The 254,708-nt window shown below is 34.5% G+C and overlaps 19 protein-coding genes and 1 long non-coding RNA gene across 47 annotated transcripts; 10 read left to right on the forward strand and 10 right to left on the reverse strand.

Annotated features, from left to right (window-relative positions):
- Positions 1-7,106: 7,106 nt before the first annotated feature.
- LOC114942636 (uncharacterized) lies at positions 7,107-10,102 on the reverse strand. Its single transcript, XM_029318041.2, has 4 exons — positions 9,815-10,102; positions 9,096-9,525; positions 8,337-8,675; positions 7,107-7,843 (listed from the first exon to the last, which is right to left on the reverse strand). The coding sequence occupies exons 1-4, from the start codon at positions 10,100-10,102 to the stop codon at positions 7,107-7,109; spliced, it is 1,794 nt and encodes a 597-aa protein (XP_029173874.1).
- A 1,193-nt stretch (positions 10,103-11,295) lies between these two features.
- gkt (tyrosyl-DNA phosphodiesterase glaikit) lies at positions 11,296-21,408 on the forward strand. Its single transcript, XM_085490326.1, is given in 8 exon segments — positions 11,296-11,503; positions 11,594-11,671; positions 11,824-12,179; positions 19,293-19,984; positions 20,068-20,332; positions 20,334-20,611; positions 20,696-20,897; positions 21,078-21,408. Coding segments are annotated over 8 exon segments (2,031 nt in total). The 5' UTR covers positions 11,296-11,490; the 3' UTR covers positions 21,225-21,408.
- A 643-nt stretch (positions 21,409-22,051) lies between these two features.
- On the reverse strand, positions 22,052-23,149 carry LOC114942597 (uncharacterized). The gene is made up of 3 exons (XM_029317988.2): positions 22,673-23,149; positions 22,297-22,377; positions 22,052-22,220 (listed from the first exon to the last, which is right to left on the reverse strand). Exons 1-3 carry the CDS (start codon positions 22,825-22,827, stop codon positions 22,115-22,117), a joined length of 342 nt encoding a protein of 113 aa, XP_029173821.1. The 5' UTR covers positions 22,828-23,149; the 3' UTR covers positions 22,052-22,114.
- Positions 22,632-31,026, forward strand: LOC114942595 (protein THEM6). Its single transcript, XM_029317987.2, has 5 exons — positions 22,632-23,002; positions 24,520-24,959; positions 26,893-27,107; positions 28,953-29,138; positions 29,530-31,026. Exons 2-5 carry the CDS (start codon positions 24,803-24,805, stop codon positions 29,638-29,640), a joined length of 669 nt encoding a protein of 222 aa, XP_029173820.2. The 5' UTR covers positions 22,632-23,002; positions 24,520-24,802; the 3' UTR covers positions 29,641-31,026.
- A 699-nt stretch (positions 31,027-31,725) lies between these two features.
- Positions 31,726-34,265, forward strand: LOC114942593 (protein THEM6). Its single transcript, XM_029317985.2, has 3 exons — positions 31,726-32,019; positions 33,383-33,597; positions 33,855-34,265. Exons 1-3 carry the CDS (start codon positions 31,875-31,877, stop codon positions 34,089-34,091), a joined length of 597 nt encoding a protein of 198 aa, XP_029173818.1. The 5' UTR covers positions 31,726-31,874; the 3' UTR covers positions 34,092-34,265.
- A 279-nt stretch (positions 34,266-34,544) lies between these two features.
- Tsp5D (Tetraspanin 5D) lies at positions 34,545-48,702 on the forward strand. Of its 3 annotated transcripts, none has more exons than XM_029317984.2 (5): positions 34,545-35,103; positions 41,989-42,100; positions 44,813-45,004; positions 45,511-45,693; positions 47,083-48,702. In XM_029317984.2, the coding sequence occupies exons 2-5, from the start codon at positions 42,023-42,025 to the stop codon at positions 47,416-47,418; spliced, it is 789 nt and encodes a 262-aa protein (XP_029173817.1). In that variant the 5' UTR covers positions 34,545-35,103; positions 41,989-42,022; the 3' UTR covers positions 47,419-48,702. The 3 variants fall into 3 exon arrangements, with proteins under 3 accessions (XP_029173817.1, XP_029173815.1, XP_029173816.1); XM_029317982.2 differs by having other exon boundaries at positions 34,547-35,092; XM_029317983.2 differs by lacking the exon at positions 34,545-35,103 and adding an exon at positions 38,849-41,676.
- Positions 48,703-49,811: 1,109 nt separating this feature from the next.
- On the reverse strand, positions 49,812-52,249 carry LOC114942618 (uncharacterized). 2 transcript variants are annotated; one of them, XM_085490332.1, is made up of 5 exons: positions 52,071-52,249; positions 51,891-51,956; positions 51,379-51,511; positions 51,095-51,189; positions 49,812-50,237 (listed from the first exon to the last, which is right to left on the reverse strand). In XM_085490332.1, exons 1-5 carry the CDS (start codon positions 52,122-52,124, stop codon positions 50,151-50,153), a joined length of 435 nt encoding a protein of 144 aa, XP_085346458.1. In that variant the 5' UTR covers positions 52,125-52,249; the 3' UTR covers positions 49,812-50,150. The 2 variants fall into 2 exon arrangements, with proteins under 2 accessions (XP_085346458.1, XP_085346457.1); XM_085490331.1 differs by having other exon boundaries at positions 51,086-51,189.
- A 172-nt stretch (positions 52,250-52,421) lies between these two features.
- On the reverse strand, positions 52,422-54,509 carry LOC114942617 (uncharacterized). 2 transcript variants are annotated; one of them, XM_029318019.2, is made up of 4 exons: positions 53,787-54,509; positions 53,440-53,538; positions 52,731-53,078; positions 52,422-52,611 (listed from the first exon to the last, which is right to left on the reverse strand). In XM_029318019.2, the coding sequence occupies exons 1-4, from the start codon at positions 53,934-53,936 to the stop codon at positions 52,525-52,527; spliced, it is 684 nt and encodes a 227-aa protein (XP_029173852.2). In that variant the 5' UTR covers positions 53,937-54,509; the 3' UTR covers positions 52,422-52,524. The 2 variants fall into 2 exon arrangements, with proteins under 2 accessions (XP_029173852.2, XP_085346455.1); XM_085490329.1 differs by lacking the exon at positions 53,440-53,538 and having other exon boundaries at positions 52,425-52,611.
- A 63-nt stretch (positions 54,510-54,572) lies between these two features.
- On the reverse strand, positions 54,573-61,860 carry LOC114942603 (uncharacterized). Of its 4 annotated transcripts, none has more exons than XM_029318006.2 (9): positions 61,730-61,860; positions 60,916-60,990; positions 60,726-60,784; positions 58,707-58,890; positions 58,017-58,345; positions 57,624-57,686; positions 57,335-57,533; positions 56,562-56,815; positions 54,573-56,461 (listed from the first exon to the last, which is right to left on the reverse strand). In XM_029318006.2, the coding sequence occupies exons 3-9, from the start codon at positions 60,768-60,770 to the stop codon at positions 56,405-56,407; spliced, it is 1,131 nt and encodes a 376-aa protein (XP_029173839.2). In that variant the 5' UTR covers positions 60,771-60,784; positions 60,916-60,990; positions 61,730-61,860; the 3' UTR covers positions 54,573-56,404. The 4 variants fall into 4 exon arrangements, with proteins under 4 accessions (XP_029173839.2, XP_029173838.2, XP_085346454.1 ...); XM_029318005.2 differs by having other exon boundaries at positions 60,916-61,066; XM_085490328.1 differs by lacking the exon at positions 61,730-61,860 and having other exon boundaries at positions 60,925-61,645.
- A 1,440-nt stretch (positions 61,861-63,300) lies between these two features.
- On the reverse strand, positions 63,301-66,612 carry LOC114942627 (uncharacterized). The gene is made up of 5 exons (XM_029318030.2): positions 66,116-66,612; positions 65,384-65,458; positions 64,323-64,409; positions 63,896-64,247; positions 63,301-63,747 (listed from the first exon to the last, which is right to left on the reverse strand). Exons 1-5 carry the CDS (start codon positions 66,170-66,172, stop codon positions 63,431-63,433), a joined length of 888 nt encoding a protein of 295 aa, XP_029173863.2. The 5' UTR covers positions 66,173-66,612; the 3' UTR covers positions 63,301-63,430.
- Positions 66,613-66,778: 166 nt separating this feature from the next.
- On the reverse strand, positions 66,779-73,652 carry LOC114942629 (uncharacterized). The gene is made up of 5 exons (XM_029318031.2): positions 73,446-73,652; positions 68,401-68,703; positions 68,082-68,312; positions 67,268-67,597; positions 66,779-67,158 (listed from the first exon to the last, which is right to left on the reverse strand). Exons 2-5 carry the CDS (start codon positions 68,701-68,703, stop codon positions 67,072-67,074), a joined length of 951 nt encoding a protein of 316 aa, XP_029173864.2. The 5' UTR covers positions 73,446-73,652; the 3' UTR covers positions 66,779-67,071.
- A 1,203-nt stretch (positions 73,653-74,855) lies between these two features.
- Positions 74,856-86,224, reverse strand: LOC114942639 (uncharacterized). 6 transcript variants are annotated; one of them, XM_029318050.2, is made up of 7 exons: positions 85,937-86,224; positions 81,314-81,471; positions 79,505-79,615; positions 78,935-79,229; positions 78,502-78,770; positions 76,244-76,378; positions 74,856-75,951 (listed from the first exon to the last, which is right to left on the reverse strand). In XM_029318050.2, exons 2-7 carry the CDS (start codon positions 81,431-81,433, stop codon positions 75,856-75,858), a joined length of 1,026 nt encoding a protein of 341 aa, XP_029173883.2. In that variant the 5' UTR covers positions 81,434-81,471; positions 85,937-86,224; the 3' UTR covers positions 74,856-75,855. The 6 variants fall into 6 exon arrangements, with proteins under 6 accessions (XP_029173883.2, XP_029173882.2, XP_029173881.2 ...); XM_029318049.2 differs by lacking the exon at positions 85,937-86,224 and adding an exon at positions 82,320-82,645; XM_029318048.2 differs by lacking the exon at positions 85,937-86,224 and adding an exon at positions 82,242-82,645.
- A 6,926-nt stretch (positions 86,225-93,150) lies between these two features.
- Positions 93,151-98,133, reverse strand: LOC114942610 (uncharacterized). Its single transcript, XM_029318014.2, is given in 11 exon segments — positions 93,151-93,336; positions 93,338-93,540; positions 93,913-94,215; positions 94,337-94,405; positions 94,523-94,582; positions 94,675-94,797; positions 94,876-94,941; positions 95,028-95,096; positions 95,308-95,472; positions 95,561-95,617; positions 96,732-98,133. Coding segments are annotated over 11 exon segments (2,523 nt in total). The 5' UTR covers positions 98,025-98,133; the 3' UTR covers positions 93,151-93,221.
- A 2,803-nt stretch (positions 98,134-100,936) lies between these two features.
- Positions 100,937-104,084, forward strand: LOC114942630 (uncharacterized). The gene is made up of 4 exons (XR_003821844.2): positions 100,937-101,010; positions 101,957-102,072; positions 102,923-103,063; positions 103,197-104,084. It is a non-coding gene; the product is annotated as an uncharacterized LOC114942630 (long non-coding RNA).
- Positions 104,085-108,822: 4,738 nt separating this feature from the next.
- On the forward strand, positions 108,823-132,688 carry LOC114942647 (uncharacterized). Of its 4 annotated transcripts, XM_029318067.2 has the most exons (7): positions 108,848-109,016; positions 109,085-109,221; positions 111,544-111,656; positions 115,820-115,921; positions 119,525-119,746; positions 125,886-126,068; positions 131,181-132,688. In XM_029318067.2, exons 3-7 carry the CDS (start codon positions 111,567-111,569, stop codon positions 131,244-131,246), a joined length of 663 nt encoding a protein of 220 aa, XP_029173900.1. In that variant the 5' UTR covers positions 108,848-109,016; positions 109,085-109,221; positions 111,544-111,566; the 3' UTR covers positions 131,247-132,688. The 4 variants fall into 4 exon arrangements, with proteins under 4 accessions (XP_085346461.1, XP_029173900.1, XP_029173899.1 ...); XM_029318066.2 differs by lacking the exon at positions 109,085-109,221 and having other exon boundaries at positions 108,850-109,016; XM_085490335.1 differs by lacking the exons at positions 109,085-109,221; positions 125,886-126,068; positions 131,181-132,688 and adding an exon at positions 117,385-117,810 and having other exon boundaries at positions 108,823-109,016; positions 119,525-119,590.
- On the reverse strand, positions 131,939-142,206 carry LOC114942604 (Mitochondrial amidoxime reducing component). The gene is made up of 5 exons (XM_029318007.2): positions 141,851-142,206; positions 138,099-138,397; positions 135,053-135,337; positions 134,034-134,311; positions 131,939-133,849 (listed from the first exon to the last, which is right to left on the reverse strand). The coding sequence occupies exons 1-5, from the start codon at positions 141,852-141,854 to the stop codon at positions 133,684-133,686; spliced, it is 1,032 nt and encodes a 343-aa protein (XP_029173840.2). The 5' UTR covers positions 141,855-142,206; the 3' UTR covers positions 131,939-133,683.
- A 1,183-nt stretch (positions 142,207-143,389) lies between these two features.
- Vamp7 (vesicle-associated membrane protein 7) lies at positions 143,390-145,582 on the forward strand. Of its 2 annotated transcripts, none has more exons than XM_029318008.2 (6): positions 143,390-143,678; positions 144,213-144,424; positions 144,491-144,628; positions 144,713-144,871; positions 144,968-145,060; positions 145,141-145,582. In XM_029318008.2, exons 2-6 carry the CDS (start codon positions 144,221-144,223, stop codon positions 145,207-145,209), a joined length of 663 nt encoding a protein of 220 aa, XP_029173841.1. In that variant the 5' UTR covers positions 143,390-143,678; positions 144,213-144,220; the 3' UTR covers positions 145,210-145,582. The 2 variants fall into 2 exon arrangements, with proteins under 2 accessions (XP_029173841.1, XP_029173842.1); XM_029318009.2 differs by lacking the exon at positions 143,390-143,678 and adding an exon at positions 143,698-143,797.
- A 2,221-nt stretch (positions 145,583-147,803) lies between these two features.
- LOC114942602 (proton channel OtopLc) lies at positions 147,804-169,378 on the forward strand. 4 transcript variants are annotated; one of them, XM_029318001.2, is made up of 9 exons: positions 147,804-148,521; positions 152,750-153,036; positions 153,896-154,149; positions 160,074-160,301; positions 161,716-161,918; positions 162,451-162,764; positions 163,667-163,832; positions 163,903-164,191; positions 164,441-169,378. In XM_029318001.2, exons 2-9 carry the CDS (start codon positions 152,950-152,952, stop codon positions 165,144-165,146), a joined length of 2,247 nt encoding a protein of 748 aa, XP_029173834.1. In that variant the 5' UTR covers positions 147,804-148,521; positions 152,750-152,949; the 3' UTR covers positions 165,147-169,378. The 4 variants fall into 4 exon arrangements, with proteins under 4 accessions (XP_029173834.1, XP_029173833.1, XP_085346462.1 ...); XM_029318000.2 differs by having other exon boundaries at positions 152,765-153,036; XM_085490336.1 differs by lacking the exons at positions 147,804-148,521; positions 152,750-153,036 and adding an exon at positions 153,054-153,091.
- A 3,213-nt stretch (positions 169,379-172,591) lies between these two features.
- Positions 172,592-202,661, forward strand: OtopLa (proton channel otopetrin-like a). Of its 8 annotated transcripts, none has more exons than XM_029317990.2 (10): positions 172,592-173,120; positions 181,499-181,743; positions 182,356-182,498; positions 193,921-194,263; positions 194,979-195,087; positions 195,178-195,338; positions 195,660-195,816; positions 195,906-196,417; positions 196,498-196,825; positions 196,962-202,661. In XM_029317990.2, exons 2-10 carry the CDS (start codon positions 181,534-181,536, stop codon positions 197,654-197,656), a joined length of 2,658 nt encoding a protein of 885 aa, XP_029173823.1. In that variant the 5' UTR covers positions 172,592-173,120; positions 181,499-181,533; the 3' UTR covers positions 197,657-202,661. The 8 variants fall into 8 exon arrangements, with proteins under 8 accessions (XP_029173823.1, XP_029173829.1, XP_029173825.1 ...); XM_029317996.2 differs by lacking the exon at positions 172,592-173,120 and adding an exon at positions 177,019-177,444; XM_029317992.2 differs by lacking the exon at positions 172,592-173,120 and adding an exon at positions 179,622-179,852.
- Positions 202,662-227,936: 25,275 nt separating this feature from the next.
- Positions 227,937-246,460, forward strand: Eyg (eyegone). Of its 2 annotated transcripts, none has more exons than XM_029318011.2 (6): positions 227,937-229,960; positions 237,254-237,430; positions 242,494-242,634; positions 243,321-243,722; positions 244,649-244,833; positions 245,018-246,460. In XM_029318011.2, the coding sequence occupies exons 1-6, from the start codon at positions 229,465-229,467 to the stop codon at positions 245,585-245,587; spliced, it is 1,971 nt and encodes a 656-aa protein (XP_029173844.1). In that variant the 5' UTR covers positions 227,937-229,464; the 3' UTR covers positions 245,588-246,460. The 2 variants fall into 2 exon arrangements, with proteins under 2 accessions (XP_029173844.1, XP_029173845.1); XM_029318012.2 differs by having other exon boundaries at positions 245,035-245,279.
- Positions 246,461-254,708: the final 8,248 nt, after the last annotated feature.

Genomic DNA, 254,708 nt, shown 5'->3' on the forward strand with positions numbered 1-254,708 from the left:
GTGCGTGTAGTAGATCAGTCCGTGATTCCGATGACGCAGATAATGGAAATAGATCCGGAAAGGACTCATCTCCGTGAAAAGAGGATAACTCATAAATATTACACACATTCGATTCAAATATAGTTTATATATAGAAAAAGACGAAATCCGCGAGAGATTGAAATTCACTAACAAGTGTTTAAACTAACAAGTCTTTAATTTTTTATTGTTGCTACTCTATCTACTTGTTACTATATCTATACATTATACAAAGCGTAATAAAAATGTACAGTGAAAAAATATTATTAAATTAATAAATATTTCACATCGAATCAATATTATTATAGTTTCAAATAAATGATTCATAAGGCAGTATTGAAATAAATATTTATTTGAATTCAATCATTTTTCTTCAGTGTAGGATATTATTCTACACTTTGTAAAATTCACCGAAAGCAAAGAAAACAAAGTTTCCCCAAAAACGCTGTAATTATCATTAGCGATCATAAAACAATTAACGCGCCTCATCGTTCTGCGTATATAATGACAAGTAACAACGTGCTTAAAAAGCCGTTCATTTTTGCCCGACGTGAACACACAAGGGACAGATGTCAGTTGAAAGCTACGAGCCTGTTTCTTGCCCGTTATTAAGTGCATATTTCACGGGAAACGTTTTTACGAGCAAAAACTCATCGGGGCCGGCGCCATTATAGATACTTGCATTTTTATCGGGCTTAAAGATCGTTTGCATAGTTGATTACGCGTAATCGCGCGTACCGACTGACCGGTTTTGAAGGGTGGCTACTTGTCTCTTTTTTATAATTTTTATCTTCTTCTGTTTTAATAATTTTTTCCTTCTTCTTTTGATAATTCCGGAAGAAAGTCGCGAGAGATATTTTCCGAGGGAGAGATCTGCGAGAGAAAGAAATTCGCTCCTTTTTTTCATCATAAGACACAAACAGGGCGGATCCGCCCAGTCAACAGAAAACTTGGCAAAGTTTGAGCGGCAAAAAGGACGCGAGGAATAATCGCGAGGGTGTCTCTCTCTCCTCGGGTTTGCAATTTCTCGGAGGGTACCTACTTGCAAGCGAAATGGCAAAGGAGTCACAAACGGCAATCACTGAGCTAAGTGCTAACCCAATCAAGCGACCGCCCTACATCTCTCTCTCTTCGGGGTTTCAAGGATCCTCTCGTTCCTCTTAAATTATGCTTCTCCATGTTCATCGAAAGACATCTTCTTGGGATTTTCGGATATTTTCTTAAAATATATATTCCCTGATATAATAATAAAAAATATAACCGCGCGCGGAGGAAATTTACAAATTTTCAAGACGCGAGAGACAGAGTCGAGTTGTGTAACACAAAGCTGATTTTATTTTCGCGAAATATATATCTCGGTGCATATATATATTCGCGATTGTGCATTCGTCGCGCGCGAGAGAGAGTATTAGGTAAACATATTTTCTCCCTTCTATATTCCGGGCTTCCTTCTCCTCATTGTCAAAAGAACATATATCGCGGGCGAGGCAGACGAAGAAATCCCCTATCCTCTCTTCTCCTCCATCTATATCATATTCTTTCTTTCTTCCTTCATAGTTCATATATCAAACGCTTAGGCAAGGCGGCGACACATAAATACCGGTACGCGGTATATAAAAGCCCGCACCTCGGCAGGATACATCCCCCTCCCCTCTCTACCACCCCCCTCTTCAAGGTATGTGTGTGTGTCGGATCCTGAGGATGTCCTCTAAATATCCTCTGAATACCTTTCGGATATGTTGTGCTATTAGGGTAATGATACGAGGCGATAGAGAGAAAGACATTTTTCTCTGGATTCTGGATAAGGGAAAAAACATTTTTATAGTCGAGAGAAATATTTATAGAGACCAGAGGTTTTCCCTCTCTTTCCCTCATCGTTTCTCCCCGGAGACTTCCCCTTATTACATCGGCGAAATTAGATCGTTTGTATCGTTTGCAATGGTAACGCGACTAAACCCCGCGTGCCATTTCTATAAGCAACGACAATGAAGTCTCGTGAATCTCTCTCGCAGTTTGAGAGAGAGAGAGAGAGAGAGAGAAACAGGGGGTGCCCCGAGAGATGAATCGGATTATAGCCGGAAACTTCAGGAACACGTTTCTCCGCCGAAGTCTCTGTTGCGCGCGTGACACGAGTAGCGAAACGCCGACATAAGGGCATTGTTAGGCGTCTCCGACAAACTGGGAACTCTCAGGCTCAGATGCCGGGATCAAATGCTGTTAGCGCGAACTATCGAACTACCTCGATACATACCCGCCGTCTTCTGCGTCAGTTAAGCGCATTACGTTACCCTATCTGGATTCCGACCGATCATTAAGCTGCGAATATAGGTATATGTGGCACAATCGATTCTGGAGGGACGTTCTTCCATCCCGCATAAAATTATTTGTTCTTTCATTGTTAATTATTTATTTGTAATTTATATCTATTAAGATCATCCTTTCTTTAGTCGATTCATAATTTGTGAGGAAATTCGGATTAAAAAATCTCGTTTGTAATTATTTTACAAAATGTCTCATATAATTAAAAAGCACACACACATTTGAAGAAGTAAAATTTTTTTTTCCATTTCATCGTTATTTATCTGTAATTCACATATCTACTGATTGTAAGCTCGTTCTCTTTTTAATCGATTTTTAGTCGAAGCGCGCGCTTGTATTGTCTATTAATATTTTTTGACAGAAATCAGCTGATAACTGTCAAAAATTATTATAGTCGCGCAGATGAGGTATTATAACATATTATTTATAACGTATTATTTTCGTATATCTGAAGAAAGCGTTAACTTGCTAATTAATTTTTCATATAATAATATGTTATTAAAATAAAAATAATAATGTTTTAAATAATATGTTATAATTTTTTTAACTCGATTAATATTTTTGACAGGTATCAGCTGATTTCTGTCAAAATATTAATAGACAACACAAGAGCGATTAAAAAGCGACTAAAGAGAAAACGAGCTTACAATTAGTATAAATGTGAATTACAGATAACGAAAAACTAATTTTACTTCTTCAAATGTATATGCTTTTTAATTATCTGTCAAAAAATATTAATCGAGTTAAAACAAACTTTATATTATTTTTTTTGAAAATATAACATTCCTTTAATATAAAATCAAGAAGATTTTTAAGATAAAATACATATATCAGTATGTATTTGTAATGTGTGTGTATTTTGCAGATATAATTTAAGATACGCTGCATATAAAATTATAAATAGAATTTTATCTTGAAATTTGTGTGTGCCGCGAATTCTGGATCTATTTAAAGCCGGCCCCGGAGTGTTGTAGCTATAAATTCAATCTTCTTCGAGTTTCGCGAAAAAGTCTCTCCAAAGAGGAAGCATTAATATGTCGAGTTCAACCACCTTGATAGGTGCGCTAAAAGAGAGGACGATACACATTTGCGCGTGTGTAAATTGCTAATAATGAAAGTATAAGAGAGAGAGAGAGGCGTGCTTATCTCTCGTCGTCGGACCAGAACCGAAGCGAAGATAACAAGGCACCGATGAGGTGCGGAGGATCGAAGGATCCCGCCGGTATCTGCCGGTATCCAACGAGGGAGAGATCGCATCTCGGCGCGCGATGCCCGAAGCGGCAATTAAAACCGTTTGTCGTTTCATCGCCGAAGATAAATTCATAAGGGATGCGTATATGTGTGCATATGTGTGTGTGTGGGTGCGTGTGTGCGTTTATGTGTGTGCGTGCGTACCGCGAGCGATGATTTACATAACCGTACGCCCGGTATATATACTCTCTTAAGAATCACTATAAATATGCCGAGAGTGGTTTAATATGCGGTAGCCCTTTAATTTATAACAACTTATTAAATAAAGGCCCGGGGCCATTTACGCGCGACCGTGGAAGCTGCCGGGCCGCGTCGATTGGTCGCGATAAATAAACAAGAGGCTGAATCTCTCTCTCTCTCTCTCGTTTATCGAGTCATTTATTCGCGCTACTACCACCGTCTTCGTCTTCGTCCTCCAGTTGACCTTTCGATATCTCTTTGTACGTGCCAGGGATAATCTTCGATATTTGCGATGCGCTCTCTTTCTTTCTCTCTCCCGACGAGCGCATTGACGTCTAAACGTGAGAACGTACGGTTTATCTCGTTATCGACGACGACTCGATGCACAATTGCGCACTGCCTGCGGCTATAGAAAACTATTTAGTCTCTCTCCCTCCCCTGGGATTCTCCCTCTATTCGGGGCGCGTGGCTGCGTTGTTTAATAGGTGCATTCCGCTTCGCGGCACAGCGAAACGTGCGACCCGAGATTTATTCTTCGGCATCGCTCCCTTATATTTCTTCATCGGGAAAAATGTCAAGAACAACGTAGTGATTGGTAAAAATAATTGAAAAAATTAATTTGCAGTTAAATAATTTTCTCGAAAGAGTCGATAAAAGTATAATCAGCTGATCGGAATTTATTCTTCGGCATCGTTCATCCCTGCTTCGCAAACGAGATATATTTCTTCATCGGGAAAAAATGTTAAGAACAACGTGATAATCGGTGGAAATATGAGAGAGAGAATTTGATATTATAGCAAAACAATTTTTTTCGAAAACGTCAATAAAAGTATAATTAGCCGATCGGAATTTATTCTTCGGCATCGCTCCCTGCTTTGCGAATGAGATATTTTTTTATTAGGTAAAAAATGTCAAGAAAACTACGTAGTAATCGGTAGAAATAATAAACAAAGATTAATTTGCAATTAAGTATAATTTTCTCAAAAAATTGATATATAAAAGTTCAATCAGTTGATTAGAATTTATTCTTTGGCCCTGCTTCGCGGATAAATTTTTGCATCACAAAATTGTCGAAAAACAACGTAATGATCAGGGAAGATAAAACAGAGACATATAAAACTTATAATCAGCTGATTGAAAACAGCCGTCTGCGTGATTATCTCGGTGAGAAAAATAGCCGATTAATTTCGATCCCGTAGGCACACTCGGGTCGCAGTGATCCCCTTCGCCGATTAATTGGCTTCTGCTGCGCTTATTTCTCCCGTCGTGATGATCAGGTGTCTCGTCAACGAATAACAAAAACATGTCCCTTACAGCGAGCGAGTTACCGGGACAATCTTGAAAAAGATAATCGCATCTCTGTGGGATGTATACACACATATAAGGTCACCTATCATATCACCTATCTCTTGGTGAAGACAAAAAAAAAAAAAAAGAGCGATGCGGAGAATCTCTCCCTCGCGCATGAAATTTTCATCTCCCGGCCAACTCGACCCGATGCTTTCGGGATATCCCGGGGAATCTCTCGTGAAACACGTGCGACGAGCCGCACCTTACGAAGCGGCTCCCGATTCACCCTCGTGCTTCTGCACGCGTCGATCGCGTACATACACCCTCGAAGGGCGTGAACTCACGCCCACGCGCGGCAGGGAAGATAACTGTTGCGGGGTCACTCGACACGAGAGCAACGACGACGACGACGACGATGACTACGACGAAGTCGCGCACACAATCCACCGCCTCTGTCCACCCTCGCGCACCCCCCATTTTCCTCCCCCTCGCCGATGTCAATGTGTAACAACCCTTACCGACACGGATGGCTCCCTCTGTTGGGGTTGCACAATCGCGCCCTGATTGATAATTTATACGGTGCGTGCAGGTTATTTGATTATCCGCCTTCAGCTGGGCTGGCTCGGCTTGGCTCGCCCGCCTCCTTTTTGCGCTTATCTGCTCTCGTTCTGTGTTTTTTCGGCGTCGCGGTTTTCTCTCCGGTTTTGTGCCCTCGCATTCTTATCGCGCTCCCGATCGTCAATGCGTCATTTTTCAATGTACCTGAGGATTCGCGACACATTGTACTGTGACATTTTTTTATGACAGTTGCTGGGCAACGAACATTTTTTCTCGTTATATTTATATTACATTGATATTTTATATTATAATATATATATAGTATTATATATTATTATATACTTTATACGTATTATATTTTATTATATTTATTATAATATATTTCAGGAAGTTTCTGAATACAAAAGAATTTTGTTTCAAATGGAAAATTCTATATATAATTTTAATTAAAATTGCTTGTACCTGGATACCCGTTTATTGACAGAAGGGTTAAAGATCGTAAGACAAATTGAACGACATATATTAAAACCGATAAGAGAATTTCGATGTCATTTATACTTGCAATATTGTAAATATCAAACTGGAGTTTCCACATAACAATATCGCGCGCTGAAAAAAAATTTAACTTAACTAAACCCTTCAACTAAATATCATTTTATTAATTGAACATATAAATACTAATATGTGTTCAGTTAACAAAATAGTAAGTTTAATAGTAAGTAATAGTTAGTTAAAAGGTTTAGTCTCAAGTTAACAAATTTTTTTTCAGGGTGCGATAACGACGTTTCTCTCGAATATTTATGTTAAATATTAAATAACGAATAATTACAAATCGGAGAAAATGCAGGATGACAAAGTGTTTGATTCACCGCGGCCGGATTAAATCACGTCTCTCTCTCTCTCTCTCTCTCTGTACAGGATGTCGGGGTGTCCGTGTTGTTGTTTGAGTACGCGCCGGGTGCAAGGGGGTAAATACGGACAATTACATATTTTCCCTCCTATGTGATCCTGAGATCCCCAGCTCGAGAATCGCGACGCAGTATTATATACGCGACGAGGCGCTCTCCTTCATAGGGTGGTTACGCAATCGGGGGTTGACATGCGGGCGAAGAGAGTGACTGTGCTGTGACAGAATCGTCGACAGGGGGACGTGCGGTGCGTTGATGACATAATTGGTATCATTCGGGGGAGTCTTCTTTTGACCCACCGCGCGTGCAGTCCCCTATTACAATTATGCACGTCTCGTTCTATGTGGTTACATATTTTTCATCGTACCGTGCTTTTTCTTCTATTCGCGAACCAAGGGCAGAAACAAGCCGATACCGATCGAAAAAGAGAGTTGCGAAGTGATTAAAATCGTTCCGCTGTTCTCTTTCAATTTTGCCGCACGTGTAAATCGATAAAATAGATTTTGTAAAAATATAAGCGCATTTCTTGAAAAGACATTTTATATTTTTGATATATTATATATTTCAAAATATCTCATACCTTTACTTGATATTCGTTCTCTTCTTCTGCTGCTCGCTCACCTTCCTCGCCGTGCTTGAGTTCTTGAGTCCTTTTGTCTTCTTAATGTTGGAGGAAGTTACTTCCGGTTTCTCGGCACTGATCGATCCTATTGCAAAACGATTGCTCCGTTTCATTTCAAGACGATTGCTCGGGATTTCGTCGTCTTTCGTCTTCTCCAGATCATTCGAGTTATTTGTAGTCGCTGCTTGAAACTTTGAGTTAGCATCTTCGTTGCTCTCAGGATGCGACGCGACAGGTTCTTTCGTTCTCAGACGTTTCCATGTTCTTATGGGTAACCTGGAGAAGAATCTCTTCTTCTCCTTTTCTGTTCCTGTAGCCGACGAAGCACTTGTCATCCTCAAACTGAATGTTTTCTCGTCCTTCTCCTCGGCTGATGATCGCGAAACAGCCACGTTGGTCCGATCAATTTTATTATTTTCAGAATTTCGAGAATAAGGATTTTTATTATGATTATAATTTGCATTATCCTCTTCGTTCGTTGCATATATTCGTTCGTTGCTGTTTGAATCTGCGATGCGTTTAAACGTTTTTGCCGGCTGTGTTTTATTGGAAAGTTTAGTGATGTGAGATCGACGATCGTCGACGTTCGTTCGAGTGAATGTTGCATTCGTATTTTCTGTCCTTCTCTCAGAGGAGGATGGAGAATTAATGATTTTCTTTCCTTCGACCGCCGAACGTGGCCTCATATTTATCGAATCTGCAAAAGAATATATAATTTATATAAAAATAAATGAAAAAAATATATTTCTTTATTTTATCCCTTTTCACAGAGCAATAATAAATGTTTCATATACTGACTAAATATTGCATATGATTATACATATATTTAATGTACACACATACTTAGCAATATTGACAAAATTAATAGATAATCGTGCTTCTTTTTTATATGTGTACATATTTTTCAAGATAACGCGAAGATTTAATACATTTCTCTACTATATTGCAACTTATATTATAAGAATTAATTGAATAATTACACATATAAATGCAGCAGTTGTAAAATTATTGCGACTATAAAAAATGCGCGGGATAATAAAAAAGATGCGCATAATATTTTACTTAAAATTCGAGTATTGTCATTGAAGAGACATCTTTCGGCATCATCAAAAAATTAATTCTAGGGAATTTACCAGCCCAAAGCCGACACATGATTGGTCTAGAAGAAATTAGTCTTGCAACTAACTCACTTTTTCCCGCGGAATTCAAATTTGACATTTGCCCAATGGGTGTTCTCGCCGATTGAATATGCGGAGAATTCGATTGTAAACTCTTGGGCTTCATTCCGTCATTCTTCGAAGTTCTTTCATATTTCACATTCCTAGCCGAAGTTTCCGGTGATATATTTTCTCGTCGTGTTTCTTCGGATTCTTCCCTGTCCGAATCGACGATGTTGTAAGACGTTTTTCGCTGTAAATCATCGCGATTCATCAACTTTGTCTGATCTGTCAATTCTTCGCAACTTGCTTCATTTTCCAATGAAACAGAATCCCAGAAATCCTTATCCTTTGAATATGCATGTCCAAATTCTGCAAAAAATAAACTTTATTAATGTTTTAAATTCATTAATTTTGATATATTTATTAGAGATTATTTTCTAAATTTTGAAACTTCAGAATTATTTAATTTCGTCTGTATATTTTTAATTCTCGAACAATATCGTGTGAGTTGTAAATTATACTTTAGAGTATTTTCTTCATAAATGTTAAAAACAATTTAGCAATCGTGATACAACGATTAAATGTTAATCGATCGCTTTACTTCGATTAATTCTACACTATTAATATCATTAAATTAGTCTCGATTACATATATCATAATTAATTAAAAATAAAAATAATATTAAATACAAATTATTGATTAATTTAGATTAGTTAATTAAGTTTTAAATCGATTAACGCCCAACACTGCTCAATTGCAATTTCGACTTTCTGAAGATTAAAAACCTACCTTCGCAATTGAAATTTTCATCTCTCCTCTTCGAAAGAATCTTCGTTCGTTTCTTTCGCTCATTCGAAAGCGATCGTCTCGATCGAATGTCTTCGTGGAAGTTCCTCTCGTCACTTTCGGTAGTCCATTGTCGCGAAGACGCATTTTCCCTTTGATTCGCGCGAATATTTCTCGCAGGTTCTCTTGCATAATTATACCGTGTATCTCGCGGAACTTTCTTTCGGTTAGAATATCCGATCAGACTTTGGGGATCGACGAATTGCGTGTAATAAGTGTCTTTGTATTCGATGGGAGGATCATTTTTTAACAGCTCAAAATCGTAGTCGTAAGGATTTTCTGCGCCCAAATCGTAATCCAGATCATTGATGTAATAATCGTAATCACGATTTATTCGTCGTGCTTTACTTTCGGTATGATGCCCGCTTCTATCCTGAGCCCGTATAATAAAAGAAATTTTAAAATAAATTAAATTAATATATAATTAATTTAATTAATTATAATCACAATTAATTATAATTAAAATTAATTTAATATATAATATAAAATATAATTAAAATATATAATAATTATTAAAATTCAAAATAATATAATATCAATTATTAATATCTAAACTTTGGGATGACTTTCAATTTTAGAATTTCTAACAATTTTTTATTTAAACATTTTAAAGCAATGATAAATACCCCTTTCCTCTTCTCTCGATCGCGAGATTCGCTTACTTGATTATCGTTCAGGATCGTAGCTGTCGTGCGAGGGAATCTTTTTGCTCTCTCGTTGGGCCATTCGGTGATTCTGCGAGTCGATCTGTAGGTCTCAGCTCCTCCACGACGACGATGGAACTCATTGTGTGAAAAATGCGCGGGATAAGTGGTTTCCGTGTCGCAGCTGACGTCTGTCACTTCCACGATTCTGCCTGGGTCGCCGTAATCGGAGGACCGGAAGATCGGCAGAATCGGCTCCGCGTCGTCCATGAAGAAGAATAACGAATTCTCGAGAAATGCAGCCATATTTTTACTAAGTACCTATGCATACACATTTACAGGATAATCGGTCTGCAAAATGTCAATTAAATAAAAAAAATTTAATATCAATAATATATATATGTATAATCCCATACAGCACAACAAGATTGCAGCAGCATTGTGGCAACATTTTATTGCAATATGACAACATTGTATAAACATTGTGCAATGTTGCAGCAAAAATGCAATAAAATATATATGTAATATTATTGTATACTATTGAATTATTGGAAATGTGCCAAATACATGATCGGACTAAATGTTCTGTATCTAATATTTTTTGCGTGAATTTTATTTTCATAATATTTCTGAAATGTTGCTGCAACATTGTTTAAACTATATTGCAAATTTATGCCTATATAATATTTCTGCAATATTACTATGCAATGTACAATATTGCAATGTTGTTGCAATATTATATACTGCAAACTTGTGTGCTATATGGGATAATAAATCTAATAATATTTATGATTTTTAGGATGATCTGCTATCTTGAAATTTTTATTAAAATATTTCTAATAATAGCTCGTTTATTATTCGAGTTATTAAAATATTTTACCTATTTTTTGCATGCTCTAAACGACGAAACGGTGAATATCATGGTGCCTCATCGCAGTGACAATAATCGTGCGTCTCTCGTTCGACATTATTATATTTTTGTATTTACCGACCAAGGCTCGAATTATTTCTGTCCATTATAAGGTGCTTCAATTCTTCGATGCTTCACGCGAAAGATTTTGATACTGACATTGTTCGACTTCGCCTGCTCACACCGCCATGAAAAATCAAATGACTGAAGCGATTCGAGATTCGAGATATTGTCGACGTCATATCGTATCGATATATCGATCGTATCGATAATAGTTTGAAACTGAAAATACTTTTTTATTAATTGATAATGCTGGTTTAATTTATATTTATTATATATAATTGCACAAATAATACATACAATTATTTAACTATACTTTCATACATATATTTTTTATTAAATTATTTAAATTTTATGTATGCATATGCATGAGATATGTTATTATTTTTATTTTTATACTAAACTATATTATACTAAATTTTTTTTAATAATTTGTACATATGTATATGTTTCAAAAATAATCAAATAAAATGTATCGACAGTATCTCAATTAATGAACGTAGTTCTAAAATGAATGCAGCGTTCAGCTATCAGGTTAGGTTCGTAGAATATGAATCCATATGATTCATATGTGTGAAACAACAGTTATTGTTTGAAAGAAAATTATAGTGGTATTATACGTTTATTTTAATTAATATCAAAAGAGAAAGAGAGATAGTGGAAGATTTTTATTCAGAGATAATATTATTTTGCTTAAATTATTTTAATAAACACTTTATTCAGAATGAGTTCTACAGGTAAACAATATAATTATGAATGTTATATGTCAAACTCTTGCATTTAGTAGTAACAAAAAGAAATGAATTAATAATTATTTAATATTGCAGTAAAGAAACAGTGTCCCTTTATGGAGAAATGTTATCGGAAAAATCCAATTCACTTCAGCGAAATGTCACATCCTCATTGTATGTTTGTTTCTTATATTTTATCTGTTTATATTTTTATATTTTTTAAATTATGTAATAATTATATTATATAATTTACTACATGTTAATATATTAATTTATTTAATTATGTAATTTACAAATAAATAATTGTAACTTAACGTAAATTTCAGTGGAAAAATTACTGATAAATCAGCTTGAAGGTACGATAGAAATACCAGAGGTCCTTCATTTTGCATGTGATGATCGTTTACAATTGTTGGATCAATTGAAAGTATTGCAAATGGTGCTTAGAAAGGAAAGGAACAAAAACAGGGATAATGCCTTACCTACGAGTAGCTTGTCCTCTGAAACACAATCTCTGTCTACTGCTACATCCAATGTTAAAGAAGATTTGAAAGAAAAAGCAGAGCGACATAAGAAAGCAATGATGGAAAAAAGGCAAGATAAACTCAAACGGATGGATGCGGAAGCACAAGCACTCTCTAAAGCTTTAATTAGTGAAGAAGAGAGTTCAGAAGGTACCAAGGTTAGTGAAATAAAGAAGAGATATTTTGAATTTTAAATTTTCTGGAAGATAAATATAATAAATGTAAAATGTTTTTACAGGCAAAGAAAAGAAGTCTGGAACCATCCACAGCTGCTCCTTCTGTAACAAAAAAGATGAAACACATGAGTATAGATAGCAGCAATCATTCTAAAGATATCAGTCAGAATATCAGTGATTCCCAAAGTAGTTCTACAAGTAATGAACGAAATTCGAAAACAGGAACATCTATTATGGATATGTATCAAGCTTGCGATTCTGAAAAATCCAGAGAAGAAGTTAGGAAAAAAGCTATCCAGATGATGAGACGTTCAGGATATGCAGTATCTGTTGTGGAGCCAGGAGAGTTTGCATTAAAATATGCTCTTGCGGCACCTTATCACGTATTTTATACAAGAATCGAAAAATCTAAGGAAACATATGATCAACAATTCTCCATAACTTTCCCTGAGATCCTCGATAGAAGTCTTGGAGAAATTGTTAACAGTCTTCATCTAAGTTTGATGGTAGATGTCAAATGGTTGTATTTGCAGTATCTGTTGGCTGGCCAATGTACCAATATGATGATTTTATATGGTGATAGAGTAGATACTGAGAAATTAGGCCCCAACATTACCATGATACATGTACAGATGCCGAATCCATTTGGTTGTCATCATTCCAAAATCATGATTCTTCAATACAAAGATGATGGAATCAGGGTGGTAGTTTCCACTGCTAATTTATACTCTGATGACTGGGAGAATCGGACACAAGGGTATGTTAAATATTCTTATTAGATATTTCTTGTTGACGATATGATGTTTATAGATTAATATCTTTTCATTATATTCTCATCAGGTTATGGATTTCACCTCATCTACCTAAGCTTCCAGAATCCGCGAATCCCAGTGATGGAGAATCCCCGACAGGCTTTAAGAAAGATCTGGAGCAATATCTGAATAAATATAGACACCCGGCTTTAACACAGTGGATCTGGGCAATACGAAGGGCAGATTTCTCTACCGTGAACGTATTTTTTGTAGCCTCTGTTCCTGGAACCCACAAAGATACCGAGGCCGATTCTTGGGGACATAGGAAATTAGCGTACGTTCTGTCACGTCACGCAACATTACCACCGGATGCTCCTCAGTGGCCCATAGTCGCGCAAAGTTCCAGCATAGGCAGCCTCGGTCCAAATCTCGGAAGCTGGTTGTCGAAGGATATAATACCGTGCATGTCAAGGGAGAGCACCAAGGGCCTAAAGAGTCATCCAAACTTTCAATTCATCTATCCGTCAACAGAAAATTACAAGCACAGCTTTGATTGTCGAAATTTGTCTTGCTGTTTGCCTTACAGCGCGAAAGTGCATTCCAAACAACAATGGATAGAATCATATTTGTGGTAAGCGTCAAACGCCTTATATGTTCCGTTCACTTTTACGCTCTAGAAGCGATCCATGTATTTATACAGAATGTTATGATTATCTAGCCAATGGAGAGCCAAGCGAACAGGACGAGACCGCGCAATGCCTCATATTAAATCTTATACGAGAATTTCGCCCGATTTGAAGAGCATTCCCTGGTTCGTGCTTACTAGTGCGAATCTGAGTAAAGCTGCGTGGGGAGTTCAACGAAGCAATCATTATATAATGAGCTATGAGGCCGGTGTTATATTTATACCAAAGTTTATCGTAAGTTTCATTATCGTCATTATTTCATTTACTCATTTTCTTTTTATTTATTGATTAATATGTGATTTAATTTAATAATTTAATTAATTAAATATATTTAATTAGTTAATTAAATATAAGTGTATTAAAAGAATATCAGCTGATTAATATTAATTTTAATGCTATTATTTTATTTGTGTTTGTATTTATAGACCGAGACAACGACATTTCCTATTGATGACGAAGAAGACCCAGCTGTTCCTGTGTTTCCGATTCCGTACGATTTGCCGTTACGTCGATACGATTCCAGCGACAGTCCTTTTGTGTGCGAGTTTCTCACTACTCAGGGTAGACCGTAATTTCTGAGATAAAAGCAATGCTTTTTTTTAGCTATTTCTCTTAAATCATGGAATATTTGTAAAAAAGAAGATTCTCACACAACACTCGTTAATGATTGCATACGAATTTGTATTTATTTATATATATTTTTACAATATTGTAGAATAATAATAAACATCTTTATTCTCTTCCTCAGCAAAACGTTTCCTTCATGAAAACATGTAGAAGTTATATGAACAAGTTTTTATGACTTTTAGGAATTTTTGACATATCTTGATTTCGATGCCTTATTTTCTCAAGTTAGTTATAATTTCGGATTATAGTTAATTAATGTTTTTACTGTCCTTAATTAATCATCACGAGAGGGAGGTCTGCGCACAAGGAAGAAGAAGATGCAAAAAGGCGACAGATTGTTCAATGAGAATCGTTGCGTGGTGTGAGAAATATATATATGATTCATAGAAATATGTGGAATTTTTATTAAACAATGTCAAGTTTTCCGCGATCAGACACGTAATAACAATGCATTATTAATAACGCAGGCGCATGATAAATAGATTCTGTTTTTTTAAAGTATTTTTATTAATGACTGGTGTTAATTGCTCTTACAAAGCAAGATCCACAAAGGAAATGGATATTTGACTTTTTACATTTTCTATTACACATGTGTATTTCGATATATGTATAGGCATTGTTCAGCTTTACACACCTTATTTCGGCATGCACGCTCCTTATCTTTTTGCCGTATTACATCGCATTTACATCTATCACTGATGAGCAGTATCTCGTCAGTGCATCTATGCAAGGAATGTAAACATGCTAAATCTCGCATTATCGATATTACCGAGTAATAATTTTGTTATGCCGAATTCTTTTCAAGATTATCTATTTTAAGTGGCATGACATTAATATTGACAAAGCTTTCGCTAACAAAAATCCGGTAACTTATTGAAACTAATATTTTTAGCAAGCAAAGCATTCCGTCAATTAATATAGACTTATTTAAAAGTTTAGACATTTGAAACTTATTTTGCTAATTATTAAGAATACGAACAATACTCTTTATTATATTATTACTAATAATATTTATTAATATTTTTTATTATATTTAATATTATTATATATAATAATTTTTATTTAATGATATATATAATATATGTAATTTTTATTATTAATATTTTTTGAAATTTTATCAATTGTTTAAAATTATTTAAAAGCTTTATTGATTAATTACATTAAGATATATCAGCTATTTGTTTATATATCATCTTTGATAATTATTTTATAGTTATGTATAGCTTTTAATTTGCTTCTCGTACTGCTTGTCTTCGTTACTAAGCAATTTTCTCAATATAAAGGATGAGCGATGTTCAAAATAAAATCGATTTTAATAACATCGATTTTTTGAAAAAAAGTCGATTTTGAAAATCGATTTTATATGTAAAAATGGACGAGTCGATTAATCGAATAAAAAAATATAGGTGAATAGAGTTAAGCGGGGAACACACACGTTTCATAACGCATAAGCATAAGAAATTCGATTCGTTAAATTTCTTATGCATATGCGTTATGCACGTACATGGACCAATCAAATTTCTTATGCTTATGCGGTATGCGTTATGGAAAAGTGTGCTCCCCGCTTTATTATTTTATTATGTCTTTTTTCACTTCTCTTTCTTATTATTTAATACATTCCAGTTATACCCAAAAGGTTTTTCTACCTGAAAAATCATTGTTGTTATTATTAAGCCATTAATATATACATAAAACTATAATAAAATAATTTTTTTATTTAATTACTTAGGTAAATGAGTAACAATATTAGGAAGGATATAATTATTTCGATTTTGCCTCAAAATAATCAAAAATTGATTAATATTCCGACAAAAATATTGACGAAATATAATCAATTATTTGAATCAAAGTATCGATACCTGCGATTAATCGAAACACATCCCTACTCTCACGTTGGAACTCACAGGAGCGGATGACGTTAAAGTTCTATGAGCTCCAAACCTCCCACCAAGAGTCCGACTTCCGAGATGAATATTTGCGACGCAGATGCGGTTTTCAGGAAGGGGCATCGCAGCGTTCGCCGAGGACACCGATCACCAGTACACGAGATGTCATCGATAGGATAGAATCGCCACTGGATGTATTCTGATGAATTTCACTCCGCATACTTTTCGGAGCTTTAGTGCCGGCATTCGTTTTCGAAAGATCTTGCCAGAAAAACATTAGACACTCCCTCTCAAATCTACAGAATTCTTTAGAAATGTCGTAAGTATTGACCTAAGAAAAAAATCGGAAGTGACACATTCCATATACATGTATATATGTGGCGTGTGCGTATTATGCAGTGTGTATAAACCGGGATTCCTGAATATTTTGAAAACTAAGCATTTTTAGAAAAAAATGTTTTGAATAAATCTTGATAGAGCTCGAAATAAGGCATTTGACGGTGACCTTAACTTTGTCCTAGGAGTCAAACTTAGAGATCATTTTAAGGTCAATTCAATTTTTTTAAATAGACCCCTACTTTTTATTGTATATTTTTGTAGTTTATCTCGTAAACTTTTCAAAACACTATAATAAAACATTTTTCATTAAGTACTTTTTGAGTTATAAAGATTTGAAGTTAACAATTTTTTGACACAAAATGTAAAATATCTTTTAAAATATGTAGTTTTCGATAATCATCCCTTAATACTTTTGTGCACGGAATATGAGACCAATTAATTGGTTTAAAGAAAATATATAGTTGCTTTTGAAAAAATATGTTGCAAATTACATACATTTTTTTTAAAGAAATTATGTGTTTTTTTTAAACCAATTGATCGCTCTTATTATTCCGCGCACAAAGGTATTAAGGTATAATTACAAAAACTGAATATTTTACGAGATATCTTATATTTTATGTCAAAAAATTGTTAACTTCAAACCTTTTTAACTCACAAAGTACTTAATAAAAAATGTTTTATTATAGTGTTTTGAAAAGCTTTCAAGATAAGCTACAAGAATATGTAATAAAAAATAGGGAGTTTCATTTAAAAAAATTAAGTTGACCTTGAAATGACCTCTAAACGCTTCCGTATATGCGCTCATCGCACTTATCTGGAACACGTAATCTTATCTTATACATTAATCTTATCTTATGATTCATTTAATGTAAAATATAAAATTTGTGTTGATGAAGCAGTTTTATGCTATATACGTTCAATATAGTGAGAATATTCAAATGTAAATGGAAAAACTATATTAATGTATTCAGAACAACAATTTACAGATCGCAAGATACAATTGAAAAATAATTTTATTATAGAATATAATTGTTTTTAATTTTTATAGCAGAAATTAAATATTAAATAAATAATAAGAAAGCTGGGAGCATATTTTAAAAAATTCTTATTAATTATATTTAAACATTAAAAAAAATCTAAATATACACAATACGCAGTTAGAAATACATAGAAAACATAAATAAAAATTATACAAAAACATTTTTATATATCTTATTGTTCGATGGTAATTACTTATGCACATAGCACGGATGAACGTATATGTACGAGTGTTTATAATTAATTTTCGAAAATAATATTTCGTAACATAACTTTATTACACATGGTTGAAATGGGAAAAAAAGCTTTAAATTAAGTAAAACAACATTTTTAATTTAAAAAAAAAATTAAAGGGTAAGGATTTAAAAAAAAATAAAAAATTTTTGTTTATATAACTTTAAAGTACTCTTCAAGCTATTAAAATTTGTTGTACGTTTTTTCTTTTTACCTCTTACAGTTTAGCAGATATTTGACCCTAAAGAAAAATACCGTTATTTTTTAAAGGGGTGTTTTACCCTTTAAAACTCAAAATGCGCACGTGTAAAAAAATACGTGTCTTTTAGATTTGTCTATTTAACAACATATTTGAAGGAGAATCAAATTGGTTCCGGATAGTTGTAACATGTTCCTTGGTTTGACTCCTAGGTCAAAGTTAAGATTACCATCAAATGTCTTATTTTGAGCCCTATAAGATTTATTGGGAACATTTTTTTTAAATGCTTAGTTTTCGAAATATTTAGGGGTTCCGGTTTTTATACCCTGTATAAAAGATAAACTTCCTGAGTAGACGCTAAATTTTCGGAAAGAATAAAGCGTCGTCTACAATAGCTTGGTGTAAGAAGTAAGAGTAGATGTAAGAGAGCTATTTTCGATTAAAAAGAGCTGGAGTAAGAGCGTAAGCAAAATAAATTTTTATTTTTTACGTCTACTCTTACTTACACCAAGCTAACTCCACTTATTGTCGACGACGCTTAACACAATAGACCCAAAACGTGTCGCGCTTGATAATATGATGGTAAATACGAAATTATTTGTAAATACGAAGTAGGTTTCAACGTAACATAAAATTATTCGTCTGTTTCATCTTGTCCAATTTTTATTAATTTTTTAAAAATTAGTTTGTTGCATGAGATAATTGACGCTGATCGTGCTTGAGCCGATTTTTATCCCCTGTCTGAACAGAATAAATTAATCTTTGCACTCGTGATACTTTGCGTAAGATGTTTTACCATATTTTGTCTGATTTTTATTAATTTCTTCAAATTAATTTATTGCACAAGATAATTGACAGTGATTATATTTGAGCCAATTTTCATCTCTTATTTAAATAGAATGAATCCAACTATTTACTTGTAATACTTTGCGTAAGATTTTGTAATAAATTTGAGACAAATTTCTTAAAAGAACGAAAATAATAAAATCTTTAAAATTTGCTATTATGTTATTTTATTATAATATTTATTATATTTCTGCGTGACAATTCGGATCCCTTTCCGTTCAAACGCAAAGACACGATTATCAGGATGTCAGGTATTAACCACGTCACAAGCCTCTTTCTATGGTCAATATTTGAATAGTGTTAATTTTGAGTTGTGTGTCAAAATGATAAAATTATTTTATTTTTATAATTTTTATCATCCTTCTCTCGATTTTATTAGTGAGGAAGAGAGTTCAGAAGGTACCAAGGTTAGTAAAATAATGAAAGGATATTTTGAATTTTAAATTCTCTGGAAGATAAATATAATAAATGTAAAATGTTTTTTACAGGCAAAGAAAAAAAATCTGGAATTATCCACAGCTGCTCCTGTTATAACAAAAAAGATGGAACACATGAGTATAGAGAGCAGCAATCATTCTAAAGATATCAGTCAGAATATCAGTGATTCCCAAAGTAGTTCTACAAGTAATGAACAAAATTTGGAAACAGGAACATCTATTATGGATATGTATCAAGCTTGCGATTCTGAAAAATCCAGGGAAGAAGTTAGGGAAAAAGTTATCCAGATGATGAGTGAAGAATATGCAGTATCTGTTGTAGAGCCAGGAAAGTTTGCATTAAAATATGCTCTTGCGGCACCTTATCACGTATTTTATACAAGAATCGAAAAATCTAAGGAAACTTACGATCAACAATTCTCCATAACTTTCCCTGAGATCCTCGATAGAAGTCTTGGCGAAATTGTTAACAGTCTTCATCTAAATTTTATGGTAGATGTCGGATGGTTGTGTTTGCAGTATCTGTTGGCTGGCCAATGTACCAATATGATGATTTTATATGGTGAAAGAGTAGATAGTGAGAAATTAAGCCCCAACATTACCATGATACATGTACAGATGCCTAATGAATTTGGTTGTCATCATTCTAAAATCATGATTCTTCAATACAAAGATGATGGAATCAGGGTGGTAGTTTCCACTGCTAATTTATACTCTGATGACTGGGAGAATCGGACACAAGGGTATGTTAAATATTCTTATTAGATATTTCTTGTTGACGATATGACGTTTATAGATTAATATCTTTTCATTATATTCTCATCAGGTTATGGATCTCGCCTCATCTACCTAAACTTCCGGAATCCGCGAATCCCAACGATGGAGAATCCCCGACAGGCTTTAAGAAAGACCTGGAGCAATACCTGAATGAATATAGACACCCGGCTTTAACACAGTGGATCTGGGCAATACGAAGGGCAGATTTCTCTACCGTGAACGTATTTTTTGTGGCCTCTGTTCCTGGAACCCACAAAGTTACCGAGGCCAATTCTTGGGGATGTAGGAAATTAGCGTACGTTCTGTCGAGTCACTGCAACATTACCACCGGATGCTCCTCAGTGGCCCATAGTCGCACAAAGTTCCAGCGTAGGCTGCATGGGTCCAAATCTCGGAAGCTGGTTGTCGAAGGATATAATACCGTGCATGTCAAGGGAGAGCACCAAGGACCTAAAGAGTCATCCAAACTTTCAATTCGTCTATCCGTCGACAGAGAATTACAAGCACAGCTTCGATTGTCAAAATTTGTCTTGCTGTTATTATTACAGTGCGAAAGTGTATTCCAAACAACAATGGTTAAAATCATATTTATGGTAAGCTTCAAACGCCTTAGATCTGTTCCGTTCAGTTTTATGCTTTAGAAGCGATCCACGTATTTATACTGAATGTTATGATAGCCAATGGAAAGCCAAGCGAACAGGACGAGACCAAGCGATGCCCCATATTAAAACATATACGAGAATTTCGCCCGATTTGAAGAGAATTCCCTGGTTCGTACTTACCAGTGCAAATCTGAGTAAAGCTGCGTGGGGAGTTCAACGAAGGCATTATTATATAACGAATTATGAAGCCGGTGTTGTATTTATACCAAAGTTTGTTGTAAGTTTCACTATTGTCATTATTTTACACAGACATACACACACACATTTACATATTTTCTTTTTATTCATTGGTTAATAATTTAATTAATTAATTAAATATAAAAGTATATTGAAAGGATATATCAGCTGATTAACATTAATTTTAATGCTATTATTTCATTTGTGTTTGTATTTATAGACCGAGACAACGACGTTTTCTATTGATGACGAAGAAGACCCAGCTGTTCCTGTGTTTCCGATTCCGTACGATTTGCCGTTACGTCGATACGATTCCAACGACAGTCCCATGGTCTCGGAGTTTTTCGATACTCTGTGTGAACTCTAATTTCTGAGATAAACAATGTTTTTTTAGCTTCTTTCTTTTAAATCATGGAATATTTTTATATTGTAAAAAAGAAGATTCTCACAAAACACTCGTTAATGACGCATACAAATTTGCATTTATTTATATATATTTTTACAATATTGTGGAATAATAATAAACATCTTTATTCTCTTCCTCAGCAAAACGTTTCCTTCATGAAAACATGTAGAAGTTATATGAACAAGTTTTTATGACTTTTAGGAATTTTTGACATATCTTGATTTCGATTTCCTCAAGTTAGTTGTAATTTCGGATTATAGTTAATTAATGTTTTTACTGTCCTTAATTAATCATCACGAGAGGGAGGTCTGCGCACAAGAAAGAAGAAGATGCAAAAAGGCGACAGATCGTTCAATGAGAATCCTCGCGTGGTGCGCGTGACTTTTTTTTCGCTTTGATTTCGCGACAAATTCGTACCAGCGTCGCGTTTCAAAACGCGTTTTCCATAAAACATCAGTATGAAAGCGCTTCCTCGACACGAGGGCCGAAATGTTCTTCCCTCATCGTAGTGTTAGTGTCCGTCCTGTGCATGCTCAGCCTTCAAACGGCTGTTAATCATACCGCAATATTCTCGTATAAGTACGCGGCAATTATGTGTTCGCAGACGTTGGCCAACGCGTCTCTTGTCACGAGAAATATATATATGATTCATAGAAATATGTGAAATTCTTATTAAACAATGTCAAGTTCTCCGCGATCAGACACGTAATAACAATGCATTATTAATAACGCAGGCGCATGATAAATAGATTCTGTTTTTTTTTAAGTATTTTTATTAATGACTGGCGTTAATTGCTCTTACAAAGCAAGATCCACAAAGGAAATAGATATTTAATTTTTTACATTTTCCATTACACATGTGTATTTCGATATATGTATAGGCATTGTTCAGCTTTACACACCTTATTTCGGCACGCACGCTCCTTATCTTTTTGCCGCATTACATCGTATTTACATCTATGAAAGAATGTAAACATTACTTCCCTCAGTAAATACCGAGCGATTCTGCTAAGTCTCGCATTATCGATATTACCTGGTAATAATCTTGTTATGCCGAACTCTTTTTCCAACATTATCTATTTTAAGTGGCATGACATTAATATTGACAAGACCTCTGCTAAAAGAAATCCGGTAATTTATTGAGACTAATATTTTTAGCAAGCAAATTATATTTAATATTATTATATATAATAATTTGTATTTAATTATTTATATAGTATATATACTTTTTATCATTAATATTTTTTGATAATTGACATTTTATTAATTGTTTAAAATTATTTAAAAGTTCATCGATTAATTACATTAAGATATATCAGCTATTTATTTATATATCAACTTTTATAATTATTTTCTAATTATATATAGCTTTTAATTGGCTTCTCGTACTGCTCGCCTTCGTTCCGTACCGGATCAATTCTCTCACGTTGGAACTCACAGGAGCGGATGACGTCAAAGTTCTATGAGCTCTAAACCTCCCACCAAGAGTCCGACTTCCTAGTTGGATGTCCTCGGCGCAGATGCGGTTTTCGGGAAGGGGCATCACGGCGTTCGCCGAGGACATCGATCAGCAGTACGCGAGATGTCATCGATAGGATAGGATCGCCACCGGATGTATTCTGATGGATGTCACTCCGCATACTTATCGGAGCTTCGGTGCCGGCATCCGTTTTCGAAAGATCTTGCCAAAAGAACATTAAACACTCCCTGTCAAATCTACAGAATTCTTTAGAAATATCGTAAGTATTGACCTAAGAAAAAAATCGGAAGTGACACATTCCATATAGATGTGTATATGTGTGGCGTGTGTGTATTATATAAAAGATGAACTTCGTGAGTAGACGCTAAATTTTCGGCAAGAAAATAACACAATAGGCCCAGAACGTGTCGCGCCTGATAATACGATGGTAAATACGAAATTATTGGTAAATACGAAAGTAGGCTTCAATGTAACATAAAATTATTCGTCTTGTCTGTTTCATCTTGTCCGATTTTTATTAATTTTTTAAAAATTAGTTTGTTGCACGAGATAATTGACGCTGATTGTGCTCGAGCCGATTTTCATCCCCTGTTTGAACAGAGTAAATTGAACTTTGCACTCGTGATACTTCGCGTAAGATGTGTTTTATTTTGTCTGATTTTTATTAATTTCTTTAAATTAATTTATTGCACAAGATTAACAGTGATTATACTTGAGCCAATTTTCATCCCCTATTTGAATAGGGTGAATCCAACTTTTTATTTGCAATACATTGCGTAAGATTTTGTAATAAATTTGGGACAAATATCTTAACACGACAAAAATAATAAAATCTTCAAAATTTGTTATTATGTTATTTATTTATTATAATATTTATTATATGTCTGTGTAATTAATAAAAAAGCGATTAAAATAATTAAAGCAAAAATATATATGTCAGCGTATCTTATTCTTATAATTTTTATCATCCTTCTCTCGATTTTATTATTATTATACTTATTTAATTCTTATCATCCTTCTTTTTTATTCTTCAACATAAAATTAACATGTATCGAAAATTCGATTAATTCGAGCACAGTTTGGCTGCATTTTGTTTTGACGTGAACCGCATGAGAGATCGCTGACAATCAGCTGTCAAGTTAGCAGAATCGATTAACGTCGGTGATTCAACCTGTAAGTTCACTATATATTTTTAAAACGTGTTATTTTTACACTGATAGATTTTTATTTGGCGAACGAGACGATCCTTAAGGAAATCAGTCTTCGAGGAAGAGATTCGATATATTGTATATTAATACGTTTATATGTACTGGGCATTCAAGGTTCAGATCAGACCCTGCTCTTGCATGATAAATATGTATAGAAACGCGTCGCGTACAAAGTAATGGTGATTTGAAAAGACAAGCAATAGTGTGCAAATATATTCGTCATTGGCAAAGTCATGTTTTTTCTATGGGAGAATCGACAGTATATTCAAATATATTCAATAGGAAGTTTCACACACTGCAATTCTTAAGATTAATATCGCTATTTCGAACAATGCTTCTATTCTCAAACAATATCATTTCCATCTTTGAAAATTTTTCGCGACTGTAATATACTTTTTATTCCACATACGCTTCCGTATAAATTTAACAATAATTTTTTTCAAACTCTCCTACACAAATGAAAGATGCAAATAATCCATATCGTTAAATTTCAGTTTCAAGTTCTCACTTTCCCGACTCTCTCCGCCAGGCAAGCAAGAGAGCCTCTAATTTTAATTTCCCTCGACAGATTCAGCAGAATGACATTAGCGAGCGTCTTAAGATGAAGCCGCGTCGAGGTTGCTGCAACTCGTCCGGAGTCTTATTTCGACATGGTCTGCGAGCGCAGTCTGCGTTTTTATTGACTAAACGAGAAACGCTAGCGAACGCCAGCCGCCGCTCGGACAAATCGATAAACCGGCGCGAGCTATTGCGGCGGTGTCGAGATTTTCCAAAGTCTAACAACCCCTCGGTGTAGGAGAAAGCGTCGACTTATACTCCTGATTTTCAATTCGGAGCGACGACCGATCAGGATGATGACTTGCTGGGTCCTCGTTGGCGTCTTCGCTGCCGTAGTACTCATTTACAGTCTCATTGAACTGCATTATTTCCTGCGGATATGCCTGACCGTCTTCCTCGCACGTTACTGCAAAAAAAGAGTGCACATTCTCGACGAAACCGTAGTTTACGGTATGTAAATCTTCTAGAAATACATATGTTAATACATTTTTTATAAAATACTTAGAATTGAATAGGAATGCTAGATTATTGCTGAAAATGATACTAATTATAATTTAATTTTATTTAATATAAACGCGAAAATATACATAATGAATGTCATATATAAGATAATTAATTCAATTTTAATTTTCATACATTAGTTATAATTTATATTTGAAAAAAAGATATAAATCGAATATACAATATCGATATAAATACATGTCATTACATTTTTTATAAAATGCTTAGAATTCATTGCTGAAAATGATACTAAATACAATTTAGTTTTGTTTAATACGAACGCGAAGGTATACATAATAAATGTCATATAAGATAATCAATTCAATTTCAGTTTTATATTATATTTGAAAAAAATATATATCAAATATCGATATAAGAGATTGTAAGAATTAAAAAAATTGTAACATTTAATTAATGCCATGGGGATATAAGAAAATATTTTAATATTATATTTTTTAACCGTTCCATATATATATATATATATATATATATATATATATATATATGTGTGTGTGTGTGTGTGTATGAAATCATGAAAAAATATAATATAAAAATATGTTTTCATACCCCTATGACATTACATTAAATGTTACAGTTTTCAAGAATATATTTAAAAAATTTTTAATATCAATTCTCTTTAATAAGAGAATCTTCTAATATATCGATATTGTATATATCTGTTTTATATTTTTTCAAAATAAGTTACAATCAAAATGTGAAAACTGAAATTGAATTAATGGTATATATGAAATTACCTTCTTCACGTTTTAATAATAATTATTTCAACACAACGATTTAATTAATAATGCCTACGTAAAAATCAAATATGTAAATGAAAATATATATATATATATATATATATATATATATATATATATATACAATTTTTCTCATAATTATAATAATTTATTTATTTATAACATATCTCTCAATTGTGTGTGAGAATATAATTATACATTACATAACGGGAGCATTAGAGATATGTTACGTATGTTGAGTTTATCGTTACGATAGTTTAAGAATCCTTACAATTTGCTCAGTTATATATTTACGTGTGTTTTAACCTTGATTTACCACGTACGGAATCAGTTAATCAATAGAATCGTTTGCCTACCTGCAGACTGATATTAATTATATGTTACAGTGAGCTTAAATAGTGCAACGTTTGCACGTTTTTATAAAAAGAAGGCATGTTCGGAATTGTACTGTGACTAATACACGTTCGTTTCATGCAAATAACTAATAACCTTTGATTCTGCTTCTACATTGCTTATGTTATTTTTTGTAGAAAAACTTGTGCGTAATAATATTCTAGCGAATATTGCGGACATGTCAATTAACGATTTGCTATTATACAAAGGCTCAATCAGTTCCGCATCTTTAATTCTTTTAACTTCGTTGAAAAGTTAAAATCAACGATGTATCAAAGTATTATATATTGCATCATATGACATGTAATAATTTTCGGTTTCGATTAATTGTACAAAAATAATTTGATAACTATAGTAGTCAAAATTTGATAACTAGTAGTCACTTAACTAGTCAAAGTATATAAAGAGTGTGTCAGAAGATTGGGTTTTGTATTTTTAAATTATGAAACACATTTCTTATATTTTATTATTATTATTATTATTATATATTTTCAAGCTCAAAAAGCACCGAATTTTTTAAATGATAATTTTATTGCGTTTTATGAACATTGATTTATTCATTATGCATATTAATCTGATAAATCTACGTGAGACGTCATAACGCGACATTTTAATCACTTTAATTGACGCGAAAGCATCTACGTTTAAAATCGAAATTATGTAATTAATAAGGAATTGCGTATTTCATTTTGCGATTATAGAATTTGTATAATGTATTTTGACTTTCACAGGTATCTGCACCACGACGGATGTGGACGCCCTTTTATATCACATGAACAACGCGAGATATCTTCGCGAACTCGATTTTGCGAGAGTCGATTTCTATGAGAGGACAGATCTTTATCGAGAGGTTTGTTCTCAAGGATCCGGCGTAGTACAAGGAGCTACTACTATACGATACAGACGCTTTATTAAGCCGCTAATGATTTTTAAAATAACGTCTAAGGTAATTTAGGAAAATTCCGTATGAATACGTGCTTTGGAAACATTTTTAAAAGTTTATAGAAAATCGGCGTTTATCAGCTAAAAAAGAGGTCAAAGAGATGAATTAATTAATTGCGCAAACAACAATTAATAATTAATAATTATCCATTTTTTAAAAAAATTATATAAGGTCAATTATTTGAAAATATTCTCTTTTTTTATGATGCCGATTATCGATTAGTTAGCTTAATATGCATGTACATTATTTTATATGATTTCTCATTGAGCGAATCATCATTTTAATATCATCAATCATAATTTTGCATCTTGAATATTGAAAGAGTAAATAGTGAAGTCAATTTTATTTTTATTTTTATTACATGTTTGCTATATGTTGATATGTTTATTTGATTGATACCATAGCGAGTTTAATAATATGATTTTTGAGTAAGAACAAAAATGTAATATACTTTTCTCGAATTTGTAATAATATGTTAAAAATCTATCATTATGGAGATATTTTTACAGTTTTTTAAATGTGTGTGCAGCAGCTAAATTTACAGCGTGTTCTTCCCTTTGTCAATGGAATATTAAATCTAAAGAAGGCTAAAAATATAGTATTAAAATAGTGCTTTAAAAAATTAAGATTTAAATGAAATTTAAATAAAATCGATATTATAATTGATAACAAGCAGTTAAAAATCAAATAAACTTTATTAGAGGATTTCAAAGAAATTTTGTTGGATTTCAAAAAAATGTTACTCAGAAATTTATTTTAGAATATCTTTTTCTTATATTTAATAAAAAACTTATTTGAAGAGTGTAACTTATAAATTAATAACTGTTATAATTAATCTTTTAATATTTCAATATAAAAATATAATAACAATAAAACAACTGAAATACATGAAAGATGGATGCAAAGAATGTGTAGTATAATTTAAAAAATAATCATCTAATTATTTAATATTTAACACAGTATGTGCTACAATAGTCATACAAAATAGGTAAACAACTAATCCTCTTAGCATTTTTACCATTTATAATTCTAGGTAAATACTGTTGATTGCAATGCATTACGCGATTAGATGACGCAAAATCTCAAAACTCATGTAATTGGCCTTATGAAAACGTTCTTAATAACATAGTCTCATATCATTTTTTTCAATCATCAAGAAATACAATTTGACTAATTGTAAGCAAAGAGCGCAATAACGCAAATAACGAACCAATTATTTTAAAGGATAAAAAAGATTAATTTTATTTTCAAGGGCAAAAATCAAAGAGAGTCATTAACAAAAGTTTATTATATACAAAATAATATTATTTTACAAAAACACACTTTTAGGAAATGAATTCAGATTATGCGTTTCGCCTGTATGTCTGTACGTATTTCATAACAATGCATGTGAAAACAATACATACATATTTTTTGTGTATATAATAATAAGATTTTAAAAATATATACTAAAAAAGATCAATAATATATTTGTGACAGAATATCATAAATTGATGGAAGGTAACGTAATGAGAAAATGAACTGAAATAGACGCGTTAACATAATTGTACTTGTTTTTGTGTGCATAGTTACATAAGCATATTATGACAGTAAGAACAATTATTCAAGTATGGAAAACATTCAAATTATCTAATAAAAATATAACAATTCTGTCATTCTGTCTGCCTGTGTGTTTTTTTGTTTTATCAATTATATTACATATATTAAATAGATAAAATGATACAGCGTTTTGTGTTTAACAAATTTTAATATTAGCATCTCGCTAGAAAAAGTAAAATTTTTGACAGCATTTTATACAGTATTTTATACAGTAAAATAATGAAGACTATTGTTTATATATTTTTTCAGATTATTTATTGGGACGATAAAAGTTTTTTTATGGAGCATCGATTTATTACGCCGAGCGATGGTTTCATTAGAGCCATTGCGATTTGCAAACAGAGACTTCTTGATTGTAATGCTGACACTGTTATCGGTGCTTTATTAAATCGTACGGTGAAACAGAAGGGAAATGTCGAAGCAGGTGTGACGCAGGTAGGAATAAATTACAAACGCATTTAAAAAACGCATTCACAAATATAAACGTCATTAAAAAATATAGATATTACTTTTAATAATTTAATTGCTATCAGAAATATTTCTGTATATATATATTAATGTGTATATATATATATTACATGTGAACAACGCGAGATATAAAAAATATTATATATTTTATGTATTAAATTATATATTTATTTATATATTATTATTATATATTATATATATTTATGTTATTATTTTATATTTTAATTATTATCACTTTTCCATAAAGATGGAAAGCATCAGCATTTATTGCGATTGCTCCGATTTTGTTTCAGTATCTGATTATTATTTAATTAAATGGAGTCTAAAAATAAAATTTATGCTATTATGCATATTTTAGGTGCCTTCTATACGGCCGGAAATGCCACCCGAAGTGAGTAGAAGGATAGAGAGCAATGAGATATCCTCGGCAATATTGAGACAGGAGCCAATCCTTACGACGCATTGCTGACAAAAGGATGCAACGACGTCCAGCAATGACGTTGTTGTGACACCGATATACACAACTACGACTGTGTAATAAAAATATCGGAATGCGATATGTACTCTTGATCTCGAATCTTTAATCATCAGACATTCTGGCGAGATTCCTGGATGAATTAATTATAATTTATGGCTGTTCTTGCAACTTGAACGTTTAATTATTTATGACATGGTGAAAACTTAGCGCGTTAAAAAGTTTTCAAAGTAAACGATAAAAGTGATCTACAATGAGACCTAATTTATGGAACCTATGCCCTAATATCCGCTCATTAATGCGGAATGAAGAATAGTCGTCAGTTAATACAATATAATTGCGCAAAAAGCGATTGGTCTCTTTCTAATGTTCTATTAAAATATGGATTAGACAAATTAAAAAAATAATTTAGCAAAATTTTGAAAAGAAATTTTTCAAACAAAAATGCAAATACATTGTGTTATTGTTGTATATTATAATTATATAATATTTTATTTACATGAAAATAAAAAAATATGATGTAAAATATTAAATTAAAATATTAAAGAGTTCAAATTTGGCATAGATTAGGAAAATTAAATTGTATGTATAATATTTTTGCATCAAGTGATAAAATAATATCTCAAAATCAAAATGGATTTTTTGTGTCATTATTTATATTAATTTAACATTTAAAAAATTGTGAATATATTTTATTATATTATAAAATATATACAGCATATATAAAAACATGTAGAATATTCAATGCGCTACTAGCGATAACACTGATAAGATATACATATGTATATATGTGTATACGTATGTATATATTGTATATGTGTAGAATATATTAATACAGAGTGTTCAGTAATAATCAACTTCTCATGTGCAAGTAGAACGAATTACATCAAACAGGAAAGTCTTCTATGTTTTTCGACCTTCGCAATAATTAATGAGAAATTAATTAAAAATCGATCAATCCGCTCAAATACGAGAGGCATAAGAAGAGGCATAAGAAGAGACATTGCAATGTCGCATAACTGCGTAGATTGGTCGATCTTTCTTCATTAATTTCTCATTAATTATTGCGAAGATCGTAAAATCGGTAGAGGATTATCTTATTCCGTTTAACCCGTTTTACCTGCAGATGTGATGATTGGACACATTGTATGTATTTTACACTATTGGTTACACATTAACGCTTCTGAAATTTTCGGTATGTAGTCGCCTCGATGCAAAACGTATACCTATATATACGGCAGGGAAGTAATAAAGTATTAAATTATTTACCATGTAACAATGGATGCCTGCGTACTTATATAGTATATATTAGGTGCCTTCACATATATATATTATATATATATATTGAAAAATATATATACATAAATCTATTAGATTAAACGCATTGTTTCGTAACTTCAACCTTCTTACATTGTAATATTTCAGTTATTTCCCTCCTTTTATTTATACACATACCGATGATATAGTTTAATGCCTAATCGGATATGCGAAATATATGAGCATAATTAAATGACATCCGTGTTTTAGTAAGGTCACTGATTTAATAAGAACGTTAATTACTGAGTCTCGCACGTTCCTACATTCAAACTTTCACCATGTCTTCTATCAAATGTTCGATAGGAATTGATAAAATTTAGTAAAAGTACTAAAAAATCTCGTTTTTAATATAGCAATCTGTTCGATTTTAATTTATTTCAGAAATCTGACAATCAGATTTTAGTTATTCCTATTTAGGTAGTTATAAAATTGTTTTTATACTTATCAATAAATCTAAACAGAATTATATTTTCCAAATATTTATATAAAAGTATGATGTGTGCGTGTAAATTTTTGTTCAAAAAAAAATCAGAGAGATTTAATTAACAAAAAATGAAGACAGTACTTATTACACAGTGACTAATATCTTTTTTTTAGTTCTCTCTTTTACTAATAAATTCGTGATATATAAGTGCGTTACATAAATATTTGTAATATTTTGTAAAATATTTTGTTGGTAAATTTCCGATATTTACAATGCTTAGACACGCTTATTCGTGACGGAATATAGAAGCATCTTTTTGTAGTCACGCTACCTGAACCGGTTCTCCCGTATATTTGAGACCGCAACATATCGGAGTGTTACTCACGGTCAGTTCTCTGCCGACCGTGAGAAGGCGCGCATCTCAAGTCTTCGTGTTATCGAGTTGTTGTTCAGATATCAAGAAAGACGCCAGTATAAGAAGCTAATTATGCTGTGTTTCTGCAGCGTGGCGACAATCGCCATTCTTTACATTTTATTCGATGTGAACTACTTCTTGAGAATTATCGGCACCGTCATGTGGGGTAGACTCTTCGAGAAGAAGAAAAAACTCTTTGACAAGACAACAATTTATGGTAAATTCTCGTATTTTCACTATAATGTCAATTGCATTGAAATACATCGAATTAATCACAGAAAAAACAGTATCCTTGAGAGAATGCAAATATGCCTTGATTCAAGTATATTTTATCCTTATAATAGCACCAAATATAAATAATTTTGGATAAAGGATAATTTATCCTTAAAACAAAGTGCAAAATATTCTTGGTTGAAGCTGAAATTTACTTATAAATATTGCAAGGACAAGTGACAAGTGTGCATCGGATATAAGCGGTACTTTCAAATAAATATAATAATTCTTAGTTCAAATGTGACTAAGTTTGTTTTTACCATATACGATTTTTAAAACAAGAATATATCTTAAGGATAAAATATACTTTACACAAACTTATTTATTATTAAGACAAATGAAAATTTGTGATTACAAAGAGCATTCTATGCTTAAATCAATCAAATAGCGTTCAAGAATAAAAATATACTTGAATCAAGGATTCCTTTTTCTCTGTGATGAATTGTTTAATATTCCGTTATATAACCTATTGTATATATGCTTGATTATTCCAAAAGATATTTCAAGAACATAAGATTGAGATAAGAAGCAAGGTAATGGAATTAATTATTACATTTATTGAATCAATTAAAAAAAATATTGTGTGAGAAGAGTGAAAAAGTTTTCTAAAATATTTATCGTAAGCATTTGACGCGCAAATTAGAAAATAAAACATATTATTAGTTTTTATTCAATATAACGGAGACGTGTAAAATTATATTATCTATCTTCTGTTACTATACTTGCATCAAAATCAAAGTTCACAAATAATAATTAAGAAAAGCAAGCCACAGTAAAGATATATTATAGGTAATAAAGAATTATATATAATGTACATCTTTTTTTATTCGTAATCTTGCATGCGCGTCAATATATTCATAATTTATTATTATTATTCAAATAAATGCACGTATTTATGACACCACATTTTTACATTGCGAACGTTTCTTAAATGTGACAGAGTGTGACAGGTCAGCAAATAACTGTACTTACGTGATGCGTCGACATATTTCTTGTATCTCTAGAATCTATGTATCTTTCACAAACATATATACACATTCCTACAGAAAGATTTATAATAATTAAATATACAAAATGTACTTTAGTAAAATTTACTGTGACAAATTTATTCCTTAATATGAATTTTTTATTTGATAATTGATGATTTGATTAATTTATTTAAGCAAATTATAATTTAGAGGCAAATATAAATCATACAATTTAAATTTTCATAAGACTTGAACAATTGATGATTGAAATAATTTTGTGTAAAAATTCAGATGACGTAGTAATAATATAGCTGACACAGCGATTTTTATATTTTTCAGGTATCTGTACCACGCAGGATGTCGACCTGGTTTTGAAACACATGAATAATGCAAGGTATCTGCGCGAGTTGGATTTTGCGCGTTTTCATTTTTATGATAGATCGGGAATTTATGCAGCAATTGTAAAAAGAAATGGTAGTGCAGTTCAAGGTGCATCCACCATACGATATCGCCGTGCGGTTCCTATGTTTATGCCATACAAGATTACAACAAAGGTTACGATCAATACTTTTTTTGCATTGTCTTAGCTTTCTCTATTTATAATTAATAATTATATCTTTCTTATATAATTAATAATTATATCTTTTTTATATAATTACTAATTATATCTTATATAATTAAATTTAATTATATCTTATATACATAAATTAATTATACCAATTATTATAATTTATATAATTAAATCGTTTACACAATATTTATTATAAATTAACTATTTTAAATATTTGGAATATCATTTCTATTTTTACAGCTCATTTACTGGGAAGATAAGCACTTTTACGTAGAGCAACAATTTATCAGTCTCACGGATAATTTTGTTCGTGCTGCTGTATTAAGTAGACAAACTGTAACCGGATTGAAAGTGCCAGTATCGGATGTAATTGCCGACATCGAGCCGGAAACACGTAGACCAGAGCCCACCAAAGAACTTCAACTATGGCTGGAATCTATGGAAGAGTCATCTAAAAATCTGAGAAAAGATGAATGAGAAAAGATATATAGTTTAAATAATTTTCACAATATATTGTTTATTTTCTTGTTAGAAAGCTTTTGTATTTCGGTTTGTTCTTCGGTTCTTGTTACGTTGTTAAATATATATAGTCTTATAAAATGTATCTGGTATATTGTATCATCTTAAATAGATTATCTTTTTATATTGTGATATATGTAACACTGTTTTTTTAAGTTGATTTAAAATATTATTAGAAATATTAGAAATTGTAACACTCTAATTTTTATGTTTTATAAACTTTTGAGATATTATTTAGACTAAAGTTACAAATAATTTAAATTAAAATATATTAGATTCATCGTTTCGACAATCTATGCAATTAATGAAGATTTTATTATATAAAATTTCAAAAAATATTTCTTATATGTGTGTACAATTTTTATATATTTACATCTTATGTACTATTATACGTAATTAATTTTTACACAATTACAGAGATTTAAATAGTAATGAATGCAAATAATTTATTTTGCATTCGAACAAAGTTTACGCATTTATCATGACACTGATAAAATTTTATTGGCTCACACAATTGCTGCAATATTCAAAACAGAACTTATCATACAATTTTTTATTCGAAATAATATTATCTTGCCGATACGAGTCGACAAAATTTTATATACTCGTTATCAAACACTTTTGCGCATCGCCTTAATCGATTTTGTATCTGTAATTAACGCGTTACGGATATTATAATTTTTTTTTATATCGTTCTGGTTATCTCGCAAAGCTGGCTTCGATACAACCGTCAGATGGCGAGCCTGGTACTGGTTTGAAATAAACGGAGAATGGATGTTTCTGCGAGCTGGCGTATCGCGCGCGCAGTCGATCCGTGAACTCGAAAGCTGCCGCGAAGCAAAAGCGAGATCCGACCTTCGTTTGCGCTTTCCGTGAACTTTTGTGAGCTATTCGCTGACGAAGAGCTCGCGACAGCTCTCTGAGAAGAATAATACGGATGATCCTCCTCCAACCCACCTGTGAGTGATCAGTGAGCTATTTTGTTATTGCTTGTTTTTTTTGCGAAAAGTCTGTTTTTCATATTTAAGTGTCTCCGTTTTTTCCTTATTTATCTCGCTTCTTAAACGCGCAACTTTTGCAAATTTTATTTAGAAAAGAGTTACATTTGTCATAAGTCGTGTATCGCAAAAGTTGATCTCATACATTTTTATGGGAAACATTTAAATATGAAAGACTGATTCTATGTAAGTGAATCTACAATTATGTTAGGATGACTGAATTGAATACAATGTTGAAAAAAATTTAATTGTCATTAAAATTTGCCGATAAAAGCACGCGATATAAATAGAGAAAATATCAGAAATTTTCAAAAAACTATTTGTGATAATTAGTATTAAAAAATCTTTTATTATTGAAATAATGACGGACTTCTTGCTCGCGCATTTGTATATATATGGCATGTATGACAAACAAATTCATGAAAAAAAAAATAATTTATATTATTTTTTTCATGAATTTGCTTATGTCATACATGCCATATATATACAAATGCGCGAGCAAAACAAGTTCGTGTAATATAAAACTTACTTAAGAAAATGCGAATGCGATTCACTTGTATGTTTCGTCCTGAATTATTAAACGTTTTGCAAATTCAGCATGTGAAACTCGCGTATTTTTACAAATACAACCTGGAATACAGTCGGTGTTATATATATTTGTGAATGCAGTTAATGATAACTGCACGTGCGTAAATGCACGCGCGAATAAAATTACGAGATAAAATTACATCACAAGAAAACATATAGATCAGACATTATTTATCCATCGTTATTGTTCGCATCGATTATATATCGGCACGATTTCTTATAGATAAATGTTAGTGAAAGTTGTTGGAAAGAGTTGGATGTGCACTCTTTTTTCTTTTTTTAATAAAAAGAGAGAGATAAAAAATTTCTAATTTTTTAAATAAAAATACATATACAGAATATAATAAAATCGCTAATTAATTTTAATCAATTTTGGGTCAATTTTTTAATTACTTTTTGCTTCAAAAATAAAAAGCGTTTGACAAACTAAGTCTCAAGAAAATGAATAAATTATACAATTGTATTTATTAATTTAAAAAGAATTTTTTACATTTCTTTTAATTTTTTCTTATTAAAAATATATAATATTAAAAATTAAAGAAAGATATGTGCAATGAGAATGATGACTTTTCCGTAAGATTTTGGGTTTTAATAATGTATTGATAATTCAATACAGATGTAACATTCTCTATATCTCATAAAAAGTGACATTTCTAAATTTGAAATATAATTTATTTGTAAAATATTAATTGAAAAACTCGAATTCGAAATGTCTCTCCCTCGCATCACTTTATCGCGTCAAAGAATAATCATCGCATCATACTGCACAGATTAATACTGTCGCGTGTATCTCATGGTCTCATCAGCCTCGACGAGATGATTTAGACCTCGACGGAAAGGATTAATATGTTTTCAACGAATTGTCGCGGCCTAGCGATTGCGATTATTACGCGAATTTACTGACGTATGCGCTCCTTTGTACTCCGTTTAATGTGCGTAATTACAAATTAGACAATTTGTCTAATCGAGCGACGCTACTAAGGAGCACAAACATCCGAGATCTCTGTCTCATTCTCTCGAAATAATAAGGAGAAAGTTTTACTGCTCCATGATTTTCTCACGATTTTTAAAAATCGGGAACGATTGCCATTGTAAAATTTTTTAAGCAAAATTGCATGCACTTTCCTGAAATCGAAATCGAAATCGAAGAGCGCGTTGATAATTCGCGTTTCTGTTATCCTAAATGCCAGGAAATCGATCGTGCGAACAGCTCCCTCGTCGATTTCTCTTCCCATGCACCAACATTTAACAGAACAATGAATCAGTGCTTTCCTCGGTGAATATATATACTCTCCTAATGATTTACTTTCTCTGCTAAATTCGTGAGAAACTACACATTTCAAGTTTAAGTAGCAATGAATAGAAATTATTTCAATTACTTTATAATCCGACCCACTTGCTCTTTCAAATACATTCAAAATTGTTATAAAGTAATTTAAATATCAATACAAAATTTTGAATTCAATTTTCGAAAATAGAATTTAGAATTAAGCGAATGCAATCAGAATTTTTTCAGGATGTGTCTACATAAAATAAAATTTAATTATTTTTATCATATATTTTGGAAAGGATTTAAATACAATAATATATATCTCTAGTAAAGTAAAAATGTTTAAAAATATTTTATTTTTTATATATAAAATAAATTTTATATGGATATGAAAAATAGCATAATTAAAATTATATTTTTTGTAGCTTTCTCTCATTAATATTTTTTTAATGAAGAATATATATGTATATTCTAGTCTGTATTTCATATAGCAGAAATTGCGTGATGTATCTAAAAGAATGTTATTTTCAAGAAAGAGTTGACAAACGCAAACACACACTTTAGGAACGAGGCAGGAATTACAATGATGGATTTATCTATTGAAAGAAAAAAATTTCTTAATGCGGTGTTTAAGAAACCGATCACGTACACGTGGGAAGGATCAAGAGGGATTAAACTGTGTGGCTGGATTCGTGTAGCTGTCTTTAAGATGAAGGATACGCATGTCTTGACACATCGTCCTACGATTAGCGACTAATTTATGATACGTAATGTTTTGTAGTTATTCTTATATAACTGTGATTTTTTTATTCCTCGACACCTGACCGCGTCAGGAAATTATAGATCGTCGTAACAAGTATAATAGGATGTCTCTATTACGAGTATGTGAGCTCTCATCGGCAAACTAGTTATGTATATTCTCCTAATGCGACATAATTATAGCTTTTCTAGCTCACGTTCTCGATCATGTAAGTGCCATAAATGATTTATGCAATCACTTCGCATGGAGTAACTAATGACTCCTGTAAATCTTTATATTTAACACACATCATTTTCATTTTTATAAAAATATATAAAATATATAAATAATCCAAATATATAAAAAATATATAAATAATGAAAAGTGCTCTGTTCTTGGTTCTATCGATCAATTTTACAGCAAATTTTCCAAGGAAATAAAGAATGGGGAATAAAAAGCTGTCAGTGAGAACGAATCTCTCATTACAGTATATTATGAAAATAATATAATACTTTTGCGACACATACATATATATGCGATCGCGCCGGAAGATTGATAATGAGACACGCGAGCTCCTTTCCTCGATTACATCACGTGGGAAGTTGAGTGCGTAGGACGACGTTAATGCGATGGCACGTGAAAAAAAGAGAAAGAGAACCGGGCCGCGTTAACTTTTACATTTAGGCATCGTCCACACGCATTTTACACAACGACGACGACGACGACGACGACGACGACGACGGAGTGACGAGCAGAGGGAAGATCATAGATGACCACAAATTGTCCGCAATTGGCAGGAAGTCGAGGCAGGGGGACCGTTTGTGCGCCCCTTTGCACTCTCCTCGGTGCACATTATTTTCACGCAGCCTTCCATTTCGTCCGTCAGAAATTGATCTCAGTGCCGATATTAATTTCACACGATCACATGTTCAATGTTACCAAATATTCTTTAATTATGCCTCAATTAGAATTTCAAAGATTATAATTATTAAATCGTAATAAGTCAAGGCTCTTATTAAATTCTAATAAATTTGATAAAAGGCTGTTAAGAGCAGTAAATATAAAAATTCAAATTATGTTAGAAAGTAAAGTCATATATAAAAATAATATTTTTTAATCTAATGTCTACTAATGAATTACAATAAAAGGTGACAAAAAAGAATTAAACATAAGTACTCTTTAAATACAAATATAAAGCGAACGTTTATTTATTTATAATAATCCTTTTTCTTTCAATTTTTCTTTGCACATGAATCATTTTTATACAAAAAGTAGACAATTTTTTAGCTCTTTATTCTTGCGGGTAATATTTAATAATAATGCTATGAAATGTGTTACAACATGACAGAAGGGTTGTAATGCGTTTTACAGATACCATCTTCCACTTTATCCGCGTCAGAAATTGATCTCGGTGACAATATTAAATCTTCACGACACACGTTCAATATTATCAAATAATCTTGAAGCGTATTGAAATAATTAATCTTTGGAATACAATTATAATTTTTGTCCTTCAAACTTCTTAGTGCGCAATTTTTAAAAAAATAAAAAGTAAAAAAAAGAAATGTTCCAGCTCTTTATTCTCGCGAGCTTTAACAATAATGGCATAAAATGTGTTGTAACACAACAGGAAAGCTTGCGGTGTGTGTCTTGCAGATATTGGAATTTCTATAACAGCTATAGTCGGGATAAAAATAAGAGCATATCTCAAGGTCTATAAATATAGCTTACTTTGAAACGCCGCACAGAGAGAATAGGGTGGCTTTCTTCCTTCCGCACCTTCTGCCACTCTACCGTAGTACGTTGTAAATGTCACAGAGATTATACTTGACGCATGCGAAGCGATCGACCGTGAAATAAAAAAGCCGCGATCTCGCGCAGCAAGGTAAATTCTACGAGCGCCTTTCACGATTTCGACGAGCATTCATATTTTTTTAAATCAAATTTGCATCCGTTCCAATTCCATTTTTTTATCGTTTTTTTATCCTCCTCTCTCGCTCGAGTTTAATCCTCGCGATGTTCTTATTTAACGGGCGACAAGTGGCACGAATATTACGGATACAGTGGGTGGAGTTCTGCGTGAGAGCGGTACCTCGCTCTTGATAAGGCGAATCAATATTATTCAATTCTGATAACGGCCCTCATTGCGCCAAGTAGGGAGGGAGAACCATTAATCGCGCAATCAGCTGATAACAGATTTTCCGTTAACTCGCGAATGCTCGGTCGAGCCGGTGTCTCGATTCTCGACTAGAGTATTATAATTAAAAAATCTTTTTGTGCCAAGTATGTACGGAGTTTTCAGTGAAAAGACAATGAAACACCTATTTTCGTGTAAATTGCGAGTGTGTGCACGATGATGGTTCTATTTACACTGCTAATGAGGAGGATATTGCATTTTGTTCTTAGATTTATCACCGATCGTTATTTTAATTGTGTACTCTGTCAGGTAAAAATTCATCTAAATGCTTATTTATGGATGAACGCGAAAATTTCATACATAAAATTCCGTATTAATTTATAGGAGATGAGAAGTATATCAGAAAGATCTTGATCAAACAAAAAGATACCCTTTCTCCTATAATCGTAGTTTTCTTGATAATTTGATTCCTTCACCTTGCTCTCTTCGTAAGGGTACGAGAAATTAACAATTCAGTGAAATTACTCGACCCATTAATTATGCTAATTACAATGCATCGCGAGCGACCCGAGCGATAACAATCAGTGGAACGAAAGCGTCATCAACAATGGGAGATTGTAACAGATGATGTTCGCTATACATAGCTGATGTGAATATAATATATATTTATTGTGTGAAAAGTCTTTTATTCAACAATTTTTTTTCATCTCGCAAATTAATCGATCACATAATTAATAAATATTTTTGACGCTTTTTAACATGATCTGAGAAGAATCATTTAATCATCTTCCATACGTGCATAAGATTTGATTAATTTTTCTTATCGTTATATATTGAAAAATTATTATTATAAAAAAATTATATAAAAGTAAGAGCGACATTAACAGAGAATTAACGTAAAAAAATAGATGAGAGGGTGATATTCCGCATCAGAAAAATATATTTAATAATCTTGGAGCAATATTGATAAGGAAAGTCAAATTATAAATCTATAATAATAGATCCAATTGTACTTTTCTAATCCGAGGAAAGCGGCGCATACATATATTTACTGTGAGAAGTATGCTAACTTAATTAAAGCGGCATAAGAATTTCTAGGAAGACGTCCACGCAAAAGTGAAGATTTTAATACACGAGACCTTTCGGCGAACGTTACCTTCACCTTTACAGCTCAACGTTCCCTGTACTACCTCAGCCGGGACGTAAAAGGCTAACAAAGAGTTACACGTCGAGGAGAGAAAGATGAGAGAGCCAGACGCGTCTCTCGGTATCACGAGAAGTGACCTTGAGGATGTCTTTCTTTTTTTCCTCCTCGACGGATCGTCTACATGAAAAGTGACGAGCACCGAAGCTTCCTCGTAGCTGTCACTTCCAATCTGCTCCGATCGCGATCTCTCCGCGATTACGTGTAGGTGAGCGGCTTCAACCGGAGCGGCTGTCCCGTTAGCGGACCTAGAAGGCCCCCTTCGAGAGAAAGACCGGACGGGAGCCAATCGTATCGGTTCGTAGGCCGGACATATCTGAACACGCGGATCCTCATCCGACGAGAACTGTTGCAGTCAGTCAGTCAGCTGGGAGATGATCCTCTGGATCTTTCTCGCCGCCGCGTCGCTGGATTTCTCTCGCTCTTCTCCTTCTCCAAGCTCCATCATTAACTCCCGTTTCTCTCTTTCGTCCGTCTTCTCCTCGCGGTTTTTCCCCTTCCTCTGTTCCTCCTGCGATCTATCCTCCTCGGCTTGCTCCTCGGACGTACTTAGTATTTCCTGGTGATCCGTGATGCGTGCCACGAGACTCTCGCGCTGATGAGCACGGTGGGTTTCTTATCGCGGTAGCAGTAATTATTGTGTATAATAATATATCGTAAGAATATTCGTGGGAAAGATAAGGAAGCCGGGGACTCTTGTCTACGTGCGATATAGAAGGCGAGAGTTGCTGAATATGTGTGTTGATGTAATTAATACTCGTGCATATTCTCTCTGTGAGCGACTTTATAAGACGCGGCAGGTCTAATGTCAATTCGGGAAGTGACGTTTATAATTTCGCGAGTTTCCTTAGAACCGAATGATAACGTATTATCCGCTTTCTGTTTATACAAATGGATCACGCTCTCTACGTTTTTGCAGGAAATAACGCCAGCCCCTTCCGAGTGAAGATTTAATGAAGGATCAAGCCATGGGCCGCACAGGATACACGTGCATCAGGCACGTCTTCTGCTCCCTCAACGTTTTGGTCTGGGTAGGTTTCTTTGTTTTATTATTTTCTCCTAGACAATTTTTATTATTTATTTATATATCATAAATTTAACTTAATTTTTATTATTATTTATTATATATTTATATTATTTTAGTTATATTTCGTAATTATTATTTATTACTATACAATGGATGCTGAATTCTAAATTGCACAAAAATTAAAAAAAAATTGTGACTCTTTTGGATTTACGTGTGATTGAAAAAAATTCCTCATGTTCAATTTAAAAATCGATTAATTTCGAGAGCAGCACTCGAGTTATATTTGAACGTCTCGTGCGGATAAGAGATAAATACGTGTGAGAACGTCTTGAAACGAAGTTGAATGAAATGTTCCGTGTTGGCGCACAATTCGTAAATACATAGACGCAGAGTGCAGGCGCGATTTCAATTGGTCAGAAGTGATACAAATGAAACAATGCGACGAACAACGAACCATACGACTCTAATAAACACGGCCTACGCGGCGGTTTAATTAAATCGACGGTGCTTTTGTATTATTCGCATTCCGCGCCGCGCATTCTCTCTCTCTTGTTCCGTCCCCACTTTTTCATTCTATAATACTTAAAATTGTCTGTCGTCGGCGACGAAAGCCTTAAATAGGGCGTTGAACCGTGTTCTATGAGCTATGAACTTACGGTACTTAAGTCGATGATAAAAGCGCGGTAAACACGGCCTGTACTGAAACTGGTACACGTTTCTCTCATTACGCTCTTAAACGTGTTAAACGCCTGCCACCTGTTTTGTCGCGCGCACTTGATTATACTTGCATACTAATTGCTTTCCATTGTACAAATTCCGCAGACGGTGAAAAATGTACGTTACTCCAAGACGTGGTTATTTAGGAGGAGATGGTGTTAGAAAAATATATTTTAACGTCGTATAGGATTTTTGCAATTATCTAAATAGAATATTTAATGTGATACATATTATTAAGACATATATCTACGAGTGTAAAAAAATTTTGACAGCTTGAAGTAAGAAATGTTAAATGAACATATAGGCTCTATTTTAATTTATTATAGAACTATAAGAGAGATTCAAGTTTTATTAAAATGAAATATTAATTTTAATCAATTAATATATGAGAGATTTTATCTAGTTATAATTTATAAAAAACATATTTAAAAATTTAAGTAAATTATTAATTATTATTATATAAAAAATAAAATAATATGATGAGTAACAAGTGCTCGCAAATGAAAACTTGACGCCTAATTAATAAGATCTATGACATTTTTTATTTCAAATTACCTCTCGAACAAGCTGTCAAAATTGTTTACCCTCGTTGTAGATCACCCCGATAAAATGTTATAACTTTTAAAATAAAAATGATATAGTTTATGAGTAATATATTATATTCTTTCCGCAAAAGTATGCATGCTACACATGCATCATTGACGGTAATTAGAAAGTACGGACGTGCTTTTGTACAATTAGCTATCGGGGTCGCGTAACAGTGCATTAATTTCTTAATTCATGTGCTGTGCGAGTCGCAATTTGTAAATTATGGCAACCCACTGCGAGTCTTTTTCCGCGCATAAATACGCGTATGCGTTACCACGCCGACGTGTTACATGCGTTGTGTTTATGTGCGTGAACACGTCCCCTTCGTTCGCGGCCGCGTTCGATGACGCAAGGTAGGTCGAGCGACGTCGGATGTATTCGCAATTTACGGGACTGACATGAATTAGCTGTAAGGTCAATATTCACCTGGGCTGGTTTGTCGGCTTCCCGTCGGGGACTGAGCTGACGGCTCAGTGGGTTACCCACTGGCTTACCTAGAAATTCTGTACTCTCTCTCGGACGTCTCTCTATTTGCGAGTGATTTAGCAGGTGAACGTTGTACCGTTAAACGTATGTACGATGTCGATCGAATTGTCCTCCTTCATCCTTTTTCTATCGATTAATTATTTGTGCCGTCGTGCAATTTTGCTACTTATTTTCCGTTCACCGCGGACTAAATCCTTTTGGGATAATCGTCGAAATAGTATATAGTTAGTCAATTTCCCTTTCGCGTCGACGAAATATATTACGGTACTTTCTAGCTTACAACTTGCTTTGCATATATTTCCAGAATTTATTTAAATAATAATGTTGCGTAATCGATATGTAACGTCAACTATATGTATTGTCTCAAAGCACAACCGAATAAAAATAACGCGACATTGACCTAGTAAACTCGCGTGTTACGAGTGTTACGTGTGATAAGAGAATCTCCGATACTCTTAATTATAATCTTTTAAGCTCTTTGAGCCCGCACACTGTAAATTAACGTCAGCTGATATTAAAGGGATAGTGCGAGGCTATTAAATATATATATAGAATTATTATTCTTCTAGTTAATTGATAATTAACTGTCTCAAGTAGCAATTAATTAATAATATATTTAAATTAATAAGAATATTTTTTCATGTCTACAATATAATGAAAATTATCTATACATTTTTGTACACAGAATATCTTAAAATTGTTATGTGTGATTGTTTTCGCTGCACATTTCGAATAAATTTTTTTCTTAATAAAAACCGACTTAATAAAGGTAATTAAAAAAACATTCCCTGGTTCCAGAATACTCAGTATTACTATTTACCTGGCGCATATTGTATTCTCAACGAGTTCGGTTGATACGATTGTCAAAAGTCAGACATTGACGACGCCAGGCACAACTCTCTGAAATGCGTAATTTTTTTTACAGTTATGCGCTTGCGGAATTTTGGGTGCGGGCCTTTGGCTGCGGTTGGCTTATTCCGGATATGCGACCTTGGTGCCGCAGTACAGTTTTGCATCAGCGGATTCGATGCTGCTCGCCGCGGGATGCGTCACATTCGTCATCGCCTTCTTCGGATGCTGCGGCGCGTGGTTTCAGTCTAGATGCATGCTGATCACGGTTAGTACAACGTGATGCATTGTAAAGCGCGTGTGTCTCGCAAGTACATATATTATAGTGTCCACGAGAGACTCGGAAGTCGTATGACTGGAGTATCTTTTGTTGCTCCAAGAAAGATCAACAAATTTATGCTATCTGGAATAATTTCATACAGACCGATGCATATTTTTTGGCTTTCTCTAATACATTGTTTTGTAAATTTTCTTCTATTTTCGAAATTAATTTTTTACATTCCTTTCATGCTCGTTAAATTCGTCGTGTAATGTAACGGATCGATAAATTTGTTTGTGTATACGTGACCGTGTATGCATAATGTACAGCAACCTGATTTCATAGGATATGAAGTTAAATGCGTGAAATGTAAATGAAGTAGCTGGATGTTAGATGTAATCAAAGTTAATATCCATAAAACATAAATTTTGTTGTAAAAAATTAAAAAAAAAAATCTCTACTGTCGATTCTCTGTAATTCTGAAAGTGAAAAGTGACGCACCTTTTGATTTTCAGTATTTCAGTCTTGTGATACTCATGTTTCTCGCCGAGTTCATGCTGGGAACTTTGGCGTTCGTGTTCAGGGAACACCTCGCGAGAAGCTTGAAGGAGGAATTATTGTACGGCATTGAGAAGCATTACAATATCACTAGAGAGCCAGGAACTCTCTCCGCCATGTGGGACCACATACATACGGAGGTTGGCATGCTCAATTAAAATTATCATTCATAAAACCAGTAATAGTTAATAGCAGTAACGCAGTATTTTATGTTGCGGATTTCTCAATTTTCCCATTTATATTATTTCCTATTTTTGCACTGCAATGATTTTTTATGGCAGCATCGAATACTTTTTTTTATTGTATTTAAAAAAATTTCCTTTCTATTTTCTTTCAGGCAGAGAAAAATTATTTTGGATACCTGTTTATTAATAGATAAGAGTTTATGTCAAAAATAATTTAATTAAATAAAGTATTATTTAATTAAATATTATATATATATATATATATATATTATAAAATATTTAATTATATATATATTCTAATAACATCATATACACTCCTCAAAATAATTAAGGGATCAAAAAATGGTCCAAAAAGGCAAATTTTAAATAACTGTAACTTTGTTTTGAAAAATGATAATTTAAATTCTAAAAAAGAATTTTAAAGCTTGAAATCTCTACTTTTAAAACGTTATAACTTTTTTCATTTTCTTCAATTCTGATCATTTTTATATACGGAAAACGACAAACATGACGAAATAGAAAATTTTATCCTACTTTAAAGACATGTCGCATATACTAGAAAACTTGAAAAAATTTTTTGACATTTTAACGTTAAGGCCTGAAGTTTTCCCTGTAAAATCATTTTTTTAAATTTAAATTTCGATCTTTCCTTATCAAGTTATCGTAAATTGAAGAAAAAATGTCATTTTCACTTTAATCGTTCATAACTCTGTTAAAAATTATTGTACATCAATTTTAAGAATGGATTCTTAAAGCTGAATCTTTGTTCTATAGTATGATATAGTGACTGAATTTTTTTTAACTCGTGAACTATTTAGAAATAAATGAAAAGAACGAAAAAATTCGTGAGTTTTCTCCCTTTTGTTTAAACTTTGAAAAAAAGTTACGTAAAGTGACTAAAAAAATTTTATTCTAACAATCTTTTAACTACCTCAACATAAAATGTATAAAATGTAAAGTTACATATCATGTCCAAAATTTCCGACATCAGCTTCACTCAAAGAACAAATCCAATTGTACAATCTCCACGTGGTGCGCTTTGAGGCTGATGTCGGCGGTAATTTTAAAAATGTCAAAAAATGTTTTCAAATCTTCTTGTGTCTGCAAAGTGAGAAGAAAATATTCTATTTCGTTATGTTCGTCGTTTTCTGTATATAAAAATATCAGAATTGAAGAAAATGAAAAAAGCTATGACCTTTAGCTATTTAAAGTTTGACTATTTTTTATCCGTGAATTATTTTGAGATATATATATAATAAAATAATTGAAAATTTCTTATTATTAAAATGTAATAATATTTGAAGCGTTACAAAAGGCGTTAGGAATAAACGTAAATGCTTTCAGTTTCACTGCTGCGGAGTACGCGATTACACGGATTGGTTCCAAATCGAGGCTTGGCCCGAGGAGGACCGGGTGCCGGATTCCTGCTGCGTGCAGCGAGAACGATACTGCGGTCGTCTAGATCCGGAGGGTCGCAATAAGGAGCTCTGGTACAAGGAGGGATGCTCGAGCGCGCTGCAGATGTGGCTGGTCACCAGACTCCACGTGGTGGGCACCGTGGGCCTCGTCGTCGCTTTCCTTCAGCTGTTCGGCCAGGTGGCCAGCATGATCCTCTTCTGCACGGTCAGGCACAAGAGGTCCTCCCACACGTATAAGAGCTACGACACTACCAATTCCTAGAATTTCCGATCGATCTTGGACGAGACCACCGTCTGAGATCGATGCAACTTCCTCGCGAGTGTCTGATTCTCGTTCCACGCAGCGGGAACGAATCTTTTCGGAATCGTCGGAATTGATCCTTCTTCGACGACTTTCGCGGAGGATCCCTGCTTTTTGATCCGAATCCGCAGATATTTGTGAAAATAATAAGCGGTAACGAGCTGTAAACGCAAAGATTTGTTGAAAAGAATTCTGAGCAAAAGCATAAAACGAGATTACATTATTAATGATTATATATGTGTTAAACATTACTCTAATTAAATATATTTTACGTACGAGGCACTTTAAGCAAACAAAGACACGTTGAGGTTTTAGCTGACCAAAAAGTTTCCGCTGTGTACCAAAAAATATGATAAGTATTTAATTGATGGTTTTCCTTCTTTTAGCGTGAATAATGATAATGTTTCTTGCAATCTCCGGTGATTAATATCGCGATTTCTCGCTGTCAGATTTTATGTCGATTGATAAATAATTATTTATATTCTTGTAAGCGTAAGCAACAGTATCACATCCGTGGATCCTTTTTAATCAATATTTATAGATAGTAGTATAAGTAATATCTGGCAGCAGGAAAATTAATTTGTATGTGAGAATAATTTATATAGTGACATGAGAGATAAAAAAGCGCGTGTGTGTGTGTGTGTGTGTGTGAGAGAGAGAAAAAAGCGAGCAAGAGAGAAAGAAAAAGAAAAGATCGAATCTATAATCTTGATCATTAAATTACAATTTTCCTATGTAACAAGTTTATTCTGCTTTAATAGTGATGGAGATGATTCTAATCGACATACTCAGTATTCATTCGCGAATAGTAATCACTCTCCACTTTACGATAACTAATTGTACGCCGCATCGATTCTCGACGTTAATAATTTGGGTACAATTAGATAGATAGTAGGTAAATAGTGCATGATTATGTGATTTAGTCTCTCGAGTACTCAATAGAGATTATAGATTATTATCAAAGTATCTTCAATGTCAAAGCATGAATTTATATTAAGATTTTATATTCAATATATACATGCATAAAGAAAATTAAAGTAAAATCTTTCTCATATGTGTACACTGAATCACCGAAGCAAACGGTTGAATATATTAAATATATATATAAATAAAAAAATAATAAAATAAGTGTTGACAGTTATACAATGAAGAATCGAAATGACAAAATGACAAACGACAGTAATGTATTACGAGTGTATCAAATATAAATTATTATTAGCAATAAATAATATATTTATATGATGATATATGATTATTATTTTATTAATTTTGACTTCTCCATTTCGCGACTAAAAAAAATCAATTAAATTGCCGTAACTAAATATTGTATGACAAAAATTTTGAATTTTTGAATTTTTTCGTATTTTACTTACCAGTTATTATTTAACAGATTTTCACAATGCTATTAGCTTAAGAAAAAAAAAATTAGAGAAACTAGAACACTTAGTTATTCATTCGAATTATATTGTAGAATATTTGCTCCTAAACTAAACGTAATTAAACATAAATAAAATATATAATATTTTCATTTCAATTACGTTGTGTACGATAAAATCTCGATATATTAAAATTCTTTACAGCATAGTTGCAGATCGCATTGTATTTATTTTATGTAATCGAATGTTACTTATTTGCTTATCTGCTAATAGACGGAGTAATTATTTCTATGTTCGCGTGTCGTCGTATAATAAAATGTGAAGAAAGACGCAATTTCGCACGACCTCGGTATATATATTTAAACTTTAACGTATCGACGATGAGTCAACACTGTAATATCGGCAGTGTTCACTAGCAGAATTATTAATAATTATGCATATAATAAAATGTGACGTCATTTCACAACTTTCTGTTATATGTAGATAATTAATAAACAAATTCGCAACTATATAATAAAAAGCGATACTTATTTTGCAATTTCTTAATTATATCAATTATTTGAACTTGTAAATCTCTTCGATTTTAACAAAAACGCGACCTTTTCGAGATAAAATAGAAAAAATTAAACGGTGATATTTCCGCAACAATGATTCTTACGAAGATAAGTCAAAAAATGAACTTGTGGATCTCGTCGATTTTTACAAGCTTGTCCTCTGTATTTTTGGCATAAAACGCTGCTTCTTCAAGATTAAAAAGAAAAAATTAAACGACCGTATTTCCGAAACAATAAAACTTATGAAGAAGTATCAAAGTATGATTTGTAAATCTTGTAGATTTTTACAAAATTACTCTTTGCACCTTTGCCTTTTTTGTTATTTTTTTTAGAAATTGACTTAACATGCCTTTTTTTAGAAATGGAATGGAATAGAATATAGAATTTTTTATAGAATTTTATAAGATTTTGATTATACCCCAAATTAACATTTTTATTAAAATATTTATTACAATAACATAATTGGAGAAAATACATTTTCAAATTAATAACAAAATTGCAGTAATATATCTTTTTTATATGGTATATAGGTAAAAAAATTTAACAATATATTACACGTTGATATTAAATAAAAATGTAAAACTTTACTTTGCAAGATAATTAGTATAACGTTTATATTTAGAGCAAAATCTTTTTACATATTGTTAAATTATATTGCTGTAGAATATTTAATTTATAATTCTTAATATTAAAATATAGTTATAACCTTCTTAATATTAAAATATAGTTATAACCTGTATGATTGCTTCTTTTACTGCTTTCCTTATCCAAAGATCTTATTGCTCATCAATCTTATTACAGGATTTATTGGGATAGGGTATTTTACCCTATTCTCATATATTTTGCATAACTACAAATTTCAAAAAATTTATGTATATAAAAAGATAGTATTAACAATTTATATATAATACTATGCATGCGATAAAATATTTAATTATGATATTAATAAGGTACTACTTGAGATATTAATAAGATTAATATGTATATAAAATATAATTTTTATCATTAATTATACTACGTTAGTAAGTAGTAATAATATAAAAATTTTATATTATTCATATTATAGTATTAATTATATATATCTATATAAGTATATAAAATAATATTAATAATATTATGTTATTTAAACATGAGTTACACATGGTAATTGAACTTTGCGGCAATTTTAACAGAAAGGGATATTTTGCGAGTTGTCTGAAAAACATACTCACAAAATTCTTATGTAATTCAAAATTAATTTTTATTTTATAAAAATATTGAAGTATATATTTTAAATATAATTTTTAAATTATAAACAATTGACAAAAAATTGTATGTCTTGCAAATTAAACTTGAAGAAATGAGTAGACTTGTAATAAAATATTACTTTTTTATTTAGTTTTAAATGTTTTTATTTTTATAAATCTTAATTTTAGTAATTACAATTAATAACAAATTATAAAATAATAGTAAAATTAAAAAAAAACAAAAAGTAATAATCATATTTTTGTTTAAAAATATTAATTTGTTCTTTAAAAAACAAAAGTCATCGAATTATCATAGATTTTATAGAGAAACTGATCTTTTATATAAAAACTGATTAGTAAAATATTTCCGCGTTCTGTAGTTATATTTTTTATACTTCTTAACGATATTTCTTGTATTTTGAAAATTATTATTAGTTATACTTATTGTTGGATATATTATAATTACACTTACCATACATACCCAAGAATTTTTTAGTACATCACATGCCATATAACGTACGAACATTATTGTTAGTTCATAGAAAATATTATTCGTACCTAAAGTATTATTCGTACCTTCAAAGCAGATTGAGTATTTCATTTAGTATACCTTTTCTCTTTAGGTGTAAAATTTAGATATTGTCAAATATTTTATATTAGTAACTTAGATAGCAGATACTAAACGATTCTCGAAAGTGAAGAAACAACTTTACAAATAAAACATAAGAGCTCTAAATAAATTTTATATTTTATATTTATAATTACATGAATCTTTAGTCGTTAATCCAGTGTTTTCATTGTCCTTTTTTATATTGTCATTTTTTATATCGCTCGTAATAGGCTCCGTATCTGGTTGTTTTAATGAAGGTTTTAAGGTTTCCGATTCAATTACCGAAGACTAAAGGAAAAAAATTATTAATTATCTTTATGTTTATTAATTCCAATTAATCATTTTTTCTATATAAAAAAACTTATTAAATTGAAATTTTTTAACTGAAAATATTCTAACTAATACGCCTCGTCTATTAATCTTTATTTTATAAATAAAAAGATCTATAAAATAAAAAGAAATAAATAAATTCTATAAAATAAAAGTCTAATATTTTGTATTAATTTAATATTATATTTTTTAAATTTTGTAGTTCGAATTTTTTAAATTTCTCTAATAAATTTTGTTCTAATTATTATTTTTATACTAAATATATTTTTGATACTAAATCATTATTATTAAAAAAATTAGTTTCTTTATAATTTTCTTTTAAAGTTTTTTTACTTACTTGAAGAGTGTCTCGAATCGAAGTAAATAAATCATGGATTTGTTTTGATGTATCCTCAGCAGCATTCTGGCAATATAATGATAAAAGTGATTTATAATGAAAAAAATATTTTAATTATTATATATTGTATAATGCAGCAAAATGTACGACATATACATATTTGATATGTATTTGGCTTACTTCTTTGAAAACACTTCCGATGAGAAACAACAATAGAAATGTATATAAACGCATCGTTATATCTAAAAAAAAATACCACACAATTTGACAATACTAAATTTGTTTTAGGAAACAGTATTTTTATTTTTCGTATAAAAGTAAAACTCGTGGAAATAGAATTCTAAAATATTTTGACAAACTGAATTTTTTAACGTATTCAGAACTTCCTTATAAGAGAAAACTATATCTTATCATTCGTTCAAAAATTATGCTAAAATATAAAGTCATCATTATTAAATGCTTAATTGAAGTCAATTTTGATATCAGTATGTTTATGCATGTGTGCATATGCATTTTTTGATGGATTCTCAAAACACAAAACGTATTCGTGGAATTACATGACATTTTATTAATTTATGTACATTTCTTGTAATTATAATTATATTATATAATTACTTCAATACAATGATCTTTATTATTCGAGTCCAATCAGCCGTTTACCAAATTGATCCAATATTTGGGTTACTGCTCGAGAAGTTTGTTTGGCAACATTATAAGGGATCTGAAAACACGCAATTTAATTGTTCAAATGAAATAATCGAAAGAAGCAATAATTCAATTTCTTCAAATTTTGTCGTTTTGTGTCGCTTCAATATATCAATTACTTTACAGGATACTTACGTTTACTAGTGTGCTCAAAGAATTTGCGAGATTTTCAAAACCTTTGACGACCACGTTCCCGAGTCCGCTAAATTTATCCCCCGTATTACCGTATTTTTCCTCCTCCTTAATTCCATCGACAATTGGTTTAGGTGTCAGAAAATTATTAAACGCTTGTCTGATGCCATCAGGCTTTCGTTTTTCTAAAATTGCCTGCTCGGTGTCATTTTCTAAACGAACTGTTTCTCGCGTAGACGGATGAAACAAGATTAACGGTGTTGTGCTTTGCACTGATCTGCGGCTCTGATTAGACTCGTCCAACTCGATAATTACTGGAGCAACGTTATTCTGAACTCCGCTAGTTAATTGCTATAAAAGAAAAATTATATATGCTCTAAAAGTTTTCCAAACAATTTGTTATTTGACAATAATTAAAATCAATAGCGAAAATGAAAAGAAAATGCAAAAGGACAACATATAAGTCTAATGTTTGTTGCATTAGTCGGTTAATACACAGATGTGACGTTGTTTTATTTACAATAGAGCTTCAACTACTTTTTGTCTATCTTCATAATTCAGCATTACCGATTAAAAATATTTGGTTAATCTAACTGTAATAATACGATTTTTTGTATACTAGTGAAGAAATATATATTGCATGAGATTCTGTATGCATATAATCGATCATAAAGAGACATTATTAGAAAGATTCGATAGATATAATAATTACCTCCGCTCGATTGACAACGATGTTTCTGACCAATATTATCGAATTGATAAATCTTCCTGCAACGATTCTAAACGCATCAGCGACACGTCCTAACAATTCCTACAAAACAGTAATTTTGACTTCGCCTTTTCCGGTAAAACTGGCGATTCACGAAAATCCAAATAAAATTTCGTGCAGCGCAATTGAGGAATCTTTTACATAGATTTTTCGATTAATTTAGATTTCTTCATCTCTTCAAACGTCGATAAAAAAATAATTTGTATACGTGCCGTTTTCTTATGTCAATTGTGTTTTCCAAAAATTGCATTTTCATATATTTTCGCAAATTAAATATTCAAAAAATTTACCTTTGCATCCTCCAATCTTGACGGTACAATGTTGTTTTCTGCATCATTTTGCATGTTGTTGAGAATAAATTTTGTCGGTTCATCCGTAGGATGAGCACTCAATGAGTTTAAAAAGCAGATAAGCGATAGAAATATTACAATGCGCAGCATATTTGTTTATTTATAGTATATATAAAAGTTCAAGTTAATTTTAAAACTGAAGAAGAGTTTTAAACACACACGCACGTGCACCAAAGAGCAGTTGCACTTATAAATATGTTAATCGGAATAATTAACATAGAAGCTAATTTTGCAGCTAATTTACTTTGACAATTAAATAATTGTTAAGTAAAAAGTTTTAAAAACACATGGCACGTTTCTATAAAAGTTTGTCACTATTGAAGAGCGAACAGTCGACTAACAGATTTCGCTCACGATGACGATCTTACTTACTAGCTTACGACACTGTATTACTTTCTCTTTCGGTATGCTTCTTCATATTGGAAATCGCATGCGCATACGTGTAGCAATTTAAATTAAAATTATCATTGAAATCCTTGACACTATTAATATTCAAAAAACAAAAATATATTTTTAGATTAAAAAACTAAATATGTAAAGTAATAAATAATTTATATTACATAAATACATATTAAGATTGGTTTATTAAGATTAACAATTATGTCGTTAACTTATAAAATTATTAATAATGTAAAATACAATATAATAACAATAATATACATCTTAAAATTAAGATTTAGAAAGACAGGGCCAACTATAACGAGCATATTAAATTAGTGAGAGATGTAATGTCAACACATAATTGATTTATTTCTTAGTAGATACAATGATAATAAAAATAATAAAACGTTTCGGCTACATCTTAAATGTGACCAGTAATATTACATCAGAATTATAATTGGTCTGATATGTTGCAATCTCTGATCTGGTCATTTACATTTTGTAACTGGTACACGAACATAGAAAATAAATAATAATATTCTGGTAAAAAATGAAAAATAGCGACAAAGTTGAATTTTGAGTTTTAATAATTTATTAATATGTGTCTATCATATTTTCCATTATTTAGAATTACAAGCTATAAAAATTAAGCCACATTATTTGAAAACAAAAATCGTAACGTACTAATATTAATTTTTGAAAAATTGTCTATGATTAAGTTATGCAATTCCGTACATTATATGACATATTATATTCATATGCATTAATATATTTTTATATTAAATAACATGTAGCGCGGAAAGAAATAAATGTGATAGACATGTAAAAAATGCGGGATTTTGTAATATTCTAGTAACCAGAAATAAAGTAAGGTAACGAAGTTTTTAAATAATATAATTAAGATCGCATTTTATTAATTATTACTATAAGTAGAATATCATCGTCATTTGCATACCGTAATCATTATGATGAAACAATGTCTTAAAAGCTGCAATAGCGTTATCCATTTAAGTATGATTGGCAAGTATAATGACTCAAAATGAAGTTCTTGTGTGATATAAAAAAATGTATCTATAAATACTATTATTATTCAAGGTTGGCTAAGTATATGTGCAAAAAATATAATGGATCATTTTAATAAGCAGATTTCGTTCTTAATAGAAATTTGTTTTAATTGAGATTTATTGTATGTATTAATTATATGTCCAATTATTACGTACGAAATTTCTCGAATAAAAATAATTTATTTTATCTCACTGTGTATTTGCATTCATATATAGTCATACAATCATTTTTCGATTTTTAATATATTATACTTTTCTTCGTTATAATTATCTTCATTTTCCTCTTATCATTTTTCTTCTCTTTTGCTCTTAAATTCTTCGTTAACGTTAACATGCTCAGGATTTACAATATTCTTCTGTATTTTCTTACTTCTTTACAATTACGTTCATTGTTTTATTACTTAATAATAGTAAGTAATTTTCTAATAAAGTAATTTTCTTATTATTATTGTCTGCTATTTTATCTTCCGTAACAATCGATTTTATCTCTTTCGATGCTTTCATATAATAATGCAGTTGTGGTTAATAACGAACGTTTTATAACGATTATATTTGTGGTTTACGCGATCCATATTAACAATGAGGCAACAAGTAAATATCAATTTCTGATGAAACATTGAAACTAGTATTTTGTAATTTGTGTACTACGCATGCGAATAAGTAATATGTAAACAGTAAAATAATAGAATAAAATTCAGGAGAATATAAATAATTCGTGTCAGAAAACGAATTCTTCTTCTCGTATAAAAGTATCCTTTATTGATGCACCTTCTTAAAATGACTCGCAGGATGAGGACAAAGAAATACTATCGCAATATGTGAAATTACCTAGCTGGAATTACAATTTAATCACGTGCAGAGAACCGCAAGATGGACATCACGCGTGTGCTTGGCATTCGTAAATAAGGCGGAGTAAACATTTACAAAAGAGGCTGAATGTATATATGCAACGAAACATTGAACGCTAACGAAATATATATATTCGAATCGGAAGACCTTGCGAAAAACGTGGCTCACGATCTTCGCTCGTGGATATTTTATATATTGCGCGATTATATTAGTGTGTATATCTTCGAATGTAAAACTTATATAAGGACGGACGCGCTAAAAGTCTCAGCCGGCGTTGTTTCTCAGCAATTGATTAACAGCGGACAACGTAGAAATTGGAATCTGAGAAGAGAGAAAGTAAGTGGCTCATTAGAAACTCCGTGAATTCTTATGCGTGATGCAACGCTTGCGAGATGATTATACGAATAAGCATTCGACTTACGTTGAAGATGTCATCGAACAAGGATCCGCCGACATAAACTTTGCCCGCCGTACCGCTTTTGACAACTGCACCCTCACTGTCTCCCACTGAATTGACGAAGAGTTCGCCGACCACGTCCGAAGGCGAGTCTTGAGAATCAGCTGTCGCGGTTGGAGGAACGTAGACTACTTTATTCCTAGGACCGGTCCGGAATCTCTTCCTCAAGTACCAGCGTGGATACACGGGTTTCGTAATCACCACGCTCGGATTATTATCTGACAAATGATCAAAATTGTCTCATGAAATATATCATTTAAAAACGCGATCAGATAATTAAGCTCACATTTTTACTGTTTCAATAATTTAATATTTCTTCGAGGAAGGAATTTATTGTATTATTAAATAAAGTCACTTCTTTCTCCCCAAATGTCAGAATTTTGACAATTGTTTGAAAACACTCTTCCAAACAATAATTCAATTAAAATAAGATAAATATTGTCTATAGTGTACACAATTATTCGAGTTTGTAGAAAAATATCAATTCAATATTAGCTCAGATAATATGACATAAATAGACACTTGCTGGTGCAATATTGGTTTCCATCACTGAAAAAAATGTTTGCGAATAAAATCTCCGGTCGAAAAATTATAAAGTACTCTTCAACCTTTATAAAAAATGTAATTAAATATGTCTATACATATATTGGAAAATTCAAAAGACGTAACTGTAAGGTAATTTCAATATAAAAAAATAATTGAGCCTAATTAGCTGAATACGTAAACTGATTGCTCACCGAGTGTCGCAACCGAATTAGCTGGAATCGTCTCTTGCACAGGTACAAGAGGTGCGGCTGGTGCTGTGGGTGCTAAGGCCACGATGCTCTTTTCGACAGATTTGACGACTGGTGCCCCGCTAACCAAACCAACCGATCCGACAAGGCCAACTTCCGTTGCGAGAGGTTTTACGGCAGCGACTTGTATTGCACGTCGTATCTGTTGCAAACGAGAGAAAGAAATTTTAATAATTTGTCTGATTATTCATCGCAATCGCGCTTTGCTCGATAATTTCTTGGCTTTCGTCACCTCATTGTTTTGCGATTCGGCCTTTCCTTCCGCAGCCGCGGCAGCCTCAAGCGCCATCGCCTTCTGCATTTGACAGATTGATTTTAAAGACAGTGTATCATCCACACGCACGCAAATATATGTGTACAAAGATTGCATGTTAGAGAGGAATTATCCCATAATTCAAAATGCGCTTATATAACTTATCGAGCTACTAATTACGAAATTATACGATTATTCTAAGAAGGTGTGTTAGAGAGAATTCTGTGTCAATGAACGTCCTCGAGATTCTCGATATCTTGTTTAGATATCGTATTCGAAACCTAAAAAATTATAATATCGGTTGTATGTGCATCCTTCGCTTATATAATAATAAAAAAAAAATAATCGCAAGAGTTACGTATCGATCGAAACCTCTTTCTCCTTCTGCGCATCCTTTGGTTTCGAACGTATGATCTGTATGTTTGTGTGGCCCTTCGCTGGTTTCGTTACACTGGCAGCTGCATCCGCTGTTGCATTAGTCTCTTTCGTCGTCGTGCCGGATGCACTCGGTCTCACGTTAGTCTCAGCTCCTGCAACTCCTCCGCCAAGAAAGACGCCGGTTCCTGGACCGCCTGGAGTCGCGCCAGCGTACAGGCCGCCGGAAATCGGGTTGACCGATCGTCCGTCCACTCTGCCACCGAGACCGGCCGCCGCTTCCGGTCTTCCACGACCGAGTCCAGCACGAGCGTATAAACCTCCGCCTAAAAATATATCTTATTCTATTTCATTTCTTCAATATTTATACTTATATATTTATATTTATATTTATATTATATTTATATTTATATTTTTTATATTTATATTATATTTATATTTATATTTTTTATATTTATATTATATTTATATTTATATTTTTTATATTTATATTATATTTATATTTTTTATATTTATATTTCTTCGATAAAAATTTTGATATAGGATGCAAAAGGCCTTTCATTAAATATTTTGTTAAATATGTATTAGGTATTTTATTTTGTATTTTATTTGTGACAAATATAAAGAATGACTCTGTCTCCTAGCTTGTCAACATTAATATGATTTTTTATTTTTGCGAATACTAACCCAGACCGTTTTCTCCATTTAATGTTCCACCTAATCCCGCACCCGCGTGAGCACCCCATGGGGTTCCAGCACTCGCGTGAAGTCCACCCCCTGTTCCTCGAAAGAGACCACCAAGTCCAGCTTCAGCATGATATCCCGCGAAGTTTACCCGGATTCCACCGTTAGTAAATTGGATAAATGGAAGCTGTGCAATGACAATATAAGTCCTTTATCAGAATCGAAAATCTCTTATCAGAATCCATTTCAGAATTTAGAATTTATTTATAGCATTGGATTAAGAGGAATTATTTTATGTGATTATAAGTGGACATTTTTCTTGCAAATATTCTGTAAATGTTTTTCTCAACGTTATCTGTATTATCTTTTCACACGTCCCATATTTTGTAGATGACAATTTGTAATTAGTAGTTTCCTCCGTCTCGTCTCTACGCCGCAAGACATAAAAACCGATTCTTTTCAGAAATGATTTGCACGCAAGTGTTTTATTCATTACTGACATGTTCCGCCTAAACTCGAGACTAGCTACCGTGACATTGCATGAAGCCATTTTTCCTCGAATATTTTCACGTTGGATATTGCGTAAATTGATCTAAAATAAAAGATAGGACAATGCGCAAAAATATTATCACTTGTTTACAAAATCATTTACATATTTAAGATTAAAGTTAAACGTATAACAATATTACTTATATTTTCATTTATTATTATAAAAATTATATTTCAAAGCTATGTTAAAAATATAATAATCATGGATAAAAAATATAACAATTATTTTAGCTATTTAATCAGAACGTTTTTAATCAGACAGAAAATTTGCGATAAGCGTTATTATTACACTTGAACTTCTTATTTCTTTATTTGTTTTTTACTACATAATTTTCGATGTGAAAACTGTTAAGTTCCATGGTCAAGTTACTTCGGTTTTTACCTTTCAAATCTATAAATAAAGAACATAACTGTCTTGTTTATGTCTTTAGCACACGTTTCTTAATAGCGGTTTTATTCACAAACCGCATATTTTTTCTTCGGCAATTAATTGTGATTGTCATAGATAATATATGCATTTTTTTTTCTTTCATCTTTTATAATTAAGAATTCTCTGAATTATATCGATAAATAATTTGGCTTTATGCAATCTTCTACCATTTCCTTAATCCTTTCTCTCATTACACTGATTATCTAACCAGCTTAAGTATGCTGTGTTTTTCTATAGTATTTCTTTCTCATAATCAAAATAATTGATTTACTTGTTGTCTTTTTTAGATCGCACAAGGTTTCTTTCTAAACTTAATTATCATTCGTGATGACGTTAATGCTACGCAAAATACACAGAATACGATTATTCTCGCCGTTAATGAGAATAAAAAAATTAATTGAATCGCAATTTAATGTATTACACCTGCGCACTGTTTGTCTAAATGTCTTATTACATAAATATAATGTCGCAAAAATTATGACCGGTTTGATACATTATATACTAGAGAAACATATAAAAATGTTAATCAAGAATTAATTTAAGCGTTTTTCTATTTGTAGCATCGTTTTTCTATTTGTAATGTTGTAATGTATTTGATTTTGCCGTCATCTATTGCCAGCAACATGTATATTTCACATAATTGTTTTATTCGAATGCAATAAACGATAGATTTCATGAGAAGCAATTTTTTATTTCAAATCATTTAAAACTGTAAATGCATATATAATGATAGCTTTGTTGTCCATCATACACATTATAGTATCTTAGTATACATACAACATCACCAAATTAATTTTTTTTCCATAATCTCATAATCAATTATAAAAGCCAAGTTGCATTTGGTTATATAAAAAAATTACGAAATATATATATATCTTTACATAACTGGCAGTATACAAATTTTGTTTATATCTCTCATTCTATAATCACGCTCTCACTTTCTTTCGCGAGATAGATAAATTTATATAAAAAGTACAAGTCTTATAATTGACGAAATAAAATAATAATGACAAATTCAAACGAGGCAAACTTGTTCTACTCACCAGTGCAGGTGATTCTGTACTCTGTGTAACCCCATCCTGCGGCATTCCGTTTGCCAGAGCTACGAAAGCGATAAGCAAGCAGTTAGCTACCTTGCCGAACGACATCTTTGCGTTCACTGACGAAGGATCGAGGCTACTAGGCAGGTAGACAGTCATTTCTCGGCCTGACCGGAGGGCATCTCTTACTCACCTTACTCACCTGCTGGAAGGGGTAAGCTCGAGATCCGTATCGCTCGTTTGACGAACTACGAATCTGCTTGTCGAACTAGAATGCGAATGGTGCAGAGTCCACTTGATTTACGTATTCCTCGAACGTTTCAAATGAGTAATATTTTAATTAGCTGTTTTCGAGCAGGTATAGGTTGATTAATCGTGTAATTTGAATAAAAATTATTCCATTCACGCAGACAATCGTCCATTATTTAACTCTTTGGAAAAATAATATTCCCACAAAGGAAGAATTTTTTTTTAATAATTTTTATATTTGCATAAAGTTAAAAATCTCTGTTCTTATATCATTCTTAGCATTCAAGGATGTTTAATTTAAAATTATAATTTATTGTAATAAACTTTATATTATTTTCTTTTTTGTTTGTTTTAAAGCCATGTAAGTTTGTTTGATTTCATATACGATACGTACGTAATGCTGGAAATTAAAATCACTATTACATTGCAAAATTGAAGAAAACATTCAAATTTACTTAATTGTAATCAAATGTAAGCTGTTAATTCTGTCCGACAGTCTTCACATAATAATGATGAATAAATGCAATCTAATTGAGCTAATAATGAATATTAATACCGATAATAAAAATTAATATTATACAATAGATTTATGCTATAGTACAATGCACGCACACACAAATATAAATATTCAATACACTCAATAATTTTTTTGTATAAAACATTTGATTAGAAAAATTATTTGTATTATAATTATTTATATTATATATAATTAATTTTATTTCAAATCGCAATATTCAAACCACACAATTCATACGTACTGATTTTATTATATGGAAATTTTTCTTTTCTGCTATATTTTTGATAACATATGTTGATTTTATAATTGCACAAAGAATATCGATTGAATGAACCACGAACGTGACAATTCCACGACTTGCGAAAGACTATCGAGACTGACTAGACTATCAAGTATTATATAAACAGCCGCTGTATAACGTCAGAGGTCAATCTATTGCTATCTCACTGGATTACATGTTTTTGCCATTTAATTAAAACAGTAATTTAAATATTCTTTATCGTTTTTATTAATTATTTTGATTACAATAATTATTTAAAAATTAAGACTACAGCAAAATAAATTTAAATTAAAAATTTAATTATATTTAATAATTTATAATGTTTTACGCATTTAAATTTATAATTTTTTTTCACACATTTGTTACAATAATTAATATACAGCTAAATAGTATTTTTTTTAAATGGCGAGCCTTTAGAAGGTCTGCCCGCTTCTTAGAGAAGAAATAATATAGGATTCTCTATTAAATCATCCAATATAAAAAAAAGAGAATCTCAAAAAGGAGGAGGGCAATTACTTTAAATTCCCTCGCATAACTGAGTCTGCTGTATTTCCATAAATTTAAAATTTATATGTAATATATATACATATGTATTATATTAAAAAAACGATGTAAATCTGAAAAAAATTGCGTTATCCAAGTGAGCATAAAACATGCGACATGTGAGTTTCTTATTACAACGCAAAAATGAAGCGAGTGTTCGACGAAGGTCAAAGGTATGACTTCATATTAACTCTTTGTATATTCCGTAAAATTCCATGCTTATGATTATACCTATTGAGATTTCTAGTGGAATATTTTTCACGATAAATAAATAAAATTAAATTGAAAATTGTGCATTAGTGTATATGTAGATATATGCTAAAAGCATTTTATATTACTATCTAAGCATATTTGTTTTTATCTCAAAGATTCGAAGAGAGAAAGAAATAAAGATTCGCGATTGTTTGATTAACGGAAATCATAATAGCATTTTTTTACAATTATTCTCTTTCATATTCACTACATTGATTTAAAGTGTTGTTCAATTGTTAAATAAGATGAGTTTATATTGTAGTATTTGTCATTTGTCATATATGAATCTTCAATACTTCGAATTATTAAGAAATATTAAATCATCCGATGTATAATTCATTCTAATCATGATGACTCAATTACTGTTTTTCTTTAATATATAAAATTGTTTTACCAATAAAAAAGAAATTAAATGTTAGCTAAGTGTTTCAGAGAAACATCGATAAAATATATTTCTATAAGAAATCATATAGCAAAACTTATATTTTCATTGATTTAAATAAAACAAGAAGTTAAAAACAAAAGGAAATATTTGCAAATATAATGTACATATAAATTATGTAAATTTTATATATTTTTAATAAAAAAAATATTTATTTCTGTAATACGTTACATCGATTATTATATTATTATTATTATTATAAATATTTTTATTTGTTAAATATATTTTTAATTTATTATAATATATAAATTATTTATTATATATAAATATTTTGTTAATTTAATTTAATAGATTTAATGAAATTGCATATTCTTACGGAGATTTTTTATGCTAAAGATAAACGCAAGCTGTAATATCTGCAGAGCGATGTAAGAATGGCGAATGCTTATCGATTATAACTAACATCATGTTTCATATTTACATTACTATCGCACAAATGCCACTTTGCTGTTTCTCGGTGCAATTTTATTTTCTATTAGCGAATCATCATCATATTTATGTATCGGCTTATTTTTAATCTTCGTGATTTTATTTTGGATATTTACGTCAATGCTTGGGTATTCGGAAACTTTTTGTCTTTTTTCGTAAGGAGCAATCTTGTTCTCGACTTTAATGGCTGAATGGCTACTAGAAGGCCGAGTTCCATGAAAGCTACCGAATCCAGCTGTCAACCCATGCCAGGAGAAAGATGTATCTTCATTAATATCTTCATGGACCTCGTAGGTATGTTGCGGGCGATTTCCTGAAAGAGAATTTACCTTTAATCAGAGAGAGTGGCAAATGATAAAAAATAATATATTCTTATTCGTCTAAATATATCGCGATAGCTTTGATAGTAATGTGTTTTACATTTTTTGCAGTGAAAAAATGAAAGCAGCGAAAATAATCACCGTGATTGCCATGAATGCCATGAATGCCATGGCCACCATGGCCATGAAATCTGCGAATGCCATTTAACCCAGAGTGATGACCACCGAGAAGGCCACCGTGATGGCCACCAAGCAAAATGTTGCTCCACGCGTTTAATCCGAATGGATCTTTGTGATAATGCCTGACAACTCTGATAACTTGCGATTCTTGATTTTGCATTTCCTGTTTTCGCTTTCTCTTCTGTTCCTTAATGGCCATCAACCGTTTTCTTCTATCTTGAAGAGAATTTTGAATTCTCTCCGCATTTTGCTGTCTTTGCTCCGTCGTAGTTTTTACAAGGGTACCGACAGCTTCTAGAGTCGAGACGGGAATCTGTAAATGATTTTACTTATAAAATCGTATAATCAATGTTGTTATTGAATGTGAATAATTTTGAATATACATTACCTTCACAATATTATCGATTCTCTGTGAATTCTCTGGGTAAAAAGCTTGAGCGGCGGCGGCAGTTTGTTTGATCGCTGTGATCGGAATCTGCAAGATAGAATTTAAAAAAAATATATATATATACACAACTCACTCCAAAAAAGTGGTATACTTAAAATTTGGAAAAAATCACCAAATTTCAAATGACGATAACTTTGTAAATTATAAATATAGAAAGGTTTCTAAAAAATGAAAATAAAGCTTGGAATCTCTACTTTAAGAATCTATTTATTTCAATGTAACGAGATAAATTTATTAAAAATAGCGGATGATAAAACGAGAGCATGCAAAATTGAAAAATAATGGTCCGAGTTTGCCAAGGCGCATGATGTGAGTCAATGTCACAACTCAATGGGATAAAAAGCATATGATAGTACAGAGTCTCCCCTTTAAAATGCTTTTTTATTCATCTCGATACAATGATTTTTCGCCGAGTTATTCGCATTTAAAGTAAAAAGCTGCTTTTTTATTCAAATGCGAATATCTCGGCGAAAAATTATCGTATTAAGATGAATAAAAAAGCATTTTAAAGAAGAGACTCTATACTATTATATGCTTTTTATCCCATTGAGTTGCGACATTGACTGACGCCATGTGTCTTAGCAAACTCGGACCATTATTTTTCAATTTTGCACATTCTCGTTTTGTCATCTGCCATTTTTAATAAATTTATCGTGCAACATTGAAATAAATAGATTCTTAAAGTAGAGATTCCAAGCTTTATTTTCATGTTTTAGAAACTTTTCTATCTTTATTATTTACGAAGTTATCGTCATTTAAAATTTGCTGATTTTTTCCAAATTTTAAGTGTACCGCTTTTTTCGAGTTTAATACTAATATTATATTTATATTTAACTGCCATTTTTTTCTCTCTTTTCTGTCTGTGAAAAAATATAAATTATCGAACTACCTTTAGAGATATTTAAAGAGAGATATTTATTTTTTTTAAACATTTTTTTAAGCTTATTCAATAATTGATTTTAATGGATCAATATTTACTGGATGAAAAATATTATACTTACGTTAAAGATGTTATCTATCAGTTGACCATTTTGTGCGAATGAATTCTGGCGTCGTACTCTGCTCTTCAAGACTTCCTGAGGTAGAGAAGGGGATAAATCTCACTTTCTTGGATAATAGCGTAAAAATACTTCCGGCATATCATTTTGCTCCCGCATTTAAAGACGGGAAATTACGCGGATTGCATACAAATTTCTTTTCCGAGATAGATAAATGCGACCCACGTGCACTTCAGTTTGCCATAAGACATTGCATTTAATTGCAAATGTATATAGAAGATCACATAAGTCGCTGCAGGCGAATCTGATATCTAGATTTTATCGCAGCTTTCACTTTTTGCGAAATAAAAATATCGAATGGTCTTCGTCAATTATTATTAGAAAGATGAATTCACGTTACTGCAATTTTTATTTCGGTCTTTAAGAGCGAGATCAAACTACAATCATTAAAATATGTACACAAAAAATTTTTACACGAGTAAAATTTCGGCTTCAAGTCTGTCATCACAAAAAATAAAAATAAATTAAAATATAATAATATTAGAAACAATAAAAAATATAATGTATATTATTATATAACGAGAAAAATGACATTAATTTTAATGATTATCGAAGCATTATTACATAAAGAATTAAATGCTATTTATAAAATTTATATGCTATAAAATACATAATTAAAATTCGTGACATTTAAATGTTTATCTTACTTTATGATTAATGCGTTAAATAACTTACGCCATATGCAACATTGCAAAATAGAAGAAAGCTGAAAAATCCGCAACGCCAAAACATCCTTTCGATATCTCTCGCAGCAAATTGCTTATAATTCTGGCTAGGACTCCCAGCTAGTTTCAACACAAGTCGACGTACGATTGAATCGTGGACCCGCTTGACCGATCTATAAGGGCTGCCATGAGATCCCACACAAGGCGTCGACCAATCGGGCTTAAGGATTTCACGATTTCCTCGGAGGAAGAAAAAAGAGGTGCTTTCTACTTATTGCAATCATGTGCCATATGTGTTTCCCCCGGATCCTTCCGTCCTCTTTTCGCACCGGCCGATTACTCGAATAAACTATTGGCTTCTTCTTTTCTTTATCTCACGCTCGTAAAACTTTAGCGTGGGTTAACAGTTGCGTAAGTCAATATATTTCACAGACATACGATGATAGCTATCGTGATGCAACCACAAAACCGGGTCCTTTCAGGTTGAATTTCGACGCTACTCGATCTCAGTTGTAATTCGATGTGTCGTTCACTTTGAATAATTTAGGCCGAATCGAAAGTAACAGGTACGCATTAGTTATTTTGGCACAGTCTGAATATGCACGATTTATTTGAGCGACTGATACAATCAAATAAAATTTTGTAATTATATTGGATGTATCTAATTGATGCATTAATAATAAAATCAAATTTAATGAAAAAGAAAGATAATTATTTTTACACCCGCGCATATATATTTTTTCTATCCGAAAATTAAATTGCTGCATAATTGCTCAACAGTGCAGATGTTATCTCTCTTTACAGAATAGTATATATGTATATATAAATATATATTTTTTAAATATTTGTTTCGGTGACAACACACTGTAGTCTTTGGCTAAATTATGAAACTGTCAAAAATTTTTTGTCACAAATCTGTCACTGTCACTCTGTCACCATTTATTCACTCTTCTTTCTTCGTTATTTTTAAAAGGCGTTTGGATTATCTTGCAGAAAAGAGCCTACTTGATTTCCGAGATTCTTTTGAAATTCTCTCACAGATATATCTGATTGCTAAAAGATTAAAAAATTAATTACAATTATGTTAAAATTGTCGATCAAAATAATTCGATAAATACATCTAAAATTGCAATAATAAAAAATAGATATTATAAAAACTCACATTTAGAGCATCCTGCCATTCAATATTAAAGAGTCTCACCAAACCGCGCAAATTTCTGCTTAACAAATTTGCCAATCCAGATTGCGTGAATCTAAAAGGCGCTTGAGTTGTCGTGGTTGTCGGCCTCATTGTTACATTAACAGTCGTCAAATTACTGGACAGATCATTTTGATCATTTAACGACGTAGCGACCGTTGTCGAAGACATATTGTTTACTTGCAATGAATTACTACTACTGACCCTTGGCGGTTGCGTGGTTGTATCTGGTACAATATTTTCGCTGATAATATTGCTTATTTGTTTAATCGCCGAACGCGTATCGTTGAACGTCTGAAATAAATAAATGGAACATTAGTCAAACATAGCGAAATCTCCACACACTTTCTTCATTTAATTAATTCCATAAAGAAAAAAATTGTTTTTATTATTTGTATTGAGAAATTATATCCAGCAATAAGAGAGTCGAAAAATAAGAAGTAAAGAAAAATAATTGCCCTCAATGTTTGACATTTTCTATATTTTATATTATATTTTATATTATATTTTATATTATTATGCTATATTTTATATTATATTTTATACTACATTTTATACTATAATTTTTCTACTATATATATCTTTATACGATTTTTTTAACAATTGCACCCTCAATATTGTAATTTTATTTTTATGATAGTGAAAGTGTTCTGCGGGAACAGATATTATCAATTCTCATTTTCAAACCTTTTTTATACTTATTATATTTTAAGCTCTTTACCATTATATTATATATGCGGCAAATATTGATTTTGTTATATAATATTCTTATTCATACCTCGAAAGCGACTCTTGCTAAAGTATAAAAGAATCCCGGCCGCTGCCTGCGAACTTGTCTAGCGACCCTTTTGGTTTCTTCGGAGATGCTCGTCTCCGCGAAGATGCTGTCTTCGATCGAGTTCATTGACTCGACGTCATTCTCGTCTTCGGATAACAGTTTCTCCAATATACTCATCTTCAGCATCATCTCTTCGTCCCTTATTCGAGTCTCTTGATAAGATTGTTCCAACTAAAAAAAGGCTTTTCTTTAAAAAAAGCTTCCTGGCATTCAATGTGCTGAGTTTCTAAACAATGATATTTTATATTTGTTTTCTTACCGGATATTTTGACATAGAGTTTGCTACATTTTCTTTCACATAAGCTTCAGGATACAGGTCTTTTGAAGGCACCTCAGATTGCACTGAATTAGATTGATAATTACGATGATAAATGTATTGCGGAAGTTTTGAAATCTTAGACTGAAGTTGTTCTTCAAAAAAAATTGGATCGGAATGTATAGTATTATTGACTTCATAAGGAATCCAATCTAACTTCTCTATGATGACTTCGCTATAAAGCGGCTTAATTAAGCAGAGAAACAGCCAACTGGCTGTAAAGGCACCGATTGATGATGTATACATCTGTAAGAAAAATATTCATAAGATTAAAGTTACGCCAGATTAATTATATATTATAAAAGAAATCAGATTAATTAATTATTTAGAATAGGAATAAAGATGTATGAATGTGTATAATCAGGAAGAAAGTGGAAGTCTATAGTATCAAAATATTTTCAACAAAAACATTTATAGTGAGTATAGAGTAAAATAAACTGTTGTAACTTTAACACATAACAAGCAATATATTACATATATTATGTAAATAATGTCATAACAGAAGTGAGATGATTGCGTTGTTATAAAATTGCAGCTCACGGGACCGAAGAAAACATCGCGCAGTGAGAGTCGGACGATGACTGTGATGCACGGAAAAGAATCAGCTGTTATTATATAAGGCTGACAGTATTCATTTAGTAAAATAAAGAAAGTTTGCCGAAATAAGGCGAAAGTACGAAGGAAGATTGTCAACTGTAATTTCATAGACAAGATTCTTGTAATTGTGTTACGGTCTATTATTTATAAATCAGTTACGTACAATCAATTATATAATTTGCATAGTACTTTCGTAGCATAATTATACGCTAATACAATTTATTGTTAGTATAAAAAAATTATCACAATTTTTAATTGTGTAAATAGGGAGATGTCATTATAAATATGTATTGTAATACAATCTGATTTTAATTTATTAAATTTATTAAATTTAGTTTATATAAAATATAATATAATTTAATTTAGATAGAATATACTTTAATAAATTTAATAAAGCAGATAAATAAAATATAATAAATAAAAGTTATTAAATAGAATATAATTTAATACAATTTAAATAGAATAAATTTACTTTATTAATTCCGTAGGGGAGCCTACGTAAATATGGACTTACTTTGATGACACAGACTTTTAAATCCAGACACACATGTCAAAACGTTTCTTCTCTTCAAGCGCGTGCACAATGCTCGAAAAATTATTTGACATTCTCAATTTTTTTAGCACACACAATCTAATATTTTCGCAGATTATACATGAAATCTCGCACAAGTAGTCTTAACTCTTGAGAAGCCTTTTCCGCTGTGAGGTTTATGCGTCACTCGCTCAGTTTGTCGCGATAAAACTGTCGTTTCTATCGTCCGTTCACGCACGATCGTTCGGAAAATTGCCTCCCTTCGACCTAATACAGCATTCCCATTATAAAACTGTTTCTGGTCGATGACTTCCGCTGCCGACCAAGCATAACTGGCGCGATTGACGACGGCGATTTGTTTCCAACGAGGATTGTTCGGAGATTTCGACGATCCATTTCGGCCATCCTCGCTGTACGTGACGGGAACGTATAACACGTGCACGTGAATTAACGGTCGACCTTATTGAGCATCTTGCGAAATAATGGGGCCAGCCTGAGTGTCCGGTATGTTGCAACAAAATGTCAAAAATTCGGCCCCTTGCAGCGGCCTTCTGTCGTTTTGCAAATGATAGATACTTCGGCAGTTGCTAAACATATATGTAAAATATTCGAGCACTATAGCTAGCTATATATATAAGTTTGCCATTCGAATATTGCAATTCAGTTATGTATTAAGAAATACTGGCACAAATTATATTTCGAGTATTGCAACTATGTTTATGACATTTTATGTCGATCGCTGACAGTATGATTACATTAAATAACATCAATCAAGAGTGTCACGTTAGCTAGTTGTGTCATGGCACCTTTGAAATAATTGCGGTGTCAAACCACACACGTCAGAAGAACCTAAATATGTAATGCGGGTTTAAACGAGACTTTCTACTTCTGCGAAATAAATCACACAAAGATCTTTATCGATTGCGAAAATGCAGACGCACGTGGAATGATTTAAATTTAAATAGAGCACGTGGACTTCAGCGATCGGCATAATAAAGTTGTACCTATTTTTTAATACAAGTTCCACACTTTCCCTTTACATTATATATTATTAATATACTTGCAATTTTAACTTTGTTTTTTCTAATTAATTTATGATCTTTACAAAATGTTAAGAAATGCCATTAACTTTTTAATTTTTAATATTACATATTCTGTATAATAAAGCTCTGTATATAACAAAATAAAAAATTTAGATTAAAATAAACTTACATAAAATTAATACTTTGTCATCCATTTATCTTTCTTAAACTTTTTTGAAAATTCGCGAGAAATCGAATTATTTTTTTAAAATTGCGATAAGTGTAATTTAATTGCTTCGCGTCATTGTCTTGCAATAAAATTTATTTTGCAGAATTTGAAATTAAAATTAAAATCGCGAACACACCGAATACACTAATGCAACTTTGTTGAATCGTCTTTTCTTTGGCACATATGTAAAGCACAACATTAATGAGTTTGTTGCATTCTCTTTCAGTCCAAATGCACATTAGTAGATCACTATAAATTATCGATATGTAATGATTGGATTCGCGCCGTCTTGTTCGGAGATCGACAACCGCAGTACTTAACTTTATGTCCTCGGAAACCTGCTCGGGGCTCAGATCCACGTGGACTATACATAACAACTCTTCCATCTTTCACTTTCACTCTTCGTAATCACACACGTAATCGAGATCACTTACTCCGTTATGGCCATCGGTATGTATTCGATTACAATTGTATAAATCATACACGGCGATTGTATAAATCATAAATGATACCGCTAACTTCTTGCCCGCTCTTTCAATTTTTCAGCTATAATTCTGAATAATTGGGAGACAAAGAAATAGATATTTTTCATCGAGCGAGATTCTTCTCTAAAAATCCAAGAATTGTTCCATGAAATAGAATAATGATAAAATGGTGGTTTATGCGCCGTATAATTACATTTTTACAGTTATTATTCGAGCCAGTTTTTCGTTGATGCATGACACGCTCCGATTACCGAGTGTTAATTATCTCACTGTGAAAGGTATGCGTAAATACGAAATTCACGTGTTCGTTTATATTGAACATATATGCTCTATGTGCATCGATCTGCGAAAAGTTTCTCCGTTATAAAAACCGTTACCAAAATTTTTGCACGCAAATTTGCAATAATAATAATAATGATGCACTATTACATTAAACATTTTTATAATATATACAATGGAATAATAATAGCAAATTATATTTAATATATTGTAGCGATTTGAACGCAGAAATAATAATATCTATAGTGAATATTTGACATGAGTCGAATCTTAGGTTTGACGAAATGTAAGGTGGGGTTTTACGTGGTTATGTATATATATGTAACATACATCTTTTATACACTTGCCTTACATAATAAGCCTGTCCTCGTACGTCAATACTTACCTAATGTCTATATATATATATATATATATATATATATCAGTATTTGTCTATTATTACGATACATTCTCTACTTACCTATTGACATTATTTTATGTAATTTTGATCTACTTGTAAAGTAAGACAAGACAAGGCTTGATTTTAGAAACATATTTCTACTTCTTACTAAATGCTTTAAAAAATTGTTTGCAAGAAAGATTTCTTTGAAAATAATTTATATGCTATATATTAAATATTATTTTTAAAGTAATTTAAATTTAAATAAAATAGTAAACTACTAGTTGGGAAAAGAAAATAATAAATTTGCGAAAATTATCGCAATTAATTTTGTAATCAATAATTATATATATGTATAGACAAGATGTGCAAGATTTTGTTATTTTGAAAAATTGTATTTATAAATCATAATTATGAAACTGTGTTTATGCGTTAAAGATCATATATGAAGATTCGGCCTTGACCGAATACATGAATCAGAACTGAGTATTACATTAGTGAGAGTAGACAGTGGAACAGTAATTAAAAATTTTTTACACAATATGAGATTTATGACAAAGAGTTACATAGAAATATAAAAAGGTTTGAAACTAACATTCTTAAAAATAACATTAATATAGGAAAATACTTTATATATTTTTCCAGAATAATTATCAGAATGATAGTTATAAAGACTGGTTAAATTAGAAACCAGTTTCAGAATAGATAATTTTTTTTAATAACATTGACTTTAATAAGAAGCTTGAACTTTTAGGGGTAGTATTTCAATAACAGTTTAAACTTAGATCGAATGTTTAAACTACTTTTTTGACACGTAATCCTTATCTTACTTACGTTTGTTGCAGAAATCTGCAATTTATTATAAAGACTACAAAAAAATAAAACATTATATAAGATTAGTGCTATTATGTTATATTATACTATTACAGTGATTACTTCTTTTGTACATGTGATGTGATGCTGAACAATTGTTATAAAAGAGTCTAGTATTTGAGCAAATTATTAGACGATTTCCTCTTTTCTTCGTCGAATTCATCAGAGTTTTGTTAAGAAGTGATTAAATTTTAAAACGTTTTTAAGTACAAAGTTATGTAATTTTAAGTAAACTTCATAAAAACAAATTTCTCAATATGAATTATTCCGCGTTTAAATAAGTTAGAAAATTAATAATAATAATAATATATTATAACGTGCAATTTCTTCAATACGCACAAACATTGTATATATATATATATATATATATATATATATATATATATATATATATATATATATATATATTGTGTAATATAGTTATATTAAAAAATTAATTGTATTGATCTTATTTTTCAATTTAAGCTTATTCCACGAGAATACAAAGTATATAATATTTAATTTAATTATATTTATAACTTAATATTTAATATTTCTAATTTAATTCCTAAATAAGAATATCGAATATATAATTAAAAAGTAATTATCTTACCTTTAAGTTTTTCTTATATTATTCCTATTAAATAAAAATAATGTCTAACAGTAGATTGATAGTTCACTATTATGTTTTAATGCACATCTATTGCACTATTACGCTTTACACTAAAATGTGTTTGTAAGTTCACAGGTTGCACAATTTCTCATGAATCTATGACGATGACTAATAAAATTGTAAAAACAAGTGCATCTTGCTGGACGGCAGAACTCGCACTAACAAGATGAGTTTTCTCCACCTCTCGATACCTCGAGAATCGGCCTCGAAGGTCGTCAACATTTTTACGACATATCTTACGTATTCTGGTATAAGTAAACGGGACAAATCAACGAAATTTCTCGACAAAATTTTTATGCAATTCTGCACAAAAATTTTAACGCTACGCATAATACGCTTTTTCAATCATTTATTCCTATTTATGCTTTCGATATTTATTATTTCGACAATTAGCAAATCGCTGGAATTTTCTTAAGTAATAGCAATCAAAAACAATATTCGTGAAAAAATATCTGAGTAATTACACTGAACTTTCTTTAATACAAATGCAAGTTGGTTTATAGCATAAAGTTAATGTTAAATAATATCACTTTTTTATTTTCTTTAATTTCATGTTTTAATTATGTAATACGAGAGGTAAATAATAAAAACATGTAACAGATAAAAATTATGCAGGTATTCGCATTATGCGTAAGAGAAATGCTTAATCTTTATGATGATTTTTTGATTTCTCTTGTTTAAGAATGCCGTATAAAGCAAAGGTCATAAGAAATAAACTATAAAAGACTAAAATTAATTAAATTAAATATGTTATAGTAAAAATAATTTTCGTGTAGCACATTTCGAAAATAAATTTTTGTATGGTATGTTAATGTCCCTTTTATGCACATCTATTAATAATCTATTATTCAAATTGCGCGGATTATATAAATGCATCATCGCCGCCGTCACTTGTTTGTGTAAGTTTTTTTCATTTTTTTCACCTACATTCTTTCTAGCATGAATTATACCTTCTGTTGCAATTCTTCTTCGAACTTTGCACGTCGCTGTTCATTCTACATGACCCTCATTGACTTATTCGTCAAAAGGAAAATCGTGCAAGAGGTCGTTGATCTAAGAGTCATGCAAAATGATGACTTGTTCCAGTCACTTTTGTTCCGGTATGCTCCGGAATAAGTATAAAAAATGATAGATAAATAAAAATGCTTAAAATGCTCAAGACAAAATAAACCATCAAACACGTGCTTTCTTCCGACATATGATACAAATTAATGGTGCGCAGCTAATAATTAATTTTGCAGTACAATAAGAAGGTATTATCGAGAAAGTATATAAATGTTGTTGGATTAAAAAACAAAGATATTTCTATTTAATATTTTATTTTTAAGAGAAAATAATTTTTATTGCACTTGAAAAGCTGGAACGCGCGAGGAGCTCAATTTCCGCAGTTTGTTACAGTTTGTCTGCTAAGAACGTCCTCGTTACACGAACAGCAAAACGTTACAAGATCTCGATGTCATCTGGTGAGACACTCTGACCGTTCGATCTTGTACAAAAATCGTACATTTATATATGTGTAATAAATTATCGAATAGTCTGTCATGCGACCAAACGCATATTATCGACGTAGAACTTCTTATTGCGATTTACTTATTGCCTAATAAACCGGTTTTGATAAATATAAGGTTTCCATTTTGCCACACAAATAGGTATGTTAAGTAATATGTTGTCAAATAAAATAAAAAGTCTACGCAATTATATTTTCATTTATGCGACTCAATAGATTATGGCAATATGTGTTTTATAAAGTGATGACATATGTATATCAGGGAAATTCTCGAAAAATTCTTTACAACCATAATTATATAGAATTAATTTTATGGGATGTAAACTAGTTTGATTCTCGCTCTTTTTCCTACTTCCTTAGTTTATCGTTTGAATTTTATTATTACATGTTGTTTTATTAAAATCTTATATTGATACTTAACATATACATAAATATTCTATTTCGTCTATATGTTCTTAATCATTAAAAACTTGTCTGTCACTTATGGCGCCAATTTTCGAGTCATACAGAAAAAAAATTTAATTTATTATTCGAATAGATGACGATCATGGAAGAATAATAGATAAAAATGAGACAAAAATATGGCGTCATAAATAATAGTAATAAATTGTGTAACACGTGACAGCGAAAAAATATCCTGCCAAGCAAACACGATATTTTAAGTCGTATATCTAACAAAATGGGATTTAAAATCTATCAAGATTTTGAAACCAACTCGACAGATTCTCATCAACAGTACTATTTAGGAAATATGTGGAACTTGCTGAATGTTTCTTGACGAAACAATCATTATTGAGCAATTTAATCGCAATAGTACAGTAATTCCTAGGGAAATGAGATGTCTCAGTGCTGATCTGATGGTAAACCCTTTATAGCGAAAGAACCACGGAATAATGGCTTAAAAACCTCTAGGACCGACTGTGTTCGGCGAGCCGAATTCTGAAATGTGGATAATTCAACTGTTAATGACAAGAGAGATTAATCAATAATTCGTATACGCGAAAGTTAATAATTTCCCGCTTCTGTCGAAAGAGCGGATCTAGATCTCGTTCTTTTTTCGTATATTCTGAGTAAAGGGTAACTCGAATAGGGGGGTTAATCGTTTGGGCGCGATTAAATTTAAAAAAAACACAATCATAAAAAAAAGTACGATTAGATTCCTGTGTAAATGGAAATCATTAGCGTACCTTTTACTAGGTGTCACTTTAAATAACATATGCGCGATACTTACTAAGATTAAGCTGTTGAGAATTTTGCTAATATTGGTTACTAGAGTGAAACCAGCTCCAAATGCTCTTGATGGTATATCCAAGGACACCCTGGTTCTGTCGAAAACGGGTGTATCATCCGTGGTAGTAGGCACCCTCTGCACACAAATGCACGATATGAAATGAGGTTTATTCAATTTTCTTTCGTCACACTTCTTGATCACATATTTCATCATCATTTGAAAGCAGTATAAAAAGTATCACGTGGGAAAATTATATAAAACTTAAAGTGCTTATGTAAAAAAATGTATGGGTATCCGTAATTTTTCTCATTTGTAATGATTCAGTGAACATGAAGGAAAAGAGGAACGATTCTTTGAGACAAGAATCATTACTTTTACAATTCTATATTTACTACTCATAATTTTATTTCGCTCAGATATATTTTATTTGCATTTATTTAAATACAAATGCGCAAAATAAAAATTGTGTATGATTAAATATAGAGTTTATATATTTATTTGAAAAATTTGTGCTCTTATATACAGAAATATATTTGTATAAAATATTTGTATGAATAATACTTTAAAGAGATAGAAAATAAAGCAATGAAAAAACTACATTTTTAATTGTAATTGTAAACTTATCAATGTATTTTAAAACTATAATAAATAAAAATATTTAAACATTTATATGAATAAATTCTAAGGATGAAAGATATAACAAGGATATGGGAAAGAGGATATATTGGACTTTCGTGATACTCTGCAATAAATTTATCACAAATAATAGACAAAAATATAATTATATGTTTATTTTTGACATTATCATCACCATCGTCCTCGTCATCGTCAACATCCTCAATATCGATTATTAGGTTTACGTGTTATAGAGCATTTTTGAATGCGCTATTTACATCATTTACACATTTCACTAGTTCGTCTCGCTTAGAGGCTACTGTTAAATTATTTACAACTTTTACGATGGCAAGTCGATTCATGCTAGCTCTTCTGTAATGTTAGGATACAGCGCAGCCCATGATTCAACCAGAAGCGTCGATTCGTTCAAGAGAGAGCATTTCCTTTTTTTTCTGTAGAATTTTTTTCTTTCTTTCCCTTTTATATGTTTTGTTCGAACGCTCTTAATATAGGCTTTTTACAGGAGCAAGAACTTCTAGAGCGAGAGAGAGAGGAAGAGAGATCCTGCCAATTATCTGCCCAACTAGAAACAAAAATTCCACACACTCCATATTAAATGGAACGCTTATATTCATCCATGCGAAAAATACGTTTTACTGTCCGTCCCCTTCTCCATTTTGATGTGCATTTTAACGTCCTGTTTACTGTTTGTTCGTCACTCTGTGTTTTCCCCCAAGGATATGTCTTCTCTCAAGCGTTCCCTGCTGCTCCGCCGGTCCAGGCGTACAAAAAGTCCGCAGTCCAAAATTCCCATCGGCCCGCTTTTATCCCACTTGCCTTTAAGCCGCTTGCGGAGGCGTGTAATCGTACTGTTTATGCACAATACTTCATTTTAATCGCAGACATAATTTGCGGTTATCGGAAGATCTCGTCTCGTAAAGATGTCTTCCAAAATTATAAGGAAGTTTTACTTTAATCAGCAACGTTAATTAGTCACACAGTCGGAAATTTAATAAAGCGTGTCAGTATATCACCGATGAACCAGATTCTTTTCTTTCAGTTGTTATTATATAGCAGTAATAGTAACAGAATTTTTTATCAGGGTGCAGAGAGAAAAAGAAAAAGTAGGGATCAACGTAGAGATCAAAAGTTTGAATTATATTGTTATTAGAGAAGTTAAGATTGGGATTATAGCAGTTTTGTTAACATACAGTAGTTATTTTAATGAAAAATAAAAAAAAATGAAGAATATTAAAAATATAATTACGCATGCAAACTGAGAAATACGAATAAATAATAAATAGAAAATTATATACAAAAATTATTTGCACTTTCACACAACATGCACTTCTGTATTTTCACTCGTAGCGCGGAAGTTAATGTTGTCACTTGCAAAAAACAGTTACCCATCGTCCAAAGTTTGTTTATTGAGATTCGTCAAAAAAGAGACTGTTATATTTCGTTTATTAAAAAAAGTAGCGAACTACTTTCTCTTACGAGAAGGCATTTCAGAGTCTCTCTCCGGCCAGAGACAGCTTGCATTACATGTCAGACACAGAGCAGGCGACATGTGTGAAACTTAAAGAGTAGAAGAAAAAAGTCATAATTTAGAGAAGAATAAAGTGAACTCAGAGCGATCGTACCCCGGCCAAATTGGCGAAGGCTCCGATTCCAGCTCCGGCTTGAGCTCCGACTCCAGCACCGGAACTCGTATCGCTTAAGCCGGAAGCGGGCTTAGTTCCTCCTGCTGCTGCTCCTCCTCCTCCTCCGCTGAGACCACCGCTTAAACTGCCTAAACCGCCTAAACCGCCAAAACTGCCACTAGTTTGGCTCGAACTCGACAAAAGACCGATTCCTTGAGTCAGGAGAGTGCCGAGAAGAGCAGATCCGCCGGGAGCCGATCCGCCACCTCCTACATTTTTTTTATAAGCGGAAGTATTTTAGATTTTATTACGGTACAAAAAAAATTCTTATTTAATTATTTATGGAAGAGAACGTTCTCCATATTTTTACGTACCTCTATCAGCATCGGGGTAAATTAATAAGAGAACTTCTTAAATCTTATTGTGTACATACCTGCACTTCCACCTCCACCGGAAAGACCACCGGAAAGTGAGCTTAGGGGCGCGATTTTCGAGACAAGTGCGTTCGTTATACCAGACGAAGCTCCTGAGAAGAACGTCGACGCGCTGTTTATAATAGGTCCTAAGCTGCTTGATGCGGCCTGAATCTTCTTGGACGCCAAATCACTCAGGAATTCCGATGTGTACGATTTGCTAGCGTCTATTCCGTAAATCGCATTTTTCGCTTTGTTCACTTCCTCGAGAGCCTCGAGCGCTTTTGTCTTTGAGTCCAATAAGGCGTCCACTTTCTGGAGAAGTATGCATTTATCAAAGAAGAGAACAAAATTGGTACTAAATCTCTATATAACATTTCTGCGTTACATTCAACGTCTCTCGATGCATATGTTTCCAATTGTAACGAAATCTTATTTCAGATTCGCGGCTTTAATTATTCATACAATTATAAAAAAAATATTAATTTATAAAAATTGATATGTAATATTAGTTACTTTTATGAGATTTGTTACGTGTAAGAGCAGAGATTTATTATTAAAAATTTGCTAATTATTAATTCCATTCTTACGCCGAACACGAAGTTGAGGATGCCATTCTTTATTCCAAGCGTGAGCCCAATCTTTCTCTTATCCCTATCACCCCTTTCGTCATCAGCTTCCTCGGCTTCGATTACGATTACCTGCATAAAATTAAGTTTCTTTAAGTTTTTCTTTAAATAATAGAAATATTCTAACAATAAGATATATGGGAAGTAAAATATTCTCTCATAATTAATAATAAGCGGAAAGAAAAAGTCGAAGATGAGATGAAGTATTGCAGGAAAGAGTTTTCTCCACGATGATTTTTTGTCGATTCACTCTGACTTTTATTTATCAATCAAGTATTTCGCGTTTAGTTACATGAACACTGTCGAAATCACCTTTTCTTTAAATATTTGCATTCATATTTTTATACAAGTTTTTAGATTTCTAAAGATTTCCAAATTATACTGAAACTATATAAAATTATATAAAATTAAAAAAACATTATTATACAATTAGAATTAGATCTCGCGTTCGCGCGCGATATTTTTAAATTCTATAATTTCGTACACGATTGTGATCATTATGCAACGCTGCTTTCATTTTAGGTGAGCGAGATTGGCACGTAAAACTACGTTGTTTTAGCGGGATCGCATTCCGATTACATTAATGCTTGCTCATCAGCTGTGACAACGATACTTCGTTCCTCGTTATGGACGATACGCGCCACGTGCGTGCTACGGAAATTTCGTTATTTCGCATCCATCTCCTACATGTTAAGTTCGTAAAAGCAGCGCCAACCACTTTCACTCTTGACTCGTTCTCGAGATAATGTGTCTCTCTCGGTCTTAGTCTTTTTCATATACATCTGTCTTTTCCATTTTTTTCTCTCATTAAGTGTGGCACATTTAATTAACAAGATATGTTTTTCTTCCGATATAATTCAATATATTACAATGACAAGTAAATTTAATTTTAGAAAGGCGGAATTTTTTACAATAAAGAAAAAAACATTGATTTTAAAAAAATTTTGTATAATATTATAATTATAATTATAATTATAATTTATTTTCGTCTCTTTTCTTGAATAAAAAAAGGCGGAGACACAGAATAAAAAAAATATATAAGGTTTTCCTTATTTAATATTTCCCTTAATTAAATCTACAAGATAAATATTTATTGTATATATAATTTTTGTGTGTACTCTAAAAATGATCTATTCTATCAATTGCATTCGATGAAACAGTTCACGCGAATTATCGAGTTGGCAAATTTTGCGATATTTACTTTCACTTTGGTCGCTTTATATTTGTCTTTTTATTCTCTAGCGATATGTTTGGCTGTCCGTGTTTTAGGTCGAGTGAAGGTATCTCGCATTCATTCGGCACGTTGCTTAAAAAGGGGGAAAGAAAGGGAAAGGATTTTAAGCGACAACTTTAAACATTACCATTTGTCAAATTCTTGTCAATCATATTTCGAAGAAGCGACTTCTCCGTGTCGGAGATTCAATTGCGCTTTCATTTCGTGTTTCAATTTCCTGAGAGTCTACGAGGACACGCGACATAATAATTATAAATTCTCAACGCGAGAGATCGATTAATAGTTTTTATGTATACACACACACGTACTTTCAGCATTTAAATTGCATTATTAAAGTACAATGTGCAACTGCATAGTTAATCTTTGACTTTTATTCTTTTACTTTCTAAGACGATTCAAGATAACTCCTATCTTCTCATAAATCTTTCAATACACGACGAGAAATAGCTTTATATATAACATACTTGAATATGCAAAGTGGTACAAGTTGCTTTCAAGCACTTTAAAAAGGAGAAACAAAATGCAAGACTACTTACTTCGTTCAATGGACTGAGATCTTCCTCGGATGGTTTTTCCGCATCTCTCTTGACAATAGGACTGCAATTGACAATGGCAATGGCCAAGAACAGTCCGCAAAATGTGCAGACTACCCGCATTTTGTCTTTCTCACTTGGTCGATTTTCAGTTATTTATTCTGTGTAAATAAGAAGATGTTTCACAAGGCGGTATGTATATAAAATTCCTGGCAATAAAATTGAAAGTTCATTTTAAATGTCGAGTGAAAGGAGGTGCTTCAAATATACTAGGTACATATAAGTTTGACAACTAATCTTAAAAATTGACTTTTAACCAAACTGATCCAATTTTATATTCAATAAATATAAAAAAAATTATATACAAATAAATATTACTGTATAAAGTTGATATATGCAAATCAAGTATTATATTTTTGAGAGATTGGTATTTTCTTCAAAAGTTTCCCATAACGTAATGTTGTAAAAAAGAACATTATTTCCAGTCTAATTTGGCTCTTATAATAGTTAGAAACAAAAACCGCAGAAAATAAGAGACAAATAAATGACTAAGAATAAATTCAGGAGTTATACAGGCATTAGTAATAAGCAGCTGTCAAAATCAGCTGATTGTCAAATTACAGGCGTAAAATAGTTGATTGAGTAATGGATCGCAAATTGTAAAAACAAATAAGCAATTAATTGGTAAAATTGTGCACAAATATAACGGAGAATTACATGTCAAGAATATATGAAAATATGAGAAAGATAATTAACAAATAAAATTAATTTATTTGATTCACAGCAACTGTCAATTCGTGCGGAATTAAACAGTTTTTTAACGCGTAATAAAAATGAAAAAAACAATAAACGAAATCTTAACAAGCGTGTCACGTGGCCGATCAAAATGAATGAATTGCGGGGACTTACGAGTGCCGGTGCGTATACTTACAAGTATACGTGCGTGCGTGCGTGCGTGCGTGCGTGCGAACGAGCGAGCGAGCGAGCGAATGCGTGAGGAGTTGTGTACCTGGCGGAGCGCGAGGCTCGTTTGAGGACCACAGTGAAGGAGGTCCCGATGTCTTACGGAGTCGAAGGGGAACGAAGGCGAGCATGTGTGCCCCTTCGGAATCGAGAGAATCGCGAGCCTCGCCTCCTGCAGGCAGGTGGGGCGCCCTCCAACTCGCTTGTTAGCGAAACCCGTTCAGCCAGAAGGCCTTATCCAGATCGCTCGTCGCAATCGGACATCCTCCCTTTATTTCTCTTAACACCCCTCGGATTGGCACATCGTCAATTATCTAAGCACGCTCATAAAGTCACAATGCATAAAGCTCTCAAACGTTATTTCGCCACTTTCTTATCTATCTCAACGAAAATATCTGCGATGATTAAAAAAAAAACGCGATTTATTTTTACGAAATTGTAATCTAAATCGGGCGCTTAGACAATTAATTTTTTTTTAGAAAATGCTCCGCTTTCTTTTGCACATATTTTTAAAATTATTGCATCGGTAGTATTTAGCAACCGATTTCAGCGTCATGCTTCGTGCGTAGGCAACAATTAAGTTTTGAGAAATCGGAAAAGTTCACTTATCTGTTTGTTATGCCTATGATATCATCTCTTTCCAAAGCAATAGAAAAAATAGATATAAAGCATTATTAAATGTAAATGTGGGAGCTACGTGACCTACTTCGGTATTGTTCAATAGTTATCATTTTTTATCATCTTGCAAATAATATAACACTTTCGACAGAAACGACCAAATAATTAGACAATTTGAGTTGAATAACTTGAGAAAGAATTAATTAAAATCATCTTTCCAGCGTATTAAAATTTTCTTTCAATTGTATACACACAATATACGCCAGAGTTTTCATGTGTAGTATATGTATTAGAACTATTATTGCGTGATTTTAAAGCTTAGCAACTTCAAACTCTCGCTTTCTCAACTCTTTTCGGATTATCTCATACAAAATTGCAAATCGTCACACTAGCTTATGTAATGGATAGTTTCTCCGAAGTGGACCATTCATCTTCGTTATTTTATAGAAAAACGCCAGGCACGTGGCGGAACTATACGTAATAGTCTGCTTGAATGATAACATGTCACGATATTTGCATCACGTCATAATATTCGATAGCCTGCTAGCAGAATTTAGAAGAAATATTTATTTCGGCAAAACTGTGCGTATATCTTTCACATTAATTTATATTAATATTCTTTTTATTTTTACAACTGCTAATTCTCATGCTAATTATGCATACATATAAAACATAATTATTACGCTCATCCGAGATGATTTTAAAAGTTAAGACAACTCTTCTTACATCTTGAAAAAGCGCTTTAACCTCAGAACACTTTATCTTGTACTGACATGTAGTAATTTATTTAAGTTCGTCATTAAACACCTCGCGTTTCTTGCTTATCTTATCTTTTCAGTTATTCTCGCGAGGAAGAAAATATAAATGTATATAGATTCGCATGTATTGCATGTATACTGTAATTATTATAATTTGCAGTAACAATTTTCAGTTACTTGACATTTATTTCATACATAAAATATTTCTCGAAATATTCACATAGTATAATATGGAAAGAAAAAAATACTTTATTGTTTTCAGTATAATCTGAAGAATAAATGAGTGATCAGAATTCAGGATGTCAAAATTTTATATGCATGGATTTGTCTAAAAAAAGAATCAAGGACACTCAGTGAAAAGAATTTGAAAGCACATATTTTTTCGAATGCATTCTGCAATGCTTTATTGCATCGTGATTGATTTAAAATGACTATAAACTATTCTACGCACGGGGTTCTAGTATCGATAGTCCGTTACTTTTTTTAAAGACAGTTGCTCAACGCAGAATCTATTCCTCGCCATTTAAGTTTGTCATTTCTATGCGCGACAGGATGATGAAATTAGGTTTTTTTTCAAATTACAAGGATTATAAGAATCTAGTTTTATTTGTAAAAAATTATAAGTGTTAAAATAATGATTTAGCTTCAAAAGTTAAAGAGAGAATCGTTATGAAAACTTAAATTATATACATAATAAACTTACATTCATATAAACTCCAATATTACACATACAATTAATATTCATCCAATAAATAAAAAAGATAGAGGATAAATAATAATAATTTATAATAATTTAATCAAACAATTTTTGTGTAACTGGTTATTGAAATTTAAATATAATAAAATAACATTCACAAGCAGACTCTGATATTACACGCAAAATTATTCATCCAATAAATAAAAAAGATAGAAGTTAAATAATAATAATAATTTATAATAATTCAATAAAATAATTGTCGAGCAACTGAGGGAGAAGTGTCTAAATAATTCGAAAATCCAATTGAACTCAACTATTTTGAGTATCGGCTCTCCGCGCGTCTAAATAAGTAGTAAAGCTATTCATTAGTCAGACTGGACGACCACACTCGTGATGTGGCGCCGCGCAACGATCACGCGCGTAGACGAGTACGGCATCTCAACCGCGAAGAAACGGTCAAGTGACTTTCCAATGAAAGAGAGAGTAACGCACTTCTGTAATCCTCCTACAGGAGGAAAAATAAAAAGAGGTGCAAAATCCCGTGCGAACCCGGACCCGACGCGTCCGGGTTTACGTAACTCTGCACGGACGCGTTGACTCATTTTCCAAAAGTGGATCGAAATCGTACGAGTGAATGCATTTCCGAAAGTATACAACCGATTCAAGTACATTATGTAATTGTTTAATTTTTATTATGTAATTATATTCTTAAAAATTCTATATTTAATATTTTTCGTTGTAATGGAACTCTATAAAAATTGCAGAAAAAAATAATTGTAAAAAAATAGAAGAAAATATGATACACGATATATTTAAAAAATATATATACATACATAAAAGCTTCAAAACATAAAAACTTACCTTACCTAGATTCCAGATAAGATCCAACAAATGCGATTACGATAGAATTAAATACATATTAAGTAATAATTCCAATCGTGTCATATATAAATAAAATAAAAATATATGGCATGCAAATAACAATATGTACATATTTCAAAAGTAATGTCATATGGTAACTATGTTTATTTATGCAGCATGCATTTATTGACGTGTTTAACTTTATGATCTTCTGCATCTATCTGCGATAATGAAGAGTATACAGCAACAAAAAATTCTAAACGTTTTAAGAATATATATGATTCTATGAAAATGTTAAATACACGTGACATATGTTTGTGTCATTATTCCTTTCGATTATATATAACGATAAATACGCAATATTTCACGTGAGACTTAATGTTTTTTCGTCGACTCAACAATTTCCGACTCTTGATGGCTGCGCAGATTTCTAATTTTCACTCACCTTTTATTGAGCAATAACGATAATTTATATTTGTTTTCCCACTTGGAAACTCGCGAATTGCAAGTTTGAAAAATATAGATAGTAAGTGCATGCTAAAGACACAAAAACGCGTCCTTTAACACGGTTATAAGCGAAATTGCATTTAAATAATACCGTCAAAAATAACATTAATGGCATTATTATTATAAAAGCGTTTAGAGAGAAATCTCCGACGAACTTCCACCAATTATTTCAATATTATCGCCGACCGATCAATTCATCTCGCGCTTTACATCTACTAATACCTTCTCTCTCTCTCTCTCTCCGTTCCGCAGAGCTGCCTCTTCCTCCGCCTCTCAGCCGGATAATCAGCTGGGTCTTCGACCTCAGAAAAAACCGCAAGGTACACTCGTCAGGTAACGAATTATCGCAACGGTTCACCGGTGTCAGGTGACGCGCACCATTCGAGGATGTTACTCGCGATCACTCGCGCAACCGCGACCTTTGCCGCGAACGTTCTCTCGACCATCGATTGCGAAGAGGGCCAAGGCGGCCGGTTCTCGCGCTCTCTCGTCGTGGGAGGAACTCCCGAAAGAGGAGTTTGTGCTCGCGGCGCGGCGGATAGATCGAGACTTTTACGCGCCGGAATAGAAGAAGGCGAGGAGGCGGTGGCCGGACGCCGCGCGTTCGCCGTGTTCGTGAAAGAAAGTCGGGGAAATTGGCTGCAAAGCAACACGTCACCATCGCTGCCGGCGCGAATGACCGATGACGATGACGAAGGCGGATGAAGAAATTTGCAGCAGCCGCATGGTCGCGGCGTCAACTCGCGTGACGCTCGCGAGTCTGACAGGTCTCGATACATGACGCGTTGACAGATCTAATTAGCACATATATTTACCGGAACTCGCCGCGAAATATATATTATCCGGGATTTTTCATGAATAATCCCGCGATTTATAAAGTAGCGATGACTCAATTTTTCGTCACAAAATTAATACCATATTATTATTATTTATATTTAATTTATTTCTTTAAATACTTAATAAAGTAAAAAGTCTACAGAAAATTATCTTAGATGATATAGGGATCTCTTTACATTTGTGCAATGCAATAGATATATATTAGGTAATATATAATATTTATGAGGTATCATGTTAGGAAAATATCGAATAAAAAGGTATAAAGTAAATATAAGTAAAAAAATATAAGGTGAAGATTATCTTAAAAAGAAATAAATCTTTACATTTGTGCAATGCAATATTTATACATTAATATGCAATATATAACATATGTATACACGTGTTAACATCATTTAAGTTACATATCATCTGTCATTTTAAAGTTGTTGCATTTATCTTCATTGGATCGTATTAAAACACTTTAGAAAAACACCTTTTATATTTTTACTTTTATTTTTTATTGCGGTGTAATAAATACTCAGGTATTCTCTGAAAGTATTCTTAGGTGTTTTGTAGCGTTTATTTTTCTTCGATCGATGTTACATAATGTAAAATGCATGACGCGTGTTTAAATCGTTCGCACATTTGTTCGCGAACGATGACGCTGTGTTGTTCAATCGCAGTCGTGTAACCCGAATAAATATATCGTTCTCTGTACTTTCTCCGACCCGAGCTCCGTCTATGAAACTTCCTCCACTGTTGCCTTAGCCAGCCGTATCGAGCACATGCACTAAGAAAATTTATTATAATGGGCACGCGACATGTCTGGTATCGTCTATGAGAGATCGAGAGTAAAAGTTGATCATGCTTTCATCTCGCGACGCGCATTTATCTTTATCCTCTTCCGTCAACTTTTATATCCCAGTACAAAAATTCGATTAATTATCCCCAGTCTTTAATACATTGACACACATATATATATGTAATAATTAATATTAAGAATTAATATATAATGTATAATTAAATTATTAATTAAATTAAAATTAATCTTTAATTTATATATGCATATATTAATATGTATAATAATTATTTATTTATTAATTAGTATACATATATATATATAAATATATATTAAAATATATATTAATAAATTAATATACATATAATTAATTTCATTAAATAATACATAAATGCGCGCTGAGAGAAGAACTAAAAATTTTCGTGCGTTTCGTTCCGGAAGTTAATTTCATAATCACATCTGAACATTATAAAAGAAGTGAGAGTACGCGATGGAGATTCAATCTCCCGTCTATTTTCTGCAGCGTGCAAGAAAAGAGCACGTATATGTAATCAGAAAGACATAATAACTGAAGTGCGCAATGTAAATAATGACAGGTCTGATCGGATCAGATTTAGATCATCGTACTGTTGTGTAAAAACCTACCTGTACTTGCGTAATTTAAATCGATATGTCTACTGTCCTGTAAGCAGCAGACCATAATTCAATAATGCATTTTTTGTACATAACATACTTCTGTGTATTATCATAAAATTACTACAATCTTGGATCAAGGAGATAAAAAGTAGTTTTTACGATTAATAATTAATTTATTATATAACAAGTCCAGCATGTATAAAATCAGTTATTTAAAATTATAATGCAATAATTGTATACATTTTTCAGCAATAATGTCTTCATATCGCATTGTAATTTTAAAAATGCGAGCATTTATGAGTATAAAAGGTTAAAGGATATTAATCTCAGATAATAACACATTGATTATAATCATAAATATTAGTGATTGCGAGATAGAAAACACCATTTAATCTATATTTGCTGTGTAAAAAAATTAATTCTTTACTAATGCGATAATTTGTATAACATGTCAGAAAGAGTGTGCCATATATTTCAACGCTGAAACTTTCGTGTAATTTATACCTCTATCGTTGTGCCTCTTTCATAAAAAAATTGTACATACACGATATCGTGTTCGCTCGTCTCTATATGCAACAGACAGTGATGCAACACAAAATAGCGCAAAGTGCAAAACAAAATAGTACCGCAATATCCTTAGATAATTATTCTCGGCAGGTGCAACGCTCCTTAACCATAACAATTGACACTCCGTACAAAGTCAATTCCATCAAAATTGCGTGTAAATATACGAGATCTGAACTGGAACGAGGTGCATCTATATCTGTGCTTAATTGCGTTCGTTCCAGTTCACGTTTCGCAAGGCAATTGTTCATAATCCAGTGAATCCTTTTAGATGACGTGACAAGATTTCTCGCAATAAACTTAATTGCCAAGTATAATTCGGTGCAAGTAAAAAAAGTGTATTTTTTGTCAAAGACTGAAAAACAAAATTGAATTTTGAAAAATCTCGGATATCTTGTAATTGAAAGATTATATTAATTTATACATTGTATAAGCCATTACACGTTATAATAAGATATATTATATACCCATATACACTGTATACATAATTTACAATTGTAATTACTGTTGAATATATGGCAATTAGTTTTTTCTCGTCTCTCCTTTTTTAGATTCTGTGGATTCTAGACTACAGGTCTATTCAGGAATTTCTTGAGCAAGAATCTTTGACCGACGTCGTTATAGAGGTCGCGATCTGTGATTTTTTGCTCCAGATAAATAAAATTGTATACATCTTGCTTATTACGAAGACTAATTAGCACTTGAAGCAAATTACGCGATGGTAGGAAATTGATAACGTAAATATGCTGCTAATGCATTATCGATTATATGAAACTAAATATAATTAAAATAATAGGAGATATACTCGAATACATCTCTTACATTCTCTTTGACATTTCTTACGACACAGGAAAGATAGATGGATATTTCGATATTCTGCTCAATATATGATCGTTTTTCTTCCAAGACGTATTCTATATATGTATATATATACAATTATTGTGAATTATTCAACGAATATCTACACAGTACAAAAATTAATATATATTGGACTTTTATAGTCAATGGGTAGCCAATAAACTCTCTCGTTTCACTCTTTAATCGCACACGTTGTGTCAACGACCTGCGATCAGGACGATGAGAAAGTAGTTCTCGTTTTAATTTTATATACGCGTAAAATGATCTGCGTGTGACGTAAGCTTTAGTATTAATTTGAATCAGTGTGAGCCAATTGATTGACATTTACTTGCTTTGAATTATTTGCGTTTGCGAAAGGATGAAATCGCCGATGGGCAAACGCATATGATTTCCATAGAAATCTATGATTAGAAAAAAATGTAAACAAGCAATTAAAATTTATAATATCAAACGTACACAATAATAAAAAAATTCATATATCCAGAAAAAGCATAAACATTGATCTTTAATAACTAATAACATATGTCTCGTGTCGTTCGATTGCATTTCATTGAAATAATCAACGATCAGAAATATTGCATAATGCGAATGATAGAGCGTGCATGTATGCTATTACAAGGAGTGTCTGCCAGTCGTGAAGCACATGAGGGTCAACTAACGACCTCGAGTCTACGAAAAGTTTCACTTTCTTTAGCGATAGAAAGCGACTGTGGCCTTCAAAGCTAATCTATGATCTGTAGACGATTGTTAGTATTCTCTTTATGCACTTTACATTTTTTTTCATTTACAAAGTGTCAACAAATTTAAATTAATTTTTTTTTTCTGGAATTTTAGTTAATTAGCTCCTGTCATCTTGCTGCTTTTCCTCTCTTAAAAATATTTTGCTACAGTTTATTTAGAATTAAAAATTAATCCGTGCAATATTTAATTTTCAATATTTTTAATATTTCATATTTTTATTACTTTTAATTTTTGATATTTACTTCAGAAACTGCCGCTCCATCGAAACTCATTATTATGATTTTTACGGTCTGCCGATCTAAGCAGATATTATCGTAACACGAGAAGTGGCGCCTAAACATTAGCGGAAGAGAATCATCTTCCGTACAATGATGGAAGAAGATCCATAGGTCAGACAGTGAAATGTGCTTTCACTTGTGAAACAGCTCGATCGAGGGAATCTCTGCGACGTTTTCAGCTTTCGATATTTTAACAGAACAAGGAATTTCATGGAGAACCTGTCGCCAGAATCGCGACTTTTTCTCACTCGCTAATTACGCCGACATCCTTGGGAAACATCAAACTGCTATTCGGAGCGTGACATTTCATTTTTTGAAATATCATTAAAGACAGATGAGATTACTAATTAATATCATTATTACATCTCTTTCTCTTTAAATTAAATTAAATTAAAAAACATTTTTTTAATCAAAAAATCACTACAAAATTACAATATATGCATATTTACGTAAATGTTAGAAGAGAAATTATTTAAAACACGAATCACGAAACGTTATTCGATATTAATTATTGCTGATTTCTTGTTTGATTCTTATACACGTCAACGTCTTCCGAAAAGGATGTCAACGACACGCGTAACATTCAGGAAATGAAGAGTGCGGTCGATCAGGAATTTTCACTTCCGTCGGTGTAACATCTTCTTAGGGACCTCTGTCTGATTTATCATTTACATTTGCAATCGAAGTGAAATCGTTGGACATGCCAGATGGAGGCGCATCGATTAATAGAGATTCTGTAATTATCGCATGACGCAAGAGAGCGAATCCATGCAAATATAATATTACAACACTCTCGTGTCGTTAACTGACAAAAGAGATGCTTCGAGATCCTCCGGGAGATCGGTTTGAAGAACAAAGGCCGAATTCTTCGCGGGAAGAATTTTAGTATCGCGCGGACTTTCACCCGTCTATTCGAAATAAACGAAAAAAGCTCAAGACGTCGATTTATTGCTGCGAGCAATTAAATCGATGTTTTACGTAATGTTTTATGTATATATGCAGACCTGCATCCCAGTTATTTGCTCGCACTTAGTTAATTTCACGAGTCATTAAAATAAGGCACAAAACACGTGTCGGATGTCAAGCGAGGTGTGTGTAGATTTCCTCATGCGACCCGTTTAATTCAATCGTTAAAGATATGTAAAGTGAAGGATACATCTATATACGGAGGACAGAGAAATCAGAAGAGATTTACATATAAACGGGAGCATAAGACGCCGGTTTATGCGAAAATTGCGTAAACCTGTCAATTCATAACGACGCTGAATAAATCGTCTGACCTGTTACACGTAAGAAATGACAGAGACAAGTGTCAAATGAGAGACGGAAAAGAGAGGAGGGAAAATAACTCTGAAGAAACTAATGCCCTAGAGTAAAAAAGTTTCATTGAAAGTGTTTCGAGCTATGCAAATGAGCAGTTTCGACAGATCCTCTTTGCAGAAGCGGAGCTGCGAATTTTTCACATCGATAGTTCTTTCGAGAGAATACGTTTTATAGTTTCTATCGAGATCGTTGAATCATTCTGATATTATTTCCGTTACAGTTAATCGACCGTATTGTCAATAGAAACGAAGAAAGGCGAATAAAGTGACGAGCATCGTTTTCCTAGTAAGACAAACTAGACAGTTAATGACATCATTTAGAAATCGCGTAACTTATGCGTAACCATACGTCCGGGAATACATATTATGTATATATCCGGGGTATTTATAATGTATGTTAACTTGTATTTAAAAAAAAAAGTGCTGCCTCTGTATAATTTCCTCGATTACGTGACGCATCTCATCCAATTCTAATTTACATTTTTGCTTGATAAAGCAAAAATGTAATCGTCCGTGTGTTTGTCTGCCTATGTCTCTTTCAACACTTCGTCACACGTTTACAGGCTAACAAGAAGCCGTAAGAATACTAGATACGCAATTGACTGCTCCTTCATAAAAGCGAAATGCTCCTCTGTATGCACATCACTTCCGGGTATAAACTCTCACGCATACATATCAGACACGGTACGCGGTAAAAGAGATGCCGAGTAATGTAAACAACTGCTGCACGCGAGCAATAAGTTTCCTTAAATGCATTTTAATGCGCTTTTATATGCATCCTGTGCATGCTCCGAATATAATAAATCGCGAAGATTCTTCCTGCGTGAAAGAGTTATTTATCGTTTTCTTCTCGCTCGATCATTACATCTCGTTGCTTTCTCTAATTGAAAAATATATTCTCAAGTTAAAGTCAGATTTACTCTTTTTATCTTTTAATAATAATCATTAATAATAAATAGAAAATAATTATGACGTCTGGTTATATGACAGATGAATATATAAATAAATTTTATTATTTACATATATATTATAGTATTATTAATAATAATGTATATTTAAATGTGTATCAAAGTCCGCAATATTGCGGCAGCTATTAAAAAACTGATGACTGGTAATTCGGTCATTACACTTTACGCTAATTATTCGGAAATTGTGGTTTAAGTGAGGGTAAAACGCGAAAAGAGATTTGACGTGTTCCGTCCTTGCGCCGCTCAATTATCCTGCAATTATTGTGCATTAGCTGTTGTACATGTGCCGACCTGTTTCAACAAGTTCATCGTTGCGAAATGACCAGCATTTATTGGCGAAATCATGCGCCGACTTTCCGGAGGTAGTGCGGCATCTGTGCGGAACGAATGCTTTTCCCCCAAGAGATTTGAATAACCGAGAGACTGGAAAATACAATTTCAAACACTTTCATGGAATATATAATGTTAAAAAAAATACAACAGTAGTATCGCGGAGAGCAATCTTCTTTCCACAAGAATTGCAAATTAGAACTGAAATTTCTTGATCTGCTGCTGGCCTCGCCTTCGCGTGAACGACTCGTAGGCGTTGTTCGCAGGAGGCGAAGCGTAAGCTTGATTTGTCGGTGGACCGTAACCTGGAATTTGTCGGTGGACCGTACGCAGGAGTCTGAGGCATCTCCTGAGAAGATCCTTGCGACGAACTGGCTGACAGACCGGCGCTGCCGCTGGACGATGTTCCTGACAGATTCGCGCTGGAGGTCGACGACGTCGCCGACAGCTTCAAGAAGGCACCCAGGAGTTCCTTTATGACCGCGTTAAACATATCGTTTCCGCTTGCGGGCGCCTACGAGGTTTATCGTGAAATTATTTCGAACAAAAGTATAATTTATAGTTAGCGGGGTTCTTAGAATTCAATAGAATCTAAAACAAAATTAATCAAAAGGGAGATAAAAATAATTTCTCTTTTTTATTCAATTATTTTAAAATTCTTTTAATGTCTCTTTTTGATTGAATCAAGAAAAATTCATTAAAAGAGAAATAACATTAATTTCTGGGTGTGCTTTATATTTATTAAAGAATTTAATAAAATCAAAAATAGATTAAAAAGATACAAATATTCTGTTGATGCATTCATTGTAATTATTGTAAGATGCACAATTAAGCTTGTGAATATCAATCGATTTAAAAATCTTGAAAAATAATTTCGCGCGCTTACTTGAGGTTGATAACTGTCAATATTGCCATAACTGCCGTAGGTTGTAGGCGCATAATACGTGTCCTTCCGAACTCCATAATTTCCATAATTTCCATTTCCATTTCTATTTCCATTTCCATTTCCATTTCCAACTCCATAATTTCCATTTCCAACTCCATAATTTCCATGTCCAACTCCATAACTTCCACCTCCTTTTTGACCAGAACCAGCACTAGAACCAGCGCTAGTACCAGCGATCAACCCTGACACAAGATTACTTATTATAGCTTTCAAGTCAGAATCGCCTGCTGAAATAGCGGATTCCTAAAATGTAAACATTGATTTAGAGAATTTAGGAAAAAATTTAACATATATGTATACATAAAATGTAAAAAAATATTTTTATGTGTACATAAAATGTAAAAAAATTTTTTATGATGCATACTTTACTCAGTCTAGCGACGATAGAAGCAACAAGGTTCGAGAATATTGTTTGTCCATACGGTCCCTGCTTCTAATCGATTAAAAAGAAAAGAATAGAGATAAATTATGATGCAAAATTACAATTGGAAAATGCTGCAAAGGTTTATACATACGTATACACATTTGTTTTTGCTTAATTATAAATTACCTCGCTTAAAGGACCAGCCAATTGTCCAATCAGAGATCCCGAATTAATTGCACCTTGGGGCTAAAAATAAAGTCCTATCCGTTCATATATCTTGCATAAAAAATCATGCGGTTTTTTGCTTTGCATAATTATATACGAAATAAAATTCTTACACCACTACTGGCTTGACTCAACGGGCCGCTCAGAGGCCCCGAAAGAGGTCCTATCAGTGGCCCTATCAGTTGAAGGATAGGTCCTAGAATGGCACCAGAATCGCTACCTTGTCCTTCCGGGCCCTGGAATCAAGAGAATTTAACGTTATCGAAAGCCCTATCAAAAGTTCAGTTGTATAAAGTCGTTCGATTTGAATTTACCTCGCTGAGCCTTTGGGAAAGTGGCAGCAAAATTCCAGGAATATCAATTCCACCTTCCTCGTTCGGCTAGAAATATTCTATCTTATGTAACTAAATATTTACAGATAATTTTTTAGAATAATATGCATGAAGCATATTAATTTTAATCTTACATCAGAGAGTTCTTCGAGAAGAGGAATCGCAGCTTGAAGCACTTCCCTTATGTCAGTCTCGGAATTTGGCTAAAATACAGATTATCATTGTTATTATTATTATTTGCATATTAAATGTATTTCTAAAATTGTGTTGCAATGTAATATATGCAAATCATTACACACACGAATTTTAATATTCTTAAATATGAAAAATTCATATGCAATATTAAAAAACATCATAACAAAAATATTACAAGTTTATATGTGTCTGTCTATATGTCTTGATATATTATCCTACATCACTAAGGTCTTCGAGAAGCGGTGCAGCTAACGGTAGTAAATCGATTATAGCTTGTATAGACCCGCCCTCTTCTTCTTCGTCGTCATCATCCTCTTCTTCTTGGTCTTCTTTTTGATCCTCGCCGTTTTGATCGTTGTCGTCGTCGTCGTCGTCGTCATCGTCCTGCAAAATAATAATGTACATTAAAACATAATTAACAGAACGTAGCGTTCTTTTTTATAATAAAAAAAAGTGTAAAAAAACTATATACGTTCAATTGCTGCGCTTGTTGAGCGCCCGTTTCATTCCCTTCTTGATTAGGTGGCGTCTGAAATAAATACATAATTGCATTTTATTTGACACGACATTCTTGTAACAAGCGACTATTTGTCGCATTAATTATTCTAAGTAAGTGTATGCTATGAGTATGCAAATAAAAATCAATTATGCTGCGATTTAAAAGTGTGAAAAAAGTTACTCCTCAATTCACCGTCTTATATTATGCATTTTTTTTATGAATGCGAAATCAATGTGAATTCATGAATTTCGTCACTATTTCTGCGTTTATGATAGATTTAAAAGAAGAATTTTTGCCACACCTGGTCCTCGCTTGTGCAATAAGATTACTGACACGCGGGATGTTCTTTTCATATTTACATATTTATGCGCTGGAATAGTCATCAGATTGCAAATATCGTGTGGTTAACCGATTGCGAACTACGTGAATTTCACTTTTTTCTTATTATCGCTGTTATTAATCTCCACCGACCAAAAGAATGCCTTTGTACGATGACCGAGTAATGGCCAATTCAGCCACACGTGTTAAAATAAAATACAACAGCTCTAACGAACGATTCATCTCCAGGAATATGCGCGCGTTGCAGAATGATTTAATCCCTAAACGCGGATGCAGATGCAAGGGGCTGATATATAGACTTTCACATTTAAGATCCGCTTGTCGTTTTATCGAGCGTGACTATTACATGATCTCACTTGACTTTTTATAGTATTGTAGTTTTGCAAATATTATTACAACAGTTGCAACTTTGACATGATCCTCGAATCAAAAGCTAATATAATTTAAATATAGTGACATTTCTTTCCTTTTAAATATATATTCGTATATTAAATATTAAATATATATTTTATAATATATAAAATATAATAAAATATATATTAAATATATTAAAAATATTAAATATATATTTTATAATATATAAAATATAATAAAATATATATTAAATATATTAAAAATATTAAATATATATTTTATAATATATAAAATATAATAAAATATATATTAAATATAATAAATATTAAATATATATTTATAATATTATATATTGTATTTATTTTGCAATTATTACGTTATAATTAAAAAAATTAATAATTTGAAATTACAGGCATTCGAAAATTACGCTGCTTATTGAGATTCTACTCACCTCGTCGAAGGTCACCTGTATCTTCTGTGCATTCGTACCCTTCAAGATAGAGAGCACAGGCGTCGCGACGTTGATCTCAGTGGTATTCTTCGGCAATCTCTTCAGGATCCCCAATCCCCTCAATAAATCGCCAAGTATGGACGGCTGTTTCTGTGCCTTCGCGTTTTTCGTATTTTTCTCATTCTTCTTCTTCTTCTGTCCATCTTCCTCTTCCTTCTCTTGCTCTTCCTTCCTTGCACTCGCGGTCGATTTTTTTCTATCCGTATCCGTGCCCAAATCATTGAAGACAACGTCGACTTGTCCGGATTCGTTTGTGAGTGTGTAATTTTTCTCGAAATCCTTCTCAAATTGCGAGAACCCGTGCAAGGAATCCCTGGGATGAAACGCGAAGTAATCCTTCGGCTGCGTATTCAGGATCGTCGTGGCTGCCGGAATTTGACTGTTGATCGTTATCACCGCCTGAAACGGGAAGGTCACCAGGGGTTCGCCTAAACGTGACAGATTCGTCGCTGTCAGTTCGTGCGCGATCGGCAACGTTGGTCCCAGCTCGTTGTCGAAGGTCCTGAGAACATTCAAAGGACTCTTCGCGGTCTCAAGCTTCCCCGGACTCTTGAAACCGGAAATATTCCGGTACGTCGCAATGGCATCGCCGGTTCTCAAGGACGTCGGAAAATACGCCGGCTGTCCCAGGATGTCCAAATTCCCGAAGCTGTCGAGCTCGCTTTGCGTAAACAGATTCTCGTAGTTGCCGAAATTCGCGTTGAAGTTCGCGAGATCAACCTGTCCGTTGATGTCCGGGAAGCTAAAGGGGTCCTGCGGACTGGATGGGGTAGGTTTCATTCCTCCAATGGGCAAAGGATAAGCCATGACTTGCTCGTCACCTCTTCGCGCAGGAGGTGCCTGGAGTCTTCGCGCCGGATAATGGAAGCCTTGTTTGTCGCTGATCGGCGCCTTCTTATTCAGCATCGACTCTTTCGAATTTATGATCGAGTTGTCTGCCGGAGACACTCGTTTCTCGGAGTTTATCAGATCCTTCAGGTTACCCGACGTGGGATTAATCTTGGACGCCACCAGATTCATCACGTACTTGGACCAGGCTACTAAATCCTGCTTCGAAGCGATCTTCAGCGGCAGCTGAATCTCCAGGATCCTCCGGGAGGCCGAGAAACCTTGTTCGCTTTCGTTGGGTGAACGTTTTCGAGACTTGAAGGGCGCCGAAATCGCGAGGTCGGACATTAATAAAATTAGAATACAGTTTGAACGGGACAGTATCCTCGAGAATATGAGAAGCATCTTGGAAATATTCGAATGTTAATACTTTATTTGAGTAATTTTAGATTTTAGGTGTAATTAACAGGCAATTGTAATATCATGATTTCCTCGATAAAATTTTTCGAACGTGTTTAACGATCTGAAAATAATATAATTCTATTCAATTTCTCATAACACCTTTTAAATAATAGCTTGTGACTTCAATCTCACACTTTATTCACTGATTGTAATCAGCAATGATTTACATATCGGATCAACAGTTTAATTAAGGAGTTTGTTTATTTCTTTTTTATCAAATATTATTACTTTCCTTGAGCAGCTTTAAATTTCAAACATAATTAGAAATTGCATAATAATTTTTATTATTTCCAATATAATATTCTCTGATAATGAATATATTTAGTAAAAAATCTCTGAAAATATTATAATATAATTAAATAAAATCTCTCAAAACTTGAAATAACAGCGCACTCGAGATCTCACACTTTAATCACTGACCGTAACCAACAACGATGATTTACACATCAGATGAACAATTTAATGAAGACGTTTGTTCATTTTTTTTCTTCATCAAAGACAACTCTTTTTTCAAGATGCACCGCACGGAAGAACACGAGGATGAAGAACTGGACAATTGAATAGGAAAATGGTCGCTTTATAGGCTGGACTTTAATCAGAGGTCTGTTTTTTCCCTGGTCGCGGAAGCGTGCACTTCTTTTCCATGCACCATCGCGGGATATTGGCTCCCGCTAATCATAGTGCATCGGATCGGGGGCGGCTCGCGCTCACTTCCGTCGTTGCGTTTCCTTCGACGAGGTCTCTCTCTCTTTCTCTCTCCAACATTTAGGTAATTACTCGCATACGAGCATGTAATGCGGCGAAACGCACGTGATGACAGGAGCGAGAGCGAGCTTTCGTAAAAGAGCGTCCAATTTTGTAATCGTATCGTAAATGGCGAAATTGATTTGCCGCAGGCGGATATTATATTATTACGTTAGAGACGACGGCTTTGATTAAGCGCCTAAACCGTCGTCGATGCGCGGAAACTTGAAACGAGTTCGTCGTTTACGCGTCTTTCTTCCGGGTGGAACAACCTCATCGATATATGTAGAGCGAATGCATCGATATACGTCGCTGTTTCGCAATACTTAGACTTCGTTAAGTCAGTTGTCGAACTAAACATAACGTCCAGTAACGATCGATTATTTAGCTAGTTTGCATCGTTAGAAATTTTATTATACGTAATAGAACAAATGCGCACTTTTTTCTGATATATCTGATAAATGGCAAATTTTTTTATAAACTCTATTTTTTAAATTCATGACATCTACAGTACCCTCCACAAATTTGGAAACACATTTTACGGTTAAACAATCGCTTGACAGCGATCTGTTTAGATTTTTGGTATGAATATATCGTAAGATATTTAAATGACATTTTTATATCGTCATTTATATATCTTACGATATATTCATACAAAAAATCTGAACAGATCGCTGCCATGCGATTGTTTAAAACTATAAAATGTAAGGTGTTTCTAAACTTGTGGAGAGTACTATACATGTGCGTTTTTCTTTTTTCATAAAAAATCTGCATTTCCGCATTTCGTCTCGCAAAATAAATAATCCGTCATGAAGAAGAATAATATCAAGAAAGTAAAAACTATGGCAGTAGAGTGAGCTTATCTCCACCGTGACCGTGATCGTGATCTTGAAGTTGTGAAGCCGTGAACAATGAGAGAATAAGTCCCGGTAATGAGTGATAGTATCCTATTTCTCGGAAAGCACAAAGCAAGGACGCCTTCGCACCCACTAATGACAGTTCTCACGTCTGAGTTCTCACGACACCGTTGGAAGGTGTTGATCTAGCTAGGCGCATGCAAGAAAAAAAAAGAAATCTAAATTAGAGAACACTTTATTACGCCACTTTCTTTGAATAATTCGTGCACCTGATTATTTTTCAAGATAATTTTTATTTATAATATTTTTATTATTATAAAGATTATAAGAAAAAAATTAATGATATATATATATATATATATATTTTACAATAATAATATTATAATTTATTATACTAATTACACTCCTAACTCCTGTAAATTTTTTTAATTTACAAGCGATTACACAGAACGAAATTGTCTGAATTAAATTCGATTTCTAATGAAATGAACACTGTTGGACTATTAATAAATAATTTATTGGAATAATAAAATCAAAATGCATATCTTAAAAATATTAAAAATAGAAATATAATAATTAATAGTAATAATATTTATAATACTAATTCACGTATAATAATTAATTAATTTTATTTTTACAAGATTTATTTTTTAAATGACGGCGAAAAAAGAGAGAAAGTTAAAGACAATATATTCGATGACGCAATATATTATAATTGTAGGATATATTATTTGCGAAATCCCACAATATAGTGCGCAACAAAAATAAGCGGATGTCAGTAAAATATCAGTTCTGAGTATTTCTTAAATGACAGGAATGATCGGTTACATCTGGTAACCTTTCACTTTTTTCAGCCTTCGAAAAAAGAAGGCCGAAAAGAAAGGTTGGCATAAAATTTGTGGGCAGATATCACCGTTACTTTATTTCAGGATGTTCACAGAAAAATGCAGTATTACAACATTTGGAAAAAATTAATTGCAAAATTTATAATATATATGGTATTTAAAAAAAAAGAGTATATATTAATTCATTTATCTTTGACATCTGTAGAAGGACAGTAATTAATTGTGCACGATAAAATTTTATGTATTTTTTGCGAAATAATTTTTCTAATATTAAATTGAAATAATCAGTGAATAGCAGAAAACGATGACTCGATCATGTGCAATCGAGCGCGATAAAATCAACATGACGGGGCGAAAGAATGAAACTTATGAGACCAATGGACTTTCCATTACACAAATGCACGTTCAGTGTACATCGTGCTGCCAAGCCATTTGTGCGATTCGCAATATCGTGTTTGCAACGTGTCCTTCCGTCTATATCTGGTAAAATTACACTAATTTTTGCAATTTTCACAGAGAAAGGAAAAAGAAAAGTGCTTGAGAATATAGCTAGGCGTAAATGGACTTTACACACTTGCAAATATTAAATAAAATATAAAGACGTAACTTATATTTATATACATATATATTTATTATTATATAAATTATGATATGATTACAGTTTTGCAAGCTAACATTATCATTGATATTTCTCTCTCGAAGTAAATTAGTATGTGTAAAACAAAGAAATTCTATTCATTTCGTGTATTATATATTTATCTTGTTTGATAGCAGTTTCTTATAAATTATAATACTGCACCATTATAGTAAATTGAAAAAGTTTAGAGAAAAACAACGAAATAAGATATAGACTTATATAGAAATAATATAAGATTCGTAAAGGAAGTCGCATTAGATAGCGATGAGATAAAAACTGGTTTCCTCAGGATTTATGTGAATTTTTATCACTGTCTATCAATATATAACATATATATACCTTTCCAACTTGATCGATTACTTCGTCTTTCGCGAACCAGACAAGTTCCGCCCGATTATAATTAGGCTTTAACTCTTGGCCAATGTAAGTCAATTGGTTGTTAAGAAAATTCCATTCGTCTACGCGTTAGAAGCTCGCTTAACAAAAGTGAAAGTTCGCAGATCTAAGAGATCTAGAGATACAATTATAATTAAACATTTATTTTCCATTATAAATAAGATTTGTGTAACAACTGGATAAAATCTGGCGAAATCGGCTTTTTTCGCGCTGAACGTTTAACAAATACATCAATGAGGTGGCAAAAAAACGCAAAATATTGCTTGACTGTCTTTCATTAAAAGCTGTCAGGTAACAATTAGCTTTGAAATATTATCAATGCATATAAAGGTGTCTCCGTCTGGTGAACATTCACCAAAGCCTGAGCACTAATCGAGGTCTTTCTGTTCTCCACAGTTGTCTTATTAAAGTAGCTGTCGGTAAAATCGCCATGATTATGAAAACATTTCAAGTTCATCTATTCTACAAGAATTCCGGAAATGCCTACCTCGCCCGCTTGATTATATAATGAGGTAATAATATTATCCGCACAATAAGAAACACTAAAAGCTATTCCTTCGCTTATTCGTTTACCACGATCGTACATAACATGTGTAAAAATAAATTGTATTTTTCGCAATAAAATTTATAATCTATGTAAATTAAGTACATTAATTGAGAGGAAATAAAATAATAAAATTTGATATTCTAATATAATTGAATTTACATATTTTTGAGAAATTCCATAAGAAAAAAAACATCTACTTATTTTGTGACTTTAATCAGAAATCAATATGACATATTTATGTGCAGACTGAAGCGTGTCATCTTTATAGAATCTTTATAGAATCTACTTGAGCAATTTTTACGGAGAATTTTGTATCTTGCTTGTTTGGGCAATTCAATTTTACGATTTATCGCGAATTTTTTTATGTAGCAGACTGCCTGAAAATTATGTATAAATTTGCAGGTGTAAATTAAATTATGACATCACAAATTCGAATGACACATATGTATGTTTATCACGGTTCTTTGACGTAAATTGCTTTGAATGAAATAAACAACTTCCTATTATATTAAACATAAGCGCAATATATATGCTGAAGCCATTGTGTCTACAGAATCAATTAATTTTAACTTCTGCGCTTCATTTTTATTAGCTTCTTTCCATCTTGAATTTGTATTTGTATACCAGAGCCCTTTCGATTATACAATTGATTTTAATTTTAATTTTAAGTTATAATAAAACCTTCTATATAATGTAAATTATTTATTTGTATATCAGAGCCTTTTCGATAAAATCAATTAATTTTAATTTTAATTTTATGTTATAGTTCAAATTTCTATATTATAATATTGTAAATTATTTTCTATTTATTTCAGCGATAATTGATTCCTAGAAATACAGAAGAAGAGCTCGACGACCTATCTTTTCACCCTTTCGCAAACGCAACGTAATGATTCGAGCGATTCAATAAAGAATCGATTAAACGATAAAAAGCGCCGGAACGTTTTCTTCGACAGGTAAACCTTTGCACCGTTACGCCAATTAATGATCGTTTTCACTTTCATCAAGCGCGAGAGAAAAAAATGGTGAACCCAGCGGCACTCGCCAGTGTCACACATCCAGATATAATGCGTGAAATCTATGTTTTAGATGCAATCGAGGCAAATGCACAGCCGATTACACCCGATTGCAGTTGCTAGGTCTACGATCGCACACGGACCTGCTTTCATGCAAATCTCGTAACAGGCAAGGTTAACAACATTCGCGCTGTGGACTCTTTCTGGACAACGTGCTATTTTCAATTTTAGTGAAAAAGGCCGAAAGAAAGATGTTTGAAAAAAATCACATCATTATACTTTAGATCTAGATAGGGATAGATTAATTCTTTATTACTGAGAACGAGATATATACGTTTCTAAAATATTAAGAAAACGAATATCTCTTTCTAGCTTTTTTACATAATTCAAAATTAATACAGGCATATATGTATAATGATTTATTTAATTTTATTTCGAAAATATTTTGCAATGTCATATTATCGTGAAATTTATGTATGATTCCACATTTGTTACAACAGTTTTTTGTAAAGTTTCGCCGGATTATATTAATCTTGAAATTATGCTGCTATTATAATCTCTGTTTTACGTGAACAAAAAAGAATGTGACACGTAATACTTTCACTAGAATTTATTTCCGGCCCAACAATCAAAAATACATTATATAAGAGTCTTTATAAAAATTCACACATCATGAAAATTTATGAAATGTGTAACATTTAACAAATTACTTTCCAATCTACATTCTATAAAAATTACAATGAGTCACCAGACAGAACATCAAAAAATTCAATCATTGAAATAATTATTTGCTTCTCAAATATCTAGTTTCAACTGTTCTAAGGTGAGATTATAGCGGCTATAAAAATATTCATAAATGTTCCATATTGCAGAATTTATCGAAGAACGTAATAACATTTTCCGATATCGAAATATCTTTTTTTAATGTTCTTGCAAAATCGTGTTGACCTTTGCTCGTATTTCTTTATTTCCTCTTCAAAGGTGTAACTTTTCGATAAATGCTATAACATACATTTATGGATATATTTTTATAGCACCACTATATTTTATAGTCTACAGAACATATGAACAATCAAGATTTTCGTGCCGGAAGTTTTCTTTACTTTTTTCTTTACTTAGAACTGTTAGCTATTGTTTCATCAAAACCAAGTCATTAAAGTATATTAACTGCGCTCTTTCAAAATACTCTTACATATGTCACTTTCTAATATTTGTTTTTTATATTGCATCTATTATTTTTTATATTTTATTAAATGACTAATTTCTTCATGAATTTAAATAATATTTATCTCCATAAATTTCATAATTATTTAAAACGCCGCTGATAAGCTGTCAAAGTGTTGATTAGTATTTTGACAGAGTCAATGAAATCGTTCAGTATTAATAGGCACATATTTATTTTAATACATTTGATCTACTCAATATACATATAATTGAATATTATTGCGAATTTAGTAACGCGCATTGAACTAAATAGAACAAAGAAGAAATCAAAAGCAGCAAAGGTGAGTCAACGCGATTTTGCAAGGAAAGGAGGGCCTTGGTCTCTTCACAAACACTCGGAATAGTAACGAGAAATCGGTGCGTCGTTTTTTCCAACTTAGAACTGCCTTCATAGATATATTCGTCAAATTTTGAAACAATTCTCTACACAATACATTATCAAAATGCGCAGTAATTGAGAGATAATGATAGAGATAATCATCTCTCAATGAATCAGCTGTGCCCCTCCGTTCTCAAATCAGAATAAAAATTTCGAAAAGTCGATATAAAATTCTCTGTACGCACTTTTTACTCTTAATTTCAATTTCTTAGCGTTATAACACATTTAGTATTTTATTACGATATATGAGTCTAAGTTTAGATTCTTTAAAATTACATAATATAAGTTACATGCGTACAAACTGAATTAATAATCATTTCAACCATCATTTCTTTTCCGCATAGCAATGATGTGAAACCACGATTATAATTTAAAAACTTTTTTTCGAATTAATTATAAATAGCTGCTTCCGATATCTTTCGCGTAACACTTTTGATGTAAGAAAGGCATTAACAGCTATCGATCGTTACAGGAATAATATATAGAGAGATCTTTCTCTATTTATTTCTCTATTTTCTCCAAACATTTTTTCCCCGTCACACAACACACATCCGGTTTTCTAGAATATAATTCCGATACCAGAGCAAGCATTGCGTGTTCACGTCTTTTCTTCAAGTTCTGCGTTACGTTACATTTAATTTGAAATACGTTCTTCCCATCAATGTCATTCGGTGAAACGAATAAGATTTATAGATAAAATGTGTTGCAAGCAAAGTTGCGACAATACTGAAAAGAATTTGACTGTAAACAATACATAAATAGAATTCCATAATGACAACTTTATAAGAGTGAGGGAGTGTAAACGTATGTCAGATGATGTATTTCTCATTGTTAACGTATGTGCCAATCGTACCGTCAAATATCTGTCGACCAAGACAGATCGTCATTTTCTTTCGTAAAAGGAAGCTAATTATTGCCTCACTCGTCTTTGCTGTCATTTCAACTTATACTGACAAGTAACTAGCGGAAACTGTCGAGAAAGGGGAAAATTAATCCGTCGACATAAATTCGCAATCTTTGAAAAACGAGAAAATTGGTGTGTTAACATAATTGAAAAGCTATATAGGTGAAGGTGGCATGTATGAAAAGATTGAAGATTTTATTCGATTTTATTAGATTATAAATCATTTAATTGAGCAATAGAATAAAGTCAAATGATATCGCGCAATGATTCGAGATTAATCATACAAATTTTATCTCTTTAGATAGTATTTCCTTGATGCTTTTGATTTACTGTCTCCAGAAGATAACGTTAAATAATATAATTTAATTTTTAATTTAAGTATATTTAATTGGTTATTACGCTAATTTTAAGATTTTTTATTTTTGATAAATTTTTAACCAATTTTATAAATCATTTTGCAAGATCTTTAAACTTATATCATTTTCAAACGGTGATTTGAAAAGGAAGATAAGAAAAAGGAATATTTGAAACGGATTGCGCATCTTCTATTTTGCAGAAACCTCAAATTTTACATTTCGAGATTTCTTGTGAAATGTGATAGCATGTTCAAAGTAATTATCGTTTGCGTTATTATGAATTATCTGATTAGTACTATTACTTGAACTTTTAGAATGTAACCCTGATTGTGAGTCAAATGAAACGCCCGGCAAACAGATCTCATTTCAAGATTATTAGGCGTTAATTTGGAAGAAAACGTGCAAAATTAGCACATAATTAAATTACCATATGTTCACACAGTAACACTGATTTTCTTTTTTTTTATAATTTACGATTTTCTACATATTATTTCTACGATTATATAGGTTTATATACATATATTTTCATACCTTATCAAAATAAGGAAAGCTATTACAATACTGCAGATTTAAATTTAAAACACGAACTATATAAATTACGACCGGATTTTATGACAATAATAATAACTTCTATTATGATGGCATGCGGAACGCTTATCATAGAAGGTTTTACACTTAATAATTATTATATATATTCATTAGGTTATTATATTTGGTAACAAATATTACATATTAGCTTTTTTATTGGATAATTGGGAAATTACCGTATCTTTCTTCCACGAGAAGAATATTAAGCTGTAGCAATTTTGCTCATGAATATGCAAAATGTTAGATTTCTTGACTTTTTATGCTTGATTAGTCATGAGGCTACTTGCTACGATTTTCTTTATTATTAAAATATTTTGATGAAAATGAAAAACTTGCCTTTTTTTTAAATTTATATTAAATAAAAATTATATAAAAATCTACACATATAATATATTAAATAAAAATATTAAAATGTATTGATACACATCTTATATTATATATTATCTAACATGTTATTTAATAGATAATTTTAAGATAAATAGATGCAGTATACAGCAGAAATATATCCTCGTTGCCAAACGAAGCATATCGCAAATCGCAAGTGCATGTGCATTCTGTAATGTGTATCCGTGTGTGTTTCGTGTTTTATTTGTGTTTGCACAATTAGGTAATAAACCGTAATTAAATTTTCACAGCCGTGTAAGTAGAGAGCAAATTGACAGATGCAATAAAATTAAGTACGATATTTCTACTATCGAGATTATTTCGAAAAATTTCATATAAATAATGTTAGGTAAAATTAAAATTTGTTCAAAGATCGTGATTTCTATGTAATTGCGTATCGCATTCAATGTATAAAATAATAATTATTTGTTTATATAATATGTTAATGCGCGATATCCGTCCACATAGGAAACATGCAATTAAATATCAAGAATAAGATGAGTAATACTATAAAAAGCGTGCATGTAAATAGCTCAAGGCGATCTATGATATATAATTATAAGTATAAATAGTGATATCTCTGTGAAGAGAAGAAATTTCAGTAAGTAATAAAAAGCAGAATTTCAAGCGTAAATTTGCGGTTGTACGTCTATTGTATTGTAAGTTACAACAACGTATATATCTACGCATCAATTCGTTAACTTCTCTCCACTTCCTATTGTCTATATAATACACCTTTTGTTGCGAAATGCTCTTTCGCGCGATGCGATGCGATATATTAAAAACCGCCAGCCGAAGCTTCAACCCTGAATTATAAAATACGAAAAAAAGAAGGGAAGCCACCTGGCAAAGTTACCGCAGCCAAATGGTTTTACATTTGAAAAAAAAGAGAAAAAATTCAGCTATTAAAATGAACCATGACCTGAGCGAGGGACTTTTGTATGCACGCGCTTTCATTATCTATGGTGTAATTATTTGCAACGGCATCGTTTCATTCTAATCAATGGGAATTTACATCTAATAGCTTATGTCGTCAGAAGAGGGATAAGATTGCGAAGCTTGTTACTTTGTAATGTGAATAAAAGTGATGTTAGAACGACGCGCGCAGATGTGATGAATATGAATAATCACGTGATCAACTAATAATAAGCGTTGCAATAATTATCAGCTTCATAATTTCAAACTAAACATCATCTCAGCTGGCAATGAGTGCAAAAATATGCCTTAAGCAGATGTTACTAGATATTGAAGGAAATCCTATTCTATTCATCCGTTAATTGCTTAAGATTTAGTATCCACGCCTCCTTATGTCACATCTTACGATGATACGTCATCTATGTACATCTTTAACAAGTACGTCCTTCTTGTAATTAATAATTAGCGCTTTCGTGTCGATAAATACTTCCTAAGAATTTCCTATAAAATCGACGAAGAGTTTTAAATTTATATGTAAATGAGAAATCCAATGACAAAGATTTTATTGTTTAATTATTATCGTGCATATCGTTAAAACAGAAGTTTCATCTCAAGATGAGCATTGCGCGAAAGAAAGTAACTTCCGTAGAAAAATTTAAAACAATATTTTTATAAAAAAAAAAAAACGATTTTACGTTGGATATAAAATTTCCACACAATTTTCAGACAGAGTAGTACGGAAAAAATAGAAAAGTACGTTTCGAAAGCTATAAGTGCATCGCGCGTGCAGGTGCATCTCTCGCATTCGACGTTCATCGTCGAAATGTTCACGTTTCGGCGATTGGACCCAAATTTATCGATGTCGATCGCGATCCCTTCTTCAGGATTTCTTGTGCGACATGACAGAAGGAGAGGACGAGAGGCCGCAAACATAAGTGTAGCGTGGAGGTGGTGTCAGGCCCCTCCTTCTAATAAAAGCCGCTCACTAAGCGTCGCTACACAGACAGTAACAGAAAACCCCGAGGAGAGAGCAGGAGCCGCCGAGAGCTCCTTCAGGACCCTACGAGATTTTTTTCCCCAAAAAAATCCAATTTGCACAATTTTCACGACGACTAACCGTGTGACGGATAGAATCTGTGCGTGGTGAGTTCAACATATTTCGCGTCTTTAAATTCGATTGGTATTTCTTTCCGTATCACCGTGTCTTTTAGTGTCTCGTGGAAAATCTGCGGCGACCACGTGGCAAAGATGTGGTGACAAGTGGGAAATTTTTGAGTTTCGCGTGTTGAGTGTAGACGAAGGAAATTCTGGACCTTTCGATCGCTCAGCAGCGTTAAGTATATTCGATGTAAAAAGAAATATTATTAATAATACAAAATTTTAAAAATTGCAATTTTTTTGTTGTTGATTGACCGGAATTGATAAAGAATATTTCAGCATGAAAAAGCATGTTCAATATTTAAGAATACTATTATATTGAAACAACTATAATTGTGTTTTTCCGGAGAAATCTCTTTCCATCTGGACGCGCAATCTCGTTAGTAATCAGTCATTCTATAGAAACTCTGAGTTTTTTTATGTATATATATTTTGCAATATTCAGATTGTTTAAATATATTTTTTTAAGATTTAAGTGACAAATTCAATTTAAAAAGATTATATGTACAAGATCAAATATGATTCAAAGTTAAATAAAGAAGGAAGAGAGATCGATTTTTTCGACAGGAAGTTGGTGAAATCTGCATAATATGATTCTTACGAAAAGAGTAAATTCCGAGTAAAACTTGCGCAACTATTATGTAAATTTTTTTGTCTATAACATAAGAAAATTTAATGTTTTCCTTCGGACAAAAAATTTTACGAAAAAGTTATTTTTACTTATTATTAGTTTGAATTGCGAATTAATTTATTCTATTTTTATCGCACATATGTCATGTCAGAGAATAAGATTTTTTTCCTCAATCAATTTAATTGCTGTAATTTTCATGTAATTTGTCTACATTATATCACAACACGTGAATATTTTTTTCAAACATCGTAATATATATTTTAACATTTTTAAGATATTTATTCTTAAAAAAACGTTATTTAAAAAATTATTGTTTAATTTATTTTATTTAATTACAAAGTCTTTTGCTCAATAAGAATAGCACAAACAGTGCAAAAAATAATTAAATAAATTAGCATATTCGAAAATAAAGTATTTTAATATCGTCACCGAGAATAGAAGTGGTTCTTTCTTTTCCTTTTTTTACTGAATCTACATCGTTTCAATGCCACATATGTATCCTCGATTTATCTACGATTCATTCTCAACGTGCCAAATGCATATATAGTTATTTGCACTCGGCATACATTGGTGGACTTCAGAAATGCACGTACATTGACAGCATTCTTCAACGAAAGCAAACATCTCGTAATTTGACAAACACACACTCTCTTAAACATTTAGTCTAATAAAACGTAAAATAACACTTTATTTTTATGTCAGACTATAAGCAATAATTAAAAAATGATTAAATATATTTTTTCTTTTTTAAACAAATTATATGTATATTCATAATTAACTATTCATCATAATTCTAATTAGCGTTCTTTAAAACTTAGCGTACAAATGAGCTATGATTTTTTATTAAGCCTAATTTATGAACGAGCAAAGTTTTACGCTTCAAAAAAGAAAAATATCGAATCGATATAAATATAATTCTAATACGGACGTGAGATGCCGAGAGCATTTTATTAAAATCGCGATTAATTACGAAGCGTGCGTTTCCTCTCGTGTCTGGCAGACGCCAACAGCATTCTCCACTTTCATTCCGTCGAAAGTGATAGTCGAACGGATCCATGCTCGAGAAGGAGAGTCATTGCTCCTCTCTCTCTCCGTTTCTCTCTGCGTACAACTTTTCGTCCGTCTCTCTCTCTCTCTCTCTCTCTCTCTCTCTCTCTTTTCACGAGATCTTCGCATGAGCAATTTCCGTCTTACCGTATTGCCGGTTTCTGGACTACATGCTCGCTACATATTCACACCAAATGATTACTTGAGATAATCATAAGAGGATGGCCGAGATTATGGCTCGTGAGAAGTCTCTCTTGCTCTTCTATGTCCGCCCTATATATTTACTTTCGCATTTCGTTGAAAGCGGACAATTTTCGCAAATAATACAGAGACGAACTTCACGAGATAATAATAGATGCAACACGAGAGATTGTTTTTCGAGAAGTCGCGAAACAACCGTAAAAAATTACAATCCACTTAAAAACATCTGCTAAATCATTATTAGGAGACTTATTCAGGTATAAAAAGAGCTAGCTACAAAGTTATTTTTAAATTCCTCTCTCTTTCTCCTTATTTTGTAAATATTTTTCATGTAATTATTTCCATTATTAATTAAGACCTTTATTATTTTAATTATTAATTAAGCTCTTCACATATAAATACTTTATATAATTATTTTAATTATTAATTAAGCTTTTTTTATATCTAAATTTATATACATATATCAGAGCTTTTTTAAATTTATTATTATTTATATGAGAAATGCGGAAAAATTGATCGTATGAAAGATTTGCGAGAAATCTTCGCAAACGCGTTAATATGCGCACGTTATATTTCGTCGCTATTTGCAATTGTAAATATACATGTAACGTGTGTAATGTATTCTTTTCGCAGAATATCTTATCTATCCGATCAAGATGAGGTATACCATACTGGCACTGACGGTTGCGCTTTGCCTCGCATTAGTGAGCTCGAATCCGCTTCCGGAAAACGGACTTCACTCGGAGGTAAGCACGTGAGAGGCGCTCTTTCGAGGAGCCTTTCTCTTTTTAACATCGCCGTCCATTTGATTATCTGAAGATTAATGCGACGGATTAGCTCCTCCCGCTGCGCTATCGCTTAATCATCACTCGATGCACTCGATTGACGCATGGCACGTGGCACGCAACTAACAAAATTCGAGGCCGAGTTTTCAAGCATAAACGTATCAACCCTTCCGTCAATGAACGAGTATTTCCCAAATAAAAAAAATATAAATATAAATAAAATCGAAATTGTCTGCTATAAAAAATTGAAATTGTGTATTATATTGAAAATACAGATATCCTCGTGATATTAATGAAAAGATAAAAAACTGTGCGTTGACCGAGGGGTTAAATATAATTAACGACGAAATAATCGCCATTCATTGCTAATTAGTTAAGTAATACAAACGCTTTGATCAATTCTTGCGTAAAATTATGCAATTATTATTATAATAGCTTCCAGGTTGTCACTAGATTGTCGTGATAACAATTTAGTGATCTAGTGACATTAATTGATTTATCATTAATCTTAGCTTTGCTGATCTTATCTTTATTCCTTCACATCAGTTGAGAAAAGAAAAATTTATTATCTAGGAAATCTCTCTGTCTCACATATAATTTCTCGATATAGACAGAAATTGTTATTTTATTTAAAACTAATTAGTGGAATAATTATTAATTATTAAGATGAAATAAACGATAAATATAAAACGATTCCTTTTCGATTTCTCGCGAAAGTTTAGCTACGTTCTGATCTATTAAATCTTTTGATCGTTTCTACCGAATCATTGATTCCGATAAATAGAGATAATGTTTTATTTTCAACGAGTTTCTCACCCGATTAATAGCTATGATAAAACTTTAGAGCGAATAAAATAATGGAAATCAGATGCAATTAAAATTTTATTGCAGCATCGTGATTTATAAAATCGGACATATAAAATTCCATATCTATTTTCATTTATTTTTATTAAGATGTCACCCGGAAATTGGCAATTATTTTTTTATTATTCTCGTATCTGTAAATGTATATTCTGTCACGAAAATGTTATTAATACAAGCAAATTTCAATGCCAAAGCATTATCTTATACAAATTTCAATAGCTCATGGGGCGATTAAAATAAATCAAATATATCATAGTTCTATGAGCTATTATAAAATAAATTATAAAACGCGCGCGCATCACACAAAACATAAAAAATATATTTCTGAATATTTTACTTTTATATAATAGTAATAATAATATTTCGAATAATAATTTGAAGCATAAAAAACTTTCGTATGTTCTAGTGTCGAAGCATTCTCTTACACCAATTTTCCTAACTTACGAAAAGCTCTATTAATGTTTGTCTAAGAGAGTGTGCTCCAATTTTACATTAGAACATATTGTGTAAAGAAAACTTCTCTATTTCAAAATATCGTTCGTTATAATTCATCGAAAGTTATTACGTTATGTTATTACGTGATCGCAGAAATTATATAGACGTTGCCTCTTAAAGCTTCTTGTTTTTCACAATCGCTATTTCGAACTTATGTAGTACATCCCTGGCAATTTTTTTTATAATTGCCATAGTTTTTTACATAACATTTGAGGCCGTGTAACATAATGCACGTGTGCGGCGAAAGAGTGGTTCATCAGCTGGAGAAGGTTACATGATACGAAGAAAGTTCGAAGAGAGTGATTCGTATACGAGAAACACGAAAATTTCGCGCATAGTATCGGAATATTATCAACGTCGTGTCTCGTGAGGAATTTAATGTTTTGATTATGCGGCTATAAAATAATAGCCATAAATCTCGAAGGTTTTCTCTATGCATATACACATGTTCCGATGTCGGGACATTATTTCATGTTAATTTTATCGGCTCTCCGTGAGCACAATAATATTCTCGTGACAAGTATAAAACATTTATAAAATGATAAAAAAAAAAATTTCGAATTTATCATATTGATAAGTAAATGGTACATTAATATTTTTATAGAATATATATTCTTTATTAATACATTTATTATACATTGTACAAGGAATAATCATAGCGATAAGTAAATAGACGCTCCGCGCATTCGCGGTTCCGCGGGTAAACCGCAGGAACGAATATGCACTGCCGTAAACGATATAAACCTCAAAGTATATGGTCTGACGAAAAAGCCGGGTCGTCCAGCTCTCGTCCTCCGACACTTTCACTGGCCGCGAAGTATAACCGGACACTTTCTTCGGTCGATAGGTGCCCGATGGAAAGTTGGTGCGTACGCGTATAAGCGCATGCAACACATCGCATTACGATACTCAAGACACTGACTGTCCATTTGATCTGTATTTTGTACACGATCGGAGAAATTTCGTGGATAATATTAAGAATAGAGATTATTCAGTAGCTGCAGACACGAGTAGTCAGACGAGAGAGCGGTGGAACAAGTAAATGATCTAAAGCTTCAAAAGAATCAGTTTGAAATTTAGAAGAATTTAATATCTTTTATTAAAGATTATATGTATATGAAATATATCATTTTTATACATATTTTATATATATAATATGGATGGCATTTCAATATTACATGGAAAAATGGAAAAATCATAATTAAGTGTTGTAGAAAAAAATAAGCTGTAATAAATTAAATTATAAAATTAATTAATTAATTAGATAGATAGATAGAAAAAGACATATTATATATTAAGAATAAAAAATATTCAGTAGATGTAGACACAAGTAGTCAAAATTAAATTATGAAATTAATTAATTAATTATTATATGTATATAATAGAAAAAGATATATTATATTATATTAGGATATTTTATAAAGAAACAAGTGTCATAAAAGATTACACAATTCAATTTTTTGGCCTTTCTTTAGACTCTCTCTCTTTTTAAACTTTTAAATATTCAAAGATAAAAATACAAGCAAAATTTCTCACTACGATTACACAAATGTGTAAACAATCTTTTAGAGAAAATAAATTATAATATTCGAGTTGAGTAATATTTGAGTCAATGTTGTCATCTATTGACCTCATATTCTATTAGAGAAACTAATGCAAAATGGAATGCATATATCAAAACAGAAGTGAATTACCTTGTATAAACAAGTTGTCCTTCGATAAAATAGATACAGCCGAAATGACGACCTATAATTAATTTAAATCGTTACATCGCCAAGTTTTTGCTAATATATTCACACTCGAATCTTTATTTTTACGAGAGAATGTATAATCAGTCACGAAATATTATTTCTTGCTTGAGATAAACAGTTTGAGTTAATTGATATTAAATGACGATCTTTATTAATAATCTTTCTAATCTGGAATGCAAATTTTATCCTCGGTACATAAATCCGAGAATATAGTAAAGAATCAGTTATTATTATACGGGTAGTAAATAGTCAAGTAATCGACAAGTCCGTTCAACGGCGCTAAGTTAATGATCCCTGCTTTTGCTAGCATCTAACACAGAGATTGTTATGCAACACAATTACCTTAACATTTTCAAAGGCACCAAACTCCACGGTCTTTACCGTTCAGTTCCAACATGAATGGGAGAATTATGCACTACGGTACACTTCCTTGTTTACCGCTACTTCGTGGCAGATACGCTTCGCGTATTCTTTAACGCCACTTCGGCAACGACACGGTCACAATGCATGGTTAATTTTAACAAACGGTAACTGATAGGGTTCTCCTGCTCGTACATTTTATTATGATCGTAAATCAAATGTTGTCCGGCACACTTTGCGATATACTTTAATACTATATCTAAATCTCTCACTTCTTACACACTTGAAAGTCCTTCCGCAAGAGAGAGGAATAGGCACGCATACAATAGATATGCAAAAATACAAAATATTGGTTTCTTAAATTTAATAAATTACAATTATATATATATATATATATATTTCTTATAATTATTAATAATAATTTTTACATTTTTGAATATTTTAAATTATTACTAATAATTAATTATTAATAATTAAAAATTATTATTTTAAATTATCAATAATTAATGATAATTAAAAATATTGAGAAATATAAAAGTCGAACATTTAGACAATGCTTGATATTCTACGATCACCGGGAGCTGAAAAACACGGCCGTTGTCCAGTAAAAAATTAGAAATCGTACGGTAGGGCAAATAGGAAACTTTCTTTCAGACCCTCGATCGGCTAGTGATGGCCGAAACTGACAACGAGGCGGCCCTGAGGAGCAAACGGACGATCGGAATTCTGCGAACGCTCTTTCCAGATATCTCTCAGGTGAGCTAGTCGTGATACGTGAATTATTAGAGAAATCCTGCAGAAGGCCAGGATACTAGATTGAAACGCTCTTGACGCGGCGTTTTATCATAGGTGAAGATGCACATAAATTATCATCGTAGATTACTTCGCTAAACAAACACACGCACACATAATCAAGGAGCATTATGACGCCCTTGAGCGATATGTCGGACTCTGATCCGCAATTAATTCGATTTTTTCGTACCTCGCCTATACAGGGGACCTTGCTCCGTCAAACCTTTGCTGATCCCGTGATGTCGTGAGGCGCGTCTTCGTCGAACGCATCTCAATTTTAACTGCACATTCTTACTGAGAAAGTAACGCAAGTCGATTTGCAAGCCAGTCGACACCTATCTAGCCAGAGTCTGGTCCCTTTATTTACGCTCGCGTTATATACAGAGATCGATTTGTTCCGATCTCCATTCGTCTTGATTGTTCCGCTTATTCCGGAAACGGAAGTCAATTCGCATCTCTGCGTCGATTTCTACTATAAAGAGAAATTTTATCCGCGAACGTGTGTTTCTCGAATTATTTTTTCCCCCTTTTCTTTCCTCGGACACATCTTATATACTTGACCTCATGCCCGTTATATCGAGAGAATCTTCATTGTTTTCGTTAGAAGAAGCTTCATAGGTCGAACAACAAATTACGTAATACGAGGAGGCGATCGTTTGTAGACAAGAAAAGAGACTCTATCAGAAGAACACCGAAACACACTCTTGGGAAAGTTTCCTCGTATATATTATTACGTGCGAAGCTTTCTTTCTGGCCAATTGAATTGTCCAGGAATAACTTCCTAATTTGACTAATAATGCGCTGTGTGATTTTTTTCGTCTCGTTAGCAAGCGATTTTCCTTGGTCGGCCTCTATATTGCATGCGATTGCATGTCATGCGACAATGGCGATTGATTTGGCAACGAATCTCGCAGAACAGTTAGTTATCCCACAAAGTTCGCGATCCTCGTCGATCCATTCCTGGAGAGAGGAATGTCGAAATTTCCGACTTCGGTCTTCAAGATTAAACGAGCGCATGATAGTCGTCGACGTAACACGTAAACAATGTGTGTGAATCGTGTTCGATTTTGTCTATTTCACGAGACATCGAATGTCAAACTGGCATAACTATAATTTTTCATCACTCGTAAACGCCTTTAAAAAAAAAGCCCGACTATAAGAGACGCAGTACTACTCAGTGTTGGGCGATTGATGAAATTTAATTGATTAAATTTAACTGACTAAAGTAATCCATTAATCAATCATTGGAGCGAATCGACGTAAGCTCACATCATTCATAGAGAACAAAATAAAGTATATAGGAAATTGATATCGATAGCATCCCTTATTGCTCGTAAGGGACTCGCAAAGATAAAGTAACGTCTCCATGGGAAGAGAGTCACCACGCTAAGAGAGAGACTCTCCAGCTAAGGCCTGTTGTTTTCTAGAGAATCGAAGCAATCGTCAACACACTTGTCGCAGAAGTGATTCGCGTTCTCGGTCCCACCCTCCTTCGAGGTGTTCTTGGAGGAGCAGGAGGAGGAGGAGGTAATAGTCCAGGGGTCCAGAGGACTAACTCAGGCACAGTCGTAATGGGCACTTCGCCCTTCGACGACGAGGATGAGGATGAGGCCGATAGCAATGCAAATACATCTTCCAGAATATCAATCTCCCTTCCGACATTTCCGGATGACGATGATGCAGCGGAACAGAAGGAAGAGCTCCGCAGCTCCTCTTCATCCTCAGTAACAGAGAGCGGAGGAGGCAACATTGATGCCATAACAACAACAACCACAACAACCACAACAACAATCGCATCACTGATAGAGAACGAAGTCACCGCTTCGCTGTGACGTCGTACGCTTGGCAGCTCGGTAAAAGCTTCGAGATCGCGACCTTGAGGAATCTTCACAAGCTGCAGAATCTCACCGCGCATTCAGGACTGCTGCGGCGCGCTGTTCCACGTTGTTTTGTGTGTTAATTACTCACTCAGGGGTGCTCGAGGAGAACGAGGATCGAATAGATCGAGGGACGTTCGATCGAACCATATTCGGATCTCGGGATCTAATGGTCCGTAAAAATGACCGCTAAATCACCGCGCAACCAGGACTGCCGCGGTTCTCCGTACGCTGCTAACTCTTTCTCTCTCTCTTTCTGTCCTCTCGTGTGTTCCTCCGGCAATTAATCTGGTTAATTAATAATGTTGTTGCTATTTTGTCGCCACGAGATCCGTTATTGCGATCTCTCTTCTGGTTCCGCCGGAAGTTACATTGGACAAAAATTTCATTCTTTTTTTCTTCCTCACTTCTCGAATATATATTTCAATTCATCTTTCTGTGATCCTTTTTGTTTCTCTGTTCAATTCGAATTTCATGATACTCGCAGATCACTCGATCATTCAGAAATATACTTTTCTTCTTACCCAATTCTTGCTTCTTCGTCATTTAACTCTGATATAAATTAAATAAAAAAACAAAACGGATTTTATATTTTTCATGTCCTTTCTCTCTTATGATGTCATTTCAATTGCAGAGAGGTTTCGATTTTTCGAAGCTCATCTCGATACGTCTTGTTCATCAAACAATAGCTCGAATTACCTCAGTCTTTTCAGGGCTGTGTCATCTTCATATTTTTAATATTCTAAGCATTTCTATGTTTATTATTTTTCGCAGGATGTAGCGAATCAATTTTACCATCTAAAAATAAGTAAAAATAAGAATTTCTTATTAAACATTTATTATGCAATATCTATAGAATTTAATTGCAAACATGAAACTTGCGAAATATTTGTAAGCATTGAATAATCAATAATCGATATTCAGCTTTGTCCTTTTTTGTTCCTTTTCTTTCTAATAAACCATCTTGGCTATTGTGTGAATTTGTTTAAAATATGTGTATGATTTAACATATTTATATTGGTAAAGTTTGTGATTAATAAGTTGTGATTAATTCTTTTTGTTGCTTGATATGAGTGTGCATGTTATAAATTCAACATTTGTGTTATTTGTTTATACATATAATCTGCATGTTATTAATTTTTATATTTTTAAAATCAAAGAATTTACATAGCAATCACGGTTTGTACAACATATTTTAAAGTATGAATAGATGTATTAATTTTGTATACTCTTCTTTTTTTATGCAATGCATATAAAAAAGCCTCGATTAAAGAAATTTTCGCAATTATATTATTTATATTATATATATAGTTATGAATAATTTATAATAAAATGTAATGCTATGAAACGTTACAATCACACTCTTTTATCATACTTTTTGTCATACGACCAAGTAATGAACAATCTTTCATTGATTAATATTTCGAGTCGTTAAAAAATTATTTACTATATGTATATTTATTATATAATTATATATATTATATTAATTATATAATTATATATATATATATATAAATTTATTTATTTATTATCTATTAATATATTTCATAAGCAACATACGTCGTTTATAAAATATAAAATAAGATAAATAAGTAAATAAAAACGCACATCTGGAAAACGAATCAACGAGGTGTTGGGGTCCTGCTTCTGATCGTTTGATTCTTGTGACTCAGAGAAAACGTTTTTACAGGACGCGAACCCGGAATCGGAGAATCGAGTGAACGAGGAGACGGCGGAATCGCAGAATAACTCAGTGCAAGTGCATTTCGCGGACGAAACACCAAACGACAAGGAAGAGCTCGCGCCATTGAATGACAACGAGACGGAAAACAATGACGAAGAGAGGGACAAAAGACAAGGGGCAAACACTGGAACAGGATCACCGGGCAATTTCATTTTTGATATTATTAGGGTAAGTCGCGTTATCGAGTTTGTATCAAACGAGCATCTCGTTTATTAATAACGTCATGTGTGAAAAATGGAGAACGCGGGTTCTCTTTCTCTCGTCTTTTCCGGCGATCGAAAAAATCGTACTTACACATTTATCTAGATAATAAAAGGAAGAGATAATTAAGAAAAGGTAGGAATAAATGAAGACTCGTCGGTAGTGATAATATATATATATATATATATATATATATATATATATATATATAATATATTAAATATAAAAAAATAATATATATAATGATAATTATATCGTTGATGTAACACGTGGTACACACCGCGACAAATGTCACATACTTGATATTCCAGTGACTGGCGACTTGCAAGGGCGTCTAACTGCAAACGTTAGTGAAAGTGAGCAACCGAATTGCCTTTAGCTTCGTCGTGTGACCTAGGCACAACCGGGTCGACTCGCAATAGAATTACTTTAGAATTCTCATCGACCAACCTGACGTCGATGACCTTGCTTGACATGCTTGCTCCTCGTGGATTCGCGACGATGTAAACGCGATGAAAATACCGTAACGTGATAAATTGGAAATTAACGATAAAAAGAAAAGCAGAGACCGTAACAATTGCTTCATCGTGATTGCAAATGCATAGCGATCAATTTTCTAATCAATTTTTAGTCACAACTCTGTTATGGTAGATTGAGAAAAATATTTGTTCCAGATTTTAATGTGTAGCTTGGTTCTCTTTTTTCTATTATTTCACTTAATTAAGAAATAATCGAAAAAATATCATATTAGATATTTAATAATTATTGTATGTGTCATTACTAATAACGAAGCTATATACATATCCTCAACATTGTTTAAGAATTAAAATGTGTGATTGCATAGCCGTTTAAACTATCAAAAAAAATTAAATAAATGCATGCATGTTATATACATTTTTTCAAGATAGATCGAAACTATATTGACAATAAACATTAACAATAACGGATACAGTAACAATAATAACACGCCGACGATATTCAAAGGCCGATTTTTCATTCACAAAGTATTTCTCTCGGCGGAACGGGTTTTTTCATCGGTGTGACAGAAGCAATCACGCGAAAATCGAGTTACCGTCTCCAACAACCGTTCGCCACCGTTATTCGCTTTCCTGGCAAGAAAAGAAAAAAAGAAAAAACAAACGACGCGACTCGAGGCGATTCCGGAGACCGGTCGATCGCGACACGACCCTTCACCGATTGAGAAAACGAGGGAAAAAAATTCGTCTACGTAACCGACGTACTCTATTGGTTTTTATCGTGCAGATATTCACCTGCGTTGATAAATAACTCTCGAAATTATGCCAGAAGCGAACTGCATTCTTATTGCGTTACGAAAACAAGTGGCGTTCTGTCCAATTTCACGTGGAATTTCAATACTGCATCAGCGAACGATAATTTAAATAATTTTATAAAACAAATTATAATATAATATTTATGGGATTTTAATATTGCATCAGCGAACGATAATTTAAATAATTATATAAAATAAAATATAATATAATATTTATAGTATGAAATAGAGAAACTTGATATATGATTGAGATAAAATAAAATCAGAAATAACATCGACCGAAAGATAACTTTCGAATCAGACTTTCTAAACATATATTTGGTAGTCAAATTTTTAACGACGTGGCCGTTATAAAAAATCTCGTTTTGAATCATCCATAGTACACGTTCATCGCAAATATGGATACCACGATGGAACGTACAATTCTCCATTTTTCACGACGAACTCATACCTGAAATGTCAGACGATCGAGCGCGATCTCCTCCAGTCGAGGTCCCCCCCCATCCATGTATTACATCACAATCCCGGAGAGCTCTTAACGAACCACTTTCCAGCCACATTGCAGGAGTTCCAGGACGCACGCCGACCGCGAAGGGAGCGCCCGACAGCGATATTATTCGCGAAATCGCGGGCAGAGTAGAGCGAAAAAAAAGAAAAGAAAAACGCGCGAGCAAGGGACCAAGTAAACGAAAGTTCTCGTCTCTGTTCTCGTTTAGCAAGCGGCCGACGGGGCGGCAAGAGCGGCGGGCACGGTGTACCGTGTTGTCGCAGGTACACAGAGCCTCGGGCTCGGGCTAAGCGCCTCGCGTAACGTGGGCCCGGCGCCCCAGCAGGCCGCCCCTGCTGCTGCTGCCGCCAACGGTCCCGCTGGCACCCCGACGTCCGGCGCACCCTCGACAGCCGCCCCAGGAGCCGGCAGTCTACCACCGGTACGCCAAATCCGACAACACACACCGCCTAAGTCCGCCGACAGAGATAAAGGCGACTGCGCTTCTTCTTCTTCTTCTTCTTCTCCTTCTTCTTCTTCTTCGATCGGGCCCGATAAAAAAGAAACGCAACATAACAGCGCACATATCCCGAAGACGCTCGGAGAACATCCTGAGGATATTCGAATGTCCGCTGGATATCCTTAGAATGTCTTTCATATATTCCGAAGACGTTCAGAGAACATCCTAAGAATATTCGAATGTCCTCTGGATATCTTCAGAATGTCTTCTACATTCCGAAGACGTTCGGAGAACATCCTGAGGATGTTCGAATGTCCTCTGGATATCCTCAGAATGTCTTTCATATATTCCGAAGACGTTCGAACATCCTAAGGATATTCGAATGTCCTCTGGATATCCTTTGGATGTCCTCTGGATATCTTCAGAATGTCTTCCACATATTCCGAAAACGTTTGGAGAACATCCTGAGGATGTTCGAGTGTCCTCTGGATATCCTTTGGATGTCCTCTGGATATCTTCAGAATGTCTTCTACATATTCCGAAGATGTTTGGAGAACATCCTGAGGATGTTCGAATGTCCTCTGGATATCCTCAAAATGTCTTTCACATATCCCGAAGACGTTTGGAGAACATCCTGAAGATGTTCGAGTGTCCTCTGGATATCCTTTGGATGTCCTCTGGATATCTTCAGAATGTCTTCTACATCTCCGAAGACGTTTGGAGAACATCCTGAGGATGTTCGAATGTCCTCGGGATATCCTTTGAATATCCTCTGGCTATCCTCAGAATGTCTTTCGGATATGGTGTGTTATTAGGGATACCTTTGGGGGGTGTCTCTCTGATCGGGAGATGCTCTCTTCTCTTTCTTCCCCTTCGATCTGTCGATTTTTTTTATCGGGTCCGCTCTCAGCAACTTTCTTTCTCTATACCTGTATCTCGTTTTATCTGTCGCTGTATACGGGCTGGCCCGAAATTCGAGAATTATCTGTTAATGACAGGTTTCCTGGGATCATTTCGAGATGATTTTTTCTTGGCGGAATTAGTCGAGGGAGATTATTTTTTTTTGTTCCCAATTTTTGTCATTATGTAACTAAGCCTTAAATTAAAATTCTGTTAAAGTAAACTCTACTTGTGTCTATGTATTATATATACTAATAATATTTTATATAGTAATAATAAAAATATATAAATATTGTATAAATACTATACTTGAAATTAATTGAAGAATGTAATTTTTTGTTAAATATTTGATTTCTGCAGGGCTTAGTTTGCGAAAAACTCTTTATTTTCAATGACTTATAACTCGAAAATTATTAATGCCTCAACAATTGCGCTGAGAAAAAATCGCCTCCAAATAATCCCAGGAATCTGTCATTAGCAGATGATTCGTGAATTTCGGGACACTCTGTGTATAATATGTTTCTTTATTTTTTTTTTTCTCACCTTCATCTCTTCATATATCTTGTATTTTATTTATAATACTTTTATAATCGCGTCATCAGCATGTTGTTTCTCGAAATAAAGCATGAAAGAGCTAAAAAAATTTATTTCGATGTTTATAATTACACTTTTGTAGAAAATCAGTTATCATTTTTTTTCAACAATAATGTTTCATTTTTCTATCGATGTATGTATTGTACATGATTTTTGTAATATCGTACGCAATGTCTTGCGCGTTACGTACAAAAGTAGCACAATCGCACCTCTTCACCTAGCTTGCAATCGCATCCTTTCTTAATTGTTCTATTATATTTTCAGTTAATTTTTTTCCTTTCACATAATTCTCTTCTCCGATTGCAAAATATAGTTCACATTGAGTTTTGAATCACAAAGTATCTACGCATGCCCGCACTTTTTCATGCATGTCACGATCATCCTTGACTCTCGCGATTTGAGAGAAAGAGAGCGAGAGAGAGAAAGAGAAAGAAATGTTCTCTTATATATCTTCCGCTTACTTTCCACTGGTGACTTAATCCTTCTTGACGACTTATTCTGAACAAATTATACCGACACTCTTCCTGTCTGGCATTATTTTGTTCTTTTTTTCCTCTCTCACACCGTTTCTCCTTCCTTCGTACAAAGGCTCTACCTGTTTGAGTCTTGCCTGTCTCGCTGCGCATGAATTGCATATCAAGATCTCTAATATCTTATTGTATATGCATATTATATATACATATTGCATATGTATATTATGTATATGTATATATACGCAAATGTGTATATATATATATATACGTCTGAAAATAATACGCGACAGCAATTATTCTAATCTGCCATTTCTATCTATGTGAAAAAGACTCTTACTTATCCGCTACGACTTCTTTCATATTTATGCACTTTATATACGTCTAACGTTGCAAGGAGGTCTTGGCATGTAATTTATATATTACGCATCCTTAACCCATAATTAGGTGTTATTTTTTAGAATTTTTCTATATACATATGTAAAAATGGAATTATAGTACAACTATTTAACTAAAACGAATAATACATTTATATTTTTCTCTAATATTCAGATAATTAAAAATTATTGAGAGTCCACATTTTTCAAAAATTGTAAATACCTGTGTAAAGAAACGTTGATTCATTTTAAATTGATATTTCTTGTCTTTTGACATTTTAGTCTCATTATAAAAAATAATTTGCACTTGAATGAAAATTCAAAGATATAGCAAAAATTCCCTTAAATTTTTAATCACTTAATTATATTTTCAATTTTGTTTTTTTGGACTCTGGAAAATTTAGCAGGGAAATTTTGTCCAAATCATGTTCCAAAAATCCCATCTTGTTCCACCCAGCCAACGGTCCCGACGCAACGCTGACAACCACCGACTTAAAGACTCTTTTTTTTATATGGCGTTTTATATGGCTGCTCGGCTGATGGACAGGCCGATTCTCTCGAGATCCGGCGAATCGCCATTGATCGATGCCGATTCTCTCGTCGTTGTAATCTTCGTACTCGTCCATTGCACCGTATATTTAGCGGTTCGTAGCTGTATCTTATTTTATTTCGTATATTTTGAACGCACGCCGGAGTATATTATGTATTATAAACGCACGCAGATTTAATCGGCAGACGAATCGGTTACAAGAAATAAAATAAAAATAATAATAAGATTTGTATGTACGTAAAGTGATCAAATTTTTGTGAAATGTAAAGAGACTCTTTATTTCGACAAAACTGGTACCGGTTTGTCTGCCAATCAGCGATTTTGTATCTCGTAGCATTTGGAAATTTGATAATAATTAGTTGATGATCGACGTATAAACTCTTGAAAAACGCGCTTATGACTAGAGCGTATCATCGAGTCCGTTATGGTGTATGGTTTAATCTGTTGTCGCCATTTTATCACCTAGGCGATTTCACCTTTTTATGGTGCACAACGCAGGGTGTCCATATAAAGATCCTTAATTGATCCTTAATTAATCGCAAGACCGCTCTGTATCTGCGACTCGAGAATCAATCTTCTATAATTCTCTCAAGCTGGAGGATTAGAGAAGGAAAAAAAGAATACCCTATATGGACACCCTGTAGACAAGTCTCGAATATTACGAGCCGAAGGAGCGCACGTAAGGATCGTAGCAGCGAGATCGATGGATCGTAGCCACAAGTAGGACGTGAGAGAGCACCGTAGTGTCGGGAGCGCTGGAGTTGGACGTGGAGCTGCCAAATATACACACCGCAATTTTTCCCCCCCTTATAATAAAACCAAACAGTAATATTAATAATTGTAAATTAATCCCTGTATTACTCACTTTCGCGCCGCCCAGGAATGCATCCCCGGACGTGGGGAGAGTCATCCCAGACAAGGCGGGATCCCTCGCTACCTGACAACCTGATGCCGACGGATTTCTGTCAAATTTTCAGACGGTGGCTAGCAGCGGAAGTAACTCGGGAGGCTCAGGAGGCGCAAATTGGTGGGGCAGTAGCGAAGAGAAGCCTATAATAGGACCGACGCAGGGTATGACGATGGCTATACCCGGTCCTTGGACCAGACTCCTTCTCATCGCTAATCGAGGATGGGCAGATATGATAGCGGATGTAGTACTTGTGAGTAAAAATATCTCTGTACACTTTTACTTCGACCTGGAATCTTTTCTTTTTCGATGCGAATTCGAAATCAAATCTAGACGCTAGAAGGTCAATCTTACCTCTAGTCTAAAGACTAGATTTTGCTTCATATTAATTTACGTTATTTTTTTCAAGGATTTAATCTAATGTTTTTTGTAAAATCTCACCGTGTGAAAAAAAAAAAATATATTTTTCAACGAAAATCTCATATAATGGAGAGACTTTAAAAATTTCACAATTATTTTAGTGTGCTCTAGTTTAAAGATTAGATTTTGCTTCATATTAATTTACGTTATTTTTTTCAAAGATTTAATCTAATGTTTTCTGTAAAATCTCACCGTGTGAAAAAAGAATATATTATATTTTTTAACGAAAATCTCATATAATGGAGAGACTTTAAAAATTTCACAATTATTTTAGTGTGCTCTAGTCTAAAGACTAGATTTTGCTTCATATTAATTTACGTTATTTTTTTCAAGGATTTAATCTAATGTTTTCTGTAAAATCTCACCGTGTGAAAAAAGAATATATTATATTTTTTAACGAAAATCTCATATAATGGAGAGACTTTAAAAATTTCACATTTATTTTAGTGTGCTCTAGTCTAAAGACTAGATTTTGCTTCATATTAATTTACGTAATTTTTTTCAAGGATTTAATCTAATGTTTTCTATAAAATTTCACCGTGTGAAAAGACAAATATATTACATTTTTCAAGGAAAATCTCATATAACGGAGAGACTAAAAATTTTACAATTATTCTAGTTTGTTCTAGTCTAAAAACTAGATTTTGCTTCATATTAATTTACGTTATTTTTCTCAAAGATTTAATCAAATATTTTCTGCAAATTTAAAATCTCACCGTGTGACAAGAAAATAAATAAACTATATTTTTCAACGAAAATCTCATATAATGGAGAGACTTTAAAAATTTCACAATCATGCTTTTTCTTGAGAAGAATGTATCGTGCAACCAATTCTTACACGTAATATGAAGTAATTGGTGACTGATAATCGTACCTGTTGCACAGGTCAGAGCTAGTGTTGACATTGTTATCATATAAGCACATAATGATTGGTTTTGAAAGAAAATGTCCAAATTATTTCACTTATATGTAACAAGTAGACGACGGTATTATTTACTCCGGGCGCCGATTATAGATCCCGAGATTGTAATGACGTAGTTCATTCGAAAGTAAGCCGCGACTGTGACGAAATATTGAACCACAACATCGAGGCGCGATTGATTAATAGATGTCGAACTGATGGACATGTAATCACGTTAGACAATTGTAAATAGATAGCGCATGCATTATAAGAGATTCAATTAAAATGATTAATTTGAAAAGTGTTAGATTTCAATTCCGGAAACATACGCGGATAATTGCACCTTCTGTATGACCTGTATCAATTATTATTTCATTAATTATTATTTGCATTTTATTATCCGATAAGGAAAGAGAGAGAAGAGAAATTGCGAGTTATTTCGACATTCGTTAAAACCAGAAAAGATATCCTTCTAATTAGACGACATTTATGATCTATCAGACGGAACTTGTGTGTGAAATTTTTTTCAGAGCTATAAATTTAATAAGGAGTTCAATTAAAAACAAGTTTAAGCAAAAAAAACATGAAAAATTAATATCGCACAGATATTCGTGTAATTGTGATAGCGATTCCACTATAAAGGCCAATTCAATTCTGTCGTCGCAAATGACTGCATTTGTCGACACGCAATAATTGTTACTCGCAATTCTTTTCTTTAACGGATTGATAAGTGAAATTAAATCGTAGGTTTCTTATATAAAATTACAAAATTAATCAAAGAAACGCAGAACGCAAAACAAAATAATAAGAAATATATAAAATTGCATCCGTCTTTTAAAGAAAATTATTTTGACGAAACAATATAATCAAGTTATCATTAACATAATCATGAATAAATAAATTATCATTACTATAAAAATAACATATAAGAATATTGATAAATTGTGCTAAAAAATTAATTTTAAATTAATAAAAAAATCATATATAAAATATATACAAAAGATGATTTTTATAATATTCGACACATGATAGATAAATAAGAAATACGTACATAATATTATATTTTGCCTTAATAAAAAATATATATATTTTTTTTATAAAACAATATAATCACGTTATCATTAATAAGATAATTATAATTAGAAATGAAAGCGCAAACCGCGCTGAAAAATAAATTATAAATTAAAAAAAAAATAAGAGCTAAATTGCATGATAGAATTTTATAAAATATCCCTAAAATTAACTCTGACATTAAAAAGATTTGTATTTATTACTATGTTATAATATTCGCAGTGCCTAGCAGACCAGACTTATGGCACAATACTGTATAATGAGGTTGCGTGACGTGCATAAAGATCAATTCGTGCTGAATCAATTGCTGACTTAAAATTTCTTCCAAAGGAGATCGACAAATTAAAGTTCAATGGAATGTCTATTTCATATTTTTGCCAAAATTCGAGCAAGCGTGGCACTACGCGCGACGCGTTCTTTCAGATGCAAATCCGGCGATTACGCAGGCACGCCGGAATCGATGGAAAGCAAAAATATAAGCGACTTTCTCTATGAAATAGCGCGTCCATTTACCAGCTGCAACTTATGCAAGAAGCCGCTTCTGGCACGCAAGATTGCCCGAAGGCGACAAACTGGCCGATGGCTATACCTGCGCGAAAATAGTATCCGTAATGTTATGCTATTTTTTTGCAAGAACTATGTGTGTAATTAAAAAAAACTCACGAGTTAACAGCAAAAAAATTTACAAAAAAATAAGTGAATAAACTTCTTTTATTTTTCCTCATTTCGAGTAATAATTTTAAGTTTCTCATCTTGCAATTTCAAGGAAGATAAATTAATATGCATTGGAATTATAGATTTGTCCGATTTTAATATTGGAAAGTTTTTTTATACTGTTTAATTGACTTAATGTAAATTGCAAATGAATACTACTAAATAAGTTAATTAAATCAATCTTTCCTGATGGTAAAATAATATTATAGAGGAAGAAGATAAAAAATTGACTGTGAGATGATTATTATATTCGCGGTAACTTTCATATACGTTGCCAAATGGATTACTTTCACTTTGTGACTTAACCATTTTTGAGCTCGTAGAGCATGAAATAAGTGGGCTACAGTCGACTGGACATTATATAGGAGATCATTTCGCACTGTGTCCGAATAAATTTCAATCTTCGGATCCAGTGCGAGATAAATGATCTCTTGCTTAATACAAACGATGTGAGTTCTATAATATAATAAAATGACCTCCCAATCTTTGACCTACATCACACTGCAATCGATGGATTAGAATGCAATCCTCTTACGTAAACCGCTTAGTTAATCCACCATCAATCAATAGTTGATAAAATAATGGCCATAATAATCTTTATTATTAATAGAATTTGAAAGTCGGAACTGAACCGAAGTTTAGATCGTGTGCATAATAATTCTTTCTCGTATCCGTCGTTACAATCAACTATGATTTTTTAACCCAATGATTTTTACGCTCATAATACTCGAAATCGTCATGAAAAGTGATATACTTATTAGACCATCTAGTTGATGTAATCGCGACATTTATCGGTTGCATGTGATATAATGTATGATTTAAATGTTTTTATGAAAAATTAACATCATACATTATTAAAATTTTCAATAAGAAATAAATAATTAATTTTTATATTTATATTTATTTTATATTTATATCAGTGCCTATCGAAAATAATTATATAAATATTGAAGAGAAAATTTAAATACTAATTAATACACTAGACTGGTTTGAATCAAGTTTGTTCTTAGCGAAAGTGAAACTGTTTAACGAAAGAGTGTGCGCAATTAATTCGCGGCAAATTTTAATAATCTGTGCTAAATATCAACAACAGTTAGAGAAAGTTAAAATTTTATTAATCAAACAAACACTTGTTCTTTATATTCATCAATTTAATCAAAGGAATTGGATCGAATGAATAAATATAAATATATCCTCGACTTTTTTTCTCTCTCTAATTGAATAATAATTGAATAATAATTAAACAATTATGTATAAGATACCAAAATATAAAAAAAATCTAATAAATTTTACAAAAATAAAGAAATTGGAATTGTATCGAAATTTATGATAATGCAATACAAGGTGTAAAACGGAAATAACATAATATCAACAAAACCACGTAGTGCTTAAAAGTATATGATCTTACGAAACGAATCTTTGGACAGTGCAAACACCGGTTTTGCGTGTATTACAGTCACAGGCTGCAATCATGGCCTGTATACAATTTGTATTATACTTGCGAGAAATTGTGCAGCGTAATATAAATTAAAACTTTGCGGCGATCGATTGACTATGCAACGGGCAGGAAGTTGTTTAAGTAAAGGCGCGAAGAGAAAGGAAATGGAGATTCTGAAACATACATTTATTTTTTTTTTTGTTAATTGCTGTTGAAATTTTTTGCGGCGTTGTGTTGACCCGGGTCGACACCATAATAAGTATTACTTTTATTATGCGCAATTCGCGGCACAATTACTTACTTCACTCGCGCTAACGTGCAAGAATTTTTATCGCTGAGAAGCATCCGTCGCGTTGCTTCGAAAGTGTTCACGCTTCGAAGTCTCCTTGATTCGTCGAATTAAGCGTTTCTACGTGTTTGAGATTTTATACGATAAAATGTAAAAATAGCGGAAGAAACTTTACCTCCTCGAGCGCGGAATGCGTGATATAAAGCACACGCACCCGAATTAATTATTTTTCACTCATTTCAAATCGATTGACTTTCTACAATTTTTATAATATAAAGAAAATATTTCGTATAATATAAAATAATTTATATTAAATAATTTGATATAAAAAAATATGCATAACATAAAAGAAATAATTTATATTAAATAATATAATTTTAAGAAATCAGATTGTGACGAATGAAAAGTATGAGATATTGATTTGTTCGAGAAACCTAAAATAGATAAAATCCTATAAAACCGGAAACAATGCGTCGAGTCGAATATACCGAAGAGTATGCGGATTAAAATAAATGTGTCTTCGAATTTACAGCGCTTAGCTGCAGTAAGCGAGAAGTTTGTCAACTACAAGGCGAAACTTATCACCTGGCTCATCTAAGGAGCTTACTCGAGGATCGGGATGAGGAAGCATAGGACGGGGCCTCGCCGGCCTTGGTATCGCCACGTGGACATCATCGCCGAGCCGCCTCTACCAGAAAGGAACACGGGTACGACGTTGGCAACAGAATCGAAATCTCACCGATGTTGCCCCCTTGTTCCCGAGATCCTGAATTCACTTCCTTCGTCAATGGCCGTCGAGCTCTTTGTGAAAACACACAAGACACTTCGTCACCAAATGTAATTCCTCCCTAAGAACGTGACGTTAACTCGATTTCGTCCGACTTCGTTCACTCGACTCTCTGTACAATTTCTTTTCCACCTTACTCTTTCTCTCTTTCTCTTTCTTTCTTTCCCTTTGTCTCACTCTTCTCTCGCATTTTTTTTCTATTTACTTTCTATTATTCTGTAGTCGATTTATTATTAAAAAAAAAACCGTTAATAGAGAAATTTCCGTATTTTCGGTCGTCGTTTTAAGGCGATCGAAAATTTAATTTCGCTATGTGGGGTGGCTTGAAGCTGCCATGGTACGATGGAAACACATCGAGAGAGATGTATATTGAAACTATGAAATCGAATTTGTGATACGACACGCTCGCCGTTGACAGTTCGAATGAAATGATTCATGCATCGACGACTACGGGTAAAATAAATTTCTCCGCGCTTTCTCGCGCTGCTTTTTTTCACGAGCCATCCCCCTTCGGCTTCGAAAAATATCTCGATTCGCGCTTTAAGAGTCATACAGAAATTTTCTTTCCTCCGTAGAAAATGTGTTAACATGATGATGTACAGAGTCTTACGATCTCCTTCGATCGTGACAGGGATAAGACGCGTGCTGTTTGCAAAATCGAAGAATACTAAATATTATATATCGGTCTTCGATTATTAATTGCGCGAACGATTACATTTCGATCGATCGTCGTCGAGCACAAGAATAAACAAGATTATCGCAAACTTGTACATAGCTTACCCCCAGGAGATGGAACAGTGCCAGGCATATAATATATTGTTTCTGTCTATTTTTGTGTCTTTAACACTGCTTTCTTTTGTTATCTCATCTCATATACATATATGTCTATTTTCTCTTCCTTTCTACAATTGCGGTGACGTAAAGCTTGTGAAATTTAGGCAATTAAGTTTGTTAAGTATTGTTAATATTGAAAACAGAATTATCTCTCTCTCCCTTTCTCTCTCGTATTTCAAGTTGATGTAATTTGTAAAAGCCTGTCACTGCAACGAACCGTGGAAATATAAATTACTTTTCCTCTTGGATTTTTCCGCTACAGAAAAATCCAATAAGCAATGTAATTAAAAAAAAAAAAAAAACGTAATGTCGTCAGAAAACGCGGCGTTTCTCGTCCTTGAACCGAGCGTATTATTTCTCTATGTAAAACATCCCTGTTGTGTTGTAGTGAAAATAAATATTATTGTAATAAGAAACAAGAGTTGTGTGATTTTTTTACTTTAACTAGACAGATTAGACATGATTTTTAATATATTGACAAGAATGTGTAATTACATATATTTCCATTTCACAACATATTAATATGATTTATTCAAATCTCTTTTTCTACGGTATCAAAATATAATTAGAAAAATATGTGATTCAGATACAAAATCCACAGTTATATATTTACAGTTTATGATATAATTTTTGAAAATTAAAAAAATGTGTACTAAATTGTTATGAATATTTGATAAGATTAAACTAAACGTAGCAGAAGCTTGCAAAAGCAGTACTATATGTAATATAGGTATATGAATATACATGAATTATGCTTAAAGCTCACTTTTAAGCCACATACAATATGATGATGCATTTTGAGCGACATTAATCACAAGTATCACAATGCGCGTATCCATAAAATTTTTTCAGAAATTCACCATCTCATAATTTCTCAAAACTCAATCATTTTTGTATTACAAAATAAACTTATTTCTATTCTTTGAGATATTATAAATTTTAGGTAAATGATATATTCAAGGAGTAAAAATTAATTTTTTAACAATATAGCAAAATATATATTTTCAAACTTTTAGGCTACATCTTTTAAACTACTATCGCAATTCCATGACACAGAAATTGAAGAGATTTAAATTGCCTGATTTAGGATTATTTAATCCTGCATCGTTGTTCATTTTACATCTCTGTAGTACGAAACTTTCAATTTCGTAAGATATTGATTTTAATAAGACATCAGTAATCATTGTTATAATTTTATGATTCTTATCGTTGAGAGAAACATCTCAATCGTATATTTCTAATTAAGGATGTCTCTTACACACATGAATTGTGCGCATAATACAAATACTTCATTGTTAAATTCCAGACTTCGCTTTTTATAATTTTTCGACCATCAAATCAGTGAGGCTCGTGTTTTAAAATCTCACAGCTCCTGCTCGTATTTTAAAATCTCACAGGAGTCCCAACGATGTAGCTATGATGGCGAAGTTAAAGAGGGTACTGTCTCCTCTTCTACATTCACATAAATCGAATCGCCTAAACGAACCTTCCCATTTGATCCTCGTAGTGCGAGATGAAGTCCCATAGCTGGACTGTCGCCAACTGAGGGTCGAATTTCCGGGTCGGTTATTTGTCTGTAACTGTTGGGAAAAAATTTCTCATTAACGGAATTACAATATTATCTAAAGTTCTCTTGACGTCTCTTGTAAATATATAAATATAGTTTTGTCATTTTGCAATTTTGCGACAGAATTGTCTGTATTGATATATGTATGTAAAGAAATCGTGTATATTATTTTTTTAAAACTTTATATATTAATATACCTTTTTAAAGTCTTCAGAGGTTCGACATTGGGATGTTTCGTTCCAGTTTCTGGATTCACCGTAGTAAAAATGCATCTTGTGCATGGTCTAATATTTCTGAAAATCACATTTCCGATTTTCACCCAATCCCATTTATCCTCCTCGAAAGCAGTTGCACCCTTGACCAGAAAATTCATACGAAATTGCTGCGCCACGGCAGGTTCATCCAATCGGTTATTAAGGTCTGTCAGCGAAGCTTCATTGAGCAGACTGTAACTTGATTCATCTGGGTAAGCTCCCTATTGACGGAATAAACTTTTGCAGTTTTCCAGTGTCGTGCATTATTTAAAACAAAATTATGATTTTTAATGTTTTCGATATTTAATAAACTATATGTACAATTATTACAATATATGTATATTTATATAATTGTATAAATGCTTCTACGCGTTATATGGCAAACTATTTTCTCTTTATTATATAAATGACATAAAAGTGTTTTTCCTTGTCAATTAAGTTGATAGATCTATTATAATAAAATTCTCGCATAATGTGGTTAGTAATAGATGTAAGATACGATGCAGGAAAATCAGTAAGTTGACTCGTAGCGGAAGTATTTAGCACGAAGTTAAAATGTGACTCTTCCGTTAGAAACTTATAAGGAATGATTACGTTGACGGGAAGATCGTTCAGATCTCCAAGAAACAAGAAATAAAATAAATAATTGTTAGAAAATATAATTTTTTTAAATAAAAATTTGAAACTATAAATATAGATAATAATATAAATCGGCCAACAGAGCCAAAGCGCGAAAAATTAATTACTTGGAACTGTATCTCTTGGTTTGAGATCACTAAGTTCCATATATAAATTAATCTCGAACTTACATATGAAGAAATAGACGCGAATATAATCTATAAATATAGATCTATTAACTTAGATACAAAACTTAAATACAAAAAAAATAAATCGAGCTTTCGATAAATAAATTATAATGATTAAATCTCGTACATCTCGTCGTTGCGAAAAATAGTACTTACGGTATCCAACGGCGTCGCTAAAGGAAAGGCCTTTTCATTTCTTTTTCTTACATCTCTCGCAGGTCCATCCACTGGATAGTAGACCAATCTAAGACCAGTATCCTCCTGAAGAAGGAAGCGTGACAGCCATCGAGCAACTTCTTCACCACAATCGCGAGCCGGTACCGCTTGACCCCAAACAGCAGTACGGAAGCTTTTACCGCGAAGCTGAGCGAAATCCACTGATATCGACATCATTCCCGGAGCACGAAGCGTTAATACGGAACCGGAAACTTCGGGTAGTACCTTTATAGTAGGCAATAAAGGAATGGCTATGATTAGAATAATTAAATATCGCTATTAGCTTCAATAAAGATAGTAGAGTATATAACAATCAGTAAATATACACATGACACATAAAAGAAATACATAAGTGGTTGAGCTGTTCATTTCTCTCTTAGTAATTTATTTTCCGTTTGTGGTAAAATTTAATTATGATGCATAATATAGTAGAACCGGATAATAGCTTTTAATGTAGAATGTAATAAACTATATAATAGAATAATTAAAATTATAAAATTTTAATATACTCTTATATTACTATATAAACTCTTTACACTATATTTATATTATGTATACAGGATATTTTAAGAAGAATGAGTTTTAAGAGAAATCAGTTTTCTAGGATATGATTGTATACATCATTTTAAGCAAAAAATGTTTATATAAACATGTGACCTATTCTGGATAGTTATAAAAATACAACGTATTCAGTTTTAAGAATAAATATATTCATTGACTTATTGAAACCAAATTCTATAAAAGAATTACATGACATTTTTTAAGCTTACAATACATTTAAATTAATATTAATTAATAAATAATAATTTCAATTAATTAATAATATTTTTGTCATAAATAATTATGAGCCATTTTAATTACACCAAAAACCAAAAATGTCGAACGAACACAAAATTTATTAAACGTGTCTAATAATAAAGTAAAACTCTTCTCTCGACCGTACTGGCAAATATTATTTATTAAATCACAACGTTTCCACCCTTCTTTGTGTATAATAATCTTCTAATAACAGCAAACAACAAAAATTTAATATAATTGTTTCATTTGGTTCTACTAAGTTAATGTATTAGTTCTTAAATTTGAAGATGTATCTTTATTATTAATGTATTGTATTAGCTTATAATTTCATGTAATTATTTCATAGAATTTGGTTCTAATAAGTTAATGAATGTATTTGTTCTTAAAACTAAATACATTGTATTTTTATAACCATGTAAAATAGAATACATGTTATATATAAACTCTTTTGCTTAAAATGACGTGTTACAATCATGTCCTAAAATGCTTATTATTCCTCCTAAAACACACTATATATAAATATTTTTATTTTCTCATTTTGTTTAATGAGTATAATTACGCGCGTGAAGCGAATTAAATTACGCATTATTCTTTGATAATAAAATCTTAAAAATTGCAATGCAAGCATAAAAATTATTATTGCAATGCATGCTTAAAAATACTATATTGTATATTAATTAATTACGTAATGCATAAAAATTAAATGTTTAAATCTTTAAGAATTTTTAAGAGAGAACAAAAAATAAAATGTTCTACAAAAATTTCTTTCAATCAAAATATTTGCGTCTTCATTAGATATGCGCGTCTGTGCGCGTTCGCTGCACGATGATCACGTGACCGTCAGTCTCGCAATCGCAATGTCTCGAACGAGATTCAGTTCCGCGCGAGGCGCGCAACGTGATGGATGTGGGGAGTGTACTAATCCAATGGAAAGGATAGAAAGAGACAGACTGCACGTCACGCAAGACTCTGAGCAGTAACGGTGTCGCCATCTAACGGCGAAACCCAACTACATAATCCAGAGTGCGAGAACATCTCTCTCTTTCTATTAGACGTGTGCGTCTCACACGACCACCACGTTGCAAGTCTCGCACAAGACTAATCCCTACTCCGACTGCAGACTTTGCGCAGCGGTGTCGCCAACTGACGGAACCTAACTTTACTGCCAAGAATGAATCGGACCCGACGAAAGCATCTCTCTCTTTCTAGCCTTTCCATTAGATTAGTACACCCCCCACGTCCGTCATGCTGCGCGTCTCGCGCGGGACTGATTCCCGTTCGAGATATCGCGACTGCGAGACTGACGATCACGTGATCAGTCCCGCGCGAAGCGCGCAACGTGGCGTACGGAGATGCGTGAATCTAATGGAAGCGTAGATTTTAATCGATTCTTGTAGAAAATTCTATTTTTTTGTTCTCTCTGTTAGATTTAAATATTGAATTTTTATGCATTATATAATTAATTAATATATTTTTATGCATGCGTTGTAATAATAATTTTTAAGCATGCGTTGCAATTTTTGAGATCTTATTATTAGAGAATAATATAACTTCGCTTTCTGGGCGTAATTATATATTCAGTTAGATTAAACAAAATGAGAAAATAAAAATATTTATATACAGTGTGTTTCAAGAGGAATGGCCAGCATTCTGGGACATGATTGTAAGGCATCGTTTTAAGCAAGAAAGTTTATATAATATATCCTATTCTACACGGTTATAAAAATATAACGCATTCAATTTTAAGAACAAATATATTCATTAACTTATTAGAACCAAATTCTATGAAATAATTATATGAAATTTTAAGCTTTACAATACATTTGAATGAGTAATATTAATTATAGTAATCAATAATTTCGAGTAATTAATTTGATTCTGCTATAAGTTCATAAATATATTCGTTCTTAAACTTGAATACGTTCTACCTTTATAATCATCGAGAATAGGACACATGTTCATATAAACTTTTGTTGCTTAAAACAATGTGTACAACCAAGTCCTAGAATATGTTGATCATTTCTCTTAAAACGTCCTGTATAAAATTATATTAAATATAACATATTATAATATATATATATATATATATATATATATATATATACAGGTAAATATAAATATATTGTTATATAATATAACTTTTATATATTATTATATAATATATAATATATCTTGTAGCTTTTCTTACATTGACCATTTTGGGTAACTGTCTGGCGGTGAGAAATCGCCCTTCAAGATCGAGAACCATCAACGTACGATCTCTTAACCAACCCGATTTTAGACCTAGTATCGTGCATTCCATCTCGTTCATGCGAACAGCGCCAAGTGATTTAATCGGGAACACGACTAGATCGCTCAGTTCTCCTACTTTTCGCCATTTCGATGGTAGCTGAGGCTTCTGTTTTTTGATCCACCACCACCAAATAAAGAAAGCCGCTGTGCCAGCACCTACAGCGGCAGCCGTGACAAATGCAAGTCGTGTTCTGTCTGAAAATGATCATAAAAAGTGACCAAAAAGTATAAGTTATATATTAATATAACTTTTTTCACCATTTGCGATCTTAATCTCGTTGATGGATTCTCTGACAAATTTTTAAAAGCAATTTTTTTATAAATAAAGGTTAATCAAGGCACTATTATATTTTACAAGATTACATAAGAGATTGAAATAGAAATATGATTTTAACAAGTCTACTTCCCTTCTTAACGCCTTTTTATGCTATCAGTTCTAAATTGGCTGAATTGATAATTCAATTATGAAATAGACCATGACGAATCTATGATGTTGTTTATAATATCATACGGGTTTATCTTTCAGGTCACATATGTTCGATGAATGTGATCGAACGTTTAAGTTGCACGGCAACTCATTTCTCGCAACAAAAAAATTAGGTCCACGAGGCGCATAACCGGTTTTATGAATCCCGGAAACGTTTCATAAAATAGTCGTTAAACGAGGTCGGTTTAATCATCTACCGCAACGTAATGTGTATATAATAGTCACAATAGCTGTGTCAGCTACTGCCGACAGAAGAGTCGACAGGCGACAGAAAAGCAATCTCAATTGGAAAATACTTGGAGTAGCTATTTTCAATGTGAATACGCGACAGAGAAAATTGATGCAAGCACTGCGTGTTTGAAAAAATATGACGTATATACTGTTATTTTTTTTAAATGCACAGAGACAGATGTGTAATGCGCATTCATTGTTTTGCACTCTTCCCTTGTCGGTGCATAATGATATGCGTACGTGCGAGACCGGTTAACATATACACGATGCAATTGAACGTAACGAGGCGCAACGAACCTTGCACAGCTCGTGCAGCATTCTTTCCGCGAATTTTTCAATATCAACATTCTATAATATGTACTTTTGGAGTAGAATGCATTTTTATAAATTAATGTTATAAATGCCTTTTTTAGATATAAACGGATATAAAGTTCTAGCCGAGAAAATCGTTAATCTAAATGTTATGTAGCTTGCTAATTAACACTTTGCATGCAAATCACGTGAATCTACTGTTTCTTCGGCCGCACTATATTTTAGATGATATGTATCACCGACATTATAAATGCAATGCAATTTATGCAAGGCAACATAATTGCGATGTAAATTTTATTCGTTGAAAATTACAAATATAAGTTAAATTTTTGTGATACAATTTTCAGGAAAATTGATCTATTAAATTTTTTTACGTTTAGAAAATATTTATGAGACATCTCTCTTTTAAATTTTACTATCATCCTTCAGTGTACTAAAATTAAAATTTTTTATCATATTTTATTATTGAAACAAAGCCTATTTGATCAATTAAAACAACATGTTTTTGCAGTGTAATTAAGGTAAAAAACGCCGAGTAATGATAACTAACGCTAAAAATACAAAATTATCGCAACAAGAACATGGTTATAAAAGAGAAACTGATATCTTTATTATTATCACATCTTGCAAGTCACCTATCAATCTTTTAAAAAATACGCAGATTGTATTTAAATCAAGTACTCAGCAGTTTTTTGTCGCAGTAACCTTTCGAGCAAAAGCAAGTCGAAAAAACTCAACAATCGGCAAGAAAAAAGGCTTATCATATTGAATTATCGATTAGCATTTTTACAACGTAATACACATCATCACGACTTTGCAAGTAAAATATATAATACTTTATCATAAGATGAATCTTTACACGTAAATTATCTCTGTGAATAGGAAAACACACACACGCAATTTTTATTTTTGGTTCTCCCCGAAAATATACTTTCGGAAAGGGGAGATCTCATCGTATAGGCTTCTAGGGAGCTACGCACCCTTTGTGAAATCAATACTCCAAGAAACAGACATCATTCGAGCATGGAAGGTACACTGAAAAAAAAATTATTGGATGCGGATAAATATTTATTTCAATACCGCCTAATAAATTATTTATTTGAAACTAATAATATTGATTTGATGTGAAAAATATTTATTTCATATAAGAAAATTCTTTTCAAAATTGGTAAATATTTATTTGTTCCAAATAAATGATTTATTAGGCGGTATTGAAATAAATATTTATCCGAATCCAATAATTTTTTTTTTCAGTGTAGTTGTCCCTAAACAGGATGTCGTGTTGATGTGTATTACTTAATTATTTTGTCAATTTAAAGGGATTGAAGTTGTATAAATATGATAAGAGATATCAAGAATAGATATCTCTTAATTATGTTAAAAATAGATTGTGATAATAAATTGATAAAATTCAAATTTCTCTATATTGATTTAATCAAGAGATAATAAATTATATATTTTTTTATGATAATGCTAAGAGAAAATTGTGCACTCGTCAAACCATTTGTTGCATTCAATAAGATTTAATGACGAAGGGAAGTTACCGATCGTGAGAGGAATAAAATGGAGAGAAAACATAGCAATTGTTCGTAGGAAATGTGCCGTGCGAAATGCTAAATTCCATAGAGTCATTCTACGGATTATAATGCTTTTTCACTCTTACGCCTTTCTGTTCCGGAATGTTACCTTTATATAATAATGCATTGGTTCTTTAGTTTACAATCACGTAAATAAACACATCTGCTTATGTTATATTATATTTAATGGATTAATTATAATTACATTATATTTGTTATCTATACAATTAATTAATGTTATCTATACGCTGCTCTTCAGGATAATATAATATATAAAACAAAATCAAGATAGATATATTATGAAAAAAATAAATATGTTTTCCATTTAATGCATATAATGCATGTGTTTTTCAAGCTTTTAATTAATTGTACTAATTATTGGATCAACATTTACGAATGTTCGTTTACTCTTCTAAATGTTGAGATTTTGCGAATGTTTTTAAATTACATAATTTTTTTCAATCTCCGTCATTTCTTTAAATTCATACACGGTTTCATCATTCATTATATAACAGCGTTATCGTAAGTCATTAAATTTCTTATCGTATACTTTGTATCAGAATTTTCTCTTTTTCTTTCTTATTTTATATAATTGTTCTTATTTTATCAAATTTTTAATTTAATAATCTTTATTCTTAATAATTACACATGTTTCACTTATGTTTACATCAAATTAAAAAATCTGAAGCACTAATCACAATATTTCTGTGTGAAACAATAATCCTTTTTGACTCTTTATAGATACCTTTCTCATCTTTACTTCCATCTATCTCTGACTTAATTTCCATAGTTTTTTTTAAACTTTTAATTGTCATTTTATTCCCTTGTAAATTTATCATCTTTCTCCACTTCTTATCAATCTTGTACGTACATTAATCTGTGCTCTCAATATCGTGCTTCAATTTACACTCTTTCCAGAAAATAAATTTTTCAATAAATTGATACAAATAGAGCTATTTTACATCACATCGAAATTTTCCTGAACCGGAGCAAATATTCGTGATACGTTATTGACATTAATAAAGCGTACAGTATATTTACCCATGACCGCGACGTCAAGATCGCGATGATGTCACGACGAGAGAGAAGTCGATCTGTGCAATTTGTGCGGATGGTCTCGCAGAAATATATTGCCTTCAACAAATTCCACAGGATCGTCTCGAAAAACAACCGGACAATCCTCGTTCTCTCGCAGCTATCGCAACACTGACTCGAGATTCACGTGCACACCACAACCATCTCCTTCCTCGTGACTCAGAAAAATACCGTTATCTATTCGTTTTATGCGGTACTATCTGCTTTCAACATTGCAGCGAAACACGAGCGTCGCCATCGCGTCGACATGTGCTAGGCAGAAAGCAATCGACGTGATGTGCAAGAGGTCCGTCCTGAATTGGCACGTAGCTTTCTACGGGCGTGGGTCGGCACATGCGCCGGTCTCTCTGATGACGAGACCGGTCTCTCTTTCGGTAGTTTTTAGGAACCCGCTCGAGAGCAGATGTGTGCCTAATAAAACTATATATATATATAATTACTAACTAATTTAGAGAGAATTTTTCTGCAAAACTTTGAAAATTGTTAAAATAAAAAAGATTATTCCCCCCGCAATTATTTTCTTATAAAGTTATTATAAAATAATTCTTTATAATAAGATATTATGACGTAGTAAACATATAACATTGTAAAAAAATTGTATTGAATTTTGAGATAGATACAATTTTAATAAGAGTCAAAATTAAAATTAAAATTAAAGTTTTCAGGTTTCATTCATAAAAAAGCTGAGAAAGATAAAGTCTTCTAGTCTACAATTTAAATTTTTAACTTTATTTTTATCTGACTCTTTCAATTAGATATAGAATTATACTATCATATTTTAGTTGGTCTTTACTCATTTCGTTTGACACTTAAACTTATATATTATCTGTCTGATAATTAAATACAACATTTTTACAATGGTTACTACATATGTTTTCTATGTCATAATGTTTTATTAGAGAATTATTTTATAAAAAAATAATTGCAGGGAAATAATCTTTTTTATTTTAATAATTTTGACAATTTCACAGGAAAACTTTCTGAAACTGCATAATCATATAGATTTATTTTATCAGGCATATTTACTTTTTTAATCAGTCATGCGAACATGCAGATGTGCCTGATAAATTTACAAATCTATATAATTACGCAATTTCAAAGAGTTTTCTTACGAAATTATATAGTATTCTATCTTTAAAAGAATCAGAGATAAAAATAAAATATTAAAGATTATTACCTGGCGCAATTATTTTCCTAAAATAATTATCAAATAATTCTTTAAAATATTACATTATGACAAAATTGTAACATTGTAAAAGAATATATTGAATTAAAAAAAGAGCCAAAAAACTGAAAAATTAAAGATTTCAGGTTCCATTCGTAAGGATTTAGAAAGGCAAAGTTTTTAAATTCTCCACAATTTTAATTTTTAATTTTATTTTTATCTGGCTCTTCTAAAACTGTAGAATTAATATTGTCATTCTATTCATCGTCATTTCAGATTTCCCGCGTTACAATGTGCGCAAGATCAAAGAAGGCGGACGCCCAAGCCTTCGTCCTCACTCCCCCACTACAGTGTCACTGATGAACTGTCATTCACGCGCATTTATTGATGATTATTAGAAGAGTGCAACTAGCATAATTTACTGGATTACTGTGGGAAGTGTTTCAATGTTACTGCGTAAATTTCCGAGAAGAAACGACAGATCGATTGGTTAATCATTATCCTCAGATAGATGTAAATCCACGAATATAACCTTGTTTATAGGACGTGTGTAAATAAAAAAAAACTGCACAACAGTTCCTTTGATTATAAATACTTCTCTTTATCGAGGTAAGTCAAGCATTCGATGACGCAGTCTTTTGTTAAACATGTATCTTAGCTGTGCTCTTATTCAATCGAAATCCGAACAATGAATAGAGGTCTTGGAACTTGATTTCTTTCATTAAGAGGTTATAATTGAATGTATATATTTCACCTTATATTTAGAAATCAATTGATTTGTAGACGTCACAACTGTTTTATATTATTAATGATAACTCTAATGAATACTTTGCATATTTATAACCAGATCAATCATTGGTCTGCATACAGTGTGAATGTTGTGAGCTGTTTTTATGTATGATATGATAAGTGAGAATTCCACTGGGAGGATTATCACTTACTATATTGGTCTGCAATAATTAAAAAAAAAAAAAATTAATATCAGTAGCAAATATGTAAAATAAGTTAGTGTCAGTAGAATATTTGCTATTGACATTAAATTTTTTTTTAATTATTGTAAACCAATGTAGTAAGTGATAAATCTCTCTCAGTGGGATTCTGATATAAAATATAAATATATAAAACGGAATTTTTTTGTTGCAGCTATCAAAATGCCAATTTTATACAGTGTGGTAGCTCGTGGGACAATTATATTGGCGAAACATGCTGCTTGCGTTGGAAATTTTGAGGAGGTCACAGCAAAAATCTTGGCTAAAATACCACCAGAAAATGACAAACTAACATACTCCCAAGGGCCTTATCTTTTTCACTATATTTGTGAGGATTGTCTTATTTACATGTGCATTACAGATGATGTATGTATTAAGTATATATTGAGACAAACATATATTAACATGAGGCTTAATGAGATTTTATTTCAGGATTTTCAAAGATCCAGAGCATTTTTATATCTCAATGAAATCAAGAGAAGATTCTTGGCTGTTTATGGTCCAGGTGCTCAAACTGCCGTAGCATATGCCATGAATACAGAATTTGGTCGTGTTTTGGCAAATGAAATGGTAATGTCATAAGTAAAAACTGTTTACATCTTGAAAAAATTGTTTTTATATCTGTCTCATTACATGTTCTTTTGTTCTTTTTAGAAACATTATAGTGAATCGAAAGATTTGGATAGATTGTCCAAAGTTCATGGTGAGCTAGATGAGCTTAAAGATATTATGGTGAAAAATATTGACAATATAGCGATGCGCGGTGAACGATTGGAGTTGCTTGTAAACAAAACGGAAAATCTATCTAATAATGTATGTAAAACTATGTTTTAATAATTAAATTTTTAATTAATTTTGTTAATCGTTAAAATTGTAATAAAAATCTATTTTTGTTTTTTTCTATTTCAGTCTGTTACATTCAGAAAGACAAGTAGAAATTTGGCGCGTTCCTTATTCTGGAAAAATGTCAAGATCTATATTATTGTTGGTTCAATTTTGATTGTAAGTTTAAAGTTGCGATCGATTTTGATACTCTTCCAATTCTGTAGCACTTTAACATCATTTATTTTCTTTTTTTGCAGATTGTAATATACGTACTTGTCTCTATAACATGCGGCGGTTTGGCTTGGCAAAAATGTGTGGGAAATTAATACATATATATATGCATGATAAAGTATTTTAATCCAGTAAATAAATGTGAATGGAAGGAAATGCGCAGAAACTTAGTACGAGACTGACAAAGATACTTAAATGCACGAAATTAAACAGGCAAATTTATTGTTATATTTTAGTTCTGTATATTACTTTTGCATAACAGGATACGAATATTGTACTAATACGTATATACATATATATAATGTACAATATTTATCTATAATGCTTATAATCGTTATTTTACAAGAAATATAACAATTACATTTTATGGATAAGGCATATATATATTATAAATTTTGTTTTTTCGTTTACTCCAGAATGCACATGTTTTATTTTAGAAAAAATAAAAACATTTTAGTTAAATATTAATACCTATTTTTTGTTTCATCCTGTTCTGTTGTAAAAATCATGCAAGTTTTATCTGAAAAATCTTGCAAATATTATTCTGTTGTTGTGTATCCTTATGAGATTGACTTTTATTTTAATACATATTTGTGTGGTGTCTATATTAATATAATATTTATGTGCGAGAAGCCTAATAAGCTACCTTGAATTCGTAATATCTATTTGAAGGCGCATGCGCGCAATCTCGATTTAGCAAGGGCTGTACATGTATGAAACATGCCCGGGAATTAAATTCTTATTAATTAAACAATTTTTTTCTAAATCGTCTAAAATACATAATTAAAAAAAAGATATATGTTACACGCTTTCCAAATTTTCAACAGCTTTTGCAGTTTCATAATTTTTACAAGATGAATTTAGGATAATTTAAGAAATAATATTTTTCTTTATCATGTAAATATTTTAAATTCTCAATTATAAAAGTTAATTTTAGTTTTTATCTGTCACAATTATATCTGTCATGTTTTCAATAAATTTAATTTAAAGATTAGAAGAAGATTTAAACGAATTTAATATAAAAAGAATTTAATAAAAAAGAGATTAGATTATATAAATAACGGGGATCTAGATAGAATTCTGTATTCAATTCAAATTCAATAATTAACTAAACAATTTGTTTCCAAACCGTTTCAAATACATACACTTGAAGAAAAAAACATATTTTACTAAACTTTTTCATTTTCCACAGCTTTTATAATTTCGTAATTTATAAGAGATATGAATTAAAAATGATTTAAAAATATAAGGTTTAAGAAAAATAAGTTTTTCTCTATAAAATATATTTTAAATTTTGAGATTTAAAAATAAAATAAAAGTAAATGTCCAAACGTATCTTATTATATCCGTTATCTATCATATCTTCTACATAAATTTAATAAAAAGAAGAGATTTCAGATTATAAAATAGAAATAAAATAATTTCAAATACACTCCTCAAAATAATTAAGGGATCAAAAAAATTGTCCAAAAAATAAGCAAATTTTAAATAGCTGTAACTTTATTTCGAAAAATAATAATTTAAATTTTTACGTAACTTTTTTTCAAAGTTTAAACAAAAGGGAGAAAACTCGCGAATTTCTTCGTTCTTTTCACCTATTTCTAAATAGTTCACGAGTTAAAAAAAATTCAGTCACTATATCATACTATAGAGCAAAGATTCAGCTTTAAGAATCCATTCTTAAAATTGATGTACAATAATTTTTAACAGAGTTATAAACAATTAAAGTGAAAATGACATTTTTTCTTCAATTTACGATAACTTGATAAAGAAAGATCGAAATTTAAATTTAAAAAAATGATTTTACAGGGAAAACTTCAGGCCTTAACGTGAAAATGTCAAAAAATTTTTTCAAGTTTTTTTGTGTATGCGACATGTCTACAAAGTAGGATAAAATTTTCTATTTCGTCATGTTTGTCGTTTTCCGTATGTAAAAATTATCAGAATTGAAGAAAATGAAAAAAGCTATAACGTTTTAAAAATAAAGATTTCAAGCTTTAAAATCCTTTTTTAGAATTTAAATTATCATTTTTCAAAACAAAGTTACAGTTATTTAAAATTTGCTTATTTTTTGGACAATTTTTTTAATCACCTAATTATTTTGAGAAGTGTATTTTAGGATATTTTTTCACGAATTCAAGGAATATCTCCTATATATATAGAGCATAATTACATAATGTGTAATATATAATTTAATATAATATAATTATAATTATAATATACAATATATTATATATATAATAATATCAATATTATTTTGATAATCTCAGAATTTCAATTTCCTATATAAAATAGACGAGCTAAATCAATGTATCAATTATTGTGTGTCAATTGTTCAAGAAATATTTTATATTAAATTTATATTAATACAATATACTTTATATCAATATATAAATAATATTCGGTGATCGAAATTTCCATTTCCCATATATAATTGACAGGATATCGACGTCGTATATCAATTCAAGATCTCAGCATCATTTACATCAATATAAATATAATATAAATCGATATATCTCGATAATTGAAATTTGAAAATTTCCCGTATAGAATCGACATCGACGTGAAGTCACAATCCCCGACTACGGGTCCATGCTCTCGCTACGGCGTCGCGCGTCGCAGATGCAACGAACGCCGCTCGGCGCAGCGGCGGCGTCGCGGCGCTGCGACGCCCGGGCCATCGCAGCAGCCCGGCGGCGACCCTCGCAGGATGTCGATGTCTCGCGTGGCGCGCCCTTCGGGAGGTGCCGAAGTGTCTCATCCGTGCTGCCTCGTACACGCGCGCCACGATTGATCGCGCTCCATCCCTGAGAGCTCGATTTTTTCGAAAACCTTCTCTCTTCCTCCCCTCCTTTCCTTACATATACATTCTTTTTCTCCCGCTCGATTCGTTCAACAAGTCTCGCAACCCCTTCTTTCCCGGATTTCCTTAAAAAAAAAAAAAAGGGAAAAAAATCGGAAGAGCAATCGAGAAAAGTTGAAACGCGCATTTTTTTTTTTCTCGGATCTCTTCCGGAGATGAAAAAAAAAAAAAATATGTAAGAAATTGGCGCGACTCGTCGTACGCACTCGGAGCAACGAGGGTACGCGTGTGCGTGAAAGAACGCGGTGGTGCGTGTGTTTACAACCTGTGGGTGGCGGTAGCGGCAGCGTTATATAGAGGCACCGATTACGGGATATGGATTCACAGTGGACCCGGGTGGAGGCGGAAGGCGGCAGATGACGGGTCCGCGGCCGAGCCCGGCGAGAGGAGGCGCCGAATGAAAGTGAAAACGGGGGACACTACACTACTACGGGGTGCGTACTACGATGTGAGAGGGAGGATGCGTCGCCCTCGGGAGAACGGCCAAGGGTGCGGGAAGACGAACGCCGGAAGGCGGCGACGAATGCCTTGAAAAGCTCACCCCGTAAGTTTTCTTTCCATTTTCTTTTTTCTTTTTTTTTTTTCTTTTTCTTTTTTTTTTCTTTTTATTTGCGAGAATGTCCGGAAGTCGCACCGATAATTCGGCGTCGGAGGGAAAGAATCTAATAGACTCTGCACGTCGAGACTCCCGCTAAATCGCAGGCTTGATTGCCTCGAGAGAGAAATTTGCATGCATAATTACACTACCGAGATGAATTATTATTTATTATGTACGACGTGGAACATCATCTATTTTGCATGCGGAATCGTAAAGCGATAATGTAAAATCGATTATGTATACGATATAGTTGACTATTTTTGAAATAGAGGAACAAAATTACGGGAAGATATTTTTGTATTTTAGGTCAATCTGTGAAATTAGCTGTCACTTCTAGAGAAAATGTCGACATTAATAATTTTAGCGTTTTACATAAATGAGAGAGAGATAATGAAAAGTTTTTTTGCTCAACTTTATTATGAGAGTCAATAAATAATGTGAGGAAAAAACTCTTTATTTCGATTCTGTCAAATTAATTTTATTCTGGCAAAATTTTATGTTGAAATACTTTATATAAGTCTCTCTCGAGACACGTAATTTTTCCGGGTTCTCTAGCAAGCATTTTGATATGGCTATGCGATCGCCCTTTTCTCTCTCTCGGTCTATCATTTGCCGACGTTTATTTTTCATTCTGTTGCGTGCTTTATTGCGTGCATCTAGCAACGAGACGTATAGTTTAGATAAAATGTCGGAACGCGACATCGTCAGCGTCAAAAGGCAATGAACTGTTTCCGAGCATGAACGTGGATAGTAAAAATACGCTGCCTTTTCCCGCACGCGATGGAAAATCGTTGCTACGGAAATCTGGGAAAACAACAACTGCATTACTGTACCAGAGAAACACTGTACTATTGACACTTTGTCGGATATAGAATCTTTGTATCGATTCGCGTAAACGTAATTCTCTTCCGACTTGTGCTCTATTCGCATATTGCAAAATGTCTCTAAGTTATTTTATCAAATATTCAAGTTGTCACAATATCTTTTTTCATTTATTCTAACCAGAAACTAAATTAATATTTCTTGAAATTGTTCGTTATTATTATTTTTGTATTTAAGAGTCTATCATTTTTTATTTTATAAAAGATGATAATTATGAAAGTCAATAAGTCAATAAATAATATGACATCAATGATTAGTAATTATTACAATATGTCACAATATAATTACACTGACAATAATTGAATTTCGCGTGATTATGCATGCATAATTATGTTGAATAATGTAATAATTAAAATCACCTCACACATTATATAATTTTCATCCGATTAAATTTAACGTTTTCCATTTACACAATTTAACTATTCATTCTACCCACAAAATAAAATAACGATTCTTGAAATTACGTTCCTTATTAATATTTTAAGAATTTATGAGTGTTTTTTATTCCCTCTCTATAAAAAATAATATATCAAAGCGTAATAATTAATACGAAGCCAAAAATTTACTGAATATTATGACACATCGATAATTACAAGAATTACAATATCTACAAAGAAAAGATCTAATTTTTTATTATCAACACAAATATAATTATTTAATTTTTTATAATTTAATCTCTAATTTGACGTGATTGTGTCGGATAATGTAATAATTAAAATCATCTCACGCATCGTTCGATGAAATCTAGCTTCTCCATTAATTATATGACGGATATAACGATACGTCGATCGGTATTGTATTTTACACGCCGCAAAATTATTTGCATTACCGATCCGCAGAACGCATCGTGCCAATTTGACAGGGGGTCATTTTGACGGAGAGAAATATTCGACGCCACGTATATACGAGCCCATAAAACGTTCGGGGAACTAGAGGGTCCGTCCGTGGAATGGCGTTAGGGACGAGACTGAACGGGAAGAATGTTCATTGACGTTAGAGCTCCCGTGTCCTTGGCAAGGAAGCGTTTCACTGGGACTGGGATCACCCTAGGATCACCCTAGGGCGGCGAATGCCCTCGGAATAGTACGAGACATTGCCCTTTCTCCACCGCGAATAGACGAGTTTTATACAATTTGTTTCGTACAGTTTGACAGTTCGAGATGGACGATTTAATTAAGCTCTCATTTACATCACGTCATTAATTTATTCATGACACAATTTAGCTATTCATTCTACCCACAAAATAAAATAACGATTCTTGAAATTACGTTTCTTATTAATATTTTAAGAATTTATGAGTGTTTTTCAATCCCACTCTATAAAAAATAATATATCAAAGCGTAATAATTGATACGAAGCCAAAAATTTACTGAATATTATGACACATCGATAATTACAAGAATTACAATATCTACAAAGAAGAATCTAATTTTTTATTATCAACACAAATATAATTATTTAATTTTTTATAATTTAATTTGGAAGAAGTAAAAAATTCATTATTTATTCGTACATGTATTTTATACGATCGACACGTCCTAGTCGATGACATTTAGTTCATAAATAATAGCTTCGTGAGAGATATATAAATGCGTTGTGTAAACGAGACTCGCGGACTCTTCAATTTCCTGGGCTGTCGGGAGGATATTTTTACGCTAGCATGTAATATCGTGCATTAAACAAAGTTGCTGAAATTTCGTGGGTCCGTAATCATACGCTGAAGACTTCACAGTAACTTTCGCAGATAATTATGTATTCCGCGCGCGCGCCATAAAACAGCGCCTTAATAGAGTATCTTGTTACTCCGCTAACAATACCCTGCGCAACGAGCTTGCCTATAAGTCTCGGAGAAACAACATGACTAAGCGGCTCGGTATACATAAGTTTGCTTCTCGTAAGATAAACTGTAACTTTGTATACTATGCATTTCACATGCTTTACTCTCTCTCTCTCTCTCTCTCTCGCATCAGCAGACTTTGATTAACTTGATAATAAAATTGTTCTACAAGATTTCATCCTCCCTCTCTTGTCTGTCTCCCAGACTTTTTTGTATGTATATTAATAAAATATTTCTAGCGCGATATTTCTTGAAACACGCGGTCGGTATAAGCAGCCATTGTGAATTAGAATTATATTTCTTTCGATTGAAATTATCACCTCACTGTGAACACAGTGTGTTAATTAACGTGAAGAGAACCAGATTTAATTTTCTACTTGGCGTAATTAGTTTCGATCTTATAAAGTACGTCCCTTCTACACGCCGTCTCGTTACCTTACGTAATTAAGAGCGCCATCGAAATCCGCTTCCGGGCTTATCCGGACAAAGTTTCTTGCAAAACATGTAATAAAAAAAATCTCGTCGAAAATTGCGAGACGTACATAGTAATGTAATTTACATAGCAAAATCTCGTGTTATATACACATTATAGGTGAAACTAGAAAGTTTTTCACTTAAACATAGGTTTCTTGTCATCAACGTAAATCTAGGTCTCATATTTTTACATGTCGCGTGATAATCTTGAAGGCAATTTTAAGGCAAAATTAGTTTCGTAATAATATTAACAAATTTGGGCAGAGAATTTTAAGAATAGTTCTCAGTAATTATATTTCAAGCTCACAGGAGACACTCACGAAGTGCTAGAACAATTGGAGAAATGCATACATTTTTGAAAAGTATTCGTCGAAACAAGTTCAATGATATGTATATATCATTTCTGTTAAAAATTGAGGGATCAGATTTTGGCCAACGTTCAATTTTTACGCACGTATAGCTTGAGTTTAACAAAATTGTACATGTAAATTTTGCCGTGATAAAGCTGAATCGACTGCACACGCGGAAAGCCAAAATTGAATATTGGTTAAAATTTACCTCTCGCTTTTTGACATTCGATCTCAATTGAAGCAGCAATGATATATATAATAAATATAAATATAATTTTATATATATTATTTATTATTTTCGTATATAATTTTTATTTTTCACACACATCCATTTTTATATACATGTTCCCAAAACCGTTCTGGCGCTTCGCAAACGTTATTCAGCATCTGTAATAACCGAGCTAAGCGTCGAGATAAAAAACTTACCACCTTCCCAGCGCGTGCTCGCGCGATCTTTCGATAAGAAATAGAAGAGAGGAGCTTTTATATTTGAAAGTTGTTGAGGATCGCGCGCGATCGCGGATTCCTTTCAGCGAAATATTTTCGCATCGCGCGGTCGAGCGCGATCCTCTCTTCTCGCGCGAAGGACAGGTGAAGGAGGAGGAAGTGCCAAGACGATCCGTCTTTCAAGGACCGATTCTTTCAGACTGCAACCCACCCTCTTTAGAATTCCCCGTCCGTGGAGGAGCGACGAGGGGTTCGTCGAAGACAAAGACGAGGGAGCGAGAGAAGAGAGCGAAAGAAACGAGGAGACTCCCTGACTCTCCGAGAAGGAGGTGCGGTTGAGCCAGGGTGGTGAAAAAGCGAGAGGAAGATAAGGAGATAAGGAAGATGGGCGAGAGCTCGCCGGATCTCAGCCTCCGGCTACGCCAGGGCAGCTCCGATTCCAGAGACTCCTTCTATATGGACTTCGCTCAGGTAGGAAAGCGAGGCGTCTTGCAGATTAAAAATCATCTGTCTTGAGTAACCGAAGGTAATTACGCGAAAAGATTTCGGAAAGACGTGATGAGAATCACGAGATTATTACAGAGGTTTCGGAATATAATTAGGATATATCTGTGCACGGAATTCAATATATGTGTCTTTGAATCTAAAAAATGCATGTGCGGCAAAAATTGTTGAAATTTGTGTCAATTAAGAGAGCGACAGGAGATAATTTCTGAGTTCGATATAAATTTCTCGATTAGATTATTCTCGAGAGAGATATAATTCTCAGTATATATATTTGACCCCTTCTAAAATCGGATTAAAGCGCAGTGATGTGTCAATAACTGAAATACCACGCCAATAATGTCGCATGTCCCGGATCACAAATCCAATATCCTGAGAAGTAGGACGACTGCAAAATTGATTATTCTATAAGAACGAAATTAAACCGTTTTATCCCGTCCAATTTCAAAGATATAAAACTTGTTACTCCGATATCGGATGTGCTGTCGTGTCAAATGGCAATTACAGCGCATTTTTTATCGCCATCAATTTATTTATAAAATTAAATAGCATATTTTTTTGTGTCGTATTTTTAAATCGTCAAAACTGTGTTTAACAAAATTTCTCTTTCTTTATTCTTACGTATACTTGCTCGTAACAGCACTATTGCTACAAATATAAAAATGAATATAAAAATATATTGGCTGCACAAATGTCTTTTATATGAAAAGTATGAAGTAAAAATTATTCCTCGCTGAAAATGAGATTATGATTCCGATACCTTGAATGTACAATTTGAAATCAGGACGGAGAATATCAAACTGTCAACTACAATATCATTCCGCAGGGAATCGATTCGGATATCGAGGAAGTGACGCGACCAGGCGACAATAATTCCGATCCCATGCTGGAAAATCACCTGGAGGAAAACGGGAACGAACTGCCACCGATTGAGGACATCACAACGATCCCGGAAGAGGCTTCCGAAGAGTTAAGAGAGGAAGAAGAGGCGGCTGCGTTGGAGGCTGCGCTTCGAACGCCAGACGGCGGCACGATTAGCACGGAAATCAGGAAACCGTCGGCTGCGACGCTTACGCAGGAGTGAGTACAGAAATTGCATTTCATATCGACCCATCATTTCCATAACTTCCTTTACCCCTTTCTCACTCGAGAGCTACTTATAACACAGTTCTCCTCCTATATAACTAATTTTCGTGATCGTTCATTCTCGCGGATCAAATTAATTCAGGTCGAAGAGCCGGAATTAGCAAAAGTGAGTGAACAGAAAAATCGTGAACCAGCGGTTTAGCAGAGGAGAATTTTCTTCCGAAGGAGTCAAATTTCAATCTTTTCAGTCCGTTAACAGGATGTCCAGCAGACTCAATGAAAAAAATTCCCTGACTTTTTCAGATTTTTTTTTTCCAAATATATAATTTACATATATCTATATGATAAACCAATTAAATGTGAAATCATAAAATTCTCGAGATATTTTTGTCAACAATGTAAAGGTGCGGAAGTTAAAACAAAAATTTAAATCAATTTTTATTTAGATTATATGAAATTTTTAGTTTCTATCAAACACATTGAAATAAAATAACACAACGATGAAAATATAAATTAACGAACTCGCTAGATTAATCGATTTTCAACAGCACAGAAAATTAGCGTGTTGGGAGTCGAGGAAAAGTTTATATTTATTTATCAAAAAATTTCAAATTATTGAAACGAATGTAGAATAATGTGAAAAAATGCAGATAAAAAATAAAATTTCCTGACTTTTCCCTGATCGCTAGACATCCTGTTTCAGTTCGTTAATTGAGATGTAAGAATAAAAGACGTACGGAAAAAGGAGAGTCGAAGAAGAAACGAGCAGTCGCCGTCTATTCTGCCGTTTTGTATCGATTGTACGGCGCTTTGTATGCACCACCGCAACATAAATTACAGCCTCCCCTAAAGAGCCCCACGTTTCTCCACGTCTCTTCATTCGAGTGGTCAACGCCAGCGCTCCCGGCGGGCAGCATTAATCACCGTCTGCGATTAACGCGCATTTCCCTCAGTTTCCAGCATACGACCCTGCACTCTGTATACCACCAGCAATTAAACCTGATCGTGAAAAATGCTTCAGCGATTTCGCAGTGACACGCCAATTTCTCCTGCCAATCCATTTCCGAACACGAATTCTTCCGATATGTGGCAATATAAACTGCATTGTTGCATTTATCAACAATTACTGACAATGAGTTTGACTACCAAAAATATTTTTAAATCATTATATATTTATAGAGTTATAACATATTATTTTCAATGTATAAATATTTTTATATACAATTACCGTAATTATATATAGGAATCTAAATAATAAAGATTTATAGATTTGATATGAATTTCATATATATAATTATTGGAATTATACATAATACATCGTTTAAACATAAAGAAAAATATATACATATATCTTGTAGATATGTAATCTTGTCATTGTTGTAAGTGGAAGGAAATTCGTGGCTTCCTCCACATTTCATGCAATAATGCGGCGATCTTTGTTCACGTGTCCATTGCCATTATTCATATCGCAGTGTCTCAAACGGAACGATTTATCGGACCGAATACCACGTCTCTCACGAATTCCAGGGTGCGTCTGGTTTGCGCGGGCGAATTCGGTCCATCCGCGGAACTCGATTACTTCCGCCGGATATCGACGTGAATTCACGTCCACGCGACGGCCGTCGGCGTCAGAGTTAATATTGACCTGTCACTCGGTTATGGCTTACGATCTTCCCTCTCGCTTCCGGTTCGACCTTCGCAGGCTTTCTAACCCTCTCCCACCAAGTCTCCTTCGTGCTACCACCCTCCGAAGCCTCCTCTCCAATCTATCAGGAAAGCAGCTTATTCCGTCGATTTACATGTAGATTCGATCAACTTGAACACATACTCGACATGTCGCATTTTCATAGGAGAAAAATATTATAACAAGATACGTTTTTCGAAACTCATTTTTTTCATTTTATAATAATTCCATTGACAAGCATATACGTAACAGTAAAAGCAATAGAGCTCGTTAAAAATAATTTCTTGTACTGTTAATTTGTGCTGTTAAATTTAAAAAATATAAAAATTGATTATTCATAACGCGATACATCGATGATGTAAAATTCTCTTATGATACTGCGAAATAATTCATACATGTGCAACATGTTTTATTCCAGAATAAAAACTTTTCTGGTACTAAAAGAAGCGAAACTCGACAAAAACATGTATATTCCACACTCCTTCGATGAAAAAACTTCTTTCTCTCTCTCTCTTTCTCTCTTTATCGTCGAATTTGTCGTCTTGATGGGAAAATGGTAGACATGGAGTAGGTCGGGGAAATGCCGTCAGATATTTTCCAGCAAATGTACGAGAACCACCGATGTCGGGAGGTAGACGGAATAAGAGCCGAAGCGTGTGAATATTGAAGTACTTGCATGCATCCCCAATAAGACATTATGCGCTATTTTTAGAACTTTTCCTCAAAAGATATTTTTTTCGAACATCTCCGAATAAAAAAAGGATATTGTTAAAAATTATTTAATTTTTAGAAATTATCTAATTCTTAATTCGACTGTTTCCAAATAATTCTTCTATGTTTCTTTTCTTATATCTTTTCACACAAAATTATCACTTTTATAATTGTGCTTATCAACCCTCGCATATATTATCTGCATGCATCCCCAATATTTAAATTATATTTTTTTCCGAATAAAATTGTCATTTTTATGATATTGCTTATCAATTCACTCTTACATATATTATTTATGAATATATTTGTAAATGTATATTCCGAATGTGGCACGCGGAAACGCGTTTTCTCTCAGAATCTTGAATTATTGATCTCTGTTCTCCCCTCACGGTAAATCCTTTCCCTTTCGATTATTTTCCGAATTCACGGCACGTAATCGAGCGATCAGCTGAGGCGCTGGCGATGTAAAGGCACGTTACGTTGCTGCAAATTTGATACACCGCTAACGAGCTCGCTATCAAACAGTCGTATATCCAGGCAGGGATAGAGAGGGAGAACGATACGCGAAGAGAGAAGGATCGATATATATATATATTATGATATATATATATACACACATATATACGACGATATGTCAGGGAGCCGGTCTGCCCCGGTTAGGGCCTCAGTTTGTGATGCGGGGTCCGTGAGTGCCGTGTGTCACGAGCCGGAGGGCCGTGATTGTGTCATCCGTTGGTGAGGGCCGTTCATGAGGGCCAACGTTCCGCCGAGACAATCGAGGAAAGTGCGAGTCAAGGTCACGGGTATGCTCATCAAGGAGATGTCCCTCAGGTATCGTTATTTCGCTGCTGCGCTGCGCTAGATATCGCTGACATTTAAACATACAGAGGCATTCATTTCCCCGAGCTTTCACACCTACCTATGTAGATAATCTGACACATTTTAATTACATATTGTTTTTCCAAGTAGAGATTACAAATGTCAGACGTCAGAGTGTCAGAAAATTTACCGCCGCGCGTGAAGAGAATAAATTGAAATATGTAAAAGGAGAGAAGTGTGAAAAATGTGTCGAAAAAGGTGCAAGTGATAGGAAAATGACGGACAACGAAAATGATAAGCGATATTCTCCTCTCGCTGACAGACATCTCGGAAGAGCGTAATTCTCATCATAATATGCGGAAAGTGAAAAGTCAGCGAGCTGGAATTTCTGAAGCACAAAGTTCAAAGGGACTGAGCGTGAAGGGTCCCCAAGTTTCGGAATAAGAGATGTACTTTGACAATGGTTGCGCGGCAATTGAATTCGAATAAAATGCCGCCGACGCTTTTGCGAAAGATTCGCGAGAAAGATTCCTCGGAAAATCGCGTCGAGAAGTGACAGATTATATAGATAACAACGTGTGAAAAAAATTGCGAAAGACCGCTTTTCGTAAAAATACTCGCAAAGTATCTCTATTCGACAAATCCGAAGCGTAAAGCTAAGAAAGTTTAAATTAAGTAACACTTTGAAAAAAATTTGAGACTAACGAATATATTAATAATAATCGATACTTCGCTCTCTTCTGATTTTTTACTCGAAAGAAAAATACACTTGAATGAAGAATGAAATTAACAACGTTGGTACAATGAGGCATCGATCGGTTTAAGTTTGCCGGGCTTTTTAAGGAAATTAAATCTGCAAAGGAACCAGGTCAGCCAAAGTTCGCTGAAAAGAATTTTAATAATATAATAGATTCGGTCGGGAAGGAAGAATTACAAAAAAAAGGGAGAAAATGGAGAGAAGGTTCGCGAGGGAGACGTCGGTGGAAAAGCAGAAGGTCCCTACGGTATCTCAAAGGGTAGCCAATGCGCCGGATCCTCAAGCCACGTATACCATCGCCCTTCGCAACGAAGGGATGGCACTCGACCACTGAATCAACCTCTCAGTGCCCTATCTCGTCCTTTCCTTCCCTCGGCCAACGACACCCTCTCTCGCTCCGACGCTTCGCAACGCTACGTGATTATTTGAAAAAGCTCCGAGGCACGAGATGAGCTTCCACCCTTCCATCGCGGCCTTCGTGTTGCGCCAATGTTCTTGTGAAACATTTTTACACCGCCTGCGTGCGCTTCGTGAAAAGGGATTCACTTTCTTCACCCCTTTTCGAACCCCGATATCGTAGGGGTAGGTCGTCGTACTCTCTGTCGTAGGATCGTTTAGCTCCTTAAATACGCGGAATAATCAAAGGTATTCTTTTTTATAATGACAGTTGCGACACTGGAGATTCGAAGCAGTTCGCACAATTTTTTTAAATTGTTTTGATTAAAATTTTCCGGAATTTATGACTGTGTTAGAATAGAAGGAATTTCTTCCAGGAATTTTTTAAGTAAGGAATGTAATCTAAAATAAGAATGTAAGGATAAGTAGATAAAATTGATTCGTGATAATGTGCCTCCAGTTTAATAAAATAAAAATTTCTGAAATATGTGAAACCTATTATTTAATTTTGAGAAGAGACTTTTATGGACAATTAGATCGATGCAATTAACGTTAACTTTGAAGGAGTTCTTACATATTTAGACAATTTTTCATAAATTTATGAAATAAAAAACTTAAATATGTGCAAAAAGCGAGAAAAGGACGTTTTATCGCGTGTCAAGTTAAATAGATCGGCTACGACTATTATTAGATAAACGACCCGTGTTAGAAAGTCAACGCTACGTCATCTAATGACACTCACAAAGTCATCAGCACTAGTCGGTCTCTTCCTGCAGCCAGTGTCAATGTAATGTGTCAAATATTATGATACTACGTTGACCTTAAATTAGGCAATCATGTGGGTTCATAAAAAAAATCATGTTTCTTCAAAATGTACCTGCTTAATCATGAAATCATTTTCTTTTTACATTTTTAATAAATTTTCTACCTAAATTAGTAATAGCAGCTAAATGAATTAATTGGCTACCGATGAATCAAAATTGGCTGCTGATTAAAAAGGAATAAAATATATGCAGGTGTGTAATTTAATAAATGTAGATATAAAATTAAAGCCTTATAACTATTCTAGCTGCACGTGGAAAAGACATTTACCATATATTAAAAATAATGAAATAATTTATTAGAGCTTTTATATCGAACAAATTAATTAATTAAAATTATTAATGGTCTCTGGAAAGATCGCAGTCACTCGCAATTCCCACATGGCGTCATATAAAATAATAAAAGTAAAAAGGAATACACGTATATACGAATATGCATATATATTTCATGCTTGAAAGTGAATTAATCTTTAAATATTGATCAAGCTGTCTCTGCAAGAAAATATTATAGATTTAAAATTGTTTCTGAACAAGATAACTTCTTTATAGAAATTTCTTGAGTCTTTTTTTAAGAACATTTTATTCTTTTCACGATATTGCATACTGGGCGAGAAATAATGCATTTTTATGCCAATGGAAAAAGATGCGGAATATGAATGCGAGATATTGCTATTATGTAATGTTAGAAGAAGCTAGATGAAGAGAAGATAATACGATATGTTCTGCACAGTTGGCCAGGATTGCCGATCGCGCTACCATCACCAGCCTCGCCATCCGCGGTAATCGTCTCGCCGGAAACGCTGTCTAGACACAGCAGCAGCTCACCTTCTCGCGTTCACCGACCACCCCAGTTCGCGTTGGCCCTGCCATGTTCCTCGCAACCGATTCCGGCGGTCTGCTACCCGGCGCCGACCTTCCTCGAGGTCACCGACGAGCGGAAGTGGAAGAACCTTGGATGGTGAGTAGGATCAATCGTTTCGCCATCACCATCCAGGTCGATGTACTCTCTCCCGAGTACAGTATACTCTCGGTACGGGTGTACTTTCCGTCTCGCAATCGCGATTCATTTCTTCAGCAATTAGATATTACATGTTCGGTTATTAATTTGACTGTCTCTGTTATATTAGAAGAATTATTGATCTTTTTAAATCACCGAGATAGCACCGTGTCCAAAATTGGTGCATAAGACATCATTAAGGAATCTTATGATGTGACATCCCAAAAATATCTTAAAGATGGTGCTGTTTGGGCACCTTATATATAATGATACAATTAATTGATATCAATGTTAATTGTTATTAAATTCAATAATAAGAATTAAATTGAATTCACACTCGCAGATTGCAATTAATAATGCTTGTGACTATAATTGCATTGTTTGTTTATAGAATCGTCCAAAATTGATAAAAAATCTTATTAATGATATACTTGTTGCATAATAAAATTTTATAATTTATAAGAAAATTGACTGAAATTAAAATGACGGGTTTCCTCTTGTCAATTTTACTTTATACTATTTCGTGAAGATTCGTGAACTTCAATTAATTTTCGACAGAGATATATATATATGTATATATATAAAGGGGGAATGCCGGTCGTCACGGAAATTTCACGTGATCCTCCAGGTTATCCTGACCGACGTCTGCACTGCAATTACCGGTACTTTATGAATCAAACACACGCGTACAAGCGACCACGCGATTATTCGTAATTGAGCCAATTCTTACGGGGGTGGATGTATTTGCGGCCAATGGTACCTCCGCTGTAATGTTACACGATGATCGAGCTAACGATCCATCATTCACGCGCGGCTGTCCTCAATCTCTCATTTTCGATAATTTCTTCGATAAAATATTTTTATTTGGGTCAGTGCCACAAGAAAAGGTCTTTGCACAGGAGTTTTTATGCCAGAAAAAAATTATTACAAGCTTTTCAATATTGAAATTAATAGATCCTAATTATTGTGAATACAAATTCAGATATGCTAGGCATAGATATTAGGTGCCATAAAATTATTTTTAAAATCCTCTATCGTTATTTATTTATATATCAGAGCCTTTTCGATTTATTAGATTAATGAATAAAATTGCCTGGATATAAAGAAAACATGTCAATTTAAATTCGCCGATAAGAACAGCGAGTTTAATAAACGAAAAATAACGGGAACGGATTTATATGAAATTTCTCATCGACACATTTAAAATTAAGATGGAGTTTAATAAACGACAAGTATTAAGTAAACTGAAGAGAGGAATGCGATTTCCTTCAAAAGCACGAGCCGGAGATGGATCTATTTCCTCGAGCGAGGATTTTAATTCACGCGCGACGCGAATCCGCGATTCATTCAGCTTCAATTTCCGTTTCTGCTGCAGCGACGCCCTGGCAACCACTTTGAGCGCGTTGTACGGGAAACTTCTGGTTGTGATGGGGATCGCCTTTCCCATGGCGGAAGTAATATCCACGTACATACCGCCGTCGTTCTATGAGGCTTTCTACCTCTACCTTTATTTCGGCAGCATGATTTTCCTGGTCTACATGTACGCTATGTTGTTCAGAGATGGCAAGTCAAAACCGAGTAAGTTTAAAAAAGTTTCCTTATATCTGTCTGACGAAGATTTTCAACTCGCAGAAAATATCGATGAAGCTCTTGCACGCGAATAACGAAACGTATAAAGATGCATGAAAGTAAATAAAGCCCCTCGAGATCAGACTTGCCACTTATTTGGCATCACTCTCTACATTTTAATCAATTTACAGGGTGGTCCTCGTATAATGATCATCTAAATAATTTTAATTAAAAATAATGATTATATAAATGATTATCGTAATGATTTTAATTAGAAAATGTGATAAAAAAATCATGAATAAAAATTTATGAAAAAATTAATAAATTTTTGTTCATGACACTTCGCGACAGATATAATCATAAGTGCCTTAAAAATCGTGACGACTATTACGAAGATCGCCCTAATTCACGCGGTCACGCAACATTATGACATCACTTCGATGACCTCGAAATTCTTTTCGCGGCCGATGCCGAAGCAAGAGCGATATAATAAAAGCGCTCGGAATTAATTGGTCTGTAAATTGCAAAATTCGCGGAGCAGAGAAGCAGAAGGACATATCGGACCTGGACTCGTCGAGATCGTCGAGCGGCGCCGGCGGCGACAGCGACACGCCCGAAACAGGATGTCCGCACGTGTATACGGGACGTCCGGTCCAGCATTACGGCAGCTTCTATCTGCGAATGGGCGCCGTCGCGTTTGGCATCGGCTCGATGATCTATTCCGGTCTGGAGTTCGGCCAATACTTCGAGCTGGAGCAGAACACCAAGTGTCACAACATCATGCTGGCTCTCACGCCGGCCACGAGGATGGCCTTCATCTTCATTCAAATGTACTTCATATTCCTAAACAATGAGGTGAGCGGATGCCGAGGGTAAACGACACGTGTCTCGTGATCTCAATTTTAATGATGGACTGCTTGAGCTATTTCAAATTGAATTTTTCTTAGCGAGAGGAAACGGAAAACGGAAACGTCCATTATTTGTCTGTATATCATTTTCCATTTTTCATTTCATCTTCGATTTTTAATTATATATTTTTATCATTAAATCTTAATTCAATTAAAATCTTTTTAAACTAAATTGAGAATGAAATAAAAATTGGATTGTATAATTTGTATATAATTTTTCAATTTTTAATTATGTGTTTTTGTTATTTAAATCTCTAATTAAAATCGTTATTAAAACAACAAATTTAAAATTGAATAGAAAATATGATTGTTGTTATAAGAAGTTTAGTAAAAAAAAATAATCTGTATTTTACGTAACATTCGCTTAGAAAATCTTTACGTTGATTCCTTGAGAATCGCTGCACGTGCTGTATCGGAAAACTTTGATGCTGTAACTTGATGGGAAATCCCCTGATGGAAATATCGAGCTAACACGAGCTCGTCGGTTACACGGTTAATGAAACAGAAGGGTGAATAACCCTGAAAACAATAGCGGAACACTATGACTATCCAACGCTCTAGTGCTTCATTGCGATGCAAAACATTGAATGCTCCTCTTATTAACGTAATCTTTATTAAATTAAACCTGGATTATCTAAATAAATCCCATAGATTATAAATAAAAAAATTTTATCCGAAAGAAAAAGATTATTGTTGAAAAAATTGTAATTTTGCGTAATTTATTTTTGTTATATCCCTATTATAAATATATATGTTGAACAAGAGAGGAGATATTTAGCAAAAAAATTTGTTGAAATAAATACGCGTTACAATTTGATTTTGACGATGAAATGATGTGATATGTTGTAGCAAATGAAGGTTTATCGCCATCGCGTCGTAGCTCGTTTCGGACTAATGCATATGATTGGCACAAATCTGTCAGTCTGGCTGAACGTTCTCATACAGGAAACGAAACATGAGATCCTCACTTTCTACAATCCGGAGAACAACTCTCTCAGAATCTCTCATAGACTAGGTAAAGGCAAATTAAGACGTTCTTTTTTTTTTAATTACACGATTCGAGATTCTGACACTCGAACTTTCAGGCTCCAAGGGTGGATTTCACCCTTTCGGCGGACACATTCATTCCCATCACGGGGAACACGTGCGGCTCCCGCGCGGTCTCAAAGGACCCCATCACTTGTACGAATGCAGAAGAACGAATATAATGGGATCGTTGGTGCAAGACGCCAGCCCCTTCCTTTTCCCGTGTACGATAGAATATAGCTTGATTTGCGCAGCCATTTTATACGTTATGTGGAAAAACATATCGAAAATCGGATTCACGCAGCCCACAACACCGCCTGGTTCGCGTCATCACGCACACGCCTACAGGTATATGGTGACAATACACCCGTTTGCGGAGCGATAATAATAGGCCTACATAGATGTACATATGACAGTAAACGCGCGAACGACAACCCAGTTTGCAAACTAATTCCATCAGCTTATATTCGCTCGCGTGAATAATATTTGTGTCTAATATTTATGCGAAGCAAATATACGCGTACTAAAATATTATTATTACAGAATTCCGCGGTGCAAAAATATTTCTAACGAAGTAAACGTCTCAATTATCCGCAGGAAATCGCCTCATCATTACAGCGTGGACTGCGCCCGCGCGCACAAGGGCCTGTTCGTGGGCATTCTGATTCTGGTGCTGACCATAATCTCCCTGATCCTCTTCTTCGTCCTGATTTCGCGGCCCGAGCTGGTCAGCCTCGCCGTGACCGAGGTGAACGTCTGCGAGCTGACGCTCTACGGGATGTCCACCCTGGCGACGTTGATCGGCATGTTCCAGATGCGGAAGCTGCGCTACGATGGCGGAAGAAATCTCGAGCTCGACAACATCCTCCTGGTGGCCGCGCAGACCGGCATGTTCATCTACTCCACCTTCACCATCATCGGCGGTCACTTCACCCTGCAGAAACACACGGTCCTCGTCCTGGTCACCGCGCTGGCCAGCGTAGTCCAGACCACCTGTCAAACCATCTTCATCCTGGACGCGTCCAGACGCTCGGTGGCCACCGCCGAGCAGATACGCCGAAAACCGGGCAGGGAGATCGTGACGTTTCTGTTGGTGACGAATCTGGCCATGTGGGCAATCAACACTCTGGAGAAGTCACGCGCGGAATCGCATCCCGTGCAGTTGCACTTCTACGGCCTGTGGGCGTGGACGATCATCACCCACGTCTCGATGCCGCTGGCGATCTTCTACAGATTCCACAGCACCGTTTGTCTGTGCGAGGTGTGGAAGCGGGCCTACAAGGTCAAGCCGACCTACATGTGACGCAAGAGGTCCCGCGAGATCATATGGAAGACCGGAAGTGCGCCACAGCGGCCCAAGAGCCAGCAGTCGAGGCTTCACGTCATCGCGGAGAACGATCCGGCGTATTTCATATGATCGAGAGAAATATCGAATCGCCACGATCGTCGAAGATGGCGCGAAAACCGTCTCGAGGAAAGAGAGTATGTTAGGCGGCGTCACAAAGAGTAGTCATCGTCGAATTTTCGTTTCAATGGACAGAACTTTTCTAGACATTCCCAGAGCACGCGATTCACGCGATGATACATACACAATTCATATTTTGCGCGAGACTTGTATTCTCTCCAAGGGCTCTCCAGGGAAACATTTTTGTAGAAATAGATTCGAAGATTTCTAATGACATTTTGGATATATATACATATAAAATGCGTAAATAGATTACTTCAAGAAAAATGCATTTCAGCGAAAAAATATTCATAACGAGAAAAAACTGTCATGTAAACACAGTAAACAGTGTGTTACTTCGTCATTTATCGAAAGTCGATGTCCCTAGTCTAGCGTTGTACAAATATATTTCGTCAATATATAAATATCGACGAAGGACTATAAAATTGACATAACGCCGCTCTTTGAAATATCAATCAATTTTTAAAAAGTGTATCACACCTGTCTATCAAAATAATCATGCGAGAGGAAGAATTTCAGCAAAAATCATAGAAAAGCGGAGACTATCTTCGGAGATGCGTGAGATTTCGATAAGCCGATTTATCGGAACACAATATTATATACATGGTCTTCTTGACTACTTTTTAGAGATTTCAATGTTAATCCTCTTATTCGCCATTGATATTCTGTAAATAACCTCTTTACCACGCTGCAAAACCTCCGCAAAGCAGGGAAGATTTATACAAACCGCACGAGCGCGCACTCAATAGAATCGCGAAATTTCAACGCGATAATATAAAGGGAGACACGATGACATTGATATTTGTCGCTTTCTCACAGCTTTTACCCCGCGCGATGAGCCTACAAAGCAAACAAATGACAGCACGAATTATCCACCGTCTATCAAAGAATTATTCGACGAACGCAAGTTCTACAGGATGTAACAAAAATGTAGGCCGTTCAGGAGCATATTCTACTTATCGAAAAAAAATCATATAAATATATGTTCAAAAAATATTTTTTAATTGGCTCCTTTGTTCTGCCAATGCTTGACAGATGCTGCTTACGCACAATTTTGGAAAACATTTTTCTAGAGAATTAATTATTATGAGAATTATTTTTTTTTCTAGTCTTGCATCGTTGAAAATAAAATAATATGTTTTTTAATTATCTTAAATTTCAAGCTAAATATGACTTCAACGTGAAAACGTCATTTTTATTTATGTGATTTTTTTGTTCATTTTAATGAGTAGAATTCGCTTCACATTTTTGTTATACCTTGTGTAAATTAGCGTGGCGGACGAAAGCGATCTCGTTATTATCTCGAATATCGATTCTCCATTATGTGAATAGGATAGGAGATAAAAAGAAGATCGTTTATCTACTTCGTGTACAAAAGATTATCTGGAACAATCAATTGTACTTCTCAAATCGATCAAACTGTGTTTAGACCTACAAAAAAAATCTCCTTAAATCAAATTCATTGATAACGTTAACAATAATATGTTAGTATATATCTTGTAAATTTTGTCCTGGTTTAAAAATATTCAAGTATAATAATTTTCTCGATTCAATCGATTGATCGACATAAAAATGTAAAAAGTCCGCGAAGAGAAACAATATATATATATATATATATATATATATATATATATATATATAATCATATAAATATTGTTTAAATGAGCGCTGCTCACTCTCAAATGTCCAAAACGCAGGATTCTTAGATGACAAAAAATGCCCACGCAGTTATAGAAATAAAAAGGATTAGATTTTTCTTAGACTCGCAATCTGGTCGAAGCGGCTGGCCTAGGTCTTCGGCTCTTAAAAAGGGAACAATGAATTCGTTCGATAAATTTTTCTATCTATTCCGAGCGACGAGTGAGAAGAAGGAACGCACAAAGAGAGTTTTCTTTCTCTTTCTCTCTCTCTCTCTGTCTCTCTCACTCTCTCGTAAGACTGAACCGAACGTGAGAGGAGCGGTCGAGATGGGCCGAGCATAAATCCTGATCCACTTTGAACCGAGTCGTCTGGCCATAACCCGTTCGTTCGACGCTCGTATATAATAATTCATGGCACTCGAACACTCTCACGGACATCCGTCTTCCACGTAGTACAAAAACCGCAGTTCAAACAACAGCAATCGTCCATGCAGATGGTTCGCGAACTAAAATAGCGATGGGAGATTACAGAGATTACAGAGAGTACAATAGTATAAGAGATAATCGTAGTGCACCGATATATTGTTCGCAGATATTTTCGATAAAGAGATAAGGAACGAAATTATCCCTCTATTTGACGAACGAATAATTAGGAATTAATTAGGAATATTTTCATACAACAATAACAATGTTCATTATACATTCTCTATCTATATCTTTCGGTTCTCTATATTTTTAATTCGACACGAAATCGATCGTTCGCACCGACAACTTCATATTTTACTCGCACTCTATTTATGTAAAATTCAAGATGAAAAGATGAGATATAGATATTAAAATATACATATATTTGAAAACGAGACGCACAAAATAAATCCAACAACTTTAACATTTTATACTTAAAAGGATGAAGACAAGAGAAATATAATTTTACACATTGTACTATCGTAGAGAAATCAATTTATAGAGAAAATAATTAGTATTGTGCTGTACAATTAATAGTACACAGATATTTTATTATTGACTTTGTATTATTAAGAGAAAAAAATTCATTTGACGTCAGGAAGAGTGATCAGGATTCTCAAATCGATGCGCGAGAGATTCGTGCAATTTTTTTTTCAGGACTAGATACACAAAAACGAGAAGCGATGACGCGTTCGAAGTAGAAATTACAACAGTACAACGGCTGATCATATCATTAAGCCTTAAAATCCGTCGAGAAGAGTGCTGTCCGAACTCTAATAAGGGAGATAAAAAGGGGATCAAGATCGATCGCGATCGAAGGCGAAACTAGAAGCGACCTACTCCGAGTTTCTTTCGATGCTCAACAACAGATGTGATGATGAGAGGATCACAAATGCGAACGGAAACAAATCGAGACGTGACGTCACGGGTATGCATGTGCGTGTGCATGGAAGTGTATATGCGTGTGTGGTCTTGTACATGAAAACGTGAGAAAATAGATACGGGGGAAAAAAAGGAAGAAAAGTCGAGATCTAATCGGAAATATGTATAAGCGTTCATAGATAATACGTGTTCGTGCTAGAAGCTTCGATATATCGATTATCGCCGTTGCGAATTATATAATTATCCGATCGATTTTTTGTAAGATATATAGTTTCTCTAAGACGGTTGTAAATAAACGGAGGGGAATATACAATAAAAGAGCGAAATTAATTCTCTCGGTGTTTAGCGCTAGTTGTGTCGACATGTTTCTTCCTATAGCATATATATATATATATATATAATATACATATATTATATATATACACACATATTTATATATACAAGATATAAATATATTTATTATTATACGTTGTTCTATTATAATATTTATTGTAATATCTGACATTATAGAATTTACGCGCGACATGTTACGTTTATTGAAAGTCCCGAGGACTCATGCCGAGATCTCATGTTTCTTTTTCCTCTCTCCTTTGCTTCTTTTATATATTCTTACTTCTAAACAGGGCAGTTAGAATATCGCGATATAAAAACAAAGGACGAATATTTAAACAAAATTATGAAGAAAAATATTAAAGATTAATTTAGATTTTTTCAAATTTATTTATTTAAACAATAATCCAAATTTCATTTCTAATTCGTCTTAGTCTTCTTGGAAATTTTAGACTTCTCTCGTGCACATCGTTGACGCATTTACGGATCTCTCGGCGTGAGTCTTCTCCGTAAAAAGAATGAAAATCAGGGCGAAATTATGAATGGACGCAATTCGCACTCGCGAGTGATATAAGAGAAAAAAAAACGGAGTAGAGTAGAAAAAAGGAGGTTTTCTCTTTGCTATATCACATCTCTAAACTGTACTTTTTCTATGTCCGCATAATCTAGTTCCTACGCAATGTTTGTACTCTTATACCCTTTGTACTATTTGTACCTTACGAATTGCAATACACTCGTCCGCAATAAACGAAACGCATTCATTTTATTGCTGCACACGATCGCAAACACATTTCCGTCATATTAATTCCGTAATATATAAATCTTCGTCGTTAGAAATATAGAAAGTATACGAAAAACACAATATATCGAGTTAATAAACCGCATTTCATTCTACTATGCTTGCTCGATAATCGGACGAAAGCGACGTCGAGGTGAAATTTCAATCACGAACATCGGGAAATAACACTTTCTACATAATGCAAAGTTTGCTTCGTACTGCGCGATAGTCGGTCGATGCAGCGAAACGATGGCGAATAATTCAAATAGCGGCGATTCGTGACCGAGCGACCTAAATACTGCCGATTTCGGAGTCGATTCTGCGACTCCTATGTTCGTGATCGCTCGATGCCGAGACCTTCCTTGTGTCCAAGGTCATCCAGTGACCGACCCTCAAATTAAATCTAATGGAGAATGAGATCCGCATCGCGCGCGACTTTCACTTTGCAAAATCCGTTTCGCGCGAATTAAAAGGTACTATCAATTTACTTGATGAGTCTATGTCACGAATAAATTGTAATTATGTAATAATTACCGCTTGTAATTCCAGTATTTATTTTTAATTTTACTATTTCATGCTTCATTTTATAATCTATAATGTTGCATTAAATATTTTTTTTAAATGTTATATAGAAATATTTTATATATATATATATTAAGATTCTTACATTTGATGTGATGGTTGATAAATCGCGTTTTCGCGAAATTTATATAATGAAACATTAGTATTAATGAAATTATTAACAATAATGCATATTGCGAGCTGCTAATATACACATTATATCGTAATGAGTGTCGTCGTAATGAAAATTAACAAAATTAATTCGATGTTATATATTTGAAAAATAGAGACTACAAAGAGGATAATTGCGAGTGTTTCATATGCTGCTGATGTAACAGGAGCGTCCCCCTGAGTGCTCTTAAGACATAATTAATTAAATTGACAAATGGAGAGTATACGCTCTTAATTATTCCATCGTGTCGAATAAACTCGATCGATTAAACATATACTTTAATTAATTCACAAAAGTATACACAAATATTACCCGATGCTAATTATCGTCTCGTTAATTTTTAATAGACATTATCAAAATTGTATTCAAATATACGATGGCTTATCGACTTAAATCAAGAGTTTCCGCAGTATCCAAAATTTTTAATTTATTTCTACTTTTTTAATTTATTTCTTTCGTATTAATATTTTAATTAATTTCAAAATTAATTAAAATATGAATGTAAAAGTGAATGAATTTACGACGAGAGCTACAAAAAGCCAAAGCGTGAGTCGAGTTCGCGAGAACTGGATGCACCGCGGACGTTTTTATCGCGGCACGTGAGAGGATCGTTGCATAAGAGAGCGTGCGAACGAAACGACCCTTGTAATGTCCGATGTTTGCCCGCAGGTTGCCGCTCTGCGTGGGTTTATTACTTGTTCTCGGTTTCCGCAGGCATCCCACGTGATCAGTTCGCCTCCTCTGCATGAAAAATATAACGGAGATCTGGAACGCGCGTCGACGTTTATAAGGGCATCCGGTAGAAAATAGAATTGCCATTTACTTGTTGCGTACGTATAATTAATTTGCGATGAAAATAAAGGAGTGACAGCTACATAAATAAACGAGAAAAGCTACGCTAATTGACAGCATTTGTTAGTTCGTGCTGATGATAGAAGAATGGTATATTAAGATTTCTTTCTCGCAGCTAAGTGATTAACGCCTCTGTCAATAAACGGATACCCAAAGCAATTTGAAACGTTAAAAAATGTGTCGGAACTTTTTTCTGCCCGAAAAAATACAAAGGGTCTTTGCATGTGAAAATCTTTTAAAATATAAAATATATATATATAACAGGAAAAAATGTTCAATGCCCAACAGCTATAATAATAATACTATGTAATAAATAATACTATAAAAAATTGTTACAGTATAATGTATTAAAAATGCACAGTTGTACTCATACATGATGAAAAGATGAAAAAAAAATTATATCTTGACAGAAGATTTGATATTTGTGTATATTCCTTCTTCGAGAATACACAATAACTAACGGAAGGAAAAATCGGAGCGCTTCAGCTAACGACTTTAATTATATTGTAATAATAAAAATAGCCTGTCAGTCGATTCCAGGAGGTAAATATTGTGTAAAAAGTTTACCCTACTTTCGCTTGCAAATTAACCTCGTTATAACATCGCTGCGATCCTCTCGATCGGATTCTGTCGCAGAACAAAAGAGAATAAGGGGCGAATATTCATGTTTCGTGAAAGTCCTCACTCGTTCACGCGCGGACAAAGAAGTAACAATATCTTGTATTATATGCCATTATTGAAGCAGCGCGATGTCTCCTATAGACCAGACTGTCCGATGAATCGTAGGGAGAATATTCGTAATTACCGGCTAAATCTACCCCTCGTCGGCGTTGCCAGGTTCCGAGCATTCAAAAGAGGGTGCACAGTTTTAGTCGTCAAACCTCGCAATACAACCCCGCAGTCATCGTTACACACAGCTCGGGGGGTTTAAGTCGTAATATATAAAATCAATATACCAGACTGGTTTTTCAATTGGCTTAAGCTTCTCGGAATACCGAAAGACGATCAAAAATTTAAATAAAAACATATATAAAACATTTTCTTCTAATTAATACATATAAAAAAATAATATCAAATATTATATATTACAATTAATATTTTATTATGGTATATTCAATGTATCTAATAGGCTCGTACAATGTATTGTTATTGAAAACATTTTAATCATCTTATTGCAATGTGAAGAATGTGGAAAATAAATGTTTGCCGCAAAATCTCTCCTCTTCGAAGGCGCCTATAAATAATTTCGCAAGTTTCCAAAAGCGCACGCCTCGAGCTCGTCGATGGCGAGAGAGGACAAAGACCGCGGGCGAATTAACCCTACCATTTCACCTGCAATAACCCTGAAGCCTCCGTTCCATCGTACGTGGAGCGAGGCAGTTTCGACGCAACAACGAACATCATCGCACCACTACCATCTAGCCGGGGAAGCGTCAGTGTTGCCCACCGACGTATAGTATATATATATATATATACCTATATACGTAGGGGACAGAGGAACCGTCCACGGGGGTGGAAAAGCGGGAATCGCGGGAGCTGTGGGTATTGATCGCCTTTCCACATTGCATGGGGGTGGCTTCGCGCGCGCGGCGACCCCCATAACCAACTGAGCGTCGCCATTACACCGCCATGGGCGACCGCGCAACGTCACAGGGAGTTCTAAGGGAGTGAGAGCCTGGAGCCGGCCGGCATCGCGCGGCGAGATCGAGTTACGTCGTGCACGCACACGCGGAATCGGGGCTTGCGAGCGATCTCACGGGGGTGAAAAGGAGGGTGGCGGAAGACGAAGAAGTCGCCAAGAAGGACGGGACGAGAAAGAGAGAGAGCTTGCGACCGGCCGCTTCCGGGCAGGGCGCAAGCTCAGGGATCTCTCCTTGTTTACATCCGCCCTGCGCTAGCCTATACCAGCACGTTGCTTCGAGGCTAGAGCGATCGACGCCACGTTGTTTAGTTGGAAGATTCATTGCCGTCTGTGAGATCTGATTGAAGAAGAGAATCCGCTTGCAAGAGGGAGCCTTTCCTAGGCGAGGAGGAGACAGTTCTTTGCTTTAGGACGAACCCCTTCCTCCGATTGGGAGGTCAGGGACAGGACTTGCCCATGGCACGAACCCGCTTCCTCGATTAATGGGCGCGTGAGTATGTCTACCCATGTGGGCTGCCCACGGGTGCTTGTAGTGAATTTTTTACTCCTTGTGTTATTGCTGTGAGCAAGTACGTTCTCTCAACAATTTACGTGTTGCGCGCGCGACCATCGACGGGGATGTTTGTGTCACGTGCATGTTTCGCATGCTGACTTCCGGTCAGATTAGTCTAATTTGTCGGCTTTTGTTTTTGTTTGCGAGTCGCGCGCGAAGAATGGTGAGATTTAATTAAAGTGATAATCGATCGTGGCGCGCAGCAAGTATGTGAAATATGTTGATGTTAGTTAACGCGTTACGCGATATTGGACATTCATAACAGACAGGCGATTACACAAAGTTGTTAAATTTGAAGTTGATTTTATTAAAAGCTGATTAAATTATAATAGCAGTGGGAGAAAATTTTAACGTGTTGGTTTTTTTTTCTTTTTTTTTTTAACACGATTCAAATTTCCATATACTTCATAAACTTCATTTAAATTGCGACGGAATAGTGCGACACGATTTAAGTTGCAAACTTATAATATTCAGATATAAAATTAAGAATGATTAATTAAATATTAAATACAAATAGGAAAGGTCTAAGAGCCATACGCGGATGTTTCTTCTCAGTCACATATTATTCTTGGTTTACCACCAAGATTTTAAATATGAAATATCTCATATTTGAGATTTAATTTCATAAACTCCTATACCTCCTTACCGAAATAAAGAAATAAACGCGAGAGAAATAATTAATTAAATTGACGAGAGATATTATTTTGCGATGTGATTCAGATGATCATTGCCAATTACAGAATTTATGGCTTGGCTTTTGATCTGAATCGACAATACAATATTTATTTTTTACGCTAGTTTCTCGGTCAATAACTTTGTAGCAAAACAATTTCATGCAAGCAATATCGATCCTTAAGTTTGTTGCGTGTAAACGCATGCAATTATTATAGTTCTTATAAAATGGGGTGCATTTTTTACAATAGCCGAGAGATTTCACGAAAGTTATTGCAACAATGCAAGTCATCATAAAACGCGATATATATAAAGACAAGGTAAAGGGCTACAAAAATAAACTTTAAAGGTAGGGAAAAAAATGTACGTCATATATATATATAAATATGTATGCGATATAAATATATGTATATAAGAAAAACATAATAATATAATTTAATTTTATATATAAAAATTAATTAAATATATAAAAATATATAAAATTATAATTAATTAACTAAAAAATATATAAAAAATTCATTAATACAATTTAAATTATTAAAAATTGTTTTCAAACTAAAAAGACTTGAGAAAATATTATTTGATTTTTTATCTGAATTAGAAAGTAAGCATAAGTAATGTACGTTTTGAAAAAAATTGTTCTTGCGCTTCCCTGCATCATGTAATCTTGCGTAAACGAGAAAAACGTGCGGCGCGTTTTAAATTATACGTGAAAGGGGAGCGTTTAGCGAGCTGACAAATGTGCGAGGCTTCTGTTCGGCCATGCCGCGAACCTTGAACTTATCGACCAGCCTGTATTTATATTACAACGATCCAAAAATCGAGTCAAGGCGAATAAAAATGAGAGGACTGTTTGAGTTCTATATACGCACATACATGTATTACGTCGCCACGTTCGCCAGATCTTAGCATTGAATTATAGTTTCATGACTGACAATGAAAAGAAACAAGAGCATGGTCAACCTTGCCGAATATAATTACTTCTCTGTCTTTGAATCACGCGAATGTCGATGAATTCGTCGAAACATGATCAAGCACCAATAATGAAATAGAGTACGTACGTAAAATATTCAATCAAAAAACTATCAATCGAAACAAAGCATTGCTCTGTCGAAGAAATATGTTTCTTTAGATAAAGTTGAAATAGCGAGGGCTCAGAAAACGAAAGAGAAATCATGGTAGATAGAAGGCAAGGAGGATATGTCTGTCATCAAGTGGACTTCTTTGAAGTAGCGATGAGTGACAGAGTATGTGTAAAAGATCTAAGAAAAAGTTCTTATGTATCTTCCCGCCCCACGATGTCCGCACAAGGTAATCCTTCTTTTGATATGCCAGACCGGAAAGGATTGGTCAATGTGTTAAACTTCAAAGAGATTCAATGGGTGACAAACAAATCATTCAACGAAAAGATACTTTGTAAAAGTCAGAAGAAAAAACATATTATATCAGAAATAAAATATTAAAATCGGCTCCAACTAATTCTAAGAAAATAATCGAAAAATCATATATATTATTCGCATTTCTTTTATATATATATATATATATATATATATATATATATATATAAGATAGATAGAGATACCAACTGTGCTTAAATTAAAAGCAAAAATGAGCTTAGCATGACGCTAACTTTCGCGTACGTTATCAAGTTACTCGCCTCGAGTAAACCAAGAATATCTCCAAGAATATCCACCGTCGACGAGCCGCGATTCGAAAAGAGAAAGGATCCCGCGGGGTATTCGCGCGACCATCATAGAGTCAGAATTATTCGCGCGCGGGACACGAAACGCGACGCGAGTGCCTCGATGCAGCAGCTGCATTCGATTATAAACGCGCGAAGTGAAACGCGTTCGAAGCACTATCGAATTAATCGTCGACAGGAAGCCGCGTAGTGTGATAACTGTGTGTGTGAAAAGAGTTAAAAATCATTGTTTTATTTATTATATCGAAAAATAATAGCAAACAATATATATATATATATATATATATATAATTACGAACTGTATGGATTTAATATTGGCGAAGAAAAAAATTGTAGACGGTCTTTTTGATAAAAAATAATATTTTTTTAGAAATATCGATTCTATTGAAACAGTTCGCGGTTGACTAAACCGTATTTCGGTTAATTAAACTTTTCGACACGTTGAGCACAGTGGATTTAGAAATCTTTCCCTCAACCTGATCCACGATGGAGGTAAGAAATAGAAAATTGGCAACAAAATTTTCTTCTATCACTTTTACGTAATTATTCTCGCAGCTCGTGTAGAAATTCTAATTTGAAAGTTTTATTATTTTATTTTATTAAAAAGAGACAATATCATTAATGGAATCTAATATAGTATTAATTGCATAACACATTATAATTTTTAGTTAAATAAGTTTAATAAAAAGATTAAGAATTTTTTTACTTTCAATCTCGTTGATTTTTGGAAATAATAAAAAAATTAGAAGCACTTAAATATATTTGCATAAAATTGTTACACGCGTTTAATTGAAAAAAATATTGTAGAACACGCGCCGAGTAGAAAGCAAGTCCGGCGCAAATATTTCCGAGATAGTAAAGTCAGAGGCGGAAGGGCAATAACAGTTGTAATTACCGTAATAACAGCGATTACTATGCAGCGCAGTTACAATCGAGATAATGTCGAGCTTCATAGAATCATGCTGTTCTCTCTCGGAAATGTTGTGTATTCTATTCATATATCTCGAAAACAAAAACAATACCGTTCTACTTTAATATTCTAATCAGCCTTTTTCAATATAATGTATTTATGCACAAAATTATGACTAAATAAAAATAGAAAATAAAAATAAAAAATTTCGCTGATATACTTAGAAAATCCTGACATAATTCTAACGTAATTAAATATAAAAAAATAAAAACAAAAATCGACACGTGAAATTGATAACTCCGTTTGAAACGGAAAAAAAATATAAAAAAAAAATATTTTTAAATACCAATAAGTTGTAAAAAATTACCGACTGTGTCAAAGATCGAGCGTCATTGACCAACTCGACGCTGCGAGAAGCATCCCCTCACAGAGGAGCGGCGTGATAGCGAATCGGTCGATGGATAGTACGTGGGCGTCTCGACGCCGGCGTCGGTAGGAAGCTCACAGGTGGTCGCCACGCAGTCTGGCCGTGTTTCGTGTCGGGGTGCCGTGCCGTGCCGCGGCAGCGTCTCGGCGAGCTGCCGCTTTTTCGAGGTCCACGACCGACCGGGGCCAGAATCGATCCGCGGCCACTTCCGGCTTCCGTTTGTTGTGACGCCCGTGCGCGCGGGTGCACCCCAGCAATAACCGCCTCCGCGATTTACGTGCATATATGTATGCATATGTATGTATGTATGTGTGTGTGTGTGTGCGTGTGTATATGTGCGTGATTCCGACTATCTTTCGCTATCTGTACACGAGTCACCGCGAGTGTTCTATCATCGTCAACTCGCACATGTAAGCTCGCGCCGATTGCCGACACGCGCTTCGAGATTGTCCGAATGTACGCGCATACCGGTGGAATCTCGCTGATGTAACAAGTCAATCAAAAGCCGGGATAAATTTAATTGAATGCATCGTGGGAACATTGCATAACAGTAATCCAGCCATCACTTTTCATCCCTATTATGATCATTAAATTCGTACGTTAGCGTTAATTGTACTTTTGGATAGTGTTGGAGTATTTTGTATTAATTTTAGAACTTTTTCTCTGTTGCTCTGAATAAGGAAGAATGCATAATAATGGACAATTGTCTCTTGATTATATTATATTTAGCTTTCTGAGAATTGAAATATATTTTAGGTTTGTCAATATATGCTTCATTAATTTAATAGGCCATCATCACGTTGTGATCAATAAAATTTCAATATTAAAAAGAATTGTCATATTAAAATATTTAGAATTAAAATTAAAATTATGTAATAAATTATGAATGAATAATTAAAAAATTGTAAATTTAAATGTACAGTTCTGTACTTTACTGATAACTTCGTTATATATTTGCGTTAATTTTTTTTATTTCTGGGATCTTTTTATTAAATCCGCGAGATTATAACGTTCTTGTAATTCTCATTCGTTGAGCCAGTTCTGCTCGAGACGTGTTGCTTTGCTGACATAACTCGTGATATTCGCGAAATAAAACTCTTAGTTTGTCAAGTGCCAAGTGTATCTACTAATTAGTGTTAAAAGTTATACGACTACCGGATGATTTTATTTTAACCTCTGGCGAAATAAAAAAAACGCTTCAAGTGAATTAGAACCTATAGAGCGTTCTTGTACCAAAGCACAAGGATAAAGTAATTAGCCAACACAGAAGGAACTTATTACTTCGTTACAAAACTCAAAGCCGGATTCGACGTTACGTTTCAGATTAAACGTTCGACATATCAGAGGACTTCAAATTTGAAACCCTTTTTTTCTCTGTCAATTCTCTTCCTTTCTGCTCATTTTACTTTCAGACTTTAATATATTGTTCAACATTTTCTTAATAGAAAATATCAATTTATGTAAAATACAAATAATTATTTTTGAATTTAACTTCTTGTGGAAGTAATATAAATTTTATTATAACATGAATGCGGAAGTAAAGGAAGATTATTATTTCAAATTTTGCATTTCGTAATATAATTTTTATGTATTGAGAAAAAGATTTCAATATAATGTTTAGAATACAAATTGTTGAAAACATTTTATTTTGAATATTCGATCGATCGATCAGTGCCACATCAAATATGAAGATTTTTGTTTAGTTTTATTACAATCAAATATACCACTGACATAATGATCGAGATAAAAAAACCGTAAAAAAATAATCTTACTAATTAATGATAAAGTGCGCAAACTACGAAATGAAATAATAAACCTATTCTAAAAAAAAATATTATTAGAAACATTTTCAAAAAATTTCTTTAATGTTAATATAATATATAATATCGATATAAAATTTACAACGCGATGTTATATAATATAAAATTATTATGATTATAATTATTTATTCAAAGAATAAATTGTGTCATAAGTAACAATTGAAATAAAAATAAATGCATAATCTCGAAATTATCCCAACCAATATTCAGGTTACTGGAATTCGATGACAGAAAATTGCCTTCGAGGCATTCTCGAAACCATTATCACTGTTTTGGCGATCGATACGTGTAACATGTCGCTCGTGACAGTATGAAGGGTCATTAAAATCGGTCCTCGTTCTCGCACGAACTTCGCCTGGAGACGAAGACAAAAATAATTTCGTGCTTGTTGACAGTGCACGTGTGCATACACCTTTTCACGTGTACGTACAAAGAGAAAAAGAGAGAGAGAAATAGTGAGAAAGGGAGAGAGAAAAGGAGGGCGCTCTTTGTTCTCCGAAGGGAGAAAGGACCGCGAATGAAGAAGGTACATTGAGTCTGAAGCGAATCATAATTAAAGCAAAAGCGCGGATGTCTAAATATATGTATTCATGTGGTCGATGATGGATGAAAATAGGCAGAGAGGGAGAAGTACGGAGCTTGTACGAGAGCGAGCTTTCAGTGGGCATCGCGACGTCGCAGCGTCGTCTAAGTTCGCGTTCGGTTAGGTCAGTTTTCGCTGGAATTTTCGGTTCCCATTTGTCTTATAAATAAATTACTATGATAAATTACTTGGATTAGGTACGATGTAAAATTCGGCTTGTAACTGACAGACTTAATTTTTGGTAACGTAATTATTCACAAAAGCGGCGCGAGCGAAAAGTTTTATGTTACGAATAGTAATGTTTACTCATATAAAATGAAATATCGCAAGGAGAGAGTATCAAAAAATTATTCGTTTGACATATAAATTTTTCATTTGTAAATATGACTGATATATTTATTTCTTATTGTGCAGACACTCGAAAAATGTGCTTATAAATGTCATTTCCCCTATAATTCGCACCGTAAAATCACTGTTCCGTATCTCCATGAAGCTATTTTGTGCCGCTTGTCTTGTTCTTACAAAGATAGACACTGTAACCATGAGAGAAGATAGGTCAGTAACCGTCTTCGAATTTCCGCCACCCTTCCAGCGCAGTATTGCAATTCGAAGATAAAGTGATTCGCTTTCTCATTTCAGAAAATCCATTCGTACGATCAAAATAGATTGATTCGCTACAAATGGAATAATAAGATAATAATTTGATAGTAATTCGGGCACTACCATTTTGCCTGAAGCTAAATTTGAAAATCAAAATTGAATAAGTAATATGCTTAAAAAATAATAATAAAGCACTAAATCTGTATGAGAGCAAATTACGTAAATAAGCAATTAAGAGATTTAACTTGATTTTAAAAAATAATCTATAGTAAAATTAGAAACGATATTTCGCCGAATCGCGACATCGTTTCGAAGTGCTCATTCATTTTCTCATCTCGCTGTTCGGTCGCGTTTCTCGGAGAGCATTTCCACGTGGAAATGTATGCACGTGACCAGAAGAGCGCGCCAATCGCAGCTCCATGTTTGGCGATCTCCACTATGGAGAGAGAGAGCCAGGAGCTAGTTAACAACGATGAGGCTTCCTCCTGAGACAGTCCGATTTGACCCGATCGCGATTGCACTATCGTTCCGAGCTCGATCTGTTTTTCATCGAATTCTTACGCGACAGCGAGTCTTCTCTTTGGGTATTAAATGCGCGTTTAAAGTGCGTCATGGGTACCGTGGCATTAAGTAAGTTCGGTGGAATAGTTTGACGAGGTGATGTGCAAAATTTAATTTTTTTTTTTCAAACATGAATCAGATTATTTTAATCTTAAAAAATTTGCAAATGCAATTGAAAAAAAAAAACAAATATTACACGTACAATTTGATACTAATAATCATAAACATTTTTAAATGATAAATCTTTACGAATTAAAAAATAAATATGTTTTAGGAAGTTTATTTGTCTGACCTAATAATGACAATCGATGTAATAATATATCTATGATTCACCACAAGTTTCTCGTTTCATTCGATTATATTACTCTATCAACTAGATACAATTACATCAACGATATTTCGCAAATTTTTAAATACATATTTTATATATTAAAATTATTAAAAATTTAAATAAAAAGATAATAATGCATATTTATAAATTTATTTGTATAAAACTTTATAATAAATTCAGCTCAATTTCGAATATTCTTCAAGAGACTTATTTATTTCTAGAAATCGTAACTTTTCTGTTCTCTTTTATTTTCCTGAACATCAAAAATACTTTAACATTCGTAAATCAGTACAGTCTGTAAAAGTTCTCCGGATAATTGAGAAGCTGTAGACTTAAGAGATCGCACGTTTAATAAAATCAAATAAATCCAATAAAATCCAACGAAACGATTTACAAAAATATGTTGTAAATAATTATTTATTTGGTGTTATATGTGCTTTTATTAAATCATTTTGCTTAGATTTTTTGTCGATCAATTTTCCATAGATTTCAATTAAAACATGCGTACAATTATAAAAAAATAGAATTTTATTATATTTCTTTTTGAAAATAGCCACCCATAAAATGATGAATAGAGTTACTTAACTTTCTTGATAGATTAATTTCTTACGAAGATTTTAATTTTTGTAAAAATTTATATACGAAACGAAGTATATTTGATTGTACAATTCTTTCGCATATTTCTAATTCTTGTCTCATCCTTCCTCAGATCCTCAGAAAGACAACAAGGAAGACACTGAAGAGATGCAACGGTGTCCCTATCTACATGAGATGAAAGAGCGTTTGCTCTCACAACCGACACCAACTGACAGCTTAGACATGGAACGACTCGACGGTGGTACTCCTGTCAAGGAGGCTAATCTGCACAACGATTATCCGGCGCATACGAATCCAGGCGTGATACCTGAACCTCCGGAAATGCCGCCCGATTCTTTAATCGGTACCGTTGTTAAGGTGAGAAATTAAACATAGCGCCGTAATACATTGTGCATAGAAGATATAGAGCTGTCTCATCATCCAGATATTTATGTAATGCTTTTTTAATCAATTCAACAATTTTTTAAAAATACCGTTATTTATTAGAGTTTAATTGTGTAAAAAAACTATAAGTTCATCGATATTGTCATTGAAAAAAAAGAGATGAAAAAATAAATAGAAAGAGCATATGATAATTTTTCAAACGCCTACTTTTCTAAATCAATAAAAATGTCATTGATTAAAACAGTAAAAAAAATTTCACGGAAGATCAATGAGTATTCAATGAAAACTTATATTGCATTCTTCAGTCTTGTTTCACTAATTATTGATGAGATTAAAATTTCATTTCTATTTGCAGTGCTGCTTATCAATTATCTCTCTCTCTCTCTCTCTCTCTCTCTCTCTCTCTCTCTCTCTCGTCAGACAGGATATACTATTCTATAATTCCGTTTAAGAGGATGTATATGTCATAAGACGGAATTAAATTGTAATAGCACATTTGTACACGACGAATAATTTAAAAATACGTTGAAGCGTAAAAGTTCTCTACTGAAAAATTTAAATTCATTCTCGTTACGGTGATTTCAGCTCAACTCTGATGGCTATGGTTCGCACACGTCGCCAGCGCATGCGAGGCAGCCCTTAGTTCCACAGAATGCGAATAACCCACCCCTCTGCCTCACTCCTACGTATTCCGGTCCAAATACTGGCATGCTGCCAAAGAATGCAAAGTAAGTATACATTCTGACAAATACACGTTCTCAAGATCCTTGACTGCAAAGATACACAAATATTGGTGATGTGATATCCACCTTGCGGAAGCTATTTTGAAATATTTAACCAATTCTTACAGGAAAATACTATATTTCTCTCAACAGGAAAGGTGGCATTCTTAATCTACAGTAATAGTAATAATATGACAATAGTCAATATAAATTGTTCTGAAAAATACTTGGCATATATGCTTATAAGATTCGCGCGCGCGTTTTTTGTACTTTATCAATTTAAGTATGAACATTCGGATCACGTGTTAATCCGAAAATCACTACACCACGTGGAACTCGGATAGCGTGCCTCAAGTACATTGCTTATCATTAAAGAGTCTCTGGAACCCTTCGAACGATTTAAAATAGCTTTAGAGATACTTACAGTAAAGCAGTTACACGTTTTACGATACACGGATACCTTACAGACGTCAGCTCTGACTTTTAGCAAGCAAGTAGCTTATAATAGCGCTGTATATTTATGCGTTTCAAGTTTATATATTTAACCAATATATCGATCTATTACGTAATTAAAAACAGAAAAGTATCATTAATCGTTTAATAACTATTTAAAATATATAATATATTTAATAAAAAATAAGAGATAAAGTTAATATTAACTACAGAGTATAAAAATGCGCGTAAAAATACCTACTCGAAAAAATATCTAACTTTATACATATTTTAATAAGCTAAAAATTAATTAGCTCAATGAACACGAAGATCTATTGCGATCATCTTCTCTCTGTGGCGTAAAATTCATGTCACATTATAGACAATTTTTTAATCGAGATCATCGAACGTGTCGTAAACTGTGAGAACTTGACGCAGCAATTTACGCTCAACCAGTGCACAGCTATTCATTAATATTCGCTTTTTAAAGAGGAAAGTCGTTTTCGAGTACCCTTTAAATAGGACATAAAACCACATAAATAAATTTAACCAACAGCAAATCTGAGAGAGAAAAATTAATTAATAAAAAGATCAAATATGCACAAAATATCTATAAATTCGATTTTATTTGATAAATATAATTAAATAAATATACACTTGATAATAATATAAAAAATATAAAATAAAATGTACCTAAAATAACAAAAATAAGAAATAATAATAATATAATAAATAATTATATAAAAACTCATACACACATATAATGCACACATGAATTTATGATATAAATGAATTTGGCAATGCATATTTTACAATTTTTTAAGAATAATATAATTTGCCGATTACAAAGAAGTTTAAAGAATCAAGTGAAAGTCTTGTAGAGAAGATGATCAGTATGTAAGGTCCTATTTGATTCTATTCTAAACATAAAAATTCATTTTTTATTTTTAGAATAAATTTTTATTATCGTATATTTTATTATCGTTTTTTGTGATCTCTCACTCAGAATTTAGTTCTAGGGACGCGAAATCGTGGCAGCACTGCCAGCGCGTCTCGAAATCAATACTGCTGTGCGTGAGTGTCTCGCCTGTCGCAATCCTTGAAACGCAATATTACAGCACGCAGAAAAATACTGCGAACGCGAAAGCTGTTGTGCTCGATTTAATTGTATAAATCAGATTAGCACCGACATTTCTCGCTTAATTTTTTTCTATAGGTTTTATCTCACCTTTATTAGGATAATTAATATCACGAGATTCTTACAGATATGTTTCCCATTCACTTCGTTCTTTTATGCTTTCTTGCCATCTTAACCAATTTGCACAAAAGAATAATGAATAATAATCTGAGTAAACTAAAATGAGGATACATTGTTTAATAAAATAATAAAGATGAACAGAAGATATTAAAGACACATGTTTTAAAAAGATAACTGGATCAACTTTTATAATTACGATACAATATTTAAAGACAAAAAGAAAATGCTTAATCTCGTTACATTTACATGTCTTTAAAAAGTTGGTAAATCTTGATGAATCATATTTAATGACAAATTTATTTAGAAATTAATCTCAAAGTGCTTTCACAATCTTTAGCATCCATATCTTCAATAAATATTCAATATCTGTAGGAAGAAAATTGCGACATGGAACCCGGAATTGAAAATGGACCATCGCCAAGTCTCGTCATTTAGCTGTCAAATAGTGTTAAATTTGCGCTAACTAATATTACGAAAGTGCAACGCAATATATGCTTTTAAATAAACTCTTCCCAAACACGTGCAGTACGTGTCAATTCGTAGAGTGTAACTTAAGAATGTTTCGTAACGTGTTTCGGGTTTCGTTCTCGAATAGAAATCAACAATCTCAATACTGAATATTCAATATTCAATCATTGAAAATCGCGAGCTAGAGTTTATGCTCCAAATATTATATTATAATATTGCAGAAATTATCTGGAAAATACAGTAGAAAAAAAATTCGCGGATCTTCCCACGAATGTGCGCTGCAATTTTTCCTCTGCACACGCATTCGCAAAGAACCGGCGATCTGATCTCTTTTTTTCATTACGACTTCTCATCTCCATCAATCGACGCAGCGTAACGCGGCCGCGCAATAAATTCCGCCGAATCCTCGGCCGATCGAAAACCAATTCCGGCATTCCAGATTGACAATCACCGTCTTCCAGCGTCTAGCGCGCGCTTTTCCCTCTTCGGTCATTCATCAGATCCGACATGTCAAAGTTATCGGCAATCAAGACACTCTCGTCGCAGACGATCTTTGACTTCGCGAGAAATACGTGCGAGAGAGAGAGAGTCATACGGACGCGAATTTCGCGCGTGAGGAAGGTCAGTGACCTCGGTGGAAGCGTTATCGAGCGGGTCAGTGGGTCGCAGAACCACGGAGCATTTTGCCCTCCCTCTCCTCCTCGGCACCTACCCCTCTGTAGCCACCCCCTTCGCACTACCCACCGCGCCCACCCCTCTCGACATCTTCCCGTGAGATAGACGATAGCTGAGCCGAATACTCGGCTTCGAGTCTCTTCGACTTTGCGAAAATTCGTCTCTTTATCCAGGTAGAATTCGGCTGGATGACAGGTTCTTCCTTGAATGTAAATACTAGGAAACGACGTTTGAATCGTGCGCGAATAAAGAATCTCGTCAGGTTTAATTCGTCACAAATAATAAGATGCAATTTAAATTCGACCAAAAACTGGCTATTCATTTATTGAAAATAAGTACACACTACGTTTCGACCCACATTGTGGTCCTTTTCAAGTGTGTTGTTCTTATTCAGTAATTACATTAATTAAGAATAGAAACATGAAAGTTGTCCTGTCATATCGACAATCTGTTAGCTACCCAATCACTGGCGATCAACAATTAATCGTGAAGATTTTTTAATTCGTCACATTTTATAGAATTACATATCTTCTTTTGCGTATGTAATCTCTCGATAAATTCTAAACGTACTTGATTTATGTGCGAGCAGAGAAAAGGTCTATTGTGTATGTTAAAATATATTTTGCTCTGTCCGAGACGAAATTCAAATCGGAAAATTCTAGGAGCAATTTTTAATGTTCATACATGTAAATTGAAGTGCGTTTGATGTCTGCTTTGTGCAAATAAGATATCATTGAGAACATATCTAGGGCAACGGGCGCATCAATGAAAATGAGTCGCGAAAAAGACGGCGGGACGTGTCTATATAAAAAATTCACGACAGGTGGGAATTTCTTTACAGAGAGAAAGAGAGAACTTCTTTCTAAACAGTTCTAATCGACAGAAGTTGGCAAAAAGATTCGTTGAAAAAAATTGTAGCCGAAATATATGAATAATGAACTTGAAGATCTATACAACATTTCAACTGATTGTGCGTGCATTTAAATGTCCACGTGGAAAATTAATTAGGCAATATAAAAGATTTCTGAATCGCAGACGGATTTATTGAGAATGGCAGTGCAGCTTTTTAAAGCTCTATTTCTTGAAAAGAAATATGAAGAAAGAAACGATTTTGCACCTAAGAAAAATTCATACGAGATTTTCTGAAAGAGAAGTGGTATTCTGAGGCACCCGAGCGAAAAAAGAATCATAAAGGAGAATTGAAGATGAGGTTTAGAACAAGAATATATGGGAAAAATGCTGCGCCAGCTATCTATGCAGATGAAATTAGCCTACTAGAGTAATCAAAGAAATGGAAGTGTCCTCATTTTTACGCATGACGGAAACTCAACTAACGACGAAAACATGGTCGTGCGATTTGTCGATGTTACGAGAAAAAATTATACAGAAAAAAATAACAGAGAGAAGAGCCTCTCGACGAAAACTATTTCGTTCCCTTCAACGAGAGCTATTTCTTCGTCTGGAAGAAAAACGTCGCGGAAGAAGGCTGTGTATCGTTAAACATCCGCGATTGCTTTGTCGCGATTCTCCACGCCCTTAAAGGGGAATTTCGAGAAGTGGTCGACGTCACGAGGAAGAAGTGGAAGAAGAAGAAGAAAAAAAATGCAAGCAAGACGCGGGAGTCTCGCGTACCATAAGTTGATACGAGGAGGACAGGGGACATCATCTCTTGGAGGTGAGGGAAAGAGGAAAGAGCGAGAGAAGCTGGAGTGAGTTGGAAAGAGGAAGAGATAGAAAGGGAAGAACACCCCCGCGGCTCTATATAGACCAAAAGCACTCGCAGTGCGCTTGTGCGAGAAGCTGCCGCTGCCCGGGAAGAGATCTCCCGGCCAGCCTCAGTCTCCGGGATGCTGGGGGCGGCGATCGTGATTCTACCCCCATTCTCGTGGCGCTCCGATAACACAGCCCGACTGATTGCAACGCGGTCCCGCTTTGCTCCTCGGCAGCAGCCGCGCTCACGAATTTAAGCCCTTCGTTCGCTCTCTCGGCTCGCTCCGGCGCGCCGCCGGCCAGCTCTCTCGTCGTCTCCTTTGAACCCTTTTGGTCCACCCTTCGCCGGCGCCGCCGCATCCGTTCCCACCCTCCGTCTCTTCATCTCTCCGCGTCCACGCTTCACACCCTTTTCCGCCGAAGCCGGGGCGCAGTCACCGCGAGGCCCTTCAACCAACCGCCTCTCGCAGGTGAGTCTCTTCCATCATCTGTCGTCGCGAGTGCGTCGCGACGCTAAACAAAGTGGTGGTCGTCGGTCAACGGAGCGTATCAGTGCCCGATCCTGGGAGAGATTCAACCGCGCGCGCTCGTGTGTGCACGGGATTTTCCATTAGCTCGTTCGACCGAGTACGCGGGATCAGAGACTTTACGAATATTGCGTATCTCTGTCTCTCTCTCTCTCTCTTGGTTTGCCTTTGTTTAACTTCTCTTCCGGTCAATCGCCTCTTGGTACCCCGATACTGAATATTTTCTTCCTCCGTTCTTTCCTCGCTCGATTCTTCGAATTGGAATTCGCTCTACGGAAGAATCCCCTTTCTCGCTCGCGAGGAGTAAACAAGTGATTTATTATTTAAAAATAGATGAACGCAGAGATAATTGTTCTCGTTCTCGGTTTGAACGAAATGTTTCAAGTATGTATCAGCGTATCAGATTTTAATATATTACTGAATCATATTACGTAATACGCAATTACGAGGGAGAGAGGGGTTTTAACGATTCAAAAAAAAATTGGTGGAGAGTCAAAGCGCAGGCGCTTCCGGCGAAGCGGAATATAACCGAAGAACGATAGAACGTAACAGATTTATTCCCGACTCTTGAAATTGATCTGTATATTACCACCGTGGAAATGATTTTTTTTCGCGATTAATTAATCCGATTCCGAGCAGAACGGTAATTCCTATAAACCCAATTTGTACCGAGGCGTGCACCAAAATGGCGACGTAGGTACCAGTAAGCTCCGAAACGCACGACCACCACCTCGTAGGGGGCACTTGAGTACGCGGGGGAGTTAGATCGATTTGTTACGAGATCGCTGAGTGTCTTTTTGACAATCGTCAGGAGCTTGTGAAACGAGACGAAATCCACGATGGTGGGCGGTGGTGACTGTAAGGTCGCTACCGTGGAGGTAGAGGCAGCCGCCGCGGGCGACAACACGGCGACCCTTCCGGTCACCAGACCCCTGAATCCGCAAAACTCGCCGCCGAATGCACAGGACAACGCCGAGAAGAACAATGCCGCGAACAAAGAGATGGAGCTGAAGAACGTGCGATCGACGCCAGCGAAAAAGTAAGGCGCGCATTGTTGGGATGAATGAATAAAACGATCTCTCTCTCTCTCTCTCTCTCTCTTTGAATTTAAGACTCTCGCCCCATATATATATGTTTGCATTCTATACGCATAATTGATCGAACAAATATTCGCACCGTTCAAAACGTTCTTTGTTTTAACAGAATTTTTTTTTTTCGAATAATATATTAAATAAAATATTTTTTGTAGCAATATATTATATTTTTTTATGAAATTATCTCAAGAAGACATGTAGATTGCAAAGACTTTTTTGATCCATACTGTTATTTTATTTCGAATAATTTCGCTGATACATAATTACGAACTCTGGATGTTTTTCTATGCAGGAATGAAATCTAGGTCAAGTATAAGCATTATTTAGGCCGATGGTAACGTACACGTTAAGAGAGTATAATTATTTAACAACACGTTAATTACGTGTTTGCGAATTTACAGCCCTAGAACTGGCGTGACTTACGCGCAACGCTGATTCTAATCGACCAAAGCATAATAAGAGTTAATTAATTCGAGAGTAATTTAAATAAAAATTTTATTTTACGTTTTAAAGTGTTGGGAATCGTAGCACAGTATCGATTAAATTAAAATTTAATTTTTTATCGTATTATATAAATATACCGAAACTATCTAATATTTATGAAGAAACTAATAATTTTTATCGCATTTAATTTAGATGCTTAAAACACGATATTTACAATTTCCGAGCTATTTCGTGTGTGGTACGCAATATTAATTTCCGGTTGCGCATGTGTAATAGCACAAATATTATAACTTTACGAATGAAGAAACATCGATGCGTCTGTCTACAACGAAAACATTCGTATCCGAAGCGTGAAAGGCAACGAATCGTACACAGTCACAGCTCTATGAGATTAAATAAAATTAACTATGCAGAAGATTTGCATAACGTTACGATTTACGATTTTCCACAAAGAATAACATGATATTAAATTAAAAAATGTCAAAACCGCGAAAGTAATTTTTCGCAGCGCATAATAAACAATTTCTATATGTATACAGCCTTCACAAATCAAATATTCATACCAATTTGTATTAAATTAACATGCGAAGGCTGGACCTCTGTTTCCGAATAATTACAGAAGGCTAGAAAGCGTCGGTCACACATTACCGCCGTAGTCTGCTCCCAAAGAACATCCGGCTTGCGAGAAAATAGTAACAGGGGCTCGAAATGGAAACGAGATAGTCGAGTTTGGCTTGCATTTCTATTTACGATGTAAGTTCGTTAACCCGTGCACGGCTTGGATACGTGACGCTTATATCACGTCTATAAACGAGCGTGCATAATATGTATGTACACGCGCGACGAATAGCAATTAATTAACCTTCGGTGAATTAATATCGTTTAAAAAAAAAAAAAAAAAAGATAAAACGAAATGGAAATCCGCGATTTCGATTTTTAAAAATGATTGAAAAATTATTTTTACTAACTACTATTTGAAATCCATATACAAAGCTCCAAGGTGACGTAGGTGATGGCTTCACGGACGACTTGATATAAAAAACTAGTACAGAGTCCGCGGATAAATCGGACAGTTCGCGCGCTACTTTTCAATTGACTAAATATCGATTCGACGACAAGTGTAGCCATATGCCATATGTGCATCTCGCGACGAAGCAATAGGTATCTCGGATTACACAGCCGCAGTCGCAATTGCATTAACACGGTCTCGAGCCAATGCCATCAGCAGTCTACGCGTTGCATCCGCCACAAAACACAGTGCCGCCACAAATCTCTCGCGCGCGGGTGTAATTCTACCTAAATTTAATTAACTCAGAAATTGAGATTTCCGACCGTGTTGTTGTAAGCGCAAAGCAATTCCAAAATTTATCCAAAGTCCGGCGATTAATCAAGGTTTTGCGAGAAATATAGTGCACCGTATCGCAACAGCGGTTTCGCCCAAATTTCTAATTCAAAAATGTCAAATGCTAAGACGGATTATAATTTAATTAACTATATAATTAAGTATAATATAATTAACTAATTTTTGCGAAAGATTAAAAAAAAATTAAATTGTAATTTAATTTTAATTAAATTTATTTGTAATTTAATTTAACGATTAAAAAAATTCGTTAAACAATCATGATTAACTAAGATTGTTCGAGATTGATTTTTTTCGGTGCGAAAATAAGTCAACCGATCAAACAGTCCGTGGCAATCAAGAAGAATCGATGCAAATCCGGTTATCGCCAATCATAAAATTACTGCTAGGTTTCTCTCGTGTGCCGGCACAGGCAAAGTAAAGAATGTAAATGACTAAAGATCTAACTATCGAGGTTAAACGTACAAAGGTTACGTGTAAAATATGGAAATAAAATGTATTACGTATTGAGGTAAATTGCGTATTTAAATTGCTGGAATAGCTTTTTTCGATGCATATAATCGATACAGTAATACCCAATATAGGTACAACATATAGTATTATAGTATTCGATGACAGCGATTTAAACGAGGGTGACTTTTAAGCTCGATTCGAATATACGCGGACAGTTTAATCCTCGAGTAAAGTTCCGGTTGAAAGGATTTGAGAAATGACGGAGTCTTGAAAACGGATGAGACGAGGTTAAGCCCATAAGAGGGCGAGGAAACAGGGAGGAGCACCGAAAGTAGGTACTTCGAGATATCGACCAGTCTGGACCGTTCCACGATTCCACGTCCGCGCTACTGTTACCATTTACTCGCAACGCTCCTTGTTCGCGACTGGAAAGAGGCTGATTGTGCAAAATGCGTCGTTTCTTTCCCGTATAGGAAGAAAAAAATTGCGGCCACTTTGCCTCGATAGTTTTGCCGCTCTTTAGAGCAGCTGTCTGCTAATTTATTCCCGATAAAATCTATATAGTCGCATGGAAAACTAAGAGATGTAAAGATAAAAAAGTTCTATATAATAATAATAATAATAATAATTTTTTATATTGCTTTTGTATAATTTCAAACAGGTAGAAGTATCGTGAAATTTCCTGAATTTGTAGGTCAGATAATTTCCTGAACTCCTGCCGTTTTACGGTTCGACTCGGTATCAAGAGTCCGCGTAATGAATCGAATAGATTGAGATACTGTGCAATACCCAGCGCGAGAAACTCATCCATTGTCATTGAAACGCACCAGCCCAATTGTGGTGAACAATAGTCGTGAGGTCTGCCCGATCAATTCAATTAGGAACGGCTTAGTTAGACGGCTCCTCAGCTAATTAACATCAATTCGCGCAGTGTAATTAATACGTTCGCTTGCTTAATATAAATTCGCGCGTCGATAAGATCAGCCAGCAATATATAAAAGACGTACCGAAATCATTAAACTTTCTTTTTACAAATTCGTCGATTAATTTTATAAATGTGTATTTAATTTTTCTTTAACAAATTCACAATTTTAATTCATATATTAATTATAAAAAAAAAATATACAGTAATAAAAATTGATAAGATAAATGACGATCCTCCTCGTCATATTCTATGAATAAAATCACCCGTCAATTAACTGAATCATCTATAATTAACGCAATATCCTGGGCGATTCTTTGATATTATAAAATAAATTATAACACGAGAGAGTGAAACTTTAGAAGCAACAGTTTTAAATAAAATAGCGATCCACGTTCTCTCTCGTGAAGAGACGGAAAATATCGCCACCTCTGCTCGAACGCGCATCCCGCTTGTCTCGCACATCCGGAGGAGAGAAAAAATCCCTGACGCGAGTGTGAGTACGACAACACACAGACTCCGTACGGGACACATAATAAAGTCTGCGCCCCAACCCCCTGAAATGCCACGGTGACAAAGGGCGGTTAAACCCTTCTCGACGTAGACGTAACGCATACATGTGTCGCGCGGGCGTCGTTGCATCTCGCGAAGCGGAGCGAATCCGATCCCTCTTGCGTGCGCGCGGCCTCGTTTTCCCGTGGAAGAGCCTCATTTCCCGCGCGATTGATTCTTGGTGAGATCGCGCGGCGCCGGGTTTGCGACCGGCATTATATATAGAGTATCGATTGCGCTGCCTAACCTTTAAGCGAGAAAAAGAGCGTAACGAGGATGAGGCGCGCGGATAAGTACGTCCGAGATGTTCGAGCGGCAGTCATGCTCGTCGATTAAAAGCGAATGCACCAGGTCAACTGTTATTGAAGATCGACCCCGTTGTTGCGTTCAGAGTAATCTTCCGTTTCCGAGATCGAGCGGTGCACAACAATCCCTAAATTCATTGCTATTTCATTAATTCGTGGAATATTTTCTGAAATATTTATCATTTTTTTTAATATTAATTTAATTCTGGTATATTATAAAAAATATATATAACTAGAATTAAATTGATATTCAAAAAATCATTATATATAAATTTATTTACATATTTTGATTAATCAATAATTCAAGTATGTCAAGTGGCTTCAATTAAATTGTGCGTGTCAATTTCTAAGAAAATGCATTATAATACGATTAAGTGACGTGTAATTTTTCTTTGACATAATAATCGCTAATATAAATCTAATAAAATAAATGCGTGATATTTGAATGCTCGTGTGTTTGTATTTTCATAAATGATTCTTTGATTATATATAAAGTATCTTTAATTAATAATAAAAATTAAATTTATAGGTGTGTGTTATGTGTAAGCTAAATAGAATATCGAGGACACCCGGTTATATTCGGTGATAACAATGAAAATTCGATGAGGCGAAACGTCATCATAGTTGAAAAGCAAAAACAGAAATAGCACGCTCGTGTGAATCGACTTGTGCAATCACGAGCGCAACAGTCGACGCTCGTTATTAATCGAAGTAGGACACGGTATAGACGACATGTAAAACGTTTAGTGCTCTTACAGGCAATTAATAAATTGATAAATAGTTAAATATACATAGTAACACATTAATTGAAAAAATATTTTAAACTGTGCAGAATATATGAAAGCAGAAGTTGCTGCGCAAAGAAAGTAAAACGTTCATTAATAAAAGCAAATAATTAAAAGTTATTTCGTCGCGTGCAAATTTGTTTTGCAACCAACATCATGGAAGTCGAAGTAGTACCGTTCGTCGATAGTAAAACAAGCAATAATGATATACTGCCACGACGAAGTAGCAGGGTGCAAATTGTTCAAAAGAAAGGGTGAGATTATTGTTTAGATCCAACAAATCCGACAAAACAATTCAATTATCTATTAATGCAACTGATTTCTAATGTTATCACACACGGACTGAATGACAATTTGACGTTTATTGTCATATTATTACGAGATGATACCCATCATTTTATTCCAAGTACAACAAAAGTTTACGGACAAACTTTTCATTTCAGAACGTCGCTCTTTATCATCATGAGCTTCATCTACGCGAAACTGCTCGTAGTCGTGTGCATCACTTACGTGATAAGCGAAGTGGTGACGCACAAACTACCGCTCTACTATTACGAGGGATTCTTCACGTATCTATACGGCATGAGTATCCTGTTCCTATTGTACGTCTTCTGCTTCCTCTTGCAAGAGAGCGCCTGCTGTGCAAGAGGAAGTGATACACCGCCACCGCCACCAAGGCCACCTAAAACTGGCTGGACCTCTAAGGAAGCTAAGGACAAGACTAAGAAGAAAGACAAGAAAGAAAAAGATCAAAAGCAACCGAAGACCAAACCAAAGGAAACACAGGTTTTTCGAAAAAAAAAAATATTTGCTATTCTGAAAATATTAGCAACAAATCAGCCAAGTCAATTAATTACTCAACATAATTTCAATTAATGATCAATGTTAGATACTTATCAAAATATCGCTGCATCCTTTAGTAATCGATTTATTATACATATTATTTATTTAACAGTTTTTCTATAGTTTTTAAAAATTCTTCGAGAGATTTTTTAAACAATTTATCGTTTCTTGCGATAAAATCTACTGAAAAAAGTTGTAAAATTATTTATAGCCAGTTTATTTAAAGATAATCAAAATAAATTTTAAATATTCAACAGAAACGTGACTCACCGCAACAGGTTAATTTCGTTTCTCGAGCAAGTTTCACGGCTATGTTTCAATGGCATGTTACCCATGAAACGTATTTTAAAATTAGCACGTGTAACACTTAAGTAATGCGGATACTCTTGACGCTGACGTAATCAGGTCAACCATTGCTATCAATCGTATTTTATGTCTATAATATTTCGAACGCAAAGGCATAATTTCTCTTTATCGTATAAACAAATAAAATCAGTTTATAATCAACTTTAAAAATAATTTTTAAACTCAATTATTTTCATGTAATACGCCATATTTCTAGCTTTAAGCATATTTCTCTGTCGATGTAAAATCAATTTTCGAGTCTAAAATTAGATTTTTACAATTAAGTATATCTTAATAAATATCGTTTTCATAGGATGCAACCGATGTTGAAGCTGGCGTAGCCACGCGAGTCTTGCGAAAACGAAAAACTACGCAAAACGATCATAGCCATGGAAGTTTCTTCCTGAGAATCGGCGCAATAGGTGAGAGAAATGTTTGATGATACTAGAAATTGCTTCTAAAAAACGATGAGAATAACAACGAAATAATTAAACTAATCACGTCGTAATCAGCTTTCGGACTGGGTACTATGGTATACAACGGTTTGGAATTTGGCGCATTCTTCGAGGTGCCACCTACATCACCTTGCTATCAGATATTACAAGGCGTCAACCCGGTGTTGCAAATGATCTTTACCTTTATGCAAATGTACTTCATCTTCATGAATTCCCGAGTACGTATATGCAATTCGAAATAACCCAGACAACACCAAATCCAAAATCGGAGCATATCTTTAAGATATCTTTAAGATGTTTTTTGGATGTATATATATCTTATAGAATCTTTAAGACAGCTTTAAGAAATCTTATGATATATAATATTATATTATATCATATAAGATTTCTTAAAGCTGTCTTAAGGATTTCTTAATGATATCTGATGCGCCAATTTTGGACTTGGTGCTGTCTGGGCAATAGCAAACGAATACAGATAAATAAAAAAATGTTGTTAAAAGCAAACTGTATCGCGTATGATATTATATTTCTGTTCACAGTTGAACATTCATCGTTTCAAAGTCATCGCTCGCTTCGGTCTGATGCACGTGGTCGCGACGAATCTCTGCGTATGGATACGCACTCTGGTTCTGGAGAGTCTCAAGGAGATCACTCAGTATCATAAAAAACTAGGCCAGGTTCAGGCGGGGATTCTTGGTAAGCGATCTATTTGCGGACTCGATTGCTTTGACGATTCAAAAGCGCTTCTCGACGACATGTCAATAACCGCGCCCCGACACTTGCAGAGAGCATCAAGCAGCACTCGATGCGAAACGCCGGGGCGATATTGGGTACCGAGCCGCGTGACATGGCGCAATTACGGGAGGCTCCTCTCATGACCTCCACGAGGTCGACGACCATCGCGCCGACCATCACGACCAGCGCGACCGTGGCAGCTCTGGGCCGCGTAATGACGACTACGGCGAGATCTGTCGCGGACGCGTTCTCCTCCAGTCCGGCCAGCCCGTCCACAAGCACTTGGACGACTCCGTCCACGACGACCCCGTCGACCACCAGCTCGATATTGCCTAATCTGACCACCAGCGCGGCCACGACCCTGTCGACTATCCTGACCACGTTCACCCCGTCAACCACCAGTACTTCTACCACCACCACCACCACCACGACTACCGAAAGAATCACCACTATCCCGACTACGACGAGCACCACCAGCACCACTACACCGGCTACCACCACCTTCTGGTCTCAGATGATGGAGTTCATGAACGCGCCGCAAAGCGATATTATGGATAATCAGGTTCGAGTTAATTTCCAAATGTTTCTGAAAATGGATGCTGTTGATGAGACGATTGATCATTGGTCCGCCTTTTTTTTTAGGTACCGCAGATCTTCGACGTGAGCAACTTGACGAACAACAGCGAATACTGGACCCCGAATTTAGGTATCTACGCAGAGGCTCTGACGGAAGACGGAACGGTGTCCAACTCGTGCGGACGCGTGAATATCATGGGAAGCATCGTCCAGGACGCGGCGCCGTATTTGTTCCCGTTCATAATCGAATACAGTTTGATTGGAGCCGCGGTGATTTACGTCATGTGGAAGCATATCGGCCGACATCCGCGTTGGCCTCATCAGACCGAAGCGGATCTCGAACGTCGCCTGGAGGCCATGCTCTCTCGAAGAGCCGTCGCTCTTGCTCATGCAGGTAATGTCGCATTTCAGATTTTCACTAGTTTAATATCGAACACGCAGCATCGCAAAATGATTCTATTTCCGGATCGAGCGAATATTATGAATTTCTCTTATTTGATTTATCGAGTTGTAACGAAAAATATGATTAGGTCACACCAGAGTCGATTGCGTGGGAGCGAGCAAAGGTCTCTTCTTCGGCTTGCTTCTTCTGGTTGGTTCCCTCATATGCCTGATACTCTTCTTCGTGCTGATCCATCATCCGGAGCTCGGTTTGCTCGCGATCTATCTCGCCGACGTGTCTCACTGCGTGCTAATGGCGTTATCCATAATCGCCATAATCATCGGCTTCATCCGCGTGCAGGGTCTCAAGTTCAAAGCCGAGGAGCAGAGCGATCTCAACGACATCCTCCTGCGCGTCTCCGCCTTCGGTCTCTTCATCTACGCCGTCTTCAGCGTGATCGCCGGCTCTCTCGCGGCCTTCACGCACGAACCGAATCTCCTGGTGATGGTGACTGGATTGCTCGCGGTCGCCCAGGTGGTCCTGCAGATGCTGTTCATCGCTGACGTGTCGCGCAGGCGTGTCCACTTGCCGGAACACGATCGCAGCAAGCCCGGCAGGCAGGTTGTCACTTTCCTGCTGATCTGCAACGTGACTATGTGGGTGATCTACACCTTCGAGGCCCAGAAGGTCATCGCCAACCCGGTGCAGCTCGATTTCTACGGGTTCCTAGCCTGGGCCATCGTGCAAAGGGTCACTCTGCCACTGTGCATCTTCCACAGATTCCACAGCGCTGTCACGCTCGCCGAGATCTGGAAGACTAGCTACAAGGCGCGTCTGGAGTAGACGAGCGAGGAATCCTCCTCATGGTCAATCGTCCGGAGTGATCGTCAGTTGGAACAAGAGGGCGAGCGCAAGCTGGTCAGGATGCTCGACGACCTCGATCACGTACATCGATTTCGGGTCTCGAAGGAAGGCAAAAGCTTGAAACGATATAGAGAAGAGAAGATTGGTTGGGGTAGTCGGCGGACGGAAAAACTGGAAAACGATGGATCAGCCGGAATAATCAAACATATAGCGTGTCTAACACGCCCGTTGCACGAAGAGACCTTCAGATGATATCCAAGTCGTTGATAATTGTTGAAAATTCCATGAATTCAAGTTGGAGATTTATCTCGTTAAAAAAATCTTTATCGACAAAGCAGGTAGAAAGAAAGAAGGAGAAGGAAAGAAAGAGAGACATCTGAAGAGACACTTCGAGAGTGATACGATCAAGGTCGATCTGACATCCTCGAAGAGGAGCTTTTGTGTAAAGTGGAGCCAGATATGATCGTGTCGAACTGTTTCTTTATCTCCTGTTTTGTGTACAAGTTGTATTTCTTTCTTTTAGTTTTTTACGTTGTCTTAGCATTGGTCAGTAGGAGACGATGAGGAGAGGACGGATCTGGACGATCGACGATCCTGTCGACGATCTTGTCGACTATAGACAGGATTTCGCCGATTTCGGCGTTAAAAAAACGAAGCACAAAACAACAAGGATATTAGCGTTTCACGAAATGCGATTGCATTTTCCCTTTCACCGCGCGTTTCTCACCTTACACGATCTCTATACTGCCACCAAATTTTCTACTTTTATATGTATAACATTATATGTATTCCAGTATGTGTATCTTCGCCCCATTGCGCATCAGCACTGTGTAGACAACAATTCAGTTCACACTCGCAAGAATTTAGATTGTTCCGATAATTGTCCGATAATTTGTTTCTTATTTCATTCATTACGAAGATATATCGGATCGCTGTGATATATACTTTTGTGCAAAACTTGAGTCGAAACGAGACGACGAATCTCTTTCTATTCTCGTATGTTATAAATGCGATGTTTAACTAAATATTTCATATTTTTATAAATCTCGATATTTAGCGGACGAAATTAGTCTTTAAGTTTTACAGTATTCGGTTAACGTTTTCTGGTATTTATCTTACAAGACGTTAATTGATTCAGAATTATATAAGATTCGTCGTAATTAAATCGATCAGCTGACTGTCGAAAAAAAACAAATTCATTTTTCGTATATACTTTATCGAAATAATTTCACGATCATAAAAAAAAAAAATAGCGAACGGGAACTTGATCTACTCGATGCACCACGAAATGTCATCCACGATGTGATTGCATCCTTCGCGGTCGAAGTCCAACTGAAGAAAGATCTCGAGAGATTTTACGTATAGAACAGGGTAATTTTCGCAGAGCTGTGTTTGCTTAAAAAGAAAATATAATAATTAAGCGACGATTTTTAGTCTCGCGACAGATCCCTTTGTTCTCTCGAGCCACTTCAACCCCGAAACGCGAGTGCTTCCTCACGATCACGAGCGCGCAAATCTAAACGAGAGATCCGTCCCTTCAAAAGGGACACGCATTCGGAAGAATCTTTATCATCATTGTTTCTCGTCGCGTGCTACAGAGTACAAAATTGTTTCTGAAACTTTTCGAATCCCTTTATCGACATACTTTTTCAACAATCGCGCTCTTCGAAGTAAACGCGCGAACAACGACATCGCTGTATCTTCGTCGTATCTTCATCGCGAGCAGTTGGTACGAAGAGTACGCACGTTAAAACAAATATTTGAACGGAGAGGGAGAGAGAGAGAGAGTCAATGAAGAAGAGAAGAGACGACCGCGTGTTCGAAGCCAAGACGAGCGATTGTACATAGCGGATATATTTCGTTTCGGGCTCGCCGAGTATTCAAAATGGCACTTACTCGAGGAGTTTCCGCGAACGTAAAACGGAAGTTACGCGCTATGATGCAGATTTACGTGACTAAGGTGTACGTAGAGTTATGAAAGGGGAGTCTCAAGAATGTGACTTCGCGACAAAAAGGCTTATTTACAGCGGAAAGCGATTCGTACGTGTTTGTCCTTTCAATTTATTTTCTGCCATATATACATACATATATATGACCGCGAGATGTTCGCGAACGTCAAGGCTTTCCGTTGCGAATGGCTTAATTCTTTGAGGGGCGATGGTGCAGCTTGTGTATGTACTTCACGCGAATATGTATAAGTCACAAGTGTAATGTATTAGGTGCCACGACTCTTTTGTGCGTTTCTATGTTGGTGCGATGTGGTTTAATTTGTGAACTACAGTGCCTAAGTTTCGCTCTCTTAGCATACTAGCTTCTCTCTTTCGGAGGTCCTGCACAAAATACGCTTTCCCGGCCCCTGAAAGAGTTAAGGAAGGGAATACATGAAGGTAGAAAAAAAAATACAAGGAATATATACGCGAATAGAGAAGCTCGCACACCACTTCACGAAATATAAGAAATAATCATTACGATCATTATTGATTAGTATTTAAGCCTATATCTCGAAGAGATATCGATCCTTCGCATTTACTTCGCTATTGATATGTAGATCGTTGAGAAGAAAACGTTTGTCGTATATATAGAGACTATACTTTGTGAATTCATCTACGAACCTTGTGAAAAAATGCTCCCTTCTCCTTAAAAACAAACTTACATTTTTTAAATTTTATTCAATAGAATTTATCAAAATACGTAAATTTTATTGAATAAAATTTTTCCGCAAAAAAGAGAAAACAATAATATATACAAGTATACCCGGGATCCTGACAAAAGACATAACTATACACCAGTCGACGTATTTAGCTTTCGAGTCTAAATATTTTAATTATTAGGAGTAATATAAATAATAAGTATAACGCGCGCGTGCGCTAAATGAGAGAAATGTTATTGCACCGGAAGCTTACTAAAAAGCAGCCGTTAACGATCGATTATACATAATTATAATCCAAAAATGACATTATTAAAAAATAAACATGATATAAATATATATATAAATATATATATATATATATATATATATATATATATATATATAATAAAAAACACTTGTATTAATTTGATGCGCGCAGCTGTGTAGGTGGAGTATTGCGCGATATGTAAATAACAATAATCATTCTTCGTCATAGTAAATAATTATCTAGCAAAGTGTCTGTGAAACGATTAACTTTATTGTCCAAACAGTGATGTAGATATTTATGCGCACAGATAGATTTCTAATTTCTCGCATGATTATTATTACTTTATACAAGACATGATTTTTTGACATATGTAATTATGACATAAAGTATATAAATATTATTTATTTACGTAATATAAAATTCAATAAATCAAAGCAACATCTCATACATTTTACATTTATTGTAAACTTAATTAATGAAAAGTACATAATTAAATTAGCACGTGAGAATCTATAATATTGATAATAAGTAAATATTGTTTTAAAGATCAAAATCGTTAATTGCGAAAGTATAAAAAGTATCTCATCACAGAACTGCAAAAGAAGAGTTTTTCTTGCAGAAATCTTTTCACCGACACTCTGCACCATTGCAAGTTTGGTCACAATCACGTGACAGAAGGGATAAAATCACGACGACATAGCGAAAGAGATCATTATGAGAATTAAATTAATGAACAAGGCACTGCCACACCGGACCAACAAAGCCGAAACGAATAATTGAAGGGATTCGGGGAGAGAAGGAAGAAGGACAACATACACAGAAAGAGAACCAATAATCCTTTATCGATTTCCCGTAAACAAAAATGGTATAAAGAAGAGAAATAATATATAAAGCCGAGGCCCTTCCACGTTTAACGAATGCGTAGCCCTCAATATACATATGCGTGATAAGAGAATGAGATAAGAGAGAAGAACGGGAGAGAGAGAGAGAGAGAGAGAGAGAAATAATAATAGGAAAAAGAATGATACGATGCGAACTGTTTTTCTTCGGCAAACAACGTCTTTGTATACTCTATACCCGTGTTGTAAGGAGAAAAATCATGATTCTTGTATATGTACATCAATATCTCGATAGTAGCCGTAAGCCTAACTAATGAGTCGCGGATTTGCGATAAGGCCACGGAATCGCACGCGAGAACTAAGATTCAATTGCAAATGATTGCACTGACATTTATTTTTTTCCTTTTAATTTGGAACTGAATTATGCAAGTTTATCGCGCAAATGTCATTTTTTATTTATTATATATTTTCACTTGTCATTTATCATACATATATTTATATATTTATTAAATTTTTATTTACGTAAATAGTATTTATTATACGTAGATATTTGGTTGATATTCTTTAATAAGTAGTTTATTTAATAATAATATACATATGAGTCCACAGATGTTTAAGTAATTTTTTTTATATTAATAACAATTTATTTTATTTCATATAGCACTAATTGTAAATCACGAATGTGCAAGAAATAAACGAAAAAAAAAAGACAGCAAGAATTTGCATATGTATGCGCGCCGGAAGCAAATCCGCGACACATTATTATTTAACATAATGTAGTGAGTTTTCGATGTCTTCGAGTATAATTACAGTTTGTACACGTATACACACAGTTATACGCAAACATACATACATACATATACATATGCGCGCGCACAAATGACATCACTCACGGATTTACCAGAGTTACACTGTATCGAAGGAGGAAGCAGGACAATGGCAGGCATAGAACGGAAGAAGTTAACGTTTCGTCAGAGCAGGCGATAATAGCAGGCAGGACACAAAAAAAAATAAAAGTATAAATTACATGTTGTGGTATAAGCAGTTCTTCGAATGTCGAGTAGCGACGAAATACGTCTGTAAATTTTCGTATAAATTCGCTCATTCATCGATTCCTATTTTCACTGTATTGTATACCGTTAACAAAACCAATTTCATTGTAATCCGAGTTGCATCGGCACGTCATTGCCACATCATTTGTAACGATACATGATTATATTGGTTAATAAAAGTTATCTAGACGTATAATATGTCTCTTTTGTCTCGTTAAAATTATTCATCCTGATTTCCGTTTTTTGTTTCGTAATTTTAATTTATTACAGTCACGGAAAAAAACCGCTTTATAAGAATTATTAAACTTTTGCATACATAAAACCCGTTTTGCATAGATATATTTTTATTGTTTCTCAGTTTTAAAAGTTTATAGATATTAATCATTTTTAATACAATCTTTTTTAAATAAAATGTATCTTCTTTTATATTATATCAGCAAAATAAAAAAATATTGAATTTCAAAATTAATCCTTTTTTTTATCTAGCAATAAAAAAGTATATTGATGATCAACCTTTAAATATTTAACATTATTTTGAAATAGTCAAAGTTCAAGTTAATATTAATAATACCTATTAATATTAATATAATATTAATATTAATAATATTATTAAAATTAATAATTTTAATATTCAAGATTAATATTAATATACGTCAATTAAAATGATAATGCAAAAAGGAAATAAATGATATGTATATACATATTTATTTCCTATGCTAGTAGAAAATGCTCGAAATTATACCGACATTATAATCGCACGTGTAGGTAACTATATAATAAATGAAATAACTTTACTTATTCAAGAAAGCCTTTTAAAAAGTGAAAGATAAAGCAAAGGAGACACGAAAAAGATACAAAAGAAGGATGCAAATAGAAAATCCGAAACATCAAAGCTCGAAGCTACACCGATGATATAAACGCGTGTGTGAGTAATATAAATGAAAGAAATTATGTAAGTAAATAGAGCGGATCATAAATCGTGCAAATTATTTAGGTACAGATTATTCAGGAATTTGATAGTGAGACATATGCGGGTTTTCCCGCAATGCATCTCTTTCTTTCTCCTAAATCAGGATTTTTCCATTTAACTAAAAATGGAACGATTGTAATTATTAGACCTTGCTATCGAACGATGATTCGGCGTAAATTAATTAATGGTGGGATTATTAATTAATAAAATCGAACATCCTAATACATATTTAATTCAATTTAACTAATTTAATTTAATTGACAGATTTTGTATATAATTAGCAGAAAAACTTTTTATACATAGCTTTTATTTGATTTTTTTAATTTTCAAATTTTTTAAATGACCTGTTCACGAATGTAATTTTTTTGTTAAATTAATTCTTTTATAATTATATAAGTTGAAATTCATATTCAAGGTGCTTAAAATTCAGATCAGCAGCCAGTAAACGACATTCATGTAACAGATAAATGTATATCTACTGCAGATACAAGTTTTCAAATATATCATTTTTTCCATACATTATGCAATTTGCATATAAAAATTCAGCTTTGAAAGATATTTGATTCATAGATATTTATAATCGGAAACATATTAAAATTCTAATTATTAATAAAAAATATACACGGGACATGTGTAACTCAATTGAATTCACGTTCACCACGCAAGATGGTGGTTGTTTCTACCCGGTTTCAGGAACAAGCAATGTATAGCGAAAAAACACATTACAGCTTTATATACATATTTTTGTTCGAGTTATCATTATCTTATTAACACCTTGCATTTAATATTTGTGTATACCGGGATGCTATCTAAACTTGCACGCAAGAGTTGTCGCAACGCCGGTGCTTAGATCTCGTGTATGCACACCTTCTGAATAACTAGTCCGGTTGAAGTTATTAGGTCGGTTGAATTATTAATCATTGCATTTATTAATTTGGAGATTGTATCTTGCTTGAGCCACCTGCACGTATAAAGTATGTTAAGGACATCAGTCGAATGAAATTTAGCACAATTACTTTGTTGCACGACACATTTATATTAAAATACATCTGCGATAGTATAAACATTTATATATATAAAAAGCTTTTAAATAACAACTTTTATTTGTGAACGTAAAAGAATTATTTTATTAATAAATGTTGAAATATATATAAGTTTCTTGCTTTCTAAAATTTTGACAGCACGATAAAAGTTTATATATACATTCTTATTTAAGAATATGAGAAGATATTTTTCTGTAAATAAAATTGTTTTACTAAACGTCGAAATAAAAAATCTAAAAATATATTTCTATAATTGCATCTAGATGCAGAGAAGATACTCCGTAGCATAAACATAATCTGAGAAAGAGTGAATATAATTGTACAAAACTGGGGTTGCGTAAAACATTGCGAAATGGAAAATAAACCGAACGTGAAACAGATCCGTAATTAACGAAATACTCGACTGCCAATTGGAATGACAAGAGTAACGCAAGCGGGCAACGAAAAGACGGAAGGCGCGCAACGGGCGAAATTATAAATGAGGCGGAAAACGGCCGGGCCGAAAAAAAGATACACAAATGCATATATATGTATGGTAGGCGCGACGTCGCCAGAAGTGTTCGCTAGCTGGCTGGCTGGTATTGTGAACGACCGGTAAACAATTAGTCGCGCCGTATGGCGATGAATCATTATTAAAGACGACGATGACGAGAGAGCCGACTGTCCTCAGGCGCTCCGTCGTCGTCCCGGTCATTCGTGGCGGGCCTGGTTAACATGCGACATTAATTTGCGTAAGGTGTGTTTTGGGGTGCTACTTGAAAAGGCCAGCAGCGGATGTGGGTGCGCAATAGAAAGGAGATGACGTACCGAAAGCGAGGCAGAAGAAGAAGAAGAAGAGGAGCACCGGCCCCTGTCGCCTCATTTGCCTTTCAATGCGCTGCTTCCCTTCGTCTTCTTCTCATTGTGCAACACGGCCATTGTCATGCCTCCGTATACCGTGTATTACCTGGTACCTATCCGTATTCGTGTCGGCGTGGGTGGCGACCGCGCACGGCAGCCGCGTTAAAAGGCCGATTCCTAAAACATGTTTCAGATACTCGCGACCTGTCCGTGCTACGCTTTTTCTGAGGATAATCGCTGGAAGAGTCATTTGTCTCCGATGTTCACCGCGACCATTGGCTTGGAAGTGTTTACGGCTTCGTGTTTACTAGGTGAGACGTGAAATCGTCAATGACAAGAAACATCGGGTGAATGATTGCAAGAAATCATAATAGCAAGAAATACACTGTAACAAATATTTCTATAATTTTACATATCTTTTTACAGTGTATTCTCTCTAGATTTGTTTAATAAAATTAAGCAGCGGAAAAAAAGAACATTTTTGCGTTCTCTTTTCAATGTTTAGAATGTAACATTCGAAACTCTCTTCTAATTCCGAACTACTCGCATTCCTCGCAAAATACATAGAGACCACGTCTTCAGGTCGTTTAACGACGATCCATCATCGAGATAACGAAGCTACTGAGAATTCATCCCAGGTAATCCCGTGCTCGAACGACTGATAACATTCCTGTAACAGCCGGGAGATTTCTCCTCATCAGTACGCGCGATTGCGATACGTCAAAAATCGCAAAAGTCTGTACGGCGTGCTTCCGGATACCCGGCGGCTTTCCACTCTAGAGGCAACGTAATAGTCCGTATAATGGCGGTTGGAAACGGCGGGTGCAAGTCGATTCGACTCTCGAAGAAGCGGATCCGAGACGCCCTGGGCGACTCGGCGCAGCCGTGCGAGGTGAGAGACCACAGGCTGTTTGTACCGCTTAGGCTAATGAGGTACAGATGGTGATATCATTGTGTGCGCGCCAGGGTAAGGTGGATCTAACCGCGAAGAGAAACGCACACACGCAATCCATATATTGGTGCAAGGTGGCTAGGAAAGGCGGACGCGGGCGAAAGGGGTTGCCCTCGTTTTTGATCCGATCCTTATCTCGCCCAGCCGGTCGGCTACCGCCGCGCGATCCCTATCTCGTCCCGATACGCACCCTCTCTCTTAACCCGGTGTTACCTGTAAAACCTGCGGCGCACACACGGTTCGCCTTTTTCGGCCCGGCCCGGCGCAGATGCACTGCTTGCATACCGGCGCGTTTATACAAGTCGATCCTCGCGCGATAATACGTCGCCCCTAACTGATGTCCGGTCGTTTCGCGGTAGTAAGTATGTACGATACGATAAGCGAGCGCCAAGATTTACCGCACGCGAGGAAAGCTGTCAAAGCGACCGCTTTTCACTCCATCTTCGAAATACATATATATTTTTATGCCGTATCCTCTATTATTTTTACGTCAAAAGATGTAAGCACCATTTTCTTTAAATAAATATTCAAGTAGAAGTACTCTCCATTATTTTGTATAAATAAGATAAGAAGGCGACAAAATAATTTAATTAAATTAATTATTTGGCTATGCAATTTTTAACAAATGTAAAACGTGCCATTTTTCAACGTAATACTCTCTTTTTTACATTGTGCGGTATTTCAGAAATATTATGCAAAAAAAAAATTGTAAATGGCATACATTACATGGATGTAAGGATACGTTGAATGAGCTAAAATCGGCGCGAACGAGAGCAAGTTGGAGTGAACAGTCGCGATTTCACACCGCGGCCGTGATCCGTGATTTCACGGCATCTGCTCGCGAGGCAGGAAGTGAGACGTCATATGTGTGCGCTGGCACTAACTTTCTTACATAATGTGAAATCGGGAACGGAACGCATTGACCGCTTGTTTCGAAGACCGACAATCGCCAATGAGAGAACAATGAAACGATGAATCTTGACCAGCCGGCTCAGCTGACGTACAGAGTGACTCCTTCGAAAGGACAAAATTATTTCTACGAGGAATAAAAGAGAAATATCTTTATCCTTCAGGGTGTCCAGCAGACTTAATGAAAACAATTCTCTGACTTTTTCAAATTTTTCCAAGATCAGAAATTTATTTTTTCCCTGACTCCTTAGTATTATTTTTTTCATATATATAATTTGCATATATCTATATGATAAAAAAATTAAATGTTAAATCATGAAATTCTTGAGATATTTTTGTCAACAATGAAAAGGTTCGAAAGTTAAAACAAAAATTTAAATCAATTATACAATCTGCGCACATTATGTACGATAATCGAAACAAACATGTCACTATAAACTATTTAAATAATCACCCTTTCTATTTATATTATTTCAAATTTTTTAGTTTTATCTCTATTAAACACATTAAAATAAAATAACACGACGATGAAAATATAAATTAATAAACACGCTGTGGATGAATCGATTTTTAACAACACAGAAAATTATCGTGCTGGGAGTCAAGGAAAAGTATATATTTATTTAATAAAAAAGTTCAAATTATTGAGACAAATGTAGAATAACGTGAAAAATCCAGATAAATAGTAAATTTCCTGACTTTTCCCCGACAATTCCAGATTTATACCTAAAATTCAATGCCTGGTTTTCTAGATTTCGCTGATCGCTAGACACCCTGAAAATGGAGAACAGATATTCTCTTGTTTAGAATAAAAATGCATTTCAAATATTGTCCTATATAAATTTAACGATAAAATATCTTAATTTATTTAAATCGTTGTCGCTTGAATATTTATTAAGGTCGCGAATCACATCACAACAGAAAACAAAGTATATACGAATTACTTAAAACTTTTAAATAATGCATTGCGTGCATTATTTAAAAGGCAATGCATATACGTGACAGCTTCGTCGCAGGTAAGCCAAAAGTGATAATAACCTCGGTTGTTGTTTGCACTTTTCTTTAAAGGGGAAAGGGGCTTCCGCTTAGGGGCGGAATAAGTGCATCCTTAATTACCTTCTGGCTCGGACCGATAAAAGGATAATAGGCGCATCTTCCCTCTATTTCCGTTCTCGTCTACGGGCCCAATTTTTTAATAGTCGTCATTACGGACTTTCTCGACATAGACCGAGCGCCGGAGATGTAATCCATGGGCATCAAACTGGAACGTTTCGCGTTCGGTATAATGCAGACAGGATGCTAATTTGATTATTAGTCCGATTGCGGCAGTTATGAATCGCAAAACTGCTAGATTGCGGTAATCACTATTTTCCGACAACGCGCGCTTTCTTATCGCGGGAAATACTGAATGCCGTAATTACGAACGTTTATCTATATAAGAACAATATGTCAATATTCTACCGCAGCAAAATAAGACTTGGATTCCGAAGCCGTCGAATCGGTCGAATTAAACGCTTTTTATTTACAGGTGCAAGTCGGGAATTTACAAAAAAATATTACACCTAAAATTTATTCATGTTTGACGTTTAGTTCTCCATAATAATATTTAATTATAATTTAACGAGAATTCTCTACTATATTATAGCTTTTTGTTTGCGTATATATCGAATGAAAATTGTGTTGCGAAACGCGAAAAACATTTTCGTGTACGCATTTTTGTACAACAAAAAACTCAAGTTTCTTTCTAATTTATTCAAAGCACATAGCCGCGAAAATATTCAAGCACGAACATAAATCGTTTGACTAACAAGAAATTACGATGAAAAATAGCATTGTCAACGGAGAGAGGAATATTTCTAAGACTTGTCGACTCGTCGTAAATCCCGAGGAGAGTTTTTACTAGCGGCACGAAACAACGTAGGTGGGTACATAAAGTAGGTGGACTGCACTTATCTGCAACCCCGTGCGAACGCGGTGGCGTACTTACGTTAAATTACGGGTAGGCACACGTGCAAGTGCCATTAGTTTTCTCTCGTGCGTACGCCGCCATAACTGGGCAAGGCATTGGCGTTTCATACGCGTTTATGCAAATACCTCTCGGCTTCTAAGCGAGCGCCGCAACGATCGGAGGTTGCGAGCGTGCGACGACAGCGCGAAAAATCGCGAATACGACAGTTCGCAAAAGCCCGATTACGCTTGTTAACGGCACGAACGATGATTTTCCAACCTAACGGGTCGTCTCTGTACTTTTAAATAGGATAAAAGTAACTGGAATAGAAAAATAAAAAAGTAATGCTGGCTTTCTTAATATCCTCATTTTAAAGAATATAAATAATTGAGACTATATTCTTTTCATATTTTGATTTTCTTATAATTATTTAGATCATTCTATCATTTTTTTTATATTCCACAGTTCTTTTATCTATATAATTATCTAATTTTTATTTATAGAGCAAATTAATTTAAAAATACTTTCAAAAATTACTTAAATTGTTGTTTCTTTCAAAGTGACGTCTTGCGCCGGACTATCATCAAAAGTAATTTGGTGAAATCTGCCCTTTATATGGATTATGATTTTCCTCGATTCTTTTTTGCGGCGACGATATAGAATAAAAAAGAGTTAAAAGTTCAAAGATATCCACACATCAGCGAACGTATCTAACGTGCACTCACGATCCCTCGCGAGTTCCGCCGACTATCGATCTTCTCACGGTTTCTCTTCTTGCGGTCTAGGGAAGACGAGAGAGGAGAATCATCGGTAGCCACGAGAGAGAAAGGTAGAACTCCGCGAAACCGCGCCGGAAGATAGATGTCCGAGGGACAGGAGCGACGAGGAAGAACCTCTCCGGGAGGAAAAGGATGCAGGCTCGAGAGGGAGAAGAAGAATTGAAAGAAGTTATGAAAATAAGGCGAAGCCGGAAGGGGGCGTACTACGATATGCGCATGCGACGATCGACACGCAAGGCAAGCGCTCTAATTTTAGATCTTGTCACTCTGACGCCAGCTGGTGTGCCCCTCCCGCCTATTACACGCGTTTACGCACACAACGTACGGCTCTCGGAGCGAGAGAGTGCGGCGCGGAGCGCACTCTCCGGAGGCACTCTCACGCGCGCGGCGCGCATATCCGACGTGCACGTCACGATCGAGCGCAACAGCAGCCTCACGCACGGATGCGAAATGCGCGAGAGATGGATGGATGCTTACTTACTTCACCCGGCTATTACCGATGCGAGTCCGACGATACTCTGGCGTGCTATACAAGAAACCGCAGAATAACCTCGCGAGACACCTCCTTTCCATATGTCCACCTGGGACTGTCGCCGACTGTTCCCGAACCGGGAGCGGTCATTTCGTATACGAAATTCTCCCATCGCGAAGAAAAGAAAGGGCGAGTTTCACTAGATTTCTCCTCGTACAAATCGCATCTGGATCGCGAGTGTGCGACACTCGTCGATACGTATTTCGTATATGAATTTTAACGATCACCAGTGATGGGTAAGATTCATTTCAAATGTATCTTGATACAGATACTCAGGTACTTTAAAAGTATCTCAGATACATATCAGATACTTTTAAATTATATTTTATCATAATAATGGTAATATGCGCAAAATGTACTGAATAATTATTTTATCTTTATTCATATTTTTGTTTACATTACGACTTTATTCGTTAGTCTTAACACGTGAAATATGCCTCAAAGATATCGCCACTCAAACTATTTCGCCATGGTACTAAAATTTGATCAATGCTTAATAATTGCTCAACCGATGTTGACGATATGTTGATAACTTGCAGTCTTGATCTTTTAAAAATTTGAAGAATTGGGCTATTCAAAAAAACATGTGAAAATGTATCTCCAAATGTATCTGAAAAAAACAATTCACAATAAGATACACAAAATGTATCTTGATACTGTACCTAAATACGAGTACATGTATCTAGATGCTACCCAACATTGACTCTACTCTTATTAAGATAGAAAATCGTCTACCTAGACACTCCAGGGAACTCATTAAACAAATTAGGGGAGAGATTAAAATAAGTGAAGGAATAAGTATGAGCTCTGGCCTTTCATTTGCGTAAACATTAATTCACTATAATAGTTATTCCGTTTAAACATTAATTGCAAATCGAACAAGAAACTTATGAACGCCGATGAAATAATTACGAAGGTAACGGTAGAGTGGAAAATATGCGATTTCCATCCCTGAGACATTAAAATAATTACTATCATTACATATCACGTTGGATGGCCGTTAACAACAAGAAGTCTCCGGTTGATCTAAAAGTCTGCGCAATTTACTGGTATGCGTGTATTTTTTCTCGCCCCGCTGTGAGGAAGTGCACGCGTGTCTATGATTGCCAGTTAAACACGCGGGTTTAACGTCATCCGTTTTGCTGTGAGAAGTTTGTATCGTGATATATACCTATAATTCATTTTCTATAAGCCGTATATATTTCTTCATTTTATCGAGGCAAGGTATTCCAACTTCAGATGATTAATAAAAAGTAGATGATCATTATTATAAAGATATAAGTATAAGCTGACAATTAATCAATCTATAAAAAAATTGAGTTAATCATTACACTTAATTCTCTCATTTTTGTTCCCAAATAAATTTTTTTATTTTTCTATATGTATATATTTTATCCTATTTTTATATAGTATAAATCTATTTTTATATTTTATACAAATTAAATATTTAATAGTATAAAATATATATTTTTTTCTTCTTGATGTTTAGAAAAGACTATGCATGGCAAAACAGGTAGCTGCTTAAGAAACAATCTCGTAATTCACACCTTAACGCATTGCACCTGCCGAGTCTACCGTCCGGACTTGGCAGGGCAAACTCAATCTTCCGTATCCGGGAAAGCGCGGCGAGTCCGCGTGCAAGGCTGTTACGCAAATCTGTAAACGGCGAGGAAGGCGGACGAAGAAGAGTAAGAAGAAGAAGGCGAAGCCGAGCCAGCGAAGAGAATAGACTGTAATTTTAGCGAGGTGGCACTGCGCGATGCATGAGCTAGATCAGCTCGATCTCCCGATAAATTGCGGGCTGTACAAAACGGAGGAAGAAAGAGGGACCATTGTAGCCTCTTTTCTCCCGAGATATATCTTACATGAACGTTGTGTCTAACGGGGCGCACTGACGAGAGAACACAGAGGGACGGATGATATCTTCGCTCTAAGAGTTCCGTGGCAATCGGGAATGGAAAGAAGGCGCACTCATTGGACCTTCACTTCCTCTCATTGTTCTCCTCATCGTCTCCTTTCCTTCGCGGAGGCGCTTTCTCAGCTCGCCTTAATTCGCCCGGCCGTATTCAGGGAGGAGGTGGGACCCGATGGTAATAGTGTAACATCCGATTAGCTCATTATGCGGAGATCGACGTTGATAAATTCGACGCGTTGGCCGCTCGAAATACGCGGTTTGCGAGCGATTCCGCTCTAGTCGCTTTGCGTTACGCTACCGACACGTTCTCTCTCTTCGGCTTCCGACAGATATTCCCCATGAGAGAACGATTGCCGATTATTTCTAGTCTAGCGGTACCGTCGCAACTGATAATAAGCTTCCGGAGACACAATTAATCCCGTTAGAAACGCACCGAAAAAGAGATTTTTATTCATTAATTACGCATACCAAAGTCAGCACGAAATTTTCAATATCTAAAGTGAAATATTTTAGTAAAATATTTTTTTAATTTGAATATCAATTATAATGACATAAGGCAATTAAAATTTATAATAGTTGTAAATATTGTATAATATGTATCCATAATATCTATGCGTCAAAGCTAAAGTGTATTAAGTTGATTGTTTTTCAAATATGCTTTTATTAAAATTGAATAAAATATTTATCTATCAAAGTCACGTAATTTTCAGATTATGATATTACTATATGTAGATTAATATGAAAAATTAACGTTATGTGAACATACGGTGATTTTTTCCAAGAGTGAAAGTTAAGTCCTTTTTATAATACTTCACACAAAGTATCATCTTAATAGCAATTAATGTTCTTATCAATTTTCTTGGAGACTGTTCGACTTGTTAAAAGGCAACAGGTGTAGATATATAAGTATGATTGTTAATGATCCAAGGATTTTCTGATACGACCAGGTGCATATATCCAAGTGGCAAAAACCAGGTGAGAATCAAGGTTGCACGAGAAAGTTTGCAAAAGGAAAAAAGCAATCTGGCCAGATTGATTAATTACGACCAATAATTATATCAATCATTTTTGCACATATCAACTTAATAAAATAATCGTAGAACAATTTCATATTTTAGGAAGACTATTTCCTATTTTAGGTATGATAATTAACATTTTTAGTTATAGTTTAATAGAGAATTCCTCGTTAAATTACCTATAGTTAAAAATATCAATTATCACAGAGCTAAAATTTTTTAGACATGGTAATATAGAGACATTTAAAATTTAGGAAGCTAATATTTATTTTTCCGCGTGTATGTGCGTGCGTTGTAAAAGTTCTGCCTTCGATGCCTTAATTTCGCGCGGGTTGAGAAAGCGAAATAGGACGAAACGGGTTTCGCATATTCTCAGAAATCTTTCTCGGGGAACAATAAACGGCGCATCGATCCGCATTCTCAAGCCGTCCTCGGAACCGCCCATCGTTTAGAAAGTTTGCGCGAAGAAGAGGCCCCTCTGCGAGATACAACGTCCGATATTGGTTCAACGACGCGTAGATCGCGGCGATAAAGATTCGCGGGCGCAGAAAAGAGAGAGAGAGAGAAAGAGATACACGGGCTGCAGCTGGTTGTACGCGCGCGAATCGTGCCGATCGCGATCTCTCGCCGGCGCGGCACCTTAACGGTAACATCTGGCCGCGGTTTCGGTGCTTAGCGGTCTCTCGCAGGACCGCAGATATTTCGGTGATGCGGTGCGTGCGTCGGTAGGCAGGTATTCGGCAGGTGATGACCTACCTGTCTGCCCGCGGGCCGGAAGCGAAGGTGGAGAGATTCAGTGCCGGGCTATACGTCATCGCCGGGTTATCCTTTATCGCGGGTTCAGCGAGAGAGTCAAATTACGGGCCTTCGGGATCTTATTTTTATGATTCCGCGTGCACGATGTAGAAGCGACCGGCGGATAAGAAAGATTGCAGGATCTTCGATCGTAAATCATCATCGAGACCGGATACGAGCGGATACGGCTAATTTTGTACAAGATTCATATAAAAAAATTATGATACAAAAATAAATTCTGTAATATTTATTAATCTGTCTGTTTGTCAACACGTTATTTAATTTTCTAACCGCGATAAATTACCGAGATGCCTATGTCAAATGCGGTTTACGACCCGTGACGTTCGGGGATTAGTTTTGACTTGTTACTGATGTATGCTATTTATCATTCACATTGATAACGCGAAAGACATAACGCCCCCTGATCTCCGGGAGGATTATCTTCGTGTTACTTCCTGGGGATTATCTCCGGACTAGTGGGTTGCGAAGGGAAGTGCGATGAGAAAAACACTCGGCAATTAACTCTATTGCAGTCGTTTCGATTGTCTCCTTTGCTATCTAGATGCTTCAAATTTTAATAATATCCTTTAACAACACGTTAAATTAATTCCATAAATATCAGGGTCATTAATATATTTTAAAGCTTTAATACTATCATATAGAAGACAAATGTCTATATATTTATTTGAATAAAAAATTAAATATTCTTTAAACCAGTTCTGCTAAATAATGTTACAACGAATAATATATACTTTCACGAATATATCGCAATTATTGTTTTTTAAACAGGAATATTTTCAATTAGATTTAAAGCAAAAAAAACATCAAAAAAAGATGCCGCGAATGTAAGTTATTCTCTCTGATTCTTAACGCCAGCGAGAGCCCAGAGCGCTTTAAAACCTTCGGGGTTTAGTTTCATTTCTCCACACATCCGCGGCACCGCTGATCGATTTGCTCCGTGAATCTAATATATATCGTATCCTATTCTGCGAAGCGTTACCGAGAAAATCGACAATGCCTGATATCTCCTAACGGCAATATGCTGTATTACACGTCTTTTCTAAACTTTAAACATTAGCACATATTTTCATAAACACGTAATTATGTATAGTGTACACTGTAATTACTGCGGATACCCAAAAAAGCATGTTTGAACGAGTTTAATGTCTCACAAAAAAAATGTCGTGTTAAATATCATCAACTTCCTATACTTATACTTACAATTAAGGATTAGAAGCGAAAATTGCAGATTTCTTATACAAATTTGCATCTTTTCTTTCTCCTGCGTATCGTCTCTCAAGTTACTCAGCAAACACTGTCGAGTTGCAATTCATTGGATTAAATTTTTATTGTCGCGTATGTGACTTTTTAGCCCGTCCTGTCCAGCAGACTTGTCACGGTGCACGCAAGCTGCGCAATTGCATAAATAACTACGATTGACGTATGTACGACGCAGCAGTTAAAACATATTATTTACAGCTACGTTTTTGCATCTCGCGCACGCGTGATATCGATTAAAACAATAAAAAATTATTTTGCAGTCAGTAGCGAATTATATATTTCGCTTCTTCAATAAAAACAAAGACAACCGATATTAATAAGAGTTAACATATTATTTTACAAGACATATGAGAATATTGCGTGCAGACAAACAAGTCTTTGTGATATGTCAGATGCATATCACAGATCAAGTAATATTAATTGCTGCATAAATATTATTAATATAAATTACAATATATATAAAAATATTAATTAAAAAATAAAAATAAGAGTGCTTATAACTGTCAAAAACGTGACAATTGACGAATTTTATTGATAATATTCTATATCGCGTAATAGAGACATATTTGAAAGGAATCTCGAAATATGCAAAATTATAAGTAGAATTCTATCCCAAATAAATGTAAACGATGGATGGAAAAATCACAGCTACAAAGAAGGCAGATGCGTGTGTACACACGGTCTCGGACAAAAAATACATTTGTGGACGACAGACGCACGAGTATACACTTGCCGATTTACAATTATGTTGCGCAACAATAACCATGTGTCTGGACCGCCACCGACAATTACGGGCTTGACCAATTCGCAAATCAAACAGGATGCGAATCGATCGAATCGGCGGAGTCAGCCGGGCACGCGTGCAATTACCGGAACCAGCCTCTCGCATACGGCGGCACGCACCGGATACGCGCAGGCGAAGGCGCCGCAATGAGAATTCATGAATTAAAGGCTCGCGCCATGTGCCCCGAGGGCTAACTCGCGGTCTCCCAAGAATCCCGACGGTGTTGGCCCACCTGTTTCGTGTCCACCCGTTCGCGTTACCGCTCCAGTTGGCACAGATGTTCGTTTAGTTGCTCTGCCCGTCCCGTCTTGACCGCGTGCAGCCGTCTTTTTCTGTCTCTCTCTTGCTCTCTCGTCTCGACGCATTCTCCTCACTTCATTATGCAGCCCATAAGCGCCACCGAGAGTTGAGCGCGCGAGCAGAAGCAAAATATTGATAGATGGATAAGAAAGAAATTAAGTGGACGAAAGAATAAATCGGCTATCCTCTTGATAGCAGATTCTCTGCAGTTAATTTTGACTCGATTTTTTGCAGTCGAAGGAGACCGTTGATTTTCTATGCAAATTTGCAGGTTTTTTATCATATATTTGTGTGACTAAAACACAAATTAAGGTTCTACTCCACTTTAAAATTAATTAAAAATATATGTAATTTTATTAATCTTTTATTTAGTTAATTCATGAGAGAGAGAGAGAGAAAGAGAGAGAGAGAGAGAGAGAGAAGCTCTTTTCTCTAATCACTTATCACTTCGACGTTTTTGATTGAAAAAAAATATTTGTTGATTAGTCAGAAAACCTGCCATTAAAAAGACATATTTCAAAACATTCTGAATAATTATTAAAGCGAAAACCAAGGTGCTACTATATATGTAATATTTGTAGAAGAATTTATTTGACATAATAATTTATCGAATTATGCAGAAAGTATGATATATGACATATATTTGAAGCATTTGTCAGCTTATCTTAACAAATTCTTTCATCAATTCGGAATCAATTTATAATTTATAACTTGAATCTTTTTTAGATTCTGATATGTAGAATTTATATTAAATTAATTTAAAAAATATAATCATTATGCATATAAAGCTCAGTTCATATAAAATTACTTTTCAATCAATTAATATTTAGACATCACTAAGGATTTTTATTTTTTTCAATACGGATACGCGAATACGTGAAAGCGCACATCTGTTGAATATCAAGAATAAGAGTGAAGGTAATATCTCGGTACATTGTCCAGACAAATGTCTCCCTACGAATAAGAAGGGTGGGGATAAATGCGTGTATAACAGACGTTTGATAATTAAATGCAATCAACCGACGACGACGACAACGACAGGATGTGACGTGAACCGATCCAGTATGGCTGCGCGGCTTTTTACGCACCTATCTATCGTTCTAATGTGTAATTTGAAGGTGTTCGACGCGGTTGAACAAGCTAATCGCATGACGGATGACGGATGCCGATCAGGAAACGCGACGGTGCGGCCTTCGATTTCTAGGATATCATTTCATTTCGCGGAAATCGCTATATACCACGACGCAGTCACGAACGATACTCAATGAAATCAACGAGGGCAAATATACATGTGTGCGCGCTGGTTCTGTACTCGATTTAAGAAAATTAAATAAGATAAAATAAGGTGCATACACTGAAAAAAATTTTATTGAATTCGAATAAGAATTTATACACTGCCAAATAAATCTTTTATTTGAAACTAATAATATTAATTTGATGTGAAAAATATTTATTTGATATAAGAAAATTCTTTTCAAATATTTATTTGTTTCAAATAAATAATTTTTATTAGGCAGTATTAAAATAAATATTTATTCATTTAGTCATTTCTTCAGTGTATACATATATGTATATACATATGTGCAGTGTATATATAATCATAAAGTAATATAAAGTAATAATATAATTAATTACTTAGTCATAATTTAATTGCTCTCCACATATGTGTGCCACGTATAATTACACGATAAATTATATATATTCATTAATTCCTAATAAATTACAGTTAATTATTCGTTTCGTCGAGTTTACAGTAGGTATTCTACGAGACACAAAAACGAATAAAAGTATATTTTCTATCTGATTTAACAGAGGACTGACATCGCCCACATTTCTCTACCATCAATGCATCATAAGTGACTCTCTATGGCTCCTGATCCTTCAAATTATCCAATTTTATTCCACTAACGATGCGAGCAGTTTGTTTAGGCATACCGATCCGCGTAACCGTCGAAGAAAAGAAACCATGGGCGAGACATCGATCGCCACCTTTACAAAAAGAATCAACAGCGGGTGGAATTGATCAGCTACCGTGTGTTTCTGCATCTGCTCCTCCTTAGTCAGCCTTTATTATAAGTTAGGAATACAAAAAGTTCCTCCACGCGTATTAGTTCCGCGTATCCGATCTTCACGGTGCATATATTGACGAACGATAACGATCCGATCCAACCTCTCGCTTCAGAAAAAGCTTAACTATCCCTTTTATATCTCATCAAAATATTCGTCAAAGAAGTATCTAAACTACACTAATCGTTTTTCTAATACGCGTAGAAATTTTGCGTAAACTGGACAAAATTGCAATTTGTTTTGGAGTAAAGTATTCATATTAATATAGAAAATCGAATAGAGTTTTTTCAAAATAATTTCAAATATCGCTTCAGTAAGATAGAAATAAAAAAATAAAACAGTATCAAACGCAAAAATAAAATATAATTTCTATTAAATTAATAAAATAAATAAAAGTTATATAATCGATATAAATTAATCAATTTATATTCTAAAGGAGAAAAAGTTTATGGAAAAATAAATTTATAAAAATATATATATTTTGTCTGGTATATAAAGAAATAAATATGCCTTATCACGAGTCACTTATATGGTATATGTCAAAAAAAAACATTGAATCGCGTCGTGATCTTTGTAATCTTTACGCATCCACACGCGTATCCTAAGTGGCTGAAAGTGGCGGAACATGCGTGACACACACGATGAGGCACCGTTGAGGCATTATTATGCGTGCATATATCTCTATGTATCGAAAAGGGTTGAGCGCGCGAGCGGAGGCCCGATAGATTCCTCACGATAAGCCGGTGGACTGGCCCACTAAATTCATATGCATGAACCCTTATTATATGGTATTAGCTATGCGCACAGGTGGTTGCCTCAGCTAGATGCGATACGGCCGTTCGTTTAATGTGTAACACTGTGTTCCTAAAGTATGCGAAGCCGCTGACGCAGTTGATGACCGCGTCACATGGGTTATCATAAGTCGATGATACGATATGCTAGAATTCGTTGTGCAGAGGACTAACGAGACCACTTTGATGACTTCGAATTATTTGACGCCCATATTAATTTTGTTTCGTTATTTTTGTTTTATATTTTTACTAAATTAAGTAAATTGAAAAATTATATCGGAGTAAAGTCTATTTGAAATAATAAGTGAATAAATATCGAGGATGAAAAGTAAAATAATATATGATCATTGATTTTTTCAGGGAAATCTTATTGGCATAATATCAGTAGAATACATAAAGCGGAGGAGCAAAGTGTGAGTATTTTCACTGAAAATCAGTAGTAATATTTATCGATCAAATACTCATTTATGTTCGATAAAATTGTTTGCTTAATCAATGATATTTTCACTGATTTACTTTAAGAGAATACAGTTTTCAAGAATAATAAAACTTTTTATTAAATTTTAAGTTCTATGAGAAAAAAAACATAAAATATTTATTTACTTTCAAGTGAATTTTATTTCGATAAAATATTATTTTAATTTATAGCTTAATAAAAAAATAAAAAATATAATAGATGACAAGATGATAATCCTGAGAAATGTTATAAGATATTTGTAAGAATGATTACATCGTTTTTCCAGAAAAACACGTGACATTTGGGAGAATATATAAGAATATCATTTAGATAAGAATGATACATTAGCGGTTGATTATCATATTTAGGTTCTTTATCTATACCATCGAAGGAATACTCTCGCTTCTTGTGACACGTATAACGAACGAGGATATTGGGGAATTTCGGTGCACGCGAAAATGTTGCGCGCGAAACCGTTTTCCGCGCGTCGTTTTACATAAAACCGACGCACGTCACACGCGGCCGGTAATCGCCGGCCTCTCGTTACAACTCGAACAAAAGGAGAAACGGCCACGGAGCGAAGGAGCGGAAGAGCGTGTGCGATTACGTGCGATCAATACGCGCGGCTGCGTCCTGGCAGACCCGCGTTTCTCGGGTTGAGCAATCGACTTGGCTTGGACTGGCACCGCTGCGTTTCCCATCCGGTCGCGTCGACATTACGCGATATTACGCGCGTTGCATTCCCGCTCGGAGTTTCGACAGTCCCGCCTCGTTTATATGTATGCACATACGTGTCCATTACATGAGCGCGATGCATTCACGGGAGTATCTCGAGGGAAAGCGATGCGAACGCGGCCCTTGTCGGGCCCTCACCGACTCCCATTTTTGTTGTATATTTCGAAATGAAAGCACCGTTGGCATTCCTTTGTCCCTCTCGTTCCGGTGGACCGTGCGGCCTTTAATTCTTGCGTGCACAAACCGCGCGCGTCTCAGGGTTGCTTCTGGGAAGGAAGGAAGATGAACGGAAAGACAGACTGTGACGAAGAAACATCGACGAAGAGCGTCTGTGTAGGTACTTGTATATGTGACGATTCTCCTCGTTTCGTTCGGAATTACCATGCACGAAGTTGTAAATCGATCGCGGTTTTCGAGAGCAATCAAGATGACCGTAAACGTTGCTAATTGTACCTTTTAACGATTGCCTTTTTTCCGTGCAGCGAAAAAGAGATGTCTTTGTCAGTTTTGTAATTATTGTAAAGCTTGAAGAGTATTTAGACTATACTACGTACGCGAGACAAATTTTTGCACGTCAAGTATTTTTTTAAAAGTTCGAGTTCGTGAATAAATTTCCTGAATAAATAAGTCGGGAGAAAATATTTTACAAAAATATAATTTAGAAATACATATAGGTATATTTTATAGAGAAATTCTCATCTAAGATTATCATTTTATCATCTACATTTTTAAAAATTATTTTGCTTTATTTTTTTTTTTTACTATAATTGTAAGCTGTAAATTTAAAAAATTTATTATAATAAATATAATAAATTATTTATTATAACAGTCTTACATTAAATCAGTGAAAATATCAATGATTAAAGCAGACATACAAGATTTTCCCGAACATGAATGAGTATTTGATCAATAAATCTTATCACTGATTTTTAATGACTCACTTATTTACTCCTTCACTTTATGTATATCCTATTAATTATGCCAATAAGATTTCACTGAAAAATCAGTAATAACCATACATATTTTCAGGGTGCAGTTTTCAAAATTTTTCATTTTTGTATTGTTATTTTTTGAAGGAAACTGCAATATATACATTATACTATATATATACATATTTGGCATGCAAACACGTATAATTAATGCTTTGTAGTTATTTGGAATATAATTCTAGTCATAATCCTGATGAATATAAAATTACTCTTTAATTATTGTTCGTGTCGAAATAATCTAGGGGGAATCGCAAATACACGCTCGGAAATACAATAAATCCGGAAGTACAATGTATAGAGATTGACGTTTACGCGATAAGAAAATAGCAATTGCCGTGATATCTCGGGAGCGTTGGAAATCGCAATTTTCATAGGACGGCGTTGAGAATGGAGAGACTTGGTTGCCAACCAATTATCTGACTTTCACAAGGGGTCGCATGTGAATATAGCAAATTCTCGCGCTAGTAGGAGGAGCTATGCTGATATACGCGTCTGATGCTGATGTACTTAGAACACCACCACGACGCCATTTATACGAGGCACGTAATTAGCCGCGCTCTCTTTATCCGCTCAAAATTACTTACAATGTAGATACCGCGTAGAACTATCGGATGGATGATCAGGTGCCTCCATTTAGCAGGGCAACAATCCTTCTCCCTGCATTAAAGCGAACTCGTTTCTACAAGAGAAGGATGTGGCTAATAATAGTCCACTATTAACAGAGGAGACCTTCTTCCTAACAACTTGAATATTATAATTCCAAGATGGATTTTGCGACGAGGTAGGTATGACAAAGTCACTTGGAATTACCTTGCATTATACGATAATTGCTGACAACCATGTAAAATATCATTGTAACGTGTTTTAATGGAAACTTATTCTATGCACTGTAATTTGTAAGCATGGAAACTACATAAATACATTAATATGTTTGAGCAGATATATCATATGTACTAAATAGATGCTTACACAAAGTTCTGCAGAAAATGCATTTAGAATGTCTCTCTATTATTTATGCACTTCATATGCATGATTATACTTATTAATTTTGTTGGACAAAAATTCAATATATTCTTTAATAGAGTTTCTCGATTATCCCTGCATACTCCCTTCTAAAATTCTGACATCTAATCGATCGAGAATATATCTTACGCTAAATAATAATCAAAAATCGATTAATCTAATTTTTTGACATTGAGTTCTCCTTCTTGGTTAAATGCATCGGAGAAAGAGTGAAAACGAAAAAAAAAAAAATTCTCGTCTTCCGCACCTATCTAAAGCTTTTCGCTGACATCGGCATCGTCTCTAATGCATATAACGAGATAACAATTGTCAATTTCTCATCCCTCATCGGCCTCATCTCCCGACAACGACCAAGCTCGCGGACGCGTCAAGCCGATCATCGGATATTCCTTTATCCGCGCGCGTAGCGTGAAATCGACGCGATCGCACTATCACACACGCTATCCCGACGTCTAGGTAAATGAGGCTCAGGTATAGCCCAGGTGAGAGAGCGAGAGAGAAAGAAAATCTCTCCGCGACGCGGTCAGAGATATAATGTATTCAACGACGATAGATTGGCCGACCAATCGGTCCTAGGGTTGCCCCACTGCAACCAGCTCCAACCATTGCCTACCAAGTTTACTCCCATTCACGACCGCTGCGCGAACGCCACGCCGAGCCGTTCCGGTCGAGTCGCGGCTCGAGCAACCGAGGGCAACCCGACAAAGCTTCCCCCGGCAAAATCAATAGACCAATGGCTACTGGAACGCGTGCGTAATTACCGCTCGTGACGGACATTGCCTCTCGCCGGTTTTACCCCGATTCTCCGGGCCCTCGCCCCATAGTGGGGAAAAGGTCGCGTATACCCTGTTCTCCCTCGCCGTTCTAGCAACCCCTTGTAACTCCCTCTTCGTCGGCATCGCTTTTCCGACATCCATGCAACGACCCGCACGGCAGGCATCGAGCGCGGATACGTGCGAGCAGCAATTTAGCCGAATCATTCCTGTCGCATGATTTATCACCGTCAAGCGTGCGGTGATAATGGTAGGCTCGTGATAGTGGCGGTGGTGGTGGTGTGGTGGTGGTGGTGGTGGTGGTGGTGATGATGGTGGTACCGACCCGAATAAGCGGTGGCGTAAAGTGCGCACGATATATCTACCAAACTCGCTGCGTGAATGATTATCGCGGTTATTATCCATCGGAGGTAATCACGGTAATCTTTTTTTTTTTTTTACATGCCAAACGCGAGACACATCTCGGGCGCGACATATGTTTACTTTCACTTGTATTTTACTGAATTTCTTACACGCCACGTCATCTGTAAGGATTTTCTTGCTAACTTTTTTAACTCTCTCTTGCATTCCTGTGCGGAATTTTCGCACACAATCTAGACAGTATCATTCGAAACGTTATTGTGAAATATATCAAATATATATGTCAAATATTAATATGTATAGTAATGTAAAAAAATAAACCCTGCATTTATTTTGAGAAGAAACTCCAACTTATAGAGAGATGAGTGCAATGTTTAACATAAAAATTGAGAAATTTAACTGAGATTAGTTTAACTTTGTCAAAGATAAAACTGATTATTAGCTTAAATAATACAGAGGATACTTTATTTGCAAGGAATCATTTCTTCTTGCATAAGATCATCAAGATAAGATTATCGAGAAACAATTATCAGATATTTTTTAAATTATTATTATTGAAATAAAAGATTATCTCAAACGTATGTTTCTCGATGATTTTATCTTACTATCATTATATGAATAAAATAATAAAAAAAGCATATTGATTTGCATAAAAAATCATATGTATAGATTTTTATTCTGCGTTATATAAAAATAAACGCCAATGCGAAAAGCATTAAAAATTGTAACGGGATAATAACTTAACTCCTACCTTCTCTGAACCTGCCTCACCTTTTGTAGAAAATGTAATTGTGGTTTTTTTCATATAGCAAAATATAAAATTTACGACAAATTTTGTAAATTTTTCGTTTCAGTGAATATAAATTCTCATTTGATTCTCTCATTCTATCCATGTTTCAAGAACAATAAAATGAATATGCTGCAGCAATAATTAATAGTTGTTTTCACCACACATGCCTGACTCGTTATTTTTTCGCGCGACACACGATCGCGTATATTCAGACGCACGAATAATAATAACAGCCACAAATGTTTTGCGACATTGTAACAATGTAGCATATGTTGCGTTAATTCGCGGTGAGTAATCGCGCGGCTTGTAATTTGTCGGACGTGGTATCCGATGATTTTCCTTCTTTTGTTCTTTGTTTGAACGTAACGATTAAACGATTCTGCAAATTTAAGTAACGTAACGCGAGGCAATGGAAAAATAAAAGCATCAGATGTTATATTAGAGTCTTTGCAAATTAATATAATTCGTCGAAATAAATTGCTCGTTCGTCGCTATCAAAAAATTATACTAACGTTGTAAGACAACTCTGTTTCCTGTGTGTTTGAATAACTTCATTTCCTAATCCGACAGTTGAGGTGAAACAAAAATTAATTTATTCAGCTGTCTAGATAACAAATCTCACTTAATTAGTTCATAAACATTAATACGTAATATTTGTCCAATTTGTCAAGCAATCGCTTGACTTGTGATAGTGACTTGTGAATTTCTAAGAAAAGTAGATATTTGATATCTGGCATATTGTTTTAATCGAATTAAGATTACACTAAATATAACTGTTGTCAGAAAAGTATCTACAAACAAAATGTCCAAATTATTCTACAATTATGTAGCTATTATTTACAATTTCTACTTATAATGGAGCAAAAGCTTTTCCAAGTTTTTCCAATATTATCAAGGAAAAAGATTCTACTGCGATTTTTGCGGTAGATCTGAAATCTATCAAAAGATATAACACATTGCAGTGTTAATTGACATTCAAAAAAATCACTGTTTGAGAGAAAAGAAAACCATATGAGAACGAGTCAACACACTACGTATGCTTGCTATATTTTCGTCGAAATAATAACCATAATTTGTTTATTTTTTATTTCTGCATCGTTTATTGCGTATGAAATTACGACGATATTTTGCTCGTTAAAGATAATAAACGTCAAAATGAGATATTAAAAAAACAGAATGAAAAATATTATTCATGATTTATACTCCAAGATTTATTAAGTAATAAATGCACTGTAATATCAAGGAAATCTATAGAAACATACTTCTCTCTTGTCATCAGAAACCATTATGAAATATTACCGTGTTTAGTAAGCAATAGAGCGTTTAAAATAACTGTCATTTAAAATTATTATTATATCAACTTATATATCACCGTCTATTTATATTTACGTTACATCTGTATTTGCTCTACTTTATGTTTTCTATTATTAATATAAATATGTAGCATCCGTACATGGATACAATATATACATTAAGCATATCTCTTTTCTTTTTCTCTTCTTTTTTTCTCTAGCATTTATTACGTAACTATTGTATATGCGTCTATATATTGGTATAGACAAGTAATATTTTTCTCAAGTAATCCATATACATATACATATATTAATACATTTTGTCCACATTTTTATCTTGATTAAAAGTATAAAAGAATAATTTAATAAAAATCTCAGAATAATCTCATTCAAATTAGTTAAGAAAATTATAAAATGAATAACGCGACTTTGTATAAATAGTACATAAATTTTTAGCAATATATAGAATATTCTAAAACGACAAAATATCGTTGACACATCAAATTCTCTCTTTGACTGATACGGAATCAATTTTTCAATTAAAATATATTGAGATATTTATAATTCTTATATAGATATTAATATTGTTAATTTTCATATTAATATTAATTAATGATTTTAAACCTGATGCATTTCTATGAGCTTCAAAAGAAAGATTGAATAAAATTGCATTTCTTGTTAATTTTAAGTAAGCTTTAATAAAATTATAATTTAAAAATGTATTAGAAATTAAAAAATTAATTCTAAAATATTCTAATTATGATTAAAGAAATATTTGTGATGGTTTTGGAATATACATATATTCTATTCTATGTACATCCTACATATTTTCCATCCTATAATTATAACTATACTCTTATATAATTAGAACAATGAAGAGCAATCTTTTGCCTACTTAAGAGCTTTTCAAAGAGAAAAGGTTCACTTCTAAGTACGTTCGACGATACCATACGTCAGCCAACGATTAATTAAATCAAAGTTTCACACTAATAACCGGCAATTTACAGATAATTTCAAGAACGATATAAATAGATTCTTGGGAATACTTGGAGAGATAGAAGAGCTTCCCTATAGATAGTGTACTGTCAAATAATTACTCAATACCCAGTTTCGTTCGTGTGGAAAGGCTAAGCCAAGCTAAGCAAGTGTAACGTTGGCACCAACCGCATATCAATCGGTTATTCCTATATGAGTGTGCTGTCCAAGTCCGATATACTACGTCAGTCAACGATTGGCTAAATCCAATTTGACTAATAACCGACAATTTCGAGATAATCTGGAGAACGATATAAATAGACCTATCCGAGGAATACTTAGAAAGATAGAAGGACTTCCCTAGATGGTGTACTGTCAGGTAATTACCTCGTACTCCAGTTTCATTCGCGTGGAAAGGCTAGTCCAGGCTAAGCAAGTGCAACGTTGGTATCGGTACCAATCGCGCACCAATCGGTTATCCCTGAGCGTGCCGCCGTCCAAGTCCGACATCAACGTATGTATACACGATACCAAAATTACATATGCAACCCGTGGCAACGGCCGAGGATCGCTTTGCGCCGGCATAGCAAAGAAGAGTCGGAAGGTCTTTAAAAGCGTGTGGGAGAGCGAACAGATCAGTAGGCGGCTACCGGATCGCCCAATTGGTGGATCGTCTTGGTAATGGTCGATGGGCGTTGGGTAAGCTCAGATGCGCGGCTTGCTGTGCGCACTTGGCTGACTTTACCCAGGTCTTTTTTCTCTCCCTTTCTCTTTCTCTCTCCCTCTTGGTCTCCATCTATCTCTCTCTCTTTCCCTTTTTTTACATGCATCCCCACGATGCCGGTTCCCCACCACGCTTGTATGCGCATTGACTAGGTCTCTCGCGAGGGTCTCCCCGTGTTTTCCGTCCCGCGTCCACCCTTTACAATCCAGCTTGGTGTAATCAAGTAGCTTCTGATGTCTTCGACCGCCTTCCTCATATTCGTCTCCCTCGTCTTCGCCGCCACGCGGTGCCTTAAATCTTGATATCTCGTCTCTTCTCTCGGGTGGGTAGCACCAGAGGAGCTCTTTCGCGGGTAAAGAAGAGGTGGGGGTAAGGCTAGTCTGGGCGCGCTTCGAGAGCAGCGCGGAAGGCAATCTGCTCGAATACGGCGGAGCGCGAGCAGGTTGCCCCGCATTACGTCGTCCGGATAGAGAAGAGAGGCTTGAAAAGAGAGCAATCGCACTGTCTCTCGATACCCTGCATCACCCTGCAGCCGGCGGCTATAATAACGGACTAAAGATGAACTGAAACTGCGCGATGTACGAGTTTTTCATTTCTCCCTCACCGGGACACGAAGAAGACAGTTCGATCGCGTGACAAGAAAAGTAGTGCATGGTGGAAAAACGACGGGAGAAAAAAGTCGAGAGCGAGGAGAAAGAGAAGACTAATCACCCTCTCTTTCTCTCTGCTGGAAGAATTTTTTTTTCATATTCTCCGGTTACATCCAGAAATGCTCTCGAATGCGTGAAAATGTATCGCGAGGGATACAAAAAATTCTCGCGATAACTCTCGTGTGTGCACCGTGGAAGAAAAACGATCTCTTGGTGAACAGGTATACGGGGAGGAAGAGAGGGAATCGGAGTGACCAGGCAAGTCGCACGTCACATTAAATCTTGATCTCACCTGGGCGAGTAGAGGCGAGTCCCTCCCGACCGCGGGCGGGAAACAGTGGGGGTAAGGCTAGTCTGGGTGAGCTTTGAAACCCTGAGCGGAAGGCAATCCGCTCGAATCCGACGGAGCGCGAGCAAGTTACCCCGGTGACGTAGTCCTCGTCGGCTGTCATTGGAGAAGGGAGTCCCTCATAGGCGGAAGAAGCGAGAGGGCAATCGACACGCGAAAAAGAGCACGTAGAGGGGAAGAGAAGGTGGCAGAGGAAGAGAAGAAGGAGAGGACGTGGCCACGAGCTTCGTCGAGAAGGCGCTTGCGCCCCAACATTCCGCGCCTTCGACTCCTCGACTAGGCTCGAGTGTCGCGACGACGTAAAAGCTCGCGTCGCGATGCTTCGTGATCGTCATCGCGCGAGCAGACAAGAAATCCGCTAATCAAATCCGTGGAACTCGTGTGTGTCACGTGACAGGTCGCGCGAAACATGTTTATGCAGTTGGAGAACGGTAGCTGATGGAGAATGATGATGTTGCTCTCATAAGTGTACACGTGACAAGTGAACGGTTGAGGGGGACCAAGTGAAGATTTTGGAGACAAATGGGAACTGCGGTTGACCGACGAGGAATACGGTGGGAATGTATATCGAACTTGAGTATAGTCATCCCTTATCGTGTCTGTGCAAAAATAGAGGAGGAGTAACAAGTTCGACGATCGCGCGATTGACAGATGACTGCGAAACCATATTACTAACTTTACTGTGAAAATGTCCGTGCAACGGTATCGTTCGACGCATAATGAAAGGCGCGAATATTCTTAGCCGTTTACTCCGAGGGCGAAAATTCCCGGATGACACGTTAATTCGCGCCCGAGGACATTTATCGACCTTTCGATCGCACGTTGAATCCACGGGGGAAGAATCGACGCAAAAAATCTGTTGGATGCAAAGATAGACACGAGAAGGAAGAGCGAGCAAGGGAGAGGGAGAAGAAGCCGTTGCGCTGAACGAGGAGGGGGTGGAGGTGAGATCGTCTGGTGATGATGATCGGTGGCGGCGTCGCGACCCCTCCTGGTACTGCCAAGTCGGCTGCTGCGATCGACAGCGAAATGGTGCAGGTCGACGGCATTGGCAGTGGTAGTGTCAGTGGCAGTGCTAGTGGTAGTGGTAGCCCTGCGACGGGCGCGACCACCACGCGACTCGCAAATAGCAACAACAGCAACAACAATAGTAGCAGCAACAACAACAATAATAACGGGGAAATTAGCAATAACAATAACAACAACAATAATAACGATGGACACGCGGTCGCGAATTGCGCCGGCAACACAACCGCTTCGGGGACGAGCGACAAGTTTTGCTGCCAGGACGAGGATGTGCCCATCAGCACCGGCGTTGCTCGACCTTGGGAACCACCGTCGCCGACCTTCTCCCAGACCAGATCGCATTTGCTGCAGATCCATCCGCCGCATCATCATCAGCATCCGGCGGCGCATCATCATCAGCAGATGAATGTACCGGTCTCTTTAATCGATGGTAAGTAGAAATCTTCAGATACTCGTAATCAAATCGGATTATCCGATCGAGTCTCCATTCTTCACAAGTCTCTTTTTTTATCGAGGTTTTCTTGCACGGTAGCAAGTCTCAGAGAAAGAGAGAGATTTATTGCCGATTTTTGGAGTCATCGAATAAATAATCGTTTGAAACAGCTACCGTGTATGTTCGATATGCGTGTAAATATTATTCCATTAACCGTTTGATAACAAAGAAGATGTTCGGGAGCATCAAACTGTTGAAAATAAATTTTTCACACGTTAACGTGCGAAATGAATCATGATAATCAAATATTTTTATCGAATTGTGCAATTTCGCATGTGCTTTGTTATAATAAATATCTTTGCTACAGATTAAATTAATTAAAACAAGTTCTGACACCTATTAAAAGCGATCACTTCTGTTATAGGAATATTTTGTACATTTCCATCGTTATAATGTCTTCTTTCAGTTTTTGGATATCTAAATAAAAAAAAGATAAAACGAACGCGCGTGTGTAATGAAGAGCCAATTAATTCCGTTGTGCCGCAATAAATCGATAATTACGAGATACGTCACATACAACGTCACTATTTACAATCGTGTTCCATGCACTTTATTACAATAAAATTGCACGATGTTATTCAAATTTAAGATCTTTGTTTAACAGACCTCATCCGAACACCTGAATACACTTTTGAGACTATCGAAGGTAGAAACAATAATCAATGAAATGTCGAAATAACAAGTACGTGGAAGCGGCGAGAATTCTGTGAAATTAATGAGAATGAAGTAATCTTTCTGATGGATAATTGTCAAATTTTCTTAGAACGATGTTGATTTTAAATATAAATCTTGGATCTTTTTTATCGAAATGTATTGAAGTGAACTAAATTTCGAAAATAGACTTCTTATTAATTTTATGTTATTTATATATATATATACTATATATAAATAATTAAAAGTGACATCGTTATATCTTGACTTGTACTGTTAATTATCTTTTTTATCTTTAGTCATTAAAGACAATCAAGTAAATAAAATTAATCAAAAATATGAATTGAATCAGACTTCGTATTTGCATTGAAAGATTGGAAGAGTGAAAAATCATCTTTATTATGCAACTTTTTAAACATTTAATCGTTATTACGTTTTTGATAGCGTGAAAGTTAAACATGCGCGACGATAAATGAATGTATATCGATTATATCTGCTTCTCGCGATGAGAGATAACCAAGTAACTAATTGAATTATGAATCGCCTCACGATCTTTCACCGTGCAAACCTCTCGATGCAGGATGGCAACCGCAATTAACATCGAACACCTGTACAACCGAGCACCTGTATAGAGCTCGTCTGCCAACTAACAATAATTGGACCATTTCACGCTTCTGAAAACACATAAAAATCTCGGAAAGGATAAGCTTTTTTAATCCCAACTAATGAAATTTTAATTGCAGCTACGAATTAATAAAATTTTAATCACAACTATGCAACGTATAATAATTGTATAATATCATAATATACAAGAGTTCGAGTTCAAAATAAAGAATTTTTTAATAAGAAACAAGAAAATTCGCCCACGATTCTTAATTAGTTCGCTCCGATTTTATTTGTGAATATTTTATAGTAGTGTCCTACTTTTAATTTCGCAGAATAATTAATTTGATTTAAAGATTTTAGTATCACATAATAAAATCTCGGAAAGGATAAGCTTTTTTAATCCCAACTAATAAAATTTTAATTGCAGCTACGAATTAATAAAATTTTAATCACAACTATGCAACGTATAATAATTGTATAATATCATAATATACAAGAGTTCGAGTTCAAAATAAAGAATTTTTTAATAAGGAACAAGAAAATTCGTCCACGATTCTTAATTAGCTCGCTCCGATTTTATTTGTGAATATTTTATAGTAGTGTCCTACTTTTAATTTCGCATAATAATTAATTTGATTTAAAGATTTTAGTATCACATAATAAATTATAGAAAGAATGCAGCATAATTCTTGTTTGAAAAATTCAGAATCGTCATGATATTAATCGTCACGTCGAAAACATGCATATTAAACAAGTCGTCCAATACCAGTTCCTAAAAATCTACGATATCGGGTCAACACACTTTTACACACTATATCAATCATATGAATCGGGAATTAAAGTTCTTTTTTAGATCTTTCTCTGAAATCGTTCTGTTTACTCATTATCGACGAGCGACCGTATCATCACTTTTCGGCCGCGCTAATTAAGTTGTCGAAAAACGCGATTGTACTACTTATTAAACATAGTTTGTCTCACGTGAAATGCATGTTTAACTTTCACATTATTATAATATAATAATTAAATGTTTATTAGTTGCATAAGAAGGATGATTTTTTACTTTTCTGATCTCTGAATGTGAATAAGGAGCCTGATTCAATCCCTATTTTTATTTTATTGACTTTATTAGATCGTCTTTAACACGACTAAAGATAAAAAATAATACTTTGCGTCTTAAATACGAAATTACTAATAAAAAAAAAGAATAATGATAATAAAATAATAAACAAAAAAGAAAATCACAAAAATAATAAAAAAAATAAAAATGAAACGTACGATCATGACGACTTCGCTATTTCATCTCGGAGATACATGACATACCTATATATTTCACTATTTTCATAGATTTTTCTGTGATTTATGCTTGCCAAACTCGTTGATTGTTTTTTTTTTCGAGGTATCGATTCGCGAAATTGTTGATAATAAAATATAAAAATCTGCACAATTGGGACTAACGCTTACGATTTCGATGTCGATAATCTTTTCGTTACACTTGCCGAGATGGAACACGAAGGTTCTCAATATCGCACCGCACTTGTTTTGAAACCGGTTTCAATGTGTTTGAAATACGGTATCTCTCTAGGGTTCAACGGAGATATTACTCTCGTTTAAAGTTCAATATCCATCGGTCCCGCGAGTACTCATTTCGTTTCAGAAACGCGAAATTTTATGACTATATCCAAACAGTTTTCAGGCTGACCATATAAGCAATAAAACGTCTTGGTTCGCGAACGAGCGAAGAGGAAAAGATAAGAATATGGAGAAGATCCTCGTTTAATTATTGTCCACCTGTCCTAATCGAACAAACTATCGTGTAAAAAAGTATACTAATATAAAATGATAAGTATTAATTAGGTATATCTTTCCTTTATCAACATTTTTTATGAATTTTTTTATCAAAATTAAATTGAATAATCCATGTATATATTAAATTTTGAACTCGATTAATGCTTTTAATCTAAGAGTAATAATTCCAAATAATAAAAATTTGTAATAAATTTAATGTGGCAGGTAAAAAGCGCAGCTCTTGCTTTGTTAGTTCAATTTAAGAACTTTGTACAAACTCTCTTATTTTCTATACTTGCATAAGATACCGCGGAATTTTACATAAATAAATGAATCATATTCAAGTTTTAGAATAAATAATATTACGAAATTAATAGCTATGTAACGCGTACTTGCACTTTGTTGTAGTCGATGATCAATCGTTAAAATTGTTGACAAAAAAGTATATTAATTACACATGGAATATTGTAATGAATGTTAGATTATAATTTTGTCGTAAAATATGATCAATTTTTTACAATATACGTGCCTTGAGATATTAAATTTATGTTCGTCAACACTGTTACGATCACATAATTCACGTTTATAGTCGTTTTTAAGTTAGTTGTTGCAATAACGCGTTGATGCAGATCAGTTGCATAAAAACAATAGCTCGCACCTATTTCATATAAAGGTATCTCAACCTACGATAAAATTTATAAAAAAATTTTAAGATGCGATATAGACCAACGATACGTGACTTTTATGAATAAATGCGAAACTTATGAGCAATATTAGCTATACTATTACGGTAACGTACAACATTTAATGCAATTGGACTTCGATATTTTATGATTACACCTTAGACTATGTTTACGGCAAGTATGTCAAGAAATATATATATATATATATATACTTATATATCTTCATCTGCAAATGAATTCTTCCCTCCCGATTTCTCGAGTATCGTCTCGTCTCTCATGGACGCTGCCAATCATCGAGTTATTATATAAAATAATCACCTATAGCTATATATATGTATCAATTATCAGCTATCGTGTAGAGTTTGCGCTTAACACGATATTTATAATTTTTTTCTTTACCAAGTGTTACCTTCGAATATAAACTACTGATCTGTCCTTCAATAAATATGTACATATATGAATTTTATTTTGCGCCTATACGACTCATAAATCGCCTCAATTTTATTCGCAAGATTTTACTATTATGTGATGTAAAATTATTTATAAAGATAGATACACATACAATACATAAAATTACGTTAATATGGATCTTTCGTCTGATATAGATCTCTTATTTTCAGTTTTTATTCTCGATTGTTTAATATCTTTTTATTCTGTAAATCGCAAAAAAATGTATCATTTGTATTCATCTGCTTTATAACATTTTTTTGAATGATTTAATTCTTATTTGCGCGCTTCTCACAAACGAATTGATGTAAAGACTAACTTATTTCACACTTTCAATAAATACTCGCGACACGGTGTTTTATTTGATACCATCTCTGTGGGCTCGGCTCAGATAAAGTCCTCATTCATCGGAAGCGAACAAGTTGCCTTGTCCGCAGAAAGAGAATCGGCTTTCCTAGTTTTTTCTACCTATTATCTATTACCCCGTGTCGAACGATCGCCTTTACCGCCGGCGATTTCAAACATACGGACAAATATACCGCGAAAACTGATGCCAGAACTCGCGGTCGGAACCGGTTCTCGCTTGGTGTCGATGCAACGACGGGACGCATTTCTTTCTGTGTATCGGCTACTTTCGTTTTCACGACACCTCCAATCGCTTTGACACGAAACGAGTGCGGAATGCGCGCCCGATGTGCCATTTAGGCGGACGAAACGGACGCGAGACTCGCAGAATCCTCGTAAATTTTATTTGTCGCGAACAAAATTCCTCGGTAAATAACTTCGGTGGCTCTTCAGTCTTGCAATCAAGTTTCCGAAATTTTTCAAACATAATGACAACGCCTTTATTCCTAATTATTTCTAATCATCATGATTTGTATTAGATCTATGCCACTTCTTAATCATTAATATAAAAAGTGTTTCAACATTGATGTACGTTTTTTAATTAATAGTTTTGAAATTATTTTTTCTTAAATGTAGTAGAATTTAAATAAAAAATTTGAATTTTTAGATATAAAAATGTTAGAAGTCAAGTATAGATATTAATTGTAACAAAATTATTTTTAAATTCCTTATACTTATTTTGACAACATTTATTAATATCTCTGTGGCTTCTACTAATTTATTTATAACTGCATTTATAATAGAAATTCTATTAATAAAATTGCTTTAGAAAATAAAAAAAATTTAAAAGATCTTTAAAAGAAGATACCAAAATAATATATGTATAAATCTAACAATTAAAAAACGAATAACAAATGTTATAATAATCATGTGCAAAAATTATCGGTTATTTTCCTTCAAATTACAGCAAATTAACTAAATTCTGATTTCCGATAAGTATTGGTCATTGATAATTAGCTGAATTAACGTCGTAAATTCTGCAAAAATGGCCGACGATCGTATGTATAGCAAATTACAAACGATCCACATAAGATGCCTTATGCGGAATTAATTAGTAATCCGCTCAACTCATAAAGGAATTAATTAAACATTCTCACTATGTAAACGAACATATTTGCACCCGCGGTCCACCCGTTAAAACCAATTAAAACAACACGATACAAATGAGCACGAACCTGTTTTCTGCCGACACACAGGATTTTAATTTCGTCCAAAGATTCTTTCAACCGATCGTTTGGTCTCTTTACACGGGATAAAAAGTAATTTGTGTTCGCCGTTTGCAAAATGACAGTTACTTCACGCTCTTAATATTGCCGTATCGCTCGATCGTACGTGAATTGCGATGAGCCACGTTAAACGTCATTAAGATTAGTCGACAGCGCGATTATGAGGAAGCCAAGCCAGCAAATAAGTATATCATAATTTTGATCGCACTGCGGGTACGATAATTAACATTCTATCTCACATTTATAATTCATAATATCCTTAAGCTCGCATCGATTTACACTTAAACATTCGTTTTATTTTATTATGATTTTATTGGATGCTCTATAATTACACACGCAGTAAGTAATCACACGCTTATCCTAAACATTCGACTAAACGCTCGATTACTCGAAATTAAGTAGGCAATTATACAAGTCTTTAGTTTGACAGTCGAGATTAAGTCAATGAATAATCCTTAATATTATCGCGTATTAAATCATTCCCCGAATTTTCAACTGCAATTTTATCACGTTTATGGATTCCAGAGGATTTAATTGATATACAAATAGAATTTTTACTTTGTGTCTCAAATATATGTATAATAAACAAATAATCTTACAAAAAGTATAGAAGTTTAGAAGAACTTCGATAAAACTATAATTTCAAAAAAGATCTGACTGCTTGAAGTATTAAAATAAATGTGAGATTGAAAATTAAAATCGAAAGTAAAAAAAAATTTGATTCGAGTCTGTCCGAAAAAGTTATTCTGCAAATTCACAAGGAAGACTTAATTTGTGCGCATTCTTTCGAAAGACAAAATCGATAAACGCTGGGAATTAAACTACTTTAGCAATACACATATGATACGATATATATGCTATGAAAAATAAACAGCAAAAGACAATTCAGATATGCATAAAGCATCGAGTGTCTTTATATCTTGTTCTACTAAAAGTGTGCGAATATAAATTATTAATCACACTTTGCGAGCGACAGATGTTCTGACTGCGCTTTCAATATTCTGAAAGATGGCATGAATAACGGGACCACGAGATCACTTGCAGCAGTTTAAAAATTAATGTGCCTGAACGTGAAGATATTTAACCGTAACCATTTCCATCATACCGATTACGCAGATGATTGTTAATTTAACGGAGCATTCAACTAACTTCGGAGATCGCAAAGATCTTTGCAAAAAAATTCCCAATTACTTCGAACCGTAAAATCATCGTTCGAATCTCGTTAACTTGTTTACGGTTTTATTATCAACAATATAAAAATGTGATAAAATATTATGTGACTCTTAAAAATAAGCCAACATTTTGTCTCTCCAAATAATGACTATGAATTAATCAGCATTATAAGTTTATTGTTATGCGTAGCATAAATTAAAAGATTAAAAATAAATAAAATGATTAAACTTAATAAAATTTTTCTCTGATTACAGGCGTAAACTTGCAAAATTGCACTGCGGGTCCGTTTGCGAGTGGAAATAATGGCGGTGCATCGCGACAACGTTTAATCGAATTGTCTCACGGATTAGGAGCACTAAGGCACTATAACGATCTTGCCAATCACGTGTTGTCTTTAAATCAGCAGGGTGCCGTCGTCACGAAACTTTTAGGTGAGTCTTAATTTTGTCAAACGTGCTTTTATGATTTTACGCAAAGCAAATTTGCTTCGAAAGAATCGCGTTTTATATATATGTATATATATCTACGATATGTATATACGTTCAATATCACACACCGAGTCGCGCGTTTCTTATCGTTGAAGATATAAGAATATGCAAATTATTGAGTGACATTCTGAACACGAGAGACGTAGAAAAACTACTCCGTTGACATATCGCCATTATGTCGTCAGCCCTATCCAGCGTCGTACACATTATGTACGTACGTAATTTTGATGCAAAGTCATAGGGTAGAAATCATTTATATTTCTATATCTCGGAAATATCATCGACCCCTCCAGAGAATGAAAAAAGAAATAGAACATATACAAAGGTAATATCTAAAGATAGAAATTATTAAATTCATAAGAAAGAGGTTTATCATCTTTATGGAATACAAATTTTAAGCATTTTTATTGTAAAAGTAGACTGTATTTCTTTTCTTTCAATACGTAGAAAATATAGATAGACGTATATAAATATAGGAAGAAATGTTACTCATCATAATCAAATTTTAGGTGACTATATATTACATCTAAAATTTAATTACCATGTTGAAATTTTAGCTATATTAAATTTAACAGAGAATGTCCCAATAAATGGTAATTAAATTTTAGGTATAATATAGGTTCACCTAAAATTTAGCTGTGGTAGCTAATATTTTTTCTGTGTATGCACTTTTAATATTTTTTCTGTGATTCTTTTGGCAACCACCACCGACCTCAAACGCATTAATATCTCTAGCGTTTTCGCGCAAAGAACAAAGAACGCAGCACTAAATGCATTCGTAAAGCACGGTTGGATGTAATGAGCATCGTGAAGAGCGGAATAGACCGCCCAAAGCTCGTTAGCTCGCGAAAATTAACGCGTAATAATCGCTTCTTTCACGCGAATTTCTTCTAGACTTCAGCACCTCGGCAACACGAATAATTTGTTTCACCAATCATTAACTCCTCTGTATTCCAACGGACTTCTTAATCCGATAATTATTAGACTCTCGCGTCTTTATAATCTGTTTTTATAGAGTATATTAATATATATATTTTTGAATATTATATTATAATATATTATTTTAATATTATATAATATTACATTCTAATATTATATTATATTGTAATAGTATACACTCTAAAATATTATATATTACATTATAATATTACATATTATAATATTATAATAGTATGCATAGTGTGTAATGTTACACATGCTATATGATAGACTTTAAAAAGTTATTCTATGCCATTCTTTTCTTTATAACTATGAAATAGAGTAAAAATTTGCATCTCATTTACAACACGACTGCCTAATCGCACAACAAATCATGCCCTGCGCTTTCCGGCATTAGCGCTTTTCACTGTACTTTTTCGTATCTATCTTGGACCGCCATACTTCGAGATATTGCGCTTTCGCCGAGACGGGCACGCGAGTGCGATCTTGCACGCGAGAATTCACGGTGAAACTCGCGGAAATGCAGGCTCCGAACGAGATCGGGAATCGTCCGCAGGAGACCACATCGCGTTCGAGGAAAGACGAGAAAGCCAAGAAGGATATCGAAGAAGAAGCGAAGGGACAAAAAGAGAGAAAGAGAGACACGAATTCGCACGCTGGAAGAAGCGAATAGTAAAAAAAAAAAAATAAATAAATAAATAAAGGTAAGCCACCGAGTATCTCCGCGTGAAATGTCGGGGAAGAGTTTCTCTCTTTCTCGTAGACCTGCCTGTTATCTCGCACGATCCTCGTTAACTTTACGAGCCGCTCGTAAAAATACCGTTTGGGGCCTGTTCTCTCGCGGCGCGCCGGTAATGTCTTCATCCCGTTGGATACGGATTCCTTAGGGCATCTCTCGGGATGAGTATATAATGTACCGTAATCGTGATCAGCCAATTACTTAAACGAACACAAGCGAACAATTAATTCCGTCGACTTTCCGGCGAGAGTCAACCATATGATTACTCCGATTTGTGTGTCTTTTGCTCGAGAGAAAAATATTATATTATCATTATATTATATCCTTTTCATGAGTTTTCGATTATACTGATTTTCGTATCTTTAGAATTCTGCGAATTCAGTATAGCGATTTTTTATATGAATCGCTTTGAAGATAAGTTAATACGCGTATAATATAAAAATTTATATTCTTTCCATGAGCTACAAATATCCAACTATATCGATTTTCGCGTCTTTAAAATTCCGCGAATTCAGTACAGCGACCTTCTATATGAATAGGTTTGAGGATAAGTTAATACGCGCGGTTTCAATGGTTTCAAAATTTTCTCAAACACGCTATAACAAGCCTGACATGTCACTATATCGCAGTTATTTGGATAACTGGACGGCGACGGAGAGGACAATGCCGGAGGCGTTCCGGCTGTTTGCTCGTAGTTTCTATCGCAACGCTTTTCATACACGACCGCCGTGTAATTACGCTAATCCCTCATTATCAATTCATAAAAGAGATCACGTCGCTCTCCGCTGAATGCACGCATGCGACCCGCTGAATACGCTCTTCTCGCCCTGTAACCACACGTACTACACACATACAGGATCCAACATTCGAGTAACCTAACCGGCTGACGAAATTGGCTTCGTGCAGTTTCTTTTATTAAAAACGATTCGCGCGATGCGCTCAAAAGTTTTACATCTTACGCACGCATATATTTTACCTACGTGCAACGCGTACACAGAAGCAAACCGGGAGCGAGCAGCGAATAAAGACAGAGAGGAGGTCAGGGATGAGGGAAGAGATGAAAAGATACGGAAGAGGAAAGACAGAGAGAGAGAGAGAGGAGAGAAATACTGAAAGATGAAATGAGGGAAGACGACTGAGAGACCGAGATGGCAGGTCGGGGCAAAGAATTTGCTCGCGGCGTGGATACCTATTAGATGGATACATCGTTTATATACCCGGCACGCATTTCACCCGTGGGAGCGCACGCGATACCCTGCCGGGTTTTAGCCGTCATTATTGTTATTAATAATAGTACGTAACGACCGATAATTGCTCAAGTCTGCCTGCGCCTCTGGTTTCCATTACCTCCTCTCGTGGCCTCTCTTCGGCCTCTGACGGACGGATTCTCCTTCGCGTTCCTATACCTGGAGACCGGGTGGCCACGACAGAAACGCGAATCACGGATCATGCATGCACGTAGGCGACGTACGCGTCCTTCCACGTTGAATTTACGCGTAATTGGGGTCGGAAGGCGAGTCTCTCGATGAGACCCTTTATGCTCGATGGTTGACGTTGATGTTAGCACGCGAACGTGACTTTCGTTTCTTCGTTTCTATTGTGCCCCGTTTGCGAAAAACAAGACCGCAATAATGTCAGATGCATTGTCTTTGACGTAAAGTCTTTTTGATTATAAACATTTATTTCAGAAGTAGAAACTTTGTAATGTGTAATGGCATGATTGCTATTGCAGTCTATAGATCATCTCAATACTTGTTGTATATAAGTTTGAAGTTGTCATTATTCTATTATAGTGCAATGGTTGTTTACGCAATATTAAATACAAATTCTGTAATTATGCAATTAATATAATAATTTAGTTATTTATTGGTAGAATATTATAATAATAATTGAGATTAAAAAAAAGAAATGTATGTGTTCTTTGCTGCGCGATATTAAACAATATTATCGAATTAATATGTATAATGAATATGTCACAATATATTTTTTTTAATTGTGTAAATATATTATGACATAATAATTTAGATTATTATAATTAAAAAAAGAGCATTATACAAAAATTATTCATTCTACATCTTTTTCTTTTTTAAATCTTATTAGATTTTATGAAAAAAAATAATAAAATTAACTCGTTATTCGGAAGAGTATATAGGATATATAAAAGTAAAGTTATTTTAGTAAATATATATATATATGTACTAAATCTAGCTTCGAAATTATTATAATATAATGCATCAAAAACTTGTTGTTTAGAATATTGATTATACTACTTGTCTTATTTTCACCAACATTTTATTTAACATCGCAAAATCAATCGTGTGCATAGTTTGTTCATACTGTAAATGCTCATCAGACTAATCTGCATCTTAGCATTTACTCTAGGTGGTAGTTAATTCATCACTAATTGACCGCTGCATTGTCTCTCACCCCCCTCCAAGGGGTTATTTAATTATAAGTTCAGTTTCTATAGAACATGAAAGCGATAGACATGCTTGCTTATGACCTCGTATTAGCGTTCTCTCTAAATATATTATAATAAATGCTTCTTAATTTTCACAAAAAACTTTCTAGTAAACTATAATTAAAATTTTTTTCTAAATAAATTTTTTCCAAACTGTATAGTCCAATTGAGATCAAAGCGTCCAATGAAATTCTTAAACAGATATTTACGACGCGCGATAATGACACTGAAAATATTCCGGATTATCGCGAAGCAACACGATTACCCACGCGTGCATATAATTTTCTTATATCACGACGTTTATTACATAAGATATCCTCATGTTGTCCTAATCGCTGCATCATGAATCCGCCCAGATACGACGATAGGATTGATATCTATTCGTGTATATGGTAGCACGCGATGTTAGGCATAATATTGCTCCGTGACTTTTGTAATGTATTACCATTTGAATATTCTTGTACTTTACTATTACATCTCACACAATATTCTTATATTCATTAAAAAATATTGAAAATATTTTAACGCATCTTTTATGCACGCGAAGCAGTTATTCGAGATAATCGGATATTTATATGAACGCGCCAAATTATATTTAATAATAATAGTGTTGTAATATATAATATTATAATTATCATTTCGTTCACATCGATCATGTCTGCGAGAGATACGTTCGGATTCCGAGGCATCGCGTGATTTTTGAGAATTATTGCGAGCTTCGTGGTTTTTGGCGTGACCGAGCTACCGAATAGGATGCAAAATATAAATGCACCATGCCGTGGCGCATTTACCGAGCGATTTTATCGAGGGCCAGAACTTTTACCAATGCATTCGCGTCCTTGAAACTCGTTTTATCGTGTGTTCCAGGTACCCTGCGTCCGCCGGGTCTGATCGGTGGCAGTAAGCCAAAAGTAGCGACACCGGCTGTCGTCGCCAAAATCGAACAGTATAAAAGGGAGAACCCGACCATCTTTGCCTGGGAAATTCGGGAGAGGCTAATCTCGGAGGGTAAGATAATGATGTTGAATTTTTTTTCTAATTGGTACTCTTTAAACATATAAATTTAAAATAAACTAAAGTGAATTTATATATGAGCTAAGTCACGCGCCTAAAGGACGATTAATAATGCAAAAGAAAAAAAAATGCGACAAAGTAATAATTGCGAAAGCGTAAACTCAGAGACAAATTAACTAACATTGACATTGACTACGATTTTTCGCAGAACGCGCTTAGTCATAACGTCAAGTCTTCGTCAGCGCGATGCATAAACTAGCGTGTTTCTTACTTAATTATGCTCGTCCTTTGTAAGCCATGCGAATGCAAACCGTGATTATAAGCACACAAGTATGAATATAACATATAATTTAGAAAGAATTAAGAAACGCGTTTCTGCGACCTTATTGCCTGACATACATACAGTTCTCCGTGTGCTAACATGAATCTCATTACAATTGCCAACAAATTCTTGTTCTATATTCTTGTCCTAAAGTTTTACACAGAAAATTCAACATCATATCGCCAAGAATTTTGCATTCATTTCGATTTCGCGTTCATGGTAGATTAACGAAAGAGGCGAAAATTATTTTTTGAAAAAAAAAGACGGCGCATTTGTGAATAAATATATTTTTCGCGTTAATGTAACATCGGATAGAACTGTCATCGTTGACCGAGACGTCGACACCCGCCTGTTCCAGGGGTTTGCAGTAACGCGACCGCGCCGTCGGTCAGCAGCATCAACCGGATACTGCGGAATCGCGCGGCGGAGCGCGCGGCAGCGGAATTCGCGCGGGCCGCCGGTTACGGGCTGTACGCGGCCGCCGGCCCGCATCCGTACTTCAATTCGCACCAGCATCCGACGACGAGCCATCATCTGCCGGCGGGTTGGCCGGCGCCGACAGGCGCGGCTGGTCATCCGTGGATGCTGCCGCCTCTCGCGACCGGCATTTCCGGCGCCGCCGCGTCCGCGCTGCTTCTGCCGCCGTCCCTGAGTCCGGGTGCAGCCGCAGCCGCGGCCGCGGCCGCGTCCGCGTCCGCTGCCGGCAGCTCCGAGCACGCGCTTCATGCCGCCGATGTGATCGCGCGAGGATACCTGCAAGGTAGGACGAAACGGAGATCGCGATACGTTTTTTATTTAGAAGGACGAAAATATTTTAATGCTTCTTGGTTTCGTGGAAATACTTTGAATTTTCTAAATTTTCTATGTTTCCTATTTTCTATATTTTTAAGAATTTGATGATTTAATATTCAAAGTAGATTAGATTCCGAATGATGAAATGCAATTAAATGCGGATTTGTATATAATTGTTAGAATGGAAATGAAAATTGTTGTTTATTAATGTTTGCTCGAATTGATTTAAGCTCAATATTCTATCAATAAGATTTTCTTGTTTATGACATTAATTTTTGCGCGTAAATAAAAGCTCGCAATTAAAAGTTAAAATTTATGTATATTTTTAATATGAAAAAAAATTGATTTAAAAAAATATGAAAAAAATAATATTTAAATCAAATTATTTTAATATCAACAGTATATGTATATGTATACATATATTGATATGATAAAATAATAATTTTCTCTTAGAATTTAACCTGAAAATCGTGATAATCATGGGACAATATTGTATTGGAAAAATTTTATAAGAGTTTCTCTGGTCAAATATTTAGCACAATAAAAATATGAATATCTGCCACAATAAGATATAAAATATGTTCGATTAATTTTACTATACATATTAATATCTTTTTTGTGGTAAATATTAATCAAAGAAACTCTGATAAAATTCTTCCGATACCATATTATTCCACAATTACAATTATGATTTTCAGGGTAAATTCTAAGAGAAAATTCTCTTCGTGTAGAAATATTGAAAATTTCCTAATTTTTTAATTACACACATCGAAGTCGCACCGTGATATTGAAAATGTTGCCCCAATTCGTCAATAGATAAAAAAAAATGTTTTATTTTAAACGGGGTTGTAGTCAGAGAAACAGCCCATAGAAAGCTTTAATTAATGTGCGCAGACGGTGACGGGGATGACGGAAGTTTAGATGGTTCGGAGCAGCCCAAGTTCCGACGTAACCGCACGACTTTCAGCCCGGAACAGCTCGAGGAGCTCGAAAAGGAGTTCGAGAGATCGCATTATCCTTGCGTGTCGACGCGCGAGCGTCTCGCGTCGAAAACGTCACTTTCGGAAGCGCGCGTTCAGGTGAGGCTCGACTACTTACAGAATATAAAAGATAAAGAAGCGACGCGACGACACGCAGGAGTCCGGTCCATGTGACTTTCTCGAAGCGGATCCTGCGGAGATGTCGCGTCGTTCCCGAATTTACCGAATCTATATTATCCGACTTGATCACGAGCGTTCTAACGACCTAACTCGTGACTCTTAGGTTTGGTTTTCCAACAGACGGGCAAAGTGGCGTCGTCACCAGCGCATGAACCTCTTAAAGCGCTCGCCACCACCGCCTCCACCGCCACCGCAGCCGCAGCCGCAGCCGCAGCAGCAACCGCACTCCGCTACGTCCGCTATGGAAATCGGCCAGCGTACATCCGGTTGCTCCATCGCCGGCATGGGCGGCGAAAGTAGCGCGTTTCGCGCGGTCGTCGCCAATTCCGCGAATACCAGGGACGCGAATCTCGACAGATCCGAGAGGATCGACAGGTTGGACTCGGTAACGAAGCAACCGGAGAGGAAACCCAGCGCCTTCCGGATGATCAGTCAGCTGGTGGGCGACGACTCATCCGGACTCTCGAGACCGGCGAGTCCTGTATACGAACGACACGGATTTGGTCCTAGACCGGGATCGGCTCACAGGATACGCTACGATCAGAACGAGGACGAGGACGAGGAGATCGACGTACAGGATTCCGATCAGGATGCGCCGTCGTCGCCGCCGGTTGCCTGGAGGGATCACTGGACGGATCAACAACCGTTGGAATTGACGAAGCACGATCGTTAAATGAGGTGTGATTATATTATATCGTCAGTTCGGACACGAATGAGACATTTTGGGGTGAGCTGGAGATCGAGATATCTATGATATTTATTTATGTATCTTAATCGGGATAAATCGCGCAAAATCGTGTAATTCTGTCAGTGCTCGAGGTGGATCGTAAAGTGAATCGAGAAGTGAAAAGGTGGACAAAAATTCTTTTCTTCTTATGGTGCTCGGATTATAGTGAGATTAGCTAACCGTGAAATATGTTTGTTGATCCGAAACATCGACGATCGTTCAATTTTCGTGCGATAGATCGATAACGTGCTGCATCGACAATGAACTGCATCATTGGCAATTATATGCACAACAGCGCGTGTTCTTAAGTATATTCTCTCTCTTTTTTCTTTCTTTATTATCGGGCTCGGATTTTCTTTCTATCGGTTGAAATCTTAAACGCCTATGGAACTATACTTATTACAAACACGGACAATTTCTTACAATTATAATTGCGAGTATATAACTGCTGCGATCTGTGTAATATTAAAACGCAACATCATCAGTGTCACTGTAATTATTGTTGTAGATTATGTAGGCGATCAAAACGCAAACGCTACTAATTCGCTCAAATCTGCCTGTGGAGTCGCTCGTTGCGAATCAAAAATAAATTTTGATATTACGAGCAAAGAGTGAGATTATTCGAGCTCATTCGGAACTAGTCCTAGCGAATCATTATGAATTAGAAGGTGTGCATTATCTAAATATTTGAAATAGACGTAAGCGAAAACACAGATAATCCTGTATGAAATGTCTATTAAAATAACGTTTAATAAGATGTATTTAAATGAATCCTGTTAAAGTAACGTATTTAAATGAAAATCTGTTTTTTTTGTAAATATCCACATATTATATATATATATATATATATATATATATATATATATATATATATATCTGACGTCACACAATTCATTCTCTTTTGCGAAAACTCTTCCAAAAATTTCCTTTGCAATTATCTCCTAAAAACAATTTTCGGTTATATCCATCGAATATTATTCGCATAATATAATATATATCATATTGAAATAAATTTACATAAATATCCGATGATCTCATTTATCAAATCAATTTCCTTCCAATCCTAAATTAAATAATGCTATAAAGAAATAAAATAAATCAAGTATATTTTTGATGCTTAATTATTTAATAACTTTATTCTTTTTCATTCTAAAAAGTTACTTTAATTTTAAAGTGTGAAAACTTAAAAATAGATAAGCTATAAAAAATGTGAAATATTTTTCCTTCAGTAACATGGATTTATAATCATCGTGTTTGCTTCCCGAACTATACATATCTTTATCGATTTACATTAAAATTGCCACGGGCATCAATACGTAAAATAATCGATATCATGCAGTTGCAGACATTTTTCGATTTATACTTCACGGCAATTATTCCTTAGCGAAACATATTTCCGTATATCTATACTCTCCGATATGTACAACACATTTCGTTACATATTGCACAAGAAAGAAGAAAGAGAGGGAGAGAGAAAGAGAGATATCCACTCATCTAACACTTCGTATACATACCCACGTATATGTATACTTATCTCTTATTAAGTCTCTCGCGAATACCAACATTATGATCGTAACCAGCATGCATCTACTTGTTGTTTTGTTAACAAAGAGAAAAAGAGAACTGAGTACACCTACACATAGACACACGCACAAAAGGTAAATTGCCAATAGTTATCTCCTGCTTAATATTCCATAGAACGCGGTTTACAGTTCTGCCGGATAGTGTTCGCGACTTTCTGAAAAATAAAAAAAAATTGAAGATGATCTTATCCTCCACGATCATTTCCTTACCGCGGAAATATTCGTTATCGCGCGTATTCTCTCTCGCCTTGAGACTCTCCTATTAAAAATCTCTCTCATACGCGTGGCAGAAGTTAAAGACGCCATTCTCGCGATCAGCACCGGGAACAGAGTTTCATTCCCCAGCAGACGTCGATGACGACGTAGGTTAATTCCCGAGAGTATGCGAATTGTGGGAAAGAGATGAGGGAAGTATAAAGGAAGGAAAAGGCGCGCGAGAAGGCTCATCGACGATTAACTCGAGTAATCTACGGTTTCGTCGGGCTCGCAAATAAGGAATCTGCGCGCGAAACTGGTTTCCCCGATCGAGCGACACTCTCATCTTACTCGGCACGGGTGGAATCGCCTGTTGCCGTCCGGAGCACGAAAAACATTGGATCCGCGCGACATTTCGGATATCGTGGCCCGCGTCAACGCGACCGGCCAATTTATGGCCACGCTTGGCTTCACGAGAACCGAGAATACGGTAGGACGAGGTAGAGCAGACGTAACGGAGACCAAGAAGAGGACCGGCTGAACGCGAGATCGAGCATGTAATACGAGCGGACTCGTTAATGGCGTTAACACGACGGATCGACGTACCTTTTCACGCATATCTTCTTCTCTTTTTTTTTTAAACCGAATGGGAGAACCTGCTTCTATTTGCGCGTGAACGAAATGACTGGCTTGTCGGTGTCGATATATAAAGGCGCATATGAAAGGATCCCGCGAGAAGCCACGAAGTTGGTATATGGGTTGGTACTTGCGGATTTCGAGACGGGAAAGTAATTCGAACCGTCCGAAGGTGGAACAGGTGGAAGATACCCAATAACGAGACCAGAAAGTCTGGATATAAAGGATATAACGAGCGCGGTGGCTCTCTCATTGAAGAAGGTTCTTGTGGTTTCTTTTACTATGCCTTTATCATAAATAATAGTGGACGTAATAATGATTGCGAGACTCTATAAAATGAAAAAAAATACCTTTTTTTTCTTAATTAATCAATCTTTTAACTTTGCATGTTACTCCAGCTTGCGATGGTTTCCTCATTGAAATTCTCACGGTTTCTTTTATTATATATTAATCGATCACAAACAACAGTGTATGCAATAATGACTACGATATTCGAAAATAAGGATAAAAACATTTTCTAATTATCTGTTAATTAATCGAACAATTTTAATTTCCCATTTGCGAATCATTATTACTCTACTCTCTCTCTAAATCGCGGAGTTTTTTCAGCCTTTTAATTTCGATATTGCGGTACATTGCGGTTCATTCATCCGCCATCGCTATACATATATTCAAGCCGAGGAGATCCAACGCAAACAGTCGGCAGAGAGAAGTGATAAACAGATATCGGCGTCATTAATAGCGGTGATGAGTGAGGATCGGTCGGCGACTCCCGACTTAGAAGTGGGAAATGGAACGCGGAGAGAAGGTGACGAAGAGGCGAGGGAGAAGGTCGAGTCCTCAGGTGTTGGAGGAGCTTCTCGTCGGACATGCTTGAACGGTCGGCCACAGGAAAGCAGAACGTAACAATTACTATCTGCGCCCGATCGGTGCGCGGCAAGATTAACGATCTTACTCCCTCGGTCGGGCCCGTCCTAACCGCGATTGCTCACCGGCAAAGTGCGAGGGAAAGAGACAAGAGGAGAAGTCGACGTTAAAGTCACCTCCTCCTTTGCTCAATGAGATATTGCCCGGCGCGCCTCCTCGCGAGGCGTAAATCGCGCGCTCGTTCGCTCTCGTAAGGCGTAACCATGCACAGTCCGCGTGCTTAAGTTGAGATATTCGGATGTTAACGAGAATTAGGACGAGAGGATTATCCCGACGGACACACGCGGCCGTTCGTATTCGCCGTAAATTGCGTTAAGCCACTTCCGCCGCGTCTCTCTCTCTCTCTCTCTCTGCTGCTCGTGAGAAAATATATTGTTCGAACGTTTCGCGCGCGATAAAACGAAAATACGCAAATGAGACACAACATCCACTTAATCGACAAAGTCACGCGTTGATGCGGACCCTAACAAAATTTATGTAGGGTTAACAATTGCTCGAAAATTTTTATTCGAGATAATTATTTTTGAATTTATTTTTGATCGGAAGAAATTATAATAATTTGATTCGCAAATTTTTATTACGCGCGCACAGGAGGAACATTTGTGTTTTCTTGTTGAAAATGGTCCCCGTTCAAATTTTTGTGTTACAAATATTTAACACATTCATGTGTTAAATTATTAAAACAATTGAAAAAATAAGACAACGTGCATCTATTTTTAATTTTACACAATTTTGTTCTGTTTTATTAGCGACAAGATTTATCTGTTAAAATTTACAGAAAAAATGTTAACTTTTTATTTTATAATATAAGTGGGGATGATAAAATCTAAAATGAATATACTTTAGTTAATTTAACTATGTTAATGTAACAGCAAATTTATTTTAAATTATTTAAAGTTTTGCATTTATTTTGTGTTAAATTATTAACACAGTACTCGTGTCTCCATTTAACGTATGTTAAATAAACACAAAAAAATTTCTGTGGATCGTTTGGGACATGTGATATCTGTTAAAAACACCAATTTGTCAATTGTGCGGTAATTAGAGTGAAACAAGAGCGCATTTGAATAATTATCATAGCATCTTTCCCAAATATATGAAAAGAATTCGAGGAGAAATTGTGTGGACGCTAAAAGAAACTCGTTTAATTAAATCAGTCAATTGATTATTTGGTAATGATAGTGCGCCTATATAATTTTGCCTCCTCTCCACTTCTTATTCAGCTGTATCTCGTCTTAATTCTCGTAAAATATGAATACACATAGGCACATTATACAAAAACATTCAAATACGCTGTTCGGTTTAAGCGGCGATTTATCGAGACCGTTGAATCCCTTCAGAATGATCGGTCTGCTCGTTGCCAAGAATCCAGAAGGAAGAGGGAGAAGGTGTTTGACAGAACGACGATAGGACGAAAGGGAAGAGAAAGACACGAGGGGTGGCACGGTCCGGCAATAATACGCGAGAAATCGTGAATTAGTGAGACTCTTTTTGAGCGTGCGGACGGAGAAAAGGAGTGCCCGATGATTTCTCGCCCAATTAGAGTCGACCGGGCTATAAACTTCCGCGCGGATAAGATAGGATCCCGGTTTTCTGTGTTCTCCCTCGTGTCCGGAGCGAGAGAGAGAGAGAGGGTCCCCGGTAATATCCCAGTCCGGAAGCCTTCCAGGTCGCATATAGATCGGGAGTTTGGCTTGGCAGCAGAAACAGAAAGAGAGAAAGATACGGGATAAAGGACTTGAGCCAGAGCGGAACGATAAAGGGAGAAAACGAATAAGGGAGAGACACAGGAAGAAAGGCTTAACGTGGAAAGATGTATAAAGAAAAGAGTAAAGAGCAAACACGAGAAGACAAGACAAGGCAAGAATGAAGGAGAGAGTCCAAGTGGAGGCGAAGCAAAGAAAGAGGTGAAACAGCGAGGAGGAGAGAGAATACCTGAGCATTGGGACGGAGCTAATTGGCTCGTCCACTGCCCATTGAAATCGCCGTCCCGGTATCGGCTTCGATCCACATATATACGCGCCAACGTTTTCAGGACGATCAATTAAATGGAAATGGTCGTGAGATATCCCACCAGAAACAGACGTTCTCGCACGTTTCACGCTCGGCCGAGTTAGCCCGCATCGCCCGAAAACGACTCCCGGAGATTTTCGGTATAACGAGAAAGGAGAGGGAAATAGAGCGAATGATTAGATGATCGCGTGGTCGCGTGCATCACGCTTACGACTCAACGAGCTGTGAGCACAGAATTCGACCGAGAAGAGAATTCACTCGACTGTGCACAGAGAAAAAGAAATCCTTGATTCAAGTATATTTTTATTCTTGAACGCTATTTGATTGATTTAAGCATATAATGCTCTTTGTAACCACGAATTTTCATTTGCCTTAATAATAAATAAGTTTGTGTAAAGTATATTTTATCCTTAAGATATATTCTTGTTTGAAAAATCGCATATGGTAAAAACAAACTTAGTCACATTTGAACTAAGAATTATTATATATATTTGAAAGTACCGCTTATATCCGATGCACACTTGTCACTTGTCCTTGCAATATTTAGAAGTAAATTTCAGTTTCAACCAAGAATATTTTGCACTTTGTTTTAAGGATAAATTATCCTTTATCCAAAATTATTTCTATTTGGCGCTATTAGAAGGATAAAATATATTTGAATCAAGGCATATTTGCATTCTGTCAAGGATACTGTTTTTTCTGAGAATATATATATACATATAACAGGAATATATTATATCAATAGAAATATGTAAATTATATTAAATATAGAGGGTCTAAATTGACCAGACGATATAATGTCTCGTGAAAAAATGAGTATATATAAAGAATATGGAATAAGTTTGTTTTATTGATTGCGTAATCACCGTGTAGCTTATATTGGGTATAAATACATATCAACATTTTTTAATAGATTATTAATGCATACCATATGTAAATCTTTTTAAAAGTCATGGATGCTGCATCGAGCGATAAATAGTAATGAAGCTATTAATGAAGCTATTAATGAAGATATTAATGAAGATATTAATGAAGGTACACGTGTATATGCAATGACTTAACGCAGCGTTATCGTATGGATATACTACTTACACTGCTTCATTATATATTATTTAGATACTGCTCAAATGCAGCATCCATGCATCTCTTTGTGTAACCGGCCAAAAATCACTCTCACTAATTTCTTAATAAAAAGAAGACGCGTGAAATCTGAAATAATCAGCGAGTAATATGGGTCGAACATAGCAATTGCTCATAATGTATTAAAATCGAGAATAATAGTCTAAAAAATAAATTTCTGTTTTAAATATTCGCATCAGTAACAAATGCACTATCCGGATCACTTCAATTTGCATATTTAAGTTAATGCAAGTTTACTTAAATCAATTCGTCAGGACTTTGAAGCGGATGCGTAAACTATCTTTTAAATGAGGATCAAAATTAATAATTTCTACAAAACAAATATTCCGCTTTATATACGTGTTTTATACATTCAACGAGAAAAACTGTCTGAAATTCTCCTATCCAAAGGAGACAGAAACATCGCTATCATAATTTTCATGTGCCATATCGAATTGAATATTTATTGCCTACTTCTACATCAGATTCTATATCATAAAATCTTACAGTCCGAGAGCTCGAGACTACCGAGATTCTTATATTCAGAGACCGTTCGCACATGCAAAGCACAGCCTGAAACGATCCCTCCTGAAAAAGCTTCGAAAATGTCCCAAGCTTTCGCTATCATTCGTCGCATAAATTTCGCCGAGTATTACCAACAAGAATGTATCATTTTATTTCGCGCAATCGACATCCGTTCGAGAGAGATCCTTCTCGCTCTCTACACATCCGCTCGCGTGCAATCTGCATATACATAAACCCGCGCGTGTATGCGTGCGTGCGTGCGTGCGTGCATAGGGCCGGCGACCGAAGTAATGGCGCAGAAGCCGACTACTCCTACTACTGCGCGATCTGAAATGAGCGGACTAGGATGGTGTCGACGTGATGTACAGCGACAGGGTCGATAGCGTTACAAGAGCTATACTAACCCTTCCCTCTCGCCGAACCTCCCCCTCTACTCGTGTCCCCTCCCCGTTCTTCACCCTCCCGATCTCCTTCGTCACCATCATCTAACCACCGACCGAACCAACCTCGGCTTCTCTCCCAGATGCAACGGCGTATAAAGCACGGCCTCGCGGTCAGATCGAGTCTTCTCTTTCGTCGTTGCTCTTTCTCCTCGGCACTTACTCTCGTTTTTTTTTTTTATTTTTGTCATCTCATTCCAGCCTCCCTCTTTCTCGATCATTCCTTTTCCCTTCTTGTTCTCGTCTTTTCCTCACTTAAGCAATAGTTAAACACGTTCGTTCGCATGTAGACGAAGATACGTCTATAGAGAAACGCGACACAATATTGCCATTAGCTTATTATCTCGGAAACTATTAATCATTAATATATTTTTCTATAGAAATTCACAGGAAGAGACTGTCGCGTGCAATGGTCGCTCTCTTTCGTATTTCTGATCAATTATTTCGATGTTTATCCGAGGATATTTTAATCAAGGAATGTTTAGAGTCCGTTCCCCGTCTTTATCCTCGTCCTGCGAAACAGGGAGAACCGATTAACATCGTGCCGACTCTCGGCATACAAATGATTGCGTTATCACGGGGTACGCTCGAATCGCATTATCACGCGGTGCATATATGAATTGGTGCTCGGATTTGTTGGAATGCAATGAGAGAGTCGAACGACTTCGGCGACGATAAAATATCGAATTGGGAGTGATAAGCCCGCTGAGAATTGATTGCGAGGAATTTGTCTGCGACGACGATCGGAGGGAGAAAAAAGAGAGACAGAGAAATAGAGGATACACGCGCGGCTCATACAAGGTTCCGTAGTGTCACGAATGAAGTGGTCGAAAAAAAAAAAAAGAGAGAAAAGAGCAGGAGAAGCCGCACGAATCTCGGGGAACGGTTAAAATGTAACGAGGCTCGAAGTAAAAAGGACGATTTAATTTATCTGTTGAAAAACAAGGCTGCGCCCGAAGCGGCGCGGTATATGTATACACGAGATAACGGAAGGTCGTGAATACGAAATTCCCCGGGGGGGAGAGAATGTGCGATCGCGAATCCTGGACCAATTTGTAATCAATTAAATCTGCCACCGACGCAAATCCACCTCCTCGAGATAACCTAGTACCCCGCTTTAATTTTCTTACGAGCGCGTCATTATCACCCCGGATCTTCTCTCGTCGTTCGGCATACGAATTGTCCAATTTATCGGCGATACGACTCACAGGCACGTTGATGAGCAATAAATAAACGGACGAAATGACGGAGGAAACGCGCGAACCGAGATAAGAGGACGCGCGCGATTACGCGATGTAAGTCAAGAAACATAAAACTCTACCGAACGATCATTCCGGAGAAAGTCGGGAGTTTCTCGAGAAGCAAATATAAAGGTACAAATAACTACTTATAAGGAAAGGCGGCTGGTAATAATAGCGGTGTTACAAAAAGTCTGAAGAATTAACACGAATGGGAAGTCACGAGTTTCTGCCATAAATTTTCCCAGTAAGTTCTCAGTCCGATAGAGCACCCGCTTGCCTAATGATGCTGATAGGCATCGTCAGCCTGGAAACTGGAAGGATTTTTCGTGTCGAACACGAGCGAGCGAGAGAGAGAGAGAACTCTTTTATCTGCCGACCGATTGACAAA

Source organism: Nylanderia fulva, unplaced genomic scaffold, assembly GCF_048542155.1.
Source record: "Nylanderia fulva isolate GAGA-0341 unplaced genomic scaffold, ASM4854215v1 Scaffold12, whole genome shotgun sequence".
Classification (NCBI taxonomy): domain Eukaryota; kingdom Metazoa; phylum Arthropoda; class Insecta; order Hymenoptera; family Formicidae; genus Nylanderia; species Nylanderia fulva.

Excerpts from the sequence above, each read along its gene's own strand:
- LOC114942636 (XM_029318041.2), bottom strand. The coding sequence starts at position 10,102 with ATGGCTGCATTTCTCGAGAATTCGTTATTCTTCTTCATGGACGACGCG. Across the intron at positions 9,526-9,814 it reads CGATCCTGAACGATAATCAA|GATAGAAGCGGGCATCATAC; the intron begins GTAAGCGAATCT and ends ATACGGGCTCAG. Across the intron at positions 7,844-8,336 it reads TTTGAATTCCGCGGGAAAAA|ATTCGATAAATATGAGGCCA; the intron begins GTGAGTTAGTTG and ends ATTCTTTTGCAG.
- LOC114942597 (XM_029317988.2), bottom strand. The coding sequence starts at position 22,827 with ATGTCCTCGGCGAACGCCGTGATGCCCCTTCCCGAAAACCGCATCTGC. Across the intron at positions 22,378-22,672 it reads AACGTGAGAGAATTGATCCG|AGGTCTTGTCAATATTAATG; the intron begins GTACGGAACGAA and ends TTCTTTTAGCAG. Across the intron at positions 22,221-22,296 it reads CATAACAAGATTATTACCAG|ATGTAAATACGATGTAATGC; the intron begins GTAATATCGATA and ends ATTCTTTCATAG.
- LOC114942595 (XM_029317987.2), top strand. The coding sequence starts at position 24,803 with ATGATGACTTGCTGGGTCCTCGTTGGCGTCTTCGCTGCCGTAGTACTC. Across the intron at positions 27,108-28,952 it reads TTTTTAAAATAACGTCTAAG|ATTATTTATTGGGACGATAA; the intron begins GTAATTTAGGAA and ends ATATTTTTTCAG. Across the intron at positions 29,139-29,529 it reads TCGAAGCAGGTGTGACGCAG|GTGCCTTCTATACGGCCGGA; the intron begins GTAGGAATAAAT and ends TGCATATTTTAG.
- LOC114942593 (XM_029317985.2), top strand. The coding sequence starts at position 31,875 with ATGCTGTGTTTCTGCAGCGTGGCGACAATCGCCATTCTTTACATTTTA. Across the intron at positions 32,020-33,382 it reads TGACAAGACAACAATTTATG|GTATCTGTACCACGCAGGAT; the intron begins GTAAATTCTCGT and ends TATATTTTTCAG. Across the intron at positions 33,598-33,854 it reads CATACAAGATTACAACAAAG|CTCATTTACTGGGAAGATAA; the intron begins GTTACGATCAAT and ends CTATTTTTACAG.
- Tsp5D (XM_029317984.2), top strand. The coding sequence starts at position 42,023 with ATGAAGGATCAAGCCATGGGCCGCACAGGATACACGTGCATCAGGCAC. Across the intron at positions 45,005-45,510 it reads CTAGATGCATGCTGATCACG|TATTTCAGTCTTGTGATACT; the intron begins GTTAGTACAACG and ends TTTGATTTTCAG. Across the intron at positions 45,694-47,082 it reads GGGACCACATACATACGGAG|TTTCACTGCTGCGGAGTACG; the intron begins GTTGGCATGCTC and ends AAATGCTTTCAG.
- LOC114942618 (XM_085490331.1), bottom strand. The coding sequence starts at position 52,124 with ATGCGTTTATATACATTTCTATTGTTGTTTCTCATCGGAAGTGTTTTC. Across the intron at positions 51,957-52,070 it reads TCGGAAGTGTTTTCAAAGAA|AATGCTGCTGAGGATACATC; the intron begins GTAAGCCAAATA and ends TTATATTGCCAG. Across the intron at positions 51,512-51,890 it reads CGATTCGAGACACTCTTCAA|TCTTCGGTAATTGAATCGGA; the intron begins GTAAGTAAAAAA and ends TTTTTCCTTTAG.
- LOC114942617 (XM_029318019.2), bottom strand. The coding sequence starts at position 53,936 with ATGCTGCGCATTGTAATATTTCTATCGCTTATCTGCTTTTTAAACTCA. Across the intron at positions 53,539-53,786 it reads CAAGATTGGAGGATGCAAAG|GAATTGTTAGGACGTGTCGC; the intron begins GTAAATTTTTTG and ends ACTGTTTTGTAG. Across the intron at positions 52,612-52,730 it reads CTTTGAGCACACTAGTAAAC|ATCCCTTATAATGTTGCCAA; the intron begins GTAAGTATCCTG and ends GCGTGTTTTCAG.
- LOC114942603 (XM_029318003.2), bottom strand. The coding sequence starts at position 60,881 with ATGACTGTCTACCTGCCTAGTAGCCTCGATCCTTCGTCAGTGAACGCA. Across the intron at positions 58,346-58,706 it reads AAATGGAGAAAACGGTCTGG|GCGGAGGTTTATACGCTCGT; the intron begins GTTAGTATTCGC and ends ATATATTTTTAG. Across the intron at positions 56,816-57,334 it reads TAATTCGGTTGCGACACTCG|ATAATAATCCGAGCGTGGTG; the intron begins GTGAGCAATCAG and ends ATCATTTGTCAG.
- LOC114942627 (XM_029318030.2), bottom strand. The coding sequence starts at position 66,172 with ATGTTTTGGCGTTGCGGATTTTTCAGCTTTCTTCTATTTTGCAATGTT. Across the intron at positions 65,459-66,115 it reads TTTGCAATGTTGCATATGGC|GAAGTCTTGAAGAGCAGAGT; the intron begins GTAAGTTATTTA and ends TCTCTACCTCAG. Across the intron at positions 63,748-63,895 it reads TGGCATTCATGGCAATCACG|GAAATCGCCCGCAACATACC; the intron begins GTGATTATTTTC and ends ATTCTCTTTCAG.
- LOC114942629 (XM_029318031.2), bottom strand. The coding sequence starts at position 68,703 with ATGTATACATCATCAATCGGTGCCTTTACAGCCAGTTGGCTGTTTCTC. Across the intron at positions 68,313-68,400 it reads ACTCTATGTCAAAATATCCG|TTGGAACAATCTTATCAAGA; the intron begins GTAAGAAAACAA and ends GCCTTTTTTTAG. Across the intron at positions 67,159-67,267 it reads AATGGCAGGATGCTCTAAAT|CAATCAGATATATCTGTGAG; the intron begins GTGAGTTTTTAT and ends TTAATCTTTTAG.
- LOC114942639 (XM_029318050.2), bottom strand. The coding sequence starts at position 81,433 with ATGCGGGTAGTCTGCACATTTTGCGGACTGTTCTTGGCCATTGCCATT. Across the intron at positions 78,771-78,934 it reads CGGTGGAGGTGGAAGTGCAG|GAGGTGGCGGATCGGCTCCC; the intron begins GTATGTACACAA and ends AAAAAAATGTAG. Across the intron at positions 75,952-76,243 it reads TTCTCAACAGCTTAATCTTA|AATTCGGCTCGCCGAACACA; the intron begins GTAAGTATCGCG and ends TCCACATTTCAG.
- LOC114942647 (XM_029318067.2), top strand. The coding sequence starts at position 111,567 with ATGAGGTATACCATACTGGCACTGACGGTTGCGCTTTGCCTCGCATTA. Across the intron at positions 111,657-115,819 it reads AAAACGGACTTCACTCGGAG|ACCCTCGATCGGCTAGTGAT; the intron begins GTAAGCACGTGA and ends ACTTTCTTTCAG. Across the intron at positions 119,747-125,885 it reads TCATTTTTGATATTATTAGG|ACGGTGGCTAGCAGCGGAAG; the intron begins GTAAGTCGCGTT and ends TCAAATTTTCAG.
- LOC114942604 (XM_029318007.2), bottom strand. Across the intron at positions 135,338-138,098 it reads AGTTACCCAAAATGGTCAAT|GTACTACCCGAAGTTTCCGG; the intron begins GTAAGAAAAGCT and ends CCTACTATAAAG. Across the intron at positions 133,850-134,033 it reads CCTCTGAAGACTTTAAAAAG|TTACAGACAAATAACCGACC; the intron begins GTATATTAATAT and ends TTTTCCCAACAG.
- Vamp7 (XM_029318008.2), top strand. The coding sequence starts at position 144,221 with ATGCCAATTTTATACAGTGTGGTAGCTCGTGGGACAATTATATTGGCG. Across the intron at positions 144,425-144,490 it reads ACATGTGCATTACAGATGAT|GATTTTCAAAGATCCAGAGC; the intron begins GTATGTATTAAG and ends ATTTTATTTCAG. Across the intron at positions 144,872-144,967 it reads CGGAAAATCTATCTAATAAT|TCTGTTACATTCAGAAAGAC; the intron begins GTATGTAAAACT and ends TTTCTATTTCAG.
- LOC114942602 (XM_029318001.2), top strand. The coding sequence starts at position 152,950 with ATGGGCGAGAGCTCGCCGGATCTCAGCCTCCGGCTACGCCAGGGCAGC. Across the intron at positions 153,037-153,895 it reads TCTATATGGACTTCGCTCAG|GGAATCGATTCGGATATCGA; the intron begins GTAGGAAAGCGA and ends ATCATTCCGCAG. Across the intron at positions 160,302-161,715 it reads AAGTGGAAGAACCTTGGATG|CGACGCCCTGGCAACCACTT; the intron begins GTGAGTAGGATC and ends TTTCTGCTGCAG.
- OtopLa (XM_029317989.2), top strand. Across the intron at positions 181,744-182,355 it reads TAATCGGTACCGTTGTTAAG|CTCAACTCTGATGGCTATGG; the intron begins GTGAGAAATTAA and ends CGGTGATTTCAG. Across the intron at positions 195,088-195,177 it reads CCTGAGAATCGGCGCAATAG|CTTTCGGACTGGGTACTATG; the intron begins GTGAGAGAAATG and ends CGTCGTAATCAG.
- Eyg (XM_029318011.2), top strand. The coding sequence starts at position 229,465 with ATGATGATCGGTGGCGGCGTCGCGACCCCTCCTGGTACTGCCAAGTCG. Across the intron at positions 243,723-244,648 it reads CGCGCGAGGATACCTGCAAG|ACGGTGACGGGGATGACGGA; the intron begins GTAGGACGAAAC and ends TAATGTGCGCAG. Across the intron at positions 244,834-245,017 it reads TTTCGGAAGCGCGCGTTCAG|GTTTGGTTTTCCAACAGACG; the intron begins GTGAGGCTCGAC and ends CGTGACTCTTAG.